We start from the raw sequence: 288,358 nt of genomic DNA on the forward strand, positions 1-288,358 counted from the left end.
CTAACTGCCTTTTCTCTCGGCATTTGTCAGAGTGTACCCGCATACGCCAGCGGAGCCACAAGCTGGAGAGTCCGCGGGCAGGGTGGCCGGGACCAGGGCTGAACAGCGCGGGCAGGATGGGCAGGCGGTGCTGCAGGGGCAGGCAAGGCGGGCAAGGCAAGTGCGGGGTGACTGCCAGACCACACGGCTGCTCTCATCTTGGGCTCTTCGGGGGCTTTTTAATATCAGTGGATGACGCCTGATTTGCAGGTAGAATTTGGGCCTTTGGGCTAATTTTACTTAATCTTACAAGATCTCCTGAGAGATTTTTAATGGGAACTCTGTATTAACTGTCCCTACAGCTGCACATCCACAGATTATTTAAACTTAAATGCCTTCTCAGCCTTTACCATTGAAAAGCCTAGGCTATCGTTTCTACCCTTTTCACCAAGCCCTTGACTCTTCTTTCATCCCACTGCTGTTGCAGCGGCAGTGTCTCTCTTTGAGGCTGCCTCCCCCTTTTACAGAGAGGGGGACTTTCTACGGCAAAATGTGTGCGTGTCGTTCTTTTCCTGTTTGTGGGAACCCTCTATCAGCAGTAGCAATACTGTTGTGCCCAGTGGCATCAACCAAGCCCTAAACATACAAAACTGGAACCATAGCTGAAGTTCTGGTAGCAACTGGAGGAGCCCAACCAAGCAGATAAAAAAGGCACAGAGAGTCTGAATGACTTATGTAAAGACAGATGGAAAGTAAGCAACTGCCCCAGAACTAACGAGAACCCTGTGGCCTCGGTTAATGTCCTGCTCTTTGATCTGCCTGGCTCTGCAGAGGGCTGGGTGTGCTGTATGGAGCTGGGCTTGAATCTCACCCCAGAGTAAGTTGCACTTGAGCTGGTGCGGGAGGTGCACATGCCTTCAAAGGTGTAGGGCTTCACTTCAGAAAATCACCTTGGTGGCAATGGGTGACTACGAACACCCTATCAGTCTTATTCTTCTAGTCTGCTTCCAGCTCCATCATTCTGGAGGAGAGGGTTCCTCCAGGTTTTGTTTTATTGTCTGTGCATTTGCGTGCTGTCAGGTATGGGCACGAGAAATCTTCTACCACTGGTATTTGACTGTTTCTCATGTATGACAAAAACCTGCTGTGCTGTTTTTGCTAGTTCTGATGCCTCATACTCCACACGTACCTGGCCCGTTTAGTCATTGCACTGAGCATCAGCTCGTTGTTGTTTGCATATACGGAGTAACAGCCCTGAACAAAATGGTCCGTGGCACCTGCGTTGGCATTGCTTGCATTAAATGACAGCATTTCATACATGCGCTGAATTAAATCGTGAGTGGATACAAAACAAGGTGGCTCTATTGACTTGCAGTTACCAAGCCCTGCTTAGCTGTGGCCTTACCCACCAGCACAGTCCCACAGTGAACTTCACAAGGCTGGTTGGCATGCTGCGTAGGCCGAAATCAGTATGATCTATATTTTCCTTTTTCCTAACACGATGGGTATCAGTCATGGGACCTGACCTCCTTTTTGATTAGCTCTTAATGTTGACCTGCCCCTCTAACCCAATGCACAGTTTAATATGTGGAATGCTGTATCTGACAAGTTAGTATTTAAATACCTTAGTCCTGTGTTGTGTCATAGTCTTTGCAATAAATTGGACATCAATTTTCTGATGTTTTCAGCACATATGTAATGCAAAGTACCATTACCAGTTACTTCACCATCGTCATTAACACTGAGAATTAAAAGTGACCCATACATAAAATGTTATTATGCAATACCTGTGTTTCCTTCTCGTATCTTAGTTATCTCCATCATCACAAATGCTACACTCCCTTCTACCAGCACCGCCCAGTGAAATGTGCACCGAGTGTTCTGCGACATGTTCCCACACAGCATAGGACAGGGTTTAGTACCATCTAGGAGGGATGCAAATGATATAACGTGTGTGCTTGTAAGGCTGTAAAGAGCATTGGGGTGCTGCTGCTGCTGTTACAATAAATGAGATTGCTGTTGACATGACTTTCCATGAATTCCTATGACTTGCAAAAGATGATGTAGACGAGCCAATTATGTTTTATTACCACTGACTATGAAACAAGAATCTAATCTGAATCTCATTGATGCTAATGAACATTTTTACACTGACTTCAAAAGGTGCTGTTGGATCAAGCAGCAAATTATTTTCCTCCAGGGTATTTAAAATTTGATTGTGTCCCACAAAAGTAGAATCTTTCGGGTCTAACGAGCAGTGCGTAACTCTTGCCCCATTACAAGGAAAATGTAGAGGCTGACATTGATGAAACGAGGTGGATCTTTCCTTCCACCAGCTATTTGACAGTTGCGACAAATTGTCTTCTGCCATGAGGTCCTACTAGAGACTCGGTTGTTGGTACAGAGGGCAGGGTCAGCAGTATAAACTTTCAGAGCTTCAAAAAAAACCCCATCCACAAGATGTTTCTATAAAGCACATATTTCTGGCCTACTTGAATCCAGCTGTGTGACTTTCAGGTCAGGAAGAGGAATTACAATACAATCTTCGCTAACTTTTGATTCTCCACAAAAGGTCTTAACAAAATTGGATGAGTTTTATATGAATATGTTAGCAGGGTGTAGAATAACTCTTTGCTTGCCTTCTTCTTACTGAACTGGTAGGTAGCCTTTCTAGTGTGAATAGAGCCCTTTTTTTGTAATGAAAGACTTATGAAAATATAAGAAATGAATGGAAAGAGAAGCACAGTAAGTTCTGCATCTTTTCATTGACCTGTTATTTTTAGTAAATCACTTGTAATCATAACACAAAATCCTTGAAATACGATGTGACAAAAATAATCAGAAATCAAGCCCATCAACTCACACCTTAAAGGCATCAACTCACAGAGTTCAGGACAGCAAGAATACATTTTAGACAGTCTTGTTAGCATATTGCAATCTATTTAGCAATACAGTTAGCATATCACTGCATCTGGTGCAGTGCTGTGTTCCTTATTAATTTTCAATAAGTTTATTTACCTGCTTTGTACTTCAGATCTGCCAGGTGCTGCCAAATGTGCTATGCCATTTCCTCAGATTGAATCCAGGGTTCACTGTCTACTTGCCTGCAACTCTTGCAACACTTGTGCTCACCCCAGGTAAGGGCACAGGAGATGGGTTTTAGGAAGGCGGTTCAACACCCAGTGTGAACTCGCGAAGCAAAAATTAATCACAGCATATACTGTATGTGATAGAAGTGAGTTACTACCTTATTATGTCTCCTGTTTCCATTCAGATGAATTAATGTTTGTTGTGAGCCCTTGGGAAACCAGACAGACTTTAAAGTTGTAATGAGTGCTATCATTATTGCTTTTGACAGTCATTGAAGTATAATTATCTGATCATCTATTTAAAAAAAAAAAAATCAAAACTTGTTATATGTGAGTTCTGAGCTGGCAAATTACAGAACAGTCACCTTAGGAGCGCAGCCATTCAGCTATTTTCTGTAGTGGCACTGCCATCTCCTGGAAAAACAGAAGTTGTGCGTCCAAATTTTTCACCTTGAGACGAAAAATTTTCAAGAGCAAGGGGTTAAAAGTACAAAAGCCAACGAACTCTTAAAATGTAAGGGGTTAGGAGTTGCTGAAATACAGTGCAATGCTAGAAATGGCAGTATGGCTCGTGGTTATCAAAGGGTTTTGCTGAGGAACAAGAATGGCTGTGATGTTTGGAGTGGTGTGGGCTACTCTCACCAAAAGGAGATGGTGAGAACAGCTGGGTGCACTAGGTGATCTGGCGTTTCTTTACACAACGTAAGATCCCCAAACACATCATCAATTGTCCACCAAGAAATGGTGCAGCATTACTTAATGCCCCCAGCAGTCAGTAACCCAGAAACAGATACTTCCAGATCGTGGGACTTTAGCAGTAAAGCGGTTTGTAACGTGTTTTTCATCTGAAAGGAGACGATACTCTATTTTTTTGTCTGCTTTCTTGGCCTTCCCTGAGCCACCCTGTGGCAGTTAGCATTAACCACCCTACCAAGTTACTGAGCTGCGGTTCTGGCTGCCGCTGAAGGATTTCCCCCAAAATCCAAACACACCTCCTGTGTCTCTAAGTGCTGAGTTAGTTTTGTTACTCAGATTTTGTTTGTCCGTGTCCCCAGTTGTCCTCTGTGCCTCAATGCCAGCTTTTCCATCAATTAGCCTGGACCTCTGGCTGCTATGTGCAACCTTCAGCCTAAAGAAGGACTGCAGTAAGAACCTCTCACACTCTTCCCAGGCTCAGCTTCTCAAAGCGGGTCCAAGACCGGTTGGATGATGAAGCTGTGGCTTTGCCCGCAGCACGGGGAGACTTCTCCCTGCCTCGGCTCCCTCTTGCAGAAATGAGCTGGAGATGGGCAGCCATAGTGGGGCTGCCCTTCCTCAGTAGACAGACAGGTGAAACACATAGCTGCTCAGCAGTGTTATCTCACAAGCAGGGCAGAGATCCCCCTCCAGACCCAGCTACTTCATGCATGCCTCTGCTGTTTGCACCGTGACGGGGCTGCGGGAAGGCTGCTCTGGTTTCAGCAAAACACTTTCTTACCGCTTCCCCAAATCATGCTGTTGCATTCAGCTACAAAAGATGAAATACTTCCTCACCTGCACTTACCAGCTAACCTGTGAGACTATGTATTTTACACACCACCTCACCCCCCAAATTCGAATGCATTTCTAATTACTTTCCAATTTACCAGGCCTTGATTTCAGGATATTTTCATATTTCCAGTTGAAGTCAAGGGTTTTTTTTTACCCAAATTCCTCTTACAAGTACTGTCTCGCTGTTGGGGAGCAGCTTTGTCTGAACTATCCATGCTTTATTACCCACACTGTGCTGTAACAGCAACCCATTGCTCCTACACCTGCCTCAGCTGGTCCCATTCCCGTCTCTGCAGCGCTGGATATGGGTACACTGGCTGCCTGGTCAGCCAGCCGCACACAGCTCCAGCTGAACAGTTTCTCCCCACCACGCTCTGCATGCTGCAGGGATGCTGGCCTCAGACATCCAGAAATTGCACAGCCTTTCACTACTATTTTGGATTCAATTTTTTTTTTTCTGCCTGTGATGCATGCAAGATAGCGAAGCTGCTGCAAAGGAATCCGCTGGCACTTGGTTGCCCAGCCTGTTAATTTCTTGCTGTGTATGGTGTCAAACTGCTCTCTGAAATAATCCTGCAGACAGTAGAATGGTAGAAAGTGGCACCTGCTCTTTTGATTGTGGTCAAAGCAATAGTCATGTCTGGTTTGTTGAGGATTTTTCTTTTATTAGAAATACCTAATCTCCTCTGCAAGATTTTATACCATACCTTGTCATACACTTGCAAAAATTTTTGTAACTTCAAGCTGTCCTTCCTTTTTAAAATTATGAAATAGCATCAGGATTTTATTTTCTTTGGAATAAATTCAGTATAACGAGTTGATACTGGTACCAATACCTATGATGATTTTTTTCCCAACCTACAAGAACTCTAAAGTTTCAAGTTTTCTCCTAGACAGTAAAAATTTTCTGTTATATTGTAGGATTTGTACATGCCAAGTCGGTTACTCAGCAGTCCCTTCCTGCAACTGTACCACTGAAGGATGAGGAACATTTGCATGTCTGCAAAAAGAAGAGAGGCAACACACTTTTTTCCCTCCCTGAACACATTTATTCCCTTCAGCCGCCAGTACTCCTCTCTCATAGAACTGTCTAGGTTGGAAAAGACCTTTAAGATCATCAAATCCAACTGCCATGCTTAGGGCAATGTCTGCTGTCAGTTTCCCAGTCAGCCTGTCCGGAGAGAGCATCAGCAATGCAGAGTTTTTACCCAAGACAGGTTGCACAACCAAATTGCTTCTGTTTTTCTATGCATTCAGATGGGCTCTGCCAAGATTCCTTAGTCATGAGCTACCACAAGAAGCAGAGTTTGAACTGGCCTTGTAAATAGGGACTGGAATTCCTATGACACTCCAAAGATTTATTTCCAAAGAGCTCAGATCTCTCGAGCAAGCCATTATCTTTCCGACTCCTCCGTACTGAGTTGCTAAAAGTAGCCCCAAAGTAAAAATGCTAACTAGAATGATCTTGAGCTCTGAAAATACGACAGACAGTTCACGCTGTGGACCATTACAACAATGCCTTGTCTCACCTCCCAAATTTCTGAAGTACTGCCAAACCTACAAGCGCATTTTCTGTAACAGCAACAGAACCTCACCTCATTCACATTTCTGTGCATCTCAGGTAAAGGACCACTTATCTACCAGTGCACTCTAAAAGTGCCCCCATTGAATGGTTCAACATTGCCTCCACGTTTAATTTCAATCTCAAAGCTTTAAACTTTGTGAAGCCTACCAGGTGATGTCATGATTTCCTGATCCAGTGGTTCAGCTTTTACACAAGCATACCACTTTGGTAAAAAAACCTGGTGGGGAATGGCATGCTTTTCGATATTCTCAGCATCAATTTTTTTTCATATGGCCAATGTTTTTAATAAGCTGAAAGCTACAGTTTGAGACAACCAGCAGGTCTCAAATGAAGCTTCAGGCTTTCCTTCGTATTTCTGATGCTGTCTTGAACTCATTTTATGATCAGCTTTTCCCAGTAGCTGTTTTTAATTGAAATGCTTCTTTTCATCAGTGCTAATTTCACTCCAAAATTAATGATTTTTTTTTCTCAATACATAGATGTCTCTCTTAGAAGCCTCTTTTCTTTCCTGTGTATTATGTACAGGTTGGTGCTGAAACACAGTGTTTCAATCACAGCATCATCCCCATCCTCCTTTTCCTCAGCTCCTCTGCAGTCACTGTTACTTCACATCATCCTCAACAGAACTAGATACATATTTATTCACCCTGAACCAAAAAGAAATACAGTAATACAACCTGTTCTCTTTGTTCATTAGCCAGTTGTCTGCTGGAGGAGGCTGTAAGAGAGCTGAGCTCAGCAGAAACTCTCTGGGCATAAAAACCAGCTTCCTATGGAAACTGTAGGACCGGTGCTTCTGGTCTGTCGGCTCAGACAGACTCCCCAGGCGCAGCAGCTGGGCAGATGCGAGAGGCACAGAAAGCATTTCCAGAGACACAGGTCCAGATTTTCTACTGGACGCTGCCACAAGTGGATCCTGCAAGTGGGTCTCACCGTGGGGCTGGAACCCAAAAGACTCTTTTGCATCGCTCCCAGCTGATACTGATACCAGTGTGGGGGAGGTACCTCAAAAAACAGTGGGGCCTCTTTGTACTAGGTCATGATTTGGCCCAGTCTACACAACGTTTGTTTGTTTGTTTGTTTGGTAAACACTGTGCAGATGTAGATGATTATCTTTCTTAGTAGTTCCTCTATGGAATCTCTCTCTTTATCTTTAGTCACATGAAAACATATCAGCTTATAAGGGGCAATTGTTAGCAAGTTGAGCCTATGAAACAGTCGATTTGATTTTCTCAGCAGCTCTTTCTCTCTTGCCTGGCTTCCAGTAATGCCTTTTGCTAGAAGCAAAGACCCTGAAAGGTGCAGCAGCTTTGTAACAGACCTGCTCCCAGATATTTCATCCTGAAGCTGTGCTCTCCAGGTTATGGTATTAGTTGTGCTCCAGTTAGTTCAGCCTGATGGCTGGATCAAACCATATGTCAAAGGCTCACACCAACCCTATGACTAAGTGTCTTGGCTGACACTGCCATCTCTGTAGCATCACCAGAGATAGGTCACTCATATTTGCTCACAGAAACTGTCTTTGCTGTTTGTTTTGCAAGATTTTTGTTTGTTGATACCATCAGGGAAACTCTTCCTTGGTTTTGAACTATTTCACGGTAATAGTTCAAAATCACCCATATTACCAGGGAATTTCCATTGTCATTTCTTGCTCAAGGTAAATTTTCTTCTGTTACTTCTTTCAACCTGGCTTTCATCTGGGTTTCTGAACCTTCAAAGATTCAGAAAGCAAAACGTTATGAACCCCACCTGGTTTCTAATGCTAGTATTACTCTATTGCACTTCCTAAGTGAATTGATGCACTCCACAGACAGGGGTTTGTGTCGCTTCTCGGTTGTTGGTGTTCAATATCCACACCTACAGGGTGCCCATCAAACTCTGGGCAAGACACCCCCTGCACCCTTTAGTGTCAAGGAAGGAAAATATAGTGTGATCTATCACATCTGAAAGCAGACCTCCACCTGTGATCAGGTGAATTATACCTTAAAAGTACCAATTTCCCACTGATCAATACAAACATGTCTCAGATATTTATAAATGTGTATGTATGTCACAGATCGCTGAAACTACTGACATGAATCCACTTCTCCAGTCCCATTCTTACACAGCCCCCAGATTTTCTATTGCCTTGTGCCTTCCATCTCCTTGGCTTCCCACAGTAAAGGACTGGCAATACAGACTCCAAATAATTATCACCTCCTGAACAGTGACAGTCCTGCCAGTCACACTGTGCAAGGAACATGCCTTCAGAGAGCACACTCGAAATGCTGATCCCAGTTATGCACCCAGGAGACAATCCCAATTATCGCTGTGCTGGAGTTCTGTTGACTTCAGTGAGAATTTACATGCACTCTGAGCACGCTGGGGTCCATCCAGGTGCTCCTCCTGAAGACAGCCACCAACAGAGGCAGCTTTGCGAGGCCGGCGTCTTCCTCCATCCAGCATCTTTTCCGAGGGAGGCTTTGCACTGTAGTCAGCACAATAAACGCTCCCCAGATTATCTGTACCTGAGCCACAATGAAATTGATTCAGAATGAAGAACATCTGTTTCCAAGTAAAGTGAAAGTTTTGCCCGGTAATTGATAAAATTAGAGTTTAACTGGCCCTAAAGGTGGCTGGCATGTAGTAAAGAGGCCATGTTCTCTGGTTCCTACTGTACTAAATGCATCCTGTAGCTGAAAGAAAACAGTGATTATCAGAAAGTCAATTGTCATTCTCCCTCTTTAGAAAAATTCCCATTAAAGATAAAGCCAATTTTAATTAGATTAAGTATCCAATTACTGTAATTACATTTTTAAAAAATTCACATCATGAGGATGACCCTTTTAAAAAGGGTTACAAGAATAATTAGTGTATTCATATTAACCAAAATGTATTGGATAATATTTATACCCAGAAGGCAAAGTACATTACACATATTTCACCTTTGGGGAAAGCTTGCAAATGTTTTGGCAGTGGTATGAATATTTATAGGGAAGAGCGTGCTTTAGCAAGATTATATGAGAAAGCATTTATATGCTCACAAATTTTTACCCAAGGGTAAAGTATACATAAAATGTAGTGCAGAGATTACGGATATGCAAAGTACGACTTAAACGAGGAATTTATATCAGTTTGTTTAATTAATTGGAGAAGAATACTATTTCCCTTTTTTTTTTTTTTGTGACAGAAGGGCCCACGGAATTCAAGTCTGAGCTTTCTTTCTGCTGATCAATGACAGCAAGAAAGGTGCAGGGAAAGGGTCTTCCCTCTGCAAGGCATCACCTTGTCCATAGGTTAAACCATCCTCTTTAATATGTTCCTGATCACACCATGTAAGCGATCCCATCTGTCACCTGATGTTACCTACCAACTCACCGCGGAGCTGGAAAACACGCGGGCAGCCTCTAGCCAGCACTGCTCATTTAGGGGCACATCCTCCGGTTCTCAATACCGGGAAGACTCGAAGGCATGCCAAACAGGTTTGCTCACGCACAGAAGACAAGAAACCACGTCCTTGTTCCAGGCTACCCGCGGAAGGCACAGAGGATGTAACCCATTTTTACCGCTTAGGTACAGCGCTGGTGTGGCATCCTGCAAGGACGCTAGCTGTGCAAGCTCTTGTGCTGTGCACGAACCCCTGGCTGCAGGCTAGCGAGCACAACATGCCACAGAGGTCCTCCCAGCAAGTACTGCCGGTGGCAGCCTAACTATCGATTCTTGTCTGCTCTGCAACTAACCAATGGATTTGGGAATTACCAAGGCATTACATTCTTCCTCAGAAAAAAAGCCCTCAGGCTTCCTACTGGTGTTTGCATTTACCTAATACTGGCACTTTTTACCTAATTAAAGTATTTACCTAATACTTTACTACTAATAGTAGTAAAGCTGCCCATATTACTATATTATTGGCCCTTTACTACTAAGATACTCTGCTATGAGAAGTATGCTTGCAGCATGCACATAGACACCTTGCTAAGTTAGGTGGGAGAAGCTGTGCTGGCCCAGCTTTTGGCAAAACCTAGACATATAAGGAGAGTCTTGAGTCATTTGTCAGTTTGATTAAGTTAAGAAATTTGCTCCTAATTTACATTTATATCAAAGATTGTTCATTTTTATAGCAATTTATATGTGTCCAATCAAGAATGAGCAGACAAAAAAAAAAGACAGGCTTAAAATGATTCATTCAAGTTCTTTCACATTAATTTTCTCTTCACTGAATTATCAGCAATTGTACTCGAGCATTCATGCTTCTCCTGTTTTCCAGAATTGTTGAATATTGTTTTACATAATCTGCAGTTTGGTATTCATTAGGCCATAGCATGTGGCTTCTGCAGCTCTTTACCGACGCGTGCGAAAAAGGTTCTGGCTTCTGAAGATGACCCTCCCTTTATGAAAGGAAAAAGTTTAAATAAGTTGCAAATATTTGTGCAAATGGATGGTTGATTTGATGCCGATATTGCCAGCATGGACAGTACCATGAACGTGTACAATTTCCACAGTTCACACTGTCATTGCCTGGTTTTTGACCTTTCTTGCAAAATAAAGTAGCCCATGAAGATCCTTATGAAAAAAAGCATAAAAATAAGAAAAAACCCAGTGTGATTCATACTGGATAAATTGTATTTAAAAACTTTTTCAACATTTGTCCCACAATAAGGAGAAACTGGGAAAGCTGGTAAGCACAGGATAGCAGAGAGGCAGGTAAGTGGGAGGATATCAGGGATAAATAAATATGCAGAAAAGGAAATTAATTTCTAATGTTCCTTTCCAGAAGTTCAAAATGCATCACTTGTTGGAGATTGCTATTGATACGTGCTGAAAATCTATTATACTACCTGGAAAGTATTCTGCTATGTAAGTGTTGTTTTTGAATACTATACCGGTTGTACTTATATCAGTTTGGAAACATAAATCAAGCTATTTATGAATACTAGCACTTGTGATGACACAATTCTGTGAAAACATCTCTCCCTACGTGATGGCAAACAAAATTCAAAGCCATCTAAATTGAGTGAAACCCACTTCACAAGGCTGAACTTTTTGAGACCCGTGTGAGCAATCGGTGTGTTTAAGGTACTCAGACTGTGTTCTGAGAAACATATTCAGATCAAAATATATTTATGGTTTTTCCCTTTCCAGAAAGTAAAATAATTTGTAACATCCTCTTGATCTTCTTTGTTAGGATGCCGTTTTCCGTGGTCGTTTTGTGCAGTTAGAGACAGGTTGTATGGCAAGCTGAACCAGAAGGATTTCCCCTGCAACTTCCACAAAGGACTGGATGTGTCCTTTTTGTGAAGCCAAAGATGCACACACTACGCTTCCCCCCCAGGAAATTTGTATCTGACTCTAGAAGAAAAATGGGTTTTATCAGGTCCTGCTTTTTATAAACATAAGTCTTGATGATTGAAGACTTCACGAAGAGTCATTACAACTATGCAGTCTCTATGTATAATCCCAGTATTAAATTCCTCACTTTGCTTTGAGCTGCTGCAGGCTTTTTGAGTGGCCATGGACCAAGCGCCTATGCTGGGATCAGAAAGCCAGTGATTCCACATAAAATGCTAATTGTAGCATATTGATGTCCCCACTCCTCCTTGATTTTGAATGGTGTGGGGAAAAATACTGAAAAAACTGCCAGAAGCAGTTATTCTTTTTTTCTTCCAGTAACCTTCTTAGGAACAAGGTAAGAGTGGAAAGGCAAACTGCTTCACCCAAACCTAACCACCAAGGAAGCCCCCAGACACCAGTGTTTTGAATCGACTGCCTTGGTGGACAAATGTGAATGTCTGCTGCTTGGAAAGAGCTTGCTGACCTATTGCCTGCCTGAAATGAGCCTTAAGGACTGATGCTTTGGGTATCATCTTCAGCCCCATCAGACGCTGAAGATGGCTGTCCTAAGCAACTGCAAAATCTCACCACTCTGCTAAAAAGCTGCTTCTCCTCTACCAAGAGACAAAAGCTGCTGCTCACGGTAGTGCATCATGGTAGCACATCACTGCGAGAACGATACATTTTTCATGATAGATTGAGTAATTTACTTGTTGCCAGTGGACTGATGACACATTTCTGATCCAGGTGATGCTCCTTTTGATGCCCCTACCTGTTAACTTTGCCACCTCCAGCATCAAGAGCTACTGGCAAGTTTAGGGAAGCGGCACAGACACCAAGAGTTCCCACAGTTCTTATTTCCAGGAGCAGAGGGGGGACACCCACAAGTCCTGCTGTGAGGTGCCGGAGAACTAGTGAAGGAGCGGTGGGTGAAGGAGCTGTGGAAGGAGGCAGCCCAGACAGGTTAGTCCGGTAATGGTTGGTGGGACCTGGCCAAGGGCTGCCGCCTCCCTAGGGCTGAGCTGCTCAGTAGGAACGATTTATGGAATTGTTTGCCTGGTTCCCAGCTGTTCAGACAGCAGATATCTCTTTTGTAGTGATTTTAGAGCCTGTGGTATTCTGCTGCCATAGTGGTCTGCAGTGTTATTTGAAGCAATTCTGCTCTCAGCTCAAGTCTAATTAAGGGTAGCTCTTGCGTAAAGCCAGTTAAACTCAGTAGTCACAGCCCACACCCCATGGAAAATAGTCTAATTCAACTACAGTAACACAGTGTAATATAAATATAATGGAAATACAAAACCATATACATTAATTTGACATGACTGGCAGTTTTTTTGCTTAAGTCGGTGAAAATGAACGAGTACAAACAGTGAACTTCTCTCTTCGATCTTTGGTTAGTAGAGTAAGGAGGTGGTGGTTTCAGGATAACTTTGCACAGCGGCAACCTAATAAAATGCATTGAAAATTTGCAAATTTCAGACTCTCTTGTGAGAACATATGCACATTTACAATTTTTAAATTTCAGAGATAGGTGCTGTAAACAGAGTTAATTTTAAATATGCTCTGGACTTTTCTACACCTGTCCCATGTGCTCAGAGGAACAGAATTCCTCACGGGGAACCCAGCTGAGCCACGGCCTCCTCAGCCAGCTCCTGGAGCCAAGAAGTTTTCCCGCCCCCGCAAGCCGAGCGCGCTGCCAGGAGCGGCCCCACGGCGGGCACCGGGGCCGGGGGCACCCGTCACCCCGCCGCCGCTCGCCACGGGGGGCACGGCCCTAGCCCCTTCCCCGGCCGGGGGCACCCGTCACCCCCGCCGCCGCTCGCCACGGGGGGCACGGCCCTAGCCCCTTCCCCGGCCGGGGACACCCGACACCCCGCCGCCGCTCGCCACGGGGGGCACGGCCCTAGTCCCTTCCCCGGCCGGGGACACCCGACACCCCGCCGCCGCTCGCCACGGCGGGCACGGCCCTAGCCCCTTCCCCGGCCGGGGGCACCCGTCACCCCGCCGCCGCTCGCCACGGGGGGCACGGCCCTAGTCCCTTCCCCGGCCGGGGGCACCCGTCACCCCGCCGCCGCTCGCCACGGGGGGCACGGCCCTAGCCCCTTCCCCGGCCGGGGGCACCCGTCACCCCGCCGCCGCTCGCCACGGCGGGCACGGCCCTAGCCCCTTCCCCGGCCGGGGGCACCCGACACCCCGCCGCCGCTCGCCACGGCGGGCACGGCCCTAGTCCCTTCCCCGGCCGGGGGCACCCGACACCCCGCCGCCGCTCGCCACGGGGGGCACGGCCCTAGCCCCTTCCCCGGCCGGGGGCACCCGACACCCCGCCGCCGCTCGCCACGGCGGGCACGGCCCTAGCCCCTTCCCCGGCCGGGGGCACCCGACACCCCGCCGCCGCTCGCCACGGGGGGCACGGCCCTAGCCCCTTCCCCGGCCGGGGGCACCCGTCACCCCGCCGCCGCTCGCCACGGGGGGCACGGCCCTAGTCCCTTCCCCGGCCGGGGGCACCCGACACCCCGCCGCCGCTCGCCACGGGGGGCACGGCCCTAGCCCCTTCCCCGGCCGGGGGCACCCGACACCCCGCCGCCGCTCGCCACGGCGGGCACGGCCCTAGTCCCTTCCCCGGCCGGGGGCACCCGACACCCCGCCGCCGCTCGCCACGGGGGGCACGGCCCTAGCCCCTTCCCCGGCCGGGGGCACCCGACACCCCGCCGCCGCTCGCCACGGCGGGCACGGCCCTAGCCCCTTCCCCGGCCGGGGGCACCCGACACCCCGCCGCCGCTCGCCACGGCGGGCACGGCCCTAGTCCCTTCCCCGGCCGGGGGCACCCGACACCCCGCCGCCGCTCGCCACGGCGGGCACGGCCCTAGCCCCTTCCCCGGCCGGGGGCACCCGACACCCCGCCGCCGCTCGCCACGGCAGGGCACGGCGGGTCCCGCCGCAGCCGTGCCCCCCGCCCAGCCCGGCCCCGGCCGCCACCAGCAGGGCCCGGCAGTGACCGGTGAGGCTGTCCGCCCGGGAGGAGAAGGGGCGCCGCAGGCTGCGGGGTGTCTGCCCGCCGGCCGGATGGCAGCGCTCCTGGCAGGGCTGGTGGCGGGGTGCAGGGGGAGCCGCGTGCCGGGTTGTTACCGAAATCTCGGAATGAAAAACTTATCAACACCAATGTGATGTAGATAAGCAGACACTTCTTTATTGATGGCCGGGTGGGTGAATGAGGCCTCTCACGACCAACGCACACCAAGTTTCAAAATCATACATCTCATACAGAACTCATACATACTTATTAAGTATTCATGCACAAACATAGTATTTCCCGAAAATCATTAACATACTCTTGCTTCCTATGTTAATCGGCTTATCAGTCCTTCGGGCCTGGGCAAACCCTTCCAAGAATTGTGGGCAGGGGTCTCCAGGACGTGGGCAGTAATCTTTGGGAGGAAGACCGTAGGTCTTCCTCATGGTGTACTTTTCACCTTTTGCCTGGTATGTGATGGTCTTGCAAGTTTGCAGTGTTCTTATCGGTCTGAGCTATTTTATGTCCTTGTCGACCATCTGTTTCTTCTTGTTTCTTTTAGTCACTCCATCTAGATAACTCATAAACAGGCCCCTTGTTAGAGAAAGTTAAAGGAAGAGAAACAGACTCCTTCTTTCATCAGTTATTTCATTAATTATGTCTTTCAAACTATGGTTACATGACCTAATTACTATACCTACATTCTTTGAGCAAATATAAGTTCTTAGCCTTGGTACAGGGCTGTACAGAGGATTTCATAGCAGCTTTTGTTGTGCAACTACTAGTTTCATTAGAATATATTTCTTATTCCTCTATATTGCTATTAAAATGATTTTAGCAAATCTGTAACAGGGTCGCGCCCCTGTCCGTAGGGACCAGCCCCCCGCCCCCCTCCCGCCCCTCGCCTCCCTCCGGCTGCCGCGCGCGCCCGGCGCCTGCGCGCGCCTGCGCCCAGCCTAACGGCGCGGTGGCGGCGCGGTGGCGGTCCGGCCGCCGCCATGGCGTACTCGACGTGCTGCAGGGTGGCCATGGTGTCCTGCCTGGTGCTCTGCGTCTCCCTCCTCCTGCCGCGGACCTTCCTGTCCCGGGGCGGCGGCAGGCAGGAGCCCGGGGCCGCGCCGTTCGCAGCGCCCGCGCCGCCCGAGGGTAAGAGGCCGCGGCGGGCCCCGCCGGCGGGCGGCTGCGCTGAGGCGAGGGCGGGCGGCTCCCGGCTCCCCGCCGCCAGCGCCCCCGGCCCGGCCCGCCGCGTTCCGGCTGCGGCCCGGGGGCCGGGCGGGGGTGGGTGGCGGGGGGTGCCGCCGCCGGGGGAGAGCGGGCCTGGGCTGCGCGGCGGGGCGGCTCTGGGCGGCACCGCTGCCGGCGGGCCTGGCCTGTGTGCCCCTCCCCCGCTCTCCTCAGCGGCCTGTGGCGCCAAGGGCTGAGTTCGCTCTTCTCGCTCATGTATCTTTTTATTTTCCCTTCAAAAAACCCTAGTTTCAAATCTGCCACGTTTCATTTTATATTTTTTAATGTGAGGTACTAAAGCTACTGAAAAGATACATACTCACACCACTTTTTCTTCCTTCATTGTGACATCACTTTTTATTTGAAAGCTTTCTTTTATTATTTTCTGTATGCTTTTGTTGTGGTGTATGAAATAAAAGTTGTTTTGAATCATCTTCATTGTTTAGTTTCCTACTACCGTATTTTAAAGTTGGCTTTCATGCCCCTTTCCTGGTAATGTGTGTGCCCCGTGCTGGTGTGTTCAGAGCCTGGAGCTGTGCCCTTCTCACCCTCCCACTCTGGGTACTGCCTCTTAAATTCTAGAGGAATGGGTGCATGGAAGCATCTCTCGTTCTTTTTATGCCCATTGCCTTTTACTGTTGGTTTTCTCTGCAGGGCACCTCAGGAAGGTAACTAGTATCATAGCCCTAGCACTTGGCAGAGAAGTTTTGCCCAGGGCTGCCTGCAAGGTGGGGGTGAGGCAGAGAACTCTGAGGTTGTGCTGGATGCTGTCCCACAGGCACTCATGTTCAGTGACTTTATCTTATGTATTCTTCCGGCGGCCTGGTTCTTACGTGACCGTATGCTTGGGTGATGTTGATTTCATTTACCGGGGGTTTTTAAGGACATTTAGGCTAAAGTTACTGCTGAAAGAGTCTTAATGTTGAATTGAAATCTATGACTATTGTGGCTGCCCTTTCGTGGTTACTGTGTGTATTCTTAGTCTTTAAGAAACTTGAATATAGGTTCATCAGCACTGTAGATCTACAGGTTTATAGTTTAATTGCAGAATTTCTTAATACTGAAAACCTGAATGGTCACTGATTATTTTTTTTTTTTTTGGTAGCACATAAAGAGCAGTACAGGGCATGGTGCTGGGCCCTGCAAAGGCCCCCAGCAGATGGTTACGGGGGCTCGGTTAGGTCTGTGGAGTCACCTGCCTGAAGCAGGGATGGGAGCAGGCTCTCTATGAGGTGGTACCTGTGCACCTCCTGACTGATCCCGTGGTGACGTCAGATGATGGGTATTTGACAAACTTTTCCCACAGCAGAGCGGTCTTAGGCAGTTGTCAGTTGATATTCTGGTGCTTCTTTCTTTGGCTGCAGGATGGACTGGATTGAATTGATCTGACAGAAAAATTAGGTGTTTTTTTAAAAAAAACCCAACAAAAAACTTGCCCCCAAATTATTTTCAGTGATACCTGTCTGATGAATGATGCTCCTATCTGTTCTAGCACAGCCTGCCTTAAGCAGTGCTGTCATAAGTTGACTAATCACAGCAACAGTTAAAATAGGTAATATAAATACTCTTTCCATCATCAATGTGTGGTATGCTCTTTCCATCATCCTGCAGGAGATGCCAGTACAGTACAAGTTAGTGTGTGCCTGGTGCAGAGCGAGCACTCAGCATGCTCCTCTGTTGCCCCCAAGCACCTGTCTTTGGCTTTGGATGTAATACCTCACCTCAGATGATCCATTTCAGATGAGAATTTACAGTCCATATTTTCAATTTGATAGCAAGAATTTCATTACACCTGCTCTGTAGACCAAACTTTAATTCACCTGAAGTTATTTTTTTATTGGAAGAATAAATCTTGATGGAACAGTTCAACTCATATCTCTGTCATTAGTCATCTTCTTCAGTGAACTGATAACTGCAGTTACCTGACAGAAGTTTCAGAGGCTTGAAGTAATCATGTCATTCTTGAAGTTAATAAAGTGCTTATTGTAGTCTTGGGGGCAAAATGCCTCTGAATAAAACAGTCTTAAAGTTTACTACCATTTGTTAGAACTCATTGTTAGCAGAAGACTTTTTATTGAAACAGGCTTTAAGCATGGGGATAGTGCTTTCTCTAATAAAGCCATTTTCAGAGGTCTCTTCCAGGAAAATGGTATGCATAGCCCTATAGAATTTAATATCTTTCAGACGGAGTTCTTTTTCACAGAAACAGTTTAATGTGTATGAAAAAACTTACTTAAAGAACTTACTATGAATGTATCACATTTCTAGTGTACTTCATGGACAGGCATTAGATTTTTTTTGTTTAAATATTTTTGAAAAGAGGAAAAAAGAGGTACTAGCAGTTTAAAAATTAATTTTAAGTCTATTGTTCGTAAATATATGCCATGCATTTCATAAAGCTACTCTCTAAGTTGGTAGTTTAAGAAAAACCTTACAGCTCCATGACAATAGGTGTATATTCTGCAGTAAGAACAATCAAGTCGCATCAGTTTTACAGGAGAAATACAGGAGTGTTCAGGTGACGTCTGTGCCCAGCTTGGATTTGTGCAATGTGCACATCAGATGCTTGCAGATGTCCTTACTGAAGAAAATCAAGATGTTTCTGTTTTGGGTAGGTTTTGTGTTTTCCTTTTTAACCTCCCACCTGCAGTATTTAATCAGAAATGTTCAGGCGTTTGACTGTGTCCATTAAAAACACCTGTGCACTGGTTTAAAGTAAGGATTTCAAAACTGTTATTCCTTCTAACCTTTCTTGGGTGGATTTCTAAAGCTGTGTTGTTGAGAACCCAGCTAGAGCTATTTTGTAAATGTGAGTAAAAGAGCAAGAACTAAATGAATGTATACTGTTTGTCTAGTACATCTTGATGTTTCACTGTCTGCCAGGATGAGAAGTATTTCTACACAGATTTAGGAAAGAAAAATATAAATCACTGCACATGTAAAAAATCTTAAATGTCGGTGTTGTGATAGTGTATAATACTGAAATGGAGAATGACCTCGAAAATGAACTGAATGTGACCGTGTAGTGTTATAAAAAAGGATTAATTACTTGGGCTTTCTGGGAACAGAGGTGTTGGGGAAATTAGAGGGTGTTATGGAATAGCAGCAGATATGGTAGAGTGGCTTGAAAGAGAATTTAGATTAAATGTCAAGAAAACAGTTTCTGTATGGATCATTCTAAGCTATTACACCAAACAGGGAGACTATGCAAGAAAACCAAGGACACTTTCCATCTAGAGATCAGGTTACTTTATCATGGAGTCTGGGTGTCTTTCTGTGTGTTGGCACTTGCAGCTTTAGAAACCTTTGGCCAATTAATCTCATTGCCCCAAGAGAGAGAGAGCACAAAGATAATTTTTTATGAAAATACACTGCTGAGCAGGGCTGAAGTTGTTTAAAGTCATCTTCAAATGCTTAGGGGCACTTAAGCACCTGTAAACATGGGAGTTGGGGTACAGTTTGAGGACAGGAATTTGCATTGCTGAGGCAGGAGGATAGTTCCATATCACACTGGCATGTGTTCTTTCAGTTAAAGCTTTTGCAAAACATCTAGCTGGTTTGTTCTTTGGCTGTATTTTTTTGGTTGGTTGGTTTTGCATGCGCAATAAGGAATAGGAACTGTCTAACTTGGAAAAAACCCACATTTAATCTTAGCATTTCCAAACCAATGTAGTGTAACCATGGTTTTGGGATACAAGCATAGAAAAAAGGCAAAGTGCCTTCTGCAGAGCATGAGCAGAGCTGTGGGTGCTGTGCCCCTGAGGAGCAGCTTTGAGATTTGAGGAGCGGCGAGAACAGCATACTTTGCTTTGCTGTCAACTTGGGCAAGTCACATGCTTCCCAGACTGCCATTGCCTGTCTGTAACCCTTCTCCTACGCTTCCTGGGATCTGAAGAGCATGCACATTTTATAAATGAAGTCATGTATCATAGGTCTCCTGATGAATGCAGTGCAAACTTAGGTAGCAACAGCCCATATGTACTGTATGTCAAACTTGTTATTTTTTTATGATACATGTATGTAACCCAGCATTTTACAGCTGGTCAGATGTTGCAGGAAGACATACTATCTAGACTAAGATTTGCTGAATTGTACAATAGCTTGAAGTCTAAAACACTTTATAAATAGTCAGGTTGGGCTTAGTAGCAATTCCTAAACCCCATTAGGTAGAGCACGTAACAGCTTTCTTGGGAAAAAGATATTTGGATGGTCTGAATATCATCAGCTGGTTGGCTGTTCTATTAGGTGTGCTATACAGTATGAAGTATGTAGATACACTTTTTAAGATCTGCTTTTTTCAGTTCAGTGTTAATATTGTTAAAAGATTAAAAAATCCACAATAATTCCACCGTGATACTGCTATTAAGGGCTTCATCTACATTCAAAAACCTACAGTCTCTTAAACAACACAAACATTACCTGGGGCATAATTAAGTTTTTGGACTACTGAAGGGACAGGATTAGGCAAAATGTGCTCTGCTTGCCCTGTAGGGGTTTGCAAAGTTGATTTGAAGCATTAAAACTAACAAACTGTTAAATATGTTGAGTAAACCTTGGGTAAAAAGATTGCAGAGCCAGGTAGGGTGTATTTGGTGGAGTTAGGACGTGCAGCTGTCAGGTCTGTGTGAACGCAGCCCTTGGGCTGTCCCAGGGGAGTTGGGAAACTTTCAAGAGCAGAGCAGCACTGTGGCACCCTTCAAAGCTAAATGGAGGTTAGCTGTCTGTGCTGCCCACAGCATGGAAAATCTCCTGTTGAAGTACTCACCATCAGCACTGGCAACCGGATGGTGCAGCAAACAAGGGCTGACGTGTGCTATCCTGTGCTCGTGTAGAAGCATCACTTGATTTTATTGGTGGAGAATATGTTGTCATCTCCATTGGAAAGTGGTGTTTCATCCCTGGAAATGTGGAATCCAGTCATGTCACCTACCGGTGCGTGTGCGAGGGTGTTGGGGTTTGCAGTAGCAGAAGGTATCTTGTTCAGTTGACAGTGGCACCTGAATTGCTGTGCCTTTCCATTTATACACTGTGTATTTGACAGCTGTGTGCATATGTTGCTTTTAAGTTGCTTGTGCCATCAGTTTCCTCTATAACTTGCAGTACATTTGCTATAAAAAGCTATGGAAAATTATATTTTTATAAGGAAATAATTGTAAAAGTTTAAAAATAAACAGGGAAGATTTAGAAGCAAGAGCCATGAAAATACCCTTTAAAATTATTTTCATAATGAAATGACTAGTATGTGTCCCCTTGGCCTGATTATCTTTAATTGAATTGATTCTTTTAAAGCACAAACAAGGCCTTGTGGATAATTTAGAGAACTGTTCCCTTTAAATACAGTTTCACCTTTGTCAATTATTTTCTGCTTGCTTCACCTCTTTTTTTTTCATAAAGAATCTTGGCAAGAGTGTAAGATGTTTTACAAAGGTTTATCTACCCTGCTGTTTCATCCCCACGGCAGTGATGCTGCTCTCTACACATCACACTTGTTTCCACAGTGACCTACTGCTACAGGGCATTCCTGCTGGAGTAGTGGGACTTTCTGGTAAATAGCTATGCTTTCCATCACAGAATTTGAATAATTCACTAAAGGTGCATGAAAACAGCTTCCTCAAAGTTAAGCCTGAGCTAATCTGAGAGTGGTTTTGGTCAGTGGTGGTATAAGTGGGCAGTTTCACTAGAGCCTGGAGCACTCAAAGAATGTATGCCATCACCTGCAAGAAAAATGTGTTTTTAATAGTAGAACTTCACAAATTGGTGGTATCACTTCCTAACATGCATTTACTGTAATTTCTGTGCTCGGGAATTTAGCTGCCTATGATGGTGTTTCCTAGCAAGAGCAAATGTTAATTTAATCTGATTTTCTCGTCTTGCTTCTCATAAAAATATTTGCAGCTGGGTAATCACAGAAATAAAGTTAGTTATTTTCCATGCTATTTCAAACCTGTTTTTCATTTGCTTGATTCAAGTGCATGTAGCCTGCCCCAGCGCCAGTGAGCAGTGTCCAGGCTGCCCAGCATTCCTGCTGCGTGCCAGGGAGGGGGAGTTCTGCAGCTGGCATCGGGCGTGAGCTGCAGCTTGGCCTGGCAGTCCCCATCTCTGGTGCTTCCATCCAATGTCTCCCATTGCCAGACTCGGTGGCAGAGTAGCTGAGTAATTCTGTTCAGTTCCAGTCAGTGGAAGGGAGTACAGGTGCAAGTCCAAGCTGGTTATGGGGATAGAAAGCAGGATGCCAAGTACACGGAGGAGTAAAATAGTGAATTTCATGGCAAAGTTGTTGAATTGATGGCAGCAAGAAAATAGATTAATGCATGAGCTTAGATCTATCGAGATTCTGGAGCCTTCCAGTTGAATGAAATTGTCCGCAGCACGGATCCAGGCTCTCTGCAGTCTTACTCTAGCATCCATGCATCTATTTATGCTCACTCCCCTTTCTTGTTTTAAATTATCCTTCCCTCTTCCAAGGCTTGCGACCCTTTCTTCCCCCTCTGAAATGCCAAAGAAAGTATGTCCCAAGCTATATTCAGTCTCCTGTTTTCTTTTGCTTACTTAACACCTTTTAAGAAGAACAGTTTGAGGTGCCACCACTTTTCTTTATCTTTCATAACCCATTTGATAAAATCAGGTAAAATACTAACAGCAGCAGCCAAAAATCTCTGTTGTGCAAACACTGCAGTCATGTATCAGGATGTTAGATGGATAGTGATTCGTGCATTAACGTGCCTCTGTGTAATATTGAAATATCAGGCTGGCAGCAGTAAACTGGTATGTTGTTGGGATTTTTTTGTGAAGAGAACTGGAAGTAAAAGTTCGGGTTTTCATCCTGTTAGGGGTGCTGATTCATAGGGTCTTTAGACAAGTATATATACCTGTTAAAATCCATGTTTTGTTAATTACCCTGCCAGCTCTTGAAATCAAGAGAGTAATTGTGCATACCTAAGTCCTAGCACTGCATATGTATCTGTAAACTCAGTCCTAATCTGAGGACTGAGTTTACAGACATAGTATTTAGACGTTACTTTACTCTTACTCATCACTGGTGGTGCATTTAAAAGTAGGAAAAATAGGTCAACTGTATCTGCTGCAGTTTTAGGCTGCATGTAAAAAGGTGAAAAGTAATGGAAGAAAAATAATGGTTATGGGTTTTTTTTCAGGGAAGCTGAATCGCTTTCCACCGAGGATGCATTACCAGGCCACTCCTGACAGCCGAGCTGCCCCTCATTTTCCAAGGTCTCACCTTGCTGAAGCAGTTGCCAAAGCCAAGGCAGGTGGAGGTGGTGGTGGAAGCACTGGTGGAACTGGAAGAGGTCTTGTGGGGCAGATTATCCCTATATATGGATTTGGCATCTTCTTATATATCCTGTACATTTTATTTAAGGTAAGACCAACATAAATAGCAAAGTCAGGAAAATAACAGCTAAAAAACCTCAAAACAGAAATGATAGTCCCATTTCTGTACCTGGCTCCATTTCAGCTGTTATTTTATGCTTAGTAACATATTATTATTATGTTATGCTTATGCTGGACCTTTGACTGGTGGTTCAAAGTTTGGTGTATCCTGTGGTTTTTGCGAAGACTGTGGCTAAGAATGCAGGGATGGGTTGCTGCCATCCTATATTGGCCTCTGACCTCTTACAGGTTTTTTTAAGGGTTTTCTTTTCCCCCTGGAAGATGGGTGTGTCTAGAACAATGCTAGATTAATTTTGAATGTACATATAGTATTCTTTTCTTTTATGTATGACTACATATTATGTATACTGTTCATGTCACGTATTGTGTTATGCATTTAAAGTGGGAGAGAGAGAACAGTTACAGCTTAGCTTCTGGAACAAAAGCACCACGTTGTTGGAGAATGGGAGTTTGTAAGGCTTTATTGACTAGGCTGGAACTACCCCAGCTGAGGAACTGGTTGAAAGCTAGTTTGAAAAAGCACAGCCCAAATTCCCCTCCAGTGTTTCACACATGGTTTGAACTCCGCATAGCTTTGTGTTACACAGATGTGACTTGCATGTAGGGGATGACAGTCAGCTGTATGGGAGGAGGGACAAGGGGACTTGTGCAGATGCTTTTTCCTTTGAGTGGGGGACTGAATCCAGACTGAGCGGTGTCCAGACAGTTGAGCCTGCTCTGGATAGAGACAGGCAAGAACATAGTGAATTGACTGAACTGGTCAAACACAGAGAAGGCAAAAGAAACGGAGAGCCTGCAGCTTCCTTACAGAGCCAGCTGCTATCTTTGCTGCAGGTACAAAGTTGGTAAGGAATAGTGGCAGAAAGCATTGCAAGAGGGGCAAGCAGGGTCACATATAATTCCTTCAGAACCTTTTCTTTATTTCACAATAATTGCCCGATGCATTTTTTTCAATCCTATATGCAGGGAGAGTGGAACAGATAAACATTCTAAAATGAAATTATTCTTGATGAGTTATGCTTTCACTATGCTTAAAAATATCATTTGTGCCAAGTGTCTTTCAGGAATTTTCAGCTGGCAAGATCTCCCAGGCATCTTTCATGGTTGTCTGGTTTTGCTGCTGGGCGTGCTTTTCCATGGTTACTTTCTGGTATATTTTAGTTTTCTATCATTTTTTCTGTTGCCTTTGGGGCTTACATACTACTATTGTAGTAACTCATAGAAAGGTCATCTTTTTTCACTCATCAGCTGGCTTCCAAGGGAAAAACTGCTGCTGGAGAGCGGAAATGCCCTACTGCTGCACCTGGAAACATGAAGAGGAAGATCAGTGAGTATGACTTCTGAGTTCTATCTGTGTAGCTGCTGACTCTGTAGACGCATGGTCAGATTGGGTTCTGCAGGTTCTGGGCACACTGTAAAGCTGCTGTCACCCCCTGTAAAGAGCAAGCCAGAAGCTTCTGTGTTGGAGTGAGCAAGAATTAAAGTGAATTACTGCACAGTCTCTTTCTAATCTCATTCAGCTAATGAGACTCTGCGATAGTAGCCTGATCCCAAGCCCTGCTGGAAGCAATGGCTTTTCATGAGGTTCACTGAATTAACTGCACGGATTTGCTGAAAAGCTATGTAGCTAATGATTAAAAATGGGTAATAGGATGTCCATCTATAATTATTCTATAATCGGTAATATTCTAGTAGTAGTATATAAAGATATTAAAAGCTAGCTTAATTTTTTTGAATTTGTGAATTCTTCGCCATCACCAGACACTTCCCTACTTTTTCCCTTCTCTTTTTGCAATGCTTAAAGGTTTCATGAGTGCAATAAAGTAAGCAAAGAGTATTCTGAAATGTTATTTTGATTTTACCTAAGCATCGGTGGGATAGATCCAACTATTTGTAGACATTTATTAGATAAATTCATAAGCTTACTATTTAAGATCAGATGGGTAGTTACCATAATATTATTTAAATGTGTTGTGTTTAGCTGGCTAAATTGTAAAAGGAAAGAAAAGTACTTAGGGCTTTACAGAAAGTGCTGGCAGTAAGATAATTCTCTTAACATATCTGTAATTATCTTGACATTAATGCATATATTAGGAATACCTGATGTACTCAGTGCTGTAGATTGTATTTTCAGTGTACTTGCACTGCATTGTGCCTGGCAATTTTGTGCAATTTATTAGCAACAATAATTGTATTTTTTCCTCTAATGGTTGGCAAGAGAAACTAACTTCGCAGTAAGTTAAACATTTACCGTCGTTGTAACGCGAAGAACTGGTGATGGAAATTACTCTGCCTTTTTCTAAAGCTCTTTGTATTCCCAAAGGATTCACGGCAAGCTGTAGCAGAGCAAGGGACAAGTCACTGGGCTAGGAACCTGAAAACTGAGTCACCACTTACATAGTGACTTGGAGGAAGTAATTTCCTTTCTCTTTGCCAGTTTCCCTTCCTCTATTTTTAAAGTCTCAGACATGCAAAATAATTACATCAGTGATTAAGTAAGTAATGACATTCTCTGCAGAATAGAGATCTTTCTAAAGGCAGGATGTTTGTGGATGGCTTTCTCCATTCCTGCTATGTTGGAGTTCCATTGTGCCTTTGTGCTGCTTAAATGCGTGTGCACTTAGCAGCTGAGTATTTAACTAACCCGGGCTGGTTTCATTTTTTTCCGGCAGTGGGGAACAATGAAGTCTCAGCAATAGAATTTTGAGCGTGAGCTACAAAAGCCAAACAAGGAACTCAAGGATTTTTGTTGACATACATGCTGTTGCATCTTTACAGTTAACGCTTTTGGCTGAATTAACGCAAATACGGGTGTTCCTGCACATATGCATGTGTGTCTACTGTTGCACTATTGACACATTTTTTGAAAAAAGTGCACCCATGGGAATACTGTGCTTTTCTCTCCAGACAGACACTGTGTGGCTAGCTGTTGTTCATCCTGGTAAGCCTGGCAGACTGTTAGCCCTCACTGCCTACTCTGGCACACCTGTGCAGGGTTGGATGCCACCAGGCCCATGAATTTTATTCTTTTTGATAAAGGTACAGTTTCTCAAACTTAGACTCATTAGAAAATGCTCAGGTGCCCCTTTGTCTTTTTTTCGAAGGACTTAACAGGGAAATTCCAAAAGGTATTTTCTTCTCCCTAATTTTAATCTCCATGGCATTTACAGTGGCCTACTCACTCCGTATATTGGGAGGTTGCTCGGGAGCCATTGAAAGAAAGTGCTTTCTGTGTGGCTTATTACCATTGGCAATAGTCTTCACCTTCTTATACCAGGAAAAGTAGGTAGAACTCTTTAAGCTGCATGTGTTAGTTTCCTCACAGCCAGTTTGGTTTGGTGCAGCATATGCTACCTGTGATCATGGTACATTTTCAAAGCTCCTACTGACAGATCTTGGGATTTTGTTCGCTTTACAGCTGACTATGAGCTCACTCAACTCCAGGAAAAACTGAGAGAGACCGAAGAAGCTATGGAAAAATTAATCAACAGAGTGGGACCTAACTATGACAGGTATGTTTCAAATTACAGCATTTTAAGGAGAGGTTCTGCTCTGATTAGAAATTAAACTTACATTGGCTATATTAAAATAGCATTTTGATTGCTATTTCACATTGTAGGGATTTGATTTTACACATCACACTTGTTGTTCTGCCATTTTTGTCTTTCCAGCATCTGTTTTCAAAATAATTTTTTCCAACATCATTTTCCTTAAACAGAAAAGCAACTGTCCCTCCCCTCCCCCTTTGTACAGTGTGTTATTTGGAAGGTAATGACAGGTCTGTGTAAACAGAAAATAAAATGTCTACATTTAAAGTATATGAAACAACCTGGCTTACGTGACCAAAGTAGTATTCTGAATGATGCCTAAGCAAGCCATTTGTTTTATGTTATTTTCCAGTTCTATGGATTATTTTTCTAAATGGAAGTGCTCTTATAATCTATGGAAATGCCTGTTAGAATATCCATAAAATACTTTTTTAAGGGCAGATTTGTATAATAATCTGATTCCATAACTTGGTTCCACCTTGTAACCAGTAAATCCATGCATTTGCTTCTAAATATAAAAGTAAAAAAAGAGTTGCAAAATCAGGATTTAAAAAAATATTATGTTTGTTAATGTTTGCTATAAATCTGAGATTGCTATTCTACATTATAAAGAAACTCTGGTCTATATGTTTTTCAGAAGGAGTGTAACAACACACCGATAGGATAATGTGTAACTGCAGTGTTTGAAAATTTAAATACCATGAACGTTGAAATGATGTTTGCAAGCAAAAAAGATAGCTGTTGAGGTTGAAACGCATGTTAACTTTGTCTGGACCAGCCAGTGCTTGTTTTAACCCATTCTGCAGGAACAGTTCTGTGCCAAACGTGCACCTTATGTTCATTTAAGCTTCAAACCACATTCTCTTTGAGTGTATAGTTTTCCCACGTTGCACCTGCCCTGTATTGCGGCTGCACTCATCTCAGCAAGACAAGGTGCCAGCCTTGCCTGCGTTAGGCCAGGCTCCAGCAGGAGAACCCCTAAGCTGCCCTGCTTACGTTCGTGAAACAGAAGGATACTATTTTGGCTATTACTCACCTCTGTTTTGTAGAGCTAACACAGTGCTCTATGCATAGCTTTAAGCTGCCAGAAATAGGCTTATGAGCTGCCCAGATACTGTGCTGACACTCAGGATAGGATATTTTTTTGCTGAGAAAATGGATTTAGGGTCTGATCCAGTATTTGTTGCACTCTGTGTTACTGGCTCAGAGCCTCTATTTAGTAGAACTTCCCTTCTTTGTTCAACCAAACTATTTATATAGATGGATCTAAAGGCCTCAGGGGAAATCAGAATATGAATCTAATACAGAATTTTATATGTAGCCTCTAAAGAGAAGGGGAAGAGTACCTCTAGATGGAGTAAATAACTGTTTTTCAAATACACACAGACTTTGAAGCTTTCTTAATCTACACTGTGATACTCTTAAGTTCGGTAATACTGGATGAATGTCTTAAAACAAAATGTATGATTAGAAAGTGTGATTAAAGTACGGAATACAGTGCTAGGCTTATTCGATCTGGATGTTGATAGATTTAAATAAAAAGGAAAGAGGAAGAGAACAAATTTACTTGAGCACCATTTATTAACATGCACTTAAACAGAAATCCTTAAAACAGAAAAGGCAGAGAAAGAAACAACCCGTATCAAAATTAAACTAATGCTGAAAGACGCCAGGTGAGACCATGGCCCATTATGCTAGATGTGGCAAAGTGACTCCCAGCCTGCCAAGTGAAGTATTAGTAAACAAACCAAAGGATGTATTTTGCATTGTCACAAAAAGCAATGTATCACTGTAGCACACAGTGTTTGTAATAGTGCTGAGATCTGAGCTCATGCCTCTGTGTCCTCTCACTATATTTCAGGAGCATTCTGGCTGAACTGCTCCAGGATTCATCCTGGCTTCCTCCTTCTGGTGGAGATTCTTAGAATCCAAAGACATTCTAATTTTATATATTTTTGTCAAAAAAACCTTTGCTTTTGAAATCCAGATAAGTTTGGAAGGACAGTTTATTCTCAGATAATACTATACCATAGGAAGAAATCCTCTTTCAAAGGAATAACACATAGTGTGCTGTATGATTTTATTCTGCTTTCTTCTGTAGCAAGTGTATGTGTTTTCTTGCTGTGGCTTGTCCTGCTCATTTCTTTTTCTGTCAAAAGCGTTTGAGTGAAGTGAGGGTGGAAGATCTCTCAATACTATTAGCTGGTTTTCTCAGATGGGATAGCTAATACTGTCCTGCCCTGTGTTGTAGAAGGTAGGCAGGCAGAAACTTGGATTCCCTTTTGTTTTAATGAGGTTTGAAGACCAACCTCCAAACCAACCAAGGAGACCTCCTTCCAAACTAGCGTACCAGTTGGAATTGCTACAGCCTTAAGTACAGAAAGCCCCTTGCAGAAATGCAAAGCTTTCAGAAAGTACAAGAAAAATACTTTTAGTAGGTTGTGGCATGTATTAGAAAGGACTAGAAGCAAGGTAGAGAAAGCAAGAGAAAGAAGGATCTACCTGTCTGGGTCCTCAGCAACATAACCAAACATAAACTAAGAGATGGATAAAGATAATTGTTACCTAATGCACACACTTAAATGGGTAAGCACATAGTGCCTAAGGATATAATGATTCATAGCTCTGAGAAAATCTAGCACTCTTCCCAGCTCTTTTTTTCAACAGGTTATAAATTCAGATTATGCAGTTTTGTAATTTATCATCACATCTCATCACTGAGGGGGACCTCAGTATCTCTGCTTCCTAAATTTAGACCTGAACATAGTCCAGCGTCTGTCAGCAGAGATGAGGAACCTTGCTGGGAATGTGACGATTCAGAAATAACGACTTGATCAATGGTTGTATAGGGCTCTCTGCATTAAAAGCATGTATATTGCTTTTTTCCAGGCTTTTAGCAGAGTGTTTCGATGTTGGGACAGTCATATAATGGGTAAAAAAGGTTTCCCTACCCATTCTCACAGATGTCTTTGTTACCCATATTCTTTTCACCACTGTCTGTAAAATACGGCATTTTGAAACCACTTTAAATTGAAGAATACTTGTAAATATTTTTCTCAATGAGAGTATTGTACAGTACGCTCTTGTAAAAAAAAAAATCTTGATGTCTGGTAATTAGGTTAGAGAGAGAAATAATGCAGCTCAGTTATTTGTTCTTAAAGTCCTGTTTACCAGACTGTCAGCTGGAAAAACTGAAGTGTTTACCATAAACTGAGCAAATGTGATATGGAGGAGAGAGTGAGTGAGAGGCTGTACTCTGTGGGGTGCCATTTTTGGGCTATACCTGCAATTTAATAGAGATTCTTTTAAGTTTATGAAGCAAAAAAATACCAGTTGACATGTCTGAGATACCACGTTAGGTTACGGATTTCCACTGCAGTCATGATAGCTCTTTGGGAAATGTTCTCATCTCAGTGTAAGGATAAGAAACCTTTACTTTACCTCTTAGTGAGCACTTTGGGACTTTACAAAACATAAGCATTGCCACTATGAAAAGTAATAGGTGTGTTGGAGGTACAAACACACAGAGCAAAAATAATGACCTTTTCTTACACTGTAAACCTTTTGCATCTGTTGTCCTCTTAGTATTCATAAGTGCATTTTACTCTGGTAAATCTCCCATATGCAGGCAGCCAGATGTCTTACACATTGCCAGCATTCTACAGTAAGTCTTCCTAGAGGCCTTAAATGAAGTAGAAATAGTGCATGGGCTTTGGTTTCTCTCTCTCTAGAGGGAAAATTTCTTTTAAGCAAGGTGTATGAAGGAGCAGTACTCTGAAACACAGAGCCCTTGTGTTGCAGTAAGGCAGTAGTGCTTTCTAATGGGAGTGTCCAGCATATTAGGAATTTTCCTATATGAAATGCCACAGTAATGCAGCTGCGTTGATTGATCCTATTATCTGAGCTAACATATCTCCCCATTGTGCTAAGCAGATAGGCCTCTCTGTCTTCATCCAGATGATATATATTCAAATTACATACACTTTTTGTCTATAAAAGGAGGATTAGTTTGGCAGGTCTATTACAGCTTCTGTCAAAGGCAGCTAGCTGATGAAACCATTTCTTTTTGTGTGCCTCTTAATTCACATCTCAGATTCTACAATCTGCATAGCCCAGGCTTTTGAGAAGATGCTGTCTCACGCCTTCGCTTGTTCTGTGGAACAAACTGCCACTGCAACTTCGAGGGGACTCGGTGCGACCTCCATATAGCATTGGGGCTGGTATCAGGTTTTCAAACTGTGAGGCAAAGTGCCCCTTAGGGGAACGACAGGGAAGTGATGTTTAGCCTTGTGATCTCAGTCAAGCAAATTAATCTGGTTAGCTGCTAATGAAACCAGTGGGCCTGCTCCTGAGCTAAGTTCAGTTACAGGCAGCTGTGCGTGCAGCTGTGCACGAAGTCTAGCCCAGGGTCAGCACTTTGATCACCATCGCACAAACCAGCAGTATGATGCTAATCTCTTTGGCTTTAAACCAGTATGACTGCTGCTTTTGGTGGAGCATCAGTCCCGTATATGTAGAGTAGCACAAAGTGCCTAATGAAGTGCTGCTGCAGTCATGGCAGTTAGAGGAAAAACTGAAGATGGACACTGCAAGTTTTCACGCTTATGAGAATTCAGGTGCCTGAAACAAGGTTTAGGTAGATACTGATCACCTAACTCCAAAGTCATTGATATCTTTCCTGCTCCCGTCTTCCCATCTCACCCCTAAGATCCACTGAGCAGCTAGCTGTCTAAGCCTGGAGATAGTCTGTCTGATGGTCTGGAGATCACCAGAGGTCATCTGTCTGACTTCACATACCGCCTGCAGTTCAGCATTCTGTGCATGCTGAGGGCCACCCTTTCTGAGTAACTAGGGGCATTAATAGGTCCTGCCTAAAACGTGGCGAGATTGAAAAGCACTGGAGTAGTTCCTCAGTCCCCTGAGAGCCTTGAGCTGGCATTTACGCAGAGATCAAACACCTGGTCAAGAACACCTTGAAACTCAAGATGAAACAAGAACAACAGTCAGAACTGTTTTAACCCCCGGGTACAGCCAGTGTCTGTCTTATTCTGACTTGCTGAGGTAGTAGAGCTCAGATCACCACCCTCTGAATACAACTTTTTTGTCCATTAGATTTTTAGGAGGCTGTTTATTCCAGAGAAAATAACATGTAATAACTACATGATCTTATCTGTTGGAAGCAGTTATGTTACAACAGTAAGTAATTGCATTACCCGAGCAGTAGTAATTACTAGAATCAGCAGTGTAGAACCAGTCAGAATTAGAGTTAGCTTTTAACTGGATAAAAATCTCAGTCCTCTCCCACTCTCCCTCTAATTCTAAAGGGCAAGTTAAATGTAACACCTTTTCATTTTTAAATCTTCCTTCCTGTTTCTCCTCCCAGCTCCCCTCCAGGCAGCATTGTTGACAGGGTATAATAACATGATGATTTGTGCAACTGAAATTTCTTAATGAGGCCTTGAACATTTAATACCTTTAATGGTCATAATAAGAGACTACTAGACTCTTGAGACTAATGTCTGTGTGAGACGTTTTGATCAGCCCCACAAGTTGTTTTAAATGTTGCATAGGTTCTGAATTGCATTTTCTTACAATGCTTCAAGCAAGGCATGACCTTCTAATTCTCACCTAAATTTCTCTAGTGTCTTTTGCACCACAACTTTACTTGTGTGCCACTTTCATCTTGCGCTCACATTGGCTGTACCTGCCTTCCTTTACCTGTTTTAAATTTTCAGGCTTTCTGGATAAATGGATATAAATGGATATAAACCTTTATACTGAGCTGAAGTGCAGACCACATGCAGGTAGATGATTATAGTGATCATACTGCAGCCAGGATTCCTCAGACAGTGCTTCTGGGATGGACCAAACAGTTGGATTCAAACTCTGTTAGTAGTTTGTAATAATAGCGGACTGAATACTGGTGTCTAATATTTTCTAGCAGGACTCAGAATGTTACAACAGACCAGGAAAAAAGGCTACTTCAGCAACTCCGGGAAATTACTAGAGTTATGAAGGAAGGAAAATTCATAGATGGCATCTCTCCTGAGAAGGAAGCTGAAGAAGCTCCTTACATGGAGGATTGGGAAGGTAAGCAAGAGCCTTTCTTACCATTACTCTGATGAGAAAAATTGAAATAAGGATTACTTAGTCCCTGATCCTTTCAAAAAATGTTGTTAGCTTTATCCTTCCTTTTCAGAAGTCAGTTTTCAAAACTTTCCAAGAGATGGTTTGTTTTTCCAACCATAATAGAAAGAACATAAATTTTGAAGCATCCAGCATTCCCTTTAGTGTAAACACTACACTATCTGCTGCCAAAAGTGGCATATGAATATTCACATATGCTCCATCTGCTGCTGGGTCTTGGCTGCGGAAGGTTTCTATTTTTCCCTTTCCTTGCTGAGCTAGATTTCATGCAAAATCATAAACCCCTTGGAAATCAGATTCAATATGTTTTGGATAACTTTACTACTGATTAGTCATTCTTTCTTTGCTCCAGTGTTATAAAAGCCAACTGCAGGAAGCCTGTCCTTTAAAAATTCTTTATTTTTATGTCCTTTCTGTTACTTGATGCTTACTTGTTACATAAATGTGTTTTCAAGATATCCTAGTTGAGTTGCTCACTATTATAATTTTAAATGCAGACTTAATTCCTTGCTCTTTAAGAAGCTTTCAAAAATGATCTAAAACCTAAAGCATAAACAGTGGCCTCAAGCTCTGTTTTCTGAAGTCAAGTTCATGATGCATTTTCTAAAATGAAATGCACAAAGTCGTTGACATACCTGTTTTTTTCAGCTTCATAAATAATGCTGTTTATAGTGAAAGTCTTCACTCAGTCTGTAGGCAGAAACAAAAAGAAAAGGATCTATTTAAAGATATAAGACATGCAATTTTCACCTGTTAGTCTGCCATAGCTTTCAGCAAGGCTAAGATAGTCACTCCTGAAAGTCAGGGTTGATATCCTGGTTCCCTAAAAATAAGTGGAGTTTTCTCATTATCTCCCAAGAAGTCATGTTTTGCACATTCTCGCTATGGATTTAATACTGTGACATTTACATGGCATTAAATAGATGACACTCATACTGGCAGTGCTAAAAACAGCTGTTCTGACAAACTTGTGCATCCACCACTGAAGTCAGTACTGCTTTTAAATTCTGATAACACTTCAAGCTGCGTATCACTTTATTCCTAAGGTTATCCAGAAGAGACCTATCCTGTCTATGACAATTCTGGTTGCTTCAAGCGCAAACAGGACACAATCCTTGTAGATTACCCTGACCCGAGCCAGCCCTCTGCAGAAGAGCTGGCAGAAAGAATGGAGGGCACAGAAGATGAGGAACATCTGTGCAATGAAACGCTGCTAATGGATCTCACCATGGGAAGGGGCGGTCATGATTTAATGCAGAAAAAGGACGAGGTCACTGGCATCAGCGAAGAGGAGGGGGACCTTCATCATAGCCAAAGCAGCGAGGAGTGCTGCTGTTGTTATCAGGGTGATGATCCTGCTGTTATAGCAGAGAATGCTGGATTCCACAACGAGAGCTGCAGCGAAGCAGAAGAGTCACCCCAAGAGGACCTGTCTGTGGAGTCGGAAGATGAAAATGCAGTCCTGAAGAAGCAGAAGGCCAGTGATTCGGATGAAACAGGCACACTGAGAAAGCGCAACACAAAAGGACTTGAGCAGTGAGGACAATAGTAGATGTTACCTAGATGATGAATGTAGAGGTCATAAACTGTCATTTGTGTGGTTTTAGTTCCCAGTGAAGACTTCCCTGTGTTCATCTTCTTGTAGCAGCTTCATTCCCGTGGTACCAAATCAGTCACATCATCTACTTGAACTGGAAGCCAGTGTCCTCTTCCATGCAGTCTTGTCGTGGCTTACCATGACGTTGCCAGCAACGCTTTGTCCTTGCTTTTTGGAGACTGGTATCTTGGGGCAGATTATGCAGGTCAGGTATTTGTGATTCTTTCCTTTCTAATTCTGAAGAAACAGTCCTCAGTTTTGCCCTTTGTCATCCCAGAGTTAACCAAATGTCTCTTCTATCTTTCTCAAAAATGATTGTGTGCTACTAGTTATGAAAATTAATCCAATCCCTATATAGTTATGAGATTACCAGGAAGCTGGAGGAAAAGGATGCCTTCTTTCTCCTGCCTGAATGTTAACTGATCTGCAGAGCAGACTACAGTCACACACGTGACTGATGCGTCATTGCTGCTGTACACCCAAGAAACTGTTGTTGCTACAATCCACAGAATTCATACGCTACCCCAGCCCACTGCCCAGCTCACTCCATGCTGCGGCACCAGTACCCTAATCTATGTCGTGCTGCACAAAGAGCGTGAGCAAGGCTGAAGTGTTTAGAGTTGTTCTTTGTCTTTGCCATAGCTGCGGTGAAACTCCCAGATGAGTGCAGGAACTGAACCGTACTTTGTGTCAGAGAAGAAGACTAAAGATATCCCTGGGGATTAAAAAACTCAAAAGCAGCAAGAAGATCTGTCCTTAAAAGTAGGGAAGAGAGCGAGGGTGAACCTCTGACTGAAAAGAAACCCTGCATCTTCCAGGCCCCCAGAACCTACTTTGGTGGCCTCCGACGCCTCCTGTTGTGCCGGCACAGCGGCCTGAAGGATGCCAGACCCTCTCCTCCCCTCTCCCTGGGACTCCGTGCAGCGGGGACGGCACCTCCCCACGCTCGGGATGGGGAAGGGCCCATGCAACACTTGGAAAGAGCAATTTTTTATGGAGTGCTAGGAGACCTTGTGCAGCTGGCCATGCCTCCTTTTCGCACCGGTGGGGTGTCTGGGTGCTTTTCCCCTTCCCAGCCCCTGGGAGCCAGGTCAGTGGGGGGGTCAGTGAGGACCCCCGGCCCTCCTAGAACACCACTGCCACCATCTTGTCCCGGGGAGCCCAGGCGCACGAGGGGAGGCGGAGGGCAGACCCTGTGCCCAGGGGCAGCAGAAGAGCACAGAGGAGTGATCCCCAGGAAAGGAGCCCTCAGCTCCCCGACCCCCCTCCTTTTCTGACATGAGACCGTCTTTCAGGCCACAGGACCCCAACGCCCAGAACAGCCATATTGGACCACACGCGTCCCCATTGCAGTGGCCTTCTGGTGTCACAAGCCGCCTCGCTGCTGTTCGCTCTGGGCTCTGTAAACACGGGGACCCTGGCAGCTGGCCCGCCATTTGCTGAGCTTCGAGGCCCTCAGGTTCCAAGGATGCCTGGAAACACAAGGTCCCAGAGCAGTGTGTGGCTGCCCATCTGCGTGTGAGGGAGAGGACACGTGGCCGCAGGAGCACAGGGGAAGAGGAGGCCTCAGACAGGGGGCACCATCTGCCATGTGGACCATGGGGTGATGGTGTGGAGCCCGTGGGGGTGACTCTGCCCGCAGATCAAGCACGGATGCAGGTGGGTCCCCCTCCAGCACAGCTCCCCGGGGCACCGCTGCGCCGTGCCAGGGCTCCCCTCCGCGATGCCGCAGGAGCGCCCGGCCCAGCCGCCGCAGCTGCCGTGAGCTGGGAGGCCCAGCCTCCGCACCGGCCTCCTGCGAGCTCACCCCTTCCATCTCCCGCCATCAGCCATCACGGTGTTCATTGCCACGGTGGGGTGAGCCCTTCCTTCTCATCCCCTCCCCTATTTAAAAAAAAATCCCAAACCACCAGTAAACCAAGAAAACAGCAGTAAAAATGCTTTCCCCTGCTCCTGTTTAGTACTTTGGTGACTGCATCTGGCCTGCCCTGTCCCCTCCCAGTCTCCCCAGCCCAGGAAGGACCCTGATGCCTTGGAGGTGGCGAGGGGTCGGGGCACCCAGCACACGAGCGCAGGCTGCAGGACCTGCCTCCCTCCGCTCCTTGGGGTGGCGAGGCACTGGCACGGGCTGCCCAGAGAAGCTGTGGATGTGCCATCCCTGGGAGTGTTCAAGGTCGAGCTGGATGGGGCTTGGAGCAACCTGGTCTGTTGGAAGATGCCTGTCAGCCTCACCTCTGTGCCTGGAAGGTGATGAACAGATCCTCCTGTAAGCTAGGAGTGAGCCCAGGACATCAATATTTGGCTTCAGGACTGACGCCTGCACTGAAACCTTGGTTTTGAAACCATGGAAGAGCCTTCAACAGACAAGGTATGCTGGGACCTGACGGGATCCACCTGTCCCTGTAGGGAAAACATGTCTTTGGGCGTAAACTGGTGGGGCTGATCGAGAGACCTTTAAACTGTAATCAGTATGGGGAGGGGGTGCCAGTGTTAAGTACGTTAATAGCAAGAGGGAGATCTAAAGACAACATTGGACCTATACTTGTTGAAGATGGTCATCTGACTAATGGGGATGAAGGAGAAGCAGAGGCATTCAATGCGTTTTTTGCCTCGGCCTTTAATAATATTGGTAGACCTTGGGCTGCCGGGTACCTGAGTCGGAGGGCCGTGACTGAGGGAACAGCGGCTTTTTGTTTGCAGACACTGGAGTTGTAGGGGACCAGCTGTAGCAGCTGAATGTTCACAAGCCCGTGGGGCCTGCTGGGATTCATCCCAGAGTGCTGACGGAGCTAGTGGATATTACGGCAGGATCCCTTTCGGTCTTCTGCCAAAGGTCTTGGGAGGCTGGGGAGGTCCCGGCTGGCTGGAAGCTGGCCAGTGTTATTCCAGTCTACAAAAAGCGCATGAGGGAAGACCCAGGGAGCTACAGACCTGCTAGTCTAACCTTAGTTCCTAGAAAACTGAAAAATCGTCGAGAAGATTATACTGAGTGCTATTGAAAGGTATTTAAAGAATAATGCGATTATCAGGCACGGTGAACATGGGTTCACAAAGGGAAGGTCCTCTTGAGTTTTATATCCTTCTGTGATAAGGTCACCCACCCAGTGGATGAAGGGAAGGCAGTGGGTGTAGTTTTTCTGGATTTTAGTAATATTTTTTTTTTTATACTGTCCACCACAGCATCCTTCTGGACAAGTTGTCCAGCTGTGGGATGAGCAGGTTCACGTTGTGCTGGGTGAGGAACTGGCTGAGGGGCAGGGCGCCAGGGCTTGTAGTGAATGGGGCTACGTCTGGGTGGCAGCCAGTCACTGGCGGTGTTCCTCAGGGTTCAGTTCTGTGCCCAGCCCTGTTCAATAGATTTATCGGTGCTCTGAGTGCAGGAGTTGAGTGCACCGTGAGCAAGATTGCTGGTAATGCCAAACTGGGAGGTGCTGTTGACTTCTGAGGACAAGATGCCTTGCAGAGGGAGCTGGATAGCTGGGGGCATTGGGCAGTGATTAATGGGATGAAATGTAACAAGTCCAAATGGCAGACTCTGCACCTAGGACAGAGTGACGCCGGGCACAAGTACGAACTGGGAGAGGAGCGCTGGGGAGCAGCCCTGCAGGAAGGGACCCGGGGTGCTGGTCAGCAGCAGCTCAGTACCAGTCAGCAGCGTGCCCTGGCAGCCGGGAGGGCAAACCCCATGCTGGGGGGCATCGAACACAGCATCGCATCAAGAGCAGCGACTGTCCTGCTGTATTCGGCACTGGGGCGGCCTCACCTGGAGCGCTGTGCAGTTCTGGGCCCCACAGTTTAAGAAGGATGTGAAGGTCCTTGAATGCGCCCAGAGGGGGGAACACAGCTGGTGAAGGGGCTGGAAAGCATGTCCTGTGAGGAGCAGCTAAGGACTTTGGGTTTGTCTAGTTTGGAGAAAAGGGGGCTGAGGGGTGACCTGACTGCTCGCTACAGCTTCCTGAGGAGGGGAGGTGGAAATGGGCATGCTGAGCTCTTCTCGCTGGTGTCCAGTGGCAGGATGTGTGTGAATCGCTCAAAGCTGCTCCAGGGGAGGTTTAGACTGGATACGAGGAAGCATTTCTCTGTGGAGAGGGTAGTCAAACACCAGAACAGGCTTCCTGGAGAGGTGGTCAATGCGCCAAGCCTGTCAGCGTTTAAGAGGAATTTGGGCAATGCCCTTAATACCATGCTTAACTTGGTCAGCTCTGAATTCAGCAGGCAGTTGGACTAAATGATCGTAGTGGTCCTTTCCAATTGAGATCTGTTCTGTTCTGTTCTATGGGCCATGGAGGACAGGGAGGTGATTCAAGACAGCCGGCACAGCTTCACCGAGGGCAAGTGTTGCCTGACCAACCCAGGGGCCTTCTACAGGGGGGTGACTACATCTCTGCACAAGGGAGGAGCTACAGGTGGCGTCTGTCTGGATTTCGGTAAGGCCTTTGGCACAGTCCCCCACAACTTCCTTCTCTCCAAATCGGACAGATAGGGATTTGATGGATGGACTGCTGGGTGGATGAGGCAGTGCCTGGATGGTCACGTCCAGAGTGCACTTGTTAACAGCTCAATATCTGGCTGGAGATCAGTGACGAGTGGTGTCCCTCAGGGGTCCATACTGGGACCAGTACTGTGTAGACAGTGGGATCGAATGCACCCTCAGCGGATTTGCAGATGATGCCAAGCTGAGTGGTGCGGCTGGCACACCCGAGGGATGGGACGCCATTCAGAGGGACCTGGACAAGCTGGAGAAGTGGGCCCATGGGAACCTCATGAGGTTTAACAGGGCCAAGTGCAAGATCCCGCAGCTGGGTCAGGTGTATCGAGACAGGCTGGGGGGTGAAGGGGTTGAGAAAAGCTGGACCTGAGCTGGCAGTGTGCCCTCGCAGCACAGAAAGCCAACTGTATCCTGGGCTGCATCCAAAGAAGCGTGGCCAGCAGGTCAGGAGAGGGGCATCTGCCCCTCTGCTCCACTGTGGTGAGGATGTCCCTACTCCCGGCAGGGGGGTTGGACTAGGTGACCTTTAAATGCCCCTTCTCACCTGAACAATTGATTAGTCCTGGAACTTGAGAAGTACTAGAACTGTTTTGAACAGCTCGTTTGATTACATATCTTCTGTTTAACAACATGTATGTGTAACCACTACGGGCCGGCTGTATTCCGAGATCATCAGGGTGTATCCCGAGTGTATTTGGGGGAAAAAAAGAGCATCTTGCCCTAGATACACCAGTTGGGATTGTTGCTCAGTGAGTGTCTGCTTGGAACGATCTCGTATTTTGTTTTGCCTGGTTGTTTTTTCAGGTTATAACTGTAGCCTTATTGTAACTTGCTTATGCTAGTTACAAATAATGCCAAAATTAATTCATAGTACAGGAAGAGAGAAAATAAGAGGAAACACATTGAATACTTTGTTTTATTAGGAGTTTATTTATTTTTGCATCCTTTTGTAAGCCAGCATTTGTTTTGGTTTTGCTTCAGCACATTCTGGACTGTTTCAACAGTCTGTCTCTTTTAACCATGTCAGTAGTTTGACCCCTCGCTATGAGCAGGGCCAGTGTTTGCTTCACTGGGAATCCCCACTGCACCTTTGTCACACCTGGGAGCTGATACACAGCATTTCTGAGTACCGCGTTTTATTGAGAGGAATGTGTTAACACCAAAGACAGCCCTTAGAGCAGCATTCATTCTGCTGCAGGTACCGTCTTCTGTCCATCCCTCGGTGCCTGTAACAATGCTCTCACTGCTGAAACACTCCTCGAAGCCACACGAGTGGAGAGACGAGTGAGTCAAAGGATGGGACAATGGACAGTTTCGGTTCTTCTGTAGAAACAGGCTGGCTGGCTGGATTGATCCAGCTGCGTGACTTGCCAGGCGCACAGCCTTTACCTGGTAACTTGCCAGCAGCCTGTGCTGCCTGCACCGCACGGCTGCTGCAGACACAGCAGTAGTCCAGCCCACTGCCATGAGAAACAAGGGTGCCACCTCAGTCTGCTGCAGCTGACAAATGTGGAACTCACGTAATTTTACCTGTCTACACAAATACATGCTTATGGTGTACTTCAAATTCCTGCTGCCTGTAAAGGTACGTGAAATTTAAAAGGTTCACTGTTTTCATCTGCATTTGGGCAAGGGCAAATTTGTGCAAGACATTGTAAAAGCATGACAAAGTGGTTTTATTTGTGAAGTACAAGGTAGCATTTTTTAACAGCTGCTTTTGTACATTAAGAATCTGAAATGTAGTGAATAACGAAGTCCACACTCCAAGATGTGATGCTGACTGCTACAGACGGCACCCGAATAATCGTGCTGCTGAGGCCAGCTCAGCTCACGAGCACACCCAGTGAGTCACTGTGTGCACACGTTGTACTCTTACACTCGCAAACACGGGGTGCAGGTGAACGTTTCTGTAGGCATTTTGGTGGTCGGTGTTCCTGTACTGAGTGAGTACAGGCCTTGATACAGGACTGAAAATGGAGCCACACGTGGATGTCATGGTTCGCTAAAGGCAGCCTGCCGTACTAACGGGACCCTCGCTGCAGTAGTGGGAGGCATCTGAATCCTCGCACTGTGGTGTGGAGCAAGGACCGCCAACCTCAGTTATCCCGAGGGTGGCCTAACCAGCAGGCTGTCCGCTGGTGTCCATCAGTATGTCCTTCGGAGCTCTTCCACTTGGCACGGCGAGTTATATTCTCCTTGTATCGGTGAGAGAAACGTAGAGCAATTTGTTTGTGTGTAACATACTAAGCTTCCCAATAACAAAGTTTTAATTCCTATAGTACAGTCTGGTTTTTGACCTTGCTGTCTTCCACCTTACGGAAAGGTCATTTTTGGCAGACAGTTGAGTCTGGAATTTCTTTCCAAGCCCCTGTGTCCTGTGAGTTAGTCTGGTGAGCCAACACAGTCCCCACAGGCGCACCAAGCACGTGAGTCAAGAAACACCCTATCGCAGCACTAGTGAAAAAAAAAACCAACCCAAACCAAAATTAAGAACCAGTAAGTTTTCCTTTACTAACACAGAGACCAGTTGTTAGGGCTGCTTTTAATACGTGTGGCACAACATGCTTTGTATGTCTTTGCAGCACCAGCAGGAGGAAACGATGCTCATGCAGGCTGGCTGTGCAGCGTCAGAGGCTTGACAGCTCAGCCCTGAAGTCTCCATTGCCCTGGCAGCCCCACGCCAGGTACCAGTAACTGCGCTCTAAACGGGGCCAGCCGCACCTCGTACAGCAGCTTACCAGCAGCTCTCGAACTATGTTCCTCCTGTTCATATGGCACTGCTTCTTCTCTCTTTGCTTCAGCTTTCTCCCCTCCAAAACAGAGATGTCTATTTAGGTAAGCATTTTAGAAAAGGATCATCTCATAGGTGCGGCCAGCATTCTTAACTATTCATTGTTTGCTTTCAGCAGAGAGCATTCATAATTGGAAGAAGAACTTACGTGACAAAAAATCAGGATTCTCGAACCATTAAATAAGTAAATCAAAATCACAGGTCAGAACATCAGCAAACCCAGGACTTCGGAAAAAAATTGTAGAAGTTCAGCTGGACACCCAGTGGAAGCAGTCAGGCTTATTAAAAGCCACATGCCCTTTTACTTACAGTGTTCCCCACCTAGCAGATTAAATGGCTATACTTTTTATTAAAGCTAGAAGAAAACAGCACGTGTTGTTTAAACTAAATATTTTGATAAAACTAGATTTTTTTAAAAAGTGCGTAATTCTTCCTGGATATTTGTTAATAGTTACAGATCATTTCAGGTATTCCATGGGATCAGAAAAAAAGTACAAATATAAGATCAGTGCTGGTCCCAAAAATACTGTAAAGATGACTAGTTATCGAACAGTATTTGGAAAACATAAACCTGTATGATGTTTATGACCTAACTCACTGCATTAGTGATTTATGTTCGTATGTTGGATTCTTTCCTTTTCCAGCTAAGAAAATTACAATTAACTTTGAGGTCACAGAACAATCTAGTGCACTAGTCCTCTATTTAAATTATTTTTACTTGCACATCCCAGTAAAAATGCTGTTTCCAACCTCATGTATACTGGACGAGAGCCCTGGTTAAGGGTTACAAAATTCCCTGTTTTTCAGTGGTTATATACCTACCACGTATTTCAAAGCAAATGAATGCAACATCAGCTCAGACAGACTGAGCTCCTGTGTACAAATGCAGCTGGAAAGGCTGGTCTAGTCAAGTGATTTTTCTCATCTTTGGAGCTTCACCATTTTTCAGGGGGGACAGAGATTCCTGGAGAGCAAATAGACACCTGACACTATGTTCATTTTTCTCAGTTAACTTCCCAGGACAGCTTAGGCAGTGCCCAGAGACAGCTTCTCCTCTGCTGTAACTACTGCTGTGATCCATCACCTGTCAAAATGCAAGATTACCCAAACCTGTGTTGCTCCTGACAGAGGAAACTGTGAGCCTCCCGATACTGACAGTTTCACAGATAAAAAGGTTTGTGCCAAGGTTCACTAAGCTTGTAGTCAGAAATTTTTCTGATGTTTAATCTGACCGTGCTTTGAATTAGTTCTGTCAGTCGGCGCTATGGAGGACAGATGCTTCTCTTCTGCTTTCCAGTAGCTTTTTACATGTTTGAAGCTTGGGCGTTTTAGTAATTGTGCAGTTGATCATTCCTGCCTAAGCATAGTTTTTTTGCTCTTGTCCTTACTGAACTGCATCCCGGGTTTTTCTGACCATTTTCCAGACTAATTTTGGTAGAAATGAGCGGGCCGAAAATTCAGTCCTTAATTAGTTGTCTGTCCTTAAAACCAGCTACACCTGGAAGGAGTCGGCTTACCCCACAGCAAACAGCACTGAGGTAGCAGGAACAGGATGCGATCATCGGGCGGGGGGGACCTAAGGCAGCACGCAAGTGGGCCTCTGCGCGGCCGCATCCATTTGGAATCTCACTGTCCTCTTCATGAAGATGGGTAAGAGGAGTATTTCTACAGTGTGTACCAATTTCAAGTCTCTGGGCTCACAGTCTGAGCAAACTTACAGGCTGAGAAGGATGATGCACCTGGGAAAGTCGGGACTGATAGCATAGCGCATACGGTTCTGTGTTTTGTTCTGAATTCATATTGGTGTTGAAGGTAAAAATACAGTTTAAACAGCACTGGAAACTCCTTACGTGAAATAACCTCCATAACTCTGTGTAGGTAATTTATCAAGGTGTTTCTGACCTTGGCTAGGGAAAGACAGCATTGTTTCAAACAAATGAAGTTTAATATTTCCGCTCAGCGTTCTGTATTGACAAATATGAAATAGGCAAGGTAAATTACATGAAAACACAAAAGTCAGTCGTCGTACGTAATGGTAAACAAACACATTTACTCCAGAATACCAAAGAGTTTCTTAAAAAAATTTACTTTGTAAAAAGCGCATTCTTGCAGGTTTATCTAAAAATCTATAGAAGTCTGAACAAAAAAGACTGGTTAAATTATTGGTTCTCACAATTAAGACTCTTTTTTTTGTCAGTTTTGATATTTCCCACTCTTTAAACCCCATATAATGTAAAGAAACCTATACCGTTACATACTCAAGTTCTACTGTGTATCACTGGTTTATTTAAGAAATGTAGAAAGATGAAAAAATTAAATAAATCCTAACAAAACTGCCCATTCCTTCTGGGGACAGAAACATTCATGTAGCACTTACATATTCTACTTCTCAAAGTTTAAATAAACAAGTCAGAAACAAAGGTGTATTTCTCTTTACAGGCAGATATAGTCCCAACACATTCCAAAATGGGCATTTCTGCAGCTGTTTCCAAGCACTGGATCTTTCAGACTCTCATTAGTTGGATGAAGACAGCATTGGGAAATAAGAAACAGTTCGGCATCTACTGGGAGCTCCCAGAAATAAACCACCTCAACATTATTTCCTTTCTGAGATACTTCTAAAGGTGTGTCAAATTACAAAACATCCTCCACAGGTAATTTTTCCTGTGTTCCCCTACTCCTGAGTGTAAGAAATTATTCAAAAAGGGAAAGGCAAAAGCCTTGTAACGATGGGGTACAGGCTGACTCACTGCATGGATCAATCCCACTGGGAAGTCAGCTCAAAAGAGAAAGGAAAAGCGGTCAGGCTATCAGTAATAGATACAGACACTTACACAGAGACCATTAGAGAGGTATTTTTTAAAAAAAAATCTTTTCCACAGAAGGATTTCACTTGTTCAAAAGTATTTTAAAAGAAGTTTCAAATAGAAGACTAGTTTTAGAAATATTTTGCAGTAATGAATGCCAAGACAGTATCATGGTTTATGCTGTCAGTTTGAACAGTAGGAAAGACAACTGAGTAATTCCGATACCACCAAAGGAAATTTCTTGACTATATATGTATGTATGTATATATGTGTATGCACAGCACAGATGTTTGCACATCTAACATTGGAAAATGTTGAGAAAGTTGTAAATTAAACCCACCCCTAATACCGAGAATCCTGCCGTACTGGGCAGGTGTGTATGTCCGCTCGATATAACTGCCAGTTGACCTTATTTTCATGTCACCAAGTGCAGGATTTTTTATTTGAAATGAACTGTTAGTTTCAATCCCAAGAAAGGAATTTTTAAGATACTAACAAAATTAACAAAGCTCCAAGATTTGTCATCTTTCCTGCATGTTTTACAGTCAAACACTGTAAGAGGTTTGTCTCTTAGGGAAACACCCTGTGGGATTTGCTAATCTTGGGCAGGGCCAGTTATCCAGTTTTATCCTTTAAAACGTGGGCAACTGTTAGCAGTGTTTTGTTTTTCTAAATGCTCTGTTTAGTTACAGTAATGACATCATAGAACATGATGGCACATTTAATAGAAAAGGTCAGCTTCTTCACACACAGACATTTTAGATTCCTCTTTGAATCTGAAGATTCAAGAGGTGGCTTCACGGGTTGTACGTAAGCACAAAGTTTGGCCTTCCTTCCAAACCCAGTTTTCTGAAGCATTCATGACAGTAATGCCCAATTTTTGAGATCCAGATAAGCCCACGTTTAAACAAAGACAGGCAAGATGGCATTAGGATTCTCGTAGGGATGCACAAGCGTGTCATGGAGACAAACAGAAGTTAGAAAGAAACGTTCAGTCACACCAGCAGGCTTTGGATTAGGCCTGAAACAGACATAAATGGGTGAAAATGTCATCATGAAGAGATCTGCACGTCAGTCGAGCTGTTTGGGAGAGAAACAAACGGTGTGGGCAGAGTTCTTACCAATGTAATGCAACGTAAGCAGTGACCATCATAGTCTGCCACTGAACACTGAAATCCATGACTCACTCTAAGCGATGCCAAGCAGCGTGCCAATTCTCTGGCAAGAAATCACCCTGCTGTCGTTCCCCAGCACATACTGCTGCCTTGCCCGCATGCTGGACTTCCTCCACGTCGTTGCACTTTCGTTTGCTTTTCTGTAACTGAACTCCTTGGATTGTGTATTCCTTTTTCTGGGCTTAGGGCTCAATATAGTGCACGTACAATTTTAAAAAGTGTTATCTTCTTATATGCAATGCAAACACATGGAAAGGTCAGATAACTTAAAAGAGCCACAGGTCCTGGTTTTTGCCTTCAGGAGGAGCTCTTTCTTCGGTATTAGGAGAGCTGTATCTTAATGGCTTTGGTTCTGCAGTTTCTTTGCTAAGCTTCCACGCACGCCTTTGCAGCCATGTCCTGTGACTGGTGACAAGCACACAGGGTGGGAAACAGCACACGGTGAAAAACACGCACTGTACACAGCAGGATGACAGTAAGCACGTAAATGGTTGCATTCTTAGTGATAAACCCGTCCGTAATAAACCTGTTGTGTGTGTTTTTCTACATGGTGGCTGCTTGCATGAGTGCTAAAAGAGGCTCTCATCCTCCAGATCCAGGCAGATATAAATGAAGAAGAAAAAGAGAAAAGAAGATTATTTTCTGAGAAACAAGCATATATCTGGTGGGCAAATAAACCTAGTTATACTGGCAGCATTTATACCACACTCCGAGTGTCAAACTCTGCTATACTAGTGAAGCACTTGCTTTCAGCATACAGTCCCCAGATCCCTGGCATTCACAAAATCCAAAGAAGGAAGCACACTGTGGTCACAGAGCTTAAATTCATACAGGTGGCAGTAAGTCAGAGAGTGCTGCAAACCCCCTGCAGCAGAAAAAGAGGACTTCGGAACACAGCCCTTAGCGTGTAGGTGCTGAGCTGTGCGAGTACCATTCAAGGAGCCAGCTGTTCAAAGTGCTGTACTGTAAGCCAGAATTGCCACGCTGGAGAACGCGGAAGGATGAGGCCCTTTACATATGTTCTCCAGTATTTTGGTCTGTAACCTATTCAGCACTTCAGAATTCACCAATAACCTTGAACTGCGCAACGTGACAAATAACCCCAGTGAGGATTACCCAACTGGAACTGAAAGGCCACCCTACTTCAAAATGAGAGCATATACACAGGGATTTAACACACTCCAATTCACAGACGCTAACTTTATAGGTGTCACTGCCTTAGCCTTCTGGAGTGTCCCCATATGGAAAAACCTGTACATGTTTGAAACAAGAGAGTTGTAGATGGGGAAAAAAATAAAAAATCAAAGGGCTTAGAACAAGGGAAGTATAGTAACACACGTTACTAAGAAGCCGAAAAGCATCTATCACCTGCAAGAAAGTATTTGAAGCGATACCAAATAGGAATGCATCCTCACGGGCTTGTGCTATGTAAAAGACTGAATAACCAGTGCTTTTGAAATCAGTTGTTTAAAAAAACAACAAGAAACCTTGTCGTAGCATCACTGAATTCAGGAACTCCTGGGAATCCTTCCTAGTTAAAGAGCCGTATTTTAAGACATTGTTTTTAAGACATATTTTAAGACCTTTTTAAGACATTGTTACAAATCTTGTAAGAGTAAGCGTCGCTGCTGTAGCCCTACATAAAATCACAAGTTAGAATTGACAGTACACAGCATTTCTGTATCTTCAGGGTATTCTAGAACACTGAATCTCCAAATACATACAGTTAGGAATGAAATACAGCCCCCCCCCCCTATTTTTTTTTAACTTCGGGAAACTCAGTGGGCCTGATTTAAGTTACTTTTCAGTTCCTGACACTTGCACAGCAGCCTCACGTTTGTTCTGGGCCATCCTCATAAATTAATATGCCTGAAACATGATTTCAGCGTAATTCCAATTGCCTGATGAGAACTCTGTGTAATGTGGTTTGGTTTTCCAGTATTCCAAAATAAAGTGAAACAGTTTAGTCTTCACAGTGAAGTTCCAAAGAGGGACCCTCTGTCTACTAGTTGGTCACCCACGGCAATAGCTACAGCACAGGATTAGGGACTAAGAACTTAGTTCTAGAGCCAGCTCTAAAAATAACTCTTTTGTTTGTCTGTTTGCTTTGATAAGCTGCCAATCGCACCTGCACTGCCTTTAAAAGGCCAGTAATACTTACCTGCTGCCCCCGGGCTGCTGTAAGGCTTTACTGGCTGACGTGTAGCGTCTGCGAAGTGTTTGCTGAAGTATTGACTAACCCAATCGCAGACTGAACCCCGGCTGGGAGATACTGCAATAAGCATAGAAGTATCAAGGGGAAGACCTCCCAAAGGGAAGTGGTGCCTTTTTGGTGAGAGAGGGCTGGATCTTTGGCCCAGGTCCTCGCACCACGTCACAGATGTAGTATGCAACAGGGTATTTAGGATGTTTCACGGCACACACTCTGCCAATAATAAGAGTCCTAACTGAAAAAAGCCCTCTGTAAATCCAGGTACATAGCACTAAAATATAATGATTCTGCCTCGAAATCCTGGTTTTTTTCTTAGATGAAGTTTCAATTTTTAGTATCAAATACCAGATCTCCACATACAAGGCAGCAGAAAAGGAGGCAGAGACTTCAGTAGAAAACACTGCTCTGTTTGCGTTTAGCACTGGAAGTTTCTGACTTTCAGAAATAAACGTAGTGGGGCACAACAAACCAGTATAAGGCAAAACCCAAGGAAAGTGCATTTTAATAGCTACGTTACGTTTTTCCAGTAGGACTATTAAGCACTGCTTAATAACTTTCAACTAAGAAAATTGCTGGAAAAGGCAGCTGCCCCTCAACCAAATCAACTTGGTACACCTACAGCTCCTTCAAAGACTTATTTTCTTTGAGCTGAAACTACGTCTTTAGAAATCCTTTCTAAAATAGCTCAAAAATACCATAATGGTTAAAGACACATCAGGATCAATAGTTCTGCATCTAGCCAGGGAGGATGGGAGATTCTCCCTAGGGAAAAGAAGAGGGTGGCAGTAACTGGGTTATCTTCTGCTGTCCCCAGACTGGAATGAAAACCTCCTGTTGCACGGTGCCGGAGCTCACAAATGTGTTTGAACAGTGAATGTCATAGCAGTGCCCAGAGCCCACTCACAAAACATACTCAGGTTTTGTCTACTTGTAAGATTTTCTGGATTGGCAAAATGAGCAATCTCATGACGTAACTTCCCAAGACATCAAGACTAAATGTCCTCTAAAATCACACCTGCTGAGACAATAAGCATAGCCTTTAAAAGAAAATAAAAAATTTCAAAGGGACTGAAAATATTCCTGCTGTTATTTGGCAAGTCAACATAGGAAAGGGACATGATTCCTTAGGTGATGTTCAAGATTGCCTAAGAGAGCTGGGAAGTGTACTCTTACTAGGACTTTGGAATTCCCATCACTTACTGCGTCTGATCACACTGACAGATTTCTGCAGCCAGTCTGGCAGCCTGCATAGGCCAAACTGTATTGTGCTTGCACGGCTGCAGCTGCAGCATCAGGAGCTTACTGCTTAAATGAGAGCTCAAACTTCAAAACAAGCTTAAGGAAAGAATATTTTGAATAACTGCCTTGCAATTTCACCCTATCTGTAAGCAATAAAATCAGCGAGATTGTAATGTTAAAATCTATTAAAATGTTTATAAATTCCATTCTGTTACTTTGAGAGAGTTCACGTTACAAATTACTGATACTTCTAAGGGCATTGTGCCAGCTGGGGTAACCTCAGTAAGAAGCTACAGATACAGGGTCAAATGTGAGAAACAGATTGCACTGTAACATTGTAAACATCCCCTGTGAGTATAAAGGTAGTCACAAATCATGAGATTCATTGTTTTAAAGTCAGATGTGCGTGACAGAATCGAAGTCTGCAGTAACAACAGGTTTGAACAGCTGAGTCACATCCAAGAAAAAATAAAACCCCGGAAGTACAAAAAGGCAATTTGCAGCACAACTGCCGAGTGTCTCCCATTTGCTACATAAAAGCATAAATAGGCAGTTGCATTAACTGAACTTCTGCAGTGTGCTCAGAAATAATAGTTTTAAAACAACTGACCGTGCACACTACAACACAACCAACACCACATCACTGGGAGAAGGAAAAAAATGTATCAGATGGTTTGTCCTTACTGCTGTTTCTGCACATTCAGTGACCAAAAATGACACAAGGGAAAAAATTCAAGCCTTACCAAAATCAGTGGTAAGATTGTAGAGATCAGTTAGCTATTCAGTTTGTACATAGGTGGCAGAAAACTTCCTATTTTACTGCAGTTCCTTCAGTAAGAATTCAGTAGGGTGCTTAACACACCACCTGTCACCCACCAGCCTTAATACACTCCTGAGAAGCCTCTCAGCAGAACGGGGATGGACGTAGGCAGGTCCAAAACCTTCCTATTTCCATCCAACTCATTGGAACAGAGGTGCAAAGAGGTTACAAGACTCGCACAAAGTCACACGGTCAGCTGGGATTAAAACCCAGGTGACCTGATCGCCAGGCCTGTGTTCTAACAGCTGTTGGGCAGCCTAAAGACGAGGCTGGTTTTAACAGAGATCTGTGACTCTTCAGGACGTTTCTGGCACGCAGGCAGTACCTAAGCACAGAACAGATGCCTCAGCATTCAGGGGTACTTGCTAGGTTCTGACTCTTAAGCTGGACTTATCCCAGTTCACGTGCTCGCAAGCTTTTGTCAGAGTAATTTTCAAGCTACCATTGTAGACTTAAATAAAACCACGATAAGCTTTCGGTGTTAATGAGCAATCCAATTATAAAGTATATAGGAAGGGTTTTTCTCTCAAAAACGTAAGCATAATTTTTCTGAACTGTGTTCTCTTTCTACAGCAATTCAGCAAACCAGTGCACTGGTTCCATTAAACAGCTTCAAGAGAGCCGGTTAATTCCGGTCTCCTCAGTGAAGACCTTGATAAACATACTCTTACTGAAAACGAGGAATCTAAATTTTTTAGGCCGTTAAATAAAATACAACATATAAAATAAGTTTTAATGCATTTTCATCCAATATACAGCATTTGTGAGTATCAGCTACTGAGCTATATAGTTCACAGCAAAATACCAAAACATCGAGATAGTTGTGCAAGTCTTCTCTTAGTTCCTTGGTGAGCAACAGAAAGAACTGAAAAATACCTACACAATTAACCACAAACACGGAGCAGAACCCTGGAAGGTACATTTCATACATGAAGAACAACAGAAACCCATTTTCATGAAGTAGCACATACATGAGAAGCCTGCATCTACAGCTCGATTAATTCTAGTGCAAGATTTCTGTGTATAAAACTACTTTCTAGTAATCAAAATGAGGCCTTTTGAGAAATCCGAGTCATCAGCCCATAATTCTAATAAAGGTGACTGCTGCTTTATTACAGGTGCTGCCCTCATTTGCCAAGCAATTTTACTGGTGAACACATGATTCTCTAAAACCAGGAAAAATCTTGCAAATGATGTTTTAGGAGCGCAGTGGGGGAACTAGTTGGAATGCCACAGGATCAAACCCAAGATCTTCCCTCTGACACCTGCCACACATCAGGAGAAACTCTGCCCAAAACACCAGGCAACCCCCCCCCATCCTAGCCTCCTAAAATATTCAAAGACAAAATACTCTGGTACTGGTCTAGAGTCATCAAGAACTGGTTTGCCTTGTGACATCCAGTCGTTGTTGTATCCTTATGTGAAATCACTAGTAAGTTAATAATAACTTGAGAAAAGCTCAGACACAAGAACTGGGAGTGATTTTTTATACTAAGGACTGGGTTGATTTCTTCCTTTTTAAAGGGGAGCACTAGGTGGGCCTCAGATTTTTATAGGCAGAAAAGCAGGTCTAATGCTCAATACTTCTAGAGACCTCACTGATGTCTCTGCTTGTCCAAAGTCCCTCCTTTTGTTCATCAAAAGGGAGCCAAAACCCAGAAAGTCTGAATTGATGGCATCGGTTCACCACGACCAATAAAACTCGGTGGTGCCGTCCGACTCCACGATCTTTTTTGATTGTACAGCTACCAAGTTTTATTAGAGAGCCCTTTGCACTAAAGCTCCTTCGGTTCTAGCACCTCACGAGGACAGCCAGCTGGGAGCTCCAGCACTATTGTAAGGCAACTTGAATAGCGGGAGATTTGCCCAGGAATTATTACAAAACCATTCTCACAGACTTCTTAGCATCGGAATTTGTAACAATGGCCTACGACATCACTATTTTACGTGCCACGTATTATCCTACAAAAGGAGTGGAGTGATGTCTGCCTTCTGAAAAATAAACTCTAGTTTAGTGCAGCAACACCCTTCAGCTCACAAAATCACTTTCAACCTTTTGAAAGAGGAAAAATAAGGCAACACTACAAAGAGAATCTTCACAGTCTGCCTCAGGGCTTGTGGGCAGTTCTGCTCATTGATTTGCAACCCCTGGTTTGGAAACTCCAGTTACTGAATGTTTACTGAGAAAATTCCGATTATGTTTTAGGCAAGCTTCTTTATCTGCTGCCTTTTAATGTGTTAATTTACTCTACTGAAAAGCCAAAGGGCCAAATTCATCCCTCTGATAAGGTTTCTATTGTAGGAGCACCACTGGATGTGCACCGAAGGCATTACTCAGCTGTGGAGGCATCACTGAGTAATATTGTCAGAATAAACACTTCTCAGTTACACATCCTTGAAGAAAAGATAAAGGGATCGTGAAAGAATGAGAAGGAACAGAACATCAGAGATGAAGAAAATTAGATAAAAGGGCCAGGAAGAAACTGTTTGATGTAAACAGAGTGACAAGTTAGATTAAGAACTCTCATTAAAGCATGCAGTATTTGCCTATAAGCAGTTCAGGCAAGGAATTTGTTTACCTCTCTCTGCCAAAATCAACAGCAGATGCAAAAAATCATCAATATTGGGATTTTAAATACTATATAATCTACTGTACCCAAACAGTCACTAGGACTATGTGAAGGAAATAGACAGCTCGATGCCATTATATTCTTCGTCACACTAAATAAACAAGGTTATGCCACGCTGCAGACTGACATGCAGGCCCTGCAGTAGCTACTACCAATAGGAGTGTGCAACTAACTACTCCTTGGTTCCTTCAGTATGCATACATCTCTGAAAATACACACTGGTGCCAAGTTTTATTGCTCGTGTGGAGGAAAATCTAACCACGAGGATGGTGGAACCGCAGGTATGACTGTATGTTAGGACAGAACCTGCTGTGACTTTACCAAGTTAGGAAAACAACATTTGGAGATGTGCTGGAAAACTTGCGACCTTCTTGCACTGACATGCAGCAGTGGCGGTCACCAGAAAACTTCCATCAGAAATTATATAGATGCTAAATTAAAAGCAGCTGCTCCTGGAGCAGATGGCAATGGACAAGTGAACCTAAAGAACCCAGGACCTTGCTGAACAACAGCGAGGAATTAGGGTTTGGCAAAGGCTCCCGGGCAGAAATCCTGCTGTAACTGAGCCAGATTTAATGCGAGCTCCTCATTCCTCCTAGTCCCAGGTTAACATCCCCCTCTAGTGACCTCGACTTACAGTGGGGAATTTTTTCCTCAGCAGCTCCTTGGCTGATGTCCCTGCATGACTCTGTTAAGAGGATGGGAATCTGAGCTGCCACTTTCCTCCCGGCATTCTTACAGGTTAAAAAAATACCTGGCTGGGAAGGACGCGCAGTGAGATTGAAGTTACACAATGTGCTGGCAGCACAACTGTCCCAAGAAGTCGCTGCCTTTCCCCAGCCCTTCATTCTGACCCTTGTGCAGGAGTTCACTGCACATGAGCTTCCCTTCAGCCCATTGTTATGATCCACATTAAAAATAACCCTTTCTAAACCACCTCCACTACTACAGCCAACAGACTGTATATCTGCACCGTGAGACACTTAGCTCCTTTGACACAGCGCTGTGCACAGAGAGGCAGAAAACTCTGTCAGTTGCCACTTTCACAGGCTTTAAAGAAAACATATGAGTGGCGAGCCACGGAATGACCGCTGTGCAGGTTCCACCGTTCCCATGCTGGAGAGTTCTTGAAACCCACATCATACATCTACACCAGCAGTGGGAATTCCTGGCCAATTGTGCAGTAGTCTAACCAGAAAATTCTGGTTATCATGGGAGCTAGTTTTTAAAGACTGAGGTAACCAAAGGCCTAAGGGCCTTCTCTGTTAAAATCCGAAGTGAGATCACAGGTGGGGATGTGAAATGGTGGGCAACTACCAGCTACAGGGGAAAACAAAGCATCCATGTGCAAAGCCCAAGTATCACACCGCAGCTCACGACCCATCGTTTTGATCATTTGCTGACAGAACTGACTGCTCAGGTCTCTCAAACAAAAGGTGTCTTTCCATTTTATACAACTGTGTGGAAAGGCTTTTTGCAAAAAGATCTGAAACAAATGACAGAGCCTCCTGTTATTTAAAGATCACATTTGACAGGCTGAGTCCATCAACAGAACGCTGTCCGAAGCCAGCAGACTTTTTTCCATAGATTTTTATAAAGATTAGAAAAAGTGCTGGCAATTACTTAATTTCCATCCCTTATCTGAAACTTCCTTGTCTGTATACTGGGAAGGAGACCTGAAGGCAAATGTGAGGAAGAGAGCACATTTCTTTTATTAGTTGAAATTACACAGTTCAAATGGCACAACCTCTCCTTACGGCCTGTCCCCTATAGCCCAAAAGGGGCCGACAGCTATGAGACAAGCAGATTAAATCTCATTTTCTCTATATAACCTTCGGTTGTGCAGTGCAAGAGTCTATAAAGAGTAAAAAGGAGAATCTGAATACAGACAGTATAAAACACAACTGCTTCTCTCACATTTCAATACCCTTTCTGGTGAACTACTTACAAATTCTATCACTTTGTGTGCCATTTAGGGTAACAGTCTACAGAACAATGGCAGAAAGGCTCATTATTTCTAAAGGTGTTTTACAGTGTGCTTTCAGTTGCAGCTCTTGGCTTTTGAGAGGTTCAGAAAAAAGAATGGCTTGTTCTTTGCTTGTGTTTTGAAATATATAAACAAATGCTATTTCAGATAAATCAGGAAAAAAAGAAACAAAAAATCCACACTATTTTAAGTTATTCTGTGTCCTGCCAGTGTCTCATTTGTATGCAGCATACTCTAGATTTGCCTAGAAGGATTTAGCTCAGTAGCTGGCACGTTTACATCAGAGAGCAACATACACAGTTTCAATTGATTTCAAGCGTTCTTACAATGGGAAATAAATATGAAAAGTGGTTGCTGCTCAAAGTTCAAAAAATGCAATCAACAAATTGTAAAATCGCAAAAGGCCAGACAAATTTAATAAAATATTTCCATTTACCTTCCTCAGCTTTACACAGCCTGTTCAAAATAGTAAGATTCTCTGCAGAGCGCCTTTATCCAACTGTTTATATCACTTCATACAAAATATGTGTTTGAATTACCACAGCAATACAAGGATATAGATTCCCAACACGCGACATGCCAAATTCAACATAAGTTATGCCTTCTTGGCATCGAGACATTTTCCTTTTCCTTTTCTGTACTCCAGATACATTGTCATTTGAAACAAATTAAAAAGCAGGTAGATGTTAAAACATAATGACATCTTAGAATTCAAGTGACTTGTGCAACATTGTTTTGTGCTTTCTACTTCTCCGTTTCCTCCTACTGCAATTAAAACTCATCATGCCCTACGACATATACAATAGCAATGCATCAAGTTCAGTCCAGTATAGGTTTTCAGCCTTCAGACTTGGCTTTATACTACATGAGATCCTTGCACGTTCAAAAAAGTGCATCTTTTTTGTGATCTTTCTTTTATGTTGGATGATGTGAAGCTCTGATTAGTCAATGTGGGAGTGCAACCTTGAGGTATGATTACAGCCTCAGAATTATTCTTAAATGTAAAAAGAAACTTCTTGAGCGTGCACGCCCTTTCCGGATTTAAAAAAGACACCGTTATAATGGTGCTACTAGAGCCACGGTACAGTACCTCATGGCACATCTCCATACCATAATCAAGGACATGAGACAGAACTTCTATTTACACAAAATTTATGTCACTTCCAGAAAAATATGACAGAAAAAAAAGGAAAACTTTATTTCCTGAATTTTTAGAAGATTCCTTTTACTTCCTCTTCAACAATAGACTGGTCCTTCACAACTGCATTTTCCCTGACCATAAGTGACATGAGATGAGTGGATGCTCACCCATGCCCTTTACTCACAAGCCAGCTTGCTGTCAAAACTTGAAAGGGCAATAGCAAAGGCTTGTAGCGCGCACATGGGGTAGTTGTAGTCCATGGTGAACACATCCTCAGCCACGCGGCCAAACTGCATCACTATATAGTCAGCTGCAAGAGAGGTCATAAAAAGTGACAAAGCATTATTTTTGTTTGCAGCCCCTACTAAATAAGTACACATTCAACATCACCCTCTGGCCTAGTTCAACAAAATGCAAACAAAACATGCTCACTCATCAAACTTCGCAACACTTATTCATGCAAGTGGGTGTGCTGATACCAGAGGAAGAAGCAAGGATAGCTTGAGTGAGGAACAGCTGAGTGATAAAGGATTGCAAGACCTGTTAACTGTCAAAAAAATTACACAGATAAAGTGGGTTTTGCAAGCACAGAGAGAAAATTGCTTCTGTATAGAACGCTCAAACCTCTTATATAAACCAAGTGCCCAGTTCCTCATGTACTGAGAACCAATTAATTCTATTCCCACTTAACTTCAGGCAAGTGGACAAGCCAGGACAGCACAGGAAGAGAAGGCATGATTGCGATCTAGACCTAATCATGTCTCATTATATTCAGAAATTCTTTGACTTTTTTTCACTTTTTCAGCAAAAGGAAACCTCTGCCTCATTCAAGAGTTTGAAATGCCTAATTGCAGATGCAGGTGTAATCGTTTCACCTTATGAAGTGCAGCAAATGCATACACCCGTGTTTCAAATTCAGTACTCTCGAAGGCTGGCAGAGCCACTTTCACCAGTTTCCAATGTTCCCCAAGCATGTTCCCCAAGCATGGCACTAGTCTGGCCCAGTGTGCTTCAGCACTGAGTGATTCTGCCTGCCTGAAGGGAGCATAAAGTGGGGCACTGTCATTCCACGTGGGCACTTGCCTGTATCCCTGCTCCAGAAACTAAGCTTGAGAAAAAAGGGGGCTGTACATTTCTGGCAGAAAGCAGCACACTGGTAAGGTCCTAGTGAAGATGTGGAAGGCAGTCCTGACGTTTTCAGGGAGTTCTGTAGAGCTAATGCTACAAAGCCTAGTAATGGCAAAGTGGCTGGGCAGTGGGACCAGTCTGTCGCCATCTCCTGCTGGGCAGTGTATGGGGACCAGCATGAACAAAAACTCCAAGGAAGGACTGTGTGGTACAAGAACTTGGAGCGATACTACCCCACAGTGCTGCTGACTGGAAGTACCACAGCCCTGAGAGCAGAAATTATTCAAATGGTTGCTCAGTTCACAAGCCAGGAAGCCAAGGGAGAAAAGTAAGATCACACATAGCAGAATCACCCACCTTAAGCATTAGCATTTGAACCCAACCTGCATCAACGTCATGGCCGCAAGGCAGAGCAGCATTAAGCTGGACCCACATAACTACATTAAACTCGCTTAGGTAACAACAGTAAGGGCGGAATCACTGCCAGGCTGTGCATGCAGGACTGCTTCTGCACTTTACAGACAAAGTGCGATACTTACGATCGTTATCATGAATAATCTGGAAGTTTTTCACTGAGGCCTGTGTGACTCGACCATGGAAATTTAAAACATAGGACTGGGTGTCATCATTCCAGACTGGCGTTTTGTTATGCAGCTCAATGACACTCTCTGTATTTTTGTTCTGCCATCCTGCAAGAAGTGTCTCATGTTCCTGCACACACCACAGATAAACATTTCAGTTTAACACTCTCACAAGACAAAAAAAGTTCACAGAAAAAAAAAAAAGCTCATAAATCCTGGCCCAAAGGCTAAACTGTCACCCTCCACCCTCAAAACAGCATCATTGAATGAAGCAGAGAACTCTGAGTGTCTTAATGCCAATGTGCATTTGAGTCCTTTCCACAACCTGGAAAACATTAGTTGTATCTTTTGTTATCAAAATACGTAAGGTATTTGTAGTGCTTTTGAGTCCCAGAACTAGTCACATACCCATTGTTCTGCAATTGTGTTTAACCTCTAAACGTTCAGAAATGCAAAAAACCAACTCTAACTGAAAAATAATTCAAGTAATTTTTATCGTTGCAAGATGGTATGACTTACATTTCGTGGTCTGATGGAAACTCTTTCGTGGTCCATATTCATTCCTGGTATGATCACACTCATTTTACGAGGTCCTTTAAATCCCAACACGTTTGTTTCCTAAAAATATTTAGAGGAGAGTTCATCATGTTCTGTATTTTTAAAGTTAATTTCTTCAACAGAGAGACACAGTGGCAGCCCAGGGACCTTATTTGTTAGGCAACTCAAAAAACATCTTGAAACTTGTGCCTTCACTGGCACTGCCAAACATTCTAGCTTTGTCTTAGAAGCTCCAACAACAGGAAAAATGGAAATAGAGGTTTCCAAAAACACTCCTAGCATGGGCTGCCAGCAACCTTAATACAATTAAAAAAACCCATAAATAATCCCTTTGTTAAAAAAGGACATGAACTAACCAGATTTCTTGGCTACTGCCAGATCCCAAAATAAAGTAGCTGTAATTTAAAAATCATAAAATGCAGTCACACATTTTGATGAGAGACAAAATTAAATATATGGGTCCAACTCCATTTATTCCAGAGCCAGTACAAAAGCAAACAAGAAGAAGCTGCCAGTAAGAGCATCTGTTAGCAGTGCTGTGGTTTTCAAAGTCTTCAGATATGTTATGCTTAGAGATGAGCATGGTAAAAAAACACACACATTAGCATGAATACAAATTTTTGAGCTGTGAAAGCAGGGAAAGTAAAGAAATAACATGGGCAGCAAAAATAAATCCATGGAAAATACAAGTTCTTCCATTAAACATGATTTGATGCCTTCCTGACCAGCATTTCACAGAAGTGCTCCAGTAATGCACTATCCTCTCAAAACACAACCCCTAAAATCTAAATAGAGCTAAAATCTTATTTTTATCTGAGGCTTTCTTTTATTTTTTTTTTCCACAGAAGCAACTAGGGCCAATTATTTCAGTAAGTCATCATCTACTTTTGAGAAAGAAAAATGTAAAGGGCAGTACAGTAACTCTGGTAAATGAAGCCGTGACTAAGTCCATCTCCTCATGTTTTGTGCGATTTTATTTCCCCCTCCCGCCCCCACCCCCAGTCATGCATTTTTTCCCCCTCTACCTTTCCCAAGCAAAGGGCTCTGGACACACACTAAGGAATCTCAGAAAGGAAATTCCCATTGGTGCTATTCCCAGCATCGTACCACAAAATGCCAAGAACTGGAGACCCCCAGGCTCCAACTGGTGTGGCTCCACCACTGGGGCATTTAGAAGTGACATATTCAGATGCCTCTGCTTTTATCTATTTAATTGAAGGGTTCTGATTTTAAGAAACACCAAACTTATACAAACATGTGCTTTTGCAAGTAAAAATCCATGTATCTCAATTCACTGGAAACACCTGAAAATACCTGCCTAAAAGTTACTCATGCAGAAGTGTTATCATCCATCAGACCTTTGAAATAATTTTGGTTGTTTCAGCAAAGCACCTGGAGATTTTACACAACTCTATTAAAGATTTTCATGCATACAAGAAAAATTCCACCAAGTTACTTTGCTGAATATTCTTATATTCCTCTCCCTACATTCTCTCCTTATATTTAGGAGAGACTCACCACAGCAAAGGACAATTTCTAAGAAAAAAAATCATGTTTATGCTTATTTTCTGCTTACTACTGACAATTTTGTCTTCTCTGCAATGTCTTACAAGCTTTTCTTCTTGTCAAGCTGCAGTTAAGCTATATACAATTAATTTAGATGCTGACTGGTTGAAGACGTTGTTCAAGGTAAAATTAAATAATAGCACTGAATCACTTCGCTCCCAACAAGCAGCATTATCACTTTGAAAAGAACAGGACTATATTCTTTGGATTTACTCAGAAACACTAAAATCAGTACCTCTGCCAAATGATAAGGGAAAGGTTTCCACTTGCACATCACATTAATAACCAATGATGTTAAACATTTTATTGGCAAATGCTATCCTTTTGCTGAAATCAAGGAATAGAACTGAAATTCTACGAACACAGAGTATATGAGGAAAACAGTAGGTACAAACAAGGAGCTTTAATTAAAAGCAGACCTTTCTAATCACCGCATCCCAATAAAATTAATTCCCCTTATCTCCTGTCTCATTCTCTGCTTCTCTTTTGTTTCCCTCTTCCACTATTTTGTGTGTGTAAATTCAAGACTACAAATGGCATTATTAGGGGAACATAGGCCAAATTCTGATTTCACACCCTTTTAATGTCACTGACAGGCTTGGTTTACACAGGAACAGAAAATAAGGGTTGTCAGCCGACAGAGCCCTACTGACTCGGCCAGCAGGCCAGTGATTTAAATCATCAGCTAAGGGCCTGGCCCAGTATTGCTCAGAAGCTGCACTCTCTGCCTTAGCACAACCAGTAAGCTGTCCTGCGAGCATGTGTCACAATACACTGGGCTGAAAGAAAACAGTCTCTTCCCAGGGTTGCTTTTAAAATCTTACACACTTCCATAAAATTATGTGAGCGTTTCACTACAGTGGCAATAGCTGCCACGACAAAAGCAGCAAGGTGCATATCCCTCCAGCTGACCAGAGATTCACAATTTAACTACCACAATTTTCTTCCAGCCACTTCCCTTTCTGGACTTGATTCACGTAACAATGCCTTGCCCTTAACATTTTGTGTAGAAACTCATTCCAGAGAAAGCCCAAAGAGAGGGGGGGGTTTATTGCTTTGCCAAGACCCGAGTCACACCTCAGAACACCAGCCGCACACCCTGCCTGCCAACCGGGACACAAACTGAATTGTGAGATGCTACAGATACAAAGGAATCCAGCACACAAAATCCGGGTACAAACGGTACAGTTACACCTTGCTGCTTCTTGAGAAATTCTGCCAAGCGATTCTGAAATCAGCCATTAGGTGCTGCTGCAGGTTTATTAATATACTAGCCTGCCATCGGTGGAGCAAGTAAAAAATGGTTAACAGCACCTGATAAAACTCGGTCCTTACACTAACTTTATTCCTGTTGCTTGAAACACGCCCTGAGGTGAGCCCCACAATAAGAGTTCTCAACACATTTATCCCGCAATAGATGGGGACAGATAAATAGACAAATAGTTAACAACAGAAGCATCACCAGCTCCTGCCTGTATACACTAGACCTGTGGAGATGATTCAGCAGGTCAGGCTCAGTAAGTTGGTGGGAGCGGGTACAGCTTGCTCTCCAGATAGGCACTTGATCGGATGAGCTGAGATACAGTGAGAGGCGTAGTGGTGCTTTCAAAGTATTGTTTGTTACAGTTTTTGCTGCAGGAAAAATCTCAAGGCAGGAATTAAAAGGCTACCTTAGGACAAGGGTGTTTTGGAAGTGCTTTTTCTGGCATTTGCTGGGGTTCTGCTGCAGCCAGGAACAATAATCTCACTTTCGCAAACCTTGCTAGTAATGAAACACCACTCAGATTTCCTTTTGTCCTCTGGCCGCAACACACCTGCAAGCCCGCTGCCTTTCTCCACGAGGATCAAAGTATCAATGGAAGAAGACATTTTCTTACACAAATGTTCATGTTTGAAACTGCTGATCTCAAAACAGACATACAAAAGCAGCTTATCTTAGCCACATTTTCCAAACAGTGGCCACTGTTTTGTTCTTTCCAGCACTCACACTTCTAATTACCTCTGCAGACTGCAACAGAGGCTTTTATTTGGTAACATTAATGGTTCAAATGTCGTTGCTGCTGACTTAAACAAACAATGCCTACATTTTTCAATATATAACTTCTGTTTAAACTGTTTTTTGTTTTCTCCTTGTATTTCCAGTTTGCACCAGAAGATTAGTTGCCTGGCTCCAGGGAATGCCCTCCTGTATAAACTATTAAAATTACCTTTATTAAACATGTAAGCCCTCCTAGGCTCCCACTGGAACGTCAGTCAAACTCTAAACAGACACCAAATCCTGCACTCTCTTGTTAAATCCTGTTAGCTGGGTTTTCTGAAATTCTCAGTTTCAAATCCAACAGGAATGGAGGGATACGTGTGTGTGTGTGTCTGCCTGTCTGCAACCATAGGTCACATGCCTGAGTAATAGCACACATGAACAAACATGCCATTTATACAATATTGACAGGAAAGCAGCATCCTAAGCGGCAGGAAAAGAACACATTAGCAGGCTCTCTCCTCTCCTTTTCATGTGCTGAAATCTTCTAGATGCATCATTCCCCACAACCTGAAGCTGACCTCTCCAGGAATGCATTCTGTGCATACGCAGGGTGTATGCTGGGATGGATGGACCTCCATCTGACAGATTTCCAGGCATCATTGATTAGAGCAGGGCAGGAACTTTTCAGAAAAGTGGTTCTTGGATATTTTTTTCAGAAATTGTTGATTTGTGAAAACAGAAAACTTTCTGTAACAGTGTACATACCAGTTTTGACTGGAAGAATTACCTGGGCCCAGAGCTTTCTGGACAGAAAGAATACGCTCACTAAAACAGTTGGTCCATCCAGTAATCATGAAACAACAGCACCTGTGTTTCAAGTTTTGATTGTCTGCATCACTCCTGACAAGTGCTATTTACTGTCCTATACAAGGGGCTGGTTTCTCTCATTCAATTGAATTTTGGATTTTGTTTGGGGCTTGTTGGGACTTTTCCCAACAAAAAGGTTTAGATTTTTTTATCCCAGTCTGTCAGCCACTGCTGCAGACCTAGCTGGCCAGCTACCTGTGTCTTGAATCAGAGAGGCCCCCTCTAAAATGCCGTTACAAATGATCACACTTCAGTGCAGTAATTCCATGCGCACAACTCCTTCCAGTTCAGAAGACTCCCTCAGATGGTGCCTGCAGGCTGCGAAGCATCCTACCCCTTCCAGAGGGTTACGTAGATGGTCTTACACCTTCTGACCAAGGGTGAGAACTCAGCAACCTGGTTCTATGCACGTTTTTTACCTCTGCTTTCCACTGAATTTCCTGGTTTCTCTAATGAACATCAGCTGAGCTGTTTGATTACATCCAAGTATGAATGCTGATTTACATAATCATAAGTGAGAAGGAAATTCAGTGTGCTATTTCCAAAACTGAACTGCCCTTTCTTGCATATTTTGCCTGTGAGCAGCGCAGTACTTACATAACAAATAGCAGCTAGCTCCTGACGCAGGGTACTCCCCTCCAGGCTTGATGTTGTTTTCATTGGATTTACTCCATTGTCATAAACTGTAAACTTTGTTCCCATAAGATTTGATCTATCAAAAAAATGGAAAATCCAATCACCATTTGTCAGTAATGCTGCCTGAGACATCTATCCTTTACTGCATTGTAGCCCCAAAGGAATGACAGATAATATTGAGTACAAATAGTTGTTAATTCTAATCCCAGCTAAATAGCAATTTCTGGATTAAAGGCCGTAACAAAAATGTAAAGGTACAGTACAGCAGAGTATACAAAAGATCCCTTATTATGCCATGGACTTCTCATGACATCTTGCAAACTATTAAATTCAAGAAAGCAGCAAGGAAAGAATTGGGTGGAGTTATTTTGTTTGTTTGCTTGGTTTTAAAGATATACTTAATCTCTACAAAACTATCTGCTTTCTTACCTGACTACTAAGACTATGAGAATACAGACAGTGATTTTCATAAAGTTGTAAATAAGATCAGTCTTTCCTATTTAAATGGAAATCACACCAAGGAGTGCAAAATGCAACTCAGAACGTGCTAAACCCACATTATTCTCATTTTGTGCCTGCACTGCAATAAATAGCGCATGAAATTCCAAGATCCACAGAGGCAAATGGCAATTAGTAGCACAGTCCCTTTCCTCAGGCACAGACGAGCTAAACAGACATTGAGAGGCTCCACATAGGTATCAACAACAGACTGACGTATGATGTATGACAGACAGAAAAGAAACATGTGCTTCTGAAAGAATTCCACTACTTTTAAACAACTCTAATTAGGACCTTAAGAAACAGGCAAAACCAAAGAGATTTTAAGATTGTGTATCAGAAAGAATTTCCATTCCAAAGTATTTAATATCAATAGTGCTAGACACAATCTACTCATGCACTTCTGAAAATCTCATTAAGGTAAGTTGTGCTCATACACCCTTGAGAATTGGGCCTTTGAGCATTTAAGAGCTTCAGTCCTGCTGACTTTTAATAAAATGTGATCTTGTAAGTACTTGAGAAGTTTTGAAAACATGCCTTGGATACTGGTGAACTTTAAGACCATTATCACATCATGCAGTCAAGCCTCTAATTAACAAGTCATGGTGGCTTACAGGCTTCCTAATTTTAAATGACCTTTATTTATCTTATATAAAGAAAATTTTTAGTTGTATCAGTGTTTACCTCAGTTTTCCAATAAAACTCTCTCCACCCCGAGACAGGTCAGTTGGGTCTATGGAGATGAGGTAATTAGAGGTTTTACTCTTCTTTCGCTTCCGTCCAGCTAACAGAAACACCTAAGCAGTGCAAAAAAAATAAAAATTCTAGAATGCCAAAGGGGTTAGCACACACCACTTCCTGCCTTGATATAAAGAAACCATAGGCAATTTTTCTGTCTTCCAGCATCATTAGCTAAGTAACAGAAGGCCTCCTGGGACTTCGCAAAACCAGATAAAAATCTGGAAAGGAAAAGTGATTTCTCAACCACCCAGTCTATTATTTATGGTTTAAATAATTCAACTCAATCTATTTTGTAAAATGTTTTAAGTTGCTCTGGCTCTTCTCATTGAATAGAAAATAGGTGGGTTTAGGCCACAGAATGCAGAGAACCCCAACTGCTGGCTGTCACATAAAGGTGCCGTGCATGGATTATTTAAGGCCAAAGATTAGTCATATGAAGAAAGGCAATAGTATTGCTCTGTTCTACGGGTTTGCTTTTGGAAGACTGTAGGGCAGATGTCAATGAAACTGAAAATACATTCAAAGTATAGGATTATATTTGCTTTATAAGATTTCTTCAGATTTTTAGTAATATTTTTATATTCAGATGCAACTGGTATGCCATTCAAGTTATTTTATGACCTTTTTACCGTGCTCCCTTTCCAAGTGGAGGTAATAAGTAGGGTACATCCCTCGGTCCATTCCCTTCTTGTCTCTTGTGATTCTGCATTTGACAGTGACACCCTGTGGAGCAGGTCTTACGGCAAATTCCTCCAGGTCACCAACATCTATGAGAGGCTCATTTGTGGAAGGACTGGGGGCTGAGGCCGCTTCCTAAAACAGTAAACAAAACTCAGGTTTCCTCAACTCTGATTTGCAAGGTTGTTAAGTACAAAGGAATCACATTTCATAGAAGCTGCACTTTAAAAAAATAAACCCAATGGTCATACTGTCTTCCCCATTCTGATTCCTCAGCAGCCTCGAAGGCAGCTTATCAAGCTAAGGATCTCTCCCCATCCAATTGGTCAAGCTCTTGGCTACCAAAGGCCTAGGGAGCAGTTCTCTGTGCCACAGATGCTCAGCGTACAGACACACTGACAAAGCAGAACAGGGTGGCGGCACAGGCAGACTGCTATGTTACAATGCAAACCCTGGCTCACACCTTCCCATCTCACCACACTTCTTTTTGCTGAAAGGCCATACCCAAGGACAGTGATGGCCTTTGATGAAAGGAAGAAATGGGATACAGAGAGACAGGTTAGGCTAGAAAGAGATGTAACAGCAACGAGAAGTAAGTGCAGTATGTAAGAGTGGGGCACCATCAACTGGTTTAGCAAAAGCTTGTGATTTAGAAGATCTGAACAAGCTGAAGTCTTATTTTATGTTCAGATGGTAGCAGCGAGAACACAAAAATGCTCAGAAAAGGGCAACAGAAACAAAAGATCCTTTGGAGCACCTGCAAGCGGTAGAAAGGTAAATATTTACTGTTTACCTTTCTCTTCATTCAAGTTCAGACAATATTTGCTATTCTTTTCTCCAAGTCATTGTTTTTATTGCTTGCTCCTATAAACCCAGAGAGCTATCACAGTAAATCACCTTGGAGATACGTTAGTGCATATTAAAAACAAAACAGGAAAGCCAGGCCTATCCTGACTGCACTCTGAAATCACGCAGTACCTAGCAGCCTGCAGGGTCCTTCTTTGGCACTCACTCCCTACCTTGTTGGATTTTTTGCTTGTGGCAGAACCAGGCCTGGTGTTACTGTTTAACTGTGAAGAACTAGAGCTGTCTTCATCTTCCTCATCCTCTTCCTCATCAAAATTCATGCTGCTTGAAATGCCTGAGGAGAAAGCAGCGCACTTGTATGAAATACTAATATATTAAAGCTGTTCATACTTGCTGTAAAACATCACTTAGTATACTGTTGCACCCTGAGGCTCACAGGTGAGAGAGGGTGTGTGTGAAGGGGTTCACCATGCAAGACAGCATACAAATATGTGGGTGAGACAGCACCTGTCCCAAGCAGCCAAAACAGCAAGTGAGAAAGGAAGTATGGTTTCCATTCCACAGAGAGGATCGAGTTCCCCAGTGATACAGGAGCAAAACTCAGTTAGGAATTAAATTCAGATCTTCTTCATCCAATCAAGTACTTCAAGCATAACACAAAAACCTGAAACTGGAGCCCAGTGGACAACTTACCACAGCCACTTGGAAACCTTAACAATTAAAATACAAGCCCTTCTACAACATCCTTTTAACTGTTCCTATGTGATCTGATGAAGAGCAGATCTTAGACTGAGAAGAAACATTCACATCAAGGAAATGTTCTCATGCATATTTATTTCATGTAAAAAACAGTATCAGCGCAGGCCAAAGGAACTGCTTTACAACACTTAAAAATTTGACTTTACAAGAATCTGAAACCTCACACATTTCAAAGGGAAACACAACTTTGAACATCAAACAGGACTTAGCAGCAGAAAGCATCAATGGTGGGACACTTGCCAGGCCTAGTTTTTCAAGGAGTATCATGCAGATGAAGCCACCCTGCATTCAGGTTCAAACTCTTAAGTTCCACATATTAGAGGCTAACTACACAAATTTTTTTCCTAAACAAAACCCCCACAAAAAACCACAATAAATGAAAACACCTGGTCCAGAATTTCCACTATTGGTAAGTCCAATGTAGAAGGATAAACAAAATGCAAAGATTCCCAGAGCCAAGCAGCATCGGCATAATTAACTTTTTCCTTCTGTACTTACCAGGAACATGATCCAGGGCGACAAGACTGGATTGGGAGGTGGAAGAGGACCAGGATGTATTTGCATGGGGATCTGGGAAAGGAAAAGATCCATGGGCTTGATTCTGCAAACCCTTAATTGAGCGAATGAGCCTAAGTGGCCAACAGGACTCAGCAGAGGGCTAAAGGCTTACTGGATGGGGCCATAATGCTGCTGCCTGAATTCTCAGTTATGGACATTTTATCTTTCTGCACAATCAAATTCACACCTTCTACCTGCTGTCACCTTCTCTTTTAATATTTTGAATAAAGTCCAAAAGCTCTGGATCACAGAGTGGAACCTTCAAAAAACATCACCCACACTAAATGGCTGTGCTAGAAACCCTTCTGTGCACAAGGTGCTCTGAATGGGAGGTTTCTGGCCTACGTTTGAATTCTAACACACACAAAAAAGTGACATACACAGACTGTACACAAATATTCATTCAGTAATACCAAAAAAGGTATTCAGACTCTAATTCAGATAGCCTAAATTATAACTAAATCCCTGTGCCTAGTGCATCCTCATCATCTTTCTCAGGCTCTCTAAACTGTTCTTCCGGGACTTCCAGGGATACACAGAGAGACTTTTAGCTTAGGCTTTTGGCATATGAGCTTGGTCTGCAACAAACAGAGACTGAACCAAACTACTGTACAGAAATACAAACTATAATTGCTGATACTATCAGAGATAGTAGCAGCAATGGTTTTCTTCAGTTCAAATTTTGCAACAGAAGGAGAAAAGAAAAAAGGCATTAAAATACTTCTTATTTTATTGCTGCTTCCAATAACTTCAATGCATATCCCTTTAAAATAGCTTTTGACACCAGATGCACACTGGATAATGAAACTACACCAGCATAGTAACAGTGAGTATATAAAACAGAAGCATACGCAATGCTTGTGTTCCACCCAGTTGCTCCATGAATGGTCGTGTTACCACTTCTTCAGTTCCCCTAGTCCGGACACACACCACACAGCATGACAGCAAAAAGGTTCAATAAAATCTGGTTATGCAAGGGAGGCCTGAGTTCACAGGTCAACAGATATTTTCAAAGCCTGTAGAACTCACTTATTAATCACACATTAATCACAAGCATTATTTCTTAATAATGACAAACACCTTTAAGTCAACAATGCATGGGTAATGCAGACAGTCCATCTCCCCAGCTGGCAGCTGTGCAATAAAGCCATACTTCATATGCACAGATGTAATTATTTCTACATCTGTGCTCACTATTTTGCCACCAATATTTTGGTGGTGAAAATTCCATGCCAGTCTCTGAAAAGTCTGCATTTATGACCTGTGGGGAAGAATGCTTCAGAGAGCGCCTGTTTTGTTTGTGAACCCAGAAATCAAATCTATTCCTTCCCTTAATCTCAAAACAGTTGTCACTTCAGGTGGCAAAGAAGAATTAAGACTAAATTGCTCATTCCAAGTCTTTACTGAGACATACTGGAAACTGATAAATGTACAGAAAAAATGTTCGTTCTTCAGTGTTAAAACTTACGGAATTCTGGCTCTGTCCTAGTGATTCATTTGCCAGAGAGGAAGTCTACATATTAAGACTTTGGAAATCAAAATGACGAATATTTCCCGCAGGAAGAAAATTATTCTAGTATGGCAATTTCCAACAGATGGAGAAATCAAAACATTTGGCATTTTCTTGTAAGTGGCATATTCTTTTCACACTCAGGTAGCCTATAACCTCTTGTCTTGTAACAGAATTTGACTCACTGGGGAAGCAGAGACACATGCTGAGCGGCTTCTCTCCACAAAGTTAGTGTCAAAGAGTAGAATGGACACAGGTCAGGGCTACGCAAATCTGACAGGACTCAGCCTTTCCCATTAGGCCAGCTAACATTTATCTCTCTGCTCTTCTCCTTATGCTCCTATTCCAGGCAAGAGGAGGACTGACGGGAGACAGCAATTCTAAATGCTTTTCAGACCAACGGGTACATGCCAGTAAGGGCATGCCACAAGCAGTGAAGTGGCAGAGCGGCAGTGGGAATCCAGATGAAAAGCTCTAGCTCTACATAAAGTTTCCCATGAATATTGGGATACTCCTAACTTTCTAACAAGCCTCTTCTGCTGGTATCAAGTGGCAAACCATACACACATAGTAAAAATATTTTATGGAGATGCTGATAGTTGCTGTCTTGTCTTAATACTTCTCTGTGTCTCACAGAGCATAGCTCTGTTAATAAAAATAAGCAAACCTCCACATTCGCATTTAAAAAAAGGTTCCCCCCTGCCCCAAGCTGAAGCATACTAGTGGTCTACTCTTAGCAGAATCTGTTTGGATCAGGAGTATACTCAGACCTGGTAAGAAAAGGTCAAACCATATATTTAAGAATATCAAGCAACAAAGCAAAACAAAACCAAATCAAAACAAAAAAACCTCACCCACTGCTTTTATTTTAAAAAAATGAACAAAAAATTGGAGAGAATAAAAATATATCTTAACCTGGAAAAAACTTCAAATATAGAAATGATCCTCAGAGTAAAAATCCCAGTGCTCTGACCTAATTTGAGAAGTCTGTTGATAGTTTTAAATCAATCAGCTTTAGTAAGTAGTGAGCCTGATGATTAAATATTCTGAGCCATGGTCTAAGGCAACACAATCACCACACAGATCAGAACTTGTTAGTCATGCCAACACCCCTCCGACTCAAATGCCCAGGAAATACCGCACTTGGAGAAAATCTGCCCGTTTCAGTTGAAGTTGCTCACATCTGCAGAGTAACGTCCCAGAAAAAATGAATCTTAGTGAGAACTGCTCTGCAGACAAGAGGCGGGTATTTAGGTATGAATAGTCTTTTCTAGATGAGTCAAGTTTGCACTTACATTTTGCTCTTTATACACAAAGAGTTTATTCTTAAAGCATCAGAGCACTCTTGGCTTGAGCCATCTTTGCTTCAAAAGCTGTACACTGAAGAAGAACAACTCCAAAGCAAATGCCTTCAGAAAAAGCTTTGTGAGAATGTTAAGGTATTTTTTTTTCCTTCCTACAGTTAATGTCTAATGAGATATAACAACAGTGCAGGAAGGAAGGGACAGATGCATGAATGTGTACATACACAAGCTATCTCCCAAATCATGCATGCCTCCAGGAGAAAAAAAATATTTCAGAACATTTGAGGACTATGCATGGTGGGAAGTGCTGCAGAATACACAGTGCTATAATTCTCACCTCTGCAGACATGAACACACATTATGAAAACATGAACAATGTTTAACTGACAACACAACTAAAATTAATATTCTAGTTTGAATGTTACTATTTTGTACTCTCTTTTTAACCCTCAAGTAAGTGATTTCCAGGGTTGTATAATATAAAAATGTGAACAGATGGATATGAGCATTAGCATCTGCCTGGTACCTTAATAGCAGCACTGCACTGCAGATGGGAAAGCCGCATCCCTAAGAGCCTGGAGAGCTCTTGTTCCTTGGGACAAAAGAGAACTATTTTTTACTTTTCCCCCCCCCAAGATAATAGAATAGAGTCTAACAGGCTCTGAGGAGAAGAAACACAGAGTAGCAGTCTCTGCTTAGGCTAGGGCTAAGAGTAAGGATAGGAAAAAGGAGTCCGTGTACATCAAGCAAGCAATAATAACAACGAAGGCAGCTTTGGCTACTTACCTTTTTTCTGCATCGCTGTTCGAAGATCTTGTTTGCTTTGCTGTTGTTGGCCACTAGCCATTTTTTCTCCATCATCTTCATCATGGCTAGACCGTCCAACAGTGAGAATCTGCACGTGACTTCCTATCTTCTGAACATTATCTTGAAAAGCTGCTGGGCCATCAATCCCTGTCAAACAATAGCAAAAGCCTTAGTTGTCTTTGTGTCAAGAAGTTACTGAGTTGCTCGCTCACAAAAAGCATCTTTTCCAAGAATCAGAAATCAGAGGTCACATTTCTAAACTTAAACAAGACTAAACTAGCTTCCAAGGCAAACATCTTACTTCCCACATACTGCACTAGAGAATCTCCAAGAAGTGATCAGGATTTCACTGTTGCCCTCCTCACCCCCCAATGCACCAGAAACACTAAAAACTAAACAGAAAAGAACTTCACTAGAGAGGACTGACAAAGAAAACCGATGCACGTCTCATAAGTCCAGAAACATAAGCCTGAGTCCTAGATTATGCCATGTCCCCTAATAAACAACACTGCTATTATGAATTGATGCTTTGAAATCTTGAAAATTCACAAGTCAATCTAGTAGTACATACAACAGGAAGAGCAGCATGTTAACAAGCATAAATATGCCTACTGAGTTAGTAAATTGCTGTACAGTTAAAACATCACAGTGGAACCATAAAGTAGATAATACATATTCCCTGGAACCTCCATCCTCTGAGATGTTCAAATCCCAACCAGGCACAGTCCCAGGCAACCTGCTCCGAGCAGGGATGTGGGACTAGACGGTGCCCAGAAGGTGCCTTCCAGTCTCAGCCATGCTGTGGTTCTGTGGCTTCTGATGACAGCCAGAAAGAACCTGTTTACCTCCTTGCAGCTGTAAATCACCTCTGAAGACAGAAAAATGAAAAAATGTGTGTTCTTATCACAACCTAACTTTTTTTTTTCTTCAGGACAGCAAGTTAAATCATCAGATTACAAATGTACTTCAGCTTTTAGTTAAGATTTAGTGCTGGTATATATTACTAAATAAGCTATATAAAAATGCACTTTTGTACCAATAAAAATGGTAATATTATCATGTACAGATACACTAAATACGTAAGCCTGTATACTGTTGCTGTTCTGAATTTTTTGTTACTAAGCAAGCAACACTGTGGAGAATTAGCAAGCATTACAAAGAGCTAGTTCAATAAAAGACTATGATGCTTCTCACACCAAACAGAGCTGAATGCATCCTGTAGTGACTGGGATTTTTTCAGACTGTGATCTCCAAGAATACAATTTCAACCCGCTTTGCCAGCAGCTGTCAACTTGCATTAAAGACAACTGGATTACACATTTAGCATGCTTAGCTGTACTTTGCCGTACTTGCTGCACTGCCACTGCGATATGAAGCTTAAGTGGAAAAGAGTGGCCCACACCCTCAGGATCAGGAACAGCACTGGCTGTGCAACTACCTAACAAGATGCAGTCTAACACTGCAGAAGTATTAAATTCACAGAGTTCAAGACCACAAGGATTTATTGACTCATCTGTATCACACAGACTCTTATCTGGCAACTTCCGCACAAACCCTGTAAATTCTGATTTACTGAAAGTAAAACTAATAACAACTAACAATAAATAAAACAATCTGTCCACTGAACCCTGAAGGACTAAATAAAGTCCATGGAAATGTTTCTCTCATCTTGGTGGGGTGGCAATTTCAGGCAGAAGCTCTGTGTGATGCAGAATGAACAGTGTAATTTCCTATGTTGCAGGTGTAATACAGCAACAAACAGAATAGCATTTTTCTTAAAAGTTATCTCAGGATAAGCACTACAGTAATGGTGCTCCAGAACAGACAGGTAGCTGCTCAAATCCACTCTGGTATTTTTAACAGCTTTAACCACACTAACCATTATCATTAGAGTGGCTGCCTAAAGTTAGATTCTTACCTTAATACTCTTAATGCCTTAACAAATTCAAAGGTGTTAAGCATCCATGAGTTTAACAAGATGCTCGTACCTCATGTGTATCTATCTAGTTCCTTATTAAGCTTTGGACAATACAAACCTAATTTTGACAACCCGTTTCAAAAGGAACAAAACACCTTAATTATTCTTCTTCAAAGCAGAGACTGATCTGCAGCAAATGAAACGCCTTTGACAGCATTAGACATTGCACTGAGACTCTTTTTTCTGATGCCTGCAGAACATTTGCGCTCACATCCCGTGTTGTCAGGAACATCACGTATTATTAAGCGTTAGGACAAAGGCTACACTGGCAGGTCACACTTTCAGAGAAGAAAAATCAATTTCAGTATTCTGAAGAGTGTATCACTGGTAGAGTGTGTTATTAAGCAGTACGAATGGTTCCACTAGTGACCCCATTTAAGGGAATGGAAGATATAGCCAGACGAGGGGGGGGGGGGGGGGGGGGAGCAGGGAAAGAACCTCTGGTGCATTAGAATACTGTAGATGGTTCGTGGCAAATGCAACACTATTTAATATTTGTATAGTACATCTTTGTAGCTATATATGTATGTGTAAAATGGTATTAAATGCAAGCATACATTTCTTTTTCCTGTATCATGAGATATAATTGTATCTTTGCAAGTCACAGTTCAAAAGGCAGTTTTACTATTAACTACCTAATGTCTGAAAACACTTCCAAGCTTTTGTAATTGTGATACTCAAGGTGGATCTCTCCGGGTGTTCTCACTTTCTTTGCCTAGCTGACTCCTTTTCACCCACTTACTGGAAGGATGGTTCACTGTGCAATAAAACAAACCATTCATGTCTATAGTTACCAGCTTCCCTGTTTAAGGACAGGGTCAAAAGAGGCAAAGAAGCTGAGTGGGCTCTGCCAAAAAGAAAGTCTTTATTGCTACACTCAGTGTTTTCTACAGCTTTTACCAAAAATTAGGTAGAAAAAAACCCAACAGAGATGTCCTGGAACACCTGCTAAGAAGAAGAGGGAATTTCTGAGAGGCAGTGAAGGAGGGCAGGGAGGAAAGAGGGAGATCAAAACAACCCCCGGAGTACCAGTCCCTTCAGTAAAGGCCTTCTGGTAAACTTTGACATGGCCACGTCTCAGATGAAACCCAGAGGTACCAGAAATGAAAACAAAGAAATAATGAAAAAAAAGCAACAGAAAATTGGCATTCATTGGTGTTTCCATCCTATAAACTAGTATTTAGCAATGCCTGTATTCTGTTAGCACCTAAAATCTTCTAGACAATATTTATAAATACAGTATCATGCTCTTACAAGCTGGTAATCTAAACTAGCACATAGAATGTTTTTATAACCTGAATTAATCTAAATTCTAAGAAATTCAAAATACATTAGGTGGATATGCACTTAAGTTTGATCTCAGGTATGAGATTTTTAGATAGGATTTTTTTTCTTCTGCTTCAACCACACAAAATGTTAATTACCTACACCCCTCAAAAAAAAAAAAAAATTAAAAAAAATCACAAGATCCAGGTCTGGAATGAGGTGACAGAGAAAAAGGTATGGGGAAAAATAAAGGACAGAACTGCTACCGAAAGCCTTGGAAAAGGAATAAAGTTGCAAATCTTGCTTAGTGTTTATGAGGCATAAGAAACAAATCTAAGCTTTTGTGCCTTCTATACCACACTATGCCTGTTTGAAACTTCAGCTTCTAAAGGATGGACCAACAACCCAAAATCCATTCAGTCTCCCTGGATTTAGTAACAACAATGTATTTCAATGATATGAAGTTGAGACCTTGTTTTATTGTTCCAATCCAGCAATTAAAGGAAATATCTTAATGTAAGGGTCACCAGGCATACATTTCTCTACCCCACATGCCCAGCAGCTTTCTGCTGAACCACTTCCAACAAATTTGGTATGTCCTATAGATAGATACTAAAATGAATATGGATGAGCCATCTCAGTTCTACTAGATGTAGTTATCAAATTTCTTTCTGATGAACAAGTACAGACTGCATGGGATGGCAGCTACAGACCCTGAAGTACATCCCTCCTCCTTGGTCCTACAGATCTAGAGGTCCTTTTGGGGTGTTTTTTCCTTCTCCCACAACAGCACTAGTAGAGCATGACAAGTGCAGTTCTGGCTATCCATTTGATACCCATGCATTTTTGTTTCAGCTTCACAATCTTCCAAAATTATTTTTTCAGGAACGAAATACAACTTCCTAACCCTATTTGCAAGTGGGAAACTAAGGGTATAGTCATGCTGAACGCAAGTCTTAGATGTTCAATAGTCCTGTCTAAACCCAGAATCTGTAACAGATTAGGTCCAAGTGGAACTTCCTCTCAAAACTGGATAGAAATTGAGCATTTCTAGACACCCCATCAGAGAAATTCTCAAAGTCATCACAGTCTAATGACTCTATAATACTACAGTAGAATACCAACATTAAAGAGGATAGGGCAGAACTGCAATTTTGATTACTTCATTGCTCCAGAGATAATCAAGAAAGAGTATTTAAATTTTTAAGGGACAATGGGGTAAGGGGAGAAGGTCAAATGGGAGGAAAAGAGTACATACTACTGAGCTTTGTATGACCAGGGAAAGCTCAGAGAGGCCGCTGATACATGTGGCCACTACTTCTAGATGAGCACAAGACCAAACATGAGGAAAGATTTTGCTATCTGACAGTAGTGCACGATGCACTATGGTAGTCTTGAAAAAATCAGTTACAGATTAAATATATGGCAAACTACCCAGCAGCAAATTACAGGCATAAGCATAGTGAGTCAGCTCTCCAAAACATTATTTAAGTATTTAACTATATACTACATGAATCCCCAGTAATTGGATCTTGCAGGAAAAGAATTTAATTGTATTTATACACATCATGTTCCTTTCTGCATGCATTTATACATGCAAACATTTTGCTGTGAAAAGATTTTCAGCAAATGTTATTTCCTCTTAGTTTTTAAATGAACTCTTAAGTACAGGAAAGAATGATTAACTGATTATTCACAGAGAGTCTTTACTACTCCTAAGACACCATGAAAAGACAGATTTCTAAATTATTTGAAAATAATGGTTACAATAAATTAAGAATTTCTTCATAGGACATCTTCAAACTAAGAAAGAAACTAAAAAGGAAGTTATCATACATCAGAGAGAACTAACTGAGCTCAGTGACTGAACAGCAAATGAGATTACGTATCAGGAAAGGAACATAGCATAGAAAACAAGTATTTCTGTCCCTACTTTACCAATGAGGAACTGCAGGACACAAAGATTCTTGTCATTTTATAAAGCATTTAAGACACAAATTCAACACATGAAGTCAGGCATATTGCTCACAGACTAAGTTTTAAGAATGCTTAAGCCCTTTGCAGACCAGATCTGAAGAGCTGACCGAGGTCAGGCAAGAGGTCCCTGGAAGAGAAAATCTCAAGCCACATTTTCTGAGCTCAGTTACATCAACAAGGGTTCTACAAGTATGTCCTTCCTCTACAAACACGCTGACAGCAAACGCAGGCACACTAGATATTTTATATTTTTTTTTTAAATCTTCTTGTATGTGCCTTCATAGGCAAGATACCAGGTTGGATAAGCCACCGGGTCCAACACAGAATTCATACCCACATGGGTAACACCCAAGGCTGTGGCCAGCAGCAACGCTGCAATTGCAACTGTTCTTCAGAAGCACTGCTATTCAGAAGCTGCTCTTCCTCCCAAATTAGGGATGGCAGCATGACCCTTCAAAGGCCAGCTGGCCTCCTCCGAGGTCAAAGACAGGGAGTCTGTCCTCAGAGAAATCTGTTCCTGTTAGACTGACAGCAGAACAAATAAAGAGTTTTGTCCTTTAAAGAACTTGGCTTAAAGCAAACCCTGCTTCCGCTTCTATTGTCTCAAGTGATACACGTTTGAAACTAGAAAGACAAAACAACAGTTGATTATGTTTTTTTGAATTCTGCATTCCTCAAGAAGTGTGACCACTGGGTATAATAATTTACCTCCAGAACAGTGGAACAAGAAAGTAGTATTTCACTCCCTCTCCCTCCCTCTCTCAATCAGATGAACCTATCCTCAAAAGGAATTAACTGAAAAACCAGAATATTTAAAGGAGGGAAAAGCATTTTTTGAGTCTATTTTTGAGGACTATTGTAGCTGTCAGTATTTTGTAAGCCATTTCCTAGTACATGGCTGTTCTCACAGGGGCTGCACATCCACTGATATGGGTTCCAGCAACTGCAAAATCACAAAGGGATTTGTTTATGGGGAAAGGGGGCGAAGAGAAATTTTTTTTAGGAAAGGACAGCTGGAGGTGATTTAGTCCAAACTTCCATCAAAACAAGGGCTACTGCTAAGACCAGACCAGGACACCAAAAGGAAGTGCTTGAGCACCAAGCTCTACATTCACTTTGACGAAATCTAGAAAACTGTAGCAGGAACTGTACTTTCATAAATCTCTATCCTGAGGAGGCCAGAATGAATTCTTCACAATCTAGTTCACGTGTTGCCAAAGCACAGCCTGAAAGGGTTCTCAGATCTAGAAATAACAGGTGGTTTCTTGGTGGAAACTCACTTATTGTTCCTCCTACCCTTTCTCTTTAATGCACAAAGAAGCTGAGATAAATCTACTCCACATGAACTTCCCTCCCCTTGTCAGAAAGGAAGTGTTACAGTGAGAAATGATGCTTCTTATCCAACAAATGGTGCTGCTTTCTTAAGTCAGCCAGCATTAATGCAGTTGCTTGTTACATATAAAAATGGGACAGGATGCACAAATCAAAACAGACAGACAGGCGTGAAAGGGAGAAAAGAAACACAGAAGCAGCAAACCAAATCAAAACGTGAAATAGCCATCCTGGCAGAAAAAGCGCTGTGTCTCAGAGCAGCTCATTTGCTTTCTGACTCTCATAAGGACAGCAGGGAATACTCAACATGCTATAGACTTTAAACGTACAACATAAAAGAAAAATTGCTGGGAAGGTATTATTTGACCATTTAAACACATCCATATTCCTTGTTTCAGTGACAAAAATCTTCATTTATATAGCCCACGGCAGCGAGTGAACCAGTGCAGTTCAGAGCAGGGTTCTCCTAGAATGTACTTACATGCCAGAAGTGCAAGATTGCTAGGAAAAACACTCAGAAATAGACAAAGAAACAACAACATCAACTTTTCACAGAATGATTCCTGAATTCTCATATTAGATTTCACTTTGAATTAACTCCTTGCTTTGCATGGTCTTCTGGGGCTTTTTTAAAGGTTGTGGTTTTATGTTCCTGTTTGGCTTTGCCCCATTCATTGCACATAGCCAAAAAAGCACTTTATCCAGTATATTTATTGATTTCTTCACAACCCTGGGGGGGGGACATCCAACCAAACACAAAAACCCACACCACTATGTACCTGTGATACTTTTTCAAAGAATCATCAAGGTATTTGATATCTAAAGATGCTCTGGTTTTGTATTTTTAACACTATGTAGGGTGCATACTTTTCATAGGTTCCTGCTGCAACTATGTTCACTTGTTTGCATTATTTTTCTGTGGAACTATCTAGCAACACTGTACACTAATTTCAGTAATATCCTTCATCACGCCTTACTAGCATCACAAATCAAATCAGAATTTGATCCACTGTCTTCCCTGGAAGGACAACCCTTTTTTCAACAAACAAAATTCATTTGTTGCATTTTGGGGTTTTTTCCAATATTGAATATATCATGTCAAACAATAAACTGGGAGAACTTTCAAAAATACCAGTTTAATGAGCTAAGCTAATACAAAATGTTATCAGTTTACTGCATTTTCTTACTGCCTCACAAAATGATGTTTCTTTTTAAAAATAGGCACAGGATATACTGGATACCACCATTAAGAATGTAATGCAAGAAATAATCACAGATTTTGAAAAAAAATTGCTAAATACCACACACTAGCCATCACAGAACCACAAAACATGCTGACCCCTACCTTGAGAAGCACAAGCAGTGCTACGTGAGCAATTAGCCACATTCCTTTTCTTGCCTTATGTCAGCATAACCTCATTAAACCTAGTATTTCCCTTGTGTTTGTCTTTAGAACATTGTTCTGATCATAGTTTCGTCATTCTTGGAGCCACTTAAAAAAGCAGCACACATCTAAGACCAGAGTACAATCATTATACTACAGCTTCAAGAGCAATTCATGTATAATTCAATTTATTTTTTTCTCTGAATTAGCTTATTATTCACAGGATCTGGTCTAAAGGTTTTTTTCTTAAAGCACAGAGAGCTTGGCTATGCTTACAGAGGTGATGCTCACTATAGCTAAATACTAACAGAAACCTTGAAAATGCTATTTTAGCATGTAAAGTGCATTCACCCCGCTGGTTTACAGGACATACAAAGGTTACAGTCAGTAGTCAGAGTGGAGACAAAACCTGAAGCAATTGAAAAGCTGAAAGCAGAACCTAAACCTGCCAAGATTTGGTCAAATTACCAATGAACTTCCTCACACAAAATCTCTTGTGTCACAAAACGGTATAAAACCATTTACCCTTCATCCATTTTCATTGGTTAGATCTTAAGTTATTAGCAAAACCATTCAATATTATTATAAAATCTTTTCTTAAAACTCACATTCACTCTTAGAAGTAACTGAAAAATTGACATAAGCTCCACTCAGGGTTCTGCAACCACTTCCATTTTCTTCATTCTTAAGTAACACAACTTAGCTATGTCTCTAGTGGATTGATCAGTAAAATACCTCTGGAATTTTAAAGTTGCATTCAGTTTTACTTTTTTATCCAATAACAAAATATTTTGCAGCTTCAATAAGGATGCAAGACTGGAAATCCAGTTACAATCCCCTGCAAACCCTCCACATTTACAATATTATCAAAGGTAAACTAGGTATGATTCCAAGGGTGAAACTATACATGAAGGAACAGTTAAATACCAGTATCTGGAAAAAAGTAGATGAGCTGGATGAGAAGGGACTACGTGTATGCTCTGAACATGCTTTAAGTGACAGGGATATTGCTTCTGATTTGTTATTAATCATTAGCATAAACTCCAGGAGAGGAGACACTCATAATGTGTGATGAGCAGCACCTCCACTTCATGGAAAAGTACGTAAGATGCAATTGATGGGCAAATGCTGAAGGCCAGGGAAGACTACACATAGCATAGCAGGATGAGCACTAAGAATTGCAGCAGAAGCAGAGGTTTCTACAGCTGACAATACTAGTTTCCAACACATAGAGCAGTATCAGCATGCCAAAGTTCTCAGTCTACATAAAGTGACATTACTTTTACTGACACAACTTGCTTCTATTAAAATATGCCAACATTTGCCTGTCTGGGGAATTTTTCAGAAAATGAATAAAAATATTAATCGCATATGAGAAAAATACGAGGTGTTTCCTGCTATGAAATAATAAAAACCTGTGCAATTCCTTCACAGTAAGCACACACTGCCTACACCTAGCAAGCAAGTTCTCAGAGAGCCACCCAGCAAGGGCAGCCCCCAGCATGCATGTGAGCAGTGTCTGCAGAACAGCCCTGCAATCACACACTCCAACAAGGACTGCTTCTTGCTAGGTGCCTCACTAGCCTGCAGCTAGAATTTTGTTCACAGAGTATTTCAGCCAGGCGCTCATCAGAAAACTACCTAGAAGACATGTGAACGTGTACGCATGTTTGCTGTTACACAGTGCAAATTTCTCAAACCAAACGTGCTGTAATTGACCAGCACAGTATCTCAAGTTCTGAGCACAGTACAGATACAGACAGCCCATAAAGGCAAAACGGGCACTACATGAGATGAAACAGAGCCTCACGGTTATGCAGTAACTATTATTTAAGTACTACCCCCACACAATGCTCATTCAAAAGAATGCCTAAGACAGGCTTTCTTTTAAACTAGTAAACGAATTTTTGCTCTTCAGCAAGAGGTAATTCAAAATAAAATTTGGCATCTGTATTCCTATGCTGGAGTGGCATCATTTTTACATTAAATTGAGAAACATTAGCTTCCTCTTCACTCATTTGGCCAACAATGTTTATATTCAGTTAATTTCAGCTTTGACTTTTACTTATTAAGGCTAAGTATTGACACACCATCTTTCTTTCAAATACATGAATGAAGTCTTCACCTCGGGGCCAGACTCTAAAGCCTATCTAACCTAGGGCTTTCTTTGCAGCCAGAAGGACCACAGACGTAAGAGACGCTGGAGAGTCAGATCTCAAGAATTAAGCTGCAGTATGTAAAGGATGTGTAAAGGATTTTGATAAGGTAGGCTCAAGGCCTGCAAAATCCTTACAGATAAGCCCCAATACTCTTGACCTCAGTAATTACCCTTATTAGTCACTGCTATCTTTAAATAGACTCGTCAAGGCTAGACAGTTTTCTTACTTAAGCAATAATGGAGAGACTGCTGGACACACAAGAATACAGTACAGTCCAGGCAGGACAGTATTACAGTGGCTTTATCCAAGAACTGCAAATTATTGGAAAGGTATTTATTTCATTAGTCATTTGATATCAGCTAAAAAGAAACTGTATGTTGTACAAACCCTCTCTCTTTCTGTGAGTGTGCATGTATACACACACACATATACAAAATTTTAATACTTCTAAAGTAGCTCGTTACTTCTTCCATCTAGTCGAAGTAGCTCAAATGGTAAATGTAATAATGGCAATGTCATTTTTACCTACCCTTTTGTCATTATCAGTAGTATATTTTTTTGTCTACCTAATCTTACCCAAAGCCACTGCTGAAAATTTTCCATACAAACGCTTCCCGTGTGTCAGCCAAGTGGGACAGAGTAACACTGAAGTAACAACTTGAAGAACCCCTTTGAGGATGTTCTCCCAGTTTTGTTGAAATGATTTTCTAAATGCCCACTTAACCTCCAATTTGTATCATTTAAAGCTCAGTAAGAGTCTGGACAGAAATGAATGCAATTTAAGACTGTTTCTCCAAATTACATTACATGAAGATAGCCTAACATCCCACAGTGGTGTAAAATGGGTCTCATTTCTGTAACGCTGCAGGAAAACACCAGCATCTTTCCACCAGTACCTTTGTCCTCCTCTGCAATTCGAACACTCTCCTTTGGAAAAGACTCAGTTTACAAATTTTAGCCCTCCTTCACCCCCAGGCTGTACATGTCGAGACAAGACCAAGTCACTCACATTTTCCAATCTCATACAAATTTCAAGAAATTACTTTTAGGCGATTTTCAGAAATTCAAATAAACAAAAAAACAAAGAGGTATTTTGCAGTCAATTCAACATCTGGCATTTAGCCGCATGCAGCTAACCTTTGTGTTTCCCTTTTTTCTCTTTTCTGGTGCTGCCAGTCTGACAACTCGCAGCTGCTGCCTTGGTTTTTTTAGTTGGTTTCGGAGCTTGGGCATCCACTACCACTTTTACATCTTCCTGTTCGGCCTCCTGCACTGCTTGAGAGATTCAGGGTACCCCACCAAAAACAAAAACGGAGAGAAAGAAGAGAGAAACAGAAAGAGAGGAGAGATTGAATTGAGAACACTGTGAAGGCATAAAAGGGTAAGCAGACATAGCAGAGTTTTTTTGGTATTTCAGACAATTCATGCAGAGAGGAAAGTCAAATAAAACAGAATTTACACAGCTACAGTAAAAACCTGGAAGTATTAGTTTAGTTGGGATGTATTTCTGAACTTTTGCCTCCTTCCAATAATATATCAGCTCCGAACTTTCAGGCCAAAAGTGACACCAGAATATTAATGTGTTGGTGAGCTATTCTAGGAAGCACTTTTGCTCATGGTAAAGTTCTGCCAGACTGATCATCAGCAGTGGCAGCAAGAAGGCAGAAAAATTTTATTTAGACTTTGTGTAGTGCCTATGCTTAAAGCTACATCCTAACCCTGTAAACAAGGAATCATCGGAAGGTTATTTTCAGAACACATCTTGCACAACTCTACATAACACAGTATGACAAGGAGAATGGCCGTGCATTTTATGTTGAAACTGTACACAAGCAGAAATTAAAAACTCCTCCTACTTTGTAACATACACAAATTAATTCTTTAGAAGTCTCAACATAATATGCATGGCATAAACTTTGAATGTCAGCATAATTCATGCAATGCTAGTTGTTTTCAAAGTAAAAAGGGGCTTTACAATTTTCTAAAAGCATGACACACTTTGAGGTCAATCTTTATTCTGGCCAGGCAAAGCCTTGAAGTGAAATAATATTGAGTTTACAAAGGCATAAAACCAATTACCTTTGTGAAATACATAAAGCAATCATCAAACTTCACACCCCAAACAAAACAACCTGTAGGTGGGCACTGAGGGATTTTGGTGCCAGCTGCTGGTCACAGTTAATTGCTAAGCCCCACTGGCTTCACGTGGTGACTGTGGTTTACCTCAGAGGAGTATCACCCTGGCACCTGGGGCCTCCCACCATCACTTCCTTTTTCCCCAAACTAAAATGCTTTCTTTAAAAGGATAAAAAGAGTCCATTAAGAGACCTTACTGGAGAGAACTGGCCACCCATAAAATTAATTTTTAAATATCCTGACAAACTTCATAAACCCCCAAAGACCAAAAGATGGTCAACGATGTGTGGACTGCCAGTTATCTCTCTTTGAAGATGGAAGTCCTCCCCAGGCTTCTGGTCTGTGAGGCAACTTTCTTGTTTACCAAATCCTTCATGCGCATGAATAGGAGTAGAAACACCAAGGAGATTCTCTAAAGGAGTAAGATGACGGGTTTAACCATGTCTGTGAAGACTGTAGTTTACAAACCTACAGTTACGCTCCTCAGCACAGCAATCTGTTATGAATAGCATTGCATTCACAGCACAATGAGCATCTGAGAAACTCAAACACATGCTCCTTTTCTCATTACGTAGAGGAACAGTTCAAGGTTTATAGAGAATATACACTGATTTAGTAGAGGAGTGACTATAAGCCCAAAGAAACAGCTGGTCACCGCCTGACCCCTCATTCCTGTCTTTATCAATCACTAATCACAAGACTGCAGTTCTTTTGCTGAGTGTAAAGGAGCACTGGATGTGAGTAAGACGTAACCAAAGGCATGAGTGCACAGGGCACCAGGGAAAATGGCACATAAAAGACAGTACACCGGGTCTTACTTCCACAGGCGTGGCAGCCTCAGACTAAGCAGAAAACCAAACAGTCCTAACTCCACAGTCTCTAAATAGGTATGATTTGCCAACCCAGCAATCTATCCTGTATCTGTGGCTCGGTCTCTCTTTAAAAACTGGAGTATGTTCTTTTAATTGTTTTAAAGATTATAATCCACATTATAATTAAATTCAGTACTTTACAAATGACCTATATTAAATGACCAGACAGTTCTTGAAATCATTTAAAAAATGACCATATTCATTCACTCAGATGAAGCATCATTTACTTGGTCCAAAGCAATGATTAATCAGCAAAGGATGAAACATTCTGACATTGTTAATTGAAAAGTTGAAGACTTACTTCACTATCTTGTCAGCCATCCTTTGAATTAACACGTAAAAGCCTGAAGCTTTTTGAATTACTTTTGTCGCATAACTTTCAGCAAGAGATACCTAATTATAAGTACAGTGATGGAGCTCTAAAGGACAGAGAAAGAAATATTTCCATTGCTTTATAAGGCAGAGAAGAAGATTTCAGTCCAGTAGCTATTTTGAGCATATACCATCACTGTTGTCTATGGTAAACAGGACTTTCAGACATAAGTAATGGAGGCTGCAAAATAAGATTTAACCCAGAAGCATGCAGATACTGCAGCTGGGTTCATGAAGGAATTGGCACAGGATTTCCTGCTTCTAATTACAGATGCTTTCCCAAGTTTTACCATTACATTTAAACCACTACCTCTAAAATAAATCCAAACCTAATCGCAAAATACCAACTCCACCACAAAATCATCTTAGTTATTAACTATTCAGCAAACAGCAGAACTCAGCTGAAGCTCATCCACTGTTTTCTCTTGTGACTGCAGATATCAAAGAAGTTATGTAGCTTTGCTACTGACTGTACAAATTCAGTTCAGGACAGTACAGAGATCCAGGGGACTTGGCTACATATTTGCATTTAAGCACAGGGTAAGCACTGGTCTCCCCTGCCCAGAAGTGCTGACCCCCACCAAATACCCGCCAGGTAAGTGCTGCCCAGGGCCAGTCAATACTTTGATCCTTGCAGAGGAGTGGGCAATGGGCCACCTTCTGAAGCCTGCCAGCTTTGCTCAGTGGGTCCAACAGGTTTACATGTGGAGCTAAGTAAAAAACACTGTTTTCTGTTTCCAGTGCCTTCTCTTACCCTGGAGAGTTGTAAGAGCCAACATTTCCAATACTCTCTGCACTCACCTGGCAGCTGGTCATTAGTGTGTGGAGCTTTGAACTCAGTGAACCAGCATTCCTAGTCTGTCTTTGCAGAGATGAAGCAATTCGTAGAAGCAATGTTTATCCCCAACCACTTTATCAGCAGATTAAATGTCTTCTCCTCTGCCCTTTACTACATCTTTGGATCACTAAGGAACAGTCTGACAAGAATTTCCCTTCTCAGCAGGTTAGGAACACCTTGAAGCAAACTCTAACCTGCATTCTCCACAGGCTCTAGACAGCCCCATAAAACAATTCACAGTTCCCTGCAAGAAAGCCTGAATAAGGAAAATGAGATAAACTGGCCTCCCTAGATAATATTGACTGATATGACAATATGATTATGTCCTTAGTTGGACATTAAAAAGTTTAAAAGAAAGGTAGGCAGTACCACAGGATAAATAAATAAAGAACCTTAAATGCAGCTATACAGGGATAGCGTTTCACAGACTTTCACTCAAAAAATGCATTAATTTCAGTACAAAGAAGATTTAGGCAACTTTTAAAATCCCTACTGATCCCTGCCTTAAACAAACCACCTTTGAAAATCTAGCCTGATACTTTGTATGCCCAACCCCAAATTATTAAAATCTTCACTTAAAAAAGCTCTACAGATTTTCCTTTTCCATTAGAATAATCTGTTTGTACTAGAATTCATATTTAGACAAGACAAAAATGGAGAAGCATATGTTGTGTTGAGACAGAATTCCAAACAGCAAATAATGCTGGACTCTCAGATCTGATGTTTCGTTCTCATTTGGACTCATAAATTGTAAGAAGTAGTTCTGAGATAAATGGCAAGCTCTCAGACAAAGCAATGACATGATTTTAATTTTAGTGTTATTCATCAATGTTCATGAAATCAAGTACTGACTACTAACCTCGATACAGTATTAGAAAAAAATACTTTGGAGGATACAGAAAAGAGCACAGATTGCAATATTAATTCAGGATCTGGGCTGAAAAGAAAAAAAGGTATTAACACAGTATGAGGTGAGTGTAGAAGGACTTGCACCAAAGCAGAGAAGGGCAGTGTCCTGGCTTTGCCTTGCATCACCAGTGGGCTGACTACTAAAAGCAGGAAAAAGAAGTCTCTCCCATGAACCAGTTCTATGTGGGAAAACACTGCATGTTACAGGGATAAAGCTACAACACAATCAAACAAAAGGATGCAATTTATAAGTAAGTGAATACTCTATGATGCAGACAAACACAGAATTGAAAAAAATAGTGAAAGATAGTTACCCATACATATTTCTATGAGTGAATGAAAATGAAAAGCGTGTTTTTCCATCTGGCCTTCATGAGAAGTTCACACAGGAAATTAGTTTCAAAGTAGCATGCAATGAAAATTCAGGAGTTTTTTTCCATTTGCATGACCATTTTCTTGATATGAGTGCTTGCACACTCTCATGAACTTAAGAGGAAGAAAGAAAAAAAATATCTATGAATCGTAACTTACCAATCTCTATCACATAAAAGTGCCATGTGCTAAAAAAAAAAAGTTTTTTGATCAGTACACTATGTGAAGAATGAACTGAGTGAAAAATCACAAAAAAATTATCATTTTAAATGGATGCATTAAAAATTTGTGCAGTCTGTCTGGAAAACACCTTCAGTAGAAAGAGGCTGAATCATATGATGAGGGATGCGAGACAAATAATTGGCTCAACTGTGTAAGGCAAATATTCATTATATTTACCAATGTCCTCTCAACTGTGAAAGTAAAATCCGGAATCAGTATCACGCAAAGAAAGATAAACTACAGTTCAGTCAGAGTATACCTTAACAAACCAACGCAAATTGGTTGTCCTTTTCTTACAGTTGCCTAAGATGGTCTTGTGTTTCACTGTAAGAATGGCTTGCTATTTTACTTTGCAAAGTTCTAGCCTTAGTGAATCGTGTTGCTTATTTGGGCTGTTGTTCATTATTACTTTATTTCATCAACTTAGATTCTCAACTGGTCTAGCATTTCTACAATCACCTCAAAGAGACTGGATTCGATCAGAAATACTCTGAAGATGGGAAAACCCACTGTATTTTACAATGCAATGGAATTTTTTCATTAGTTTTATATAGACAATTAGTTAAATACAAGGGCCTGAATTAGGCATGTTAGTTACTATTTAATCACACGCAGAGATTTGATTTCTGCTTTAAAATGGTTATAATCAAAGGTATTACCCCTGCAGCTAGTAACAGATTCCAGATGCCCAAAAGCTTACATTGCCTATAAACTCCCTATGGCTCCTTGCAGTTTACGTATAACACTGATGTGTTGACCAGGGTGATTTTATAAAGGCTAAAATACTCGTAAGTGAAAGTGAACATGAATGAGCTGAGAAAAAAGGAACAAGCATGCACGAGAGCCTGGTGCTGCCTAAGGACGTTACTAAAAGCTCACTGCTGTAAGATTTCCTCAGAAAGAACAAAGAAAGGAATTAAAGAAAAGATTCTTCATAAACCTCCCATATCTGACACTGGAGAGGGGGAAAGAGGAGAAAGCATGTAGAATGGAGGCTTAATAGCAAATTTTGGACTCTTTGGGAAAGCAGAAAACTAGTAAGGAAAGCTGAAATTGTCCACAAAAAAGCTTTGCCAGGAAGATGAAGGACAAAAAGAAACTACAGAATTACGTTGTGTGTTGGGGCCCTGAGGGCACCAGTAGGCTTTAATTGCCCTAAGGAGCCTCCCTGGGGGCCTCTACCTGCACCCTGCCCATGGGATATGGCTCCCTTTCTGCCCAGCTGGGCTCTGCTGCCAGCCGGGCTGTGTGCCGCTTCCCAGCTGCCTCTCCTGCTACGCCGTAGGTAGCTCATCGGCTCCAGGGGCCCCTCATATGTACACTGCAGCCTTGCCTCCTGGCCCCATCTCCTCTCCACTCTGGAGGGCCCTGGCCCCAGTTCATCCCTTGTGCCTGGGACCACTGAGAACCCTGTTAGCAGCGGCTGGCTCTGCCCACCACGCTGAAAGCCTGTAGGGTGGTGCTCCCTGGCACAGAGATTGTCAAAGGCAGAAAATAACAGCTAGTTGTCTAGTAGCAACTAAAAGTAAACGTACTTCAAGTGGAAATTTAAAGCAAAGAGAAGGGAATTTTTCAAGCAATTTTTAAGCAATTGCCTCTAAACTTCCTTCTCAAGTCCTTCAGTACCAACAACCACAAAAAGACCTGTAAACCACCTGCTACCCGCTGCTCTCTGGTCCTTGCTGCTGGGTGAGTTTGTTTATTTTGGAAATGTACTAGTGCAGTAAGGACTGCGGATAAATCAAAAAGGTGTTTTAAAGGATGAAGGTGAAGAGACTGCGGCTGAAAGGGAGATCACAGAATATATGCTTATTGGAAATTAAGTGTTTTGCCTGCATGGTACTTGGGAGTGCTGCCTGATCTCAGTATTAATAGTCTTGAGCACAGAAAATTCCTTGCTATCTACAAAAAATAAACTAATACCATCTCATTACAAGATCAGTGGAAAACAGGAATGGCAAAACACTGTTTTGATGAATACGCAAATATATGGGTTTTTAAAGGAATGGTTAACTGATGTCACCTTATAAAGTTGACAGCTTGGTACTCATCAGACAACTCTCTCATCATTCACAGTAAAGGAGCAGAACGACACATCAAATTTAACAATCCAGACCTATGACTTGTCATCAAAAGTGTGTTCAACACACCACACAACCATTGCATCTAGATGCACTGCCAAATGTCAAAGAAAGAAAGTAAGAAAGTAATTTTGCCTTTTCACACATGGTTAATCTAAATTTCTAAATTGGAAGTTGCCATGAAAATTACTGTGAGAGTATCTAATTGAAAACATTTTTAATTTCAAGTCTTTAAAAAAAAAAAAAAAAGGCACAGCTGCAACAAAGTATGGTAATATTAATGAAAGCAGATCTGGCACTCATTCAAATCTCTGCCTTCCTCAGCGCTGTGAAAATAAAAATCGCTCCCCAATGGAAATCCACCATTTTCACAGAAATACAATTACTTTTCTCTGTAAAAATGAGCTTTTATCATTTGCATTAAATGTAATTAAATAACATAATTAAATTCTTGCAGTAACTAGTATCTCTGCATGCTACTTGGCTCCAGGAATGCTCAGTATGTATTTGCAACCCAGACTGAAAAGAACTGTACTCACAGCAGAATTCTGCAATGTCATATCAGGCTAAAATGTTTGTTCAGGTTTTCAACAAACTTCACAAAATAAGTGGTGTAGAGATATACATGAAAACAAACCAGCAGATGTGACTGTGAGGCATTACAGAATGGCAAGTGAAATTTAATAAGAACTTCAAACAAACAGGAAGCAGTATGTCCTTACGAAGGACATTGAATCAAAAATAGGCAAGAGCACAAGAAAGAGAAGACAAATTTGTAAGTGATCTCTTCTACACAGAGGGATTAAATTTATTCCAGTGAATAAATGACTGTTGTCTTTTATATACAATGTAAACTTAACCGCAATACAAAATATTGTTATTCTTATTTTGCTATTTATAATGATGAAACAGCAATGAAGTTGTATTTGGTACTGCGAGGGGCATTATTTGTAATAATAACAACTGGAGCCAAAGATCATGGAAGTGAATGGAAGGATACCTATTGCTTGAAATGGCCTGGATAATTTAGGCTCTAACCTGGAAATGTGATCCCAAACCACATTCATACCTTCATTTCAGAGCAGAGAAAGGAAAAAGAGGGAAAAAAAAAAAAAGAAGACAGTGCATCCATTTTACACGAAGATTTTTTGTTACTTCCATATACTCAGCTTTGTCCCGGACTTGTCTAGAAATGCTGCCATGAAACTGTTTCTCCTATTCGTACGCCTATGTTCCTAGATGTGCAGATTGTAAAACAAGAGGTTCTGTTCCCATGAAATAGATCTCTATAATCCTTTCCAAGTAACAAAAGCAATTTCCTGCACGCTTGGTCCTACCTGATGTACAGATGCTGACAGGCAAGCACTGCACTACCACTGGCTAACACTCCAGCTCAAACTGACCACCATTGGACCAGAGTGCCAAGGGTTCACTTTATCTCAAGTTGGACTGCTCAAATTAATTTCTGTCAGTTCCCACAGATAACTCAAATACTTCTGTGGTTATTAGTTAATTAAGCATTATGCCAAAACCCAATAGGTTTTAAAAAGATATACTATGTACAAATCGTTCCCAAGCTACAGGATCTGAAAACTGTAGGTAAAATATGGGCAGGAACTGAGAAGAAATATGCTGGCTGCAGACTTGCACCCTGGTAAATTCTGCAGAGCCACTTGCTCAGTGAAAGAGCACCCATCTCCCATCTTTTTTGTCTCACAACACCTAAGAGGAATTGCTAGTAACGGTTAGCAGGGAACAGAGATACCATTGCACCTTATCAATGTGTCATCCCTCTGCTTTGAAGGTATCCAAGAAAAAATCAGTGATCCTGGCAATAATCCTCCCTGCTCTGTGGACACACTCTTTCAGCAGAATCATCTTGCTATTTATTAAACTAACAAAAAAGAAACTCAAAAAGCCCTGTACCTGCTCTGTTTCATACTGAATTGAACTGGCCCTGGCATCTTCAATCCCAAGCAATTCAAGTGTAGGAAAAGCCGCATCTATATTATCCCCTTTGTGAGCTGCCCCAGCTGAGCTCAGTCACAGCCCTTAATTAACATCCCTCCATCCTATCACATCTTAGATTTATTTGCATTTCCCCTTGGCTCCAAACTAGATGAAGCAAAATACATGTGCAGCCAGAGGGCTAGTAGCAACTCCCTGCAGAGGTTCAAAAGCAGCCAAGGGCTCCTTTATATGGAAAAACTTATGATCAGCTTAACTAGCAAAATATGCTGTTCCACTGTATCTACCTACAAACAGCTCACCAGGCCAATGTTCTATATCAGAACAAAAGTGACTGACTTTCTACTCCACACTGATAATTATTCAGGAATGAAATGCATTTTTATTCCAGAGACGAGTTGCCCATCAGGGAACCACTGCAGCACATACAACTGCATCAGAATAAGCTATGGCAGCGTATGAAAGAAAATTTCCCAATGCAGAAAGCCTAATATCTCAGAATTGCTGAGATGTTATCTCTGACCTACTTTGCCCAAAATACCATAGAGATATCTCCACACAGGCATCCAATTATTTGTTGAAATCAACAAGTACTTTTGTGCTACACAGAATTAGTACAAGCTAAAAAAAGAGAGTAGAAGAGGATAGGTGGAAATAAGTGTTCTTTTTGTAGCATTTGCAGTACAGGAATTGATTTCACAAACATGCTCATCCAAGCAATGTAGTTCATTCAGCAGACCGTCAACTCCCATCAAAGAGTCATTCTTAACTTAAAATCAGCATGCCCATAACAGAAACAAATGAACGGAAAAGCGCAAAATAGTTCTTTAGAAACAGCCCAGCTGTCTCATGCATCCGACGCTGCCACATACAAATGTTTTCATTGAAGGGGAAAAAAGTGCCAACCCTGAAGCTGAATACCATAGTTGAAAATGGCCATCAAAACTGAACTATGTACCATGCAAACAGTGTAACCGAAGACACTAAGCACATTCCCAGAGAAGACCACACCAAAAAAGGACGCTTCTGGAGTTCTTACAATATTTTCAAAAGCACTGTTCCTAACAAAGGATTTTACAAGGCAATCAAACACTTTGCTAGGTAATTCAATTCTTCTAAATCAGCTTTTGCTAACTGCACGGTTTATTTCAAGGACAGCTGTCCCCAGGGATTAACAAACCCCAGAGTGAATATGAGAAACATTAGTATATTTTTTTTGCTTCTCTGAAACCTTGTGAAATATTGAAAGGGTTTGAGAGACAAATTTAGAACAAACTGATTTAAGGAAAATAAATTAGTAAGTATTCCAGTAAATGGTGTGGTCTGAATATTACAGGAAGGGTCACTTTTACCTTAAGAGCACAGTTAACCTCACTTCAATCCGAAAGTCCACTCTGGTGCAAACTGTTGCAAAATTAGTGCAGATATGAGATTTGCTACCATTTATGGGACAATAATGTCTGTTTCTCTGATCTCTGAAAATTAAAACTTTGTTCAACTGACAATACAGAAGCTTTAGCATATGACGGCACCTCTGTACCATAAGACACTATTTCTTAAAGCAGTTCTTGTACCTTCAATAAGCTACTGAGTGAAAGAGGAAAGAGAAATTTTCTGTTTTCTCCGATTAAAAAGTAAAGAAACAAAACAAAAATTCTGCATTAAATTAAATTCTTAGGTCAGACTAGAAAGAAATTTAGTTTCCTCTTTAAAATCTTCTTCCCAGGCCCTAAGAAATAGACACTAAAGAGAGAGAAATATTACTAATGCTTTTAATATTTATTCAAAAAACATAATTAAAATAATAGTAAGAGAAAAAATAATTCTCCATTTGAAATCACTTATGATAGCCTATCTGCTTGCAGAAGCAAGATTAAAAAGGTCCATTATTAATGAAACCTTAACATTTAATCAATGCAATTTCCAGTTTCTAAAAATAAATCCTGTAGGTGTAACCACACCAAAAAGTTTCACCAGTTGCAAACCAGGGGTAGAGACCCTGAAACCTGCACTTCTCGCAGCGTGATCAGTTAGTCTAGTGAATACCTGCCGTCTCCTTGTTGAAAGACGTGACCACCAACTGAAAATGAAATGGTATAGCATGTGCAGTATACTTGATAGAGTTCTGAACTGAATGATGCATTAAGTCTTCGTTTGTTTGTTTAAGAGCAGGATACTGGTTAGTTTGGTGTTTTTTTCCAGAGGTAGATTCACAAAGGCTTCTTAGGTTTTGGGTTTTAGACATTAAACCTTAAGTACTCTGCCACCTAGTAGCACTCCCAACCTGAAAAGAGCCAACTGCATTCCCAGTACCAGTAGATTTCAGCTCGTTCCACATACTCATCACTACTGAGGGAAGGAAGACTTTTGCTATTGAGGCTTATGAATCCCTTATGACTCAAACCCAACAATCTGCAGAACAAGAAAGTTTAAAAATTACTGTTCTAGCTCTTGCATGTGTTAGCAACCTGAAATGAGATCTACAAGAGATAAAACGTTGAACAAGGGTTACCCAAGCTCCCTCTAGGAAATCCTGAGGAAAAGTATGCATTACCCTCATTAGGGGCCAACAAGCATGGCCCATGTGAGCACAGAACTAAATAACTACTGGTTTCCTTAGGATTTATGTCTGATGATTAAATTCTTTGAAGTCTAACAATAAATGAAACAGCATTAATTTTTTTTCCCCTATGGCTGTGAGACCTGAAGTGTCTCTGTCCCTTCTGGATTCTCTAATCTTTAATAAGAAAGCACAGGCTATATTGTACAAGCTTGAAATGTTCTTCTCTACCTACCCACCTATTTTAATGAACCTTGCAGAAACACAGTATCTTTGAAATTATTATATTCAAACTTAGCTGAAATTAGTTAACAAGTTTCAAATTTATCACTAACACTGTGTAGGCTTAAGCAAATTTACGTGCAGAGGAATACACAGAGTGGAACACATAAGCTTTACTTCAGGAGAAACCAAGACTGAAGACACTTAAATATTCATGGCAACAGGGACAAGCCACTCTCTCTTCCCCACAGCAGTGAAATGGCAGATGGCAGCTATTTACCTTGCTCCCTCCTGTTAGGCTTGCATTGCAAGTTCTGATGTTTTTATCCCCAAACACAAGTGAAGGATATTAATTATCTACTAAAAAAAAATCCAGAAAAAAACACCTTTGCTCCCGTTAGCATAAATTCAACAAGAAGAGCATCATACTATGACTTGCAGTAAACATATATGCAAGAGATAATATTCGTATACCATGATATATGATGCTGCTGTTGCTGTTAAGATACGATTCAACCAACGGTGCTTGTTCTTCCGAATGTTTCATTCTGCGCGTTCTTGGGCGACTGTCCACATTGGACTGAACCATTAATGGGTCCTGGCGCTTTTTTTTCTGCTTCTGTTCTAGCAGTGCTCGCTGAGGAAAATACAAAGAAAAGCATCCGTTACTGGACTCCAAACAGTAGCAACCTATGAAGAAACACAATGGATATCTTTATACCTTCTCCAATTTTCCAGTGGCAACAGTTGGCAAGTGGGATATTGGGATATCAGGTTATATGAAATCTTTCCAAAAAACCACAACCAGCTCACTGCTAAAACATCTTCTGCTGAAAACAGCAAATAATTAGAATAGATCTTTCTAAGCAGTCTACCAGCTGTCAGAGCTTGCTTGGAAATAACCGTTGGGAAAACAGTGTGAGTACTGGCTGTGAAGCAATGGGAGGGTAAGCAAGGGCATCAGGCAGAGATGCCAATTTAAGTTTCTGTAAATTAAAAGCAGGTAATCTGCAAAATAGAATCAAGCGATAATGCTCGACATTAACCTAATTTAACAACTATACAAGATGAACTTTAATTAAACACTTGAATTTCTCAGCTAGACCTGCTGAAAACCAAAACCTTCAGCATCCAATGACACCATAGGCATCTCTCTCTTTGATCCCTCTTCCACAACTTCAAGCAACTAAACTGTTAATTTTATTTATCCATTACTTTACCATTTCCCTCCTCCTGTACAGTGATTTTGTGCTTCTGGAAAACAGATGCACTAAAACTGAAGAATAAAAATGGAGAGTGGACTCTCATCTCCATAAATTGTGTGAAACACCTCAACATGACTTCAAAGCAATCCGAATCTAGTACAGGATTACATCATAAATTAAAAGTATTTGAATTTGAAAATGAGATGCTGCTAGACATGCAAGCTGATAAAACAATGGGAAAAGAAATTTATAGAAAAACATAAAATTAAACTCACGAAGTTTAACTATAAACATAACAAAGTCTTGTGAAAAGGGGACCACAGAAAAATCAAAGGAAAAGTGGAAACCTCAAACCCCATTAGAACATGGTGGCAGCGTTCCCTAAGGTTTCATGGAAGAGATTCTGAATCACTTTTTCTTGTACAAGTCATGTTGGAATACAGTAACAAGTATTTTACAACCACAACGGCTAAATCGATGGAACAACAACAACAACAACAACAACAAAACAACAAAAAACGCCAAACAACTAAAAACACTGTGGTAAACCTCTGTTGGCTGGCATGTCTGGCAGAACCACCTGTCCTTTCTGGTCCATCAAAGGAGTAATAAAAACTGTGTAAATCAGCTTAAAACAAGTCCAAGGCAAAGCAAGTGAGTTATCACTCAAACCACAGTCACTAACTAAAATTTTAATGGAAGTTAGACTTCTAAGCAAGCTGTAACCTTCACAGATCTCTCTTTTGCATTCCCTAATCAAAGGATGCAATTTTCTATCAATTACCAGATACATGTGTCAGTGATTTTGTTATGCCAAGATCTAGACTTCAGAGAGCAAGAAGGCTCCCTCCAAAATCTTACCTGCCTGTCAAGCTTCTGCTGACGCAGGCTGCTCCCCTCATCATCCAGAACACTGCAAAGACAAAGAATAATTAATTGGAACAAATTTATCACTCAAAACACCACTTAACAGCAGTCACTGGAAGAAACTGTTGCAGAAGTTATACATATAGAACTCCCGCTATGTTCCATAGAAGTTTGCCTGCCCTAACCTGCAAAAGTTGGCACAAGAGTATTAAATGCACTGCATGAAAAACTGAAAAATTGTGGTTCACATAAACGTCAACAAAAATATATGTATTATTCAGCCAGTTCACAAAGAAATGCAAAATCCAGTCTACAGCTTGTTTTCTTCTCTATCTTCGAATGCAAAATGTCAACATACACAGCAATGGGGTTTGATTGAAAATTTGCATATAAAACATATAAAAAGTGAGTGTAAAAGAGCTGCTTAGCCACTCAGCAGTATTTAAAATTACGTTAGGAAAATTAACTGTCTAATCTTTCACACACTGAAAACCAGAATTTATTCCTAAATATCTGAAAAGTCACGCTCATTGCCATGCACTCCAACTTTTAGAGACTGGCAAGACAAACAGTATTGCTCACTGCCATATTTCTTTCTGCTAATTGTTGCTAGCTGAAAGATTAGCTCCTGTGCATGCAATCATTTTCATTAATTAGAAGTTAAAAACTAATGGCATTGAAATCAGAAAATTATTTTTGTGAAGTACTTTATCAAATTACTGACTACGTTTTATTTTTTCTGGAGAACAAAGGTCTCTATTGTAAGAACATTATGGTTAAACAATGACTACAGATAATGAAATCTTTTAAACTGTAATATGTCATCTACAAGGAAAACAGTGCTATAGAACAAAAAAACCAGCCTCTTACAAGTAGAATTCATTTTCTCTTACAACATATTTTTGTAAAAGATTAGCTCTCCTTTTTTTATAATCGCTCTTAACAATCAAAAAGAAAGAAAAAAAAAAAAAGAAAAAAAAGAAACCAGGACAAATGAACCTGGATTCTGACCTACATACAACCCAACTGTATTGCAATAGAAATTTCATAAAAAACGTGACTTCCCATGTATTAATATATACTCTTTAGAAGACAGTAACATTATAATACAGTTAGGTATGACATCTAATAAAGGCATGCAGAACACCACCTTTCCAATGCCAGCATTATCAAAGACCTATAATTAAGCATTACTGGTGGCATCACCCTTTTAAAATTTATACACAGGTTATATGTCACAAAAGGCTGATATTCCACAGAAGGAAACTATTCTGTACAAGTACGCTGGATACAAAATTAATCTCTTGTAGAGGTAATGCATTACTCATAGCCCACAAAAAAATTAAAGAAATAAACCCTCACAGTAACAAAAAATATTCTGCTTTACACTAAGCATTCTTCAATTGATAAATTACAGAAACAAGTTATAAAAAGAAGACACATTCCTCCTCTGTAAACAATATCAGGGGTTTTTTTTCAAGAGAGCTTCACTACAACTGCATTACATATTAGCTGGCCTGCTATAAAGTAAAACAACCCTAACTGATATCTGTGGCCAAATGATTGAGTAAAAGATGCCTAAACATAAAGTTGCAGGCTTAATGGCCTGAACAAATCCTCCTCATTTAAGACAATGCTTGAAAAAAGCCAAAACCATGTAATGATCCCAATACAGACCACAAGAACGGCAGGGGCAGCAATGCATATACAGCTGTAATACCCAAAGGTCAAGAGCCAATATAACTCCAATCCACCAGTCATTTGCTGAGCTAAGGAGAAAACTCTGATCTCTTCTCTCATCTTCTGCTTTATAAATCAGACTATGCTTACTCCCCTCACACATATTAAATAAGCTACAAACACACTTCTCAGACATTCCCATAAACCAGAAGTTCAGTAATTAGTTTTAGGTGAATTTAATGTTTTTCAGTATTATGCTAGACTGGCTATAATTCACAACCAAGGTGTCCAAGCACACCGGATGATTCTCACATACCCTGCTTTCCCATCACACCATATCCTGGCATAAAACCCTGCACGGAACAAGGGAGCAGGCAAACACTCTCTGTCAGGTTCCAAACCTTAACTGTGACTCCCTGGTAAACCACAACAAGCTAAATTCAGGTTCAGGTAAAAAAGCATAGCTCCCTCAGGTCTCTTTATTCCCAACCCTACCATAGTAAAGGTGGCAATTTCAGTGACACCACAGCAAACACCAGGAAGAGGAAGGGTGTGATTTGCATTGATTCACCACTCCATGAATGCAAAGCAACTATCAGACACACCAGAGGACTACCAAAAACATGAAACTCCATTCAAAAAGTATGGATGCTGTAATGCTAGAACACCTCTCCATATTGTCCTTCTACTGCAAGACGTCGCTTTTAAAGCCTCTGAATATATGAATCAGAGCTGACACCAAGAGCAGCATGCCTTGAAAACCAGCTGACAAGCTCGTCTGGAACTTCCAGGTCCTTCATTCTCTCCGTATTTTATAAAGTTCTGAGTAGTTTTCCACAATCCTGTTGTAAATATGCAATAACTACAAGCCTTGCACTCCAACTTTCTTCACCGACACCGAAGTTCAGCAGAACACAGTTACTTCAACAATTACCTCCCTCTCCAGATTACTTGACTTGTACAACAATGCCTTACTCCCAGCAGCCAGCTGCACCGCTCTCCTGAATCCTTCCCACTGTAAAAAAGGCCTCATTACCACCAACTCTGTTTCATCAGTTACTTGATGCCAGTATCACTGAAAAGCTGCAGTTCTGTCCTTTCTTGATGCCTAAATAATGGTTATGGAAGTGCAAATAAAAAGAGGATCCAATTTCGCCTATATATTCTTCTGCTGTAACAGCAGACCACTCCACTTGGAGACTCTGTACTTTGTTAATATTTTCTACAGAACCAGTGGTCCCTAGAGTTGCTGATTAGCAGCCAGTATTTCACATTTCCTAATTTTCAATGGAAGAACTCTCCTGAGACTGGGTGACTCCCAAATTTGCCATTAAGAGACACCAAAGTTTTAAGAAATGCATACATACATAAAACAAGCTCCGTTTCTTCACCAATTCCATCAGGCCCTCACTCCTGCTGCCTTGAGAAACACCTGCATTGGACTCTAAGTGTGTAACCACCACTGACCCTTTTTCTTAAATTTCAGTGAAGCCCTGCAGAAAGATTTAGCAGATGATCTTGCTGCAGCATCTGGCAGTTCATGCACTCTGACAGATGCTTCAGGGTCCAAGAGCTGAAATCCAGAGAACCTACACTTTTCAGAAAACACAAAAGTCTAGGAGCAGAAGCTCTGCCTTTGCCTTTCCTGGTCTTTGAAAATAACAAAAATCAATTCCTCTTCCCTCTGGGAGACTTGTGCATTTGGCAAGGACCCAGCCTACCCTGCCCAGTTTCAGAACTGGCCATGCTTTTGTTGCTCAGTGGTCCAAATAACTGGGAGGGTCAGAAACTAAAGGCCCAGTACAGTGGAAACTACAGGTGCAACATCGCAGGACCACCACAGGAAATAACCTCATGGAGAGCAAAGCTGTTAGAACAATTCTGCCTACATGTTTGATGTGATGCTAGAAAATCCCAGCAGCAGCATGAAACTCAGTCAGTCTTAATAGAGAAATGTAACTTCATAATTAATGAAAATTGAATTATTGATGAGAATGCATACATATTAGCAATCTGCTGAGCATGCTGAAGTATCCTGAAGATCCAGTAAGGTTCATTTTTACTCCTATTTGATCAAGTATAATGTACCCACCTGGCATCTTGGCTATGGCTTTGAGCCATTTAAAACAAAAAGCAATTTTACACTATATATAATATTGTAAACAGTGCTTCAGGTCTGCAATAACAGTCTAGGCCAAATTCAGTTAACAAGTCAGAGCTTGTATGTATTTCCTTGCAGATAATTATCCAGGGAAGAGCCATCCATCTATACACAACACAAGCAACCTATTAGAGCTTACTGGATGTTGGGCTTAAGAAGCCAAGCCTATAGCTATATAGCGTACAGATTCATATTAGCAGTCTGCACCATGGCTCCATAAAGACTCAAATATTAAATTTTGATAACATTATTTTAAAGTTTTAAACATGACGTTTGATTCAAATATCCCCACCTCCTATTTTCTAAAGGGAAATATGTTAAATGAACAATCACCTTTTTGTTGAAGTATTACTTTTCATATCACCTTTTTAAGATACCAAATCTATTTTACAGATACAGTTTCAACATTAAATTCAATTTACAAAAAAATAGCCAGGCTTTCTATGCTGCTACACGCGATAAAGAAGACAAAAATACAAGCAATAATTTTAGTATTCTAAGCACTTCATAATCTGTATTCCTTAAAAATCATTTTAAGAGAAACCCAAGACCAAGCAGGTTTCAAGGATGAAGCTGCATGATTACATGGAGCTTCATAACTTACTTCTGAGATGAAGGCAGAAGATGCTGTAAATCAACATCTTGCGAAACTCTACTGTATTTCCACATGGATCTAAGTAAAATTGGAAAAGCCTAATTCAAATAACACATTTCACAGCAAGTACTTCACCTTTACTCTTTGAACATGCAAACTGCTTACATTTCAGTAAGCCATTGCAGGGGTAAAAATTAAGAAGAAACGTTTTCAATCAGAATGTGCAAGGTACATGTAGTCACAGATTTAATTAAGTGTTTTTTTTAAAGGAAAAGTCTAACACAGTAAAACAGCTCTTTCGTTTCTGCCAACAAACGAGGCAATGCTTTTGTCCTTCCTGACAATGCTTCATAAAATAACATTTTCCATTTTAATAACTTTTTAACCAAGACAGAGGTCCAAAATCGTATCTATCACATCTCTGCAGCCCAGCACTAATTGCAGTGAGAAGTGTTGCTGAGCAAACAAGCAGACACATACTACCACTAAACTTTCATATGCTGTTTAGAAGTGTCACCCTTGCATTTTCTCTTTCTGCTGCTTCATGATAATACATTACTAACAGTAGCACCCAAAACCTCTATGTGAAATCAGGGACCTTTGCACAAGCAAAATGAATGCACGTAAGTTAGGGAAAATTCCTGAAACAAACAGTTCACATTATAAAAAGGTGAAGAATTTGCTTTTAAAAATAATACTACCCCCATTTACAACACTAAACCAGAAACAATGGAAAAGCAGAGGAAGTATTTTCATCTTGAGTTTCTTCTGCCATTATTGTCAACTACAGTTCAGAAATAATGGATGATCAAGCCAGATAACAATAAAATAAATAAATAAAAATAGACCACACAAGACTAATCTTCAAGATCACTCAGATCTTTTCCAAGCACTCTTGCTGTTAAGAAAGCTGGTATGTTGCTGTGTCAAGAGAAACAGATTATGGGATCTTTCAAAGCATGGCTGACTCAAAAGGGCAAGAATGGGTGTAATGTGCCATTTGCACATTAAAAAGTCCCTAAAAACATATGAAATAAAATTCCTGCAAAGAGATAGCACTTGGCTTATTGGATACCATCTGTCATATTCACCCAATTACACTCCTCTAAAATCTCTATACTTCCATAAGGTCTCTGTAGTTCCAATAAAACGCAACTGCTCTGGATAACGTTACTGTTAAGCCATTAGGAACAAGCTTTCCAGCAGCACTGTTGAAATGCTACTGTGAAAGCTCATTACCAGGGTCAGGGACCTGCAGGCTGAAGTCATGCTCCAGAGGGAATGGCACAGGTTCTTCAAATCAGTGAAATTCAATGTATTCTTAACCAGCAAAGCCAGCAAGCTCTATAAAGTGCCACGACCTGCAAAGCCCCCACATAAAATAAGGTCTGTTCCCCCATGTATGCCATATGTTGAGTTCACTAGAAGCCACTTGAGAGAACATTACTATATCAGACACACACCCTAATCAAAGACTTCTAAAAGAAACAAATTACTCTGAAAGACTGTGAGGGCTCCACTTAATGCTAGGAATCATCAAGGTTTTCTGATCCCAGAGCAGTTGCTCAGTCTTCTGATTTAGAGTAAAACCTGCAGCTATCTTTATGGTAAAATGAGTAACGTCTTTCCCAAGCCATCTAAACAAGCAGAAGTCTGGCTGTCCTCTTCATTAAAGAGCAGCCCAAGGACATTCAGTCTTAGCTTGCCCTTCTACTGCCAACAGCAGCAGCTCCTGTATTTCTCCCACGCCATGTTCATACAGCAGAGAGGGCAACAGCTTACCATTACCAGTGCGCCTATCAGTTACCACTGAACCGACCAGGAAAGTACAGACACCAGGAACTGCTGCAGAAATGAAGACTGCGTTTTTTTATGTAAAGCTTCAGATAAATAAAATTGTTTCACAGTGAATCTCACAGAGCAAATAAAAGCATGTCTGTCCAGGAATGCAGCACTGCTTCCCCTGCCCCTTAGAAAACCTAAAAGAGAGAAAAAAAGGATAAGGAAAAAAAGGCAGGAATACGAACACAAATACTTGATTCAGAATTATCAGCACCAAATCAGCCACAAAACACAAAAAGATGCAGAGGATCATACACTATGCCAATGATCTAAATGGCACTAAAAGTAATGCCTGCAGGGCAGATGGCTGAAAGCAGAGACTGAATTTGCAGTTGCACAAATAATTACAGAACCAAATGCTTTATTTTCTTTTCAAATCCTGGCTGGCAAACTAGCTTAAAAATCAGTAAATGAACAAGACCTTCCTGAATTGTTGGTCCTATTTGCTTCAGTAAGGTTTATCTAAATGACCACTGTACATTAAAATCTATGACACTCATGTCCGTCCAACAGTTCTGGCTTGGGGATTTAAAAAGAACAACAAAAAAACTTTTTACCACTCTATTTTCCAGAACATTATTAGTTAATATTTTTCTCTTCCATCCCTCTTCAGTCACATGATAAATATTTGCACCTCGGCAAGAGGTAACAACATCTTCATCAATGACCTGGAGGAGACAACTGAATGCACCCTTATCACATTTGCAGAGATGACAAGCTGGGGGGACCAGCCAATATACTCAGGGCACGGCTGCTGTCCAGAGGGACCCTGACAGGTCAGTAGGAGCCTTATGGAATTTAACAAGGACAAACGCAAAGCCCTGCACCTGGGAAGGAAGACTCCCCTGCAACAACACAGGCTGGGGACCATCTGGCCAAATAGGACCTGGATTCTTGATGGACAGCGAGCTGGACATGAGCCAGCAGTGTGCCCTGGCAGCAAAGGCAGCCAACAGTGCCCTGGGCTGTACCAATAAGAACTTGGCCACTGGACCAAGGGAAGTGATTAACATCCTTCCTGTTCTCTTCACTTGTGAGAACCCATACAGAAAATTGCATCCAGTTTTGAGCACCCTGGTACAAGAAAGATGATCAACTGGAGCATCCCAAAGGAGGGCAGAGGTCTGGGCACTGGGATGGAGCACTTGTCCTGTGAGGAGAGGTTGAGGAAGCTGGTCTTGTTCAGCCTGGAAAAGGGATGGCTTTGGAGAGGCCTAATCACAGCCTTCTAATACCAGGCAATCCAGAAACGTGCAGTCTCCATCCTTGGCATCTTCAACACCCAAATGAATAAAGCCCTGATCAACCTGGCCTGACCTCACAGCTGACTGTGCTGTGAGCAGGACATTGGACTGGAGAACTCCATAGGTCCCTTCCAGCCTCCAGAAGTCCCTTCCAGATTCTGTGAATAGCATCCTCCTTTTGGGTGTCACACAGAACTAAAACATCAGTGTCACAGCTGAGCTACAAGGCAGATTATACAAGCAGAATAACTGAAAGAAAACAACAGGAACACACGCTTTTTTTTTTTCTCTGAATTCCATGTAGGTAAGTGTTAAGCTAAACTCCAGCCAAATCCTGAGCATGACCACATAATTGTATTTTTGCTCTGTTTTAATTAGCACACTTCATCCAAATATATCTCCAATTGTTAGAACTTCAGGGGTATATGAAACAAAGAAAAATTGTAGAAATCAAGTCTTCTGAATGTTTCACTCAGAATAAGTTTAAAAACATAAATCACCAGTCAGATAACACATTGGAAGATGGGTGTATTACAGGATATATAGAACTAAGCACTTAAGAGCAAACAGTCCAACAGACTCTCAGTGTTCAAGGGAACAACACAAAACTCTACAGGTACTGTAGATATGCTTTGTATAGAATCACAGAATCATTTAGGCTGAAAAGACCTTTGAGATCATCAAGTCCAATCATTAACCCAGGACTGCCACGTCCACCACTAAACTACGTCCCTAAGCACCGCATCTATGCATTTTTTTAAAAACCTCCAGGGATGGCGAGGCCACCACCTCCCTGAGCACCCTCTATTAATGAGATCCAGCTTTGAGTTTAATCAGAAAACTGCTATTCACCTTCCAAGAACAAAACTGAGGTCACTGGGAAAAAGAAACGACAGTGTAGTATCTGAAATGTCTTGGCTGACAGCTTTCAGTGAGGATGCTAAGAAGCCAGGGAAAGATCTAATGAGAGGAAAAGCAAGTCTATTCCCTAAAGCACGTTGCATGTTTTAAATAACCTGAACTACAGGGCTGCCACTACTGCCCTGGAAAGATCAGTTTGAACTAATATTTGTACAGATTCATTCTCTGCAATTATACAGAGGTGAATAAGATAGCATACAACAGTAAATTGCAGGTAATGAAAATAACACCTAAGGGAAGAGCGGATGGCTGGGCTATTTCTTGCCCTCCCTCAATACACAAACTCGAAATGCAATTTTAGAAAGAAAGGCTATGTCTTAAAAGAGAAAGGTGAATTTAATAAACATGAATGCTGGAGCACAAACACACAATAGCCTTTGGCATTATGTAAGCTATGCTAAAATTGTATTTAAAGTAGATTGATGAGAAGTGCCTGAATAGGAATAAATTGGAAAGGTAAAAAAACCCCAACACAACAACCGTGACCTGGAGATACACTACCTGCAATGCAGATGGATCCAGATGACAAATGACATGACTTTCAGGAAGAGCATTTATTGAAAACGCCTCGCTGCCAGCCACAGGAAAAAAGATCCAGTCCTAACTAATAGTCAGTTTGCTTTCTCTTTAAGTATCAAAATTCGACCCATCTCAGTCATTAAAACACTAAAATCTATGCACAAACAAACCCAACCCACTGATGTACAAAACATCCAACCATAACAAACAGTAAATTAAACAAGCAGAAACTAGGGAGAAGTATTGTCTGGATAGGAGACTGCACTTACTGCAGAATAAGAGTTCTCCACCTGGGCCGTAGAGGACAGTGATGACTCTCCCATTCCACTACTGCTGCACTGGTAAAAGATGTCACCTAGAACAGACCTCTGCGATTCTTATACGGAACAGACTGTCAACCACTGTAATCAAGAGAAAACCTACAGAAGACTGCCGGCTCCTTTCCCTCCCTCTCTTATAATTGTTTTATGAAACATGGTTTTGCCCAGCTGGCAGCATACTGGACCTATTTTATATCAAACAGTGTAACCTTCCAAGACACCTGTAAAATGAGATTAACAAACAAGTCTTAACTCTTCTTAGAAACACTTTCGTGATGCAAGAATGAAGCATTACAGGTACAGTAACTAACCTAAACACAGTGCTGTATTTTAAAATAATAGTATAATTGTGAAGTGTTTAACAAACAAAACACTGATCCCAACGATATGGCCAATGCCACAGGTGTTCAGTGAGGCTTCTCCCTGCAGTAGGCATGTAAACACAGGCACAAATACACTGAAAGAGATGATATCTGAGGCAGTTCACTAATGCAGCAACTTATTAAAAGATCCCGCTGCCTACTTATGTGTTTAGGACAGGACAGGAAAAAGACACAGTGGTATTCATTGGGTTTTTAAAAGGAACAGTAAAATTAAGCTATCAATTTATTGAAAATGTGAAGGTGAAAGAGACAACCTCGTCTCCCTTAGCTGCTATAACAATCAAAACTGAAGAAAAATACAGTAAGAATTATAACTCTGATAGGAGATGTTAGTGAAGGGAAACAGCCAAGCTCCTTTTTCCTTTTTACAGGTGGTTTTACAGTTTCTGTGGAGTACAGTTTCTGAGGGAAGACATGTCATTTCATGATAAATACTAACCCTGAAACAAAATATTTTGTCACTTTCTTCCCCCTACGCATACTATCTTTATAATCCAATCTAGTATTCTTTTGCTGGAACTGAAGAAAGCGGATTTTTCATTTTGGTTTGAGTTCATTCTCTGTAGTTACCTTCTCTACAAGTAGCAAATTCTGACAATCCTGGACAACATTTTTGTTGGAAGAATGAGTTTGCCATATCCTGGTGCCTGAGTACATGACATGGATTTCAAGATGGGTAAAATGTTGATGGCTGGCAAAAGTAACAAATATCATTTGGCCTAGATTTTGAACCCAGTAAGGAAAAGTAAGTCAGTATTTCTAACAGCACTCTATGCAGATGAGGTATTCCATACAGTCTGACCTGTATACTTGAGCCCTGATCGAAAAAAATGTTAATTCAATCTCCTGAAAATGTTTCCACTAATTTCACATGGCATAAAAAGATGAGACGCTGTGCACAAACCCTTTCAAGTTGGGATTTTTAATGACAAAAACTCCTAGAGACAGAGAATTGTTTTCACAATTTGCACATACAGTGCCCGCACAAAAGACAATCTTTTTCTGATGGAGTCTTCCAATTATCAATATAATCTTAGAAAAGCATAGTAATAATAAGGTTGGGATGGTGACTTCCCCCCCACCCCCGCTTTTTTTTATGAGACAGAGGTATTCACTCCTTTCTAAAACGTGGTAATGTCTATAGTATTCAAAGATGATTGCAAAAGAACTTACACATTTTGCCTTTTCTGATTTATGAATTCCCCTTGTGAATAAACAACCAGAAGAACATTATTCTCCATTTCAGACCTAAGGCAATCTTTTTCCTTTGTCTCTGATGAGCAATCAAAGATGGGTAAGTGGAATCCACTCTCAAGACTTGCGAAGCAGCAGGAAAACTTTATAACATGGTCAGAGTTCTCTGCGGCTGTGAAGCAAAGAGCTCCTGAGAAGCAGTGGCAGGTAACCAACACGAGAGCTTTACTCACAGCAAGAATATTACTGACTGTCATTTGAAAGCTGGTCCCTCTAATTATCTCAGTCGGTCATTCTTCTGCGGGTTTAGGGCAAAGGCAAACATTGTGGCACCTGGATGGCATTGCACCAGTGATTCCTTCAGGGTACATTATCCAGTATGTAGGAAACCTCTTAAGGACTGATATTCATGCATGAAGGCTTCCCAATGCAGACATCAATGGGACCTGTGAGCCCATTCTATGTTCTTGGCCTCCACTCAAGATTTCTGCTCCCTGAAGAACTGGAGGGGGCTCTAGCCCACAATGCTGTGGTGGGCCACCACAACAGGCTTGTGCCAATGGCAGGACTGGTCAGAGAAAATAATTCCATTACATTGATCAGCTCCAGATTTTGAAAACTGACATCCTGAAACTCACACCTGCTCTAAAACAGAAAGCAAACCAAAAGCATACCAATTTTCTATAGAATAGATACACCTACAGAATTGAGCCCCTGATAACCCTGAGATCTTTAATCCTATGCCTGTCCACCTGCCTGACTGCCAAAATAAGCAGCATGGAAGACCCCAGAAGCTACAGAGTACTGACCAAGAAGCACAAGAGATGGGTCATGTATGATGGAAGCTGCTGAGGGGGTAGGCAGGCAAGCAACTGAAAAAAATCCCAAAGGAATTTTGCCCAATAAAACTTTTTCAGGATTAGGCTTTCTCCCTGAATAATTCTAAGGCAATAAATCAGCAAATTCTCGTGAAAGCTCTCCCCTCTCCAACACATATTAGTATGCAAAATAACCAGTTGATGAAGAATCACAGAACAGTCAGGGTTGGAAGGGACTGCTGGAGATCATGTAGTCCAACCCACTGCTAAAGCAGATAAAGCATCTACTATAGCAGATACTGTTACATCATCATAATTATTATTATTTTACATATTATCATAGAAAACTGTTGAAAACTGTTGAAACTACAGTACAGCCAACAAAGACTGTCACTCATTAGATTTCCTAAGTGTTTAAGGTTATTTAAGAAATCGTATTCCACAACTTTAGCCATCAGCTGAGAAAGCCAACTGTATGCTGGGCTGCATCAAAAGCACGGCCAGCAGGTTGAGAGAGGTGATTCTGCCCCTCTGCTCTCATGAGACCCCACCTGGAGTACTGCATCCAGCTCTGGGGTCCTCAGTACAAGGACATGGACCTGTTGGAGCAGGTGCAGAGAAGGGCCATGAAAATGATCACAGAGATGGAACACCTACAAGGACAGGCTGAGAGAGTTGGGGGTGTTCAGCCTGGAGAAGAGAAGGCTCCAAGGAGACCTTATTGTGGCCTTTCAATACTTAAAAGAGTCCTTCTAAGAAAGATGGGGACAGACTTTTTAATAAGGCCTGTAGCAATAGGACAGGGGAGTAATGATTTTAAACTGAAAGAGGGTAGATTCAGACTAGATATAAGGAAGAATGTTTTACAATGAGGGTGGTGAAAGACTGGAACAGGTTGCCCAGAGAGGCTGTAGATGCCGCATCCCTGGAAACATTTAAGGTCAGGCTGGAGTGGGCTCTGAGCAACCTGCTCTAGCTGAAGATGTCCCTGATTATTGCAGAGGGGTTGGACTAGATGACCTTTACAGGTCACTTCCAACCCAAACTATTCTATGTTACACCTTTCATGTTTCTCCATGGCAATTAACCCCCTTTCAAAGATACTACCAAGTCCAGGCACTGTGTTGGAAGAAGGCAGCATTGGAAAGGAGGAAAGAGAAGTCAGACTACTATCAGGCAAGGATCAGTCGCTCTAGCACAGAGTTTGTAAAATTATCTCTGTTATAATTTTTTCTCTATGGGTGGAGGAGAAAAGTATGCCTTATTATAAGGCGTATCAGCCTTTTTTTCCTTTTTGTTAAATTAGGTGATTTTCTCCACATCTGTGTGTAATTCCCAGTCCAGGAAGCTGAACTACCATGGCAAATTTCAGCCTGTGTCAGTTTCCAACTTTCTCTACTAAAAATAATTGCAGAGAGAAAATAAAAGGGAGGAGGAAAAAGCATAACAAGGAATAATGCTATATAGAATCTCATGTCATATGACATATTAGGAAAAGGAAAAAATACTGGGTTTTGACACATTTTAGGAAAAAACCTAACTCGTCCCATTAAACCCATATTTCTGTATTCTGACCATATTTTATTTAACCTCAAATATGCTAGCATGCATTTTTGTGTTTCAAATTGAGAAAAAAAATAGTCCTCTTAATAAATGCATTCACATTTACAATTAGAAGTATCACACTGAGCAACAGTCTTAACATTGCTACACAACATGCCTCTTTTTGTTGCATACAAAGGTACGCATAAATTTTAAACCTTGCATAAATTTGAATCATCTCTGATTTTCATCAATATTAACTGTGCTTACCAATTTGAATTTATATACCTAGTTTAGCATATCACCTTAAAGTACTTCAAATAAATTAGTCAAATTTAAAACAGATCAAATACTTATTATTGGAACTTTTTCTTTCCATTTTCGCTATTAATCATCAAAGTCCCAATCGTACTTCCTCTTGGCTGCCCTGTGACCACCTTTGTTACATCTGACAATCATGAGGCACCTTTTAGCTAAGTAAGTGTACTGAAGGAAATGATATTAGGAAGTACAGACAAGCCTGGCCTTTTCTTGTGCCTCAAGCAGGAAGATTTCAGCTATTGAAGTCTCCTATTTCTATCATCAAAATTCTGTTTACAAAACCACAATCCAAAACAATACCTGGCTATTCAGAAAACTCCAACAGTTAATAGAAACCGACCCTGCAGAGAGGAGAAAAACCAAAATGTGGGTGATCACAATATAACCATGGCTGGAACCTCACTAAAGCCCAATTTTGCTGGGAAAAGCAAGGATGCTCTGATTTGAGGGAAGCCAGCAGAGCAGAGCCCGCTAATATGGCAAAGGTTGTAATCTTTTGAATCCATTTCTGATACCTCTTCACACAAAGGTTTAGTTTCCAGGGTTGTGGCAGTCCGTCTTGATCTAAGAAAGATTCCAGCAGCTAGAATTATCTCTCCTGATACAAATCGTAAGTGCACGTGAATCCACCTGGTGTGTAAAGTTTTACGTTCAAATGAACTATGAAGCTAATACATTATAAACCAGGAAGTCTTCAGTCAAATCTTCAGTCAGAATCTCATGGCAAATTTAGCGTGCTTGAGAAACGCTTAGTTCACAAGGGCAGTACCAGAAAGCAAGTGCACGTTGCAAACTGAAAATTATAGGATACTATAGAACCAAACTCATCTGGTTCTCTCAAATTCCTCCAACAAAGTTATCATTTAGTCTAATAATTACTTCGGATTTTTTTCTCAACACTTCATAACATATTGTGTGGCGGTACAAAGTACTATGTGTACTTACTGTAGTAATATATAATTGGAAAAATATAAAAAAGCAATTAATTACTAAGAAATTTGATGACTTGATAAAAGTAATACATTCTCTGCTCTTCCCAGTTTGACCTCTCAACAGATAATCAGACAAGACATTATTCCCTCATATTTAACTACATATACATAGATATATGTATATTTAAAAAAAATGTGAGAGAAAATCTGCAAAATGACTACTTTTTTTAATACAGTTTAGAAAACTATCTTCATTAACTGGTATGACTCAAATGTTCTTCAGCATTGGGCAGTTCATTGATATAGCAATCCTTCCTTTCAAGACATAAGATTCTGCTCATCTATGAGACAGGCAAGAATGTATGCTGCCAGCAAGAAGTGAGAATTGTGGGAAAGGCATGTGGCAGCATGCAGACTCACAGTTTCAGAGAAGTGGGAACTGGTGTCCCTAAAAAGCTTTGGATCTCCAGGTGAAAATCTCCTCTGCAGTATACAGCCTATTGTTAACACAGTTATCAGATTACTGGGAAAATAAGAGCCAGTTATCGTGACCCAACCAATTCATATTTCTAACTGCAACTATCTTTTCCAAATTACTGTTCTAGGCTTGAAAACATCTTCACATGAACAGCCTGCGTGGTACTGTTTGACAGCCTCCATCGGTCCCCCACGCAAGACATTTCAGACTCTGGAACACCATTTCCATTATATTTGAAGAAGACTGAAAATAGAGTCCGATACATGCACACCATCTAATTTTTAGGGTTCCAGTCCTGAACAGACAAATAAAACTTGTTATTGCTGGACATAAATATTGCCCACTAAGCCCACTCAAATGGCTAAGTATTTGCAAAATAAAAGCTTATGGCATGTGAAATGGTGAACAGCAAAAGAAAAGGCTGATAACAAATCATGAATTTTTATCTTTGCTTTCTAAACTGCTTGTCAAATACGCACCAGTTCTATCAGAGTAATCAGGATACTTTTTCAATTGTTCTGAAAATTCCTAGGATTTGCACAAACATTTTCCCTGGATTTGCACAAACATTTTACCCTAAAAAAAGAGTAACCTTTTTTTAAAAAATAAAGTATGCATAAGATAATTAGATTTTAAAAGGTGTGTCAACTTTAGGGTTTCTTTTTTTCTTAAATTGGCAAGAAGCTGTCACCTGTAACTGTAATAAAATATCCAAAGGCGTGAGATCAAAAAAAGATTTCAGCATTTATCTAATCTACTACTTTTTAAACCGATCTTACCTGAGTTAAGCATTATTTTTCCCTTTCACTGTGTGACAACTGCTAAGCAAATAGGGTACCATGTTTTATAAAACCAAGAAGAGCTATCATACAATACCACAAGCATTCTTTGCCAGTCATGTACTACTACAGATTTTCAGTATCATTTGACCTCTCCAATAAAGGATACAATACCAGCATGACATCCAAGGAACTAAGCAGTATAATTCTCACTAAGGTTGTGCCATTAATCCCTGCACAGAGAGTACTGAAAATTTATGCTCAAATGATGTATTTCTAGATATTTGTCGAAATTACAGTTTTCTAGAATCAGATAATAATTATATAGGATCGCAAATTGTACATATGTCAGTTCCTAGAAACAAAATGGACAGCAAAATCTGCAATTCTAACGGCTGTTTTCATGCTAAATACAGATACAGAGAACACAGCCATTCATTTACCGATTAAGACAAAAATTGTTTCCCTTGTCTTTTTGTTCTCTTTTCTCTAAGTTTCATGCATATTATGAACTCACAGAAAGACAGAAATAAGTTTACTGGCCAGAAGTAACACAGGAAAAATCTACTGACTCTTTACTTAGTGCACAGAATAGACAAACTCTCCTTTTAGAAACATGTCAGATGTACAGAACATTGGGTATCCCTGGGTTTAGGGGTTTGGGGTTTTTTATTCCTTTCTTTATTTTTTAAAGGAAAGGTGAATGAAGTCCTACACTGACCTTCAACCTGTGGGTTCAACCTGTGGAGCTTAAATGAATATTCAATTACATTGTGAGAAGGACTGCTTCCTATGTGTTTACAACTTGACAAAAATACCTTCAAGACAGAAAGAACAACCACAATCTAGATTAATGTCACTTTCCACGTATCCAGAAAAAGTGCAAATCTTTCGCCATCCCAAACATTTTAATAATAAAATCAAAAATTCTGTACAAAACCACTTCCATTTCTAATTTCCAAACTCGTGCAGGTTTAGAGATACCCCACTGATTAGAGCCACACTCTGTAGCAGATTAGTTTAAGCATGACAGAAGCAGGAACTGAGGCAATTCAAGATACTACACGTCTTGAATTTTATGCTTTCCATTCTTTGACAAAGAAAGCCAGCATAATCTAATTTGCTCCAGCATTTCATTTAAAAAATCTAGAGATAAACCATCTTTGGTCATGTGTTAACTAAACAGATCACAGCTGAAGTAGATCAGATTAACTGCTGAAGAAAGATGGTGTTGACAAAGCACAGAAAAGTTTAGCAGCACTTTTTGTGGAGACAAACGGCACATTAAAACATTCAAATTTATTTGCCAGGAGGCTGTCTTAAGCTTAGGTTTAATTTGTTGTAAAGCAAAGCCTGGGAGAATAATATGTTTTTATTGAACAAATTGCTGTTCAGGTGCTATGACATCAGTTACAAACTATTACAGGAAAGGGCTTTTCACCATCCTTTTCATATTTTTTAATATGTGGCTGAAGCTGTCATTTTAATTATTCCCCTTCACCTGCTAGAATGCCTGTTAGCAACAATTATAGCAAAAGCAGTCTCCACTGGGGACTGAAGCGCCACTACAGCCTTGTCAGTAGACACACTTCTAAGCCTGCTAGTTCCCACCTATGAAACATTTTCAAAATGTGGGTGGTAAAATGCAAATAGAAATATGTGATAATCAGATTGGTTGCTGATTTTCTAGAACAGGAAGCAAATCATGTAAAAAGCAAAGCAGGTAAAATTAAATTCAAAACATTTAGGTCTTTGTCAGAGAAGTATTTAAGTTCCCTGTCTGACATGAAACATGTATGTTAATACTGTATTTTGCATAAGACTACAAGACAAAAAGCAGTGAACAAGTGTATCTCTGGAAGTTTCAGGAAGGATTCTCATTTCCACAGGGGTTCTGTAATAAAATTTGACTACAGCACTCAAACTTCAAATTCCTTCACTAGCAATTCAGTATCCGCATAATATGGGAGGGTTGCCTGTTTTCTTAAGGAAGAAAGATTTATGCATTCATAATGTCTGTAATTTTTTTCTTTGGTTGACTAATTTCAACCAAAATTAAAGAGGGGTAAATCTTTCTAAGTCCAACAGATTTCATGATGAAGGTGGTGGCTGGGTAGAGAGAGACACCTTAAATAGTCTCTCTGGAGAGAGGAAGATTTTGGGCTCAGCTCAGTAACATTAATGAGAATCCACACAGGGAAACATTATGAACAACAGCTATAGGAATTCTGGCTTCAAAAGCTGTATCAATCCTAGGACCACTTCTTACAGGTATATGCAGAAGATCCCGTCCAACCCCAACAAACTGTAAAGAAAGTTTACTAGGTTGATTTTTTTCTTGTCCACATACGCAGAGTTCTCATTATCTTAATTTGGATTTCTTATAAGAAAATCAGTAATACAAAAGAAAGAAAAAAAGATAATCTATTTTAGAGGCAAGAAGGGTGAAAGTGGAAGACAAAGCAAATCTAATTCCTTCCCTGATCTCACTACTGAGTTTTTTTCCTGGAAAAGCCACACCTCTGCTGTATGTGCAGTGTCCCCATCAGTAACACTGGGGTAATACCCTCTGCCTTTGCAACATCCCCCAGAGCTCTACACAAAGCGTAGCATGTGCAGGTGAGACACAAAACAGGCAGTGCAGAACAGCACCACGCTGAGCTGCACCCAGACCACTGAGGGACACTGAGCTCTCGAGCCATGGCCACACCATAAATCACCAGGTGCACACCAGAAAAGGGAGACAACAGTAGGAACAATAAGCAAGCACATGTATCTCAGATAGAGGAAGCTGTATCAGACAGAGCTGGAGACCCTGTTTAACCACACCAGATGTAATTAAACCACTTCTGGCACTGTGGAAGTGCATTTCTAAATGCATTTGAATGAGGCAAAAAGTATCAGTTTAGCTACTGGACCATTAAAAAAAGTGTGAAAATAAGGTCCCCCTTTGGGTCTAATCAATACTCATATACCAGCAGATGTTTTTCTACACCTCTCAGATAAATACATATGACTACGTATCTTCTGGTTTCTTTCTGCAACACTAATTGCCCACTGTTATTTGCAGTTTTCATAGCTCTAATATTTCACTGCACAACCTGTGAGTTTGTGTTTATTGTAGGACACAAGTTTACAAGGTGAACCATTTCAGCCTGCAGGATCATCCACTGAATGTCATTCAGCTTAATTCTCTCAGATTCAGAAGGCTCCATTTTCTCACTCTGTCAGGACCTAGCCAAAACTAGAACAGGATGAGGAGTTCAGCCCAAGAATTATGGAAGGAAAGCTGGCTGGCAGAAGCAAGCTAGAAACATGTGAGACAGCAAAAGCTTCCTCTGCGTGACCCTTCAAAAGTGGGGTAGTGTTGCACTGCTACCAGCACACATGCCCTTACCTCTCTGTGCAGCAAACCTGGAGCACGCAGTGTGCTTCTCTGGACTGCCAGCCTCACAACAGTGCCTGCAGCAGTGATCAGAGACTGCTCACCCACACTGCTGAAGCTATGTGTGCTTGCAAAGCTTTCTGCTCCCCAGGGAACCTACTCTCCCCTGCTGCCACGTGCTGACAGAAGGGCCTCTGCTTGAATCTGAAATCTTCAGAAAGACTTTTGATGACAGTTCCTGGATGGGAGCACAGACCTGAAATCCTGCTCAAATATTTATCAGCTTTACAATTAATAAAAGATTTAAGAAGAGCTGGACAATTTTAAGGAAATACTGTTGTTGACTTACTGACAAATTTAACTTCACCCGTATTATGTCCAGTCACTCTCTCAGCAGCACATAACACTATTCTTCCCAAACCAACATCGGTCATTTGACAGCACACTGGACAGAGCACCACTGATCAAATTTCCAGATACAGACAACTCACACAAAAAGGGAAAGAACGACAGAAACAAGCCGAGTAAGCTTCCTTAAGTATTGAGTATCGTTAGACTACAGAGGTAGGCATTTTGTGATGCGAAAAGAAAACAAATGTCAGTCATTTCACAAAGTAACTATTTTAGGGAATTATTAAGTGACTCAATCATTGTTTAGTTATAGACTTTAAAGGACTGAAAATGAAAAATACAGAAACAGTATCATAGCCATTTTGATGAAAAATTAGCAACAGAAGTCATCACGTGCAAAGTGAAAAGCAAAACCATACAGAACACCATCTTTCTATTTACTATTTATTGCAATATGCAGCCATGTTTGGCTTTGTTAACCCAAGTCCATAGTAAAATCAATACTGCAGAGCTGGCTGAATTTTCATCCCAACACACAGAGAGTAACATTGCAGACCCTTTGCAATGTCAATTGAGCACATTTACAATTCATTGTGCAATGCAGTGAAAACTTCTATGCCTCTAATGTTTCTTAATGTTTTTCTTCAGAATAAGGTTTTTCAGATGAGAATGAGTTGTTCTTGCCAAAGAACACTTAAACCTGCAACCTGTTATATGCTGTTTGTCATTTTGACTAGGCAGCAAAATAGTCATCGTCCTCCCTTCTCTCTCCATCGCATTAAGTATTTTCAACAGAAATTTCCAACTTTCAAAGAGGTTCAAAATTAGGAAATAACATGAGCAGAGAATCAAGAGTGACCCTGAGCACTCTTGAAAATCTAGACATTGACTTTTCAAGGCTCCCTGTCTACTATTACATTCCATCCTCTGAAAGGCCTATACCAGCCTAATGCTAAAATACAGCTATCCTGCACGTGTTCTTAAATCCTCTGTTTCAAAATCTTTGTATTTTAATGGAGTACAACAATCGATAAACTGGAAGCCCAGCAACTGGACAGTCACTTCCAATGAGCTCCTAGTTGCTTTACTATCTCCTGCAATTTTTGTTATGGCTTATATTATTTGGTACCACTTCAATGAAATGACAGCTTTCAGAAATCATAATTTATTGTGAGTAAAACTAATTTTCTAAGCCCTAAAATCTTTCCTCTCAAGTCTAAAGTTTACTGGATTCTTTTGCCAGAAATCTTTGAAAGAGAATCCCAATTTATCAAATTCAAATCTTGTAAACATAATGATCTCCAGAGTTTCAGGAGAAAATCTGGGTGATGGGGGGAACAGGCCCAGCCCATGCCAAAATAACCTGAAAGTCCAGGCACTTATCTGAAGTATTAGAAATATCTTCCTAAGGAATCAAACACACAGGGCAGAGATCTGAACACTTGAATTTGCATATCCCACTTTCCAGGCTATGCAAACGTAATTCCACATTTTTTCCAACAGAATAACCTGGACGTCATTCTGATACAGGGTGCACAGGATAGGAAAACTTTTTTCCTTCCAGTACTACTCAGAACAACATCTACCTTCCAAAGCCTCAAGCATATAGCACTAAATGAATAAATAACAGAAAGTGCCTGAGAATCAAAACAGGAAGGAAAAAGGGAAGGAAGGAAAAAAGGAAAAAGGGAAGGAAGGAAGGGAGAACTTTAATTTAATTTATATTTCTCATGTGCTGTTTTTTCTTGATCTTTAAAATCTGTAAGTGATATTCAAGCCTCAAGGAAGTAATTAACAATTTTGCAAGGTGCATCAATACTGCCAGAATACTACACTATATCATTATTTGAAATAGCTAGCATTTAAAAGGCATCTTCCAGGATGCCTCAAAATCTAGCGATGTCATGATCTTTTTGCACTGATAGGATGGGCCAGTTTCTCAGGGTATTAATATAGTATTCCATAATTAATATATCTGGCATATCCAAGAAGAATTATTCTAGTGTTCTGAAAAGCCAGAGCCTACATTAGGCTACTTATAGATGGCCAGTGCTCCTAACAGCCAAAAATTAACATTCTTATTTTAGACCAGATAACTTTTAATTTGAAGTTACATCGACATTGTGAACTGTGCTATGATAGATAACCCAGCTCGCTGTAAACAAGCTAACACGTACACTGGAAACAATTTAAGTCTGATAGTCCCTCACTGCTCACAGACTGCACTGCATTGCTCCTCAAAGGAGGAAATCACTTCGCATTTCCCATGTGGTCGTACGGCTGCCTTAGCTCATGTGCAGCTCGCCCAAGTGCCTTGCTGCTGCACTGCAGTATGCTGCACGGACCTACCACGGAGATCAAATACAGAAGGAAAGGATTTAGCCAATTTGACACCAAGCAAAGCTGCAGGGCTCTCCGTCTCTCCGTCAGCTGTTGAGGTGAGCAGCTGCGGTGAGCACAGCTGAGGGAGCATGCCCAGGCAGGGGAACTCCTCCATGTAGTGACAGAGCTCCAGGGAGGTGAGTAGGCTGAGGAGTATCAGGGAGAGCGAGAGAGAGGTAAGACTACCAGAATGGCACCCTAGCTCCCTGGGACAGGCTGGGCAGGCAAGCAGGATGCATGGCACAGAGGGTTCCCTGTCCCCTCTCCACCTGGCTGAAGGCTATTAGGAAAAATTTCTTCACTTAAGGGGTGGTCAAGCACTGAAGCAGGCTGCCCAGGGAGGTGATCGAGTCACCAACCCTGGAGGAATGCGTAGATGTGGCGCTTAGGGACATGGTTTAGTGGTAGACTTGGCAGCATTAGGCTAAGGGTTGGACTTCATGACTTTAAGGGTCTTTTCCAACCTAAACAATTCTACAGCTGCATAGATTTAACGACAGGCAATATGTAGAGGCACTTGATCTCTGCCTTAAGGAGAGGCAATAAAACAATGCTAGTGCTATTCTAGGGCAAGCACAAAAACTTTCTCTAAAACCTTATACTTCACTTTTTAAATCTGCAGCAACAGCCAGTGAAGTGATTTAAAATTCAGTAACCTGGAAGAACCAATTATCAAGATCCGATTCATTGGTGTGTAAAACATTGTTAATGTCATTTAATGTTGCCCTACAGACACAGTGTCCCAATAGATGCATTATTTACCTGTATAACTAACCTAAAGTTCTGGATAGACGTATAAGAGTTCATGCAATCCCTGGGTCTCCAAAAGACTGTTTAATAGAAATGCATGCTCCTAGCTTGAGTTTTGGGATTTATATCTGTCAAAAATACTGGGATGTATTCCAAAGTACAGTAAACGTCTTAGTCTTTCAGTTGCCACTCAATCTGATCTGAACAGTTAGTCTAAGTGTCATTGTCCTGCCAAGTTATCTATTATTTAACTTCTACAATACAGCAAATAATTTCCTCAAACTTTCAGATGTATTTTTAATTATTTTTTGTTACTGCAGAAAAGTGAAAATGCTGCTGTAGTAGTGCTGGGCAGCAACAAACTGCTCTGGAAAAAACAGAAACCAATTTTTCCCTATGCTTCTTGCTATGGGTACCGTTACTGGAAATAACTAGCCTTTAGCTTTATTCATTTTGCTTTCAAACTGATACCAAATTTGAAAGACAGGCCTGTTTACATCCCTTGCCTAAACACTGATCAAATACTGACGTATCTGTATTTCACTTGCAGACACAATTTCCAACTTAGTCATCATCTGAAGTTAATCAAGGAATTTCTTCATCTTGTAATTTCTCACCTGCAGGTAGTTAGAACTGTGATTACAATTAAAATTACCATTAAAAACTTCACGCTGTGGTTTCATTACCTGTGTCAAATGAGCTATATTAATTATGAATTATGATACTCACAACCTTATGTTAACATGCATCTCAACAGGAACTATGAAGTTTCCACTGAAACCTGCAATTCAAGACTTAATTCTGGTAAACATCTCAGAACTTAAGCTAAAACTCAACTTCACGAAAGAATGACTCAGGTACTTGTGTTGTCAGAGAGCAAGGTAAGTATGTCACTCACAAAGTGCACTCACACGTTCATATTAATGTATTATATACGGCTTGCCATTATTTGCTCAGCTAATACATAAGCTCAGACAAGGTCATGGAACCAAACCAGTTCCCTTTTTTAAGTCAAGAGAAAGGCTCTTGTGGCACCTCTTTCTGACTGCTTCTTCCAGGCAACCACGCCACTACATGTAAGGCAGAGGGCGGTGTTAGACTCTACAGCATCCCTACCCCAGGTATAAGGGTAGTTGTCTGACTGCACAGAATCAGCATCCAAGATCTGCAGGGTTCTTGTACTGGCAGAAGCAGTTACTATCCTCTGCTGTATAAGGCTCTACTGCATCTCCCCAAAGGAAGTGTTTTAAATTGGGTCACATCTTCCCTTTAAGGATAAATAATAGATTAATATGTAATCTCTCAACTTATTAGCAATCCAAAAATATGAAAGCTACTTCTGCTGTAATCACCAAAAGGGAAAGTAAAGATATATTTTAGCTTCTTAATAATGTAAAAGAAAAAAATACAAATACATCTACTAAATAATTTAATTACAGAGCAAACCCAGCATTTAAAGAACTTCCCAAGTGTCAAAGCTACACAATGTAAACATAACCTAAAATTATTCAGTAGATGACCTGCAATACATCCAGTTATTGAACATGTATAAAACAAAAAAAGCTACATTACCATTAAGTATTAGACAAAACAAGCTGGTGTAAGACAACTATGTCAGCAAAAATAAAAAAAGGTTTCATCTTTTATCACACGTACTCATCCTGTTCCAAAATAATTACTCCAGTCTTTCTACCTTCTCCCATAGTTACCTTTGCACCCCCTATCCACCCTTTTCTGGGAGCACATTTTCTTACCTATTTAAGTCACTATCCCCTTACTTCCCATTTTCTTAAGAACAGGACAGTCAAAAGAAGCTGATGATTCTATGTAACAAACTTGAGTGCAAAAAATAAATATACCAACAACTGTCCTGACCTTCTCGCTCGTATTTTACGCTGTTCTTTTGATTCCATCTTCTGAAAATACTCCAGACTGCCGACTGTCTTGCTGTATGGCTCCATACCGTTACCACTACACCAACAGGAACCTGAGACCCTGAGACGGGTCACTTCCTCGGAACTCGCTGGAACCATTCTGGTATTACGTCATAACGAAAGAGGTTCCAGAACTCTGAGAGGCGTTCTGCTCCACACCGCCCTCTATCGGCGTGACGCAGGTTATGAACGAGAAGGGCATCTCCTAATCCCAGTTACCGGCCTTCATATACTACGGGAACAAAAGCTTTAGCAATAAGTGAGATATAAAATAAATACCGTTTTTAACATCCATGCTTAAAGCAATAATCTTTGAATAATCTGAAATTCACAATAATCTTCAAAATAAATAAATTCAGCTTTAAAAATTGCAAACAGTACTAACTACGTAAGTAAGGCAGTAGGAAGTTGGGATGGGTTTATTCAAACCCACACAGTAAAAAACAAATTAAATAGCAAACATTTACAGAGAAGGGTATCTTCTGCAGGGACCATGTAGCTGGCAGGACAGAATTCTATTTTCATAAATACGCTCAGAGTGGAAAAGAGAAGAAAACAAAAAAGACAGCAAGGGGAGCAAGATAGGTACAAACAGCAAAAAGATACCGGTTCATAAAGAGAAAGAACAAAAAAGCATGAATTAGAAAATGAGGTTAAGTCAGCACGAGGGGAAGAGGCACAAGGAAGAAGTGTGAAAAAAATCCAGCTCTCTAGAATGGCAATTTTTAGTTACTAATAAAAAGTACCACCTTCCAGAAAAGCTGCTTGCATGCCTAAATAGATGCTGCTTTAGGGAAAGTCCAAAAACCCTTTGGCATAAGAGTCAAAACTGTCTGACTCGGGGAACTGCTAAAGGAGACATAGCATTTCATATTCACTTTCCGGCTGTGATCCAAATCTGGCACAGATGGCTTGTAGATGATTGTCACTGCCAGAAACCTGCAAATGATTGTTGCTACCAGAAACCCATTGGCCTATTATGAAATGAGTTTCTGTCTCAATCTGGATGTCAATACTGCAAAGGTGGGAAGGGGGCAAGGAGGGGGGATGGGGGTGTGACAATACCCTAGGAAAACACACCTAGTTGGTGTGGCTGCTTCTCTGTCATAAGGCCCAAAGCACACCCTGCAAGAGGTGGCAAAGCCCCTTACTTAAATCCACCTTTGGCACACTGCAAAGCATGGGATGACTAGGTTTCACTCCCCGCTCTGCAGCTGATCTCCCTTGAGCCTTGTCCCATTTCTATTTAAGCCGCTTCCCCGCAACTTCCACAGGTCTCTATTTCCCTTGCTGGTAAACCTGAAGTGATACTTCATTTTCGTCACCTCTTTTCTGCCTGGTTGATTTAGGCTATCAGCTGCAGGGTAGAAATTGCCTCCGACATGTGTTTGTACAGCTCCCTAACACCGATGTTGGGCAATACAGGACCTTGATCCCAGCTGGAGTCTCCATGCACTACAGCAGTAACACCCTATATAAGAGCACAGACCCCCATGAAGAGAGAACTCTAACTTATAACAATTTAAAAGCACACAAGTAGGCTAATTTTATACATCGCAATAACCTGAGACAGGAGACAGCCTAACTGAGAGGAAGTACACGCTCTTTGTACTCTTTTCCTTAGAAAAAGCAGCTCTCATAAATTATCAATGCCATTTCCCACAGCAGGCAGCTGAGAACAAGCTTGCCTGCATTGTGATGCACTCAGTCACAAACTGCACCTTGCAGCGGGGTGAGCCCGCTACCTGCACTGCTGCCTTTAGACTGTCGAGGCTTAAGGGTAGATAACATCCCAATACCTCAAATAAATGCATAGAAACAAGTGTGGGACAATCTTGGTCTTCAAGACCATTATTGTTCCAGGACTTGTTTACACATCACACTTAGAGAAATCTTATCATCTGTTCTAATTGTCATGATTCATGAATTTACAACACAGCTGTGCTCCACAATTTTCATCCAACTGTAATCCCTCACTCTGCAGATAAATAACTAGTGACTGTTTATAGCTGCAATATCTAAGCACAGCCTTAAAACTTCAGAACGCATAAAAGCTACAAAAAATTGAGCATAACACAAAAGTCACAAGTAAAATCATGTATATTACTACCATCACCACATACATTTCAAGACGTATTATGCCACTCAAAATACATGCTGTATAATCTGCTTTATACAGCACCAGACCCCTGTCGCACAGTTCATGGGTTCCCTTTGGGCTATGGCAGGTTTATCCGCACAAACCAAGTCTCAGTAGAATTACACAGACACTATAAAGAGAATTCTGGGGACTTGCGGCAAATTTATTCCTATGTGGACTGCACTTTTCAGCTGACAGTGTTTATATATTTCTCATTATACAGTTTAGATAGTTTCGTAAATGCTGCTTATTAAGTTATAGCATTAAGATTTATTGTTAAAGAAGCCAGTGAAAATGTAAGAACAAATAATAATGACAGGGACTGGGACCTTACTGTGACTGAGTTTATTAATACTTTTATCTTCGCTAGCAACAGTTTCATTTAACCATAGTCATGTAGTGCGAGGAATGTGTTCGCTTACTCAGGACACACCAGCATAAAATAAAAAGTAATATGTTAATTTCAGAAATTCTATAAATTAAAAACAAGTTCAGGAAAAAGATACGAAACCAAAACATATAATATTTTTGAACAAAAAAGCTGAACTCCTGTGAATCTATAATGACTCCCAGATACTTCTGCTTTGTATTTTCTACTGGAAACTGCTGAAGGATACCAAAGGAAAACACTACTGTGCCTGAGAACAGAATTCCTCAAGAAGCTACACCTTACTCTCAACTGCATCAGGAACCACCTTTGGGGCTGGGAGCACCTACGTGAACTGCAGCTGATTTTTCACTTGCATCTAAACTATTTTGATTCTTTATAATAAAGGACAGAAACATCATTAAAAATGTTTCTGTTTAAAGAATTCCTAGTTCATTGTACCTGGTGTGAAGCTCCATACAAGTGCTTAATCATATGCTTGAACTATCTATGAAACAGTTTCATGAACATAAATGCAATATATTTCCTTTTAAAAACAATTTCTCAATTGTATTTCATAACACTAGTGAACTCAAATCCCCTCATCCTATAACTATTACTATTTCAAAAGTAGAACATGTAAGAGAAGAAGAAAAGACATTAAGGGCGAAATGCTGAAATCACAAACTCACAAATAATATGAAACTCTTATTCACCACAGCATGAAAAAGCTAGCACTGACACTTAAAGAATTGCCTACTATTTTTTGTTAATCCACCCAAAATTTTCTCAGTGTCTTAAAAGTGGAAGCATAATATGCTTTGCAAGTTTTGGACATACATGTGGATTGCTTAATGAGTTGTGCACAACACACACAACTGATTCCCCCTGGCTTGTTTCACTTGTAAGGAATAACATGACATTTTATTAAAGAAGAAAACCACTTCTCTGCTTGAATTAATTCAGGTATATAGCTGCATGCACGTTTGATTGCCAGGACGAATGACATAAGCTTAGGGGTCATGCTACCATTTTAAAGCCCGTGCCAAAGTTGAAACAGCTTTGCCAAGCTCTGACAAGGGCTTGCAGCATTTTCTAGCACACTGTAGATCAGCAAGGCTCAGGCTATGTCACACCTATCTTTACAGACTTCAGCACGCTCTGTGCTCTGTGCCCCACACTAGCAGCAGTGGCACTGTTGGCCATTACATACTACCCAGGCCATAAAGAAGGTGGGGAACAGGCCCCCAGGCTTTGCGAGTCAGCATCCATTGAATTCACTACAGTAAACAAAGGTCTGAAGCAACAGAGCAGGTAAGTGTGGGGCACTTCGCTCACAGGGAGATGCACAGAAGGGTGCACATCAGGCCTTTCCCTCTCCTCCTGGATTTCACTCCCACAAAATGGTACTTTGACCTAATTTACTAATACAGTGCTTTCATGGGGAATCTCAGTCACATATGCATTCAGAAACGCTTGTTCCCTGGGTAAGTATGTTTACGGGATTCTGCAGGATGCTTTAAACGAGCAGGTTCAATGAGATTTGCAATGATATACCTCTAAACCAGGAATTAGCTCTGAAGACTGAAAAATAACTCAACTTCTTGAGAGAAGACTAGGTTAGAAGCCTAAACAAACACTTCAGAGCAGAAGCGCGGTTTGTTTGCCTTTTGGTTTGGAGCAGTCCTCAGCAGTTTCTGACCATAAACATGGTTAACATTCAAAAATAGTATTATATTAGAAAAGACATGAGTATCATCAGATCTGTGTTTCTCTGAAGATCTGTGTTTTGTCTCCCTTTGCTTTTCTGAACGGCACTGAGCAGAAACAATAGAGATGTTTTATTTCCTTCTTTGAGGCCACTGCTACAAAACCCCACAGCAAACTTTGGCATTGGCCTCTGCAGAGCCTTGTGTACAGTGAGAGAACGGAGAAACAGTTCCTCTGCTGCTGGGAAGAGCTATGAACAGCTGTTCTGGTATTTTTGCCTTCATTACAAGGCTTCAAATTGCATCAGAATGCATCCGCTAGTCATTTTTGAAGCCTTATTGCCAATTCCTTATGTCTTTTCAAAACACAGGGTCTGAAAGAGCTATCGGAGAAAGAATGGTGATATTCTTGGGTCCATTGTAATCAGATTTCTTTAATTCTGATTCTTATATTGATTAGAACTATCACGTGCACAGATTAGAACAGCAGGCTTCCACTTGTGCATCTACCGCTTATATATTTCTCTGTATTAAGAAGTGAAAAAAAAAAAGGAAAAAAAAAAGATTAGATAGATATCCTAAGCTAAACCATCTGTTAACAACCAGACCAATTAAACCAACCCGCTTTGCTGCCTTAGCCAGAACACCTTTTTAATCACGCTTTCATTCTGCAATCATTCAGTTTGAAAAAGATTCTTCAATGAAAACTAAAGAACCCCATAACGCTAACGTCGCTCCGAACAGCACACTCAGAAATGCTGTCATTATTGCTCCGCAGCGCAGCACAGCACAGCCCATCCCGCCCGGAGCTACATCTTCTTCGGCTCGCTTCCTCCTCGCACTGGCAAGGCAGGAACAAACTGTTCTCTGCTTCAAGCCGCAAACGCTCCCGCTCCAGAGCCGGGCGCCCGTGGTAGGGAGGGGCAGGGCACGGCCGAGCTGGCCCCAGCTCCGCAAAGCGCGGGCGGGTAGCGGGGCCCCTGGGCAGGGCGAGCGGGGCTCTCCGCACCCCGGGGCCGGGGCCGCTCCCGCGGCGCGGAGCCCCCGCTGTGCCGGCTGACGCACGGGGCTCTCGGGCAGCGGCCGCCGCACGGCGGCTCCCGTAGCTTATGGCAACGGCGGAGCCAATGGGAGCCGCTCGCCGGGCGCTGCTATGGCGATCCCGCTCCCCGCCATGGCGGCATCGCCGGTCGCCACCGCTCCGCGCCGTCAGGCAGCGGCGGCCGCGCCCGCCGCCCCGCTCCCGGTGTGGCGCCTAGCGGGCGGAAGGGGCGGCGAGCGCCCGCCGCCGGGTCCCCGCGGCCGAGGCGCGACGGCCGCCGGCGCGGCGCTCCGCCCGCTGCCGCCCGGCCCACCGGGGGGCCCTGTGGCGGAGGCAGGGAGGAAAGCTCTCCCGCTCCGGAGCCGAGTGCGGCTCTCCCAGCGGCGCTCCCGCGGGCCTGACAGCTCTCCCCAGTGACCGGCCCCTGAACTTCGCGGAGCGGGACCGGCCCGAAGTTGGGAGGCGGGACCGAGGGCCCCGCTCCGAGAGCTCCCGGCAGGCACAGCCCGCGACCCGCTCCCGCAGGCGGGACCCACCGCCTCCCCGCCGCGTCCCAGCCCCGCCGCCGAGGCACGGGCGCCGACCCGCCAAGGGGTGGCAGTTCCAGCCCGGGAGCAGCCCCGCTCCCTCCCGCCGCAGGGTCCCCCCCGCACCTGTAAGGGATCCAGTCCGCCTGGTGCCTTGAAGTCATCTCTCCCCGGCGACGCTGCCCGGAGCCGAGGCGGGGGACGCGGCCGCTGCTGCCCGAATCGGAGCCCGCCACGGCGCGGGCAGCATCCTCCGTCAGCGCGCGGTTATCCCGGCAGCGGCCGCAGAAACATCCCCCCGGGGAGGGCTCCCAGCGGCGGGCCGGGCTGCATGTGGAGGGGGGCGGCCGGGGGCAAAGGGAGGCGGCTCCCAGCCCTTCCTCCCTGCCCGGAGCGGCGGCTGTCGGGCACCGGAGCGGGGGAGGGGGACGCGGGAGGGGGCGGAGGAAGGGCCAGCAGCGGGCAGGGAAAGGCAGGGCAGCAGTGCCGCGTCCCCGCTGCCGCTACCCGCCCGCCCCCCCGCTGCTGCTGCCGCCGCCGCCGCCGTGCTCAGGCATCGCCCGGGCGAGGCGGGCCGCGCCGGGCTGAGCCGCCCTCCGCGCCGGGCCCGCCCCTGCCCCGTCAGCCGCGCCGCCACTGACTCAAGGCCGGCGCCCGCCCCAGCACTGGGCATGTGCGGGGCGCCGCGGCCGGCGAGGGCCAGGCTGGGCTCGGCAGCGGCCGGGCCCCGAGACGGGAAAAGACGGCGCCCTGAGGCGGGCAGCGGCCGGGCCCCGAGGCGGGAAAAGATCGATCCCTGAGAAGGGCGACGGCCGGGCCCCGAGGCGGGAAAAGGCCGAGCCCAGAGGCGGGAAAAGGCGGTGCCCAGAGGCGGGCACCAGCCGGGCCCCAGGGCGGGAAAAGATTGTTCCCTGAGGTGGGAAAAGACCAAGCCCTGAGGCGGGCAGCAGCCAGGCCCCAAGGCGGGAAAAGGCCGGGCAGCCCTCACAGCTGACTGAGGCAGGGGAGAGGTGTGAGGAGAGCTCAGGCCATGCTTATGCACTTTTAAGTCCAGCCCTTTGAGCAAAATCTATGTAATTCAGCAACTCAACCCAAAATGGCTGAGGAGCCATGGTTTGGGGTCCATTTGTAAAAGCTTAATGCATCCCTTAAGGGAAAATTCAAGTTTTCGATTTGCCAATGCCAGACTGGTGCCTCATGGTGATGCAGAGCCACTGGGACATGGTGGCTGCAGCCCACGTCTGCTGGCCCTGGCACAGCCATGAGCACCAGCAGCTCACCTGGGGAAACCATGGCAGAAGGCTAAGGCTGGCTGGGAGCAGAGTGCAGCCATGTCTACCTGAGGAGCCCACCTTTTGCTACGTGTGTCTTACAGGCCACCATCTGCTCCTCCCAGCAAGACCGGCTCTGCTCCAGCTCTACAGCCACAGCAGAAGTAAAACCCATTTAAACTATTGACCACGTAAATCCCTCCTGCTTCCCCCTGGCCTTGTGTCAGACTATATGCCTACAGAAACAGTTCCTGACTTTGTGGAAAAAATAGGATCTGAAGAAAGAAGGAACTAGTGAAAGACAAGGATTAATGAAAAATCTGTTTGCTTTGAATAATGTCTGATCCCTAGGATCTCAGAAGTTTTGTTTAGGTAACGTTTGTGCTGTGTATGGAGGAGACACTTAAAGGAAAGAGTTGTGAGTTAGCTGAAGTCATCTTTTTGCACAGAACAGGTGCTGTGAAATGGAAGTTATATGTGGCACCCAGTGTACCCTGGAAAGGCTAAGACGGAGGGGGGCACCTAAGTGACAAAGGCATGAAGCTCTGACCTACTAAGCCATCCCCAAATTGCAGTGTTGGTCTTGTGCTTGATGGTGTGAACTCATGTGGAAGAAGAGTACAGTACAGGTTATCTCATTGCAAGGTATTGCAGAATTAGAAGGAAGGATGAATGATTTAGGTTTCGGAAAGGTGCGCATCTGAGTGGAGAGTATAAAAAATGTTCACCTAAGAAAATAGAGACAGGGAGTTTAAAAGTAAGTGTCCAGAAATAGCAGAGCAGAACAGCAGAAAAATACCCTTTTGTTTTGATTTTATAGCATTAAAAAACCCAAGGCAGCATTATTTTGCAAATAAAACCACACTGAAGGAGATACTTTTTCATACAACATAGATTGGTAGAGTTCATTACCTAAGAGCTTGGCTGGGGCCAGGAAGCCAGAAAGAGTCAACAGAAGATGGCACACTTGACAGCAGAAATATTTCCATATTCTTCACTGTCATAAACTCTTGGGAAGCTATTTTGTTTTAAAGCCAGAAACCAGAATTTAAACATTTTCCAGAAGTTGAAATGAGGTCTGCCTTTACGGAAGAATTCTGTCACATCCGTATGGATAAGTTAACTTACTGCTTTCTTTACCAGCATCAGGCACTAGACTTGACCTCCCTTCCAGAGAGGAACAATGGTCACCACTACCTAGCGAGGAAGCAGCTGCAGGAGAGAGAATCTATCTGCTGGTACTAAGCTGAATGTTTTTTTAAATATGCCTATTAACGGGGACTTCTTTAGAAAAGAAGACAGACAAAAACTGGAAGTGTTTCGCATCTTCAGAGTCAAAAGCTCTCAAGGCTAACGATTAGAATATCTATTTTCAAAACACTGTAAGTATAAAGTCTGATAAATGAGCTAATGCACACACATCAAAAAGATCCCTCTGAACCTTTGAGTGATATGAAATGTGGAAGTGCTATACCGTCATTTAAACAGCCCAAGACCACGTTTGTGTTAACAAATACAAAGCATACCAGGGTTACTGGATGTTCAAATGGGAGGCCATCAGGGTGTCCTGGAAGATGGGGTTGCACAGAGCATAGTCTCTGTCTAGGGAGAGCTGACACGAGAAGAAAGATCAGGAAAATTGTATGGGGAGAAAGGAAAAACAATTCTCTGATATTTTATCTGCTTTTATAAGGTTTACTTACACCCCCAGCCTTCTTTCTCATCCTCCCCCACCCTGATTCTCCCTCATCCCTTCACCATCTTGGGTCACTTGCTTTTATACTGCCTCACTCTCCAGCTTTGGTTCTTTCTCACTGGCAATGTGCTGCCCCCATTTCTGAGCAGGTGAGCTGATCAGAGAGTTAATTCCAGCCCTCTGCAGCTGGCAGCATTAAGAGCGGGGTTACTGCATATCTCTAACTCTGAGCAAGGTCCCAAATCAGTAGTCTCCTGTGGATGGCACTCTGCTTTGTCTAGATGGCACATTGAGCTAACTGAATGACAGGGCAAGAGTTAAAGAGAAATCCTTGCCAGGTGGATGACTAAGGTGTTCAATTTGCTGTTTAACAAGCCTCAAGGCTGCCCTTGAGGTTCAGATCTGTTCATTGACATTTCTAATTATTTTCTGCAGTTCAGGAAAGACATGGCTTTTGCAGGTGCCAGTTTCCCCAGGTACTACTACAACAAAAACTAGGAAAAAATACCGCATGCAACAAATAACCCTTACATGCAATGATGATTTCTAGGTACTATCTGTAAAGAGAATTGTATTTCTCAAAAGCCATGCCTAATTAGTTTCAGATACCAGCCTGACTGATGGACAAGGTAGTCTGTTAGAAAAACAGTGCTTTAAAGGTTCAGCAAAGGATATATGAAACAGATGGAAAGCAGCAACCTGGATGCAAACCTAGCTCCTCCACTGCCAAACATGCCTCGCTGAGTACCATCTTCCTCATATAGTGTGCTACCTTTCCCATTATTCCTTTTGTGTCCTCTGTGTAAAATAAGTGTCCTACTAATACATTTTTTGATTGAGATGATGAATAATACAACACAACTATATCTAACAGTTGGAAACATCTGCATTTGCAACTGAAAGCCTTCTGGCAATCTGGGCAGAGAGCAAGACATCAAAGCAGGGCTCTGCTGAAAGGGAGTTGGGAGAACCTAAGCAAGCAGTAAAATAAGAAACTGATGTAAGCTGTTTCCTAAATGTACAGATTATTAACTTTTAAAAGTTTAATTTTCCTGTGATGGGGGAATTAATTACTTATAATTTAGCCCATGAAAAAAAATCAAGTAGTAAATGTATATACTGATTTGAAGAAGTGCACAGAGTATGTTTTATAGAGAGGGCTTTATCTATCTATATTCTGTTGTTCCTCTTTCTAGAGCCACTGTTGCTTCTGCAGTAGTAAACACATTCAGAGCTTGTGTGCTACAGATAGAAAGGTCTGTATGTTGTGTGGCTTAGAAGGTTTCCTGCATTTCATAGCTGCTGTGGTAGGCTTGGGATATGTATTGAACTAAATTCCTGTCTCATTTGCCTTTTTAGCTGACCTGAAAGAAGATAAATTTTAGAAAAAAGAGAAGTATAATAACACCATACATTTTCTTATTTGTGGACCCATCCTGGTTTTATGCTGTGGTGTAATACACATCGTAACTCACAGTTCCTAACCCATTCATAAGACATCTGAGAGACTAACTTGATCTTTGCATTTTAGGTCTTTTAAAACAGCAGAAGCTTGTTTGTTGTCTCTGGATCAGCTCAAGCATAGTGCAGAGAACACTCCTATCTGGCCTTTTAAATTTTATAACAGCACAAACAGGACAGATTTGGCATAAATGTGTAAGGATTCTGGCTTTTCTTTTATTGGCTTGGATATTTCTAATTTTAAACTCCAAAAGACAAGGAATAGGGATGTGTTTGTGCTGGCATAACTACAGAAGTAGTTGTGTTTAGATTTTTCCATTCCAATATTTCTAAAATCAAGCTATCGTATTTGAAGTAAAACCATGCCAAATAAAACTTATCTGCATTCATTACAAACCTAAAGTTCCTAACAAGGTGCACGAACTTTTCTGTATAAAGCTTAGATCAGTTGTGAAGGCATCTAGGATATTTTGTTTGTTTGTTTGTTTGTTTGTTTGTTTGTTTGTTTGTTTGAAAAATCAAACGGTGCAACTAAAGAGGACCAGATGCAAAAGCTGAGGTTTTGTATAATGAGCCGAAATTCAGCACATTCAGTGGATTTCTTCCTAAGCAGTGAGTCCTGGAACATGTTGAAACAAATTCAAAATTCAATCCAGGGATGATAGTAAGGGCATTAAAACTTTCACAAATCAAAAAGAAGAAAATGCTCACAAAAAGCAAATAAAATCAAAGCCCTGAATGGTGATTTTAGGCATAAATTTCAGTAACACCAAAGTCATACAGATATTCTGCTCAGTTTTGTGGGCTTTGGATGAGGCTTCTACCAAGTTGACTGTCCTTGTGTTTTAAGCAGAAAGAAGCCCAGGTTAAATCTTGTTTCCCTAGCAAGAAAAAAAAAAAAGGCATTATTTTTGATAGCCCCATTTCAACCATAACAAGAAAATTTTGTGGTAAAGGTGAACAATTTAGAGATGTAACTCTGGCAAGGGCACAAACTGGTATGTGAAAGATGTATTGCAGCCTTTACATAGCTCATCCTCTCCATCTTTCCATGAAAACTCACTTTTCCTTACTGTATTTCATCTATTCTCATTTCAATAAGTACATTTCTGTTTCTTTATTGTGAGGCTGTGAAGCATAAATACCAATCAGTAACACACTGAAATAAAATAAAATCTATTCTGCAATAACAGAATAGAGTTCCCTTGCCACCCTGAGTGATTTTTCACTTTAGTCACTTCAGTTTGAACTCGCCTAGTTCCACTGAGATTGTGTCTAATATTAGGTCTTTTACAATTAATATCAAGCTGACACCTACATCTAGATATTCCTATAAAATAAGTATGAGAAAATGTTAACAGTTGAGAAGTGAAGATTGTTAAGCTCACTTTGCCAGCACTGAAAACCAAATCTGGTACAGCACTGTCCTGTTGTTTGCCATTGGTGGCCTGCTTTCAACACCTGCTAAATAAGTTTGTAGTCAATCTGACAGCCGATCCCGTAACAACACTTAGCATGTCTCTCAAAATCTTGCACTGGATATATCCAATGCTCTGATTTCCCACTGTGGGTAATAAACCCTGTTAACTAAGGTGAAAACAAAGTCTCTTGCACAGAGACACAGTAAGTTACATGACTGCTGAACATAACGTCACTGAAACTTGAGTAAGAAACTTGTATAATCGTAATTAAAGCCTCTGTCATCTTTGGAATTGCTATCCCATTGAACATTTATCTAAATCCAGTGGGACTGCTAGTAATGGATTCTGCTGTATATACCCTTCAGACTTGCCTTTTTACTGCCCTCTAACATTGTTCCTACATCCTGATACCTAAAACAATTATTCATGAAGGATGGATTTTCCTATGATAGTGCTTAAATACAAAATTGTATAATCCTATCACGTTTCAGCATACTATTTCACATAGGTTTTGCTTTTAAAGGTTTATTTTCCCTTTGAAGGTTATTATTCCTGCACTGATGCTTTTTTAACTTTTCTGAACCATGCACACTATTTACATGTCACTCAAGGCAGTTAGAATACCAAATTTAAAAAGACATCTTTTCAGAAAGGTTCCCCTGCCCAAAGTACATGTCTCTCTCCTGTAAGAGAGGTCTAAATTCATAGCAAACCGAATGCCAGTTTACTGCCCATGAAAATTATGTCACTTTTTGTTTTTCACTTCAATCAAGGACAGTTTTCAGTTCTGACTACTTTTTTATTATTTTTTATTTTCCCCATGGAGTCACAGGGTGGATGGCAATGGAAGGCATGCCTAGAGATCATCTTGTCCAAACCCTCTGCCTAGAACCACACCAACTACAGCAGGTTTCTCAGAGCTGTGTTCAGGTAAGTTTTGATTACCTCCAAGAATGGAGACTCTGCAACTTCTCTGGACAACCTGTGCTGTTGTTTGACCAGCCTTACAGTCAAAAGGACCTGAGGACCCTGAGGTGTCCTTTCAGGAAAAAAGCAGGCTCTTCCAACTCAGACTGGGAGATCCATGCTGAAATTCTCGTAAGCTGTTAGCAAATGGAAGCACGTCTTAGCCTGATGAAAGGATAAACCCCAAACTGTTTCTTCATATTAAATAGTCTTTCCTTTGCAGCATGGTGAATAGGCAACTGTTCTTAATACTGCAAAACCTCAGGATTAATCTGAAGCAAAGTACATCCTTCATAGTTGTTCTGTAAAAGCATGCATAGGCATTACTTCCAGTTAACGTAAAACAAAAAAAAAATCCATTGAAATTATAAATGTAAAACTGTCTACCCCAGCTGAGGATATAATTGTAAAGGTCATGCCTAGCTATTGGGGAGCTAAACAAAAACCCAACAAAATCCTGTCTAATCTCAGAGATGTTTCCAAGTCACAAATGTTTCAGATTCAGACATGACTTATCTGCCCTTAAAAGCCGTTAACTTCACCTGACGATGAGCCAGAAAATTGAAATGCTCCCAGCAGAACTTGTAAGTAGAACTAGAAATGCTTTGCCATAGGTGTTCATTTGGAACACCATGATAATGGCCTTCTCATTTTATAACCTCTAGATTTCTTCTTCCATCAAAGATGATTATTCAAAGAAGTCCGTTTATTTAAAAAAAAAAAAAAAAGCTTTGAAAGAATTAATGTTCCATTACACTTTAGCATAGAGTTGCAATCAAATTTAAATGAGGTTGAGTCCACTGTACATGGAAAAAAGATTTGAATGTTTTTGTTTGGACTTAAAGCACCTAGAAAAATAGGAAACTAGTTTTAGAACAGCTGAGCATTTTTGTAACTAGAAAACATTGTACAGTTTTCAAAGGCTTCAGATTATATTTAAGATTAAATAGTATCAAGTTATTTTCATTTGCTTGCTTTAAAATGGTCTAACTTCAAAAGAAGCAGTAATAAGTGTTTAAATTATTGTTTTTCTGCTCTGTTTCCAATAGAATGGGTTAAATATATTTGAGCTTGCAATGGAAACACCTGATTTTCCTTCAGAATTTATGGAACTTATTAGCCTGACTTACTGCAATCATCTGTACTTCTGCCCAATATGACGCTATTCTTAATATGACTGCTTTACATCATCTTTGTAATGCAATAAAATGCCACATTCACATTAGAGATGATAAACTCAGGCAAGAGCTAGATTATTTAGTTTGCCTACAGCTATATAGAAAGTCTCTATATGAGCTAGGAATTGATCAGTTGATCTTCACTGAAACATCCATCTGCAGCACACACAAATTATATTTTGGGTACCATGTGCCAAATGGTTTCCGAGTTCTCTGTATTTGCCAGTACAAGGACAGGATGAGAGTGCATTGCTTACTCAGTATTTCCCTGAATTACAATCTAATGCAACTGGTAATATTTTAAAATATACAGATACACTAAATCAGCTTAAACAGCTGGCTGAGAATTTCTGTTTGCAAGACCTATTAATGTTACTGATTTCACTACACCATTTTTTCACTTTCCCTCAGTAGATGACTAAGGCTGTGGCCAAACAGTTCGACATAAGGTAGATGTGAGACACTGGGTTCAATAACGTGGTCCAGCCTAAAAAGACTTTTTTTCTTTTTTCTTTTTTTTTTATGTTTTAGCACATTCTTATAAAATGTCTTAGTTCACTGTTTACCAGGTTCTCAGTGGTTTGGCTTTCAGCGTTTAACAAATACTTGCAGGTCACCTCACAGCTTCCACGGGAGAATGCCAGGGCAGTTTCTTTTTGACTGGTGACGAGGTAGCTCCCCATGTGGACACCTGGGCACTCCCTGCCTACAGCCTGGGGATGGCCGTGGGCTCATTGTGCAGCCCCTGTGCAGCCTAGCGCCCATCTCCAGCAAGTCTTCCCACCAGTGCTTCACACCTAGCCTTGCCGGGGCTACAGAGGCCCCCCAGGCACTCCAGATGCTCCTGTCTCACTGCATGTTTGCTAGCCCCTCAGAAAGGCAACACCTGAATGGTCTGGCGTGAAGCAGGTGAGGTCCCACCACCTCAGAGGGGAGGGCACCGGCAGCAGGCCAGACCCTGCTGGGCTGTAGCCCGCAGTGCAACACTTCATTCAGAGGAGAGAACCCAATGCTGAATTATTAACAGTTCTTCTGTGAGAACTCCATCAGCTGTATCTGGCAGGCCATGAGCACATTTCCCTCATCTTGTGGTTTGAGCAGAGTCCTCTCACCAGAAAGTACAAATAAAGCAGTTTTGCTTATTATTTTTTCTGTACAAAAAGCTGGAGGAACTATTGTTTGCAAAATATATTTCCTGGCAGATAGGAAGATAAGCTTTTAAAATTTCCCTTCTAGACAAAAAATGATAAGTATTTAAGCACCAACTAATTACTAAGCAAATCATATCCTTTCAAAGAGCTCTGTAAAGAAAGCACAAAGGATGCATTAAAATAAGACTTCCACTTAAAAAAATCAAAATATTCAAAGAGACATTTCTTGCACGGCAGAAGATAAGGTAAAGCAACCTTTCTTATGTAATTTGGGGATAAGAATTAAAAACAAAGGAAAAGAAATCAAATAGTTTACATCTCTGTAAGTAAATATTGTATAAAAATTACATGAATACAAAATTTTCTGAACCTGTTTTCACACAGGAAGATGACTGTATGAAATCTATCTTCTTTTTCTTCATTTTACTTTGCATAAACTAATCTTCTTTTTTGGCCTCTCAGACCCTTTACAGACAACATCTACTTTCTCCTAAATTACTGTTGGTAGATATATCAGGATGTTCTTCTCTCTAATACCCCACTCAGGAATTGCTACTTTTACTTCTTGGGATTTCTTCACACTTCCCTATCAATGACAGTTCCATGCTTCTTTTCTAAGCCAAATCCTGTTGCACCTTCCTTGCATTGATACCACATTTTCCTCTCTATCCTTCCAGTTGCATTCATGTGCCAAACACAGTTATTCAGGTCTGGATCATATTAACATTGGTAATAGAATTGTAACCACATCCACCAACACCACCCCCCCCACCCTTCAGGAGCAGCAAGTTATAAAGACAAACTGACTGACAGCAGGGATAATTCCAGATTCATGCAAAATGTATTACTTATGACTAAATCAAAAGGAGACTGAGATCAACACAACATTCCTTCAGTGAGCGTTAAATATATATATATATATATACACACACACAGTGGATGCTATGGAGAATGTGAAACTAGGCAGGTGATCTGAATTGGTAAAAGATATGATACATTCACTTAAGTAAATATTTTTGTGGAAGCTTAGTCACAGGCCTGGATTTGGCGAGAGAGAAAATGTAAAGGGCATGAGACGACTCAGGATGTCAGTCTGTTACTGCCTTGCTGCTGGTACCACCCATCATTCCCATTCCTGCATAAATGATGTGCCAGTGTCTCAGTTTACCTTTCTTCTTTTCATCGCTATGTCTCCTTTTCTTGAATTTAAAGAATCTATTAAGATTCTTCAGGCAAGACTGATGTTCAGGTCTTCAAGAAGGGATTTTTATTCTCTCTACAGTATTGCCCCACCTGTCCCTGGACAGCAGAGTTAATCTCTGAGGGTCAGCACACTTTGACTAGAAGATAAGCAAGAAGGAAACCTGAGACAGGGAAGAGCTGGGGGAAAAGGTATTACAAAATGGGAGTGGAGATTAAAAAAAAAAAACACAAAAAACCCACCAGATTTTCTGCATTTACTAAAAGTCTGTTCCAAAACTACTTTTTCCCAGAGAATACTAGTATGTTTAGATATGTTCTATATTCATATAATATACATATACTTTGTACCTCTAGCAGCCATAATGAAGCAATTGTGCATACTGGATATTTGGCACTGACTTGTTTCTGCTATACCTGCTTTGTGACTCTGCTCCCTCTCAGAGTCCTAACCATAACAACGCCCTTGAGAATCCACTCTACAAAAAGCACTGCCTCTTCCTCAGGAACTTCAGAAAAGTTTCCTAATTCTGACATTTACTGTGTATTGATCTTTGCCTACACTGTCATCCCTTACATTAGGGAGGTGGTAATGGAACAGCTTGTTTACAACCAGTGCTGTATTGTACTGTAGTATGAGGGAGATGTGTTGAGACACACTGACTCAAAGACCTAGAGAAATTCCCTTGTGTGCCTCTTGGCATATTTTCCAATTTAACTCTCAAGCACACTCAGTTAACAATAAGACCCTGCCTTTATACAGAAATGTCAAAGCAAAACCAAGATTCAGTGAAGGAAATTAAGTCAAGGAGAAACAGAAAAAACAGAGCCAATGCAGAAAACACTGGAAAAGATCACTAAGGGCTAATAGGCAAATTGATGTGGAAATGGAGAGAACAAGACAGAGGGGAAAAAATATATATCAAATAAACCCAGACAATAGGAGTCTCAGGTCTAGAAGACACAGCTGGAGTTAATAGTCTACAGTCAGAGAAGCTACACACAAAAGGCCCGTATATCAGCAGGCTGGGGAAAAAAAACATCAACCTACAACAATGAAAATCCTCCAGAAACACCAAATATTGTAATAGGATACAGGAGTAAGTCAGTCAATTAGAAATGAGTCAACAGATGACATACACAAAGGTATGCAGCACCTGAAGTGGTACAGAAGCAGATGGTGGGTAGTGATAGTTTTCTCCTATTTACCAACTTCTTACCACTCGATGGCAATGAATTTTGTTGCACAAAATATGCCAGCCATACCATATGAGCAACACTTGAAAGGAAACATAACGCATGTTTTTCAGAATGGCAGATCTGACTTCAAATTGTCTTTTAAAAACAACTCAATCTGTAGAAAATTGTATTGTGGTGCTGACTTCTGCTGAAAGTACCCAGCCTTACAGAGCACTGTTCTTGGAGATTGTGTGTTTCCTTGCTGTTTGCCCTAGGTGTCAAATACTAGTTGAAGAGTTCTTGTTTTATCCTTTACTACTCACTTTGTATGCAGACACTTTAAAAGACCTAAATGTATTATTACATTGAGATAAGATATTGTAGGGCAGTCCGTGGCTCAGATGCAAATTATGTTCTGGAAGGAAATAACTGGCAATAAATAAACATCTCCAGAAGTCCACTGGAATTGGCGGAAATATTTATGCACATTTATTCTATAGTCAGCCTAATATCATCAAAGTAGGGATTCTGAGAGGAAGAAAACACAATTATACTAGTCAGCCTCAAGATGTATTCTATCAAGCTCTCCTAATGTCAATAAGTGCCAGCTTTCCTCAATACAATTTTTAATTATGTGCAATTAAATCTAACTCTGGATATTTAGAGAAAATTGTTCATTAATTGAAATATTTGGAAGAATCAATGAATATAATTTCCTTTAAAATGAAACCTTTGACTTAACCGTAAATCAGAAAAGAATACTGAAAACTTTTTAGGTTTTCTTACTGGCATCCTTCACTGTGCACTGGAGAGACTATAGGGTGGCAGTAAAACACGAGGGTGCCTCTGTGCATATTGCCCCTACCCAGAGGTAAGTCTACTTTCCTCCTTTAATATAGCAGTTGTAAAAAATATTAAGTAGTATGAGTAGGCCTACCTGCTTACATGACACAGGCACACATTTACCAAACATAAAATGGAGACTCTGGGCTCTTTGAACACCTACCCACCAATGATTTGTGTCACTGCATATAAATTATTTTCATTTCCCCACTGACATGAAATGAATTCTAAGCAGGTACAAAGGGAGTTGTGCCTCTGTTCCAATTGCAATCTCAAGGGAAGAATTGATTAAATATATTTATCTTGAAAAATGTCAGGTTTCCAGCATCATAAGTTTATTTCAAGATCCTCAAGTTACGTTTCCTATCTTGTGATCAGCTGCATCCCTGAAGCAATCTATCATGCCTTTATTAAAAAAAAAATATTTCATGAACAGAGTTAGTGTTATTAACACCTGTAGCCCCTGAACAACAAGAGCACTCTGGGCATCAAAGCAAAGGATCAAAAGAGGCAGCAAACTAGAAAACTGCAATTTAACAAGAGCACATGAAATTAAATTTCAACTGAATGAAATTCTCAGTCCAGGGCCTGATTACCTGATCTTGAACAAGTCACTTCACCCTTAGGTCTCTCTTTCCTCGTGCGATGTTTACAGTGTAAACATGCAAGGCAGTCAGTGTGATGCAGGACAGGCCCCAGATGTATTTGTCTGCTCTAGCAGTGCCATTATCTGGATGAGGAGCTCTGCCAAAAAAATAGAAAGCAAACATGGAAAAAAAAATCTAAATCAGTTTACACTAAGCTGAATTTGTAAGCCTCATAATTTAAGTAATTTAAAATCTAAGATTTTTAAGAAGGCCAGGTCACTTAAGTGCCTATGAGTGCTCAGTCTTGAGGTACTAAACATACTGTTCCCCATCACAGGAACATTTCTTACTTAACCATCCAGTCCTCATGGGCATGAGGAATTTCTCTCACTGCCTCATAATAAGCACCTTCAGCAGAGAAGTTTAAGAAAATAGAGCACAGAGATCTAATCGAAAGTTTTATGCCCTAAATGAGAGTCAGTTGAATCAATTTACAACAGACTGCACACTCTGAGTTGGAAGAATGAAACTTACTTTGTTAAACCAAAGGGCATACAGTGATTTTAATCATATTCCCCAACAACAGCCAGGCTGCTGATTGTTACATAGTTTACCAGCACTGGAAACACCAGAGTTCAGAGGTTATTCCAGAACATATCCAGTTGGAAGTGGCAACTCTATTAAAAAGCCTTGCAAAATTCCAGCAGCAGCTGCTGAGCACGTTGGGCTGAAGACAAGCTAGGGTTTAGGCTCCTTCCAAACTTCTTTTCAGCAACATATATGCTGGTGAAAGATTAATGCGTGCAATCCTCCATAGCAGTGTATATAAATTACAGGTTATGTGCTCAAAAGAATAGAGAAAACAAAGATGGAGATATAATTTCTACAGATTTGAAAGTCTATTTTACTGACAACACTTCTGATAATCTATAACTTCACTAACTCATCTTAAAAGAATAATAATCCCCTCTTGTGCCATTATATAAAGGCACATGGAAGCTATATGGCTCCCCAATTCCTCACATTTCTCCAGAAGAAAGATTGGTACTTTAGCCTGATCTCTGCCATGAGTAAAAGCTGTCCTTAATGGTAGTAAAAGTGGAAAGTACAGAGGGAACAAAACCTTTCCTTTACAAAATGTTTCCTACCCCAAATGTCTTAGGGTACCTGAAGGAAGAGACCTGCCAGGCCTAACTAATGCGTGAGGAGCTGTATTGCCTGGACAGTTGGCTATCTTAGTGGTTTCACCTACTTCCCTCCTTATTGCAACATATCTGTCATTGGCTGAAACATTGGCAAAGATGTATCTGGAGATACAGAGGGGCAAGGGCTAGGTGAACTCTCACAAATTGTATTTGCATCATCAGATGATAATTCCATGTGGCTACTACTCAACCTCCATCACCCTGCATCCAGAGCTAATGCCACGTACTTTCGTGCAGTCCATTCTCATCTTGCATTTAAAACTGATATTTTTCAACAAAGTATTTCCCCATTATACATTCAAAGGGAAAGAGAAAGAGCAGACTGACTTTTGCACAGGCAGAGATGTTCCAGGGCAAGATCATAATTTATTTATTGGTTTAAGTCTGAATAGCTTCATCTGAACTAATAACTCTCCTAAGTTTGTTCCGTGTGTGATTTACTCTGGCAGACAAATTGATAAGTGCAAAGAGATGGATATAGCAGGCAAAATCTTTTCCATTTCAGTTCCAAAGGAATATAGCTGCTGCATGGTAGCAAAACATTTAATAAGAGAATAAAAGTTCAAAGCTAAACAATTGAAAACTTGGTTGGGTAAAATCAGTTCTTTTGCTAACCAGCTCTTGTGAAGTGTTTTATGAAAAATACAGAGCCAGGCTCAGTTCCTGGATAAAACCTGTAATTATTTTATAAAGACATACAGTAATTGAGGATGATTCAGAGATAGCTGAAGAAATAGCAGCTGTATCAGTCTTCAGGGAAACAGTTCACAGAACTACACTTTTAAAGACTCCTCAAGGGCAACTGCTAGCTATAGTCCATCTGTTCATAAAAATCAAAATGAGAAAAAAAATCAATTATGATTTAAATTTAAATCAGATTTCAAGCCCAAGGCTTTTAAATTTCTTTGTCTAAGATTGCAGACACATAGGCTTTGGATTTAAGACCTGCGTGATCTGTTTGAAAGAATGGCTGGCAGGTCACACCAGTTCAGGTCTCTCTGTTAGGCCAAATTTGTGAATGTTACTGAATTTTCCTCCTTTTACTCCCAGTCAAAATTATATCCTAAACTTCAGTTTCCACAGCCTGGCCAGCATAGCAGCCCACAGCTCTCCAAGAAGGTAGTGTGCTGTTCTGGCTGTCTGCCAAGGCAAGATCCTGCCCTGTAGGGACAGAGTGGTGGCTCTCTGACTGCATCTCTGTCCCTTTACATTTCAGAAGCAGAGGGCCCTGAAAATCAGGTTCCACATTCCTAGCTCAGATCTATGAACTGTAGGAAGAAATTGGATGAAAAGATAATGACAGAAGTGAAACTGAGGTCATATCAAGTATTTTTTAAATGAACAGATTGGTTCAACATATTAAGGCAGTGCACATAGATATTAGTTGGAAGCAGAACTCATAAAGACAAATTGATGGGTATTCTCACATGCAAGGGATGCAACTTGGGAATTAATAGAATTGAATTTGCTGTGGCAGCATAAACATCAAATTACTTTTTTTGCTGGGAGAACTGCAATCCTAAGAGCTAATACCATAGCAAGACCTCTTCAGGGTTTTTAATTGCGTTGGCAATGTGAGGTCAGGGACTTGTTCTTTTGTGAGATCAACTTCATGTTATTAATCTGCAGAGAAAGATCTGCATTCAGATGGATTTATCAACATTGTCTATGTTATTTGAAATATATACTACAAACCCTGTGGAAGTAGGGAAAATACTGTATGTAACGATAAAAACTGCAAATCAAACTCTGAATTTCCAAAGGGACTAGCAGAGCTTCACTGACTTGGAGTGAGCAATGAAGATTTACATCAGCTGAGCACTTGGTCCATTATTTCTGTAATACTATGTAAATCATCATAAAACATGACAGATGCAGTATTAATGATGAGCTGCTAAAACTTAACCAGGGTCTCCCTCAAACTTTGCTGCTTCAATCAGGGCTATATATGACACTTCTGGAATAAACTGCTTTTTCATTCCAAATCCATCAAATTTTATATTTTGCCTCTCCTTGAAGTGATGGATTTTTGGCTGGGATGAACTTTATAGTCATGTCTTTGCTGGTCCTGGGCTGGAGTTCACTTTCAGAGTACAGCCGCCTTCTGCTTCTGAGGATGCATGGAATTTGTGTGAGAGTCAGCTAATCTGATGGGCAAACAAGTTCTCTTTCACTGAGCCTGGAGGGTGAACAAGCTGACACTGGATAAGGATGAAGGGGAAATCCAGAATAATGAAGAAGGAAACTCCCAGAACCAGCTTTCTTACCCTTCACCCTCCAGGCAGGGAGAAGGGTGTACAGACAGCACAAGAAAGGTGCTTTCACACACTTCAGCAAACTGCAGCTCTGCCCACAGTACTGCTAAATAAAGGATGGACACCTATCAGTGCAGGAAGAAACACAGCACCTGCTTTTGCAAGGAGATGCTGTTTAAGCAGGCACCAGTCATCATAGGAAGTAAAAAAAGAAAATAATGCACTAAGTGCTTCTTAATGCTTTGCAGCAGAACTGCAGCATATCCCTCCCAACACAGCAGATGTCTCTCATTCTCCCACTGCTCTCCATGAAGTCAGACAAGGTATTTGGAGGGTGTGTGGTGAAACTGTCCTTTGGGGCAGACCTGCAGCTTTCCATGTGCTTATATGAAGGCATGTGTGGGAAGCAAGAGAATATTTAGGCTGCCCTCCAGCCTCTTGAAGAAGCAGCCCATCCCATCTCACTGCATTGCTTAGCCACAGCCTGTTCAAGACATTGGGCCTGCAGGTGGCTCAGTGTACTATCATGCAGAAGTGGTTACCTTTTTCAGAGAAGCTTGGGAGGCCCTGTGAAAGTGGCACCTGCACTGAGGATCCCTTGCATCCAGAAATCATGCCACGCTTCTCCCATGCTGCAGCACTGGCTTTAAAAAAATCATACGCTTCCCAAATAAATTGAGGCCATTTTGAACTGCCTCTTGGCTTTTAGCTTTAGGATTATGGTTTTCACATTTTCTCTACAACAGGGAGTGCTGGAAGTATTTTCCCTGTAAATGCACAGGCTTAAGAGATCACAAGGACTGAGACTTTAGGCTGCACCTCACGAGAGTCTCAGTGTGCTGCAAAAGCAGGCAGTAATGTTAAGCAGACATGTAAGAAGTTCAGCTGATTTCAGTGAAAGAGTTCAGTATGAAGCAGTGACTGTGCAAATGTCACTATGAAATAGTACACGATATAGCCATGTGTATGCAGCATTAGCATATTAATTCTGTTGCAGACAACAGTACTAATATGGTCTTGAGTCATTTACTGATCACTAAATGATTAACTTTTACCACAAATATACTTTTCATTAATCATTTTTTCCATGACAATTGAAAGTGCATCAGACCACAAACCATCAATACAACAACTTTTTCCAGTACTTTGCATTTTCTTATGAGATGAACTAGATAAATTAACTAGTCTTTTCTCAGCTGAAGTATTCATCATTTGGGTGAATAATTGTCATTTATATCAGTAGCGTTCTCCATTCTAATAGTTTATGTGAAAAAGAAAATCGAAATTAAAAACATGGCACTCTTGAGCTGAAAGATGCTGACTCAACAGCACTTTTATAGATGAGAATTTCCCCAAAGAAATGGAGAAAAATAGGGGATAGGGAAGAAAAAACCTGCACATCATAAGGCCAAATCCTGGCCCACAATAAAGCTTTTCTAGGAAAATGTTGGTGATGAAGAGCTGATACAGGAGCACCTTGCAATTCTAAGAATGACATTACTTCAGATTCACACCAATGCCAGCATCTGAGGGTGGTTTAGCATTCTGCCTCCAATACGAAAGCTAAGCCACCTATTCAGACCTAGTCACATGCAGCCCATTTGATAAAAGGCTGCCTTTGCTGTCATCCCCAGCGTCTCCAAGATGTACAAAGCTACACCAAAGACTAAACAGCCCTGAAAGCTTCCTGCCACTTGTTGCAAGGTTTTAGGCTTTTGCTGCAATAGGCAAGCAGATCCTGTAGCAGCTATACCTATGCCTTCCCAAATTGACATGCTGTCTTTCTCCTCCAGCACAAAATGGAAATTTCACAAGTAACTCAGAGAAACGAAGCTTCTCCCACAAACTGTTTCCTTAGAGGACAACAGCATTGCTAGAAATTGTTGCTAGTGTGACTTGACCTACAAAGAACCTAAATGGTTACAGATGGAGCAGACTTTGCATTTTCATTTTATTTCTCTTACAAATTTGTAAAAGAAATATTAATAGCACACTAATGGTAGCAATTACTATAATGAATGTAACAGCTGGTACCAGCAGCTGCGTATATGTTTCAGTTTTATACTTTCCATGTATGGCATGAGGTGGCTCTGAGCAGTTGCAATCACTGTCTCTCACTTTTCCTTTCTGAGGATCCTATTTTCAGCAAGTCAGTGCTTGTGGCAAAAAGTTGGAGAGCTACTTTTGTAAATATGTCACCTCTCAGGAGGTTACTCACAGCTCTAAGAAATAGGTAACATGTTCAAAGTATGATCAGTCTCTCAACCTACTCTGGTCCTCTTGATAAGTATGGTTTTGCAACCAAAGAGTGTATCTTTCAAGGTGCATCAAGCAGTTTGCTCCTCCTCTTCCTAGAAAGAAAATTGAGTGGAAAGGCTCCTGCAGTAGAACTATGAAGCAAGAAACAATTCTGCTCCCTTGGAAACAATTACAAACAAAATGCATGTCTGGGCTCCCAGGCTTGACACCTGCCTGGCTCTGCCTCTGAAGAGACCTCATGAGAGTAAATGAAACAGAAATGAAGCACAGACACTAAGAAAGGGCAGAAAGGAAATAAGAAAATTGTTCTGGCCCATCTTCACTCAGATTAAAGCCAGAATTTTAATTGGGAGTGAACTAGGCTCCTGCTCTGCAGGACATGGGCATCTAGCAGCCATTAGACTGATAGGTTTTAGTCGACCCCATATGATTATGCCAGCCTTCCCAAAGGCAATTCACTTCAGGGCTTTACCTCCAAATTCCCAAATGCTGCCAAATTTGTCATTCAGCCTTCCTGTTTTAAACTCAGAATTCAAGACTAGTCAAATGCTTTGCTGCATTCATATGCTTTTCATGCTAACACAGCCTAAGTGCTAAGGAGCCTGAGGCACTTCCAAGCTTCAGTAAAAGCATGCTGGAACTGAACTGAATGCAGGAAACAAAGGAAGCATGAAAGGCAGTGGGTACTTCTGGTATTCACTTTACATGGTGTAAAAACTTGAAAGGCTACTATACCTCTGCCTGTCATCTGTTCACCTACTGAGCATTCAAGGAAAATATTCATTGAATCAGAATTCTTTCCAGCCATATCTGATAAGAAATTTTGGATTCCTTTTGAACCAGGCCTCAGCCTGTTACCCAATCAATCAACTAAAATACTACAGAAGTACTTTGTTTCTCCTGAAGAGCTACATGTTCTAAAATTACCTCAAATCTTTCTCATAACAAAATGCTTCCAGAATTCACCAAATTCCCAAGCTTAAGTCCACATCTGTTACCACATTTGGAATCCCCCTCTTAGAAACTTGAGTCAAAGCCAACTTTCATGGCCCTGTCGTCTAAACTAACAGTACTGGTTACCCCATGCTCTTATCTTTAAGATCTATTCCAGCTTACACTGCCGTTATGAAATGTAATGACTGCATTTTTTAAAACCCTCTCTGTCAAATGCTTAGGGTGTGAACAAAACACAGGTTTTACTTTTAAACTTTATGTGCATTCAGCAGGACATTATGCAGCAATCCTCTGTCAAAAGATGGAAAAGTGAGTGTAAGGCAGAGAGTGGAGAGAATATACCAAGGTCGTTGTTGAAGGGAAATTAATTTCCTAGAAGCAACAGAAGACCATATACAGTTTTTCCATGCTAAAGTACAGCTTTAGGATCTTTACTGTTCTGACATTGCTAGAATGCAAATCTCAAAGTACAAGGCTTAGAGAAAAACAAAGGCAAGTAGTGTATCTTTAAGGTCTGCAAAAAACAAAGGGACAACTTAAAGGCAATCTGTCAGTGTAATAGCAAAACAGGCACAGTTGCTGACTTCAGCGAGGAAGCAGACAGCTGCTGTTTGAACAAACTAGAAGCTCTGAAGAATTGCTGGCAGCTGTGTTAGAAGGACATTAAAATAATAAAATCCTGTGGTCACAAGGGCAAGCATTGCAGATACAGGTGAGTCATAGACTATTTCAGAACACAGGTTTTTGAACTTCACAGCTATAAGGGACACCTACAATGTGGCCTCACATGTGCCTCTGTGGCTAACACATGATCAAAGAGAGAGACATCCTCAGATGATGACTCATCTGCCATAGTATCATTTTTAGGCACCTTTGTCTGGCTTGCTTAATCCTAAACAACTTCTCTCCATGAAAAGCAAAGCAGAAGTCCTATTTCTGCTCAAATCAATGGGTGCTGCATTGGTGGGAATATAGCCATAGAAGGTCTTGGCTAAATGTCACCACTGCTATAAAGACTCTTGTTTAATTTTGTTTTCTTTAAAGATGTGGAAGAAAGACTGCGTTCTTACACAGATTCTAGAGTATCATCCAGAAATGTTGTGGTAGTGTGAACCCATTGCAAAATTGTGGTAAAAGCTGTACAACAACAGCAGGTATTCAGATAAGTCTTACATCCTTGAGAAAGTATGAAAAACAAGATCAATAAATGCACACTGAATTGTAACAGATCAAAAAATGCAGTTGACATTAAAAATTAACATAAGCTTCAAGATGATTCTGCATGGCCTTTTCTGGTGTCTTTTAAAAGTACCAGCCATAACACAAACACATCAGGGGCAACTGTCTCACTGCATTGTTATAGGATTTTGCTCTTCATTTAAAGCTGAAAAGGAGGTGGCTCACAGTCCAGATGACATGTCATCCTTTTTTTCCCTTCCATTATTTTTACTGCATTAACTGCACACCAGTGATGTCACAGCTTAGTGGAAAGGCACCATACTGTGCATCAGGACACCTGGATTCTTCTTTTGCCTCAGGCACTGGCTGACACTGACCTTCAGCAAGTTTTCAATCCTTATTTTGTTCATTCAGGACCAGGTTGGTCTCTGCCAGTATTAGTGCAGTGCCCAGCACTTTATGTAACCTAGCCTTTATGTAACACATTAAGACAAGCTGCAAATATGCAGGAGGAACAATACTACGTGCATAGCAAATGGAGAGGAACGCCCATACAAGTTCAGGGGGAAGAATTTGTGCCTCCTTCATAAGCTGCTTCTGCAGTTCAGCAACTCAGCCCCCCACAATGCTGTGCTTTGCATCCACAGCTAGGACAGGTAATCAATTCAATAACTGTATTCTGGCCAAATTACAGTATTATCACTTCAGACCAAGTGGAAGAAGAGCTTGGTGGCAAAGATACAGTGTGGAAGGTCATGTTTAAAACCAGACTATTTCATCTTTCTTCAGGGCCTTATGAATTTACTTGTCACAATATCCTAAAGAGCTAACACCACTTTCAGACAGGTTTATAGGGGTAGCACCACTTTCCACAGGCTAGAGAAGAAAGAATTACCGTGCATAATAATAATATAAAGAAAATCAAGTGCAACGCTTATACACTTGGTCAAGATTGTAATTGCTGGGTTTTTTTAAATTCTATGTCCCAAACTGGAGACATAGCAAAAAAGCGGGGGGTTGGGGTGGGTGGGTAGATGAGGGACTTGACAATGCCACAGACTTCAGCATGAACACTGTTTTCGTAACTACACCCTGTTTTCAGATACTCCACATTTACTTATGTTCTGCTCAAGGTTCATTCCTACCCTGACTGATGTCCCAGCTAGTGAAAGCCTCTGATGAAGCTAGACCTCAAGGGGTTTCCCATGGGCTAAATACTAAAGCGTATTATTTTTAAATCTTGAGTTTTATTATATTCTGGCCTCTGAGACAGAGAAAGCAATGCATTAATTACAACGTATTTTTCAAAGAAATTACTATGATCAGGAGTATGTCACTGCATAAATCTACCACTGAGTGAACAGCAGATGGGAGGATACATTTCTTGTCCCTAAATGCAGTCATAGACCATACCTGTGGGACTGTCCATTTCACTCACTATCTAAAAAAAAAAAATAATAATTATGGACTCTCACGTACCTTTCAGAACCAGTAGCACTTGCTGTACTGTTACCTTCATATAGCTGCCTGCTATAATATAAAATGCAGTTCAAAAGTATAGATCTTCCTTGCTTTTGTACAGTTGATTACTCCCAATGCCCTGCCACAGCTGCTGTTTTGTGTAACACAATCAAATTTTGCCATGTGGAAAGATACTGTCCCGGTGAATCAAAGAAAAAAAATTAATGAACCAAAAACCCCTCACCCAAGAAAAAAACACCACAGGTTTCAGTCTTGATGTAAGAAACTGCTGTGTCATACACATCATCTGCCCTTAGTCTTCAGTATTCCTTACATGTATTTCTTCTTTACGTTATTGTCAAACAAATCCCTCAAAGAGAACCTTTCTGACCTTGTGATAAGCTGACCTTGCTTTGTTCTTTAATGTATTATTTTCCTGCTTGCACAGCCAATTTTTCCATTTCTTTTGGTCAATGAGTTCTCATATGCTTTCCTGTCAGTCCCACCACTTCTGCAGAAACCAGAAAGGCACAAACTAAAACCGAGCTTTAGTTTAATTTTAAATCATTAAAGCTGGATTTCAGGCAATTTTGTGAACATTACTAAAATGTATAAAGTGGCTCTCTGAGAAAAAACATGAGCATAAACCTCAAACAGCATGGTTTTCATTCATCTATTCAGTTAGTAGCAAAGCCTGTTGAACATTTTGTGTAAAAGAAAAGGTCCCTAATATCATGACTAGTATTTTTAAACACAGTGCCTTGCTTCAAACTCTTAAGTAACAGCCTGAGTGTCAGATAATTTGTTGTAGGTCCTCTAGTGTGAAGACAATCTACATTTTTGAACATGTTTTCGCAAAGAACTTCCTTATTCCTGCAGTCAATATTTATCGGTGTTTAAGAAATAACTTCTAATGCCTGTGGCAATCCTGTCTGAGCTACACGCGGTGATCCACGGACTATACTGTCCCTCAGAAAGTACTCTCACATCTCTACACAAATATATACCAGTAAGTTTGCACCACCATTCAAGATAAAAACAACCTTGTACTACCTAGAATAGTAGTGCTAGCCACTAAAGGAAGTGCAGTTGCATGCTATTTTCAGCGTGTATTCCTTCTGGATATGGAGCTGGTTTAACCTTTGCTGACAGTCTTCTCAAAGGTGTCTGAATGTCTGAACTACTTATTTCCTTTTTCACTGGGGTGAAAACTATGTATGATGTCACGTAGCTGAGAACAGGCTGGTTTTGGCAAGGTGGTAGGTTTTGGCAATAAGAGTCAAAAGACCTCGAGCATGTTTCACAGCAAGAGGTGCACAGCAATGTTTCTCACATACCCAACTTCACAAGGGACTGAGCTGAAAGCCCAGCTGATACTCTACCAAATCAGCCCTGGGGTCTTCATCCTGCAATATATCCAGTCCCACAAAATCACCACCAAAAGAAATCCATGTATTGATTCTAAATTAACTTACTGATGCCTTAGTAACTAGTTTTTTTATAATGCAGCAGCCTAATGAATGCTCATAGTCAGCCTGAAGAAGCTGGAGAGGAGAAAGGCAGCAAAACCCCCATGAGCTGGAGCTCAAATGTCAAGGAGCACTTCTGCTTTTGGGATGCAGTTATCTGAGCTATGCAGGGCCTTTATTGCTGCCAGTATAGAGCAGTGCAGAAGACTGCAGGAGCACTGGTCTTGGAAATGAGAACATAACCCAAATTCTACCCTGTTATACAAGAAAAAATTTCACCAGGAAACTTACTGAAATCAATAAACTTTTGCCAGATTTACACAGCGGTAACACAGATTAAAAATTTGGCCTCCCGTAGTACATGCTTTCAGCAACAAGCAGATGAATAGTGTCATACACAAATATCTGACTTGTTAAAATGAAGTTCAGCAATGCAGGTATGTGATTTTGGTATTTAAGTATTACAGAACCGGGGTAACTATTGCATTCAAAATGGCTTAGTACCCTGGTGCTTCCCAGTAATGACTCAGTACGGTGCAGAGATCCTTTGCAAGGTAGTAAGCTCCTGCAACTAGATAACCGCCAAATTACTGGAGCAAAATACACCTTTTCCTACACATAGTGGTAATGGCTGTAATTGATGCATTACCGTAAGAATTTTCTTTTCTCCTTACATTTTTAAGCAGGTTATTGTTAAATACTATGGACAGTACAATATTATGCCAAGACTAGAGGGGACGATTGGTGTGGAATTTTTTAAATATCAATTTAATTTAAGCAAGAAATCTAACTTGCATGGACTATTATTTTAGTACTTTTCTAGAAATACATAGATTTTTCTGCCATGGATTGTGTGGTCAAAATCCAAATGCAAGAATATCTTTCCCTGAATATCTTTGTTTTAATTATGTTCCAGTGACTTAATATTTATGCATTTAGAAAGTAACTACTGGGGCATTTTAAAAGGTTCCTGTGAATGGCAAGCTGACAAGTGCTTGCATATCATTCTAAGTAAAACTGCTTCACATTGTTCTGCTGACTATAACAACTATAATTATGCTTTTGTTCAAAATGCTCAACATGTTTCAAGGAAGAATACAAAATCTTCCCTTAGTGTTCTAATGAGTTTGCTTTCCACTGAAGAGCAAATCCTTAAGTAGTAGAACATGTAAATTAACAGTATGCCAAGAGCTGCCCTAAATAAGTATCACCCTGTCATTTGCAGTTAATTTGACTCAGCCTGACAATGCTGAGCTATTAGGCTTCTTGGGTGCTGAGCTTACAGAGGGGAAGGTAGCAGTGTGACAAGCTGTTGATTGTGCTTAGACAAACAGTTGTCTGTCATACTTGCCAGGCCTTTGCTTGGTTTTGTCAGTATGCTCACTATAGGCTATGTAGAAGAAAGATAAACCTGGGTATTTAGTCAAACTATTGGCCATTCCTTTATTCAAAAGTTGGATTTGAAGATAGTCACAATGTTCTGAAAACTATTCAGTATTTTGAAATTACTCAGCAGCTCACAGTGAGTACATACCTGAAACCAATGGAGATATTACTGCTTACTTCACAGAGCCAAGAATTTTATTCCTGGTCTGTTAATTTCCTGTGAAAAACTCATTAGAAGTTTCTGCTGCTTGCATTAGCATTAGAAAAACACTTAATTATTTTTACTTAAAAACAGTCACTTCATCTAAATCAAGCATAGGCACACAGATTTTATGGACTAAATAACATTTTCAGAAATAAATGAGTTCACAGCCATGCTTTTAGATCAATTTGACATAGAATAAAATTCTCATGTGAACACAAAATAAGATGTAGCAGTCTTTTCGGTGTCACAACAGCCTGTTCAGGCCATGAACGTGAGCCCCAGTGGAAATTAGTTTTTGAGAAATACTCCATTACTTACACTAACAATTAGACTTCTACAGTTCTAAGTTAGTGAAATTTCAAAGAAACTTTATGGAGATGGGGGCCAATTGATGTTTTGAAATACACCTTTACCTTAAGAATTCAATATGTACTGCACCCATATTTCAAATTATGTGCATAGTCCTAGTCCTCCCATTTCCAAAATGCGACAGCAAGACAGAAAAGATATGGAAAGGCAAAAAAACCCCGCCACATCCCAATCAGGAATTCTTTTATGGAGTGCTGGGAGACCTTGTGCAGCTGGCTGTGCCTCCTTTTCCTGACAGTGAGATGTCTGGATGCTTCGCCCCATGCTGGTCACAGGGGGCTGCGCCACTTGCAGGGAGTCAGGTCGGGGGGCCGGGGGTTGTCAGTGAGGACCCCCGACCCTTCTAGAACACTGCTGCCACCATCTTGTCCAGGGGAGCCAAGGCACACAAGGGGAGGCAGAGGGCAGACCCTGTGCCCAAGGGTGGTGAAACACTGGCACAGGTTTCCCAGAAAGGCTGTAGATGCCCCATCCCTGGAAACATTCAAGGTCAGGTTGGAGGAGGCTCTGAGCAACCTGCCGTAGCTGAAGATGTCCCTGCAAATTGCAGAGAGGTTGGACTAGATGACCTTTAAATGTCCCTTCCAACGCAAACCACTCCATGATTCTATGAAAAGTATAAAATGTTTCCTAAGGAAAAGATCCATATGCCCTGGCTTCTATAGCATAGAAAAAAGAGAGCTGAAGCTGGAAGAGGAACAAGGTTTACTAGCTGTGATTGCTGTGGAGATGATGAGTGGGGAAGTATGTATTTTCTCTCCCTGGCATTAGAAGCTGCTAACTGGTGGCATTGCTTGCCTTGGTATACTATGACTGCTAAAAGCTTAAACATGTTCAAAAAACTGGTGGGAGAGATGGAAGGAACATCCACTGTGTGCCACAAAGCTGCTGCTTCTGGTTCAGAAGTGCCTAAAGGGCAAATCACTGGAGGCTGGGAGAGCACTACAGCATATGTGATCAGTACAGTGTACGTAAGCAGTACAGCACGTGCCTTCCGCAGTCTTATGTTTCCTACTCATCAGCTGTGGGCTCTGCTGGCAACAGAGTCAGGGACTCGGTGCATCCCGAGGCAGACCCTGCACAGCCTCCTTGTGACCATTTCCCACTAGTCACTCAGGTGAAGTGATGTAATTTGAAATTCCTGAAGGACCTCAAAGCATGTTATTGACCATGAGTCAAACTCTCACCAACTTTGCAAGGCCAATATTTCATTCCCAGGCACATCCAATCTTCCCCCTTGGACATGCCCTGTGAGCAGCAGGCAGATACACACTCAGCAACCAGCATGTTCACTGTGCTGCAAGAAAAGATTGGGTTTTTCCATTGCTCCAACGATGCTCACTTACCCTCCAAAGAGCCACACCAAATTATGTTTCCCCCTCACAATAAAAGAAAAATGTTTTAATTGAAAAGCACTAGAATTTGTTTCTGATCTCAGTCTCTGAAAATCTGATTAAGAAAAAAAAGACTTTAATATTTATCATTAAGACTTCACTTGCCCTGGAAAATAGTGAAAGATAACTGTGAGAATTAAATATATTTAAGGGCAGTTTCATGCCCTTAACTTTTCAGAATGAGACATAGTGAAGCGAAGTTGAGAATTTCTCCTACCTCACTGTAATTTGTAACAAACAGACAGAAAAAATCCAAACCCCACCCAAAACAAAAACCCAAAAGCTTTCACTTTTTCTCCCAAGCCAAAAAAAACCCGTTATGATTTCATATTTCAAAAGTGGGTCAACTTAATTACGGGACTGAATCACTACAAATGTATTTTGTATATAATGTCTTCAGCATTGTTCGTAGTGTATTAATCTTTGAATCATTTTTTAGAAATATATCAGCATATATTTCTCCTTTGCATGCACCTTGATGATTTTCATTTGCCTGTACAAAGATTCCACTTTTAAAACTTGTCTAATTTTAATTTATTAATTTATATTTTCTACTTTTACCACACTAAGCAATCCAGATCGGTAGTTTAGAGACTAGCAAGCTTTCAAAAATACCCGGTTTCATTACTTTCTGTGCTCCCCATTTATCACTGCCAGACTGCAAAGAGGAATAGGAGCAAAAGAAAAAGTACATTGCACAGAACATTTAAGGATCACTTGCAGGTTTTGTTTCCTCCTTCGAAACTCTACTGCAGCTATAAAAAGTGAATAATCAACTGGCCTGATTACCTTCTAGAGCTACAGTATTCTAATTAGTAAATCAAAATGATACATGCATGATAAAAATAATATATGCGGCAAGATCGATGTTACAGAAGGGTGCCATGCAAAAACTGTCCCTCCAGACAAAAACTGAAATAAAAATACTTTCTCTGTTCCCAGCAACACTTAGTCTAATTTCCTTGCAGGTCAAGGTAGCCTAATTAGCTCTAAATAAGGAACACCCAGAAGAGTTTGTTCTATCATACATTTTTAAAAGCCTTTAAACATGTGATTCACTCAACTGAACTCTGCAGTTTGAAATTCAGACTAATTTGATGACCATGATACTGCCCCTTTCCCTCAGATGGAAAGGCATACCAGCTTTTGCAACACTCCATCTCCTGGATGAGGTTTCTTTTTAAATCTGTCTTGGTTTAAGCCCAATGAATACTTCTGTGGCATGTTTTAATTGTACATCCTTCACATGCTTTCAGCACAGCCCTTTGCCTGATGAAGCACAATCAGGTGGCACAGCAGAAAAAAAACCCATGCTGAATGCCTTTCTGATGCCTGAATGAAATCAACACAGTACTTCAAATCTTGATGCTTCTGGAAAAGCAGCGAAAAGGAACTCCCTTGCATTAGAAGCCCAATCTCCGTGCTACACAACTGCTGCACAGGGCTCTGCTTTCTCTAGCAAAGGCACCACCTTATCAGGAATATTCAGAGGTTCTGTAGCAAGCAAGCAACAAAACCTCAGCCTACATTTCTGAGTGGTCTCCAACAAGGTGTCTACACAGCTGGCAGTAGCGGCCTTTGCAGTCATGACTGCGGACAGCAGGGCAGCTAGTTAAGGGCACAGTTTTAGACACAAAGATGAGCCGTGATGTTCTCCGTTTGCCAAGGACAACTGCAGAATTCAGATATATGGTATTTCAGGCAGTGTTGATGCACAAAATAATATACTAAAGAAAACAATCATATTAGTTTCCATATGCTGGTGTCTGTGAATAAAAAAAAAAGCACCAGACTGATAAAACTATTTCACATTTATGAAATATATCTAGAAGCATGATCCAAGAGCCAATAAACCAGTGGTAGATGAATTGATAACTTCCAGCTCAGGCAACTTCCAGCTCAGGCACCATCATGCAAACAAGCAAATGCTATATTTTAGTACTTGTGAAATGCTGACATGCATGCATAAATCAGGAATCACTTTGCCAAGCTGTTCTCATGCTCTTTCAGTGTAAAATGGCAAGATCCTCATCTAGATAATCTTACAGTAAGCGTCACTGGCCACAGATAGTACTGATTTTTTTCACAAACATACAATATTTTGACAAACCTGGATATTAATCAAAGTATGGCTTTTAAGTCCAAAGGCTTAGCTTATTTTAGAAATAGCATGCTAAAAGAAAGAAAACAACATGAGGCATCTTGAAAAACCAGACACAGGCTTTTGTAAGTGATTTTTGCTTTCATTCCTACATAGTGCTACTGGCTATTACTGGTTTGTAACGATAATTATTTCCGATTTGTGTCTCATCAGAAACCTTCTGGGGTTTTCCTCACATACTTTCTTTTAAACATTTATCCACAGGTTAAGTAATTAATTTTTTTTCAGGACGCTAATTTTCCCAATTTACAACAGTGAAAATAGTTGTCTACATCCTTTTGTTAGAATTCAGTTGATACTGATCTGTAATTTTGGATAGTCTTTAAGATAAACTAAGTGCTATAACTCTCTGCAGTTACAGTTTTAGGCAGGACGATTATAATGTGTCTGTTCAAACAATTACATGCAAGAATGAAACTCAAAAATAAAAGCTAAGAATAGCCAATTAGTACATATTTCATACTTTTTTTCTGTAATCTATAGGAAGAAAAAAATCAAATCAGAAAGAATAACTTCCACTCTAAATTCCTATTGTTGTCCTACCTTCCAACCAGCTAGAGACTACATTATCAGACGTTGCTTGAAGTTGTATAAATGAAGTAAAAAAACAATTATTTTTTTCTGATCTGCAATGCAGCACCATTTTATGTTATATTCCTGGATGAAGAGAATTACAGAAATTACATAGCTTGGGTTTTCTCAGGTACACTGTATTAGAATGTCCCAGTATTTCAGTACTGGCAGCCTACACAGTTTATGACCTGGCATACAAGAATTCAGCTATTTCACTAACTGCTTTTAACCACATTGCATTCTAACTCAGCCCAATAAAATCTCTCTGAATTTTCTTCATTGTTAGAATGGACTAAGGGAACTCTTAATATGGCCCTACTCAAATTGGCTGCCCTGTTATTTACAGTGTTTAAACATGTTTAGATTTTCATCATCTGTCACGTTATCCATCACCGTAGCATCTACGCCTAGACTAGTGTTTACAGCTGGTTTCTACTCACATATGTAATAACTGACCTTGGGGCAAAACTCTGTGGAGTGTCCAGACAGAGAATTTGCCACTGTCTTAGATAAAACAAGTTTATTTGCAATTAGTTAATGGGCACTGACAGAACTATGAGTGGTATATTAGGTAAGTTAATTTAAGTAAGATGTGAGAAAACACCTTAGCAGCACACTGAAAGTGCTGGTGGCCTTGGTGCCATCCAAAACCCCAGATGCTGTGGGGACAGCCTGACCCCACCAGACCTTTGCCTTCTCCACCACCTCTGGCCACCTAGTCTCAGGTAGCCAGTGTGCATGGCGCTAAGGGAACCCCTGAGGTCTAGCCATGTACACTGGCTACCCGAGACTGTACTGAGAAGTGGGCTGGCCAGGGAGCGTGGCAGCACCACGTCCCATGGCACGTGGAGGGAGTGGAGCAGAGGCTGGACACCAAGGCTTAATGCAAGCAGTCACATGTTCACACCCCTGGGCCACCCATTCTGCCTCCTCAGCACCATCCCCTTGGTACCAGCACAACTGCTTGCTATGGTAAATACCAAATAGCTAGGTTAAACACAAATACAGGCAGCAGGAGCAGAAATTTAAATGAGAAATTTCCAATAGAAGATATAAAAGAAGAACCTACAGTATGGTATTTCATAGGAAGCTAATGCATTTACCTCATCTCTAATAAAAACGTTCCCACCTGGTGTATTTATAGTTAAGATTCCTTTGGGATTACTTAGTTAAGGTTATGTTTGAGAAAATGCTAAAAGCTCTCACCAAAACCAATGAAAAGTATTTATAGAAAACAATTTTTAATATGCTTGAAAAGATAGACACAGCTTTGGAGAGATGCGCAGAAACTGGATGGGTATAGATCTTTTGAACCCGAACAAGACTGAATAAACAGTTTGATCTGTATTTTCTTACTTTTAAAGTGTTTTCAAGCCATTGATAACAAAAATAAATAACTAAGAGAATCATCAATTTCCACTGTTTTCCAGTTTATGCAAAATGGGTAACAGATTCAGTAACACAATTTGAACAGAAATAGGACTCTATAAATTTCATCTGATTCTCTTCCTTTCTCTTTCCTGGTCATATTATGTTTCCCATTAACTTTAATCACCACATTTGAACTGACATTAGCCAAACCATCTTCTTCACTGATACTTCTTAACCATGCTCAACTCTATCCTTCTGACTTGCTTATCTCCCTGGCACTGTTCTTCCAGTTCCAGACTGTCTGTAGAGCTTCCGCCTTCCTTCTCACATACTGCTTTCTGAATGAACACATAAGCTCTTTATTCCTATGATACACCTTCCCTTTTTCTAGCCTGGCGGAATCCCTTTTCACACCCTCCTCTCACACCCTCCTCTTTTACAGAAAGGGATCCTTCTGTCTGTGACAACCTTCCTGTTTTACATACCCTCACTGGCTCCACCCCATCTGAAGCTTCATATGAATTTGTTTTAACCCCTAATCATAGATTGTTCATTCTGAAATTAGAAAACCAGATTAGGACATTTAAAACATTCTTTCAGTACTCATCTGAAAGATGTCATTATTAAATTAAGTTGTATGTTTAGCACTTGGAGTAGCCAGCAAGTTGCTTAAACAGGAGTAAATTAAAGATCTCGAAAGAAGTCTGTCCTTCCTCCAAAATCCAAATTAAAAACTTATTTATATTCAAAAGCATTATTTAAGTGCTTTTAGATCAACATGAGGGAACTAAAACACACAGCTTCTCCAAAAGCTGATTAGCATTTTACTTCCAGACCAACTGGAAAGGGAAATCAGAGGAAGGCTGTGTGACCAACCTTCAGAAGTATTTAAATCATAGAATCATTTAGGTTGAAAAGATCTTTGAAATCATCAGGTCCAACCGTTAATCCAGGACTGCCAAGTCCATCACTAAACCATGTCCCCAAGCACCACATCTACGTGGTTTTCAAACACCTCCAGGGACAGTGATTCCGCCACCCCCCTAGGCAGCCTGTTCCAATGCTTGACCACCCTTACAGTGAAGAATTTTTCCCCATCCAATCTAAACCTCTCCTGGTGTCACTTGAGGCCATTCGCTCTTGTCCAGTCACTTGTTATCTGGGAGAAGAGACCTGCCCCCACCTGCCTACAACCTCCTTTCAAGTAGCTGTAGAGAGCAATAACACCCCTCCTGAGTGTTCTCCTCTCCAGGCTAAAAAACCCCAAACAAACAGTTCCCTCAGCCACTCCTCATAAGACTTGTGCTCCAGACCCTTCCCCAGCCTTGTTGCCCATCTCTGGACATGCTCCAGCACCTCTGTGTCCTTCTTGAAGTGGGGGCCCAAAAACTGAATACCATATTTGAGACCTCACTCATGTAGAGTGCAGGAGGACAATCACTTCCCCAGCCCTGCTGGCCACACTGTTTCATATACAAGCCAGGATGCTGTTGGACTTCCCGGCCACCTGGGCACACTGCTGGCTCATGGTCAGCTGGCCATCAACCAGCACATCCAGGTCCTTTTCTGCCAGGCAGCTTTCCAGTTGCTCTGCCCTAAGCCTATAGGATTGTGTGGGGTTGTTGTGACCCAAGTGCAGAACCTGGCACTTCTCCTGGTTTAACCTCATACATACCTCACCCCATCAGTCCAGATCCCTCTGCAGAGCCTCCTGTCCTCCAGCAGATCAACGTTCCCCTCCAGCTCGGTGTTCTCTGCAAACTTACTGTGGGTGCACTCAATCCCCTCATCCAGATCGTCAATAAAGATATTACACAGGACTGGACCCAACACTGAGCCCTGGGGAACACCACTTGTGCCTGGCTGCCAGCTGGTTGTAACTCCACTTGCTACCACTCTTTGGGTTTGGCCGTCCAGCCAGCTTTTAACCCAGTGAAGAGTACATCCGTCCAAGCCATGAGCAGTCAGTTTCTCCAGGAGATGCTGTGGGAAATGGTGTCAAAGGGTTTTACTAGGGTCCAGGTAGACAACATCCAGAGCCTTTCCCTCATCCACTAGGGTCATCTTGTCATAAGAGATCAGGTTCGTTAGGCAGGACCTGCCTTTCCTAAACCCATGCTGGCTGGGCCTGACCCCCTGGTTGTCCTGCATGTGCTGTGTGTTGGCACTCGAGATGATCTGCTCCGTAACCTTCCCCAGCACCAAAGTCAGGCTGACAGGCCTGTAGTTCCCTGGATCCTCCTTCCTGCCCTTCTCACCAATGGACATCACATTTGCTAACCTGCAAGCTTATTTTATCAAGTGGGACCAAACATCAGGCTTCAGGTTTATTTGTAACAGCTATTTATCCATAGCTATACATTAATTGCACCTGAGTTATGAATAGGAGGCCGTTTCCCCCTATATCATGGTTTTTGGCATACCAAAATGGCTTGGTCCCTTTGGATACATGGTGCAGGACAATTTGATGAGAGGCTTACTTCTTCACTTGCCTTCCCAAGAAGTCAAGGCCCACCACTGTATAGCCCACTACATTCTTCTGTGGATTGTCATTTGGCTCTGGCTTGAGGACTAAAAGTTTGCTAGTATAACATTTTAGGATGGCCCTGGATGCCTGCTAACACATATCCTCTCTCAGCACACACCAGCTCCTTTCTGAGGATGCTATAGAGATGTTAAAAACCATAATCATGGACCTTATCACTGCGGCAGCCACGATAGTCCCATCTTCATCTAGCCTAAAAGAGGGTAGGAAAGCCACTGCCACCAGTCCAGTGGCATTACAACCTTTCCCTGCACCATCCTCCTCCCTCCTTTGCTGCTGTTTTTTATAACAGCCAGCATTTTCTACATATTGCCACTTCAGACCCCTTTAACAGTCCTAGACAACTAACCACTCCCCAACCATCAGCCTTCTACCTGACAGGTTCTTACTTACCTAACATCAACACCCACAATCAACTTTCTGTTTCTTACTCAGACAGTTCATTAAAAGGTACACTCAATAACCTGACATAAAGTATTTGCTGTATCTTTAAAGATATCCTCAGATGGTGAGAGTGCCACATCCTATTCCCCAAGTTAAAACTAAGTATGTTTTTCTAGCAGAGTTAACTAATATTATTTTTTTTTAATGATTTAGTCAAAAGTAAAACATTTTCAAAGCATCTAAAACCAGACAAGACATATAAAAGGATTCAGGACATTTGAAGGTTGTTGCATTGTTTAGGTAGCAGATTCAAGGGGTGGATAATGGAGTTTCTATTGCAGAAAAGCTGTCATCACACTTTTCCTTGAAACAAATAGTATTTGATTGACAGTTTGCTAACAGACCTATTACTACAAAAGTAGCAGCTAATTCAGAGTACGCTGTTTTCACATTCTGGCCGTAACTCAGCTGTGCCAGCTACAATACTGGAGATAAAATGGTCAGGGAGTTTTGGGGTGGGTTTGTTTTGGGTTTTTTTTTGTTGTTGCTGGGGGGGTGCTTTCTGTGGGGGGTTTTTTGTGGTTTTTTTTTGTTGGGTTCCCCCCCCCCCCCCCACCGCCCCAAGAAGACAGTTCAAGACACAGGCTTTGAATTACAAACAGCTGATAATTGCTCTCTGGCTACAGTGCAGTCTGGTAATTCACCCTTAGTTTAAAATCTGCAGTTATGAGTAAGAGACTGGGCTTATTATGGGTTGAAATAGTTCAACACTCATCACACCGTAAGCTGACCACACATTTGGAGGTAGCGCTGCATGAACCACGGAACACCCCCACTGATCCCACATATTGGTTAGCCCCAAACCAGCCTACCCATCTCTTCAGTCCAGCTGGACCATCATCTTGGTAATAAACCTCTAGGCAATCCAGTCTGTATTTTCTGGCCAGTCTCTGTGTCCCCTGCTGGTCTGGCTGGAACAGGTTTTCAGAGATAAAAGCAATTATTTTTTCATCCAGCAGAATTTATTCTACAGGAGCAGCTCTTGCCTTTTGTGTATGCATGTTCTTCATATCTGTGGGGCATGGGGAAAATGCCCTGTTCTCAGAGGAATACAGCTGAATCTCTTTATCCCTCTTCCAATCTGGAGGCCTAATGGGTGACTAGAAGAAAGGCAGAGCCCTGAAGGAAAAACAAAGCTTATAGCTTTGCCATAGCTGGAGAAACCTTTCCCGTTAGAAGCAATCAGACATTGTCATACACGTGGGTCACTGAACTAGCAGGCTGCAAAAAAGGAAAACAGAAGTAAGCCTTGTGTCTCCTAAGAGTCATAGGAGAGATGGTGGTGGCGGGGGCTGATGATGATGCCCCCATGGACAGGAGTGAGAACTGCAGAATTACTTGGCAGTTGCAATACTGATTACAGAGAAAGGCAAAAAGAACTCCTCTTTTCAAAGTTTTCATGTCAACAAACTGGGAACAAAAAAAAATAAATTTAGACCTGTCTGTTTTTTCCCGATTCATCTGCAAAATTTCCTTAGTTGCAAATCATAGGCAAGCTCAGTAGGATTCCAGGGTACTTAGGCACCTGAGTTGCCACAACAGTATTGGTCCTGTACTACAGGGTCCTCCAGACTTAAACACTGTTGCTCATCAGGACAAATGAGTCCAGGCAGCAAAGCAGTGAGTATTACTATTTTGTATGCTCACATCTAAGTTAGCTCTTTTGGTGGTCCATGGGCGTCTCAGCAGTTTATCATATGGACATACCCTCAGCGTCGTGTTGCCTCTCCCTTGCCCTGTGGAAGGGAGCCTTCAGTCTCAGGGGTTGTAGTAGCAGGAACTGGGTCTTCCATGTGAGCAGGAGACAAAAAGCTGCTTGAGGGGGTGATGGGGAGTAATTTCCTAGAGCCTTTGGAGCCACCTTATAGGCCTCCTTAGTAAGCACACAACACTCTTGACAGTCGCCGGAACACAAAGCAATGCATGCAGGTTGATATCTCTGTTCAGTATTTGCTACTATACCTTTCGTGTTCTGCACTCCTTCCCACAAGCACAACTTCTGGCCAGCAGCCTACAGCAGGGGCCTCCATCTTCTGTAGTCAGATAAATAAATAGTTTCATTTAAAATAAAGTTTGAAACGTTTTTGCCACCAGTGACTGGAAAACTGCTTCCTGTGTCAATCACTACTCCATTAAGAGCTGGTGTTTCAGTTTTGTCTCTTCTTAGGGAGCAGTCAGATAAAGTCCAGATGCTTCAAAAAACTTCAAGTTTGCAAAGGCTTAAGCATAAAAGTTCCTGACTTTCTTAGTCCCATCTTTCTTAGTCCTCCAAACCTAAAATGCATCCCCTGAACTGCCTGGTAAACCATGTGCATGCTTTACTAATCCCGGTTTTCATCTTATCTTGCTGACAAAATAGCAGCACTCTCAGAATGACAAATGCTCTCTCACTTATAGAGGTTGGCATTCAAGGTGACTGAGAGAGACACAAGGAGAATTAATTTTCTTCAGTATTGTTATGGCTGATTTCTGACTTAGCAGTGACACAAAGATACCTAAGACACATATATAAATGCCTGATAAAGGAAATAAAATTCTTGTCTCAAAGAATGAGATATTTCTGAAAGTGTCAGTAAGAGGTTGGATGGAAGATATTGGTAGAAACATCAGCAAATTAAATAATTCACGGACAAACCAGCAAATTGTCTGATCTTCTCTACAGGAAGAGTATGTGCACCACGTATTCTTTAAGAATAACTTTATTTAAAAAGATATAAATAGCATAACAATGAAATTGCTCCAGGTAACTTCACAAATACAAATTTATACACAAAATGTGTAATATTCTATGTTAAATTAGAATGTCTTTTCTCTGGACTTTGCTCTGTTTCAGACTCCCAGGTGTTTAATGATTCTTTAATGTTCATTTTCTGACACGGCTTGATGCCATAGTGTGACTTGGACTTCTTAGAGTTTTATGGAAGATCAATATGGCAGTAATGAGTAAACAAACATTAAAAAAAAAACCACACTAAAATTTACAGCCAGCTCCTGTTCATAGAGTCAAATCAGAGTTTCTTGTAAACATGCCTGCAGTTTCTGAGGCTACTAATCAATATTTTCTCAATATAGTTGTTGAGAGTTGCTGAAGCTTAGGGAAGCAAAATTTCAAGTCAATCTGAGCTGAAAGTATTTCTGGTAATATAGGCACACCTGATACTGTACTTTCATGCAGCAAGAACTTTGTAGCGTGTCATTAATTACTGTGTAACTGACACTTCATTACAGTCACAGAGCATATTTGGCCAATGGTTAACTGAATGCTTTTCAAAGTACCATTTCTGAATGGCACAGAGTGACACTGGAAAACACAGACCAGACTCCAAGATGTTAAGCCACACTGCTACTACTGTTTCACTGGGCTCAACATGATTTCCAGAATGAGTAGCATGAAGGTTGTTTGGTTTGCTATTACCGTGACAGCTCTTCAGGCAAGTCACATGGCCTCTTCTCCTGTAAGGGATTCAGCATCTTCTAATACAGCAAAAGGTAACCAGGCTGAGTTTCAAAGAAAAAGCTGTGTGAGGGTGGGGGGAGCAATTGGCTATGTGTGGCTTTAAGCATTCCACCTCTGATTCTGCAATCTGACAGCAGATTTCCTTCAGGATACAGACATTCAGTTTGTCTGCAAGCCAGCTTGGTCCTCCAGAAACACTTCAGCATTATCTTTCCACTTGTGTTTTCTCCAGCTCTTTTTTCTAGGATAAGCTTAAAATAAAAGCCCAAACCTGATGGTAAGGGGTGAAAAGAAGGTGGTTCTGGCACTCATAAGTAATTCAAGCTGGCATATGATTGATAACATTAGCTTGATAAATTCCTCTGTGCTGAGCTGTACTCTGTGTGTGTGTGACTGATACAGAGATACTGGAGTGCCGGGAAAGAAGACATGCATTTGTGACAGATGGGTGGATGTTTTACAGTGTTGGAAAAGAAATTACATTTCTCAAAATGTCATTTTCCTTCTTGTGCTGGCATTCCCAGGCATTGCGTAGCTGCTGGCAAAGCAGTCTTGGAAACAAGTGATGCCCTGACTGAAGGAAACCACAGAATGCAAATAGGTGCTGCATGACCTGTTAGGTCAGGGCTGATTGGGCTGATGACAATTGCTGCCTGTTACAGAGGTGATTTGTTACTCCACTGCTGTTTCCTGATCTGGAAGGCACTTGCAGACCTCCGCACTTCCCAAGAGGAGGCAACTTTGCCTCCCTGCAACTTGCACTGACCTTCTGAGATAATGTGCTGGGGCTCAAGGCACCACCTCTCTCTGCTCTGCCTTGCAGTAGCCTAGGGCTGTACAATGACATAAGGAGTTTGGCTGGCTCCAAGCCAGGACTCCCATCTGGAAGACCACCGCCCTGTCTCTGCCAAACTGTGCTGTCTTAATTTGGCCTTTTGACAAGGGAATGGCATAAAAAAACCCCTCAGGCTGGTGCTTGGTTCATTTGAAGCAAGCAATGCAGCAAGCACCCAGGCCCGCAGGAAGGACGTGCAAGGCTCGCTAGTGAGCCAGGGGTATCCCACCCTACAGAAGCTGCATTTGGTTGGCAGTATTTTACTTCTTTCTGAACTTTTAGCTCTTGTCTTTAGACTAGTTATTTCAAGGAAAGACCGTGCCTAGTATAACAAGGTTTTGCTCCCAGTTACCCACCGCCGTAAGCAATAATAGAAGAGCACCATCAGTCATTAACAGTCCCGGTAACCTAAGGTTTCTGGACCGCAAAACACAAGCCTTTGCTGCCCAGGTTAAGCGATGCTGCCTGGCTCTCGCACCCTTCCCTAAGCACCCGCTGGTGGCCACTGCGTGGCTTGTACAACACAGACCCACTAGCCAAGGCTGTAGGGAACTGTTGTGTGGGCTCGCTGGCAGAGCCGGCACTGAGCAGATGTGGCCGGCTGACCTTGCATTGCGTTACTCCTGAAAACACTTTGAACCAGGAGCGTGTTCGAGCGGAGGCTCGCTGCTCCCGGCCCCGCGCCGCCGTGCTGCCGCCCGCTTGGGGCACCCGGGGCGGGGGGCACCGGCAGAGCTCGCCCGGGCGTAGCCTGCTCCGCCGCCTCCCGCCGGCTACGCGGGGCGCAGGGGGCAAGCCAGAGCGCGCTGAGCGTCTCGGCAGCTGCCTTTCCCCAGAGCCGCCGGAGGGAGCTGCCCGCGGGGTGCCGCACGGCAACCGGGGCGCGGGCAGCCCCGCCGGAGCCCCCGCGCCGCAGCGGGACCCCGGGCCCGCACAGCGCGGCCCGGCCGCCCGGGGGCGCGCAGCTCCCGTTCCCACGGCTACGGCGCGGCGCTGCAGCGGCACCGCGGCGGGCGGGCGGCCCTCACCGGCTCCCGGCCGCCCGGGGTACGAGCCGCGGCCAGCGCCGCCGCCGAGCCTGCTAGCCGGGACAGCCCCGGGACCCGCCTCAGCGGCCGCCGCCTCACTGACATGCCAGCGCAGGTGCTCCGTAATAACAGCAGCGAGCATCGGCTCCGTGTCACCCACGGGCCCTTTAAAGAGGTGCGCTATTAAAGCCTGTAAGTAAAATATGAAATTCCTACAGAATTCCAAATCGCATCGCAGGAGAACTCACTGGCTTGGTGCCCGTTAAAGCCTATGAGATCTTAACACCCTCACACGAGCCCTGCCCGCTGGCATCCCTGTGGGGACCTCGCTGAAGTGCAAAAACCTTAGCAGTAAGTGCCCAAAGCAGTCGACAAGAAAAAAAAAAAAAAAAGTATCAGCCATAAAACGAGTTACATCTTCCCAGTCACATCTGCTGATTCTTTCAGTTCAGAAAAGGATTTTCCAGTTGCTCGCCGTTGCCTCTAATTGAGGAGGAAATGGACACTAAACGCCATTAGAAGAGCAAATCCTGGCCTTTATTGAGATAAACCAGTTATTTTTAGCCTTAAGTGACTATCTTATCACAGCTTTCCTTAAGAGCAGCTTTGCTATACAATTTTAAGTACCTCCTAAATCATATTTAACATCTTTTCCCCTCCCAGCAAAGAAAGTGAACAAAGAAATATTTTAACAAAGATAGCAACTAGGTTACTCTGTGTTTTGTGGAGTCAACAATGCTGAAAATAAGATTATATAGTAAAATCAACTGACCTGCCTAAATTACACATGCATTCATTTCTACCTTTTTTTTTAACCATTCAAAAACCCATATTGATCCAAAAAAGCAAGCCACTACATATTCCACATGCAGAACCAGAGACAGTTTTTGGTGTAAGACACTTCAGGGAGTTTACGTCCTGCTCACGAGGTACTATCCAAAAGCAAAGCAGGCCCAATGCATCCTCTGGGAACACAAAACCAAGACAATTCAATATCCATTAAAAGATGTAGGAGCTGTTTGCCTAACTGCTTGATATCACATTAATGCAGCTAAACAGCTTTTCTTTAAAAAAATGCAGTAAAAAAAAAAAGAACTACAGGTATCTAAGCTTTACCACAATCAGACACGTTAGCCGTGGAGTGCCATTCTGACCTCCTACATAAAGAGATTCGGAGTATCACCCAGTAACTGCTGCATCAAACCCAATCATTTGTTGTTAAAATCAAATCTATCTTTCAGAAAGACAGCCAAGTCTTGATCTCAGGCATGTGGTAACATGTGGGCCATTACACAATGGAAGATGATGTGCTGCTTCTTACAGCTAGGATACTTCATTTTGATAGTGACATTAAAATTGCAACAATTAACTCTAATGAAATTGACAATTATGTCTTAATGCAATAACGGGCTGTAACATAATTAAATAGAAGTTATCTGAGTGCTTTTTCTTAACGTGCACATTCAGTCTGTACTTTGATCTATAATTTAGCAAGAAAAAGAAAAAAAGCAAAACCAGTGGCTTGGAATGAGCATCAATAGCACTGCACATTCAGCTGTCTTCCTCCTTTCCTACCTTTGTTGCACAGCTGGTGCTCTCATGAGGCCAGTTTCTCACTTTTGTAAACAAGCTGTATTTCCATCTATCTTTCATCAGGAGGAAAATGCTCACACACTAAAAATCTTTCCAAATACAAAGGCAGTGCTTAGCACTACCTGGTTTACCTGAAGTCAGGAACAGGAGTCTCAGACCAAGCACAAGCAGCTGGGGTACCGAAATGCCTTCTGCTACCATAGTATAGAAAAACATCATTACCCATTAATGAAGTTTTGCTCAGAGCACCATTAGTGCACCGTCATTATTCCCCACTGAGCACTGGCAAAGTGTTTAAATAACTCGACCAAGGCAGCAGGGAAGTCTGAAGCAGACCACAGGCTTAAGCCAAACCTCTGATCCTCAGTGCAGGCCCTTAAGATCCTGCAGTCTTCACCTGGCCAGGGGAACCAAGAACAGGGAAACGCATCTAAGAGCAGTCAGTTCTAACTAGAGCAGAGTTGATCCAATACATGAGGAGGTATGTGTTGTTTCCTTTAAAGTGTAAAAAGGAAGCTCATAAAAGCCACAAGCATGGACACATATTTATCCAGATCCTCAGGATGCTTAACCTTTTTTCTTAAAGGGCTTGTGGTTAAAAAGATCTGCTTACCTATAAAGGCATTCTGCTGCCGGGTTTATAGAGGAAAGCTTAAAACCCACGACCTCTGAAATGTTCAAAAGTCTTGGAACAAAATAAAGTATCTAAACTAATTCCTAACTCAGTTTTTTGAAAAATCCTTACTGTTGATGTGTAAATTCTCAAACCTGCCAATACTGCAGTTTAGCACTAAATCACAATATTCGCCATCCAGAGGGCACAGTCCAAGAACAGTTATGGGCTCACAATTTCCCCTGACAGGAAAGAAAGCAAGAACAAGGGAGTAACTAAAGGGCTAGATCCATTTAGTTTATATTCTTACAAATGACAAGAGATTTCTGTTATTTCATTCCCACAAGCCAGTTCTGCTTCACACTGATTTCTAGGAGCAAAAGGGGGGACTAGAAGAGGAAACAGAGTCCCGTCTGGACAGGTGTGGCTCTAACGTTACCTGTGTATCTCCTAAGACAAATAGTCACAGAGACTTCGTTATATCTGGGGTGACAGCTCAAAAGACATAGTTGTCACTCAGAAGCAGTTCCATTCTGTTTCCAGGCACTCACAGCATCTACTTTGAAATAATGAGATCTCCACCATGGAACATGGTGTCCTGGTTTTGACTGGGACAGAGTTAATTTTCTTCCCAGTAGCCGGTACAGTGCTGTGTTTTGGATTTAAGATGAGAATAACATTGGTAGCACACTGATGTTTGCATTGTTGCTGAGCAGTGTTTACACCAAGTCAGGGACTTTTCAGCTTCTCACCCCACCCCACCAGTGAGCAGGCGAGGGGGCACAAGAAGCTGGGATGGGACACAGCCAGGACAGCTGACCCCAGCTGGCCAAAGGGATATTCCATACCAGTTGACATTATGCTGAACAATAAAACTGGGGGGACTTGGCCAGAGGGTGGCAGCCCACTGCTTGGGGACTGCCTGGGCATTGGTCAGCGGGTGGTAGGAATTGCATTGTGCCTCGTTTTGTATATTCCTTTATCATTATTATTATTATTATTATTTTCCCTTCGGTTTCTGTCTTGTTAAACTATCTTCATCTCAACCCAGAAGCTTTACTTTGTTTCCGATTCTCTCCCTGATCACACTGCGGAGGAAGTGAGCAAACGGCTGTGTGGTTTTTAGCTGCCTGTAAACCAGAAGACATGGGCGATTTCCAGTGGTCCCCAGAAGGACTCAGTGCCACAGCCCAGCCAGCACTGCTCTTTTGGGAGATGGATAGTCACATTTACAGTCATCTGCCATTCAGTATGTTCCAGGGGCCAGGGCTAGCACACGGCCAACAATGGCAGAGGAAAGGTATCAGATAAATGGTTCACCTCTTTCTCCTGTTAGGCTTGATCCCATTTTAAAGGGTTACCACCTCATCTCCTTGGCTTGTAATGGTTCCAATAATGAGGATGCATATTACCTACCCTTCGCTAGCACGGCTGATAGTAGCTTTTTGTGCTAATGCCTCCATCCAGTAAAAACTGTTTTACTTTGAATTACATGCCAGGGGGTTGATTCTTGGCATGGCTGAGTAATTTCTTTAATCCAGCAACAAAGCCCTGAGTATGTGAGTATAGATGAATACATGAATATGTCTGCATTGCTTTTTAGTATTAAGACTTGATAATCTAAGTGGAAAAATGGGTGGTGAAATATTCTTGGCTGCTTCTCACACTGTTCCCTTTACATCTTCTACTAGCTGCTGTCAGAAAGATTAGTGGACTGGTCAGACCTCTACCCTGACCTGAAACAACCCTGAACCGTTAGAAATCAGGACTCCTGAAGCTTCTATTTTGAGCACTATCTTTGCCCTATTAAAAAAACCCAACAACATAAACAACAAAAAAACCCCACCACCACAGATTGAGGTATTAAATGGAATATTGAAGAAATCCATTCCCCATTAAAAATATGTAAAATCACTGTAGTTAACATGTACAAGCCTGAGGGATGCAAAGCAGAGGAAAGGAGAAAAGCTGTTCCATGGTAAACTCCACTACAGTTTCTGTATTTCCATCATTTTTTCCCATAGACTGTCTCAAAGCCAAGATACTGCTTTTGTAGTTTAGCCCATAAAAAAGAAAACTAAACATAGGACAAAGTATGCACCCAACCGTAACTGCAGAAATACAGAATTCCTGTAAAAGTAAGATGATACCATGATGTACCTAATAAGCAGCACTCACTAGCACAGCAGGGGTGGTTTTGAGAGGTGTGCAGTTGGCACTTGCTCAACATTCAGACAGTCCTGCAATGAAGTCTCCCAGAGGACCAGCACAGAGCAATACTAATACACCCTGCCCTTCCCCAGCTGTTCTGAATGTCCTGCTAATTACTGCTATTAGTATCTATACAGCAAAGCCATTTTGTGAGAGTACTCAGCATTAACTGTGGATCTCATCTCACTTACGCATTTCAGGTAGCCATCTCTTTCACAAGCAAAGAAGCTAGAACACAGGCACTTAGCAAAAGTTCAAAGTTAATCAGAAAGCCAGTGACCAGGTCAAGAATGTAAGAAGGAGTTATAAAATTGCTGCCAGATGATTCTTCAGTGTAATCTGGAAGCAAGCACTAAAAGCTTGCCTTTGAAGTATTGTGAAATTCTGTCGGACTTCAACCTCGCATATATTGTGCTGAAATTTAAGCATTTTAAGGGCTAAAATGTTTTTCAATTTGTCCACCTAGGCCTTGGATCATTTAATTCAATAACCTAAGAATAGGCATATATTTCAGATTAGATTCCTCTGTCCCCTCAGCTTAGGCTTTCAGCAAACTATCCGTATGTATATAATAGATGAGTGTCAGGGTGATAAAAAGTAGAATTGTAACAAGTTGTTTTAAGTCTGGCTTTTGGCATAGCAGAATTCACACACAGTTACAATTCTTAAAAGCGAATCAACTTGTACAGTCAAAACACACAAAATGACATGTTAATAATTACTAAGAATCTGCATCAGCTGTGGTGTTATACCTGTAAAAATGAAAGCAGAATATTTATATGAAGGCAAAAGTAATAGTTAGGCTGTCTTAAAATTAAGGAATATGTTTAAAGTATCACTTGGACTTTTTTCCTTTTATTTAACAGCAGAGCACTTACTATTTTAATAGGATTCTGACAGCCTGACAAATGCTATTCATCAGTGTTCTTTTCTTTAGAAGGGTACAGATAAAGAAAAATCAAATTTCCTGTATTGCGATAACTTTATTTTTGCGCTCCATTAGAGCCTTTCAAGCAGAACTTAAGATACTTTATTTTTAATTAGTCGTAGCGGAATACTTCTCTCACTGCCTTATCTTAGTCACCATACAGAGCAGTCACCTCAAGATGGCGCTATTTCTCCCTTTTTAGAGGCTGGGCTGCCAGCTGGTGTTACTGAAGCACCGTCCTTCATTCTTGAGGGCAACAAAAGTGGAATTTATCTTTGAGCACATTAAGGTGGTAGCTGCCCCCCCCCAGTTTCTGCATACCCTTCTGATAAAGGTTCTTAACTGCCATTATCAAGACTTGCACCTTACATAAAAGTGAATTTCAACTAGAAAGTCATATTATTTCTAGTTTTGAGAACTTTCTGAAATGTTTGTTTTCTCCTCATACCCTGAAGTCCAAAAGCCAATCTATTTTTTTTGCAATTTCATCCATAGGCCTTCGCTTATCATACTGAAAATGATTCACAGACAAAACTAAAAACCAAGTCAGATGTATTTCTAAATAAGGAAAAGTATCTAGTGTAAAAGCTCAAAATAAACATTCTGTTCAAATTAAAAAACTAAACAAAAAGCCCCAAACAAAAAAAAATCCCAAAACTTAATATATTTCTGAATACTAAATGACCATTTCAAACCACAAACTATTACCAATGATTATTTCAGATTTGCTTTCAAACAGTGCATCAAAGATATTTGGTGGCTTCTGTCCCCCCTCCCTGAAAGGCGTACATGAACAAAATGTACACTTTTACCAAAATCTCCTTTTCCTCCCTCCATTATGCTGTCCAAGACTTTTCTTGGATTCTGTGATTCCGTTTAGCATTAGGCTTCAAGCCCACCAAAACACACTCCTCTTTCAATGCTCTCTGCCAAAGCTAGAGGTCAAAGTTGGAAATTTTTTGCCTTTTACCATGCTTTAGGAGCACAGCACACACAGAAACACACCTGTCAAACATACTGTCCCATTTCTGAATTTTCATTAAATAATAGCAAAAGGAAACAAATTCATGAATGCTCTAATATATAACATGATGTGTCTACAGCTTTTGAACAGATTTTTCTATCATCTTTAGCCCTTTGCAACACCATGAAGCCCTCAATGACTTTTGGCTACATTACTAGTGAGCAAAGCAGCACTTTTTTTCTGGCTCTATAGGAAAGCGGTCTTTTAGCATTTCTGTTACACCCAGCATTGCAGAAAACATTGGGTACCGAGAAAAAAAGAATATTATTAGATCTGGGGGAGGAAATAACTGTTCCTGTGGGCCTCTCCAAGCCACAGGCAAGTGAAGCCTGAAGAGTTTTGCAGGAAAGACGAGTTCTTTACAGTGAGTTTTTTTTATCTGTGCTTTAAAAGTTAGTACTGACAAAGGGTGACAACACTGACAGGCTGTGGTCTGTAACAGGCATGTAAAAACCATAAAATTATGGGTCAAATTTGTGCAAGAGATATAAAAGAGCTAATTTTAGTTCAAAGCTTACTTTCAGGCAGCTCATGTGGCAAGCAACGAACATTACACAGCTAGTTTTGGGCACATGAGATATGGACTAGTTTCCTCCAGGAGCTGATTCAGCTAGAAGTTAAGTGCTGGAAACTTACAATTTTGGAGTTTCCCAAAGTCTGTTTGTAAACCCAGTGTCTGTCTGCAAGCTGTTCCTGTTCCCTATACAAAGGCTTACCCTATTAAATAACCTCTAAAGAAATTGTCCCTCTGCTCCTCTGAATATTTTTACTGTTCCTCTGTCAGCAGTCATCTTGTTGATTCACTGTGAACTGCCCGTGTTAACCTTTATAACCATGAGAAGGACATCTTTTGCATTAGAAGCAATCAAAATATACTCAAGCTGCCACCGAGCAGTACAGCTTTATAGCTGTCATTTCCAGTTGCCCTTACGAGGCACACGTTCAAGGTAGTCTATTGCCTGATCATATTTTGTGGCCTGTGACAGTTTCACAACTTTTCTTAGCTCAAGTCTAGCATTGCCACAAGCCATCTGCTTTGTTTTAAAACAATATGCTATATTATCCAGGTTTTCAGGTGCTTTCATATATATGGTGTATTCAGATGCTTTCTGGTATAAGGGGTTAGGGTCTCTGCCTTCACTTGAATGTTTCTGGTACAAATTAGTAAAAATGCCTTCAAGTCCTGAAGAGATTTAGGAGCTTACCTTAGCTAAAGAGGTTTTTGCTTAAGGTTTCAGCATGCTGCTCTTAATAACGTGACTGTGAACTGTTTGAAGAAAGCAAGCAGCTGAAGTATACTCGCAATGTAGCAAAAAAAGGACATTTGGAACTAGCACCAAGTCAGGAATACTCAGCTTGTTTAAGGACCTGATAAAATACTTGGCAGGAGCAAGATAAAGAATTCAAAAGACAGAAGCTTCATCAGTTCAGTTATAACCCACTTGTCCCTTCACAGCCACTCAACAGCAGACAGGCCCGCTTCACACAGCTGATGTTGCCATTGTATTGGGCTATGGGCAAAACAGAGGCAGAGCAGTAATACCTACTTCCCACAGTTGATACTTTTATAATAGCAGGAGGAAGATACAAAAGGTAGGTCAATAAACACAGCAGGCTGAATCAGAAAATTAGATGAGGCAAGTATCAAGGGCTGCTTCAGGATTATTAGCTACAACCTGGATTTGTGTCACCTATATTTTTGTGTCTCAGGGGATCCAAGTTTGGGGCTAGTTCTTAGGTGGTCTGGATTGGCCCTTGAGCTATACATCTCTCATAGCTACACAAGAAGCTGAAGGCAACTACTTTTCTTGCTTGGATGAAGACAGACTTAGGCTTAAGCATATACATTTCTGTCTCCAAAGCTTTGCAGGCCTAACTGCAGTGTAAATACTGACTGCTCCAAAACTACTGTACAAAGTAGTCATGCTCTTGTGTATGAATATACTGTATTACAGCTGGAGACCAGTCCAACAGCTTCTAAACATCCAAAACTCCTGGTGAGGTCAATAAGCACAGGATACTCCACACCTCACCAGCACAAGTGGACTGAAAATAAGAGACAAAAGACTTTGTGAGAAGGAAATCATCCCAGTGCTGAGCAGTCAGTCTATGGGCACTCGGTACTACTACTTAGATGTTCCATGGATCTGGTCACGGTACTGAAGGTAATTATATCACCTGAATCACTGCAGTTCAACCTCAACTTTACCAAAATAAGAATAACTTCTGAGTTTTCTGGTTCCTTAGCTTTATACTCTTGATTTGATTTGTACTGCTACCAGTTCAGACTTGAAGACTAAACCCAGTTTAAACACCTTTAGATGTCATTAAGCTAAAAAACCCAAACAAACAGAAAACAACAACCAACCAAACGAAAAAACAAACAACCAAAAAGAAACCCCAAACTCCCCAAAACTAACCAGCCAAACACCACCCCAAAACATGGGGAAAATAAGAATAATAAAAAACCAAAACAACCAAGACAACAAAACCCAAAATACAGCAACAAACCACCCCCCACCCCCCCATCAGATAAAGCGCTTTCATATTCAGCAGAACACACATCTAGGACAATGTCAGAAAAAGCGCTATGTTCAGACAAAAGTCACAAGCATTTCTCCTGCGTAGAATACATTCTAATGCTCGTCTCCTTGCATCACCCAGTGCTGCTCCCACTTCTTGTAGGCATCTCTTAAGTCTCATTTAGCAAACTGTGACTGGCTTCTCTCCCATTTGCTGCTTCCCAACTGTTTGTCCCTGTCTGGTGGGCTTATTAACTCCAGGCACCTTATGGACTTTATTAGTAATAGGTGCCTTTCTATTAGAACATGAACAAACCCTGTTTCTAATTTAATGTCTGCCAATCTGCAAAAGAACCATTTTTAACAAATGTAGGCAGAAGAAAGCCCTTTATTTGAGGGATGCTGTGGAGGAAGTGTAACAACAATTAAGGGTCAGTTTCCTGGCAGTGCAATTTAAAGACATGAGTGGGAAAAGTCACTTTAATTAGTGTTTGTTGTATCTGGTGCTGTGCTTATACTGCAGATGTGTCTTCTGCTACATAGTATCTAAAAGCAAGCACTCCACACAGGGACAGGACTTGGAGTCTTTTTTTTTTTTCTTTTTAAACAGAACAAAGGTGCAACAGCTTGCAACCTCTGAGCTTGAGCTCTGGGGAGCTATGTGGAAGTCTCTATGGCACACTTGACATGGGGACAGGTAAGGAATGAAGGTCAAAAAACAACAGCTATCCAGGAAATGGAGCCCTTTACATACCCTGCAGAACCAAGTCATGCTTCTCCAGCCTGGTGCAGACAATACACGCTGCAAAGCAAGTAAAAGCAAAGAATCTGCAGTCACAGCCAGAGGCAGCTGGAATGAGGAATCACCCACCTCCTTTAGAATTAGATCCAGCACTCAGGGTGCTGTCTCACCAGTGCTGAGTAGGTGGGAATAAACAACTCTCCTGGCTTGCTTGGGTATATTCCTTCTAATGCAGCCCAGAACACAGTCTGTCTTATCTGCAATGAAAGCAAACTGTTACCATAGCTTCTTGTCATCAGAGCTGATACTCTGCTTAAAGAGACTGTGACAGACCAGTCTTTCCTGGAAAACAGCCAAGGAGTAGGCAGGCATGGGATACAGCCTACTTTAAATGATGTGTCATTTGAATCCATTCCTCATGTAGCCCAATCACCAGCACCAGTTGGTGTCTGGCCCAGGAGCTGTACCAAGAGTATTTAGAATTGTCATCATCTTATGTAATTACAGTCCTATCTCACAGCTGCTTTGTATGCTGCGGAAAGGCAGGCACTCAGCTGCCCAGAAAGCAAGGCCAGAGTTCAATTTGCCCCACTTCTATATGCTTTTGAAACACTGCCCTATGGTTAGTAGGCTTCTGCCAACAGAACCAAATCCTGATTGCTCTTTATTGTGAGGCATTTCTCACACCTCTTGGCTAAATGCTCACTCCTTCTTCCACCTCCTTTGCTTCAGGCTCCAGCCAACTGTCATCCCCTGGGAGCCAAACATTTACTGCATAAAAACCCCAACACATGACAACTAACCTCTCTCAGTGCTTCTGTCAAGACAACTGCTGCCTTTCAAGCCGATTTCACTGACTAATTAAGCATGGAGACACACCAGACTGCTGACACTGAATGGTGGCTGCAGCATCCATCACTCCAGCAGGATTCAGTCTAATGGGCTAATAGCTACAGCTTCAGAGCCCAGAACAGCTTGTTCACTGGAATGGAAAACCCATTGTTTACCATGCTCTAAAATTCCCCAAGTTATAGAGAGAGAGGGAAAAAAAACCAAACCCCACAACCAAACCCCGTACCTTCCCCAGCCTTGAAAACATTAATTATGAATTACCAAGAGAGAAAAAACACCTGCTCCCCTTTTATCATTAACATTTTATGTATCACACCTTTCAGTTTCTTTCCAGGCATTAAAGCTCCCAAGGTCCTTCAGAGGTAGTTAAAAAGTACATGGCACCCTAAGTCCCATTTGCTTACAAAAACATTTCACCTGTTGTTTCCACCAGGGATAAAGTTTGTTTTCCTCCTGCATGTATGCTTGGCTTCCTTTGTGCATGGGCACATGTATTGTGGATAAAGTGACTTCCCAGGTGTTTGGTAGAGCATTCTCTTTCCTGTTGACCGAGTAGTTCACACAGAAACTTGATGCAGAAAATTACTGTGACCGTAAGATTTTATTTGCATGGTTTCTTACTTTCTGCAATGACTTAGACCATTGTGAAGACCCTGAGAAACAGGTCAGAACCTAAGTGGCATTTAGTTACACAAAGTGTAAAGCAACTAGACCCAAAAGAAAAGGGAAGTCAGTCAGGGACAAGGATGCTATGTACCAAAAAACCCTCGTATTGCCTCACAAAACTCCATGCTCACATTCTCACTCCAACTACATCTGAATTTGGAAAAAAAATCTCCTCTCACAGGGAGGAAATTGGGTCTCTTAAACAGCAACACAGATAACACTACTTACGTTTATTAAGAACACTAGATTGTAAGATTAACATTGTAATTGGTGATGCTTAACCTGATCAAATCAGTACCTCTGAATATGTTTGTGATAAAAAGAAATCTCAACAGAGCAGACATTTTTTTAATGAAAATACTTTCAGACTAAAGAAGGAAGGAAAATTTCAATTACCCTATTTGGCATAAAAGGACCAGAAGGCAAATTACTCTAAGTACATTTAAGTTGCAGCTCTATTTAAAGAAAAACACCACTGATGTTTACAGAATATAAAATTCAGGTTTCACTAAGTACCGAGATCTGACCTCAGTATAATTTCAAATCCATTGAGACAGGTACAATATTTTAAAAAGTGTATTTTTGATTCATCAGACCCAAAGATTATACAATCTGAAAAAGCCTGACAATATATTTTATGTTTCTATCACAAATGGAATGGCAAAGATAAAAAGAATAACTTCTTTCTTGAACTAGTAATACCGGGCTAAGCTCCAGTCAACCTCTAATGCCAAAATTTGGCTCTGATAGCTGAGGAAATAATTAGTGACTTTGGATTATTAAGAGAGGAAAGCAGAAAACTTTAGCAAAAATTACCATGTTTATAAGTGTCTATTTTTAAGAAGACATCCAAAGGAATAGCTACCTGGATTGGGCAAGTTCTTACTGTAAATTGACCATTAAAACAAAACAAATTAGAAAATCAGCCTGCAGAACCACAGAGCTGAAGGCTGTTTTAAATGTCTCCTGCAATGGATTACTTTGCTATGAGAAATTAAGTAACATTTAAATGTATTAAAGTGAAAGACTTTTTTTTTTTTTTTTTTCAAATGGGACCCTAATTCCCAGTTATTTTTTGCAGCCAGCAAGTGTAACCTGTGGTGTCAATCCAACAGGCAGTTAAACAAATGCTGCTAACTGGGGAAGAGGCAGGACAGGCTCTGTGCCCGGGGTGCATATGAGCATGAGATACCATTGACCAGACAGGGAGTAAAGCAAACTCAGTTTCTGCAGAAACAAACATAACCAGAATGACATCAGAGAATACATGTAAAAGTATTTCGACTGAACCTCCCTACGTTTGTTCCAGCCTCTCCAAATCTATTTCCATCTCCCTTAGGTCAGCCTTCTTGACTGTCTTCAGCTGTTTATCATCCTCTTCCTTTTCTCTTTACTCCTGTTCCTGCTACACCCATCTATGTAGGCCACCGTAATTCTAAAGCCAGAAAAACTCAAGCAGATACTAAATACCCATTCTCATTTTCTCATCATTTGGCTATGTATTCTGCATCTTCCTGTCCTGCATCTATTCTCTTTATTCAACTAGCAACCTGCACAAGGCTGCAGCCACCTCAAGTCTTTCTTTCTGTGCCACCGGTGCAATGGGGATGAATTCTTATTGATCCTCCTGCAGTCACACTGTTGGGCAGGTAACAGAAGGTTGAAACCTGCAAGAGCCAGTGACAGCCTCCAAGCAAACTTCCAGACTCTGTAGGGTGCCACTTAATAGTCTCCACAGCTAGAAAGTGAGAATGTCTTAAAAGACAGGCATTTCTCTGATAAGCAACTATAAAACTACATTGAAGTGTTGCATATATTCATAATTTGAGTTTTCTAAATGACAAAGTTTAAGAAAGTAGATTTTTCAAGCGATCAAGACATGCCAGCTTTTCCTGAAAATTCTCTCCTGCCTCAGGGATGCAAAGCACCATGCTATAGGATGTATTCACATCCTTCCACCAACCTGGCAAGGGCTGTTTTTCTAGTGCTTCTAGTCAATATTAAACAAGAAAGTACTGTTTGTTATGCTGGCTTCTAACACCAGATCTCCACACTAAAGCATCTGCACACAGCATTACCGCACTTCTGTAATTTCACCCACATTTCCCATCAAGTTGCCGGAGCCATTAAGCACAAATTCAGCTCTTGCAGACCTCACTATAAACATTATTTTTGCCACATGGGCTCACAGCACTGCTGATTTGTAAGCATCAACTTGCAATAACCAACAGCTAAAGTATTTTTTTTATACTTTTTACAGCTTCAACAAATAGGAAGTACTGAAACACACACAGCATAGATGACCAAATCTCCAATATAAGCTCTCCAAACACAGATCTTTTACATCTGTGCCAACACCCCATGTTATAAGGGCATATCTTCATGGCCTGAATACCTCCCTTTTAGCAGTGCTTTTGCACCTCAGTGAATTAACACCTGTTAGATAATCAGAAATAGAAAATGCTTGGAAGCTTGCCTGTATTTGTTTACCAACCTCAGTCTTTGATAAAAATATAGACCTGAACTGAGAAAGTTTATTTCACAGTAAAGCAAACAGCTTCTCTTCACTGAGTTTCTATCATGCAATTAAATCAGGATACAGGAGGGAGAGCTTCTTTAGATAAATAAATCCCTAAGAGTCATAAGCAATAACTCAATGAAAACCTAGAACATCTAAGTACAGCAATACCTTTTCTGATAAAATCATCTGTTTACTCCAACACATTCTGCTTCTAAAATTTTTTTAAACGGTATGATATAGAACAATATTTCTTGAGTTTGTGTTCCTAAGAGACTGCACACAATTTCTGAAGTAGGATACAGCCAAACAGTCCAGCTGTTCTAAAACTCTAAGCTTTTGTTATACAAGCAATTCATCTCTACAGCCAATTCCCCTCTCGTGACACGCTCACAAGACACAGGATAAAAGGGTCACCTAGCTTCATTTTCTTGTAAATGTATCCTGTCCATAATTTCTCACAAACATTCCTCACCTACAGAAATTTTACTTGTTAAGTACCCATGCCTATCCTATCAGTGATACAAAGCGTCTGTTCAAGCCATAACCAGAACAGAAGTTATATCCCAAAATTCAAGCTCAAATGAACAGTTACTTGCAGAGCAGTTTTGTATTATCTTCTTCCTCTTCATGTAAAGAAAGACTCAATCAGTCAGCTGCTTCCCAAGAAATAATATTGGCCTTGACCAGTTCAGCTGTGGTTAATTTAAGGAGCATGTTAATCATTGTCAGCCCCAAAAGCATTTGGTTGCAGAATAGCTCTGCAATAAACATCTGTGTTACTGCAGAACGATAGGAAGAGACAGATACTCAGCTGCTATATATTGCTGTTTGTCTAGAAAATGTTGAAATAAGGGCTGCAACATACTGGAAATCTAATTGCTTGCTTAATCAAGATCAGTAACATTTGGGCATTTTATGTCTTTTGATCTTAATTTAGGAATACCTTAACTCACATACTTTAAGTTCTACCAGGTCAGAAGCACGCTTGATTGCTGTGGTGAGCTAGGCCTACATCTTTACTTGCTACGACATTGAAGCCTATTTCAATCACCTGCCTGGTGGCACCAGCTATATTTCAAAAATTGTTGTCTCTGTTTTGATGCTCTAGTTTGAACATGAACAGATACGCTTCAGCTCCTCATGCTTCCCTCTACTGGCAAATGCCTAAGTGCATGTAGTTTATAACCAAAGGGAAAAAAAGAAAAAAAAACCCACTGGGATAACTTTACTGTTGAATTTGAAAAATTCTCATTACTATCAAATCAGAGCAGATGTTTTTGCCAGCTTAGGTTTATTGAACTTCACTTGCTAATAGTTCCTTTTCAATTAAAAAAGATCATTGCCGTGGTTGTCTGCAATGTTTAATGCAAATGAAGTAGCACACATGTTGCTGTATGGAGAAAATTAGTTTAAATATCACTGATAATAGACAGTAACCAAGAATCCATGGGTAAAAAATAACACTGCTCTGTCACTAACAGAACACAGCAGAGTATTGCTTTAACCCTGAACATGTTTAAGTGTTTCTTTAAGCTTGCAGAGCTGATAGGAGGATGCAAGTGTACAAATCCTCATGCTTATATGGGTAGTTATCTCAGCTGAACGCTGCAAGACGCAATGGCATACTACCGTCAGACAAGAAGCAGGGATGTCTTGGGAGGAACCAGTCCTCTTTGCTCACAGCTGTGTCTATGTCCACAAGTGTTCTTGGGACACACTGGTCCTGGGTACTTCCCCACTTTGCAGTTATGGAAACATTGCATTATATTACATCTTTTTGTCAGGATCCACATACTTCACTGGTTCCCCATCAGATGGAAGAGCCTTCCCAGTCTCCCCTGCCTGCTCATGGAGTGCAGTGCTCTCAATTGCCTGGCCTAGGCAGGATTTAAAACACAAGAATCAGAGCTTCGTCTAAGGTGGCTGAGAATGAGACTAAATTTTACATCAAGATTCATTGGATGCTATCAGGACAGTGGAAGATTACTTCTGTGAGAACATACATATCTACATCACTCAATTAGAAAAAGTGTAATTTTTGCTGTATCCTTTAAAATAACTCTCAGCCCTCTCTGCTGATGTAATGAGGTCTGTCCAAAGTTCTAATTTCAAAAGCAGTTCAGATAACAAATCCCCCTCCCCCAATCTTAAGGAAAAAAATGATCCAGTCTCTAGGAACAGAATCAATAACAGAGGACTGGCTGGTGAAACATGTAAAGACAGTTTGGAAATTACTTTTTTTTTTTTTTTAATGCTGAAAGACTAGGCTATTACAACTAATAACATAGGAGGCATTCAATTTCTTCCCAGCCATAACTGAATGCACCAAATTGCAACATTAATATATCATGAATTTGATAAATGCTAAGGTATTTTTCAAGTAAGTTACTGAAATCACTGATGCATTTGAAGTATAGGTACTGTTTGAAAACAGCAAATGAACCCTTACCAAAGAAAAATCAGTGTTGAAACATAAAAGCAAAAATCAGACAAATTTACATGGCTGGGTGGCCTTCCAAAAATTAGCCTTTTGCATTTAATCAGCCTAACAGCAAGTAGGAAAATGCCCTCATGTACTAAAGCAGTCAGGATGTCTTGACCTGCAATCCTACTGGCCCCACAGCTTTTTATTTCTTATTGTTCTTTAGAGAGGAATACGAGCTAATTGCTAGCGGAGATTCTGCAGCAACACGACACACCACTGCCCACCTGTAGGAAGTAATCTCTCCTCAACAGCTGTAGCAAGCACCAAAGAGCATATTCACATTGTTGGATCAAGCTCTCTGCCTCCTTGTATCAGAGACAAAAAATGAAAGGCACATGGACCAATATTCAGCAGTTCATTAATCTGCTGGTCTCTGATAAAAGGGCTGTGCCATGACCCTGATGAAAGAAGTAAATGAAGATATTTTTCTTGTATAACCATAAAACCATCAGAACATGCAAACATAGTCTTTGCTCATATGATTTTGCAATTCTTATTTTCTGTCCCTCTCTCCAGAGCATGGATCTGTTACAGAAATCTTTTTGTGTGTCTGTTCTTACAGTGTAGAGGGCAACAGAATCTGATCCCATAGCTGAGATTTCTTGGCCCTACAAAAATTAAAGTGTTAAATAACAAAAACATAGATAAGACCACTGTTAAAACTAATGCATCTAAGTCTAAGCTAGGAACAGTTTGATATAGATACAAATATTAGATGTTCCCTGGCATTTTCCCGCTCACTAAGCAAAAGAACCATTCTGAAGAACTCCAATCCCAGCAGAACAGATGGGGAAACATACTAATTTCCTCTTGGCATTTAAACACAGAGCAAGACAATTCACCTTTTTGCTGTTTTGGAGCTTGGTTCCCACCCCTCCCCCTGTTGTTACAACTCTCCTGTGATGAACTAAGGGAGATGTTCCCCATACATCAGAAAAGTTGCCAAGTATTATTTCCTCTTCAAGCTGCTTCTTTTCCAGCACTCATACTCTTTCTGTGCACTGTTTTAAACATACCTCTCTTCTGCTTTGTATTTTAATGCACAGTATTCAGCCTTTTAGCTAGTCATTAACACTGGAAAACCCAGCATCTCCTTAGACTGCATCCTTCCACGTCAGGGAAGCAACAGTGACAAGCCATAAATCCCACCTGCTCCTTTGAAGAGAGCAGGATTTGTTCCTCTTCCGTAACCAGTCCTTTAAGAGATACATCTGATAAAAACAAGCAACCCTCCTGCCTACCCACCCACACCATCATGCATTCCCTTATTTTTTTCTGTTATGCTTTGTGTGGCTTCCACTGGCAGGGGCAACATAGCAGATATGTTGCTTAATGGAAAAGCTATTTATGCGGAAAGTTTACTAGCTCTTTAACAGTCAGAAACTCTTAAGTACTTGAGTCAAGAGCAGATGGTGGTCAAAGGGGAGCCTGGGTACTTTTTGGCCACAAGGTACCCTCAAGATGATGGGACAACTCCTTTTTTTTGATCTGCTTGCATTCATCCCTATTTATATGCAAGAGACAGGAAAGCAAGGCCAAGATACATGTAATCATTAACTCATTTTATCTATATACGGCACATCCAGATAATCAAAGAGATTTAAGGCAAAAAGGGTTCTTTGACACCCATTTGGGTGGGATGGGAGCATAATCTTGCAGACTTGGCCCTGCTGAGCTATAAGCAGTGCTGTACTTTCTTTCCCTCCAAATATAGGGCTATCCAATTCCTCTGGAATTGCCCTGAACAACAAAGTGAGTGCCTTCCTAGTCTGAAGCCAGGCTGCAAGCCAAAGGGGCAGAGAAGGAAAGGCATCTTTCCTCGTCTGGGACAGCAAGTTCTGCCTCCACCTCGTGATCATCGCTTGCTGGCACTGGAAGAATCAGCTGGGAGTGAAGGAGCACATGGAGCCACTTAAAAGCCTGCAAGGAGCTAGAAAGCAGAGGTATTACCTAGCACCGCAGAATCCCTCTCTGTCCATACTCTTTGTTTTTCTTCACCAACTCCAACAATGGCTCTTTGTTCATGTCTGGAGAATGAGTAGGTTTTATTGTCTACACAGAGATTTCCAGGTAAGAGTCTTATCACTCACAATTATTATTTCTGTGGGACTTTTATGAGCTATAGAGAACAACACTTGTTTGCTTGAAGTGCGGATAGGTGCAAGAAAACGGCTAACACAGTTATTCACATTTATTGGTCTCTAAATCATTTCACTGCCTCATCAAAAGTACTAGGTTAGAACATTATATTTACTTACAGAGCTCCTTTCATCTCAAAGGGATTACATTAGCAAACGCTGACACGCAGCTACCTCTGGGGTGTTCCTCTGTTTCCATAAAAGCCGTGGAAACACTAACAGTGCAAAGTATGAAATCCAGTGAGAACAGCAGAAGAGTTGTGCAGGCTCAGACCAAGGGGCTGCCTAGCTCAGTATCGTGTCTGTAGCAGAAGCACTATGTGGACAACCAGAGAAAAGAATGAGTAAGACAAGTACATGCTTTAAAAAAAAAAAAAAAAATAAATAGGATACTTCTTTTTCCAGCCTTCAAGCATTTTCAGTTCAGGGCATTTCCTGAGTCAAATCTACTGAATCCATATAAAAAACTTTTGCATCCACAGCTTGCTTTGGCAAGCAGCTACATGTCTGTCACCTGCTGTGTGAAAAACAACTTCCTTTTGCTTGTTTTGATTGCATCTCCCACTAGCTTAATTTGCTGACTCCTAGTTCTTGTGCTAGAAAATAGTTTGAGGCTTAAGGACACACTAAAAATGGGAGGAAAGAGAAAAGCTCATCATCAGTAGGGTTCTTTTTTTTTTTTTTTTTTTTTTTTTTCCAAATAAGAGAGGAAAACAGACCTTGGCTAATTCCCCAAATCCTTTGAGAGCAAGTATTTAAATACAAATATTATGCTTTCTTAAAATACCAAGGGAAAAGAATGAGGGGGAAAATCCCCCCTTCAATCACTTGAGCCAGTTTGAAAAAAATGTTGCTTTTAACAACCTCAGACACAGACAGGTTTTTCTATATTCAGAATAATTACCCAGAATCCCAAATAAAACAAGTACGCCCTTATACCCCCTTCCAAATGCCAGCATATGGATACATTGCAGCTGACAAGAAAAGTGCTAATTCTAGACCACACAGAAGCTTTTCCTTCCTCTCTTTCCTCCTCCCACCCCACCAGAAGTGTGGGTTTCAGTTCAATGGGCTTTACAGATAGGTCTGCCATAAACCTGCAAGCACTAAGCTGCCTGATTGTTTACTTACTGGCACCTTCAACTACCTCTTGAAGCTTCATGAAACCAAAGTTTTCTAGAAAGAGCGGTGAGTGCTCCAGCTAAAAATTTTCTGGGAGCACATTCAATGTATAATGACAAGTGCTTTTTATTTCAATTAGAAAAATAAATTAATTTTTCTGCTTTAAGTTGGAGCACCATGAGAGACTCTGAAACATCAGGAGATTCAAAATATAGATTTTTTTTTTTTATATATATTTCAATATGGCGCCTCTAGTACTCAAACAAAATAGGCACTACAGTTTCTCGCTATTAATAGAGGTGTTAACATCTTGATTTTGCAGGGAATGCAGATTACACTCTGTGTTACATTAGTCACTAAAATGCTGTCTTGCATTATGTATGAACAGAAAACACAAACGATAGTTGCCCTGAAGTATAGACTGGATTTTAGAATATTTCCTCCTTCTACTTCATGTACAGCAAATTCCTTACATCTCACCTTGTAACTTGATTTAGTTGATAGCCTACTACATCCAACAAATTATGCTTCTACACCAAACTTTTCTTTACATGCAAAGTTTTCTGCTAGAATAATTTGAATGGACACTAACCAAGAAAACCACAATGCTCATTACATCTATGGAAAACAACACAAAAAAGTAGAAAGTAAATAAAGCTGTAAAGCAACGAAGTGAAACTGGGAAAAATCAATTAATGAATGTAAATAATAATAGCTTCTATGATTACAACAACTAGCTCTAGTAATCCTTAGTACAACATGCGGAGTTTCAGAGTGTTTGTAAAAGTGGTCCAAAATAGGTGCCCTCATCCATTCAGTGCCAGCAGGAAAGTGCGTTTGGATGCATTCACCTACATGCCAAGTATCAGGCAACACATTGATAAAACACCTGCCCTGTCATGCTTGCAGATCTCCTGTATAAGCCACAGTGATATTTTGAATAAATTGGCTTGGTTTCTTTAGCTGCCCTTATGAGAAGTCTTGAAGCGCTATATGAGCTTCATAGTTCACAGAAACAGGTTGAGATATTTACAGATGCAAAGATATCGCATAAAGCAACTCTAAAAAAGGCAAATGGATGTAAAGCTGCTGAATAGATCTTGTTTATAGTTATAACTAAATGCTACCATAAATAATCCTTATTTCCCATGTAGATTTAAAAGAAAAAAAAAAGAAAAAAGAAAAAAGAAAAAAGAAAAAAGAAAAAAGAAAAAAGAAAAAAGAAAAAAGAAAAAAGAAAAAAGAAAAAAGAAAAAAGAAAAAAGAAAAAAGAAAAAAGAAAAAAGAAAAAAGAAAAAAGAAAAAAGGGGCAATATCCAGGTGTTTATGCATTTTTTGTTCAGAAGCCTAAGGCAAATCATCACAAAGCACCTCATCCTCACCCCAGGGGAACGAACAATATTCTTCTATGGACTTTGGCTCAATTGAATGAACCAAACAATTTGCTTTTTCACTTTCTCTTTTTAAAAACCCAGTATTTGTTCATGTCTGTATAGCACATGCACTGTTGCAAAATGTGAAATACCTTCTATTGTTAAACGTTGGAGATTCTGACAGACAGATCCCTGTATTACACTTCCAGGTCTTTACTGAAATTTGGCACTGAACATGGCTACTCAAGCCAGGGGAGTATTTTTCATAAGTCCAACAGGAAAGGAAATTTCTAAAAGAGCAAAGGGAACCTGAACCAGCATTCATCAGCATTTCACTTCAACCAAACTTTTAGAAGCTGGATTTGCAAGCCAGTGCTGCCCAGACACATCTGTGCATCTTACTGCCAGTATTTGCCTGAAAAGACCTAGACACAGCGTGGCTGTGGATGTAGGTCCTGAGCTGTGTTATAGCACGTCACACACACATTCCTGTCCATTATTAGATTTTACCATTCTTACTCTTCTCTTCCAATATGACTTGCACCACTCCTCTGCACCCATTTTATTATGAAATAAGTATGACACTGCACAAAAAAAGGAGACGCCACTTGTTTTGCTTTCAGATCCCATGAATCTTCTTGCAATACAGCAGGGAGCTACAGCTTTCCTGGGATCCTCTGCCACAACAGATTACATTTTTCTGGTAAGGTAGTCACCAACACATTTAAGAAGGTCCATCATAGCACCTTTTCCTAGAGAAAACTGGTAGGCTTAGAATTTGCTGCATCTGGTAAGCAGAATGAAAGTCTTTCTCATCATCTCAGGCACAGCACATTCCTAGGCAGGGCCTCCAAAAATTTCAGTACATGTGATCAACAAAAGGATCAAGTTTTTTTTCCCCAAAATGTGATGAACATATTATATTGATCCTCAGCATCAATTAAAATAGCCAATATATTTTTAGGCTTTAAAACTAGAGCCAATAGTTCATTCATATAGAGATTTTACAAACATCAATAATCACCATTTCAAGGATAAGTTTTCTTTTATATGCCTTGGATGTATTCGGTTAAAATATAAGCTGAAGAGGAAAGAAAACTGTGAGTTGGAATTTATTTGGAACAATTTTCCATGGCAGAAAGTCCAAGTTTTTTGCTAAGAACTCATTTTGATGAAGAATTGAGAACATTAAATTTAAAACTCCAAAGATTCAAGCACCAGTGATTATTTTCAACCCAGGTTCTATTCTATATAAATCAAAACAAGATGTTTTGATGGCATTCTGTCAGGATTAGTGGTGGTAATTAACTATTCCCAAGAAACGTTTCAATTTCAGCAGGGAACTACAACTATCAAGATTGTTGATGTCTCTGGTAGAAGCACTGCAACAAAAAGCTATTCTGCCTCAGAGGTCTCAGGTGACTGTTTCTACGTGTTTATACAAAATGTGCTTCATCCGTCTGTATTGACACATGTAATTTGTTACTGTGATAAGCTGTAGATAGATGTTACGCTATATACACCAGCCTGTAAAATTCAACATTGTAAGGGAAGAAGGTTCAGATAATTTTCATAGTTACATTAACATCTGCAACCCTCATATATGCAGACTTTGCACACTTCCAAGGAAAAAAATATAGAAAGAATGGTCTTCACTCTACTAGAAAACAAAACCAAACCCGTTTTGATTATATTCTAATCCCAAAGACTAACCTTTTCTAAATTTTTATTACTCTCTTTTCATGCTCATACTGCAGTGTCTGACTGGCCACACAGAGTTTTCAACACAAATGTAGCAGACAGACACTTGGCAGCTCTCATAAATACAGACAGGTACTTCTAACTTACTAGGACAAAACATAATGGAAGCTTCTAAGTTCCACCTAATAGTCAGCTCAGCTTGTTAAAAAATGGCACTTCCTTTACTTCCAGCCATACTCGCAAGGGCAGAAGTGAACAGCTGAGTCCCTGGAGATGGGCTACGCACAGAGCTCCCTCAGGGAGGAAGCTGTTTTAAAACCTTTACCAGAGCATGCTGGATATGATTTTGTGGCTCTCTTGTATTTCTTGTATTTCATTCCTTACCTGCTGGCTTCATCTGTCTTCTCTGCCCCAGCACCCCTGTTTTACACCACCATCCCCTAAATTCCCCAGTACAGACCATCTGCAGTCCTCACATCTGCAATGTCACAGGTAAAGCACAGGTCTAGAAAAAGACACCCTCACCACAGCCACAGGTTCAGGAGAGGGAAGTAATGTTTTTCATCACTTGCACAAATTCCTGAAATGATTAGTCAGTTCAGCACGTTGAATTAACGTGCTTAACGCCAACCAGAATTGTTAAAGATCAATATATACACAAATGCCCTCCCTGTAAATTTTCCAGCTTCAGCACTCCTGGTTCATGGTACTTAGCCAGCTGCCCAGCTGCACATTCAAATGTGTGCTGTGAGGCTTATGTCAAAGCTGATTGCATGTAATTCTGAACGGGCGACTTTGCCACCACCACTGTGTTAGAAGCAGCTAGTCTATTTGAAACTTTTGAAGATGTGTGTATCAAAGAACAAGGAAATCTATTTGTGCCCTCCATCATCTTCCCTTACACCAGCACAGCCCCAAGACTGGGTCTGGAATCTGCCATAAAGCACTGCACGTAAGTAGGGCGCTGCCTGCGTTTACATTGAAAAGCTAGAAACAGCATTTTCTTTGTTTTCTTTTTGAGAAACACATTGGCACCAGCATCAGTCTGGCAGCACCAGTATCAGTCTAGCACCGCTGTTTGTAAACAGTAGTCCCTCCATTAACTTAACAAGCACTGTCTGTACTGGACCTTATAAAAAGTTGCTCTGCCCAGCACAGAAATTTTAACAGTAGGGAAGGAGTTTGACATTTTGCATCATTTAGTGAAATGCCAGACATCTGCAGGGCATGAGAAGGCACTCAGGGGTTGCTACTCCACATTCTGCATCCTCCTGTGGGGATGTGGAGTCACATCCCCCACCCCAGCCCTGCACTGGGTGGAGGAGGCAGCAGCTCACCAGTGCAGCACACCAGCTGTCATTTCTTGTGGATGCATATTCCCCCTTATGTCTTTGGACTACATCTGCAGAGCACATGCCTGTAAAGGTTAAGGTTTAGAAGAGTCTTAAGTGTGGTGAGACCACCCTCGGAGGCCTCGCAGTTTTAAGACTCCCGTCTTAGGTCTTAACTCATCTGTTTCCAGCTAGAACTGAAGGCAGTTGCCTAGACAACAAGTCTGATTCATCAGCAGTGGATTGTCAGGGCAACCACCTCTGGCCATACCTGGGATGTGCTGAACAGCACCGTTGTGCAGCAGTGACAGCTGTCAGGCATGGAAGGCTGCCCCCCAAAAAATTACAAGTTAAAAAGGTAAAGGTTTCCACTGGGGTATCTGTTTACTAAGCCAAAGACAGATGCTTTGCACTTGTTCACATCAAAAAAGCTGAGTACAGTTACTCTACATAAGGAAAGAAAATATTTTAATAATAATAATAATATAATTATAATATTAATAATAATTATAGGGGAAGAATCCTATCTCAGCATAAAATGTATTCACATAACATGACTATGTACAGCCCTTCGATGGTTTGTACACAGCATCCTTTGTTTACACTATCACCATCTTTCTTGGGGATATCGCTGCTGTAACATGGGAGGAAGTTCACTGTATTGTTGGAGAATTTACCCTCTGTTTCTTGTTGGTCTACAGCAAGGCACTTGTGTTGATTTCCAATTTTAAATATTTCTTCCATCATTTTTTCTTTTAGAATACTTGCATTTTAAGAAAATGAATACATGCCCAAAATGTACTTGGGGGCTGGAGGGAGGAAGGGGGAGGGGGTAGGGCAGGAAGGTGGAAATCACAGTAACAGGTAATCATCTATTATTTAAACTACTTTATAGGCTCTTGAAAATATTTGAACTTTTTTTTCTCTCCAAATTTAGCCAGTCTTGTGAGATGTTACTCATTTCCCAATGTATTTCAAACACTACGATCATGAATTATCACAATACCCACATATTCTATTTGACCAAGTCTCTCAACCAATAAAGAAATCAATAACACAAATGAGAATACTGGCAGAGCTCTTGAGTACTTATCTTCGGGCCCCTCACCTGTGATCTGCATGTTCTCATATCTCTCTGAGAAGTTGATTAAGGAAGTAGAAAATTAGAGCTGAGAGTTTGGTTTTCTCTCCCCAAACTAACATATGTCAGAAAAAACTTTTCCAGCTCCAAGATCCAAAACTGCTCCCAGTCAGCACCTGCAGGCTTGGTTTCAGAGTCTTACTCAGACTTGTTCCAGAGGTACATTGCTGTGCCTGTCTAGGTTATGCCAGGTTCCCTTATTTCTGTATCTGTTTCACCCAACCCTATAGCCCTTTTCCCAAAACTGTCCTATCTGCCAGATGCACCTGGCTGTTTAACCCCAGCAACAAGTTTGCTGCAAAGATTGAAGAGATGACACCTTACTGAATAGAATTAAGGGCAGGGGTCCACACTGTAAAGTGTATTTTCACTATTTTAAGGATGTGTGGTTTGAGTAGGGCTTGGGACTGAAAACTTTTGTTTTATTTTGGTCTCCCCCAAACTTCTGACCAATTCTGTTAAATTCCCCCATTCCTCTGCTTAGAAGTAGCCAAAAGAAAAGACTATAGATATGAAAGAAAAAATACAGATCCTATTCTGCTGTAATGGACTATTTGGATTGAAATGTTCTCATTTCATCAGGGACTGCACAAACTCATTGAAACTTCTGGTATTAAACACTGTATTTTTAATATCAGCAATAGGTTGCTTTGCAACACATTTTGCTATGGAGTTAAGCAATATTGTCACATTTTAGACTAGCATAATTTGACACAATTTTTTTTATCGCTTATCATTATTTGGATCCTATTTCAGTCACTTTTGGTTGCTCCAGAGTCCACTACAAGACAGGCTGTCAGGGCTCAACCATCCACTCTTCAGCACAGGGTGACGTTTGCAAGTAGGCCTACAACAAGGCCATCTCAGTAAAGCATATATGGCTCTGATTTCTGACTGCCCCATTACCTTTAATTTATTCCATAGGTATCAAAGTATGAAAACCCAGCATTTCTGGGAGTATCTGGCTCTTGCTAGCTCTGTAAGAAAGATATACTTCAGAGATGCCCCTTGTTAGTATGGAGAGGGAGCAGATGGGACATTTTGAGCATGGCAGTGCAGCAATGTCCCCTGCTTGTGCATAAACCATTTTACAATTGCCACAGGATAGACTTCCCTGTACTTCCAATGGTCCAGACCCAATTTAAACCAAATGTTTGAAATCCAGGCATCTGGCAAGCCCAGCTCTGAAAATGTTAATCACACTGCTGGACACTCAGCACTTCCCTTTCTCTGCCAGCCCTTGCCAATATTGCAAAATGACTGCATTGCACAAATAATGGGTCATAATAAAACCATACCCCTCCAAGACCCTTTGGACCTCTGAGCCTCAGACCAGCCCAGTGTGGCCACAGCTTTGCTTCTGGGAGTGGGACTGTACTCCTCCCTGTGTGCCTCAGGCACTCCCAGCACCCAGGGACAACCTGGGGGACTGGGGTGTTCTGCTTTGCAAGCAGTGATGTGTGCTCAAAAGCAAGATTTCTGCCCAATATCATGCAACTTAAGTATCTCAGAAAAACAGATGCCTACTTACAAGGAATTGGGGATTTCTTATACAGTCATTTTCTAGTCAATATTTTGCCGCCCAGTAGAATGCAAGAACCAGTTATAGCAGGGTATCTTACCGATCAGCCTCAGGAGCCACAGGCAACCAAGTCCACCATCAGCCATGTCCCTCCTCCTGCATGCTACAGGTGAGAAAAACCATTATGCTTTCAGTTCTCCACAAGGGCCTGTGGCTACCTTTATATTTCTCCTTCCTAGACTGTGTGTGCAAATATCAGGCTTATGTTTTCTTGATTAGAGGATCTCGAATGACGTAGGAATGAAAAGCTGCATGCAGTATTTTAAAGAGGCCAAGGAATTTCAGCACTTCTCTAAACATATTGGCACTTTCTCAGCATTCAGCCAAAATGTTATGAATTCCCTTACTTCTAAAATACTGTATTTCCTACACACCCCCACCCCCACCCTTTTTTTTTAATCTAAATGGGCTTTTTGTGTCAAGGATTCTGAAGACTGATCAACTAAGCTCACTCACAATATGCCAGGCTTGATAAACATACCTGATTTGTTTAGCAGACTGATGCTCTGCTTAAATTGCAGCTCAATCAGAACAAGATGGGAAATTTGTTATGTAAACAGGAGCCAATATTTGTAAACCTCTTGACTCAACCACAGCTTAAAAAAGTAAATTCAAGTGACCTGGCATGACCTGGGTTTAAATGCAAGCCATTTGAAAAATCAAGTCAGAGAAAATAAGCAATATATATCCCAGGTGAAGTAATTACTTAATTAGTGACCGTAAAGTAATGAGCATCTTATCAGTTTGCTGTTGAAACAGCATTATCATGTATATCTGGCAAACAGGTCTTAGTGTGTTGAGAGACATATTTATGACAAAATATAATTGCTAATAACAGGAGCTATTTCACATTCAACATATGGGAGAGTAAAAGCTGAAAAAATATTTTAGAAGCATCTCATTTTGTGACAGCTAAAATGAGCAAATTTTTTTCAACAACATCGAGCCTTGAAGACAAAGCTATGTTCCTTCTGTTTGCCCCAAGATTTCTGCCTTTTGCATTTACAAAATTACAGGGTATTTCAAGATAAATGTAAGTTACTTTCAACCTCTTTCTGATGACTTAGTAACAAATTACTTTTATGAGGCCAGCGCAGTACTGGAGTTAGAAGACTGCTTCTTTGAAATCTAAAATATACTGACACCTTGACCAAGGAAATGGTACTTTGTAAAATCTGCACCCTGTGAGGGCTTATAAACCGCCCCCCCCCCCCCCCCCCAATCTGCTGGCTCATAAATACTGGAGTGGTAATAAGTCATGAAAAATTGTTGGCTCCTGTTCTTTTTGTACATGATGTAGGAAATGCGTGGCGTTTTACCAACATCAAAGTTAGCCAAATCAGATTCAGTTACCTACAGCAAGAGATGTATTAAACCGCTTATCCAAATCCTGTGTCCAATTCACTGAATGCAAACCCCATGCTATGCCACAGCATTTTACAAATCACAAAGTTTGTGCTGGGACCACTGTGCCACATGAAGGTGGGGTATCAGCCACCTGTGCCGGCACTGGTCTCGCATGCTTACAAGAGGGCAAACCTCCATTACCAATAAGGACAACAGATATGGCCCAAGCTGAAGGAAGCAACCCAGTCTCCACCACCCTTCTTCTGCCTTGTGGTTTAAGAGATGGAGGTTTGCCTTGTTTTTATATCAAAGCAGTGCTGGCTGGAAAGGACTACATAGGGTTGCTAAAAATGTTTTAGGAAGGGTGATGAGCAGCTTCAAAATTAGTTAAATTACATATACTTCTGTACTATTCTCACATTTCAATGTGATAGTCTCAATTACAGATGACAGTTTCCATTACCAGAAAAAATGCACAGAGCGAGAAAAGAAAAATAGAGTTTCTGGATGTGACAGGCCTCAGGAAGAAATTCCAGCCCTATGGTAGTAGCCTTCTTACTCATGAAGGCTTGACCTGCAGGGAGCAGGGAAAGCCTGTTTTACCATTAATCACTATATCTTTCAGATATCTTGTTCTCAGAGAAAAACAATCTACAGGCCTCTGAAATGCAGGAGCAGCACACTGTCATGCTTTGGCATGTCTGCATGCGTATGACATAGTTGGACAAAAAAGCCTCCCCCCCAGCCAAGAGCCTTAGGGAATTCAGCTTCCTCTCAGCACCTCACACAATCTACATAAAGCTATTTTTTGCAACAGGCACTCAGTGCTGTATGACTGAGCACTCTGGAGTAACACTTCTTGGTAACACTTATTCTTGGCAACCAAACAGCCGCTCGGGGTCTCGCTCATAAACCAGGCCCAAAACAGGGGGAAATGTGCAGGAAAATGTGCCCAGGACTGGCTTCTCCAAAGCTTGACAATAGCTACAGAGTAGAGGATAGTCCATTTTCTATAGACTTATTTCCTAACGTTCCAGGCAACTCTGCTACAAAGAGTGCTGAGCAGTTTCAGCGATGACCATGACGTGCTGAAAAAGCTGGGCTGCCTGTCAGCTGGCCCATGGGGCCGCTGAAGACACAGACCTTATTTTTGATGATGCAGACTCCAGGGGATGAGATCTAATTTCCAGATGAGAGTAATGTTTCTGATGAGTGTCTTAAGTCAGCAAATAGAAATAAAGTGTATTTATGCAAATAAGTAGAACTTTGAAATGGATTTAATCAAAAAATGTGAAGGAATTATGCCTTGCAACACCTAGCAAGGCAGATGAATATGGTATATATTGGCAGGTAGAGGGGAAAAAAGAGAATAAACATGCAGGGTTTGAGACAGGGGAGCTAGCTGACCTTGTCACAGCTGAATACACAAGTAGGATTTGGTTACATGTTTGGAAGAAGGGTCTCCTGTTCCCTGTACCTTTTGGTAACGGGTATTTTGAGAGTGGGGGAGAGGAAAAGCAGGCGAATGCCACCAGTGCCTCTCCCCACCTGATTTCCTAAATGAGGAACTTGCCTTTCCTTTGTATTTCCATTGAAAGAAATGCTCAGGATACAGTCAGCACTCCCATCCAGACAGATTTCACAGTGAAGGAGAGCGCTCAAAAGCAGAGAGTGGTTTGCAGCAATGTGTGTAAGGACAAGAGGAAATTTGGAACGAGCTGAACCTGTTCCAGTTTCTGGAGCGAGGTCTGTGGGAGACAGCTTTGCTGGCAGCATCTACACCATTAACTTGCCTTCATATGGCAGTCACTATTTGATGGTGCCTTTTCCTGCTCACGCTCTAGTTTAGATGGTGTGGTTAAAAGAAACAAACAAACAAAAACAACAACAAAAAAAGAGACAAACTCATCTTCTGCGCACCTTACAGCTGATACTTCTTTAGTCTGAGACTAAACCCTTGTGTATTGGCAGAGACTCTGTACCCTTGGAGTAGAGAAACTATTCAAAGAATGGTATTGCAAAGAAAAAGTCCCAGTGTACATAGTGTCCTCTCTTTCCTGCAAAAGAGTTCATTCAAAAACAAACTTCTCCTGGGGCAACAGTACATGCAGCATAAGAAGGCAGGAGAGACTGGAGCCAAGACCTAAGAGGCATTTCCACCAAAAGCAGGCATGCCCAAAATGGTCTGTGCAAGGCATCAGCACCATCACATGCCGTCAGCATCACGTGGTCAGTTACCACTAAGAAATTGTATTATTTCAGAATAAACTTAAAAAATAAGGCATGCCAGCCTGAGATTTCCAACAGTGCCCAGTCCTGTGTGTTTTGGAGAGGCATCAAGGGATCCTCCCTCCTGTGTACTCTGCTATACAGTGTCTTATGCTGGGTAGGTACTTCATGGTGCTCACCTGGACCAGCCCCTGGTGTCCCTGAGCACAGAGAGCACTCCTCCTCATCTTACCCAGGCCAAGGCAAGCAAGGCAGCGTGGCTGTACGAAGTATGACATCTCTAGCTTTATGAACTAAGGCTTGTTTCTGTAATGAATTGGATTTGCCCATTTAAATAAAAGAATCTTACTTGATATTTTATCGTATTTGTAATCAAAAAGGATTACATTTTGTTCTAACTAATTAAAAAGTATTTCTAATTAAAAAAGAACCAACAAAAAAGGTCAATCATGATGTAAATCTCCCCTAGTACAGAGATGCCTGGCTGCAGCCCTACTGTTACACATGCAAGGCTTTCAGCATTGCAAAGATGTGCTAGCTACACAACCGCCATAAGGTAATACTTTTTCAGAACATGATTAATATCTCAAAATAACAGCTCATATTGCTCTGGCCAACTGTCAGATAATACGCTAGTAAGACAGCAGAGATTTAATTCAGAAGGCAATTGAATCCTCCATGCAACAGCTTCAGGCAGCAGCTAAACCAAGTGAACAGCTGTAAAGATCCACCCTCACTTTCTCTAGCCTTGTCCACTGCTAAGGCGCAGCAAAAATAATACCTGATTTTTTTATTGATAGTCCATCACCAGGGATGTAACTGCAGTAAAACTGGAAAGAAAAAGATAAGACAGTAAAGTAGCATAAAAAAGAAATACAAAGGAGAGGACTTGAAAGAGATGGGAGAAAACAAACTGTGCTTCCTAATTATTTTTAAAGGTGTGTTTCCTGCACCAATATCTTTCCAGACTGAGGGATGAGAACATGGCTTTGGCTATAAAAAGGCTCATCTAGTGGCTGTAAAAGTCTCCTATGATACCCAGAGGGTATCTCAACAGCACTGAGTGACGTTCACAGTTACAGGACAGGCAAGATGGCAGAGCTAGCACGGAGCATGCCAGCAGCTCTCAGGGAGTACCAGAGAGTGAACTTCACTGTGAACATCTAATTCTAGAGACTTATCTTCTGACACCTGGTAAGAAAAACCTTTCCTACTCCTGGGCGAGCAAAAGACTGAATGTGGCTGGTTGAATTTGGCAACCAAATTCCCTAACACCATACCAGTTAACACCTCTTGCCTCCTCAAAAACATTGTTTCTTCTATTATGAGATTATTTTTCTTACAAAATCTACAAATCAGAATAGTCATAAGCCCATCTGGGGCCCAGATGGAGAGCACAAAGCTGCAGTTGAATGTCAGCCCACAAGGCTGTAACTAAAACAAAGCTGAACTCAAATTCAAACAGATCAGTACAGCTACAGCGAATTGTTCCCCTGGTACCTTTGCTCTTCTCACTTCTGGCAAAGCTTGGGGAGAAAAGGCTGCCCTTGTGCATAATATTCAGGTGAAAGTGAATTTTAAGTTAGTCTAACAAACATTCAAGAACAGTCTCACCATATCACAGTCAGTGGGATCCGAGTACATATTTTCATAGTCCATTGCATAGGGATAGGGTTTTCATTTGTCTCAAACAAAAAAACAAGTTGCAACTTATAGACCTGCTGGAACTTATGCACAGAAAAATTTGACAGTGCATAAGTTATGACTTACAGACTTCCTGTAAGTTATGCATGGAAAAAACTGACAGTACATGTGGACAGAATCCAAGTAACATTAGAAAACTTTTTGCATAATTTTTGCACCATATTAAAAGCCTGCATCTTAGATACTTCAAAAAAGGCTCATTAAAGGGCTCTAGTATTATTCTCTGCTAAATAATCTGTTTTATCACTCCCTCTCTCCTTGCCTATTCTTATCAAAGTCACCAACCCTGGCTTCCCAACTACCTACACAAGAGGGGTGAGGAGAACCTTATTAAAGAAATTGATTCTCCATATTTTCAACACTGGCATACATTATTTCATTTACCATACAGAGAATTCAGAATTTGTGTTCAGCTTCACCATGACTGAGATGACATCAAAAAGGTAAACTCAGGTACTACAGCTGTAGTAAAAGGGCAATCATATGGTAAAGTAGCCGGAGACCTGCAAACACACTCAGAGCCTCATCCCACTACTGGTGCATCATAGCACTACTAGAGGCACCAGCACTTTTATGCTGCTCAGTACATAAGAATAACAAATGCATAAAAATACTAGCAGCTGCTCTTTGTGACAGAGTCTGGACCGAACAAGCCAGGAAGGTAACTGATAAGATGCAGACTAATGATCTCTGCAATGTTGTTCTTGTCAAGATTCATAAGATCCACAGAAAAGGGACTGAAGCACGTATTTCAAATCATGCAGACAATCCCAAGTTTAATGGGGGCAAGGTAAAAGCAGAGACAGATATTTTAGCAGAAAGATAATTGTCAATACCAAAAAACCAAGCTAAGTCAAAGATAAATGCATAGCTTCCCCAAACAAGCAGGTTTATCACAGCAGGAACAGCACTCAGCATCACCCTGCATCCCCTATTCAGGGCTGTTCCCACAGCACAGCTCCCCCAGGCTGGGTAGGAACACTTCACATGAAACAAGCAGAAAAAACACAGCAGAGCACCTATACTTGTTAATCAATGATGAGATTTTACCTAAATAACTGGATTTTTGTGTGCTGAGATGGGAATAGATTCAACTTGTCTCCCACACATACAGCATCCTTACGTTTGACTCTTAATTCAGTATCTCATTGGATTACATTAGCAAATCTACAGCACAATCAAGAAAACAGAAAAGCCTTGCTGCAATGGATAAGGAAAACAAATGATTCTGCTTTTGCAGGCATTCTATCCTAATTACATTTTAAACCAACCTATTAGTCCATGAAGTTTTTCCAGTGAATGAATCAAATGTACATAACATATGGTAAAGATACTACAGTGAAAAAAAACAGATTTAGGTTACCATATTTGATGTTCAATTGCCTGCCTAGGCACAGACATGTTTGTTTGGGATGCTTACAGTCCCAGCCTGCCCAGGAGGATGCCTGTTGGATAAATTTTGGTTTCACTTACTCAGGAGCACTAGAGTGCTGCACGTGGCAAGGCCAGTATTCCCCTTCGCCTCATAGGCAGCCAAGAGCTGATGGCCCATGGGAGACAGTAAGTATCAGGAAAATCACTGCCTTCCAGCCTCCCAAACAAAAGGCAGTGTATTTGCAATTAATGATACCATATTTGCGATGATGTATTTAATAATCCCTATAGTCAGACTGTAGCTCAACCCTAGGAACTCCAAAAATTATGAACAGAAATAGCTGTGGCTTAGCCTCAGCTCCCTTGCAAAAAGCAGCCCACCTGCACCAGGAACTGATGGGAGGGGTGCACCTTTGCAGAAAGCACAATTCAGACACTAACAAAAGCAGTGCAGTACTGTATGGTTGCTCATTTTTCATAAAAGAAAGCAAATAATATCTGCGTGATACAGCTCCTTCCAAATACAAGTGGACAGTGGGAGCAAAAGCTCTGGCTTTTAACAAGTCTGGAACATTAAATATCAGCTCTGATTTAAGGCCAGTTCCTACTTTTTAGCCCAAATTTCCTTTTCTTGCTATATATACACATATATTCCAAGCATGAGTAAACTACCTTGGATCTCAGTTTACCCATTGCTTCAGGAATCATTTCACATTTGCAAAAGGATGAATGAAAATAGCCTAGAGTCTGATATGAACATCTTTGACTGTAGTATTCAACATCCTGTGCTCCCCAAGCTAATCCTCTTACTGTGATTAGCAGAAGAACAGAAAGGTTGTAAGGAGGGACTTAAAGGGGCTTTGGCGTCAGCCTGGGTTCATAGCCCAGGATGGCTCCTATGCTTCTTGCGTGAGTGGCCCAAACTGAATTTCAAAATCCCCACTGACTAAATGCAATCAGTGGATTTCTAGGAAGGTGAGAAGAAAAATAAAGCATGCCTGAGAGAAAAAGGAGTTTATACAGTGTGCAGTCAGAGTGAAAGAAGTGAAATTTTTTTGGTGGTGTGGGTGATGCATTTACTGGAAAACCATGGCAGCATGTCTGTGCACACCGGAGAACACACCTGGGAAGCAAACCACAGCCACCTTCAGCATACAGGGCAAAATCACAGCTTCCAGGAGAAGGTGACACTTTCCATCAGTGTCTGGATTTTAAGCCTGTTTGAAGCACAGAATGTCACGCAAGGAGAGTTACGCGAATACCTTAAAAGCTTCTGTTCACACTGTTTGTTGGCGCCCAGCCCCAGTCCCATTGCTTCCCAGTTCCCTTGCAGTATTTACCCATTACTCACTCATCGCTAATAAGACTATAGACTATCCATTATTTAGAAAGTTATATTTTCAGAAATCTGCATCGTGCAAGTCAGCTCTTCTGAGATTCATTTAGACCCATCTAATTAAAATCAACTAAATCCCCTGGCCACACACATCATTCTTGGTAGCCAGCAGTGATTCACCTGCACATAAAAATCAACTCACCTGCTCTGCGGTGAGACACAGCAGCTGTTTAATAATGAACAGCTACCAGTTTCCCTACTGGCCCCCCTCTTTATTTCCTTCTTCAAATTTATCTGCACCTTCCTACCAAAAAGTCTGTTTGGGTCTGAATGTACTGTTTCACAATACAGATGATAACTTCATTCTGAAAACTGGTTATGAAGCCTAGGTTTCATTACTTCTTCCTAAAGCTAGCCAAGGTATATTAAAAAGCAGAGCACTTTTTTTGTTCTACCTAAGATGTTAAATTAACTTGAAGCGGCAACTTCAGCTTGGGAAAGCCCACCATTTGTACTTCAATAGTCCTACTTGGAAAAAAAAAAAAAACCAACAGGAGAAAATAAAGTACAAATGCAGTTCTACTATTAGAAAAACAAGCATCTTGCAGATAGGCAAAACAGTCTGTGTGGAGATGGCCTCTCCTGAATTACTACTTGATTAAATATCCCCTGCTAAGTCCCTCTGGACAGCTTTCTTATGCAGCCCCAGACTTGCAGAGAAGCAGAGCTCTGTGGAAGCACCTTTAAGCAGCCAGACAAATTCCCTGTGTTTTGGTAGGATTTTAGGTTACAGCTCTGCAAAATAATCTGCAAGAACATACACAGAAAAGCCACATTAATGCTTAGTACTTCAGGAGTCCTAGCAGAAGATGTTTAACCTGGATTTTTGAGTAGGATTTTAAAGTTGGAAAAGTTTAACTTAAGGAAGTATGTTTTAAAAGATTGCCAGCAAAGTCTGTAAGGACAGGAGTGAATCTAGGTAAACTTGCACTGTTGAACAGGAACAGATCAATAGTTAACACTGATATCTATGTCATCAATGCCTGTAGGGGCTATAAGGAACTATTCCATCCTGCAAAATATAGCCGGCTGTGTTCACAGACAGCAAAAATGCACAGCATGAAGGAGGATGCTGGTGGTGGTGCATGTGAGATTTCAAAATAAACCAGACTTTCTGAAACAGAAGAGCACTATCTCTGGAATAACAGCATCTAAGTATGACTGGAAGACTATTGCCACACATCTTGTTTCTCTAAGGACCCACAAATTGGTGCAGGAATTTGAACTGACACATTTACCTGAACAGCAATGGATATATGACACAGTGTGGCAGTTTGTCAGAGTAATATGACCATAACATAACATAGTACCAGCAGGATAAAAGGAAACAAACGCGCATCGCTGCAAGCTTATAAAAACAAGAAATTAATTTTTTTTTCCAGTGAGGTAACTTACCTGGATGATCATCCATGTAGTAGACTCCTGGAGACAAATTACAATTTATAAAACACTTTTGAAATTGGTTTTGAGCCGATTTGTTGTCATTTTACAGTTCAAAGACCTGCTCTCCTCTGGAAGCATCTTTGGTTTTGTACCAACTGTTGAAGTCTTCCCCTGTTCTTGACCTTGGCATTCAAGAATTTCAGATATATTTAAGTGTTCACTAACATCCCTCTCTTCTACAAATACAGGTGACTGCTGGCAGAACTCAGTCTGGTCATCTTAAGGGCTCATGATATACTTATTTTCCACAGACAAACAACACTCAGCAGGTATAAATGGATATTATTTGCTGGCCTGGGGCACTTGGTGTTAGCCAGGGCACCAGTGACCCTCTTCCATGTGAGCACTGAGCCCTTCTCCTTGCAGGTTCCACTTGCTGGGATGTGCCCCACATCTGCTGGAAGTACTGCACTTGTTACTAGCCAGGAGCACAAAGCCAAAGGCAATGGGCTTTCAGGGTGCTGGAAAGATAAACCAGCTGCCACCCCTCTTTCAACCTTCTCTAGAAAGTTAAGGATGTATTGAAACACAGAGGTGCTTATTAACTTGATGAACATGACTGCACGAGGCTATGGTTTTAGCCCAGTGGCATGACATTTGAAATGGACTCACAGACCCTACCTACTTGGGTACAGCATTAAAAAAAAGATTAGCTTTGGCCTTTGCAAAGAACAGAATGAACTGAATAATAAATTTTTCTGTTCTTGCAGAAACACCCCCTAAAACCAGTGATGAGCAAGCTTCCCCAAACCTCATCAACCTGCCAAAGCTGTGTGCACCACTGCTTGCCAGCTGGCTGCATGTGCAGCACTTGCCATGTGCTACTGTGTTGACAGTCAGGATTGCCTTTCTGTCCAGATTAATTTCTGAAGGGGGAAAACCCTCTCTGCTGGTTTTCAGTCATGAACTTTATTTCTCAGGCTTCCATTAGTAGTGACATTTACATAAATTCTGTATCAGAGAGAGAAAAGTTTTTATGAGAATGCAGATCAGAAGAGACATGGTTGATTTTTCTTTAGGATATGATATAAAGCTGAAAACTGCAGTGAGAACACAAAGAGTATCTGATAGTTCAGAGCTGCGATGTTCAGTCTTCCTGGTATGACGCACATATTCAGGCACAGAAGAGACTGTCAATTTTGTGCCCCAGCACTGAAGATGAGGCACTTAGCATGTATTTTAGACGTGATAACAAAAGGCATTCACAAAGAGCGTGCAATAAGACCAAAGAAAAGGAAAGAGAAACATGCTAATAAGAAATACTAGAGCAGCATTTCTTATGACATACCACATGCCCTTCTCTTTATGGCCATTTATGCTGGTTTCCTATTGCCCCTTCTAACCTGAAGAGATGCTTGAGTTGGCTTTATGGTTCAAGAGAAACCTGGAACACAGGTTTTAAGCATAAAGCTTTACAGAGGTCTTGGAACTTTTACAGAGGTCTACAAATGCACTGACAAAAGATATATATATTTGTTTCTATTTTTCTCTCCAGCTCCTTCTAAAAGAAATCTTGTTGCAAGATTTGTTAATGAGAATTTGTTAATGAGCTCTCTGACCATGAAGAAAGGACCATCAACACAATGCTGAGATGATTTGCTATATTGCCCTTCATTCTTCATATTTAGAGACTATACTGCTCACCTCATATCTTCCCAAAGAAAAAATTTACAGTTTTAATAGCATGTCTTTTAAAACTAGTTTAAACCTAAGAATTCCTGCTAGGCTCCCTGCCCCTCCTCCCCCCCGCCCCCCCCCCCCCCCCCAAACAAACAAACAAACAAACAAAACCCACAACAAAAAACAACCCAGAAAAAAAACCCAAACAAAACAAAAACCCAAACCCCAAAGCAGAAATACATTTCTGTCATGATAGAAGAATTATAGCTAAACATGTGGGGGTAACAGTAGATGGCATTCCACATCCCACTTCAACCCCCAGAGCAGATCTATAGAAGATCTGCAGAAGCAGGTCTATATTGTGTGACAATACCTTCAAGCACTGAAGCTCCCCACTTAGTTTCACTGGTATTTGAGAGAAGTGGTATCGCTGGTGCTCAGCCAAAACCAGAAATACTCAAAGCTAAATTGCAGCGAGACATAAAGGAAAACTAAGATTGATGAGGAGGCAGCCACTAAACAGAGGAATTGTGTTTTTGATGTTTGTTGATGCGGAGGTCGGGGACCACAGTCCAATTCTCGATAGAGCGCACAGTCTTGCGCTACCATCCCTGGGAACCTGCCCACTGAAAACTTGAGATGGGGTGTCAAGTTTTACACACCAGCGATGTCTGTTGATTGCTATGGCCCAGCTTGTGCACTTCTACATAAAAAATGAATAATGAAATGACTGACAACATACAAGTAACATCTTCCAGGCAGAGTCGTCTCTTTAGTGATTGTCTCTTACTGTAAATTCTTAACTAATGTGTTACATACTATGGATAAATGAAAGATCAGCTGTAACAGCGGCTTCCACTTAAAAACTTACCCTTTTCTCTCATTGCTGAGCTGCTGGCTGTAATATTTACTGCTCCAAACACAATTCTTATGTTCATTAGGTTTGCACCACTGTACATGAGCCAAGTAGGTTTAAAATTTTTTCTCAGGCTTCTTCTGTTTAAGAAGCTTTAAAATTTCTTCTTCAGCAAAGTGGGAGCTGAAGTTTTCTCTCCTACACCTCTCTGCCAGGCTGTCACAAGCCACCACGCAGTCTCTGGAGAATTCATACACCCCAAGGATATGCTGCCAACCAACGCAAAACATTCATCCTTAGCATGGGAGGATGCACATGAACACACCCGCAGATCTTTCCACGCGTCTTGACTCAAGAAAGGAAACATCATTCCCAAACTCTAGGTTCTCCTGTGTAACTGATATTATGATACTTCATTATGAAAGAAAAATAAAGACCAGATTTCCAGCAAACTAAATGTGCAACATTGCTATGTAAATCCTCATAAATTTGTCTGTTACACGGATGTTTTATTCTGCTTTCACTTGAGAGCTGACTGATTCTACCTCTCCTTTTGTCCCATAGAACAATTTCCACTTCTTTTCCATCCAGGTGCTTTGTCCAATGACTACAGCTATAAAGGTATCTACTCCAGGAGGAAACCACCTAAAGACGCAAGATGGCAGAGGAGAGAAGGGTGGTAGTGGCCAAGGGACTCCCTCCTCAACCATCTTCCTCAACATGCTACCTCCCCTTAAGAGCAGACTTAGCAGTAGCTACCAACAGAGGTTCAGGGCATCATGTGCCACCCATCTCCTGACAGCAGATCAGCATGCAGTGCTTGAGATGGTGCTGCTGCGAACGGAGAGTGGAGCTGCTCTTCAGCGTAGTCAAAATGCACTCACTGCAGCAAGCCTAGGAAGGTAAGAAGTGTACCTGCATGCTTCAGGATTTCACAGCCGCTATTTCAAAGAAGAGAAGGAAAAAGAAATTACAGTTTCCTTAAGAAAGCCCTTTTGGGATGAAGTTTGGAGGACAACCGCCATTTACTCATTGATGACAGCATGTTCCAAAAAAGATAAAGGTAGAGAAGTTTAAAAACCTTCACACAAGATTTAAGATTGAAACCCTCAAACACCCTGACCCAAATGCACAGTCATAGCTTTCAACACAGAATAAAAAAAGGTAAAACAGAAATCGCAGCTTCAAAAGGAAGCCATGAACGATGCTGATATCCAGAACATAGCAAAGAGACAGATTAATAGAAAAAACTTTTCAGCTATCTCCAACAGTTGAAACTTCCTGGGAGTAAGTTCCCCAAAATATACTTCCAAACGCTAACAGTAAAGCCTACATTAATCGTAGCATGCTAATTTGTGAGCCCAGTACGGCTGAACTAAAGCTCTCCAGGAAAATACAGAAGATAAGCATGGAAATGAAGCGAAGAGAATAGAGGAGAAAAATGGTGAATGCATTGGTCTCAGGAAGAATTGTGAACAAGGAAGGAAGAAACTGCGGCTTTTACCGTCTCCACAGCTTGCATTTTCTTGTGGTTTGTCGGGTTATTAAAAAAAAAAAAAAAAGCAAAAAAAAAAGCAACACTAACCTCTCTGTTCACATATAGGTATAATCTGCAGGCTACCCATTCCTGCTGCTGCAAAACTTTCTACTGCTACCACAGAAAATCCTTCTGGACTAGCCATTCAGTTGTGACCCTCATCGTAAGAGCTATGCACAGGCCACTGACACCTGAAAAAACCTTGAAAAATCATACAGTCCACTGCTGCCTTGCACAGTCTTCCCAAATGCGTCCTGGAGATTCCCAGTCTACAGTATTTGCCCCTATATTTGATTTCAAACTTGCCTCCTGTGTCCATGAGCTGACTGAATTCTGCACGCTTTCCTAAACGGTGCCTCCCCAGAGCTTGGATTTAACTACGTCCATGGTATCAGAGCTCCCTCAGACCTTCACAAGCACCATTTTGAACTTCAGCAGTCAAATCTGAGTGGTGCTGTTGAGAGTTAGTTTTCAGTCCGCCTGGTCTCTAGCTGCTGGAACTGCTATGAAGGACTCAGGTGGCTCAGTTCACGAGAATGTCTCTGCAGTCTTATACCAGCCAAAACCTGTTCTCCATTTTCACCTTCCTATCATATTAATGACTCTCCTCTCTGAGCTTCCATTTCCACCAGGGTACAACAGGAAGCACTGTTTAAAACCTCCACTTGCCACCTCCCTTTCCAGAGAGTGCCAGCACAAGGAGGCTTTTGAACGCCCCATCTTCTGCTGCTCATTTCACTCCTGACATTGGATGTTTTCAGTAACTGTTTGGCTGCGAGTTGCCTAGAGGAAGTCAGCTTCACACGGCATTCAAGTCCTACCTGCGGGCACCACCAGCAACTGCCACAGCACACAGCAGAGCCCCTTAAAAGTGAAAGTCCCTGAATACAGACCATGAACTCCTACGGGAATGCATCAGTCCCAAAGAAAGTACTACCTGGTGGCTCTTAAGCCCATGTGGGCAATATTTAAAATCAGCGAACTGGGATGGGTGAACACTTCCTGAAGAGCTTGATGGGGAAATGCTCTACTAGTCCCTGTGTGGCATCCGCAAGAGTGAGGTGCTGCACAGCCCCCAGACAAAGCTGTGGAGTGGCAAGAGTGCTGATGGGCAGCAGCCCAGCTGCCAAAACCTGTGCCAGCACTGAAAACCAAGAACATGAGAAAGGGCAGGTTTGGGTCTTCTCTGGAAGACAAGCATTTCTGCACTCCTGGGGGCCATAGGTACGGTGAGCAGGTAACACATTGCTCAGGAGGAAAAGAAACAGAATAGAAATGCGTAGTAGTTGTCCAGAAAAGAGGGTATCACTGAGAGCAGAGAGTGAAAGAGCGGTGTTATCCTTCTCTAGGAACTAGCTGGTTGACTGCAGAAGTCCTGAGTGTTTTTAGGACCTTCATAATATACCTAGTATTTGTTTAAATTGCTGCCTATTCCCTGCTTTCGGCTGGCAACGTTCAGAGTCACAAGGAAATTATCACAGCACTGAAACGGGAGGAAGGGAAAGATATGCCCAAGACAAGACTGGCTTTTTAGGAAGGCCAACAAGTCAGACGTGGAAATGTCACATGTGATCTTTAACAGGCTTTTTATATTGTACCTGTTTCCTTTTCACATACGCACTGGTGTAGTTGGGGGAGGGGGGAAGCTTTCCTTTGGTTAGGAGAGCAGCTGAAGTGAACTTTGTTGAACAGTCTCCTCTCATTGCGTGGGGCTCCCCCACCTCAAGTTTCACAGCCAGTGTTTGGACTTGTTCTTCATTGCACAAACTACCCGCAGGAATGAGCGGTGGGTTTCCTGTAGAGAAGTTCTGTGCATCCAGTCTAAGGAAGGATCACAATCACAGGGCCAAATGCTGAGATACACAATAAATGCCAGACAAGCCCCACTAGAAAAAACATCTGCATACTGCACATCAGTGCTTTAATCTGCAAGGCACATGCTTGGCCATTTAAAAGGGACACAGCAACTCCCCGCCTTTCCATGGGTTTCTACCATCACGCGTCTTAGAGAGTCCAGAGGCCACAACCTCTGTTTCATGCACTTCATCTGATTCAACTGACATCGAGCATTTTTTAAAATTATAGATGCAATTGGATTTATAAAGGCAGCACCTGCTCCATCGGCCCTGTCCCTCTATAACTGCAATGCTGATTCATGGGGACCAACATCAAGAGGAGAAACCTGGGTGTGCATCAGCAGGAGCAGTCACTAGCTTTTGCACGGCGCTCAGCTGTTCCTGGTGCTGCCCCACATGTCTGTGCAGACAGGTATGTTTCTAGACCCCTCCTAACTCCAAGGAAATAGAGGAGGGAACAAGCAAAAAAGCACAGTGACTTTTGCAGGTCATGCCGTAATGAGTAACAGAGTTAAGAACTGGAAATATTATGGGTTTTTACCCCCCCAAAAAAAATCAGTTATGCTCTCTTTGCTGCCAGCTGATGTTGGAATAACCCCAGCCCTAAACCCCAGCTATGACGTTTCGTGCACACTGGTGAGGAGGAATAAGCCAAGCATCATCACGTGGTTTCACAGGACTTTTGTAAATGACGTAAGAGTCTTTACCTCTGCTTTGCAAGCAGCAGCATTTCTTGCCCAAGGTTACAAGTGTCCCTTGAGGAAGGAGCAAATTACATTGTTTAACTTGACTAGCAAAGCTCCTACAACCCGCTACACTGAGGCGCAACTCTCATGAAATCTTGCAAGAACCGCATGTTCCCATGCAAGCCCCAACAGTCAAGTAAGCAGCCGGGGGAGGGTCTCAGCCTGTGGGGCTTTGCCTGAGCCTGCAGGTCGGAAAGGCATCCCACCCCCTGCTGGAGCAGGGCCCAGCAGGGAAAGCCCATGTCCCTGGGCTTCGGCACACACCGCAGATGCTCAAAGATCCTCAAAAAGGGTTCCCCCCCTGGCAGAAAGTTCATCCAAATCCTTTTCCTGTCATTGCTCACTGAGACCGAAGATGGGGCTGTGAACGCACTTCAAACTCAAATGGCAAGGCAGCCACTAGGGTTTGGGATACGAAAGAGGTAGCTCCTTCTGTCGTGGGCCTGGGCACAAGAGGCGTGTGGGAGGACAGGCTCAGCGTGCAAGAACAACTCCACACCGTTTTTTAGAAAGGGAAGACTATAAGTAAAAGCAGCCATTCACTACTTAGCCTCTCAGCACTGAAAAATATATAGTATGCAGGTATTGGTTCATGGAGCTTGGATTTAGTGGGGAAAATATAAAAATCTGGAAACTGGTCACCAAGAAACCACCCTGGGCACTGAAATATTGCATTTCTCCCCCCCCCCCCAGGTGCAGCATGAAAGCCAAGCAGGGTAGACACGAGTGCAGTACATCTCCTGGGTGTAAGGCTAATAAACAGCAATCGGCAACTTCTCTGTCACGGTAAGGAAGACTGAAAACTGGAGAAATACATGGCAAGCAATACATAAGGTTAAATCAGAATGCGATAGCACTGGGAGAAAGCATCCAAGAGGAGGTTTTATGAAATATCCGGATTGTTTACTGCAGGGTTAGGATATCAAAACTACTGCAAACTTGGACTGCATGGGACAGACCTGAGCACTACAGGGTCTCAATGCTGCAGTTGCTGAAGATGTAGCATCAGACAGAAAGCATCCTCTGTGTGGGAGAATATATGCATAAAACCACAGCTTGTTGTATAACTCAGCTTTGCATATACATAAACATATACACATGTTTTCCAAAGATGACACTGTTCCCATTGCCACCTCTGTATGTATCCGTATACATTTTCTGCTGAGGAAATATGAATGTACTGAAAATGAGTTAAACTCACTAGATGTACATATAAACCATATAAAGCCATGCACCTGGGAAGCGTGGGCGACACTGAATATGTGTTTAAGCACTGAAAACCACTTCCAAAGGTTATTTCTTCAGAATATTGAGGTGGCTTGCAGTAGTGATTCAGTGAGATGCTAACACTGCTTAGCATCTAGCCCCATTTCAGGATTTCAGGTGTAACATTTATACAGACAAAAAGTGAAAGGAAAAAAAAAATAGTATGAAGGTTGTTTTTATTTTTAATCCAGGCTCAAAGAACCTGAGAACCTGTCAGTCACAACCATGAATCACATAAAAGCAAGGCTAGCGCTACAATAATTTTCCATTCCCTGGAAGAGAAAAAACACACATACATAGTTGCATCTTGATATGAAACGGTGTGAATATTTCAGCTGTCTCAGTGAGACACCTAATTCAGCCCTCTTAGCTCTGTGGTACTTGGGTTGCACACAGCATTCCTTACAGCTCTTGCTTGAAAATACCACTCTTCAGGCACATCCTGGCTCCCTGGCCCCTTCCTTTCCTAAGCATTAGTTTGTATTTGTAGGAAACATCTAGGCGAGGGCTTTGAATGGCAGTTACTAGAGATCCCCTTTCAGAAGTCTAGGTGACTGCTCAGGCAATCACTGCATCTCAGTTGCCCTGCTCGGAGGAGAGAGCCGGGGAACCTTTGTGCTGTACTGCTCGGGGCTGGCAGCAGCCCCTGGTCTTGCCACAGCAGGGCAAAACTACCACCCTGGTTTCCAGACAAACGCCTACTAAAAAACAGCAAACACCACTGCTTGAGTCGCCGAGACCCGGGTGCCTCAGGTGTCTTTCCGACAGTAAAAGCGGCATAAGTATAGGTTTATGCTTTCCTGAAGAGGGCTCTCCGTCTCAGTTTATATAAACAGCTTGCCAGTCTTGCAGTATTAGAAAGGAAAAGGAAAAAAAAAAAGAAACAACAAACCAAAACAAGATAGACGATACCTGTTGTAACTCCATCTACTGTAAGACATGGTCCTGTTGCTGCCAACACCATCCATCTCCGTCTCCGCTACGACACTTCCAGCATTGCTCGCCTCCCGCAGGCACTGGCTGCCACTCTTGGAAATCAGGCTCCTGCCTGAAGACAGGCCCACCACCGGGATGCGGGCAGACGCCTCCGGCCTTGCACGGCGGCGGGGCCAAAATTCACCACCGAGCAGTGGCTTCACATCGAGCTCTGGATGCACGGAGCAAACCACTGCCCTCGCTGCAGGGGGGGGGGGGAGGGATGAAGGGCTGGGGAGGCTCCCGGGGTCCCTGCCAAGGGGACCGGCAGCAGGATGCTCTCAGCCACCCGGCAGACACAAAGGCACTCAGCTAATAAACTGGAGCAAGAGTGCTAAGCTGCTTAAGAGATACTCAGCGAAGCTGCGCTCAGGAGAAGCGGCTTGTACGCCTCCTGCTCCAGCACACACGCTTGCTTTATTTATTTATTTATTCTGGTTGCCACAGATACGGGTCCATCGCTCTGACATCAGCCATCTCCTACCCCGCTGCGGGTCCCTGAGTGTCGCCAACATGATCTTCTAGGCAGACAGCGATCACGTCCCCTGCGTGCAGGGGCAGCGTTAGGAGCCAGCCATGGCTCGGCAGCTCCGCAGGATCACCTCCCCGCCGGGGACACGGCCCCACTGCACCTCCTGCTGCAGCCCCTGCACCTGACCGGCCAGTGCACAGACTTCAGGGGTCACTAGGAGTACAGCAAAAATGCTTCACATCCCCCACTTAGTCACTAGTTTTGCACAGTGCACAGCCCCAGTTTGCCCCAGAGCCAGGGCATCAGCATGATGCCCATTCAGCCTCAACATGACTCTCTCCGAGTGCAGGTCTCGGGCGCAGGACTGAGCACCAAGCCACGCTTCATGGCTCCTGCCCACATTTCCCCAGCGGCGACCAGCGATGTTCAGTGTTGGGGCCTGTGCTGAGGACCTGGGGGTCTCCCACAAAGGCATTTCTCACCCCTGCCAGCTGCAGGCAGCACCGGGTCTGCTCTGCTCCCCAGTGCCAATGCCTGCCCACTGGTGAGTGACAGACCTTGCTTGCTCACCGAGTGTTTTCTGATCAGTTCTGAGACCCTCAATACAAGGGGACTGTGTGACAGTAGTTCAAACTGAACCACTTTACACACACACACACACACACCCCCTAAACCTACCAAAAACATTCCTTCAAATTCCCTTACGGTTTTCCTTTCAGAAAAGAAAAAAGAAAGTTCACCAGAACCTGTGCCGCATCTCTGCTTTTTTAAGACGCTTTATTACAGGTCTTCATTACACCTTCAAACTGTGCAGTGGTTTCTTGCATTTGCTCTTAAAATATTTCCTTGCCAGCAGCTTCCCAGTGCCACACATTTGTGAGGTTTGGCTGGCGAGGCGCACAGCTGTACGACAGGCACACAGAGACAGCTGGATCGTGACCCTCTGGACGGGTGCCCTTCATCGCTCCTACCAGCGTTTGGCTGGCGGCACAGATCTCAAAAGCAAGCCTTACTGATGATGCTCGGTAGACACTCCCAGGACGAGGACATCCGCAGGGTCAGGAGCAGACAGGCACAGGTTTATCTCTCCAGAAGCGTGTTCAGAGCTGCCCAGAGCTCCCGGTGCACAGCTATGCTCAGGGCATTGCATGGCCCCAGGGCCCCACGCTCTGCCCTACCATCCACTCCTGATTTAAGGGGACAGAGCTTCCCAACAGCCCATGACACCACGGGCAGGCACAGGGGGCTGCGCTGAGGAGTTGGCCATACCTTGCCCAAGAGAGATGCTACCAGAAACAGTGCTAGGTCAGCACAGTCAGCCCCAGGGTGACCCAGGATGCCTATGTACATGCATAGGGAATGGGAGGCCTGCTTCCAAACCTTTCCCAGCCAGCCTCAGCTCTTTGGCCCGTGTTAGCATCTCCTGGCCCCTTACCCTCTCTGCAAGGCCAACCAGGTGCCAGACCCTGCTCTTAAGCTGTATGACGCTCTCCCAGCTCCTAAGGGTAAGATCTCCCAGGAGAAGTTACCAAAACTCCCAAACATACATAAGTAAGGACTGGAAGGAACTTGGGTTAATCAGGACCAGTCCCCCATCTTACAAGCAACTCTGTCTGATGAGTGGTTTCAGGCTGAAGCTCCAGAGGCTGGAGAGGCTGGTAGTGAAGAGCTCCTAGAGCTCCACCCTGAAGACAGAGACCCTCCTGCTTCTAGCTCAAAGGTATTCAGAGATATCCACTTGGTCTGTCTCAGAATCAAACCTCAGAAATCAGAAATCCTCTTGAATACCTGTCACAAATCTTTTCATTTCTAGTCTTTGTTTTGGGAGGGTGAATGATCCAAACCCTTAATCTCTTCACATCAGGATAGGCAGAACCAGCCCAAAAGCTTTTTCCATGTACCAAATTTGATCTGATCAAAACTTTTCTGAATGTTGTGACGTTTGGCCACACGTCTTTCAAATAGGGAAAACATCATCCAGGTTTCCTTGGCATGGCAATTAAGATGCCCAGGCCTGAGCCTCATTCTTTGTAACTGTGTATAACCTGTGAGTTTATCATCCTAATTCCTGTTACAGATACTGCTGTTGGTGTTACGTGTAGACAGCATGTTCCCATTTATCACATTTATAACCCACATTGAGTGACCTGGACAAAACAAACCATCTGGAAAGCAGAGAGTTAGTCACAGCCCATGTCCTCCACCTACCTGCATCTGCTCACTGCTGTGCTCATACTAACAAAATTATAGATAGGCAAACCAAAACCTGATCATGTAACTTGGTTCTTGGATTACTCAGGCCAATGTTTTCCACACCGGAGCAGCTGAAAATCACCCTGACAACCCCCTGCATCCCAGGGAAGCCTCCATCAGAAACAAACACTTCAAGACACATCAGCAAAAGCGAGGAGCACAGGTTAGCTGCTGGAGCATGGGCTCTTGTCTCCATGTGCCTCACCTGAAGCACAGCTCACTGGAACCTTGGGCTCCTACTCATTCATCCTGGACCAGGGTATTGAGCGGGAGAACATCAGCCATGGTGGTTCCTACCCAGATGGGGAAACACAGCCATACACCCAGAGTTGTCTTGTTCCAGCTGCCTCATTTCCTTATACTGAAAACTGTCCTGGCATGCTGAGGCAGGTGGGTTGTGAGGATTTCAGGTTGACCCAGTCAAACTTTATGGCAAATACAGCCTCTCTGCATGGGTAACACTCCAAAACCAAAAACCCACTTCCAAGCTCCATATACAAACAGAGCATCGTTTCAGCAGACCAGTGCTTTGAGAAGTTGCCTGTGCCTGCTTCGGGAGACCACTCCCTCTGCATACATCCTCGGGCAAGGCATGCTCCAGAGTAAAAGCAAATGCAACCTCCACTGCTCTGCTGCAGGTGAACAATAATTTGAGTGTCCTTAGAAAAATTACTCTGGGTGGCAGATTTAGTGTCTCCCTGCTTCCTGTGTGTGGATGGTAAAATCCCTAAATGCAAACCCCTCCCAACTCTTCCTCTCAGGAGTTTCTCAGCTCCTGTGTCACTAATTCAAAAGAAACACTAATGGCTTTGGCAGTGAAGCCTTTGCCTGTGATTAGCTGTGCTGGGCTGTGGCTTTCTCCTTTAAGTCTCCCAGCTCCACTTCTGCCATCTGACCGCACAACTTGCACTGGTGGCCACATTTTCAGACTGGGTATTTTCAAGAAATGTTTGACAGGGAAGCTGGGGCACTCAAAAGCTTGTGCAAGGTGAAGAGACACGAATCGGACCCATGCTGGAATTCAGTCAGAAAGAGAAATGTTTTTCTCGCCATTTGCTCTGCTACCAGTGCCGCAAGGCATGTGACACCATGTGTTTGTGCATGGGCACATCTACACACAACTGACATGAGTCACATCTGCTCCCTGTTTCCAGGGATTGTCTCTGACCATTGCAGATACAGAGGCATCTCAAAGCACTGTGTTTAATTCAAGGAGAGCAGAGGGGCTAGGCTTCTAGATTATAACATATTAATGCTGGAGCAATAATAAAATTTCAGTTCTTTGTTAGAAGTGTTGAGGAGCTGCACCACAAAGTGACGACCCAGTGCCAGCTGCGGGGAACGTTGGAACAACTGAGCAGAGAAAACACAAAACCTTCCATCTTTTCAGGTTTTTAGTATATGACAAACGACCTTACCACCCAAATAAACACAACCTGGAATATTGGCTTGAGCTGTTGGAACTCCACAGAAACTAAACTGGCAGCAGCGCTGAAGCAAAAAGGTTGTTCCTGCATTTTCATGACAGCACATACCTTGCTGCAAACAAGTGACAAAATACCTGCTGAGTCACTGGATGGTGCCTAACAGGTTTAACAGTGGAAAGCCAAATCCAACACAGAACAACTCCAGATTAGGTATTCTGGAAATACTCTGAGGTTTAAGTACTACAGACAGTAATTTTTCCAGCAAAACTTCATGTTCACGGCCAGTCATCTGTCCCATCACCAGGTGTCTGTGGTCACAGAATCTGCCCCTTTTGTAACAGTTCAGGCTAAGTCCAGCGGTGAGATCTGGAAGAAGACAGACAAATCTCTGCATCTGTCCAGCCAAAAAGGCACTGGCCAGAGCAGATGATGGTGTTTGCTTGCCTGCTCCAAACCCCCAGCACCAGCGTGGGCAGGCTCAGTGAATGAATCGTCAGGACGTCCCCTTGCATTGGACGGGCTCAAAGCAGCACCTGCCAGCACCGCTCAGGTCATTTTCTAGACAAGGCCATGAAAATGAAAATCTCAGTGAGATTACAAGTCTTTCAGCAGTGCTAATTAGTGCCTACTTATGCAATCGAGGATTTCCCCAAGCCCTCGGGGCTGCTGCCTGGAAGGGACGATGCAGGGACCTGTGCTGGGGGCAGCGGGGCACTAACTGCCCCTTCCCTACTGTTCCAACCAAAGAAATTCCTCCCCTCCTCCTCCTCCCCAGGGGCTGCTCCTGTTCAGCCCTGTGGCTGGCCACTGTCCAGGTGATGAGGAGAGCAGAGGGTGAGGACAGAGGACTCCAAGCCACAGGCAGAGGAGACCCAGCCTCCCAAGCACTGTTGTAAACAGGGGCTTTTTCAGAAAATTGCTGCAGCATGCTTTGAGCCACCCATTGCCTCTGGCACGCTGCTGGGGGAGGCTGCAAGCGTGACGCTTATGAGATACCAGCAGGAGACTATTGTAATCCAGTGTGTGTGTCAGCTCCAGAGAGAGTCAGGCTGACTCGAACAAACCATACATATTCTCCTTCAATAACCAGTCAGATTTTAGGACAGCAACAGCAAAACCTCAAGAAAAATCAGTTATAAACCCTCTGACATCTGGGCAGACATCCTTGCATCCTCCTGCAGAATAAATACCTGGACCTTGCTTAGAAAGAGACTTGGGTTTATAGCTAAGCCCTAACACAACAACCCCCCAGGGTTTAAGTGTGCCCCTGAGCAAGGTCCACACAGCAGGTCAGCAGAACCTCAAAGCTACTCACACCTGCTCCAGACAGAAGTAGGAATTAAGAGCCTCAATCATTTGTCAGCACCACTTGCCGCTCCTGCAGCTGAAGGTACTTGGGCAGTCGCAATGGAAGATGCTATATGTGTCCTTTCCTCACACAGGGCTTTGCTGCCTTAAAAGAAGCATGAGATGCTTGTGAAAAACCACTAAATAATTTTACAAAAAAAACCCAAAAAACAGAGGGGATAGAAAAAAAAAAAGGAAGAAAAAGCAGACAGGCTGCAAGGTACATTATGTCCTACCACAGCAGAAGAAAACAACCTAAAAGCATCTGTGCTGTTGGAGAGTGGCTAAAGTAACAAGGAGAAACACATACCAGTGGGACGAGCCGTGGAGACTCCAAGCCAACTAACATCTGTGCTGGGGAACTAATAAGCCAGTGCCTTGAATAATATAATGTTTTATGCTGGGGAACTAGGGAAGGAGGAATGCTGCTGCTTGTTTTTCCACACGGCCTCATATCACCCTGTGAAAGTAAAGCTCATGACAGTTGTTGGGCTTAACAATTTTGCCAGAAAAGAGGATATTTACATCCTTAAGAGCATCTGGCATATTTCTGTATTTCATCTTCCTTTCAAAGGATAATGCAGCTTCTAAAAATTCCCTCGAAGAGTCATTATATTATAGTGGGAGCAGAGTAAAATTACACAACTTCATTTGTCAGCCTCCAAGCACTTTTTGCAAAGAGGCCAGCATCACCATTTACATCTTACAGAAAGGCTGCTTTCCCAACAGCATCCAAGAAACCACGGTGGACACCAGTGCTGCCTGCAGCCTCACGAGTCCTCCTCCAGCACCCTGCGCACTGCATTGCCCCCAGGTCCCACACCGGCACAGGATGACACCCACGCTCTGGTCATCAGGCCTCCTTTGGTTGTGTCCTCAAACACAACTAATGATGCTCCTGCAGATTTTTGTAACTACTACAGAGAGCGGATAAATCAGCTAGCCGAGCAGACCCGTCCTTAAAGCAGTGCAGTAATGAGGACCGTCGCTGAAACTGGCTTGTAATACAGGGATTGTTGAGCAACCGTTTGTCTTGCTAGAGAAAAAACCCAGTATCAGGAGCGTTAAAACAGGGCTCCTCAGGCTTTTTTGATCAGATTTTTTTTTTTTGGGGGGGGGGGGAGGCGGATAAAGTGAAGTAGCCAATTTATTATTTTAAAAATTATTTTTTAAAGCTTACAAAATAAGTTAGTATTTAAATTGCATGGGAAACTGAGATTACTTTAGGACAGTAGAACATGCAGTACATAAAAAATATCAAAAAGTTAATCTGACATTTTACAACAAAATCCAGACAGACACACCCCTACACAATTCAGGCTGTCCCCTCTGCTGGGAAGTGGGAGCTTTGTCACCTCAGCACAGCGACACAAGCCAAACATGAGGTGGCCACCACACCTCAAACAAATGCCATCTTCAGGAGAGCTGACAAAAGGCACCAACAAAGCTCCACGCAGCTATCAGCCCTACCTCATCTCAGGGGTTTTTATGTGAAACAATGACAGATTTCATGCTGGAACACACATACACCCCAGTTACACTTTCCAGCTTTTACTGTCGTTCTGAAATTAATAATATAATTTCCAGATATGGAAAAAAGTCACTTGATCCTTCTCTGGCTGAGAAGAGCTTTGAATTGCAAAATCCTTCACTAGACCATAAAACCACTGTAGAGATTTGCTCTTCTGCAGAGCGTTGATTTCAGAGGGCTCATATCTGGGTATTAAAGTAGCAGAAACTTTTGGCAGGTGATCAGTCGGTAACCGAACTGCAAACCTCACAACATACTGATTTCTGATGAATAAGCAGCAGCTCACAATTAAAGACCAAAGCACCCTGTCCTTCCACACACAAGGTACAATACCTGTTACATGGCTCACTTGAAAAAATCTGAACCCGAGCTGCAAAGCACTGCTGTTCATCTCCTCCTCATCCCGCTCAGCAAGCTACTTCTTGCCAATGAGCACCCAACTTCGCTGTTGTGGGAAGCGGCATTTAACAAATTCAAAAATATAACAAAGGTACCTGATTATCCCCCTAAAACACATCAATTGCACAACCCACTGCCCATAGTTACCAGTTTCCTCCTGTTGGATCTCTGATGAAAGAGCGATGCACGCCCGGCACGCCCTGGGCAGCCACCGCCACTGCAGCCTCCCCGGTGAGCGCAGGTGCAATCCCAGTGCCAGGTCTGGCACGGGCACACTGCTCAGCTGAAGCCATAAGCTGCTTTAACCAAAAACCCTGGTTTTAAACGGGACTTTGCATTTGTCCTTGTTAAATTCCATTGTCTCCTGTTGACCCATTCCTCCAGCCCGTCAGGGTCCTTCTGGATGCCAGCTCCACTCCCAAGTTTACCAACTGGTTCTCCCCAACTTGGTGTCACCTCCAAATACGACGAGGGCGCCCTCGGTTGCCTCCTTCAGGCCTCTGACGAAATGTTTATCGCGACAGGTGCCAAGCCAGACACCCGTAGCACCTTGTTACTGCACAAGCAGCACACCCTCATGTCACTGTGCCTGCAGACCAGCCCGTTACCCGCCGAGGCCAACCATGACCCTGAGCCCCACACACCAGGCAGCTTTTTGCCCATCTGGTTGTCCATCCACCCAGGCCACAAGGTCCTAACTTTGACACAAAAATATGGTGGGAGCACACGGTGAAAGCCTTGTTGAGGTAAAACCCATGCACTGCTCTCCCCTCATTCAGTTGGTTTATCATAGAAGGCAATCATGCTGGTCAGGTATGGCTGACCCCGGTAAATTCACACATTCATGCAGCTGTTCCCAACCACTTCACTTTTATGTGTTCCTGGAGGACTTGCTGTGTGGCTTCCCAGGGGCAGAAGCGAGGCTGACGCCGTGCAGGTTCCTACCTTGCTCCCCAGGCCTTACATGAAGAGGGGTGCAACACCTGCTTTCCTTCAGTCACCAGGAATGTCCCTCATCTCCATCAAAGATGGTCACCAAAGAGGACCAAGGAGGCTTGCGAGGACATCAGCTGGTTCTCTCACATCCTGGATGGAGCCCATCAGGTCCTGTGAATTTGTATGGGTTGAGTTCTCCGAAGTAACTCCCACTTCAATCCTCATCCACTGCTGCTGGCTCTTCTCCTCACTGTACCTTTTCACTGCCTGGAAAACCCTGTTGGTCAAGACCAAGGCAACGAAGGCACTGGGTACTGTGTCTACTGCCACTGATCGCTCAGCAACAGGTCTCCATGTGCCTTGTTCAGCAAGTCACACCTAACTCTGGACAGATAAACTGAGGGGAAACTGTCTGCAACGTGTTATTTAAGAAACGGTCTGGAGGAATAAGCCAGATTCAGTCCTAGTAAAATGCAAACGTCAGATAGTAGCGGCTAAGGGGACCCGCCCTGGCGCTAAAAGCAGGAAAGAGCTACGTGTTCTCTACTTGCACATCCAGAGCCCTGCAAAGATGCTGGAAGTAACACCAGCAGGAAGAAGTCACAACAGAGCACCTCATGGAAGCAATGATGCAGCCCAGACCTCAGGACTTGGCAGTGACAGCTGCCTTCCCAGGCACCTTACAAACCCAACCGTGCTATTAGACCCTGCCCGATGTTGGCAGCATCACAAAGCTGGTTATCGTAACGAGGACTTGAATGATCTAAGTTGGTTGTTCCAAGAGGCAGATAAACAGGAGAGGTCTCGCTACCTTTTAATTACAAAAAGGATCAAGAAGTTAAGACAGCTGGTTCAGAGAGGCAGCTGGAGTAGCTAGGTGAGCAACTTCACTGTGCACCTTGCACGTCAGGAATCCACAAGACAAAAAAAAAGTGCCAAAACACACAGAATTCACAAGTTATTCTCCCTCCAGTTTCCCAGAAATACAAAAGGCTGAATGGATATTTTAAAAACAGTAATAGGGAGGAACAGAAATGCAGTACTCTACAAAATCTTGGCAATGTAGCCCTCAGAACGCCCAAAAGTCAGCTTTTCAAATGAGCAGGATCACCCTGTAAAGTAGAAGCATCGGTTCACATTGTCAGCACAGTACTTTATACATGCAACTAAGGCACTTGATTTATCTGTGAATAATAAAACTCAGCTTAAGACACAGAAGAGCTTAGTCTCACAAGGAAAGAGAGAGGACAAAATGCCTCTTACGGTGAGACAAGCAGCCAGCAGTTCAAGGACACAGCATTCTTCCGAGGGGCAGTGAAGGACAGGCAGATTTTACAGCTTGCAGAAATCATAGAGCACAGAGCACACGTGAACTTCTACTGTTGAAGTCACAGCAGGTGTTGCCTGAAAGTTACAGTAGGACTAAGAAAAGCATCAGAACGTTGTTTCACTTTCAAAGGTCAGCACCGCATTCGAGAGATTTCCCCACTCCTCAGAGGAGCGCCAGGGCGGGTGCCTGGACAAGAGGAACTGCATTTCTCTCATGCTGGCAGCAATCCCCACTTAGATGTATTACTTAGCTGACCATTAAGTGTTTATACATCACTTTCTGACTGCAAACTGCACACTAGTAATGATACTCAAATATAACTTGTTTTGTTTCATCTAGTTTGGCAAACTACAAAGAAATCAAGAATTTGTATAATATTCTAATTAACCTAATGGTTTAGATTGCAAGCATCCTTCCTGCTTTTCACACCAATTTATTCAGGACCACTATTTGTAAGTCACTGGGTTTTCCCCAGCTACCGACCACGCGGATTTTCCTGAATTCACAGAGCGGCGCACTCCGGAACAGCACTGACACACAGCCCCCTTCCACTGCTCATCGGTGGCTTTGTGGTGGGTCTTGTCCTTCGTTCCTCCCCTGCTTGTAAAAACAACTTTTAACTGTACACGGATCTTGGTAAAAGCAGCTCTTAAGCACCCCGAACGCCACACGTTCGCCTACCAATAGTGACATCTCCTGGCTGCCAATAAACCCCTTTCCTGTGCGTTTTGCATTTGGAGGGGGCGCAGGGCAGCCCCAGGCGCCCCGGGGAGGCCTGGTGGGCAGCGCAGGAGAGCCCCCCCACCGCACCCCGCTGTGCTGCTGCAGCGCCCTGTTTTCTTTCGAAAGCGTAAGCTATTCATATTACCAGAGTAAGTTCATTTTCTATATTTGCCATAAGAAATGTGAGATGCATTCAGAGGAGTATCTGTACCGAACTATTGCTCTTCAGCAGTCCGGTGCAAGTGAAATGAAAACTGCCTCTAGTATGAGTTAATTCATGCCTCAGAGACAAGGAACTAAGAGGTTTTACCATTGCCTCTGCTTGCATTTTTGGTGCCTGTACTTCACTGTACTAACTTCTTCCTCTCTACAATACTTCCAGGTCAGAAGCATTTATGAAGTGCTGTTACTACAAGTTAGTGAGTAACAAACACTGTGCACCTTAATACTGTTCACAAGACCCAGTTTAAAAAGTAGCTGAACACACCAGTATTTGCTTTCCAGCAGCAAGACTATGCACTTTGTTCTGCACACCACTTGCTGGCTGGCTCAGGAACATTACTAACTACACTACATGCATTAATGCAATTTAGCTTTTGTGTGGGACATCACCTGCCCTTTATATTCAATCCACAAAAGTCTCTCAGACTCTCCAAAATAACTGCAGCCTTAGAAGTCTAGTATAGCAAGCATAAAGCAAGCACAGCACAATACAGTGTTGTTTCGGGGTATTATGCCCTCCATGTAGTTCAATCCACTGTCTTTTCCGCATCTGCTGCTTCTCATTTAAAGCTCTTCACCTTACCAGCTAAAGGCTACTAAGACAGCCCTACCCCTCCTCATTCCCGCAGCCTATCTGCTGCACACAAGCGTTTCCGTGGTCAGAGCTCTACGAGACTATCCGAACACCGAGAACACTCACAAAGTTTTCTGGCCTTACAACACACACCACAGGGATGAAGACCTTGAACATACTTCTACTTGCTCCCGCGTAAAACCTGGAACCTGCTCCAAGGCTGCAGTTTCAGCTTCGCTTCCCAACAGACGCAGGCGAGCGGACAGCAAAGCCCTATTCACAAAGCTGCAAGCGCATTTGCCATTTGGGATGCTGTGAGCAACAGCCCGTTTTAACAATTTTAAGCCTTCAAATCTTGGCAAAGACTGCTGCTCTGCACTACCATACCCCCACAGCTCCAGCTTGACAGTCTTCCTAAATTCAGTTTGAGTGTTTCTTTTATCACGGTTTTGGTGCACGAGGGTAATCAACATCCAGAACATAGGCTACATCAAGTGAACAAATGAATTCCCTGTTTAGCAGACTCCCGAGTTTTTCCAGACAACAAACTTCTAATTTAAAGCACAACTAACTTTTGGCAGTGCTTGTCTCATGGTGACTTGACTGCAAGAAATCTTGTTTGGAATCAGCTCATTAAAGCTTTGTAATAACAAGATTATGTGGCAAGGCCAGTCAGCGATGGCGACAGCTGTGCCACAGCTGAAGCCTTGTCACACGAACTGGTGTCAGAAGGGTGTTAGCTAAGATTTGTTTGAATCCAGACTTGAACTTTATCCATGACTACTAACCACAAGGCCATGCATAAAGTCAGTTTTCCTTGGCATTAGTGGGCACTAACTCCTTTCAAACATATTTTGCTTTATTAAACCTTTCACAACAGCTCATCTCATCACAGCTCCCGCACTGGGCTAGCCAGGCTCGCCTCGGGCATTCATCCCGTCACCTCTAGCCTGACAGCCTGAACACCCAGCACTTCTGCAGGGCCACCCACACTAGTCGTTGCTCCAAGGGAGGGTGTGGAGGAGCCTGCCTTTTCCTGCAGAAGACAGCAGGTGCTGCCAGGGTGCGTTGCACAGCACGTCCTGCACCCTGCAAGACACCATGAATTTTCATTTTTCTAACAACGTAACAAAACCAGCTTTTATAGGAAGCTCATCCGCCTTGTGTGCCTCCAACGGCTCTGCAGCTTGACCACACGAGGTTAGTTTTAACCTGCCCCGTTGCAGATGCACAGTTCACAGGCAGCTGCCCAGTGCAACAGGCTGGAAACAGACTAAACAACTGGTCCTACTTCTTACTTCTCTCCTCTGCACAATCAAGGTCAATTTATAATTATCATCTGTGTCACTGGCCCTGCTGCCCCTGAACAGGCCATGTCACAAAACCAAAGTAGCTTTTAGAGGTGATGTAATACTTCTGGAAATTCTCCTCTTCACCTGTATCCATTAGTTCGCTTGTGAGCACTGATGCAGAAGAGTTGCTAGGTCAGAGAAAGAAAATGCATTAACCAGAGCAGGCACAAGGAACTACAGCGTACTTCCATGGAAGCAATTCTTCCCGATTCTGGACCACCCATAAAACTTCACCAACTGCAGAAAAAGGCATTTGCCTATAAGCAGGTCAATCCTTGTCATTCAGTGGAGCAGCAGGCTCAGTGGTGCAATACTCCACAGAGAGGTGAGTTGGTTTGTGCTTTGAAATAATGAACCAGACCCTCCTCTGTGCTCTAGAAGGAGCAGGAGGTCATTTGTGGATACATTTTAAGCACCCCAAATTTCTGAACTGTGAGTTTAAATGATTTGTGGACGGAAGTAACCACAAACATAAGCAACACATCTTTAAGCATTTATTCTGTCATGTAAAGTTGTGATCAACTCTCTCAGTTTGTCAGCTAAGCTGCTCTCCTGCAGCAAGGTGGCAATGTTGTAAATACACAAATCATCCGAGGTATATAGAAGGGGGCTACTTCTTTTGAGAAGATTTGAGAAGACTGACAAGGTCCCTATTGCACTTTGCAAGCTCTGCAGTAAGGACAGAAGTCCCACTTTCCACCGTTACCTTCAGGTACAACAACTAGAAAAGCAAATTACTGAAATACTTCAAGCTGTTTCAAATTCACAACCACTAAGACCACCATTACTGCCCCCCCCCCCAAAAAAAAAGTATTTTTCTAAATACTTACTTCAAGTCCAAAAAGTAGGATTGAAATGCCTACATTTAACAGCTCCTTAATATGCCATATACAAACACCAAGTGAAGATTTCCCTGTGCATTCTTTCCAGTAGATGCCTTAAAAACACATGCACTGCAGAATATACTTCTTTATCAAACAGAGCAGGTTCTATAGCAGTAGCTGGTGGTCGCCCTTCTGCTTAACTTGTTTATACCACGTTTACAATGTGGCTTAGCAGACAGGAGTAGGTTGCTCAGCATCAACCACCTCAAAGCTATTCTGCTTCCCATGAGGAAAAGCAAAGGTGTGGTGCTCTCCACCTTCCCTAGGCATTACAGAGTTACACATTAGAAGACCTATTTATCTAACCATCTTCATTTTCAGATCAATCTATCATGAGTGTAAAGTTGAAAAAAGGAAAAATGATGAAACCTAAAGATTTTTGCATCTCCAGAGATTCAGTCTCAACACACACGCTGTAATTTGTCTCTTTTCATTCCCAAGTCACACATTTAGTGACTTGACTCTGGAGAGCTCTACATATTTAAGAAAACATTTGCCACTGGCAGTAATTTCTTGCATTTGACTTGAAAAGCGCAATCCATCTCCCAAATATACTTCCACTGTAACTTTTTGTGGAACCTTCTACGCATTATCCATAAGCATCCCTTCATCAACCAGTAACTTTACTTAAGGGGGGAGCTACCCACTCTCTCAGAACAGTATCATACAAGCTAATCTAAAGGACACTAAAAATTTAAATTCCTCTGCTACGCACAGTACTAGCGGCACTTTTAGGTTTAATGCTTTGCTGGTGCAAAGGCAAGGGGAGCTTGTTCAAGCACTGTTTTCTCAGCAGACATCTACAGATTTATGGCAGAGCACTCTACAGTGAGCACAGCCTGGGAACAGAAAGAACTGTCAACCGGACCACTGACTACATACTTCAAGTCAAAACAAACATCAGCTTCTATCATCTATCATGATTTAAATTGGAAGGGCTTTGCTTTACTTCCAGGCTCGAAGAAAGGCTGTGCAGACACGCATATCTATCTTCTATAACCGGGTCCCATCGCTCCCTTCTCCCCACCCCCAAAAAATACATTACAGGTTTTGGAAGACAGTCAGAAAGAGGCCGTGTGCTTACCCCCGATAATGGTTAGATCATCTTTAATTCTAGCACCTGAAGTTATACAAGGGTTTGCTTAATAATCAAGTTTCAAAGAACTGTTGGACACATTCAGTAAGGTGACAACTGTGCAATACCACTCAGTATTTCAATATCAGGGACCATACTCTTGAATTGTTTAAACACAATCCACAGAACTCAAAATTAACAACCATCCACAGTTTAACTAAACAATCAGTTAAAAGTCTTACAGTTTAATAATTCACATAATGGTCAGTCTTTAGTAAGGGATAGTGAAGCTCATTAAAACACAACACTAGATTTTCCTCTATGGGTGCGTTGGGCAGGCACATAATCGGCCGTTCTTGGATATAACCGGAAGTAAGGAGAAGTTCACCACAGTTTGGCAAATCCCACATTTTGTCAGTTAAAAGTGAACTGTGAGAATTAAATACTCATCTTTACATATACACAAGTTTATGCTGTGAAAGCATATTTGCTTACAAACATATAAAAATACTTGTTAACTAGTTTGATAAGAAAATAATGTATAAAAGTATATAGCAAAAACATTTAATCATCTCTGACAATGGAAAGATCAAATTCATTTTTATATCACATGAAACAAAAACAGCTACAATTTTAGTTTTCCTTAATCCCTTACCCAGAAATACAAAGGAAGACACAATTTGTTTCCAAACAAATGATGTGAAATTTCTTAATAAGCTGAAACGCCTCAATCCAGAATGAGCTCAGGTATTTGGCCATATCCTAATAGTAGTAGTAATCATCCTGTAGCTGTTCTGGATTCATAAAATAAATACAGTAGACTGTTTTGGCCACTGAAATAAAACTGCAGCATAAATGAGAGATGAAAATTTTTGCTGACAATGAAATTCAGTGTAGGTTTTTCTTAAGGCTAGCTGAATACTCAAGTCTAATTTAACTGAGGGCAAAAAAAGCCAATCCACTCCTTTTTTTAAGGAGTATCCTCTATACTTCAATATAGGTCTTTGTAATAGCTAATGAAATGTCAAAAGTAAAAATAAATTAATTCACAAGAGACAACTTATGCATGACTTCAACACCTTGTCCTACACGGGTTTGTTTCATCTCCTTTGCGAATAAAACTCCACAAGGTGCAAGCTCTTAAGGGAGAGAAGGAAGGAACTGTGGTATTAAAAGAAGCAGCCTTAGTGTTTTGTTTTGAAGTCTGCCCCAGGATGACCGAGTCTTCTTCAAGAACTATTCTGCCAGCTTCTCGGACTAAGGCTATTCTGGTGACCACTTTTAGGACATGCACATATAAGGCTAGACCAATACCAGAAGTGATGTAAAATGATGGAAAGAAAAAAAAAATCTGGCAGTTGATAGCTTGTTTCTTGGGATTCTCAGAAAATAACACAATGGCAGCCTTTCTTGTCTTTTTCTTTCCGTGTTGGCTCTGGTGAAGGAGGGCACTCTTGTTCTTGAAATTTCCTGGAAACAGATATTTCAAATTCAATTCATAGAATCATTTTCAGTTCAGTAAAAATAAATACTGTATTTAAAAGTTACTGGTTTACACTCTTATAGAGGAAGGACTTACTTTTAACACCCAAACTACTGACTTAGTGATGTTTTTTTGGGTTGGTATTTCTGTTGTGATTTTGGTTTAGTTTTTGTTTGTTTCTTAAGAAACACATTTTTTTGCAGAAGGCAGATCCCAGATTTAGTTTTTCAGGTTTGCTTACCAGGCGATCAATAAAATCTGAGATTTAAGTGAAAAAATTATCTTTCAAATATATATTACATTCACATCAACATTCTTCCTAACACACAGGAGTATTCTACAATGGAGAGTACTGATCAAACTTTACGGGTAACAGCAGGAAGAATTTTCTCAGTGATTTCCCACTACATTTCGTACGTTTGCTGTAGCTATCCATTAAATTAGGGGCATTAATTATCTGGTCTCAAGTGATCATACCTTATAACTCTGACAAGTTCATGAAAAGCTTGGTCTACATTCAATCTGATTTTTGCTGAGGCTTCCATGTACGTTACTTTTAGTTGCCGCGCTAGCTGCTGACCTTCCTCTTGCGTCACCTGTAACACACATCAGTCATTAAGTTCAAGGCTTCTGCAGGCATACTCCTATCAGCAGACACTGCACATACACGTTAAGGATGTATTTCCCTTCAAACAATAATGCTTATCTGGCCACAAAATAGCTTCCACACTGTCCACGTAATGCAACTGAGGAACAAATCCATGCAATGAATGTTTTCAAGTGCAAGTGAAGACTTAAAAGTTTCTGCAATTGACAGAGACTGGCCCTCTGAGGCATTTCCCTCACTGCAGCTGCCTTGTCTTTGCTTCAGCTCCACGTAACGCCACCAAGTTTTCCTTCACAGGCAGACAAGAGTCCCTCACCCCTCAAAGCAAGGGCTTCAGCCAACATCTGCTGGACTACTAACAAACCTGCGAATACTATTGCTAAGTTCACCTTCTCTCTCTCCCAACTAAGTCTAGAGAAAAAGAAAAAAAATAATCAGATGACTACTTTTAAAACAAGAACTTCTGAATCTTTAGAGGAGTCGTTAAAAAAACCTGCTTATGACACAGCACAATATTGATACAGCCAGTTATAAATATAGCTTAATTACAAAAGATCTACAAAATCCATGAGACCTTCAGACTATACAGAGATACTGAAGAAACCTTGTCTACCTCTTGACTCCTTGGGACAGAGGAAAGGGAGATGAAGAGGAAATAATGAGCGTCAGAAGAAGTTGCTATAAAGTTTAAGTGATGAAGCAGAAGGCAGGAAGCTAGCGGACCATTATAGGAAGGAGGAATAAGTCAGTCACAGGGCAAACCCAAAAGGAGATCACTGCGTATTTTTGGATGAAGTAGAAAGCAGCGAGGTCAGACAACAGAAGGCCACCCTGAGCTGCGTCAGGCATGTGAGGCTTCAACAGAAAGGTCACCCACAGGGCCGGGGAGGAAAGGGCAGCTTTCAGCGATAAGAGGCAGTACACCAGCTCTTGCCAAGACAATGGCTTGTGGAAGAAGTGTCAAAGATTACACTGCTTTCACAGAGAGAAGTTAAACCATGTAGAGGACTGATGACGAGGACAAAGAGGAAAAGGACTTATTTCAAATTCAGTTTTGAAAAGGCACTCAGATATTCATTTACATTAAGAAGCTCTACAGAAATGGAAATAGATGGGAATAGAAAAGCAGCATCGGCAGAGTTCACCACAGTACAAGACACAGCAGCTGCACACACAGTTTGAGAGCCTTCACACACAGCACCTCAACATTTGATTCCTCTGACCTTAGCACCCCTGCTGGTATTACCTTCATACACTTACTGCTGAATTGAGGGCTGCTCTCCCTAAACCCTCATGAAGCTCTACAAGGAGCCCCCAGCACCTTGTGCCATTAGCTGGAGTAACTCAGGATGCATCTGCTGATCTCACTCACAGAAATGCTGTATTTCAGTGTTTTTACCACCAGCTGAAGCAAAAACACACCCTCAAAACCAATCCAACCTCAAGATCAACTACTAGAGCTGTATTTTTAACTGCAGGGCACAAAGTGAGAATGACTGGGACCCTTCAATCCTCCACTGCTGTCTGAAATCCGACTGTTATTCAAAAGTTTTTGCTCCGCTAGTTACAACAAATCCAGTTACACCCTCCTCTCTAGCCCCATACATTGAAACATCCTTATTCCAATTCTTATTAAGGCTGCTCTCTGAGAAACATTCACAGCTGTTTTCTGGCACATCAATGACATTGCAGAATCCCCCAAAGTTTGTATCAGGGCTTCCAGAACCTTCTATGCATCTCTGCCTCACTTAAACAAAAGTATGTTAAAGCACAGATACGGCAGGTTCTGCAAAACCACTTTACTTTTCTTCATCCCTGCACAGTCTACTGTAGCCCCAGGAAGTGAGAGGCTAAAGCCTAATAAAAATAATTGGGAAGGAATGTACAGTCCTGAGGAGAAACTGAATCCAGTCTCTAAACACATGTGGTTACTACTTTCTTCATTATTGTATCTAAAGCACATTAGAGCTATAAAACAAAACTAACACTGTAATAAAGTCAGACTGCATTTCCACAATATTCTGCATTTAAAATGTTATAGATGCAACAGTGAAGTCCTTACTCCATTTAGTAGACCATCTGGAATTGTTTAATTCCAAAATAATCCTTTTGACAATATACTTGTAGGATTGACAAGTAGCTTGTGGTCAATTTTAGTGACCTCAACAAAGTCAGTTTAAAAAAGTATCTTTAGTTTGGGGCATACTACATAAGCATTTGCAGTGCCCAAGCCGTAAATTAGAGGCCAGAACATACCAGTCCCATTTTCAAAACTGAGGGAATTGTACCAAGCACAAACATAGAAGTGCTTGAAAACAAAAATATGAACATTTGTTTTTTTATTCTCCCTTTTCAAGTACGACAACCCTGTATCTGACAGGTTTTTCAGTAAGCATGATGGGAGAGCTTATTAAACATCACCAGCAAAATAAAACTAAATCCTTTTTCTTCAAAGAACACTGTATTATATTTTGACAGATGTAAAGACAACCACAGATTTTCTGGTAGTAAATGTGCACGTAGATACGTGTGTGTTGGTTCTGCAGTGAAAAATATCTTAGTTTTGGTAAGTTCAAGGCTGAATACGAATGGGAATCACGGTGCTTATCCTTTCTTACAGGGTATTTTACCATTTGATTTTGGATATCATTCATTCACACTGTTCAGACATTTGGTAAAAGTTTCCCCAATTATAGATGATGTGAGCAAGTCAAACACAGGAAAGCTTATTCCCCCACTCCCCAACTTAACAATCTTCTCACTCAAGCAGTTTCCACTTGAGTTCCTGCACAAGCATCCTGCGAACATGTCACACACACACACCCTTCACTATCGTATCTGAGAACTGTCAGAAATACATTAATTTCTGAAGTTTCTACTCTTTTCTCCACCTAAAGCAGCTTACAAGGCTGCCTAACGTAACACCACATCTTTATTTTGCCTGGACACTTAGGCAAGACTACTTGTGTCAGCAGGTAACAGTTAAGCGCTTCCTCAAATTTGCCAGGAACCCCTTTCTTCTTCCTTGTGGTCACCCTGCAGTGGTCCCTGCACAGAAACATTGCCCACGTCTGCCAAGGGCTCCACCACTCCTAAAGAGCTCATCTGTCTGTCATCCTGATTTCCTGCCTCACCAGCCCACTCACGAGTGTTGCTCGTTCACATTTACAGCGGCCACCGTAATGCTTTCCCGTAAGGGCAGCTCACTACCCACTAATTCTATTTTGTCTGCGTTCTCATATAAGAAGCCACTTTGGTACACACAAACCGTGGTTAGGAAGCACTGACACGTACTCAGATGGACTGACTTGCTGTATTCAAATGCTGCATCAGATAGGTGCCTGGTTGCTAGTTCTCTATAAAGCTCAAAATCAGACAAGCCACGGGAAGACCCGAAGGTACGGCCCACCTGTGATAACACTGGCGCCACAGCATATGGCCATGAAATCTACCACCTCAAGAAATTATCGCACTTGTATGAATCTTAACTATCACAATAGTTAAGAAAAAGGGCAAAACAAAGCGTTAAATCTGCTTGGGCAGGCCACCACCCGGGTCCCTGTACCCACCCACCCCCTGGAATAAGCGACCTCAGCCCAAGCTAGCTGTGAAACAGTGACTCTGCAAAACCATCACATGAACTGCCTGCCTGCCAGCACCTGGGCTGACGCCAATCCCGGTCAAAGCGCAAGGCTGCTGGCCTGGCATCATCAGCTTTGCCCATCATCTGCCCATGCGTAAACTGGAGTTGCACGGAGCAATCTTGAAAACCTTGCTTTAAAGGCACGGATGATCTTAGCGCTTGGCCTCTCAGATGCAAAAGCAAAACGAAAGTTTCATGAAACCCAAGCCCTTTCCCATTGCAACCTGGATTTTCCTTGAAACCCTGCCATCTGGGGAATGATCAGACTTGACCCAGTTTAAGTTCGTAGTTACCTACAAAAAGTCATACATATCCTGCACTGACAAGTCTACTCCTCCATCACTAGTGGTTATTACTAAAACATCTGGTGCTCTACTGAACTGTCTTACTGTAGAAACACCCAGTGTTGAGTTGTACGGAATTAACTCACCTAAGAAAGATTGCTACGCTGCATTTACTTTAAGGAAAGAGCAATGAGACATGGTGTTTCAATTTTGGCTTCACAGTCACCAATCTGTGACTGCTTAGGGAATCTGGAAACACTGGTAACTTTATTCCTTCTCATGCAAGGATGTTCTAAAGATCAATGCTTGCTCATCCTCTAATAACTCATTTCTCTTTGTCAGCCTCACCTGTGGATATTGAGGACTTTGCCTCCCATACAACAAAGGGGACAAAATTACAAGCCGCCTGCTTAACTCCATTTGTCTACACAGTTACTACCCTAGCAAATCGCTACCTCAAACTTCCTTTCACCTCTCTCCTTCCAAAAACACCTGTGAGTTGACCTATAGCACATTACGGCCACCACTATTCTAGACTACACCTTTGGTGCGCCCCAACACCTCATCAGGACCACGCTATTGTTTGTGCGCCTCTGCTGTACAACTCAGTTCATGTATTTACTGAGAAACAGTCGCCACCACACAGGGATCATTAGTTACACATCGTTTGCTTCCAACTTCACAGTATCAAGATAGTACTCAGTACTGTGTTCAACTACAAAACAGTTACTTGTGTAAAGGTGTGGCCAGACCCTTGAGACACCCAACACTTTCCTACACATTTAATTAACTCTTTCTGGACCCAGCGAGATTTGTGTGTTCATTCTTAGTATCGTTTGCTGATCAGAGTGCGCTAAATTAACTTCATGTCAGCCTCCCAGAGGTAGTGTGTGCTCTCTATTTTTTCACTGGTTTGCCTCCTGCCTTTCAGGAAAGGAAGGAAGATACCTAGTATAAGTAGGTTTTGCTCTAAAAAACTCATGCCAGCTACATGAACTTTTAAAAATGCTACTTAAATTCTGAAGCTGAAAAACATACATTTGTGATTAAACGAGACAGCTAAGACAACTTCTTGTCAAACCGCCAGCTGAAGTGAGAGGACTGCACTGTGACTCTAGCTTGGCTGACCAGGTTTTTTGGTGTTAACAAGTAGGGCCTGACACACCAGCAGACCGAAAATGCAAAAATGGCACTTCTCACATTTTTGCCCCAGAATTACAGCCTGGGGACACCCCACAGCTCCTTCCCACCCCAGCACGCCTAACCAAGGTGAGGAGGCACTCCTGCCTTTGCCATCGCAGCCGCCTGCGCAGCAAGCCTGTAGCCAGAGCAGGGTGACCCTGCTTCTCAGGCTGAAGTTTTCCCATACTTGGGAGACATGGTGGCAGGATTAATTCTGAGCCAGATCAGCAAGCTGGTCCACCTCACTGACTGGATGCCTGCATCGAAAGTTCACATGACAGAGCAGAAACAACCCCACCTATGCAGTGGAGACTGGGGCTGTGTTTAACATGCAGCTGATAACATCTAACTGCTTGCTGCTGCCAAAAGGCGAGGTCTCACTTTCTTCCCCCCACCCCAACTCCTCCCTGCTCTGCTCAGAGCCACAGTCCCACCCCTTCCCATGCTTCGGGCTCTGGCACTTGAATCTTTCTGCAAGCTGATTTAACTCACACAGGTCCCAGAAAGTTATTCCAGCTCGTCTGTTTTCCTCCCCGTCTAGAGAGATGATTCAACTCACAAAGAGCTTCAAGCGAGGGCTAGGGCCAGCAAAGGAAAAAGCAGGAATGTGAAGTCAAGAGGGAGGGGAGCCTCTCCCTTCTGGGGACCAATTACATCAGCTCAGCATCCCCAAGCCATTCCTTCAGCCTGACATAAGGCCAACTGAAACACACCATGTGAAAGGAATGGGGCAGGGAAGAGTTAAAAATACATAAGTAGCTGTTCCAGCAAACCCAAAGTACTTTTTCAGCTACAGATGTCTAAGCCCCAGCTTATGATGGAAGTCATACAAATCCATCAGTTTGCATGTAAATTGTGTGAGGGATAGTACCAAAAGTCATGCCTGTCAGCATCTAATCAATTATAGTAATTAAGATAGCCATAAAAAGCTACAGGAGTTTTTGGGGACATATGCTTTCTTGTGTTCAAATATAGGCAGCAGAACTGTGAAGTTAAGCAATTTGAAAACAGCTACTTTGAGCTTGAATGTGTCTGAGCCTGTTATCACCTGAAAAAGCAGCTAGGAATCAGGTAGGGAGGGACCAGCAGGAGAACAGGTGACTAGCACCTCTTTCTTCCTTTAAGGGAGAAAAATGCAGTAGAACAACACTAGGAGGTGGAAGACCAAGAACAAAGTTCTTAACTGTTCCTAGAAATGCATCTTCAGGATTACCAATGACATTTGCAGGTATCCTCCGAGACCTGGGGCTGACAGCAATTGTGTTATTTCCCTCCCAAAGCATCTGGCTGTTTGTCCTTCAGCAATTACCATCTGCAGAACAGTTCAGTTTCACCTACATGGTTTCCATGCCAACATTTGTGTATGAGATGAAGTACATTATGTTCCAGGACCTGCAGGGCTAAATTCGGGAATGGTAATAATGAAAGCACAATGGTAAGTGAAGAGTGGAAGTGTTTTGCTTCTGTCTCGGGGACAGGCTGACAGCTCTGTGCATGTGTCAGTACATGAAGTTACCTCCAATGAGTTTGTGAGCCAATTCTGCGGAAACTTCTTTCAAGACAGCATCTTTCAGCACAGGTTCTAATTTTGTCATGATCTTTCTACACAGGTTCTTGGGTAAAGATGTTGTGACAATCATGGGAGCATACTCACCGGGAACTTTTTTTTTAATACTCAAGGTTTTATGTAGTATTCAAGAAATTCAACAACGTACTAACCTACTGAAGTCTATAACATTTTGTGTTTTCAGTCTAGTTTTTTCTTGTTCTAGCCATTGGTTTTTGACAGAGGGAAGACTTTATTTAGCAAAGCACAAAACCTATGTAAGCACTTGCAGACAGAAGTTAAGTCATGTCCTGGTACACAAATCTGAGAATAGCTTATTGTTTAAAGCTGTGTTTTGCTTGTGAAACTCTTAAAATAATTACAGAAATTTTAGTAATATTTAGTTTACTGTCAGACAAAAAAAAAAATCAATCATATTTGCTACCAAGCTTTAAGAGGCATCTTACTGTCTCAGGAGAAAATACTAAGCTTCCAACAAAATTAGTTGCTGAAGAAAAATACAAGTTTGATGCCTGTTCCTTTCCTGCTGCTATAGTAAGATAATTTTCATTTCAGCTCAAATCAGTTTGATTCATGAAAAATCAAAGGTGAATAGGGAAAACAAATTTAAGACCCCTCCTTAAATCATTCTAAACTAAGTGTTTTAAAGCTTTCTTAGAACTAAAGCAGAGGTTGAAATCTACTAGTTTCAAAACTTTTATTTTAACATCTATAAATACAACAGTAACTGTGCTGCTGTACTTCGAACTTTTAAAGTTTTAAGTCAGTTATGCAGAAGACTAGTGGTCAAATAGACAACAAATGGCTACTCATTTATACACAGCAGCAGGGAACGGTAAAAGCAAGAGCACTGAAGTCTCAGGATCGTTAGAGCTAGTGCTGGAATGCACTGTGCTTGGCACAGCGTGCTGTGGTGAGGAACAGAACGGAGGAACTGGACACGTTCATGCCTGAGTAATCAAGTCATGACAGAAAGCTCTCAGCTCTGTATGCGAATAGATTTGGTCTCAACATAACCCCACTGAGTCAGACAGAAGATGTGCCATATGTGGAATGCCATCATGCTTCTAAGATTCTTCAAGGACAGAAACTTAGTGTAGTCCTGTTTCTTGCATTGGAATTACTTAGTATGGTATGTTATTCTTTTCATTTGTTTCTTGTTCCCAGTCTATTTTTGGGAAGAAAACCATTAAGTTTCTAGAAGAAAGTGAGTAGTAACTAACAGCAAGTGAATTACCTGTCTTTGGTGGTCCAGATCTGCTTTATTACCAACTAGAATCATAGGAAACTCATCGCGATCTTTCACTCTTAGAATCTGTCGTTGAAACTTATAGATTTCTTCAAAACTGTAAAAGAGTAACAGTAGAGCATCAGTGTACTAATTCATAGATTCCCAGGTTCTGCAGAAGTTCATAAACAACGAGTCACCTATTTGGGCTTGCCCTGTCGTGCCACACAAGCGCAGACAGCTGCGGGCACCCCACCAGGGTCCACTAGCACAGCATGACCAGTTAGAGAATCATTCAACACAAACTAAAAAAATCCTCAAGTCACAGCACGAGCTATGCGCAGGACTTCAGGGGTGCTGCAGGGCGAGCAGAACACTTACTGTGTCTCAACCTAGAGGAACCTGGCTGCCAATGTGTTGCAGAGAATCAAGCGACCAGAGTCCATCCTACAAACACTAACTTTGGAGTTCAGCTCTAGCTAGAACATTTAAACTACAGCCTGGAGACCCTAGTGATCAATATTTCAGCTGGCAACCACCATGACTACTTCTAGGAATTTTGGGGGAAGCTGTAAAGCTGGAATATTTTACTTCTTGAAAAACAGAAAAATGGTAGGGCTAAGTGATCAGAATTCTTTCCAGTTACCAACTAAGTTAAACCAGGTACTGATGCTGCTCAAGCAGTAAGGAATACGGCAGCTGTGCTCCAGTGAAGGCAAGCAAAGCAGAAAGCTCCAAGGGCCACCTATTTGTCCTGGTTTCAGCTGGGATTGAGTTAATTTTCTTCTCAGTACCTAGTGCAGTGCTGTGTTTTGGATTTGGTGTAAGAACAATGCTAGTAGCACACTCAGTGTTTTCAGTTGTTGCTGGGTGATGTTTATACTCAGTCAAGGACTTTTTGGTTTCTCAGGCCCTGCCAGCCAGAGGGCTGGAGGGGCATGGGAAGTTGGGAGGGGACACAGCCAGGACAGGTGACCCAAGCTAGCCAAAGAGGTATTCCATACCGTATGACAGCATGCTGAGCATATAAACTGGGGGGGAAGGAGGAGGAAAGGGGGGACATCTGGCATTATGGCATTTGTCCTCCCAAGTAACCCATGTGTGAGCAGCCCTGCTTCCCTGGGATGGCTGAACACCTGCCTGCTGTGGGTAGTAGGAAATTAATTCCTTGCTTTGCTTGTGTGTGCAGCATTTGCTTTACCTATTTAATTGTTCTTATCTCAACCCTTAAGTTTTACATTCCTTTCCCATTCTCCTCCCCATCCCTCTGGGTGAGAGGGGAGTGAACAAGGGGCTGTGTGGTACTTAGTTACCAGCCAGGGTTAAACCACGACACTATTAAACAGTTAATTCTCGCCTAAACAAAGTCTTTTGGAGGAAAAAAAATAGAATCACTCCTTTCAAGTAAACACTGTTAAAGCTACACAAATCACTATACAAGGAGCTTCAGATGCTTGCAGACAATCATATATCCTTTGAAGCACAGACTTCCCAAGCACTATATTTCATTCCAGGCATATAGTCTGAAGCCATTTACACCTAGATCTGCAAACCAAAGTTTAAAAGCAAGATGACCATCAGTAAAAGTTGCATTTTGGAAAAAAAAAAAAAAAAAAAAAAGATGTAGTCAGACATTACAATGCCAACCCACTTCATCTGTGTAAAGCAATCACAAGAAGAAAGGTGAATTGGAAGGAAGGTAAGCCATGACGTACAGCTGGACCTCCGTTGAGATACCCCGTTTTAATACTCTGCTCAGAGGCCTGTGCCAGCTAGAGGAAGAGAGCTGGAAGTTACCAATGAAGGCATCTAGGTTTCTTCTTGTTTCAGAATTAATTTCCTCCACAGAAGCAGGACAGACACTTCATTGACAGGCAAGTCAAGTCTTGAATCAAATGGCTATCAGAACAAAAATGAAAACTCTGCTCTTCAGAAGTCTTTGAAGGATTTCAGAGAGGAGAGCAATATGCAGTTTTAATGTGTCAAGACCTGCTTCAAATCAAGGCAGACCCTTAGCCAGAGGGGCTAACAAAAATTTAGGTTGGGTCCCCCCCCCCCCCCCCCGACAAATCAAGGAGTTCACATGAATACTTCAAACAACCTACAGTCACCTATAGCAAAAATATTTACGTTAACACAAATTCTCAGTATGCCTTAAATCCAGACACAGATCTCTGACAGAAGTGCAAGAGTCTCTTCTGGACAGATGAATGCATACATTTAGCAGCATCTTAAGTGTTAAGGTACAAATCCAATGGAAACACGCTCAGGCTCCATAGAATATTGGTCTTAATTCTCATTATAGAGCAGTTAATAAGATCAGAAGTAATTTTAATTAGAGCCTAGACCGAATCTTTAAGGCAGGGGGGGAAACAGACAGGGGTTTTTTTTTACCATTTTATTGCTCTTCTGTTCCAAGTGGAAACAAGTGGAAGAACATATCCCTGAGCACTTCTTTACTACTACATATCTGAGAAGCTCCATGGAGCAAGACCACAGCCAAAATATTAACTGATTGTCTGTATACATGGCAGTTTCCTACTCTTACAATGATCACGAGCTACCTGACCAAGCTTGTGAGCTTCTAAAAAGATTGTTTGATCTCAACTCTGCGGTTGATCAGTTATGCAGGTTCCAGTCAATTCAGGGCGTACGCAGTGAGCACCGCCTGCAAAAAAGTATAGAGACATACCCTGAACTGGATACACCCGTCCAAAAATCCAGAGCCAGCTGCTTGACACCAACTAGCACACGGCAAGGGGGTATTTCTAAGAACCGATCAGACATCACAGCATGTTGCCCTTAGTTTAAGTTTCTGTCGCTTCCAGGGAGCTAGTATTCTGGACTGTAATGAAGTGCTTGAATACAGTTGTCATTTTTTGGTGTACGCTTTCAAGCCATCCACTGCAAGAGACAGGCGCTTTCAGTAAGTGATTGGTTTAACAAGGGTTTTCATTAGCACTGAAAGAGCGTCAAACCACAGAATCTAAGAGTGATTGCACACTTAACGTTCTTGTTTGAGACTACTTCAGTAAAGGATAAACAGCAATTTAAGATTAATTACAACTTGTTTCAGTAACTTTCCATCACTTACCTTCCTCTATCAGTGACTGAGAAAACAAGCAGAAAACCCTCCCCTGTCCTCATGTACTGTTCACGCATGGCTCCAAATTCTTCTTGTCCTGCTGTATCCAGAACTGAACATAAGCAAAACATTGATTAAGTACAGTTCATGTTCTTAGGAGTACAGACTGAGAAAAAAGAGAACCCTTCCTAACAGGATATTGTGAGAGCCCCACCTGTACATGGTAACTAAGCAGAAGTCACTTTTCACAGATACTACTGGATTTTTGCTAAGATTCCCAACGAGTTCTTAGACTGAAGAACTCAAGACCTACCAAACAAACTGAACAACAAAGTTTGGTGGACTTCTGCTACTTCACAACCAGCTGAAACAGCTGGAAAATGCTTAGGGAGACATAGGGATGGGGGTTGGGAGGGCCGCTGGTTTGCTCTTGAAGAAGTCACTGACAAGGGAGAACTGAAACTTAAAGCAAAGCATTTATATTGCACTTGGGAGAGGCAGCACGCAACAGCCAAGTGATGGGTTTTTCATTCCACCTTGTCACCCAGGTAGCTGCCAGGAGTTATCTAGATTCTCCCAGTTCTGTAGGCAACTTAGGCTTCCAGAATAATTCTTAAAAAAACATGCAATTCAGAACAACACACACATACATAAAGCGTAAGCAGTTCAAATCCTGGGTATCTCATTAAAAAGACAAAGGTAGGTAGCTTTCATCAGTTGCACACTTCCATAAAAGCCACACGCTGCACCGTTGCTTACCCGCGTCACGTTTTGTGCACACAGATACAAACAGACACGAACAGCTACGGGCTGCCAGCACCCTGCTTCAGCCAGGCTACTCACTGTCCAAGCGCGCAGCTCTTTCATCTATCACACATTGCTTGGTGTAGGAGTCTTCAATCGTTGGATCATAATCCGTAACAAAATAGGACTGTGGAAAATAAAACAAGTTTGTGTAAGGCAAGCACGATGCAGGACACTCATCGAGCAAGATGCTAGAACCGTACACCTGACAGCTTAGGGAAGATGAGCAGGTTCTACCCGTGTACAACCACGTGCTACTTAATCCAAAAAGCAGGTAACTGCTTTCCTGTTCCTAGTAAATGCTTGTAAACTGTAGAAATTACTAGCCGAGCCACTGAGTTTACTGGAATTCCCCCAGAATTTCTAGCATTTTCTAGAGATTTCTGGTAACTCCTACGATTTCCCAGAAGGAATCCCTAGAAAACTTTTGGGTTCACTGATTTTTAAGGTCTCTAGTAACTTTAAGTTTCTCTGAATTTTGGGTAGGGATCAGAAGTTTCCAGGATTTCCTTCCCCACTCCCAGAGCCAGTAATTTTAGGAAGTGCCAGGATTTTCCCAGCTGTTGCTAGAATTCTTTAGCAGCTTTATAACAGTTTCTAGCTACGACTCCACACAGCACAAGTGGCACTTCATTTGAAAGTTGAATAGAACTTTAGTGGATCATCCTTGTTCCCAGGATTTCTCTCCTGGTTTTAATGACTTTAAGCACACACACCAGAAAGACAGCTACCTGAAAGTAGTACAAGCCACCAAACGCCTGGTGTCACCCACTGCTTAATAAGCACAAGGCTCCACCAGATCCTGCCAGTCTGCCACAACCCAAGCTGCAGAGCAAAGCGCATCCTGGTACATCTTTCTAGAGACTCTGTGACCTGGTATCAAACTCTAGGCTAGCACTACTGCCTGCAGGCAACAAGCTCAGGTTTCCAACAGTGGATTTGTAGCTTGCACGCAGTCACAGCAAAGTTATCTTCACTCAAAGCTAAAGCACACTGGCACAACAAATGTGAACTCCTATCACATTCCTCCCCCTCCGTGCTCAACGGAGCAGGCACTCGGGATGTGTACTACCTTGACTGTTCAGAAACCAAGCACACGGGGCATGTACACACCCAGATGAATGCCACAGTAACGGAAGGAGTACCACCCGCGTATGTGAGTCAGTTCTGTAAGCCAGCAGAGAAACAGGAGTGCTTTAAAACTAAATATTGGCTCCTAGGAATCAAAAAGGGAGGAGTGCTGTTCTTGCATTAACAAGATATCACCAAAAATAGGGCGCATCTCCTTATTCATGTCAAAATTAATAGCTGTCACTGAAGCGTCTTTCTGATCACAGAAATTCAAAAATACCAAAAGACACCAATCTGTTCCTGCAAGCTTACCAAAGTCAAGTTAACAGATGGCATGGTTCGGAAAACAAACGAAAAAAAACCCATGAACACTAGCCCACTAGAATTCTCCAGACACATCACTGTTGGTGCAGAATGCAGTTAACTCTGCTCTTGCAGGTACAGCCATATTAATATGGCTGTGTTTGTTCACGGCCAGTTTCAAGACGGAGCTGCCCAGGAGAGCTGGCTCAGTCCTTTGTCCTGCCTGCACCAGGTTTCTGGGTTAACAGCATGGACCTGGACTCCCCAGCAGAGCTCCTCGACCAGGCTGCAGCTGCCTTGCTGGGAGGAACACATCGCCAGTTTAACACACTTTACCAGCTGTGTATACTATATATAGCCTATGCTCATATACCATAACCTCACCATCATGCAACTGGCTGCAGGAAGAGCATGTGCAGGTTGCTGTTGATCTATTAATTTCGAGCTGGCACCATACTGAGAAACTGCTGACCCCTAGATCGGAGACACTGATCAGCTCTGCCTATCTCCTTTGCATTTTAAGTAGACATCAGTAAACTGTCCGCTCAGGATACACCTACACAGTAGTCTCAGTCATTCTGCATCAACAGCACCACTGTGTAACCAGCTGTCTAAAGGCAGCAGTAACTAAACAACCATGTTCCTCTGTGAGAAGGACAGAACCCTAGCTATCTCTCCCACCAGAGATTACTGCGGCACGTGAGCTGCTGTAATTCACTCCTTTCTCACAGTGTTTCAGAATGTAAGTCAAGTCGGACATTCCTGGTTAAGAAATGGTCTCCTCCCTCGTTCAGAACATTCATGCACGCTAAGCAACCAGCCCCCTCCAACCCTTTCCAAAACCCCACCCACACAGGACAGGAACCCAAACCAACACACTCCCCCCAAAATTCAAACAAACCAACCGGCATGGGATCCTAAACACAGCAACAAACTTCCAAGTTTTCCAGCAGAAGAGTGCTTATTCGCAGGCAGCAGAACATCTCGCCACAGAGCAAGCCCCAAGATGATGCTATTCCAACTACAAGTTGTCCCTTTACCTTGCTTCTCTGAAGATTTAGAAGGAAAAAAACACTGGCTCCAAAACTGTCCTTGTTTTTTTCTTTTACTTGTATCCATGACTCAAGAAGTGCTATCCAGAAGCTTAAGAACAGACTTTGAGGCATGAATTAATAAACTATGAACTGCGTCCCAACTCTTCTGTGGTTTTTAACAGACTTTGAAAGATGGAAAAGAAATTCACTTAGATCAACATACAAGACCGTAAATAAAGCCATTTACAGAATCTGACTTTAGAGGGGACAATCACAAGGAATAGAATTTAGGTCCTATGTTTCATTAAGGAAACAAAGTGGTATTTATAAAGAACCATGAGGTGACTAAAACATGGTGTCACTACCAGTGTATCTAGAAATTCAGGACTCTGACTAGAAGGTAAAGCACACAGTTTGTCTGAAGTTACTCCCTATCTGTCTCCAGCTTCAACTCCCATTCCTCCATCCCACAGAATTCAGTTAGTCTGACCCTTTACATTGACAAAGCAGTAAAGTCAGTCAAGTTTTAAATAAAAGGGATAATTTGGAATCAATTTATTTCTCTCTCATGAATCAGTATTAGAAGACCACCTAAAGCAGCAGGTTTATCTCTAACAAGAGCAGTATTTTTCACTGACAGAGGTCAGAAAAAGAAAACCATAATAACCTCAGAGGAATTCTTCATTATTTTCCTCATTGTCTGTCCAAGGGCCAAGAACTGCAGCGTGTTCTGTCACCTCTAGGTCATTACTGTGATTCCCTCCACCCTTTCTGGTTTGTTTTTCCTTTGGTTTTGTGGTGTTGTTTTTTTTCTAAAAAGGAAACTACACACAAAGTGAGTGTGCCATACTACATACAGAGATGGAACACTGTTCCTCCTGCAAAAAAGGGAACAGGACTAAGTTGGCCTGATCCAGCATCGGCTGCATCTCAGATTCAGAATGATGCCAGAGCTCCCCCATTTTACAAGTCTCTTACAAGCAGTTTCTTCCCTCCCATGGAGCTGTGCTGCCAAATCTGCTGTCACAGCCACCACAGGAGAGGTTCGCAAGGCAATGAGCACTGTGGTTTACCTCCAGGCACTGGACAAACTCACATGCCTGAAATAGCTGCTGTTTTGAAGGAGCCTTCCCAAATTGCACCAGGACTGTTTGCCAGAGGGAGCATGTCAGCCGCTGCTTGCAGGCCTCATTCAGTCAGGGTTCATTTACAAAAATTAGATGTAGCAGACCCAGTCTGCTACACAACGTGAGCAGAAACAGACCTTGCTGCTGCTGCTGCACAGTGTTTGAAGAATTAAGGGATGGCAGAGAATATCCTGAAGCACCCCGTGAGGCTGTACCTTTACTTCTAAATGCCAACCTGCCACAGTGGGCAGGTGCCTGCACACCCAGCAAGCCCAAGACCATACCCTGACCTCAATAACTTCGTAGAAGCCAAGGAAGAATTGCTTCAAAGATCAACAGGAGTGCAATCCCAGCAGATGCAAAGCCCTGCCAGCCTAGTGGGTTTAAACTGACGCTGAGTCCAGACAAACCAGAGGAGCACGCCCTCCCCCCAGTGTTCAAATACCCAGGTCTTGCCTGCTGCTGTCTCCTTTACGAAAACTGTATGTGCAAGTCCCAACACTGAAAGGCAGTTGCCCTGCTGAACGACAAGAACACCAGAAAGCTACAGCAGGTGTCTCGGGTGCCAGCTGGCACACACCACACTGGAGCACTCTCTAGGGTGACCCATTACAACCAGGTTGTCACATGTGCTCTTCCAGGAGTTTCTATGGCAGATCGGGAAGAGCCAAGCCTCATTCAGCTGGCTCCACCACAGCTGGCCTCTGCCTGCAGGAAATAATTAGAAGAAACTAAATTTCATCTCTTAAGACAGTAACTTGAACACGTCCTTCTGTTACAACACTCCCTTAATCACTAGCAAAAATCAAGGCTTTCCACCCACCTCCTAGAAGGGAAACAAGAAGCCGAGCCCAGTAGTCTCATCAACCATCCAATTTAATATTATGCAACAAGTTTTCTAGGTTTCCTCTTTCTAAGAGTGCTGAGGCAATCAAGTCCAGAGATGGGAAAGCCTGCCAAGGACACAAGCTGTTTTGCAGAGGAAAACAAAAACAAACAAAAAAACCCACCTCATCCCCACTTATCTATATCACTGGCAGCTGGGCAACCCACCACCAAAATCCCTTCCTATAGGCACGCTTGTAATCTGGAAACTTATTTCAAACACAGCCTCCTGACCTTCACAGGAGCGTCTACTTGCAGTGCTCGGGAACAATGACACAACTATACCAAGTATTGCTCTAGCAGCCTTAAATATTACCTACTATTTAAGGTAATAGTAATCCCTAAATCATTGTTTCAATCACTCAAGTCTTCTGGCAAGGGGAACATGTGAAAACCTCCTTTCAGTTTATCATCTTCCCCCTCTGTTATGCTGCCTTTAATATACATAAGGGAATTCCTTCATTAGCTGGGCTTGCTTACAAGCTCAAGAGTCCCGCTCCATATATTAATAAAAATAACTATGGAAATAGAGATCTTACACTGAAAAACTGAGAACCCCAGTGCAGTTTCACAGCTCTCATGCAGTTTTTCTTATTTACTCTTTGGAAGGTCACCAACGTCTGCAAGCTGGAAAGCCACTGGATTGCTTTCCTTTGCATCAACATTTAACTTTTAATGTGAGAGAAAAGTCCGAAACTATCAACAGGGAGCTGCTACACGCTGCAGCCCAGAGGCTGGTTGCAAAACATGCTTCCTTTTATCTTACACAAAGTTTGAAGGACGTGCAACAAAACGCAGCCCAGCACAGTGAAAGCGCACCACTACGAGTAAGTTAAAGGAGTGGTACATGCCAAAATTCATTCTCGCTTTGTCTATAATCTCCATTTGTATTTACTAAATACACTTAATGTTTCAAAGAGCCACTAGTTGCCTATTTAAATTTTTTCCACATTTAAATTTTCAGTTTCAACCCAGTGAAGGGAAGGAAATGGAAGGGTTTCCACCCTCCAGCTGGAGTTACAGACCAGCTCCAGATTTAAATACCATCTACAATTTCAGCATTGCAAATAGCCCAAAAATCCTTCCTAGCTCGAATTTTTAAGTTAGAACTTAAAACAAACACGTTGGTAGATGCTACACACCAAAGCTTCAGCTTTAGACTTGAGTACATTCCCAAATACCTGAAATACATGATCCCAAGACACCTCTCCTAGGCTTTAAGCACTACTTAACAGAGTATTTCTTTTGGCAGTTTCTTCTTAGACTACCTCTAACACCATCATTTCTTTTCCTCATTTCATCTCCACTTCAAGAACATCAGTCTGTTCCTGTCCCACTCAGCAGATGCAAAGTCCAATTCACGATCTGTGGTGGCACATCTTCATCATGGGTATAGAACGAACAACAGTACCTGCTACAGCCCCATCATGCACCGCAGTGAACAGATCAGAAACGCTTAACCCAGAAAAAGATGGAAACCTGACCAAGTTCTCTCTTGCAAACAGCTTTCTTCATGTTTCTGGCATTTGTTCCAAGTCACAAAGTCAGTGCAGTCCTGGTCTTACAACAGTGTAGTGCCCTGGCCAGTTAGTAGGACTGCAAGTGGACACCTTTCTGTTTGAGGTATTTGGCTACACTGTAAAAGCTTTCTCAGACCAGGAATTCAGACCTAAACTGCTGACTGCAGACATCTGTTCTTAACTTTCACTGTGTCCCCACCCATGGAAATCTTACAGCCTCTGCCTTCAGCTCTTGTGCAAGAGCGACACAGCAGTCAAGTCCATAGTAAGGTGACCGCAGGGTCACACCATGCCCTCCCCTCCAGGCTGCAGGAGGGCAGAGATCCCTTCAAGGAGTTTTCATCTACATTCCCATCCCTGTCCCTAGGGGAGCACAAACAGGTTCGATGTCACCAAGACATGTTCCTGGAGGATGGGTGGCAGTAACCTGCCACCTGACTCAAGCACTACGGCTGGCTCTGGTCCAGAGCTAGCTCACCGAGCAGAACTGGTAAGCTAGCAAAGCAGCTGCTAGAACCTCAGCACCCGAAAAGGTTACCTGAAGAACCTCCTTTCACAAGACAAAGGAGGCTCCTCAAATCACTTTCGAAAGATTTGAGCTGGCTGGCTAGAAAACAAGGAAAACTTGCAGGAAAAAACCCGAACTGACTTCTGGAAGCAAACGTAAACCCAGGCTGCATTCCAGGATAAAGGAACAGACACAGCAAAACATACAAATTTAGTATTTTGCAGAGCCTCACGCACTCAGGTCACAGAAAAGAGATAGACAAAAAAAAGCGCACACCACTGATCTCAGAGTCTTTGACAAGCTTGTTACTTACCATATACCTCCCCAAGCACAGGTGGCTCAGTAGGACCTGGCTTTTCCAGGCAGGTCTAACGGGGAGAACAGGAGATGGATGCTGATGGGGTTGCCAAGAGGGTGTGCCACCTCTGCAAAGGGCTCAGGCACCCCACGGAACAGCACCAGCAAGGCTGCAGGGGCTACCCACAGCAAACCCACCACCACTGTCAATAGCAGTGCTTGAGATAGCACTGGGCATGCTTTGCTGATGTAAACAGGCACACTTTGTAGAAGAAGGAATTTGGTGTTGAACACCAGGGATAGCAGGGGCCCAAAGGTCTAGAATTATGCTAATAAACACTAGACTGCAGAGATAACAAATAAAACACTGGACCATGCTACAGAAGGCCAGGTGTATCCTCCTCCAGTTATCCCATATTCATACAGATCTTTAAGAGCTACTTTCTTTTAATTACTCAAACAGTAAGAGCGTCTGTTCCTTTCTTCCAAAAACTATAAATTAAAAGATAAGTCAGTGCTTGTAAGTAATCCATGATACTTCCCTCGATTTACACTACTTCCCGCTGTACTAATGTATACTGCCAGCACTGTTATGGCTATCCAGGGAAAGAGATGTCATTTGTAACCACAATTACTGCAATTATCTAATGATGAGAAACACTTGATAATTTTATGAACAGTGAAAACTGACACACAAAGAGAGAAGAGGATTAAACTGAAGAAAGCTATAGTAAAGGAAAGATGATGTAAGCCATATACAAGTGAAACCTTTTGGAAATACACAAGTTGAAAAAGTTCTTTTCATTTCAGGGGGGACTCCATTGCTCCCTACAACTCCCTGACAGGAGGCTGCAGGCAGGTGGGGGTCGGTCTCTTCTCCCAGATAAGAAGCAACAGGACAAGAGGGAACAGCCTCAAGCTATGCCGGGGAGGTTTAGATCGGATATTAGGAAAAATTTCCCACCGAAAGGGCAGTCAAGCATTGGAACAGGCTGCCCAGGGAGGTGGCGGAATCACTGTCCCTGGAGGTGTTTAAAAAACACATAGCTGTGGTGCTTGGGGACATGGTTTAGTGATGGACGTGGCACCCCTGGGTTAACGGTTGGACTTTATGATCTCAAAGGTCTTTTCAAGCTAAATGATTCTGTGATGCTATCATTTATTCCTGAAGAACTAGCATTACATGTATTACATAATACTGATATTTATGGTTAAGTACATACTTAATGTTTCTGTTAAAGAAGAAAATTATAACAAAGATTGCAAAGTTCTTGAATAACTGATGGTAGCCTCAGAGTACATCCATAAGATTACCTCCCAACACATGATTTGAAAACAAGAGATACAAATCTTAAATTCTGAATAAGATATAGTAGGATACAAAAATAAACATCTGACTTGGTTAAGTACAGGTAAGTCTTCCCCTTAACTTGTTTATGCAATGCAAGGACTGTCAAGACCTTGTGCTTTGTCTGGAAACACTAAACAAAGCATGAGTCAGTCTTATTATACATACAGCCACATACCCTTCTCTCTCCATTCCCTGCCCTTCCATATACACTGATAACTGAACGAGCACATCAGAAAAACTATTAAGAAATCTGTGTTCAGTGTATGGGCACTATTTATCGCACATAGCCAAACATAACATGGCTCTTTTCTTTACAGGCTTTGTTGCAGTCACTACCCAAAGTATCTAAAAACAAAACTAACTTTGCTTCCCTCCCATTGGGAAATGTGAGTTAGGATGCGGGGAGTGAGGGGAGAAAGGATATAAAGAGCAAAGCACCTTCAATCTGAAAACTAATCCACAGATCTTAATTCTGTCCACATGCTTTTAATTTTCTTATTTCCTAAATGAACAGCTGAACTTCGTATCTATAAACCACTTGTTTCCACTGATGCTTCTCTAGATAGCCATATGCTAGGCAATTCCACAGATCTCATCCAGAGTTCAGCAGGAGTGACTCGTGTTAGGGATTTCAGAGCCACATTAGTTCTGCAGCATCAACCTATGGTGCAGGTCACCCAGTGGACTAGGACTCAGGAAGATGAAAGCCTGAAATCAAACTGACTTTTATGCTCTGAAAGGAAACATCCATCAGCTCTTTGCACCTTTCAACACTCCTAAAAACCAGCCTGCTAGTTTTTGGCCCTCCACTACCTCCTGCTTATAATAAAGCAGCTTTACCTTCTCCAAACCTACCTGCACTGCAGCAACACAGGAAAGAATCTCCCTTTTCTCCCTCAAATCTGGCATGCAAGGCACAACTTGCAAAACAGCTTGGGCTTACAGGTAGACATCTGGAGAGGTTTTAACTGCTAAACAGATAATTACAAGATTCTGCAGAAGAAAACCCAGAACAACCACATAGGCATCCACCTACAGACAGCAGACTTGCATGGGGGAAAGAAGAGTCTTCGAAAGGTAAATAAGGCAGCCCCTCAATGCATGTTCAAATCGGAGGTTTAAAGAATAACAGTTAACAACTACTTGATTATAAAATTACATGCCTTTTCGCCAACACCCTGCCCCGCTTAAACATACTGTTCGGGTAACTCATTAATGCAGCCTCAACACTTGGGCTTGATGATCTTAAAGGTCTTTTTCCAAACGAAAGGATTCTACAATTCTAATTATTGACAGAGTGGGTACTGGTTACATGCTCGTAACATGAATACTGATGAGAGTGGGGTTTTTTAAATACATATGAACATCTTTTTAAATACTATGTAACTATGTTCCTTAATAAAAAAAAAGGTTGATACTTTTAAAACAGCTTTCACCTTTTAAACTCAAACTGGATCTGCACTGTGCTTACATCTCCTTTCAGTTACTGGCTTTGCAGCTCTCCACACTGTACATCAACTCAGTATTAGCAGCTCACCAGCCTGGGAACATTCACCTCTAATTTATAATTCTCAAATGTCTCAAAAAATCAAACCACACCAGACACCAAGTACACTCAGAGAGACCTGTTTTAAGCAATACATGCATTAAACTTTGGCCTCTGGAATAATTCCTGGTGATCCAGTTTTCATTATTCAAGATCAGAGAACGTACACTTTCACTGTCTGTTAAGACTTCTTTGTAATGCCTTGAATTAATGCCTTTTAATGCCAGTAAGCACCTACTAAATTCTTTGAAGGTGGCTGTGCAATTTCTCAAGTTGAAACATGTCTGACTGTAAAGTGTACTCTATACTGCAAGCAGAGCGAGTCTTTATTTCATTTAATTTTGGTTTTGCTTCACAGTAAATATATGCAAGAACTATGAACACGACAAGTACTTAATCTTCCTGATCTTGGCCACTTGCAATTCAAGGAATGTTTTAAAATATTTTCTGCATACTATCTTTTCATCCATAACAATTTATCAGGTTCAGGCAGTTTTCAACACAGCAGCTCGCACAAGCTCTTCAGGATGAACTCAGGTTTTATTTTCTCAAAAATCCCATGACAGCTTTTAGAAAGTACCCATCTCATTTTAGGATGTGTATAATCAGATAATAGGCAACATAACTGTAAGTGAAAAGAAAGCAAGGTTCTCAAATCTCTGGTGGGGCAGAAGTTACTGGAATAAGTTTGCATACACATTAAATCACTACAACACCTCAAGATAAACTGTGTGACACAAGAGCTTTGGATTTACACATGTAAGTACAGTAACGGAGTAAGACTTACAATCAATTTAAATAGGTTTAAGTTACTGAAGTGAAGGGCTATCTAAAACAGTCAGCAACAGACTTCAGGTTAGAGGCTAGGAAGAGACCCATGTTCAGGGCATTCACAGTCTAAGAAAGAAGCCACTTCCCAACTCCTTGAGGAATGTACTGGATGAACTGAAATGCATATTGGAAGAGTTAATTCCATGGCAGAAAACCTCTTGATGAGAGTGTAGGTATTCACATCAAATCAGAACCTTTAAACTAGGCTCAAGTTGTAAACAAATTACTTGTTGATTGGACTTTTCAGACTGCCTTGCCTAGGTTACAGACACTTGGACCTATACAGTTACATTAATGCGGTAAAACGTATTTCTAGCCCAGATAAACCAGTAAAAGTTTCACTTCAGCAACTGTAGTGCATTTTAGTAATGTTAACTCCTGCGTCCCATTTTAAGTACCTGAAAACGTTCGAGCCCTGGGCCTGCACAGCAAGCCAGGGCAAGCAATCTCTGAAGTTAATACTTCCTACTTTCAGGGTAAGAAGGGTAAGATCCATCTTAGGTAGTAAGAGCCTTTTCCTGCCTTCACTCATTACATCTCAGCTCTCCACAAAGCCACGGGCTAATGTCAGTTGTGCAGCTTTGCGATACCTTGGAAGCAAACGTGGGCTTGGACCACAGTTACTCAAAAAGAGCCAGGTAGGAAGCCTGAGAACGGCAAGTTCTCCGCATTCTTCCTCTTAAAGCGTGTTTAACATGAGATACAGCCAGGTTAACTAGTCCATTAAATCCAGAGCCTACAGTTTTCTAGGATGATTCAAGTTAGGACTAAATATTTGCAGGGTAGTATTTCACAATATAACTGAACTACATTCGCAATTTCCTGCTAGTGGAAGAAGGAGGTTTTGTCATCGCTACTCCTGACCTTCAACCATGGTTCCCCTGTTGCCTACACCACAATCAGTAGACCAGACAGTTCAAACTGCCAGCTAAAAACTTTTAAAAACCCAACGTTAAATACTAACCAACTGCAAACCACCTTTAAATGTCCAGACACTTCAGGAAAGCTCACAGCATGTCACTAAGCCATGTCTCTTCCCCCAGCTCTAATTATACATATATATATATGTATACATATTTTAAGCTTGCGTATTTATATAAGTGCTAAACCAGGACTGAACCAAGACAGTGAAAGCTTCTTGAAGTTTTTATCATACCACTTGTTCTGTTAGAAAAGAAAGAGACACAGAATCATTAGGACATAGGTAATTACAAGCTGAGATTACTCTTTCAGAGCCAGTAACACAACTCATTTATACTGTGAGATCATTGTTGTTATAGATAGCAATACACTAGTTCCTGTCCTATAATTTTTTCCTATTACCACAGTTAATCCCATGGAATTTTTGAACACCAGCTTGGACAATATCCAGCATGAAAACATTCAGCTTCATTAGCCAAGTCTGGAGCACTTTATTTTTCAAAGATTTATTGACTGATCATTAGAAGCTAATTATTTAGGAAAAAGCTATAAAATAGCACTTGTATCTAATAAGAACTATTGTGTCAGAAGATAAGCACAGTTCTAATAGCTTTATTTACGCAAATTATGTATTTATTCAACTCCAACCTTTTGGCCTGAGACTAGACTGTCTAGACTCATTTTGCAGACTACAAACAATTACTATAATCTTTTAAGTTTTGAAAGTGCCATAACCAGAAGTGCCAAGAATACTCAAATGGCAGCAGTGTTACTTAACCATCTATTTTCATTAGGAAGGTTAATTACTAGCAGTCTTCCTCCAAAATCTTTGCCCAAGTAAAATATACAAATATACAGTTTGAGACATGAAAATTTTAAATGCTAATGAAAGCACTGGTTACCTACCTACAAACTAAAGGACTACCTGAAAGTGTGTGAATCACTCAGGAGTGTCAACATATGAAGCTGCAGCACAACACAACTGTACTGGTCAGCGAGTGTTTTTTCCATGCGATCTATACTTTCAGATTTGGTAGCTCCAGGCAGGGCTAGTAGACAAGCTCCCACAGGACCAAGGAGAACAGAGCACCTATGTGCCAGTCACTCTTGAGTCCAGCAATAAGCTCCATAACCTTAACGTCCCCTCTGCAAAGAAATTTTTCAAGAGATTGACATTTCAGCATCAGATTTTTAACTCTGGTACATCAAAGGAGAAATACTCATAACCTTAAGTTTGGGATTTAGAGCCAAAAAACAGAAAGCTTTTTTGACTTGTCTCTAACCTAAGGCATCAGGTTAATCCACCTAATTGTGAGAGTGAGAAGGAGGGAAGGGGATCTCTTCCAAGGTAGGGCAGGCTGTGTAAGCCTTTTCAGTGTGTTCAGATCTTCCTGGCACACAAGCAGTCCTTTTGTTTTCTTTGATCACGCACAGCATTCGACAGATCAGATTCTGACAGAGCGGAAGAGGAAAAAAAAAAAAAACAAAAACTGGACTTTGTCATTGTCAACCAAACAGCACAGCAATGTGCTAAGTTACACTGCCCTTGAAGCAAGACAGAGAAATCCTACCCCATCGCAGCAGAGAGATACCAATGCAGATTTTAGTGATGCAGGCTGACCTGAAATCATGAGTGATGAGGCATGATGCTCATTGAAAAACACAAATATTTTAAATAGAGGCTAGTCTCACAAATGCAGACACCGCTGCCTCATAAGTAGTGGTTCAACTTAATACCACTTTTTTCAAAAACTCCAGGTTTCTGTAAGAACAAGAGATTAGAAATCCAACATACAGAGTTCAAGGAACCTGCAGCATGGACTTGTGCAACTGAAACAAAGCTTCAGCTGGACAAACCACTTTGAAAGAGGCAATACTGAGTATTTTCTACCATGGATACCAGCAGAGTACAATGCTTTTCTTTCCAGCCTAATCAGTGCTTGCAGAGAAGTTTAAGACACGTCCTTGAAGAGTATCTTCATAGTCTCTCTTACTACCACCAGCAGCAGATTTCAAGATCAAAGGTTATTCCTCCTTCACATCTGACAACACTGTAATTCAGACTGGTTTTCTCATCAAGTGCTAAGTTGCACTACAGTGCGTGAGGACTGTTTACAATAGGAAATGCAACGTTTCTGACCTTTCAGAAGCAAAGCCACATATACCGGGACTTTTACATGGGGAGACAGACAGCTGAAGTTCCTAGAAGAAATACAGGAGGTAACACAGAAAATTTTATCCTAAACAGAAATAAAAACAACAACACAACCCAAACTACCACTCTTACAAATTACTATTTCATGTTTTGTGTCACTGTCTCATCAAGTCAACCCAAACATACTGTCCTGCAGTAGCTCCAAGCCTCTATGTTTTATTTCTTTTTGAGGTCTGTTCCAATGCCTGTGTTACACTTACATCCACACCTCAGTGGCTCAAAGTTGATCAGAATCACTGAATTCACTTTTAAACCAGCAAATTTGCAGACTAACACCTGAAGTTTACATCCAGCCTAACACTTCCTGTGCACCTGACTTGCAATCTATCCTTGCTTGTGCTTGGTTCAAGAGTATCAAACTGGGCAGCACCTATTTACCCGAATTGTTTTCACAGTGCACCCAAAGTCACATCAGCATCAGAAATCACACAACAAGCAAGGGGGAGATGCCTTCCTGGCACAGGGTGCACAGAGGGCCCACTCCTTTGTTCCACCGAGCGAGCAGCTGCACACAGGCACACCCCACCAGCGCTGCAGTCGTGGACCTGAATCATTCGCAACAGGAACATTTACTAGGGAGGCTGACAGAAGCAAGTTCCTGGGTGGCGTTATCCTCCCAGTTAAGGAAGGCTTTAAAAGCACAATATGACCGATAATTGTCACAACTTACCTATGGGGAAATGTGTACAGACTCCAATTCCAGGAACCAGAAACAGAGTGGTTTTATAGTTGCTAATCCTGACATGCGAGCAAGATTTCATAGTACAGTACTGGTTACAAGTGCTGTCTTGCTAAAGTTAGATTGGTGGCTGATGTACAGGGACAACGTAGAGATCCTAAAGCCCCAATAAGCACAACTCAAATGCTCTTAAGTAGTTCCATAATTTTCAGCCTCAGCAACTTTAGATTTTAAAGGCAAAAGAGTAACAGTCAAATGGAAGCATGCTTATGTTTTCAAATTTTATTTAAAATGCTTTTGCCTTCAGTATTCAGTCTACGTATTTAAGCAAGCATCAATTTCCATCTAAAAAAAACATTTACCAGCAAAACATTTGCTTGTACTAAAACCTACCACAGTATTTCTTCCCCTTCGTCTCCGCACCTGCAGGTGTAGTACTACTCTTAGTCAGCATCACCCCAAATCACAGGGCAGGGAAACAAGCAGGAAACTCAAGAGAGCTCACTTTTTGGTTGGAATCATCATAGACACAGTGTGGAATACAAAAAGATAGAGATAACCAACATAATACTTAACATCTATAGGATTAACAGTGTTAGATGAGTATTTGGCATGACCTTTGAGTTAGAGGACCTAAGCAGTTAAGTGCTAATCCCAGCCTTCACACTTTTAAGAGAATATATTATTTTAATAGCAAGGCCTGTTTTATCTCAGCAAGAATATAATTACCCCCAGACCAAGTGCTGTTATAACCAAGGCAAAAAGAAATTATACATATCCACCTCCTGTAAGGCACTGTCCGCATTAAATTAACCCCAGCGACACAGTATGCTAAAGACGAGCCTTAGCAGACTTATTCTCATATTAAGATCTGCTTCACACCATACAACACCACAAACTACAGTTTTATGTGCAAATACTTACTTTCACATTATGAAAAGCCACATCTATTATGAACCACATCAAGAAACTGCAAGCAAACATTCAGCTGAGGTGCTACATAATCAACCACCACACACAGTCAACACATGTTTTTACATCATGGCCATTTATGGTAGCTGTAAAGAAGGCAAATGAAAGACTGGAGCAGTTTTACACAAAGCAGCATCACTTCCCATGCTGAAGCAGATTCTAAGTAACAGATAAAAACCCCATGATTTGCACTAAACAGTACATCCACAGATAATCCCTCCTTGTTCAGGGAATTCACAGTTCAAGCCAGAAGCATTTGCTTGAGTCACATAGGCCTTAGGATCACTGAAAAGCAAGGTCTAGTATTTTCTTCTCCAACATCCTGTTTAGCGGTATGTTAGAGCAGGTTCCAGAATAGTTCTCTACCCAAAGTTTGTGAGCAAGGTTCCTCCAAGGGGAAGGAGAGCTTAAAGATCAAACTGAGAGCAAACGCTGTATAGACAGTTTCATTCAGAAGCACACAAACAGCTAAAAGAAAACAGTACTTTGTTTCTTTGAAGAGCTGGATGCTCAGGCAAAACCCGAGCTCTCCAGCAAAGAGCTTTTCTCCTGAAATGATGGATGTTGCAATTCATTGTTTGAAGCACAAATGCTCTAAATATTAACCAAGCCACGTATGCTGTGATAGCACAGCACCGAGGCAGCCATTCTCCACTCTCAGTTCTGTCATCTAAGGCTTGTGAACACAGCTTTGCTTAAGTAATCAGCTGGCAAGTTAATACTGCAAATAGGGCTTCAACATCAAAATGCTCTTCCTCCAGTAGAGCAGCCAACTCTCTGGAGACTATTAAATGAATCTCCAGAACTCAAGGCCATTGAGAGCACACTAACCCCCATCAGATCTAGAAACGCTCATCCTCCTTTTTGCATTCTTCCCTTGCTCCTTACCTAACCCTCATTAAAAACCCTAGGGGGACCACCTGCACTGCTGACACAAACCCTTCAAGAGGGTACCTCCAGTATTGTCTTTGCTGGTGTCCCAAAGCTTAGACTCTCCCCACCCAAAGGTCTTTCCTTTCTGTTAACTGCATCTTACTCTTCCACATGCTTCGCTTTAGGGAAATGTCCCACACCAACTAGAAGAGGGTTGAAGCACCACCAGCTCACATACAACATAGCTCAATTCAGTTAAGCAAAATATTTCCCTCACCCTTTTGCAAATTTGTAACTTTCTATGCTTAAACACATTTCAGCCCAGTTTTCTGTTGGCACTGCTTTTCAAGGGGAGCACAGCTAAATCTTCAGAGCCACCCACATAAGTCCACACAAATCTTCAAGGACAGCTCTTCACCACATTTCACTTGAATAGATTCAATTACTCTCCCCTTCTCCTGCTACTCCTGTTCTGAATAAAACAGGATCTTGTATTTTAACAAAATTCCAAGTTTTAAGGGGAAAATAAAAATGTAAAGCATTTGTTTCTCCTACATTGTACTCTGTTGACCAGTTCATCATCCCATGCTCAAGACTGGCAGGCTTTTGGATTTTTAGGCTCGTTGAAGATGTGACCTTAAAAACTAAGGGTTCAAATTCAGATACTTCAGTTTAGTAACAGCATATAGTCAAGATCTGCTCGGGGGGGGGTTTCCAGCAAGGTGATTTCCCTTCTGTCCCCTGTGTGCTCTCATTCTTACAAAGAATTTACATAAATTCTCAAATAAACTTGTTTTCTAAACTTACGAACCACCATCAGCCTGCACAGAGCAGCCAGATCACATGATTTACTTCATTTGCATTAGAGGATACGTGCCGACTTCTCTATGTAGTATTCCTTTACAGACATCAGTTGAGGAGAAAAGCACCACTAGCTGGAAAACACAGGTGCACATCCTGTGATGAATATAGGTCATGAAAAGCATCGGTAAACATTATTATCTAAACCACATACAAGTATGATCAAAGTGAAGAAGGGCAAGGGCTGATGAAAAATAACTACCATGCTAGTCGTACTTCTCCACTTAAGAAAACTTGGTTCCATTAACTGCTGCTCACTCTGTCTGATTTTATGTTTACTAATTTGTAACAAATCTTTAATAACATGAGTTACCTTCTTTAGGACAGATTCTATGAACAGCCACTGCCACAAAATGACTCTGTAGTTTTTTCATTATTAAGGTATTTTGCCATTAAAGAAAAAGGTACTTACACCAATATTCTTAGAGCAGTTAGCAAGCTCAAAAGAGGATACTAGTACAAACCTACACAGGCTAGCAGAGACTTACAAGGAAGATTTTTTGTTTATCATCTTAACAACACAAGTTAAAAAACTTACACTATCAAATGCTATAAAAATGCCAAAAACTTACACAATCAGCTACACTATGGTAGTTTACAGTCTTTCAACTTGACAGGTCCCATAAGATTTTCCAGAAGGGAAAGCCATTACTCCTGAAATGTAATCTTGCTGCTCTTAGTTACCTTTTGGACCCCTCCCGAGCAATCCATCCCTTCCTCGCCTCATTTCTTGAGGCCATAATCCAAGCAGCAGCTAACACTATTGTGCAGAAGGTAGAGCCCCAGAAGAATTAGCTATCCCACGCAAGGTGCAAGAAGGCAACCTAGGAGTTTCTGCAGCATGAGATAGAACACTTATGAAATCCCCACACACAAACACCAGAAAAAAAACAAATTCAAGTTCTCTCTCCAAGCAAGTTCACATTGATAGAAGTCTGAGCAGCTGCGTAAGTTACCTGAGCTCAACTCAAAACATGTACAGCAGTGCAAATCCATTGCATGCCACAGCCTTCTAGTACTGTAACAAGGTTAGCAGCACTTGAAAAAGTGGCTTTATCATACATCTAGTAGGGAAGACAGCTTAAAACATCTCGTCCTAAAGGAAAGAACTCTGTCACCTAAAAGCACTCATTTTCATCAAGAAAATCACCTATATAGCAATCCCTAAATTCAAACTCTAATGTGCAGTATTCTTCCCTGGTCTGACAGGCACACACACTGAAGTATAATTATAAGTAGAGAACATCATTATTTCATTGCTTTCTTGAGCAAAGAACTTATGCAAACATTTTGTTTAAAGATATAAAGAGGTAGCAGTGCAGCAAATGCCATCTCAAAATGTGTGAGCAGTGTGCAGAGACCTTCAATTTGTTTGCTTTCAGAAGAAGGTTTCAGAGTGCACGGTGTTTGATCAGAGGGGTTTTTTTGTTGGTTTTTTTTTTAAAAAAAAAACAACCTACTGCTATTTCCGCTCCCATATTCTAGCGAGTAGTGATCTTGTGGTAAAGGCATTCAGTGAAGAGAAAACAGAGTGTGGAATGCACAGGCAGCCAGCGTTCTGCACCGAAACCACAGGAAAGCACATTAGTTTCTCTCATTTTTATAGATTAGAAACAGGTTCTTCAACCTCATCATACTTAGAATAATGGACTATTCAGTGTTACTCAGTTTTCCAGTAATCATAGGTGAAGCCTCCAGACAGCTCAGATCACCGTAACTTCTCGCTGGTTAATTCGTACCTAGCGAAGTGTGAATGTACCCCTGAACACAGCGTTACCACCACACAGCTCAGCCAGCTTTTAACACGCAGCAAAGCTAGTATTATTTACAAACACAGGCTGGATACTACCAATTAAAGTTGTTTCTCTTTTGAGCTTTCTTCCAGCGTTAGAAAGTGGTTTAATTTAAATGGTAAGTCCTCCAGACTCATTTCCTGTGCATGTGTTGAAAGCAACCTTTCATAATGACCGGCACTCAGAACCGATCAGATGGGCCCTATGTATTACAAACTTGTTGAACAGAATCAAGACCACACTAGCACATTGTTGGTTTTGATTTTTTGGTTTTGGGGGTTGGGGTTTTTTTGTTGTTTGTTTTGGGGTTGGTTTTTTTTTTTTAATCAGAAAGCAAGCAGAGTTACAACAAAGCATTCTTCAAAAATGCTTTGGCACCAACAGCCTACATGCTTCAAGTTTAGGAAATGATTGCCAGACCCTGAAGGTAAGACATAAAAACAAGTCTAGGGATATCTTCCTATGAATCACTGCTAGAAGAGCAAGCAGCCGCTGGTTTGCAACAGTGCACACTCCAGAGCACTAGTGTGGAAGCTGACAACAAGCCTGTGCTCCAACGCAGAGGTGTTCAGTCAGCACTAACAGAATTAGCACACGCAGGGTTTTGCCCAGGAGAATCAAGTAATGCAGGTCCCTTCTACCAACTACGCTTCATGTATTTTTCTAGATTTAGGAGAGACCAGAGGTATCATAATCCATTTGAGGAAGAAGCTGGAAAAAGATAAATACCTAGCTGAATAGCATTAGGCAATCACAGCAGCATCTCGTAACAGCTACCAGCACTGGGGAAAAGCTGAGACACTTAAAAATTAAAAAAAAATCTCAGGCTACTCAACTGACATGGAAGCACTCACATACAAAACAGCTAGCTGAACTACATGTACTGCAGGAAACTTAAGTTTAACAAACTGTTCAGCTGCTAGAAAAACTCAGCCTCAATTATCTAGTCTGAAGCAAGCAGCTCCAGCTTAAATCATTCATCTTCTGCAACCACCCTGAAACAAATTCTTCCAGATCACCACCTTGCCTCACGCAGGGAGGCAGCCAGCACCTTTTCAGGAGATCACATCAAGAGATGCAGGGCTTTTGTTTATTTTCTTCAGAATATTTGTAAATTGAAGAAATGCACAGAATACAGAATTTCAAGGTGCAATTTTAGCTCTTAAACTAGAAAAATCCCAAACTCTTAGACCTGGAGCAAAATCCCTAACTCTGTGGGATTTTAAAAGCCCCAGCCAGAGTTCCACTGAACAGATACCCAGTCAGCATCGATCAGATTATTTTCAAATTCTGCTCAAAGAGAACAATTCTATTATCGGTTTCTTTTTTGGGGGAGAAGATTTCTCATGTGTCAGTCGAAATATTCAAGTCCTCCCACAAAGCAAGTCAAAGCAGCCATGGAGGAGGGGAAGCCACTATTAAAAATGTGTGGAATGTAACTTACTTGGAAGAAGGCAGATAATATTAGGACAAGGAAGCCTTCTACTTCCGATCTAAGGCTATTTTCCCAAACAGTCCCACCAACACAGATACTGGGTATTTTCAAATTTACAAATATTAGTGAATTTCATCCTTTGTAGACTATACAAGACTAAAAATCAGTTGCACAGATAAAGAAAATATCAAACCCTTTGGTTACCTGATACACACTCTATCTATTTGCATGGGTGCAAAAACTTCTAGATAGCAAAAGGAAAAAGTTTCTTCACTTCAAAAGCTGAGCTTTGAAGTGACTTTTTTTAAATTCAAAGAAGTTGAGAAGTATGCATCAATACATTTGAGCGTACCTTTCCAGCAAGACAGAAACAAAGCACAAACTCTGTAGGAGACAATAAGTTTTCTATAGTTAGATTCATGCCACAGACACAGGTATTCAGAAGTTTTCCAGATTTTAAATAGCCTTGTTAAAAGTTTAAGAATGTTTCCTCACACAAAGCGATGCTCTCAGAACTAGTAGCTACCTAAGATGATCAAAGAGCTAACCCACTGACAGGCAGCAAACTAACTTTCAGCCTCAGCAGTCTCAGAGATGCACAACACCTACTGTAGCTAGACCAGTCAGAAGACCACAATAACCTGAAGTCTCAGAGCTGCCTTGACATTTCCAGCTGAACCTGAAAGAAATCAAACCTCTTGCTCCGTTAGCTGGTCTGAAGTCAGAGAATTCTGCTGTCTGGTAAGAGGGTGTTCAACTGGACTTGCTCATCACTATTACACACAGGAGGCATTTTGCAACTCTTCTTGTGTTTGCTCTACATGGTAAAAGCAACCACTCTGAAGTCTCATTCTCCACCTTGAGCAGAGCTGGAACAGGTCAGCTTCCCCCCTGCTGCCCCAGGCTTTGCACAGCTGTACACATGTCATCTTCAGTGGTTAACCTGCTGCAGAAGCTGCTGCCCATACCACCCCTCCTCCCCTCCCTCTGCCTGCACACAGCTCTCAGCATCACTGTGTTGGTCCACATCAGCTACAGAGATTTTTACTTGGGGCTTTGTGATCCTTTTTACAGCATCATCCCCTATGGCTGAAGCGATTTAACTGAGCAAGTTATGAGCAGCGTAACTGCTAGAAGCAGAAGCATCTTAAATTATCTTTACTGCTGAAGACCTGTTTTCATGTAACATTTAGAGCTACAATCATGCTCGGGAAGTTACAGTGAGCAACCCAATTCCCTTCTGATGTTTCCTTGGATGATTCTGCAGTGCCTCCAGATGATTAATCCTCCCGTTATCCAGGTACGGCATACAGCTTAAACATTCAGTTATTGCAGCAATCAAACAAGATGAGAGCTTTAAGGTTTTTCTGTACCTCAGCGCTTGCTAGTATTACCTGTACAACATAAAATAATATCCTACAAAAGCCAGAGAAGCAGTTAAACAACACACAAGATTGTACAGCAGTTTAGTACACACTTTCCCTTTGTTTATGGGAAGAGGCTTCTGGCTGTGAAAGAGCTAGAAGCACAAGCATCTGACCCAAAGCTAAGCTGTCAACAGCACTGTCGGTTGGTGACAGCCTGTTCAGAGCCAGCATTGAATATCCTGCCTTGCTGCTTTTAAAGTGGTCCATCCACTGGATGCCACAGGCAGAACACTTTACTTCTAGAAACAAAAAACAGCACCCAGATCAACACACCCCATCACACACCTTACCTCTACAGAGACAGAAGAAAGACATCTCCAGTTTAAAACTTCTCATTTAAATACCCTCAGACAGTAAGGCAAGACACATTTGGTTTAACTCAAGAGTTTTTTACCTTGCTCAGATGCTAAGAACAATTTTGGCCTCACATGTTTACTTTGAAACTTGAGGGTCTGGAAATTGTTTATCATGGCACACAATCTACCAACAAAGTTTTCAGAATTGCCTGCAGCACTGTGGGAGAGCTGCCGAGTTCAGGAGGATATCTGCTCCACCCATGATACTTGGAGACCCCAAAGCTGGATCTCAAGTTGAGGACTCCCAGCAGGGCGAGAACCCCGTTCACAGGAAGGAGGAACACCAGTTAAAGGAAACTCAAAGATGGGAAATCAATATGATACAGCATGCATATTTGCATCTTTGAAATCTCAGTCAGGACATCTAGTCAAGATTCAGATTAACATTGTCTGGGGCGAGGCAGGAGAATAAGATGCAAGGGCAAGGATAGCATGTTTCTGGAGGACTTCAAAGACAAACTCCTAAGAAAAAATCCTAAGCAGCAACCGGAATTGCAAGACAGTTAAAATACACTCATACTTGAGTTCATTATAATGCTGGGTAGTACAAAGCCACAATCCCTTTAAATACATCACTATTACTTACTTTATTAGGTTTTGCTAATGAAAACCTCTTAGTGTGAGCTAGTAGAAGAAAACATTGTAAACGTTTTTTAACAGGGTCTTTCTCTCAAGTAGTAGAGTTAGTAGCACATACACAAGTATATTATCAACAACCACTTTTTACACATGATTATAAAGGACCTTCATAAAAAGAGAGGAACACAGGAAAACTATTAGGAGTACACAGTTTAGCAACAGTCTACCTCAAGCAGTACATATTACTGCAATCCCACTTACTTTCCTTACACAGAGTTAAGTCTAATAACAGAAGAAATTTAGCAGATCTCTTTCTTACCCAAGGATGCCGGATTTTCCATGCAGATTTACCACTGGCATCATACCATTTCATGGTCTACTTGCCACATAAGCAGCAAAATATTCAGATGTGCTTGCAGGTTTATAGATTTATATCTGCTTAAGTGAGGAATGCTGAAGATGCTCTGTGATATGAGCTGAGCAAGTTAGCTTTGTCAGAAAAACTCAAAACGGTAACTGCAGTCATTTTAGAATTTCTCCTTTTTCTAGCAAATGTAACTAATGACTTAACATTATATCACTAGAGTTATGGAATACTCAGAACAAACAAATAATTTGATTTTAAGTTGTACAGAAGCACAAGTTTATTTTCTGGCTTAAAAGACCCAAGGGAATTGACACACACGATAGTTATGAATATGTGTACCTATGGTTAATCTGCCGAGAAATAAAGCTTCTCATAGGTCTTCTGCATAAAGATATTTGTGAAATACTTTGGTTATTAGTGTTACTTTTTGGGTTTTTTTGCTTGAACTGTAGCACTTTTATGTGTCAGTGCCAACATCTAGTTAATTATTAATGCACACTGGTCCTAGCAGCTAGTACTTCATGCTATCTTTAATAGTGCCCTTCTGCATACATTCCTACCATCTGAACTCACTGCTATCTAGATTCACCAGAAACTACAGTTCACTTTCTGGACGCAGCTGAGAAGCTGGTACAGGTCTGGTTAAACAAGCACGACTGCCAGATGAAGCTGTTTGCAGAGCTGCACGGCAAACCAGACAGAGTAACCGATCCCGGGTAAAAACATTCTCTGGTTATTTTTAACTCTGATCACTTGTGGAGTTTCAGTGAACTAGATGGAGTAAACAGCCACAGCAGTAAACTGCTGTGGCAGCTTGGGGACTGCTGAGCATTTTTCCTTACTGGTAGTACTAGCTTATCAAATTAAACCTTCCGTTACAGCAAAGCCCTGTTTCTTCAGGCTTAAAAGAATCAAAACCTTTTCCTAGCCTTGTGCCTCCTCACCGGTTGTCCCTTCTGAAAAGGAAACAAACCAACAACCAGCCTTCACATTCAAGGCTCTTCTGTTTCTCCAGCAGCACTAGCATGCTGCTCCAACCTGCGACAGCTTCAGCACAGTCCTCAGTCACGGACAGAGCCCTCACTTTCCATCCTGGTTTTGGGAAGCGTTCCAGACGCCTTCTCCTCTACAGTCTGTTGTGAGCTTTTGTGTGAGCACATCTGTACTCCACAAAAATTCACCACAGAACTTACCCATCCAACAGGATCTCCACCTGTAAGCAGAGCTTTCAGCACTTCCCCACACAACCAGAGATGTGCACTACAGTCTTCCTAACCCCATCCCGCTCAGGCTGGAGGTTCAGCATATACCTTAGGACAGCTAAAGAGCAAGTTCTCCAACCTTTCCCTTTCCAGCAGCAGATAAGGATCCCTGACCTCGCTTTGAGGACAGGCAGCCTTGCAAACAATGCCCTTTTAAGTCGCAAGATCAAGCACTTCAATACATGACTTTGTTCAACTTAACCATGAAGAACCCATGCCCAGCATTCCAGCCAGCCCTCATAAAAGGAGCCTAATAAAAAGCAATCAATCTATATATTTTTTTTAAAAAAGGAAGTAATTTTAACCTCATGGAAGTTCCACCTAGAGGCAGTGCTGCTTATCAGGCAGTTTACACATTGGGATGTGACCAGCTTAAGTATATGCATTGTGTGTCATCATCGGAGATTAAGTAAGAAAAGGCAAAGATTAAGTAAACATCCTTTTTGTCTGCCACCTACTTCAAGTAATTAAGTTATAAAGAAAGGAAAGAAAGACTGGAAAGAAGTATTTTCTTTTGTGTTACCTGTTCCCACGAGCACATTACAGGCTATCCCAGACCCAAGCTGCAGCCACACTTAAGCCACAAGACAGAACATAACAATGGCAAATAGCAGAAGGCGAAAGAGCCAAGCAAAAAAAAAAAAAAAAAAGTTGTTCACAATCACAGGGCATCTCATTCTTTACTAAGAGAGATACAGTTCAAGACAAATAAGAAGGGTTTCACTCACTACTCTGAAATAGTTCACCTAGGATCCAACTCAACTCTGTAACTGTAGTAACAGGCTACCACTACTATCTGTCAACATTTCAAAACAAACCTCCAGCAACTTTGCAAGGCAAACCATTCGCCACGCAAACATCGCCTACCAGTATTATTTACAATATAGCTTTTCAATTCAAAAATACCATTCACTCTATGCCTTCTGATAAAAGTCTGGATGGAACTTTGATCAACCAAGACAAACATCTTTGGACATGTTATATGCAAAGCAACAGGGAAGAGTTAAAAAAAAAAGGCAATTACAGGCTTGATTTCAGTTTTAATTCTGATTTAACTTCCTGAAATAGAACACATTTATAATTACAGTATATAAGTGCTGCCTTTACCTGGATGTTACTTTTTCCTTTAACAGTGTTTATGGCCACAGTTGAAAACAAGACTAGCAAACCAGGGCAGGTAAGCCACCTGAATCATCAGAACCAACGGACAAGTCTTCTGCTTGTGTCATACCAGCCTAGACCTAAAGAGCGACCAATTTCGGAAGGTCTGCAAAAAACCCAGCCTCCTACCAGCTAGCCAGAAGACTGCTAAATTTCACTTCATGAAACTGGTATTTATCTTCAGGTGCATCAAGGAGCTCAGTCACAACATTTTCAGTGCCGGTAATGCTTTTGGCAAATGCAGACAGGTTGCATGATGTATACAAACATGAGCCATTCATGTTCTTCAAAATTCTCTGAACACAAGGGCTCTACTTATAAGAGCCACGCTCTACCACCACTACTGAATACTGGAAATCAGAGCTTCAGCCGAAGCCAGAAGCAGAAGCCCTTCCCTCTAGCATGGGAAGGAGGAACAGGGCTACGGGCCAGCGGCTCCTATTCATCCCCAAGAGTGCATAGGGCACGCCGGCCAGTAATCCGGGAAGCTGTGCCAGTACTCCTTGTGCAAGTGGCAGCAGAAGTCAACCTGATAACCAAAAGGTACGTCAATATTTACTTGCTATATAAGCAACTGCTGCTACAAGTTAACACACAGAAAGGTGCTTTCCGACTACAGTATGGTTTAAAATTATCCCAAAGAAATCTCACTTTGGGAAGGGACCGTACATTCTTCAAAACCAGAATGAGGAGTATCTCACAATTTAAGCACCAGTCCAAATCTATGCTGGTTTTTGAACCCAGCTCAGTTCTACCCTGTATACACACAGTAATACACAGCATCCCTGCTGGCTAAGGTACACTGCAGTACACCATCGCCAGGTATACCACAACACCGACATGCAAACCAATGCTTCCTTCTTGCCTGCAAGTTAAGCCTGAAGTCATCTGCTACATTTCCCAGGCTGTAGAATTAAAAGTAACAGAGCAAGACAAACCTTTTGTTTGGTAGCAGTGCTCTAGGAAGCAAGGAACCGAGCAGTTCAAGTTTTACAAGAAGTGCAACAAGCAGCACTTACTATTCCAGGTGACTGTATCACAACTGTTTTGCTCTGGTTAGGATTTTTATTTCCCACCTTTAACCTCAACAGATGCCAACCATCAGTTGCTCACTCTCTTAAACAGTTTTTTGTCACCTTGCGTTACGCTGTACTACTTGCCGTAAGAAGGCCCCACGCTTTATCAAAATGTAAGCATACCAGTCCCAGCGTAGCCCTGCATGAATCTGCAGCCTGGAATTCATGGCATTTTATTCCTTTGATTTTTCTTATGCGCCTACTTGAAGAACATTTTTCCGACGGTCAGCAACGGTTAGTCAGAATACCTAGGAACTGCAGAGGGATTTGCACACTCCACAAGTCTAGCATACAAAAGTGGTACACTTAAGACATCAGGGTCTGTCAAACATCCAGCATGCCAGCTCAAACACCAGCTGCCTTTTCAGTTGTTGCTTTTCAATCTGCTTTACTACTGTTTTAGGGCTTTACCATAAAATTCCGAACAAGCTATTTTCTTGCCCAACAGCTATATCAGAGATAAAAGGTACTTTGAGATAACCCACCTTTAGCTTTATTGCTAGTTAATGAGAACTAACAGTCTCGTGAAAGTAGCAGCTTGGAAAAGGAAAAAGGGGAAAAAAAAAGTATGAACAGCTGCTCACCACCCATCTTCAAGCTATATATGCTTGCTTTCAGACTAGTGTCTGATATTAACATTAAAGCATCAACAAGTCAACAAATCTACATCCAACTCATTTTATTTACTAGTTAGCAGAACAGTAAGCTCAGCTCCAATCAGAAATTGTTACTGAGATTTTAAGAGCAGTAGGGAAAATATTTTATCTTACAAATTTGGCAGTAAGAATTAAGCTTGTAAACACAGCACGAAATCAGTAAACTAGGAAAAAAATGCCAAACACTAAACCCCTAGATACATTTTATATTAGATTGTTTTATCAGTTTCAGACATGCACATGCATTACCATAGTTAACATGAAGCTGATTGACAAACTAAGCTCGACTCAGCCACACTGAGTTACATCCAGTCAATACCATCTCAGGTTCTAGTGACATTTATTAACTGAAACATTCTTGTAAGTCACCAAAGTCTACTCAGTATGCAAAAATACACCTGTCATTGTCACAAAAGCAGCACTATAGCTTTACGAAAAGGAAAAACAGTATGACAAATTTTAACAATTCTGATCAAACACATCCACTATTTTGCAGTGCAGATTTGAAAAAATAAAACTTTAGTTGCTTTCTTGCTGTATACTGCTAAAACTAGCTATACGTTGTTCAGTTTAATTAAAAAAAAAAGCATGAAGTAAATGGCAACTGCAGGGTACAAAAAACTGCAGAGGGTGATTAGGTATTTGCTAGGCTGTACTCCCTTTGAGCAAGGAAACCTGAATATTACAAAGGGCTGAGTTAGAAGGGAATGTGGGGTATTTTGTGACAGACCTCTGCATGACAGCTGGAGAAAAGCTATTGTGGCAACAGCTGTGTGCTCTGCACAGCTCATACTCCCAAATACCTCAGCCTGCTAAGAGGCCAGTTAACTGGCTGCAATGCATTTTAGAAGTTTTCTGCCTCTTGGGATGTGAGCATGATGGATTATTCGTGTATGTCTTAAATAAGAGCAGGCACGCTCAGTTCTGTCACTTAGAGTTTTACAAAATACCGTGGTGTAATGCTGAACTACCATTCACGGCTGCTTTCCTAAAGTTTCTAGCTGCAACGGATCTCATCAACTCCCCTCTGCAATCAGAATGTCTTCACTTCCTGTCTTAACAGTGCACCCTCTCAACAGCAGTAAGTTCATTTATCATATCCTGATTTAAAGGAAATTATATTATATTTCCAGGATGAAATCCTGGCCCACCAAAAGCAGTATTGAGCTGTGTTTATCTCCCCAGAGGAAGAATTTTGAGGAATACACCAATCATCCAACCACTGAAAGCTTTGATCTGCTAATTCGTACTCTGAAGTTTCTCCAAGTTGTTAGGTGAACTTCTAAAAGGTGAACCCAAGATCACAAGCAATCTTACACAAGTGACCAGTTACATCTCATGTACCATTCCTACTGCACCGCGCTAATTTAGCACAACGATGCTGGATCCAGTCTGTGAAAGAGCTTTCATTGTATGACAGAAGTTTGCTCACTCAGCTTCCTTACAAAAACATTGTTGTTTCAGCTCAGATTGTGGCACAACAATCTTCAGGAACTGATACTCCGGCACACAGCACAGCACGCACAGGAGCGCTTTACGTGCTGATCACTACCATAACAAGTCCAATCTCATCCACGACTACTCTTGTAAGAATGAATGCTCTCCGTTTCCCCACCAACACCTAAACAAGGCTGGAAAGGATGCGCTGTGCACAAATCCCAGAAAGCTGGCAAAAGAAAGAAGACAAACTGGTTCTTCTTACATCCTCAGTTCCTCATGTTTGCATTTATTTCATCTGAAATGAAGGAAGAGTCTTCCCATTTTCAAATATGAATCCCTCTTCATCTTTCAAAGACAGAACAGAAATCACAGCACATGCTTCCCCATAATATCCTATCACAACAGTCTTGTTTACTGGAAAATAATCAGCAGCACTGAAGGAAAAGCAAGAATAACTGTACTTGAGTACTGATTCACTGAAAACTAAAGAGAGGATTAAAGGAAAGCAAGACCAAGCGTGCAAATGTTTGCAAGTATCAGTAAGAATAAGCTTTCCTTTCCAAGCTTCAAAACCGAGTTGGCAACAGCCACATTTTCATCACAAGCAATAAAGAAGCAAAAAGAGAACGGAAATCCTTCACTGACATCAATATTTGTCATGTGGCAAGAGTTAGTACTGATCCATGTTTTAGTGGAAGCAACTACAAGCTTGTCACTTAATCCTAAGAAATTCCAAAAATGAAGCATGTGACTTGCTTGTAATCAATTTTAAAACAATCTGGAGCAGTTCCTATGCAGTCTTAAGATAAATACAACGTATTTAGCAATACACTTGCTGTACAGAAACTACACAAATGGTTGCATGGCATCACACACACTTGATAACATCACAGCTTTAAAAGCTCAGGAAGATACTGTGATATATAAATAACAGACCAAGCCTCCTCTCCTATTGTCTGTAACTGCACAGCAAGCATGGAAACGAATACAAAAAAAATACCTCTTTTCTACAGGACCCAAGGTTCTTCTCAGAAGGTCTTTATTTCCCAGCTATTTTTCATATTTTTTTTTTTAGAAGGTTGAATTTTCTGCTAAACATCACTTTGTGATAGCAAGATTTCACCTCAAGATAAAGCAGCTGAGAGGGCAAAAAGCTGTAGATAACTTAATGCAAAGTGACAATAAGCTGTTTTGAAAAATTCACCCTCAACATGTCAGCTTAACACGACAGTGCTGTTCCCTCAACACTCTTTCACAATGAACTATTTCTTTTTCTGCTAGTAATTGGAAGAGATCCTTATACGTGACAAAGCAGACACAGGTTCCTCTTTTGCAGGTATCTGCTGGAAGACAGGCATTAGTCACAGCACTTGAGCCAAAACTTTTACTTCTATAGGGATGTAACTCAAGCTTTTAGTTTAAAGAACTAATTTCTACCAGCACTCAAATACTTCGGTTATCCAGTACTTGGCAGAACCTTACTGCTATTAAAATAAATGGATGTACCAAGTCATCAAGCATGAACTTCACTTTTTTGTTTTCCCCTCCTTGTATCTTTAATAAAAATTACAGCTCTGTTGGGGTTTTTCTTGTGATGTTAAAATTATCCAAAAGCCTGTAACATCACCAGGGACTCCAATAATCCATTCAGCAACATCTCCCAAGACAGAAGCATCTCAGAACCGAAGCCATGTCCAGATGCACATGCCAGTGTCACAACCAGTTTAGATGCCCACAAAAAGACACGGGCAATGCCATCTAAAGCAGCAGTACTGTGTTTGAGTGAATGACACTGTAAGCCAACTTCAGCCAACCACAGCAATTATTTCTGTATACAAGCAATGAGGAATTCAATCGACACACTGAGAGGATTGCAGTTATTCTAGCCCCATCACCTTCAAACAGGCCAGTGAGTCAGGATCTTGTTCGCATCTGGCCAGCCACCTACACGCCCCACAAACAAGGCACCTGTACCACACGTATTTCTGTCCCATCTCAAATGCCCTGCTCAAGCTAATTTATAAAGAACTAATTCTCGAGTGTCACAATGTCCTGTACGATACTGGATCTTCCAAGCACTCGGTTATCCAGTCCTTAGCCAGAATCTGAAAGCATCATCTTCTATGTTGTTACTCACTCCATGCTGCAGAGCTTAAATTCTCAACAGAATACTGCAGCTAAGGAACACATGGATGTGAGTGTTAGCTAAGAACATCTGAAGTGAAGAAACAGCCCATTTGCTATCAGATCACCTGTTCTAACAGCCTGAGAGCATCATCTCCGCCAGCACAGCAGGGGCAGGTCAGGCAGAGCTCTCACCCTGGCCTCTCCCCGGCAGAACCGGAGCCCCAGCAAACCAGCCGCTCTCTCCCGATTTGGAGTCGGCAGCACCAGCAAGCGGAAGGCCACGAGTTGTCTCCTCCTTCTACCACGGACAGGCAGTGGATGGCCAAGGCTCCCACAGCGCCGGCAGGAACGCTCGAAGCAACAGGGCGGGAGGGGAAAGTCACCGGAGGGGCCAGGGCGGGCGGCGCGGGGGGCGCCTGACGGGCCGCTGCGCGCTGCCTGCACGTACGTGTGCGCCCACATGTGCCTGCCCCGACACGGGCTTTGCGGAAAGCCAGCAGGGAAGAACTTCCACGGCCTCGGAGCTGGAGCACCGACAGCCGGAGCCGAGGGCGCGGCGGGCCCGGCCAGCCCCTGCCCAGCCGCCTGCCCCTCTCCCCTCAGAGCCGCGGCAGCCCCGGCCCCGCGCTGCGCCGCCGGCTCGGCCCCGGGGCGGCTATTACGGGGCCGCCCGCCGCCACTGCCGCTTCCCGGGCGGAGCGCGGGGCCGGACCCGCCCGCGGAACCGGGAGGCCGCCGGTCCCAGTGCCTCGGCGCCCCCGGCCGCCCGCTCGCGGCCCCGGCGCTCCGCAACCCCGCCCCGGCGGCGCCGGCCGCCAGAGCCGCGCGGCGCAGGGCCCCGGCTGAGGGGCCCGGGGGCGGCGGCCGCCGCTTCCCGCCCTCCAGAACCTTCCCGGGGGGTTCGCGCCGCGCCCCGACCGCCGCCCCGGGCCCCTCAAGGTCACGCCGCTGCCCCGCTCCCCTGCCCGGCGAGCCCCGCCGCCTCCGGGAGCTGCCGCCCGCCGCGCCGGCCCCGACCCCCCCCCGCGCTGCGCGCCGGGCAGCGCCCAGGCCCCGGCCGGGCGGAGCGGCTGCCCCCCCACCCCCCCCAGGCGCCGCGGCCCCTCACCTGGATGAACTGGATGGTGAGCGCCGACTTGCCCACGCCGCCGCCGCCCACCACCACCAGCCGGTACTTCTCCTGCCCCGGGCCGTCCCTGCAGCCCGCGGCCATGGGGGAGCCGAGCCGAGCAGAGCCGATCGCGGCAGCGCCGCCGTGTCCAGGAACGGGTCCGGGTCCTCGATCTCCGCCGCCGCCGCCCCTCTCCGCCCGCTCCCTCTGGGTGAGCAGCCGCAGGCCCCGCCGCCCCTACGCTCCGCCGAGTAGCGCCGCCGGCAGCGCCCCGCCGCGCGGTGCAGGAGGGAGGGAGCGCCCGCCCCCGCAGCCAGGGCGCCGCGGCTACAAATGGCCGCCAGGGGCGGGGCCGGCCCGGCCGTATGCTAATGTAGGGCGGAGCCTGTCCGCCCCGCCCCGCCACTTCAGAGGGCAGCGCGGCGCGGCCCGGCCCGGCCGTACTGAGGGCAGCGGGCAGGGCGCCGGGCGGGAGGCGGCAGCGGGGTCCCGCTTCTCGGCACCACAGCCCTTTGTTTGTAACGGGCGGGTTGGGGCAGCCCCTGGGCCGGCCCTTTCCCCTGCGCTCTCCCGCCAAACGGCGCTACCGAAGTGATGACGAACGGTGCGGGGGCTGTCCCGGGCCCTCCGCCGCCCGAGTGCCCGCCAGCGTTCATCAGCCCCCTGCACACCCACGGGAGGGTGCACCGAGGCACAGCGGGTTTAAAGCCAAAGCATCGCTCTGCCGGGCATGGGTTTGCCCGGCGGGAACGGGGGAAAACAGTGCCGAAGGCTTCAGCCCTTGCCTGCTCTTCATGGGCCCTCCCGGGGCTATGCTTGCGGAGGGGCTCCCCGCTCCTTCAGGCCATGCAGAGCAAGGCCACCGTGCCCCGAGTGTCCCCCGGTGCTGGGTGCAACGGCCCCACGCGTCTGAACCCCCCTTGGTCCTTCAAACCGCTGCTGCCCTGGCCACGGGCTGGCTGCTCGCAGGGCTGACCCTAATCACCTGCTGCCCGCTGTGCTTCTGGGCACCCGAAGTGTGAGACAGGTGGCCACTGCACCTATGACAAGCAGAACTTTCTGCTTGTAGAGTTACTTTCAGGTAATTCCTTCTTCTCTCCCTCTCCCTTGTTGAAAAGATGCATAACCACAGAATCACGTAGGAATAATTCTACATACGTGTATGCAGACATACACACAGCCTTTTGCCAGCATGGAACGACCACTGGTTGCTACCACGTTCCTGAATGGCAGAGTCACACGACAAGTCTGTAACGTAGAGACATTCCTCCTACCTAGAAAATAACAAAACCAGCAGCAGTATGCAAGCTTTGTTGAAGGGACCTGCCCAGCACAGCCCTGGAGCCATGTGGGGAGGCAGGGACAGCAATCTGGGCAGCCTGCTGCTTATTTGCCCAAGAAACACAGAGTTCCCACAAGCAGCATGCATTCCGGCTCGGCGCTGGGCCAGGTGAGGGTCCCCACACAGGACCCACCGCCCTGCCGCAGACCCGGCTGGGCAGTACTGCGGCGAACAGGGGTCCACAGTGCGATAACCTATTGTGGAGCTAATTAAGAACTAACGTGATACCATGTATACACACGGGGATAAATCAGCCATGTACCCGTAATCTTCATTCCACCGTTTCCTAATTTGTCATGCTGAACTTTGTAATTCTTGCAAAAACTTTACAATTAAATTTAAAAAAGCAAAACTATAAACCCCAAATCAACATAATGAATAACACCTTTCAACACCCATTCTGTCTCACTGGAGGGAAGAGCGTTCGGCACACAGGAAACAAACCGAAGCCTTTCCAGTTCGCAAAGGAGATAAGTGAGTGGGAGGTCTGTAACGCTCTATGCTGCACAGAGGAGTTGAGCAGAGAAAGTCTCAAAATAGGAGAACTGAGGGACGCCCAGTGATAGTCTGAAGATACAAGTTCAAATGAACAAAAAGCCATGCTGTTTTCCGCAGACACAGACATGGAGCTGTGGAAGTCACTGCCACACGGGGCTGTGGAAAAGAAAACTGCACCCAAGCGACAAAAGCTTAGACAAAGTCAGAGAGCATAAAGCAGCTACTAAGCACCGTGGTCAGGGACACTGTTTTGATTTGGGAAGTTTCTAAAACTCTGGGAGCCTGAAGGCGGGTTGGCTGTGAGAAACGGGTCACTTCCCACGTGTCCTGGTTCTGGTGCTCTCGCCTGTGAATCACTTACTGGGCACTGTCAGGAGCAGGAACCTGTGGGAGCATTCAGCCAGCAGGACAAGTCTTCTCCTAATCCTTAATTATGTCCTCTAGCTTAAGAAAAAGTAAAAGTACAGACTACGATGAAGTGAAACTCCTGCTAGTTTATAAAGTATTGGGTGTTTTTAAATAAAAATACAGTTATGATCTCATAGTTGGCTATTAGTATAGAGACGAGTAAACTCCACTGTCAGGGATGCCAGTGACATGGAAAGCAGATTTCAAGTGAGTTTTAAGAACTAATCTATACAAACTATTGCAACAGGATATCTGATTTTTTGGTTTAAAGATACACAGAAAACCAAACATCTTTATTTTCCCTTAACATTTTTTTAGGTTTCAGTATCATTATGCTTCCTTTTAAATAGCTATTCTCACTGGCATGGTTATCCAATCTGTGAATTCTACAAGAAAATCTTGGTTTTTTAAACAGCACTGATATGTTAAAGGATTAAACCAACTAACACAATCACCCATTACATTAAAAAAGACTATTGCAAGAACCTATTACTGTGAAATTCTTTGCATTTGATACTTTTGGCAATGAAATTCAGTTTCATAAATAGAGTGATACTCTTGCAAAGCACAAGGTAGTGATCACAGAAAAAACAAGAGACGGATGGCAATTAATAAATAGCTTCTTTTTTTTTTTTTTTTGTAGTTTTATGACTTCACCCAAAGATCCCAGTAAGAGTTGTTTTCTTTCTGTTGTATAAACATAAGCAGAGAGAGAAGTTCTCAAGTACAGAGGTGTTATAGTCTAAAACCTTGGGTGCTCAAGCATCTATGTGTAATAGTAATTTTATACATGGAAATGATGGTCTCGTACTCCCCATGCTGTCAAGAGGCAGAAGCTGGAACCTCCAGAGGAGGGCACCAGGGCAGCCAGGGCAGCACCAGCCCTGGCAGTGCCAGTATCTACTGCCTGCACCCTGCGCTCTGGCAGAGACTCAGCACCTTGTCTTCCCGCAGGAGCAGCACTTGCTATGAGCCTTGGTTTCAGGAGCAAGGGGCATACATGTGAGTAAAGACAGGGAGATGAAGATGCAACACATTCCAGGTTTCAAGATCACCTAACCTGGGAAAGACTGAGTGGTGAAGTGCCTAAAAGGTGAAGACGAGAAACTTGTGACTGATAGGAGGTGGCAGGTTGAGGTGACTCAAAAGGGGTTTTGTGAGGTCCACGCAGTCAGGAAAATAAATTTTGCAGCACCAGTTTGCATATCCCTAGGGAGGCAGAAAATGCAGGGTTTCATAACAGAGGGGAAAAACTTGAAATACTGAGACTTGAGATGATGAAGACATGACCAAAGTTCTGATGAAGCAGCTGGAAAAAAGAAGTACAGATTTTAGAACCGTTACATAGAAAGAAGCTGCGTCATTTCAGGTCTAGCCTGAATATGCATATTTAAAAAGAGACAAAATCAAGAATGACATCCAGATGGCAAGCTTAAAAGAAAGAGCACCATAGCACTTTATATAATGACAGGAAAAAAAAGATTTCAGGAAGTGCTTCGGGGAAAGATCCAGAACCTTATTTTACATTGGCAGCCTGGCAAAGATGTGGGTTTGGAAGGTTAGAAGACGTGTATGCAGTAAGTGACATATTGAAAGTTAAAAAGTGCTCTGTGAGAACGTAATAGCTTAATTAAAAGAAAATTTGTTCACAGACTTCTCACAGGAAAAAAGGTACAAAAATCTTTGGGACATGAGTCAGCATGGTAGGTAACTTTAACACTGAGTTATTTCACTAATTTAGGATTATATGTGTACCTAATGGTGGCACTTATTTACCTTGCTCAAATAGGCCTTAAATATCACCCTTTGTACCGTGCGGATACTGTGACCTAAGGAGATGGATGTGCTGCAGTTCCCACCAAGAACGCCACTGCTGACCATAAGATGGGAGGAAACTGCCTTTCTCAAAGCCTTAAAGCAAGAAACTCAGGAGAAAACTTAAAAACAATTTGATTTTCTATGGGATAGGAATGTAAGAAAGACCTAATTCAGAATAAAACAGGCAAGAATTTTTCCTGTGTCTAAAAAAAAAGTGAACTAGTTATTATACTTCTAATGAGCACCCAGAAACTAGAAGAAAAGATAAGCCATTTCTCCTCAGACACACTTACTAGTTTCTATCTGAGTAAGAAGTAAAACTATTTTCAGCCAAGTAGCTATAGCTTTTTTAAATGTTCATCTATTTTTGTATCTACCTATTCCAGTAAAGCAGTCTGTAGTAAACACTTAAAAATGCATCATTTGCTCTGAGACTTGAAATTGATCCACAAAGGAAAAATACTATGTCCACCCTGGTTTTTTGCTCTAATTGCTAAGATAGGCTTGTCAATTTTTGTTAATTATTATGATTGCTTTAGCAATTCAGATGTGTTTATACCCAGTAGTAATTACAAAACAGTAACATCCCAGGAGAAAAGAGCAAAACAAACTGTGTAGAATACAATTTTTAGACAAGATTGTTTAAGTTCGTGATGGTATATGTTTTCCCTAACACTTACATAACTGCACTGAACAATCAACATGTGGGCAAATTTTTTTTTTTTCTTACAAAATGCACAGCATCATTCCTTTAGTGAGCAGGTCAGGTTTTGCACAACGTCAGTCCTTTAGTAGAGCAGGTCAGGTTTTGCACACCCAGGCATTCAGGCAATCGTCTAACAAAGCAAGCAATTTTAGACGCTATGTATTTGTATATTTTTACATCTGTATTTATTTCTATATTTACTTTGTGATTTTGCTAGGATAAAAAAGAAGCAGGAAACAACCCCAAACTAGTACTAGACATTCCCCATAGACTCTAGAAAATGTGAAGGCAACCCCAAGAGCAAATTTCTCCAGAAATCACCTCTAAATCACTACCTGCAAGAAGACCCTTACTCTATTGGAAAAGAGAGTGTACTTTTTCCGTCTCTTTCCAGGTGAAGTGAGTAGCTAGGGGAACGCCCGTGGGTTGTGACAGGCGGCAGAATCAAGCTTGGGGCAGATGGCAATCCCTTGCTGTTCAGTGCAAGGGCCCTCCAGAACAGAGTGGCCATGTCTGTGCGGCACCGTGAAGTGTGGTGCCTTCAGTTCCTGACACCGCAAACCTCTTTCCATCTGCTGTGGTCACCACCCACCCATCTTCCTTGCAGTATGGGTCCACACCAGAGCATTCCCTGGAGGCTGGCAAGCCCCATGTGTATACGACCTCAGTCACGTGCCCTTTGCGGAGAGCTGCCTGAGACCATCACAGGGGTCTTCATGGCATCTTCTGGGACCTGTCCCTGGACCAGAGGGGTAAGGCAAGGCCAGACCTTGCTGGCTAGGGGCCCCCAGCATCCCAGAGGAGCTTGTGGGATGGTGCCAGTGTCTTGCTGGCTAAGTGCATCCAGGATTTCCCGATGCAGGGGGCATGCTGAGCGCTGTCCCTGAGGGCAGGCAGCTGCCAGATGTGCCCTCAGGGACAGGGCTGCTGCACAGCCCTGCAGTGCCTGGCCAGCCGCAGTCAGCCCGTGGGTGGCCAGTTCAGGGTTGAGAGCCGAGGGAACATCTGCAGCATTCCGTCCCTGTGCTTATCTCAGTGCACTGGCAGTGTGTGCCACCTGCATGAAGGCAGTTTGGGGGATTCACAACCTGCCAGCTCACATTCGCACCCCAGCGAGCCGCCCGTCTCACATGGCGCTGCGGGAGAGCCCCCTCCAGCCCGATGGTGTTCGGCAGCCGAATTCACTGCGCCCACCACCTCATCAATTTGGGGGCTTCAGGTGGGAATGAACCAGCAGTGCTGTGAAAGGCAGTCCCACAAACCACAGCTGGATTTCCTTGGCCAGAAAACATGCTACCTTAATTGATGCACAAAGCCACTTTGTGTACCACAGTACACGCACAAGACACAGAAACGGGTTTTTTTCTTCACCACCAAAATGCTAAACACTACTGGTTTCCTTTCCCCTCATACAGGATATAAGAAACTTTTTATTTTCCCCTAATGCTCATAAGCCTATTTGCTGTCTTACATTTATGATGTTTCCACAGAGTGATGAGAGACAGGCAGGATAACAAAAAGATAGTCCCTGTGTAGGAAATGCCTGGCTATCCAAATCAGCTTCTGAATCTCAAGCTTGGCAACAGCCAGGTTTTCACACACCTTTTGGTCATGCATGATCCCGCTGCCCCGAAACGGAGAGGCAGTTAGCTTTCACCACTGGCCCTAAGAAACCTCTGCCACTCACGCTGTAAAAACCCCGAGGGTTTGTGGGCACACCTCTGTGGGCATAGATTGCTTTCCTGAAGTCAGAAAGAGGGTGCAGCCAATACAGCTAGGATGTCAAAGCTGCATTTCCACTACCCACACAAAGCTCCCACACCAGTACTGCTCTTCCAGATCCACTTATTTGTGATAGTCAGGTTTGAATAGAGAAAGAAAAGGTGAGAAATTACTTGGTTAGGTTGGACTAAATCAGCTGGGCCTGACAACATTTGTTGTAAAGCACATGGCGAGCAGCCTCAGAGGCATTGGTGGTTACTGTCAGCACTTCACAGGTGAGAAGTCCAGGAGACTGAAGAGGATAAATATGTTAAAAAGGGAAAAAAGGAAGAGTAGAGAATTGTAAAAGATCAGTCACTCCAACCTCATTTTCTGGAAAAAGTATTAAATAATTAAACTCTTTGTAAATACCTGGAAGAAAACAAGGAGGTAACTGACAACCAATATGTTCTTCTCCAAGAACAAATTGTGTCAAATCAAAATATTTTCCTCCTATGATCCATTAACAGGCATTTGAGTAGGAGGAAGCAGTATGCATTCCATATCTCGATTTTTGCAAAGCATCTGATACTGTCTTTCATGATGCACTTGTAAACGGGCTAGTTCATCTTGTTATGTTAGAGGGCAGCGCTAAAGCAGGAGCAGGGCCGTCCAGGTGGGAACACTGGACTTGTGATTTTCAGTAGTTTATTGACAAAACCAAGGATAGTGCCACACACCTATCCAGAAGACCTGACCCAATGTAGTATTATTAAATATTTCAGTAATAACCTAGATGATGAAACACAAAAGCACGTCCTACATCTTCAGAAACTGCATGCTGGGGGAAGAAACAAGACTTCTGAATGACCACAAGAGTCTAAAAAAGTTCTAAAAAGGGAGAATGTAATTCATACACAAGACAGGCATTTTTCCTTATGTAGACAACAATTTGTTAGTTATTTGATTGCAGTTAGGTATATTAAAAGAGAATGAAAAAATATTACTTTCTCCTTCACTGGTGCTTCCTGTCACTTCTTGGTATTGTATACCACCTGAGCTTGAACTCCTTCTTTTTACTTTTATATTTCCAGAAATATCCCTCGTTGCATTTCATTTCTCTTGCTAACTTACAGTGTAATTTCCATCATAAAGGCTTGTATTACCATTTTAGTATAACTCCTTAGTATCATGACCTATATTTCATTTTCTGCATGTTTCCTTCTTATGCTGAGATCAAAGGAGAGCTAATGATTGAGGCACTCTGGTCTTACTAAAATTCCTGTCCTCCTTTTGCACTACAGTGGTGTGTGCTTGTGCTTCACAGCATTTCTTTAGGAAACTGCCAATTCCACTGTTTCCTATAAACTCCCTTTTTGTAAGGCCACTCACTTGCAGCCTCCTTTCTACTTCCCTTTACCCTTCATGATCCATTCCCATGGATTAATTTTTCTAGAATTCATTGCCCCACTGTTTCTGTGCCTCAGCCAGATGCAGAGAGCTGTCTGGTTAACTCTGAGAACTCTAAATCCACACAGAAGCAAAGAGCAAAATGCACTAGGAATCCTTTACTGAAACACATGACCTCAAAATAGCATAGTTCCATAGTAAAGATGGAGTTTACCAGATGTCTGCGACTGTGAAATGACGAGATGTAAAAGATTCGGTACTTCAGAGTGGCTTAAACAACTGAGCAGCACAGGATAGAAGTACTGGAAATATATTTAAACAAGCGCATTTATACATAGATCCACGATTTTGGTGCCCAGACTAGTTTGCCTACTCTGCCTCTACAGTGTGCACTTACCTGTGCAATGCAGGTACATCCCAAGGCCAGTGAAAGATTTGCTCTTCATTGATGCAAAATGTGGGGTTCTTTTTTGAACCATCAGAACTGGTCTGGTGGTGACAAACCCTCTGTTGTTGGCTGCCGAGTGTTTGGTTCTTCAAGATGTCACACTCTGATCTCTTGGTGGTGACTGAAATGACCAAAAATCCATATAATGTGGGATCGGCATCTAGCCAGAAGAGCTGTCCTTCAAAACACTCACATCATCTTTTGAATTTCCAGTGCTAAAAATAGGGCAGTGAGGATTCTTCACCTAGGTGGTGTCTTAAAACAGTACTGTTGTTAGCAATGGGGTTTGTACAGCAAGGTCCTGTCTTGTAGAGAGTTTCACAGATACATAAACATTATTCTGTTGCTGGCTAAAAGCTGCCTGGGGACATGAGTTTCTTTTAAGGGGATATTTTTTCTTGTCTCCGCTCTCTTTTTCATGCATCCTATCACCCAAGTCCCACACTTTTTCAAACTTCAAAGGTGCCCCAACAGTTGAAGCTTCCCTTACTATTTTGGTCACTCTCAGCTACTGAACATGTTACCTATTAAATATAACAGGGCATCCCTACTGCCAGTAAGTAAAGGACAGGCTAGCCTGCGTTTTCAAATGTCACAGCTTGCTGAAATCACTGCTATTGCTTAGTGAAACTGTTTTCTCAGCCTACAATAATTTGCCTCAGCACTGTCATTTCATCATGTAAGGGTTAGTTGCGGGTGAACAGGAGAAAGTTCAACAGTTCATTTTCTTTGGATGAGAGAACTGAGATGCCAGTGTAAAAATCCTGTAAAATGTGTCTTTTTCTCCTGTCTGCAATTCTTCCCATTTTCCCTTTCCATTCTGCAGGCAACTCCTTGTTTGCCAACTCCATCTCTACTGATTTCATCTGCCGGTCTTGTTCTCAGATTCCTCCACCAAGTCCTGCAGCCTAGCGGTCTCATCGCATCCGTACAGCTGAACACACAATGGACAATGAAGTCAACTCCCTTTCCACCTTCTTCCCATCATCAACAGCTCAAGAAGCCCCTTCTCAGGATACAGGGTATTCTGAGGTACAGCTGAACACCAGCTTAAAGATCTGGAAAGGTGTTTTTTCAAAATTCAACAGACATACACTACCCAAGTGAAACTGTTGTCTTCTGCCTTGCCCCAATTTAGGTATGGGGAAACAGGCGTGGAAGAAGAATTGCTGGAGGTGAGAAAGTAGGCTGTTTCAGAGTTTCAGCAATTCCTCTTCCTCTCCTGTTCCTCCTGCCTCCATCTACGTACCTCAAGGAAATGCTATATGCGTAGCAGAATAACCTATATGCAGAATAGCTTCTGTTTGGCTCCAGAGGCACTCAAGCTTTCCTTTCAAAGGTGATGTTAACAGACTTTGCCAAATCTGTCATATTTTGACCAGTGAGGCCTATTGCCAAGGAGAAGAAAAGCATTTGTTCAAATATGTGAAATTTGTTTGTACTGTGATTTCAGCTGAGGAATTAACATTTAATTTTTCATATTTTTACAGGTTGTTTTTTGCCACCCATTTAAAGAACCATTAATTAGTGGATCACACCGGTGGATTCTGTACTAACATGTCGTAAGACCCAGTTTCTGTCACATGGAAATTACCGTCCAAATAGACAGAAGACATATTATTATCCCATTTGCAGACAGGGCATTCAAGCACGAACACGCTAAGGAATATGCCTGAGGATACACAGAAAGCCTACATCAGTCAAGCCAGCCATACAGGAGAACAAACAACACAAGCCCTTTACTTACTCCTTCCCCAGACACTCTGTATCTCCCTTTAAATCAGCCTGTTAACTCACCAGCAGCAGCACTGCAGGTGAAGAAGGGGTGGAAATAGATGGTTTTTTATGTACATGAGAACAAGGGACTGAAATCAATATGAATCAATGAGATCAATATATCTGCTGTAGGAATGAATTAATTTAAACAAATTCTATTATGCTTGTTTATGCTCTTTAATCACTGAAAATCAGAGTCGATCCAAAAAGTGAAAATGTACCTACTGATTGAGGAATGGGGAAATTAAGGTAAAAACAAACAGGCCAGCTTGGTAACAAGTGCATGATAAACAGACATTTTACTGAAAAGGAGACTTTCCAGATATTTCTGTGACATGCTGTTGCCACTTGAAATGTGGTGCCTTCTGGTGCTGTCTCAGAATATCTGGCAGAACACGTTGTATGTAATCAGATGTTATTTTTTCAATGTGTAATTTTTTAAAATTCTGTCTTCTCTGATAAGCATCGTGCAAGACAAATGTTCTACTTGCTAAATAATTTCCTTCAGAAAAATTGAACAAACACGTCTCTAGGATTTTCTGCTACTAGCAACTCCGACTCCCGTTTTTAAAAGTCCATAACACAATAAAGCAAAATTTTTAAGATGCTTTGGCTCACTAGCAAATCTTCTATTAAAGGAAAAAATATTTTAAAAAAAAGTGGTAATCACACAAAATAATAAGAGAACAAATTATAATAATCATTAAAGCCACCATTAAATCTAAATTTATCTATTATTTATGTAGAATAAAGTCACATTGAGGAGCTTACACTCTGAGCCCACTGAAATGCGGCCATTCACCACTCACAGAACCGACTCCTGTGCTTAAAATGGCACTTTCCTTCACTACCTTGTAGTAAATGAATGCTAATCAGTACTACTTCAGCAAACTCTTACTCAACTAGATAATTTCTTGGTTCCCCAGACAGAACTTGCGTGTGGACATTTTCCAAAAGCATTGGCAAGGCTAGGGCCTGATTTTAACCAGTGATGTTTTAAAAAGCAAAGGACAAAAAGGAAAGCGGTGAAGATGAAAATCAGCAGAGACAAGGGCAAATAAGCCGTTCAGCAGTGGTGAGGGCACATGTAAGGTATCTGACCCTGGGGTCAGCATGTCTTCCCCAGCCGTGGCAGAGCCTGCACAGGAAACCAGCAACTTTTTCCCACATTATCACGTCGGCAGGGAGCCGTGCAGGGAAGCGCAGAAAGTGACCTGCAGTTTTCCTGGGTTCTGGCATCACGTCTAGTGCATCAGATTTGCACTTCTTCAAAACAGCTTATGAGACGCAAACAAATATTTGCGCGCTTGGCTCCCTGTAAATGAAAATGTTTCGGTTCTTGCTTGAGCACTGCCTGGTAACAAAGAACACAGTGAAACAGGAGTGATCAGGAGATTAAATTCAGCCACGCTGAGATCCCTACAACTGCCCTGCTCTACCATTTTGGACAAGATGCATGAGGTTCAAAGCTCTGCCTTCCTGCAAGTTGTCTTTCACCTGGCACATCTCACCCAAGCCATCCTCCCGGCTACAAGGTCTCCCATGCACAAGCTTTTTGCTTCTGATCGTATTCCTGCCTCGCTCATTCCTTGCCCTGTTCCAGGTGACGCTGTTGGCTTGCTGTCCAGGCCTTCTCCCAGCACTTTGGTCACAGATGGAGGCAGAATGGGAGGCTTCAGGCTGCAGTCATGGCAGCTCCTCTTAGGAGGACACCCAGAGTGAGCTGGCTCCTCCCACACAGCCCTTTGCTTGGGGAAGAAGATAAAGGCATTGAGTTTCTAAAAGTCTTTGCCCCTATAATTGCTTTGTCCCTTGTCAGCTGAAGACTCTGGGCCAGGGAGATGAGCTTGGACTAGTGGGTCAACAGCAGCAAGATGCAGAACTTCAAAATGAAACCTGTTGGTACCAGCACTGACTGCGCGGTGGCTGCCTCTCAGCCTTGTGGCCTCCAAGTCCCACCAGCCCACAGTGAAGCAGACTGTGGTGGACAAATCCAGCACAAGCAAAGCTGTGATTAAGGATCCTGAGGCCGTCATCCAAACCTTCTTCTCAGTTTGGGCTGCACAAGGCAGAGGTATCACTGAAGCACCAGGCCACTGGTCTCCACAGGTTCCTTATCTGACAAGACCCACTCCCCCACTCTGCGTCTACAGATTTGCATACATCCTGGCAGGCTTCACTAGAAGGCATCATGTGACATCTGTGTTTTCCACTCCTCCAGCGTTAGGTTCAAAGGGGATGCTGAAACCTTCTTTCCAAGCAGGATCATTCACAGCACAAAGCAGAAGAAGCTGAAACCCCTCCATGCCGGTGGGTGATGAAGCTGTACCCACACAGCAGTGGAGAACAGGGCTAGTTTAACCACATGCTATGAAATGCCATGAATAAGTGGAATGTGCTTTTTTCTTTGACTACAATATGGCAGGTCCTGATTGACAGACTAGACACAAATGTGCAAACTGCACAAGCTGCACAGATCAGCGCGGCCCTGATGACTGCTGTGTCCTACACAGCTTCTGCAAGGAACTGGCTGAGCCTTTCCATCTGGACGAGGAGAACAAGAACTAGTTTTTCAGCTTTTATGCCCATCTTCTGCAGCCTGGAAGGCTGGAGCAGCTGGAGGAGCCAGACTGATCCCCGGCGCCTGACCATGCCTTCATTAACAGGGTGAACTGAGCAGGTCTGGGTGGAGTACAACTAACTCTACGTGACTTTTCTCTCTCATTCTGTTTCCTAGAGGAGAGGTTTAGGTTTGCCTGCTTTACCCACTCACTCTCTGTGGGACCTCAACCCATACTTCCAGGCAAGCATGGTTGCTCTGACTGTTTCTGTCCTGGCCTTCCATGTCTTTTTTGACCTTTCAAGCATTCTGGCATGTGGCTGTGACTGCTGCCTCCACAGCCCTCAGGAAACATCACAGGCTGAGGGCTACATGTTTTGCTGGAGAAAATTGTGGCTGACAAGTGGCTGTGCTATGCAGTTCAGGAAGGGGGAGAGGGTGAAGAGAGATTTTCTTGCTGTCTGCTTCTTGGGAGGCAGTGGAGAGAGTGGCAGAGGGAGCAAGGCAGCTCATGTGGATGGGGGCATAAGACCTGGTAAGGGCTAGAAAGGTGGAACCAGCTGACTGGATCCTGCAGGAAAAAAACCATACACTTTCACCAAGGAAACCTTTCCCCCTGTCCACAGTGACACAAGATCTTCTGTCCTGTCCTGTTCTCCCCCTTTTTATCTCTGTAGAAACTGGCTATTTCCCCACTTCCTAGGCTTTTGGATAACCACTCTATTCAAGGAGCGGCCCTGCCTTCTGAATCTCACAAAAGGCCACCTGCACCCTAGATGTTATTAATGCTCTCTATTTTGCAGAGAAGAGATGCCCAAATGGTCACCATGTGGTATGGAGCCTGCTGCCATTTTGTGTCCTTTCAGCCTACACCTAAGGAGGTCTTTCTCTGAAAAGAGGGGGACAGAGCAGACATTACTCTTCTTCATGCTTCATTAACTGATCTACCTTGTACTTCTTGGGAGCATAAATCTGGCTCTAGAGGAAGCCAGAAACTCCCCTGGCAGAAGCTACAACCCATACCCTCCAATAACTACTCAAAGGAAGACATTCCTAGAAAGGCAGCCCACTTACTCAGGCTGAAACGAGAAGTACTGACACAGGGGATCGCTGACGCAGGCTGAGGCTAGGAGTGGGCTGAAGAGGTTTCCTGGGTTTATCTTCTCTGGTGGACTCTGTGGGGTCAAGAAACAGGATCCAAAGGATACCCTCTCCTTGTGACTCTGCTGCATGGTCTGTCCAGAGCATGGATATGCAAAGGAGTGTCTGATTTAGTGGTGCACTCTCACTGGAAGATGTGTTCAAGCTGTCTGTACCACATCATAACATGGGTAACAGCTGCCATATCACCACTCTGCATGGTTCCTCATGTCTTCAAGGGCACAGCCACCTTGTACCTGTTGTCATTACTAGCTGGCAACCTCTTAATAGCGTTACAATGCCGTTTCCTTCAGCTGTAGGTTGCCCTGTGCTGGCTTTTGTGGAAGAAGAAAAGGAATGATGTTACCAAACAAAAACAAAGCACCCTCCCAAAAAAAGGAAAAAAAAAAAAAAAGATATAAAAGAAACAGGTGCTTCAGCAAGGGGAAACAGCAGTAGAAGGTACAGCAAGCAAAGCAGGGAAAAGATTAATCAGAGGAATTCCTAGGGAAGATGAAGAAGTGAGTTTCAAAGGTTAGAGGGCTAACAGCAGGAAATATGAGGGGCCTGACACGTTTTGGACCTTTGTACATCCTGAAAAGCACCTCAGAGTGTCACAGGATCTCCCAGGGAACTTCAGTCCATGCTGGAAGATTTCGTGATGGTGTGGCCCAGTTGCTGCTTTGAACACTTTAGAAGTGGGCACACAGTAACCACCTGAAAGTGGTTTGGTTTCGTCTAGGAAGAACATAGTCTGCATGCACCAAAGCTGCTTTGTGGTCCAAACCAACAGGCAGCACGTGGGGACAACTGGGGGCATCTGCTCCAGAGCCACACCAGCACTCCAAGCCAAACTGCAGATATATATATACATATAAAAATAAAAATATATAGAAATATATATATATACAAATCTATTTATCTATCTATCTATATATGCAGCTGGTGGACGGCATTGCACAAACACAAATGTAGCTGCTGCTGTAAGGAAATTACAAACCAAGGACAAGACAGTGATATAGCCCTGAGATTAGACAGAATAAGCAGACTCCTGATTACAGCTTGGCACCAGATCAGATCACAAGCACAGTCAAATGAAGTATTGCCAGGAGTATTAGCCATCCCCAGAGGCACTGGGAGCAGGCAAGACTGCCTTCAGCCACAGCCCGCAGCAGTGAGGATCACTGGCCAGCTGTGGCCAAGGAGACTCCTCTACGGCAGCACTGCACCAGAGGCAGGAGGACGCAAGCCCAGCTTGCTCCTCAGGAGGGACATGAGAATCATATCACGAGAAGTTATTAGATGATGCAGCCAAAAGGTGTGGTCTGTTCTTTTTGTTTGGATTTACCTGATATTAATGAAATGGCAGAGATTGGCATTACTACTGGCAATTAATCTTTTCACACTTAGACCCAAAGAGATAAAGAGACTTTGGTTTCCAAACACTTTCTTTAAGCCATGCCTTCGCATTTGCTGAAAATGCTTCTCGGTTTGTTGAAAGCAAGATTTCACACTACATGTTTGACCAAACTTCTTTATAATTCCCACTGTCAGAAAAGTATAGTCGTTTCTCATTTCATTGTAAGTCATAAAAACAAACCTGTCATTCATCCATGCCCTACAGGCTTTTTAGACTCATTTCTTTTGACACATCTTACTATTGGAGAATCGTTCTAGATAGTTGGGCAATAAAGTGTTAATGCTTTCCGGGGCAGGAAGCGAGGGATAGGCTTTTTTCCAGAAAGAAATGGAGCAATGTCTAACATAGACAAAACTTCAGTTTTGTTCTTTGTTGACCTTCTAATGCAGTGTATATCTGAGCAGGGATCCATCCTCACCACTTCTTTCCTTCATATCCGTCTGGATTTAATATCAAGAGGCATAGTGCAAAGACCATCTTTTCTCACCATTTGGGAATGGATTGGACATGGTTATAGTCATTACATCCACAAGCAGCACGACTGTATTATTTCTGTTTCAATATATATAAAAAAAGCTGCCCTAGGGATAACAGGCAGGTCTGAGTAATGTACACACGACATATGGACTCCTGTTGTGTATTTGTGACACTCCTTAACACTAAGAATTAAAATCTATGGCTCTCATCTTTCAGCTGATAACATCAAGACAGGCTGCCGTGACTACACAGAGCCTTCCTGAAATCAGCCTGGTCTCTGAGCAAACACAGTAGTTCTTGTGGGAACTACTAAATAAGAACAATTTGGATCTGCAGCTTAAACTGCAGCATATATAGAAACAAGCCCTGTTTACTGCAGCAGACGAAGCTGTCTCTGTTGCCTCTGACTTGGTTCTGTGATAAAGGGTCACGCTTTTGTTAGGGATATGGACAGGAACTACCAACTGCAGCTCATAGCTATGCAAAGAGGTAATCTCCGGTGGAAAAAAACCCAACCGTCACCGAATAATTAATCTTGCATTCCACTTAAGATCTCTCCCACACAAATGGGGGAAGGTGTGTCATGATTCAGATCACTGCCAAAATAGCACGACGTGGCATTTCTTAGTGTAATTGTTTCAACAGATCATTTATTTTTTCTGTAAGCATGAGTTTGACTTCAGCTCTCATCCTTGAAATACCAGGGTGAACTTCATTAAATGCGGTTTACCTTCACTGAATGACTAACGAGATCCTGGTGCTGTGGGAAGCACAGCAGACTGCACAGTCCCTGGGCAGCGAAGCCAAGCCCTGCACATCGCCACTCACAGCCATGCCCTTCCACATCCTTCGGCACGTGCTCCACATAGGACAGCAGTGCTCTGTGGCAAGAAGAGGAGCCTGCTAGCAAGACTGCTGAGAAGGCTGGATTTTGAGGGAGAAAGCCCAGGGGAAACAGGGTGACTCCAATACTGGAAACAGACAGACTTCTACCTTCTCCCTTTCTAATGACAAGCCATAAGAACATACTTATAGATGTTCTTATGCCCCAGGAGTCTCAAGAGAACATCCACACACAGCATTAAGAGGAAGCCCTTGTATGCCTGCCACACACCTTACTCGCATTTAGGGATGTAGTATTTTAAAATAAGTTCATACTAAGTTCATAAGCTTTGTAAAGTCTCAATGCATTCAGCATGTACTTGTCTTTTCTACATCGGTCTGGCTTTCTCAACAGTAAAAATAAAGACAACGAATTCCCAGTTAGACAATTACCTGCTTAAAACACTGGATACACATCCAAGGCACTGAAATGTTTTTTAGGGAAATACAGGAGTGCACACGTGTAACTACTAACAAGCTATCTGGTTTTCTAACCATGCAATTACCATATTAAAAGAAAAATGCATGGCAATATAAAGTCAGTTTGGAAACATATCAGACTAATGGGCTACAGTTTCCCAGATTTTTCCCTACTGAACAATAAACATGTATTTGTACCACTTACTGATACACTGCATTGAGATTAAGATGAATTTGATTTGATCTCAATACTGAGTTCCTGAGCTCAGGGTATCCACAGCAAGCACAAAGAACAAGCAAGTTGGAAACCACAGCAAGGTAAGCAAAGTACTCAGCAATTCATCCCAAGAGCGCTGTTTTATCTATCCCTTGTTAAGGGATTAATGTAACGTTGGTTGAAACTGGTGAGGATTTTACTTTACAGTTAATAAGAATTGCGAGCTACAGACTATGACAGAAAAAAGGGCTCCTGCAGTCACTATGGAGGGCATATGAAGAAATAGGAAATAAATTTACTTTTTAAGTGTCCTACTGTGTATCTGAAAGTAATCTGTAAATTCACATAAAGTGCATTGGTTCTACATAACTGATAAACAGAAGCAATTTCCTTTCACCTTTACATTGAGATAGCCTTCTGCTGCACTTCAGTAGGGCAAGCCATGGGTCACACGCACAAGAAGATTTCTTCAAGGCAACACAGTGTCACTCACCTTATCTTAGTAATCAAAAATGGAACCTGCACTGTTAGAAACTATCCAGGACCTTCCTTTGACTTTGCTGTAGAGGTTGGATTTCAGCTTCTAGAAGTGATATTTACACTTCACCACCGCAATGAAATGTTTGGATTACTTCACTACTACTAATAAAATAATACTGATAAATGTAGGTACCTGAGACAGGAGGTATTCTGTGGTCCAGCAACCAATATCTATATTTATTTAACATTTTTAAAGGCAAAGCCTAGGAGAAGTGAAGCACAAGGACTCGTCATTGAATGTGCTTCAATCCATGCATCCTTACAGGGCAAA

General features: G+C 42.3%; 3 protein-coding genes across 12 annotated transcripts; 1 reads left to right on the forward strand and 2 right to left on the reverse strand.

Annotated features, from left to right (window-relative positions):
• The first annotated feature begins 15,424 nt into the window (after window positions 1-15,424).
• Window positions 15,425-34,438, forward strand: RIC3 (RIC3 acetylcholine receptor chaperone). Of its 2 annotated transcripts, none has more exons than XM_055722011.1 (6): window positions 15,425-15,649; window positions 22,882-23,105; window positions 24,386-24,464; window positions 26,556-26,649; window positions 32,630-32,775; window positions 33,879-34,438. In XM_055722011.1, the coding sequence occupies exons 1-6, from the start codon at window positions 15,502-15,504 to the stop codon at window positions 34,370-34,372; spliced, it is 1,185 nt and encodes a 394-aa protein (XP_055577986.1). In that variant the 5' UTR covers window positions 15,425-15,501; the 3' UTR covers window positions 34,373-34,438. The 2 variants fall into 2 exon arrangements, with proteins under 2 accessions (XP_055577986.1, XP_055577985.1); XM_055722010.1 differs by having other exon boundaries at window positions 15,427-15,649; window positions 32,627-32,775.
• Window positions 34,439-43,353: 8,915 nt separating this feature from the next.
• On the reverse strand, window positions 43,354-210,414 carry TUB (TUB bipartite transcription factor). Of its 8 annotated transcripts, XM_055722002.1 has the most exons (14): window positions 119,892-120,051; window positions 95,414-95,465; window positions 93,822-93,984; window positions 81,933-82,067; window positions 70,679-70,846; window positions 67,019-67,090; window positions 65,974-66,095; window positions 64,898-65,089; window positions 64,220-64,332; window positions 62,999-63,113; window positions 57,949-58,047; window positions 57,388-57,559; window positions 55,905-56,030; window positions 43,354-46,278 (listed from the first exon to the last, which is right to left on the reverse strand). In XM_055722002.1, coding segments are annotated over exons 1-14 (1,689 nt in total). In that variant the 5' UTR covers window positions 120,050-120,051; the 3' UTR covers window positions 43,354-46,276. The 8 variants fall into 8 exon arrangements, with proteins under 8 accessions (XP_055577977.1, XP_055577979.1, XP_055577980.1 ...); XM_055722004.1 differs by lacking the exons at window positions 43,354-46,278; window positions 119,892-120,051 and adding an exon at window positions 210,070-210,414 and having other exon boundaries at window positions 50,675-56,030; XM_055722005.1 differs by lacking the exons at window positions 43,354-46,278; window positions 119,892-120,051 and adding an exon at window positions 125,862-126,337 and having other exon boundaries at window positions 50,675-56,030.
• Window positions 210,415-224,672: 14,258 nt separating this feature from the next.
• Window positions 224,673-270,643, reverse strand: RRAS2 (RAS related 2). Of its 2 annotated transcripts, none has more exons than XM_055722199.1 (6): window positions 270,322-270,643; window positions 238,580-238,667; window positions 237,746-237,848; window positions 234,661-234,769; window positions 226,618-226,736; window positions 224,673-226,127 (listed from the first exon to the last, which is right to left on the reverse strand). In XM_055722199.1, the coding sequence occupies exons 1-6, from the start codon at window positions 270,424-270,426 to the stop codon at window positions 226,040-226,042; spliced, it is 612 nt and encodes a 203-aa protein (XP_055578174.1). In that variant the 5' UTR covers window positions 270,427-270,643; the 3' UTR covers window positions 224,673-226,039. The 2 variants fall into 2 exon arrangements, with proteins under 2 accessions (XP_055578174.1, XP_027666212.2); XM_027810411.2 differs by lacking the exon at window positions 270,322-270,643 and adding an exon at window positions 269,406-269,791.
• Between the last annotated feature and the right edge of the window lie 17,715 nt (window positions 270,644-288,358).

This window comes from Falco cherrug, chromosome 10 (assembly GCF_023634085.1).
Source record: "Falco cherrug isolate bFalChe1 chromosome 10, bFalChe1.pri, whole genome shotgun sequence".
Lineage (NCBI taxonomy): Eukaryota > Metazoa > Chordata > Aves > Falconiformes > Falconidae > Falco > Falco cherrug.

Excerpts from the sequence above, each read along its gene's own strand:
- RIC3 (XM_055722010.1), top strand. The coding sequence starts at position 15,502 with ATGGCGTACTCGACGTGCTGCAGGGTGGCCATGGTGTCCTGCCTGGTG. Across the intron at positions 24,465-26,555 it reads AAACATGAAGAGGAAGATCA|CTGACTATGAGCTCACTCAA; the intron begins GTGAGTATGACT and ends TTCGCTTTACAG. Across the intron at positions 32,776-33,878 it reads TTACATGGAGGATTGGGAAG|GTTATCCAGAAGAGACCTAT; the intron begins GTAAGCAAGAGC and ends TTTATTCCTAAG.
- TUB (XM_055722001.1), bottom strand. The coding sequence starts at position 120,049 with ATGGTTCCAGCGAGTTCCGAGGAAGTGACCCGTCTCAGGGTCTCAGGT. Across the intron at positions 66,096-67,018 it reads CGCCCTGGATCATGTTCCTG|GCATTTCAAGCAGCATGAAT; the intron begins GTAAGTACAGAA and ends CTTTCTCCTCAG. Across the intron at positions 57,560-57,948 it reads TTTCCATCAGACCACGAAAT|GAACATGAGACACTTCTTGC; the intron begins GTAAGTCATACC and ends TGGTGTGTGCAG.
- RRAS2 (XM_027810411.2), bottom strand. The coding sequence starts at position 269,675 with ATGTGGGCGCACACGTACGTGCAGGCAGCGCGCAGCGGCCCGTCAGGC. Across the intron at positions 237,849-238,579 it reads AAGAGCTGCGCGCTTGGACA|TTCTGGATACAGCAGGACAA; the intron begins GTGAGTAGCCTG and ends GCTTATGTTCAG. Across the intron at positions 226,128-226,617 it reads GAACTTGTCAGAGTTATAAG|GAAATTTCAAGAACAAGAGT; the intron begins GTATGATCACTT and ends ATCTGTTTCCAG.